General features: G+C 41.7%; 2 protein-coding genes and 1 long non-coding RNA gene across 4 annotated transcripts in view; 2 read left to right on the top strand and 1 right to left on the bottom strand.

Annotated features, from left to right (window-relative positions):
* The first annotated feature begins 7032 nt into the window (after nt 1-7032).
* Nucleotides 7033-16252, top strand: LOC142086886 (uncharacterized). 2 transcript variants are annotated; one of them, XR_012675267.1, is made up of 9 exons: nt 7033-7151; nt 10149-10267; nt 10650-10918; nt 11589-12737; nt 13636-13724; nt 13935-14116; nt 14562-14847; nt 14986-15108; nt 15196-16252. It is a non-coding gene; the product is annotated as an uncharacterized LOC142086886 (long non-coding RNA). The 2 variants fall into 2 exon arrangements; XR_012675266.1 differs by lacking the exons at nt 7033-7151; nt 10149-10267; nt 14562-14847 and having other exon boundaries at nt 10436-12188.
* Nucleotides 16253-78009: 61757 nt separating this feature from the next.
* NEO1 (neogenin 1) lies at nt 78010-231425 on the top strand. The gene is made up of 29 exons (XM_075159565.1): nt 78010-78094; nt 82458-82775; nt 104164-104439; nt 108294-108447; nt 117028-117164; nt 153437-153591; nt 154422-154542; nt 179504-179723; nt 185953-186107; nt 186647-186795; nt 187841-187979; nt 192156-192205; nt 193092-193236; nt 194623-194733; nt 198389-198583; nt 199402-199497; nt 200624-200847; nt 204689-204827; nt 207553-207660; nt 210673-210867; nt 211592-211624; nt 216260-216328; nt 217182-217329; nt 219143-219381; nt 220086-220178; nt 225874-226032; nt 227397-227651; nt 227992-228128; nt 230622-231425. The coding sequence occupies exons 1-29, from the start codon at nt 78010-78012 to the stop codon at nt 230703-230705; spliced, it is 4389 nt and encodes a 1462-aa protein (XP_075015666.1). The 3' UTR covers nt 230706-231425.
* A 17113-nt stretch (nt 231426-248538) lies between these two features.
* HCN4 (hyperpolarization activated cyclic nucleotide gated potassium channel 4) overlaps nt 248539-288358 on the bottom strand; it is a 107845-nt gene continuing 68025 nt past the window's right edge. Inside the window, exons 4-8 of the mRNA XM_075159564.1 lie at nt 285251-285469; nt 269416-269562; nt 265530-265770; nt 263416-263580; nt 248539-250109 (exon numbers count right to left, since the gene is read on the bottom strand). Of these exons, the coding sequence (XP_075015665.1) occupies nt 248539-250109; nt 263416-263580; nt 265530-265770; nt 269416-269562; nt 285251-285469 (2343 nt within the window). The remainder of the gene's footprint in view (nt 250110-263415; nt 263581-265529; nt 265771-269415; nt 269563-285250; nt 285470-288358) is intronic.

The following is a 288358-nucleotide window of genomic DNA, read 5'->3' as shown; positions in this document are numbered from 1 at the left end:
AATTCCTTTCACTGGATAGCTGCTCAAATACTTGTAATTGAATGATTGAGTGATGAATGTAGCATATTTAATTTTTCTCTGGATCTTTTCTCTGTTTTATTCTGTAGCTCTGTGAATCTCAGTCATGCTTTCACCTTTTTTTTAAGTCTACTCACTGGAGTAAGTGTTTGTCTGCTTCTGCCAAACCCCAAAAGCTACATTTCATTAAAAACCCCTGATTATTCAGGAAGGGTGAAGTTTGATCCACAAAGATAACGCTCTTTGAAGATGTCTGCTCTTTTGGTAGTGACTGATTTAAATGGGTTCCATTTTAGTATGCCTGTTATGCTGTTCTCAAGGCCACACAAAGGAGGAGGAATTGTGTGAGGCCATATAAATCAGGGTTTGTTATAGGGATGTCAAACACAACTGCACCATTGGGTGTTAATAGTGAGCAGGCAAGTAGTCAAAAGCAAGTCAGAACCAACTAACAAAAGCCACAAAGCTAATCTGTCTGGTTCTTGATGCTTCCCGAAAGTGCAGTGTCTGCATACTCATGTTCTGTTCTGGGAGAAGCTTGGGGTGTTAGACTGATCCATATCACATTTTCAAAGTGCTCCAGTAATTGGATGAATAGGTTTGGTGGAACGTCTTTGGTTCTCTATTTCTCCCGTCAGGAAAGATCTGAAAAGGAAGCTATGCGAGCACATCACTAGTCCAGGTCTCTTCCTACTGCTAACAGAAAGCTCACTCCTCTGAATTCATGCTCAGCTAAAGCAGTGGAGAGGACAGACAGGCCACTGGACACACAGTAAGGGACCTGTTGGATTAAACGTCCATTGAATAGTTCATCATTGCGTGGAGGAAGAAAACTCCCAATCTTTGTGCATGCAAATACGAGTTTCCTCCTTTTCCAGCAGCACTTTGTGGGCAGAGTGGAGGGCAGCCAAGAAAATCTAACCAGATTGAGAAATATAAAAAACGTTTTAGTGCACACTTGAAGCAAAAGCTCTCAAGCAATGTTTCCTGTATGCTCGTCCACAGAGATACTGCACGCACCAGACGCTTTCTCTAGAAATGTTCACCATTGACAGAGCTGCCACAGTGGGCCCCGTGTTGCACCTCGTAGTCAGGTTCTTGTAGGTCCTGGTGACCTCTCCTTACGTGCGGATCATTGATGAGTAGGTTCGTGTGAGTTAAATCCTGAGGCTCTGACTCCCCTGAGTTCCTGAGTGCTGGAATAAGAAGTGGTTGGGGATCTCGGTGTGCAGCCTTTGGAGAAGGTGCCAATGCATGTGCTTTCTCCCTTCCTCAGTCCCATGGTATAGGAAGCCTTAAGCACGTCAGGTTTTTGGAGGTTTCTGCTCACTCTTTCCATCACCTGCTCTGACTTTAAGACTCAAGGCTGCATAATGGACCATGAATCTGGAAGGCAGGTTTGTGGGACACAGTTTTCTCTCCCAGAATGATCGTGCAATCTCTGCAGCTTTCCAAATACCTGATAGTCCAGAAGAGAGACTGAGCTCAAACCTTCTGAAAAGTCGTGTGCTTTCTAACCAAAATGAAGCTGTTAGAGCTTTAACATGGGCCACGAGACTTCCTTTGTACAGAAGGAATTCAAGACAGTGGAAAGTTTCAGGGATTGAACGTAGCTTGTGAGCCAGGATCTTGGATGATCACGAGTCCATTGGACAGACTACACACACATGCACGCGCATGTGCCTGCAAGCACATACCGTTGTGGTTTCTGTATTAGTTTTTGTTATTTCTCAATATTCCCATTAATATTTAATGTATTTATCTTGGTTGCTGGTAATTAGAGCAGTGAAAGTGCTGACTCTGATGTCCCTCTGGGACATGACATTGGCTTGGGACAACCCAACATTTTTGTGTGGGCCTGCAAAAAATGTTCTGCCCACTACCGTCCAGCCCCCAAAACATTCCAGGCTTCTCTGATAACATCCTTAAGCACAGCACTGGTATAAAGACTTTCGTGTAGATTAATGACCTGACACTTTCAAATATTATTTATTTTCCGGGACTTCTGGGTCACTAGAAGCTATTTGAGTTCTACCTTCCTATTAAGAAGGACTTCAGCTATCTCAGTTCTATACCTACAGTGTCCCTCCGTTTCACAAATAATATTTTGGAAATAAACAAATTTGGCAAGACTAGCAAGCAGGGAGTGAGAGTCCAGACCAGGACAGACTGGCACAACGGTGGTAGCTTTTCAGAAGACAGTAAATGAAATGGGAGAGGAATAGTCCTGGCAGGGAGGGCGAGCTGGGTGAACTCCAGGAAGGGAACAACAGAGGGTGCTGCAGGTCACAGCTGAGCTGAGCTGACAGTGTGGAAAGGGTGGCACACGCTTCGGTCAAGGTGCAGGGATGCAGTCGTGATCCTCGGTGGTCGGGTTGGGTTGCGATGGTGACCGAAATGATTGTTGGGGAGTGATGGGTCAGGAAAGACTGAGGTGCAGCTGGATAGTGCCAGATACTAGCCAGCGGGGTTCATGTTTCCCTTTAAAATCAGGTCAGGCAGAGTCCTGCTTCTCATCCTAAGCGAAAGGGCTGTGTTTAGGCAGTCTCGGCTCTGAAACAGCCAGCTTGTCTGCGGGAGCTGGGAGCTGTAGGGCAGAGGAGAGGACGCAGACAGAGTCGGCGTGCGCACAGGTACCCTCCAGCTTGATGCACAAAGCTGGATTTTGCCTTTGTGAACATTTGCCAATTATAACTTATCATGTGCGTCAATAGTGCCTCTAACTTGCCTTAATACCTTTTTATGAGAATAAAATTTGTTCTTATATGGTGCTTTTCATGCTTGAGGCAGTTCAAAGCGCTTCGCTAAGCACAGTAATGAGTTAGATCTGGGGAGTGCAGTGATTGTGTAGGCAAATACAGGGACTATTATGTGCTCTGCAATAATTCACAGAGCCGCCTCTGCTAGAAACTGTTTTATTTATTGAAGGGAGGAATGTTGGCTGGATCTCATGGTTGTCCTCTGGAAGATTTTAATGATCTTTAGCTTCCAGATAGAAAGGCACCTCAGAGAAATTGGAGCCAAGAGACGTCGCTCGAGGAACAACACATGTAGCTGCGCAGCACCAAGGCAGCCGTGTCCGCTGAGATGAGCGGCCCAAGATCAGCTGCAGCCCTTGAGCCTGAGACTTACCCTTCTCAAGCATATTACATCTCTGTGAATCCTCTCAGTGCCTTCAGGCTGACTCTGTTATTTGATGTCCTCTTTTACCTTACTTTTATTTATAAAATAAAAGCTTTTTTGTGCAGGACCTTCCACCCCTAGGTCTTGAAGAGGGATTACTGAGTTTAACAGTGACACTGTGAAACACCATGGACTAAAGGGAGATTTAAGGCTAGATCCAAGCAGACGTCTGAAGTGAAATTTGCACAGAATTTAGCACTTTAGTCGAAAGTCACGATCCTGAAAAATCTGCTCTCAGCTTTCCCCGCTGCAGGAGCTGCCTGTGCACTGCAGACTCTTCATTTTCCGTGTTTAACTTCTTCCTGTGCCTTCTCAAAGGCACCTGGGGGTATGTCTTGCCAGACAGACCTTTCCTGCTGACCTGCTGGCCAGAACGTGTCTGGGATTTCTCCCTAGAATATTTGGGTCAAAATGAACTGGTCTGGTGGAGGAGGGCAGTAGCTGGTTCCGCTGGCCTGCCCATCTGTGCTGGTAGATCCGCTGTGCATGACTGCAAAACACCACGTGCAGTCCAGTCCTCAAAGTAAATTCATGTCTTTTTACCTTTTCTAGAAAAGGCCAAATGACCCCTAGTACATCGCCCTAAGTTTTGGGGGTATAGACTCAGGGTTGGGGTGCCCTTCCTGCTATTATATAAGCCTTGATGGAAAATACACATTATCCACTTCTGCTCTGCAGCGGTATTTCTCCAAAGGGAGCCAACTTTTTCCTATTGCTTTGTGATGATTCTATGATTACAGAAGCCTAATTAAGTGTTGTCTCAGCGTACACATCTTCAGAGACTCATTACTTACACACCGACCTGGGCTGTGCAGCGTGACTCTTTTGGGCTGTTTAGTGTATTCAGCTTCCTGAAGTGTTTGCCTTCACGGCAGAGGCTCTACCCTTTGGTGTCCCCTTTGCACACCACAGCAGTGGTAATTAGCAAAACAGTTAAAGAAAGAAGTTTCTTTGGCATTTGTGGTGACCCAGGAAACATCCCATGTTCAAGGACAGCCTCGAAACTCCTCCTTAAACTCCTATGAGGCCACTTACGCTGCGCCTCCTGGGAACAAAGAGAATTCGCATGACTTTTCAACATCTCCCGCCTGCCCAGTGATTTGTGTGTTAACTCTGAATAACAGTCATTACCTCTCTGGAGTTCAGGGCACCAGAGGGTTTCAAACTGCACTGCAAACAGGGCAACCCCGCTGACATGAACAGAGCTGGTCAATTTGAAGCGTAAACAGAGCCTGACTTATTATCAAATTCACTTCCTGGCAATCAAAGGAGTAAGGATAGGAAGGTGTCACTTCAGGCTCCTCTGGAATGGGACAGGGGAGAGCAAAACTACACCCAGCTAAGACTGTAAGTAAAGGCTAATACTATCTCTAACTGAAACCAGACGAAATATTCAAGTAGAGAGCCTACAAGTGCTTTTTGTATAAGCATTAATCTTTATGCCTCACTAGGGTCATAAGCACTACTGAGAATGCAAAGAGAGAACTCAGCTCAGTCAGCACTGGTCTGTAAAGATCTATGTCCAGTTTTGCACTTAATTCTGTTTATCTGGGGCTATTAATTAGCTCCTTTCAGTTTCCCTGTGAAGATCTGTGTTAGGTCTACTGAACACTCTTGCACATAAAGATCCGTCATTGATTGCTTGAGCAGCAAAATTGGGTAGACAGTTCACTACTCCAAGGTTTCTTAACTTTGCATCCTTTTCTGCTGGGGCAGGAATACTGGGGATGACTTCAATCTTATTGTCATCTGCTTGTACACATTGCTTTTCTAATTTCATGCCTACGTATGGCATTTCCATTACAAAGGAGTTTTGTTGGTTGAGCTCTGCTGGTCTGGGTCTTTCAAAAGCTGATCAGAGCTTCTGGTCATGTGCTTCTACTCTTTTCCCTCAGAACAAAACATCATCTACACAGATCCTACGCTATCAAAGCCCATGAAACAGTTCAAGAGCCAAACACAACCTAAACGGCAGCCTGAGAAAATTACGGCTCCCATAGGGGCTGTTGAATATGCACAAACGTATGGTCTGTTTTCCTAACGTGCCTGTCAGAACCCTGCTGATGCCTCCAGCAGAGAAAAATATTTGGCATAGGCAATTTCCCCCAAAACTTTACTCCTTGCAGGAAATAGAAAATGTTCTTTTCCTACTATTTATTTGTGCTTAACTGTAATCACAGAGAGTTGCATTTTTTCCCCTTTCTCTGGTGACCCATGAGTGTCCACTTGCTGTCAGTTCTGTATTTCCTCCTATCTTTCACAGCGCTATGAGCCTTTTCACCCCTTCTTCTAGTGTCTGCTACGCTCCACGTAAAAATTTGATATAGGAGATGAGCTTTAAGATGGGTGCACTCTATTCAGGTTTACTTAGCACCCTGTGCAGGCTTCCCTTTTTTTTTTTAAATCCTCATTCTCTTGTTCGGGTACCCTGCTGAAGGTGTCCTTCTAATGTGAAGAAGGCTTTTCAATACAAGTATATACGCTGCTAATTTTTCAGACCATGTCTTTTGCTGGTATTTCCCCATACATTTAACAAGGGATTCCTTTGGTCACAGAGAAGATCCCCACCGTAATTGCTGACTTAGAGCAGTGTCACTCACTGCCCAATTTCAAGAGTCTGCTTGTAGCTTTTGGGGGGGTGTTAATGAAGTTCCTAGCACTGCATAAGTTGCTGTACAACTTATAATTAATTAATATCCATTTATCTTTCAGCTGTGGTTTGCTCACCTTCTCCTGCAGTGTCACCCGCCTGCCCCGGGCCCATGAAGTACTGCAAATGGGGATTGTGTCCTCACTGAGCGCTGTGTGGGCATTCACACGTTCTTGATGTCACCACTTGAGCTACCCCGTCTTTTCCCAAAGGTGGGGACTGGTTTCTGTGGCTCGCCCCACTGTTCACTTCCATTGTGCAGGTTTTTTGCAGACTGCTCCTGAACGCTACAGATCTCTACCCTACTCCCTTCTGTTGTAGACTTTCGGATTATTGAATCTCTCTTCTCTCAGTCAGCTTTAGCATAGACATGGTGACTTCCCAGTGCTGTTTTAACAGATCGGTTCACTGACCTCAGAGCCACAGTTTGAAAGGTTGTTTCCAAGTCAGGTGCTGTGGTGCAGCAGATCCAGTACTGGACTCATTGATGCCCATGTTAATTGTGAGTAAAAAATCTGCTTTTGAGTGGTTTGTTCCAAATCCCAGTCAGGATCTGATCTCTTATCTGAGTTCAGTTAGCCTTTCAACACTGCAAATAAGCTATTCAGGTTAGAGAATCACAGAGCTTTCTGTGCTTAGTCCTTCTTTACGTACATCATATCTGCCATTTTTAGGTGAAGTGCAAGATTTCTTAGATTTGTCCCTCCTAGTATGGTAGGCATCATTCACCTGTGTCAGCTGAAAATTAGTAAAACCTTTCATGCGTCAGAACTGACTGTAGCCAGGCAGAAGACTAACTTCGTCATCTTTCTGGTTTGGAAATTGCTCACAGTGAGGTATTTGCCTCGCTCATTTGTCAGAGTTCTCACTGCTCGCTTCCTGCAGCAGGAGCCTGCGCACAGCATGTGCTTCTTCGGGAGTCTTCTGGAGGGACCATACCCCGTGGACTACTACATTTGCCAGAAATTGGATGCTTAAAAAAAAAAAAGAGAATAAGAGAATAGGAGAGTTATGTGAGGTTTTTTCTTCCTGGTGTCTTTCGCTGGTGCTTTTTTACAGCTTTCTTTTTAAGCTAAGCATAATACATGAGTTCTGCTCTTTAGTAAAAACATACATTAACAGCAATAGTGGCAGTAAACATCAAAAGCATGTCAGTAATACTGCTCCTTGTCTTCCCCTAGGCTGCCTTCTCCAAAAGTAGTACTTCCTAGAATGACCTGGCAGCCTGAGAAGTAGTGGCTCACTGCAGATACTGCGAGGACAACCCCAGAAGGACCAGATGAGTGCCACCTGATATCTGGTGAGTGGGCGAGAGGTCAGAAGGAAAAAGCTGGACTACCATTTGAGAGGATGGTTTAGACAAAGCTAACAGATTGTGAAGCAAGCATCAGCCTGAAAGAGGGTTTTAGAGGCAGATTGCAGCTATTTGGGGCTAGAAAAACATTAGATTTGTGAGAAAGCTTTTCTTCCTCTGTCAAATATATCTTATTTGTTACCTGCCTCAGAGGGCTCGCATCCGAAAAATGCCATTTCTTTTCTTCATAGAATGTAAATGTTCATTCCAGATGATATAGCCATAAACCTCAATTTCTTCTCAGCCCTCACTGTAGGCTTTTGAACATGGAATGAGAGTCTTTTTGAGAAATGAATTTCTTGTTGAATACATACACTTCTGTACTTTCAGAAATGAAGGGTACTTTTGATAGCCTTAACCTCTTTCTCTACCAGGTCCCCATTTTTAGCAATGTAAATTTGTTCCAAACATCTAAATTCTCTCCAGTTTTTGGTAGTGATCCTTTTTAGCTGAATTCCTTTGGAAATGTGAAAGCATCTTGCTTTTACGCAAATTGTCCATTGCCTGTATAGCATAAGGGTATTTTCCTCCCAGATTTCGCTGCCAGCATGTACACTGAAGGAGGATATGCCATTTCAGCCTTTGGTCCTTCTAAGAGCATCCCCCCAAAAATGTGTATTACTGGAGGGGGAAGTAGATGGAGCAACAGCCTGGGCAACATTTACAGTGTGGTGGTACCTGTTCATAGAAGGTGGATAAGCACCTTCACCTCTTTTTGGGCCAGGCTGCTCACTGGGGAGTGATGTTCAAAAAAACCGCTGATCTCTGTCGGTATGAACTAGCAACCTTCAGTTTTCTGCAGTTCCCTCTGCTCCATTTAGTATCTCTGAATGTCTTTGTGTCTCACTTGGACACAAAGTCACATTCTGACCTCTTTGAAACTCATTTCATACTTCTTAGGATCAATAAACTTCAAATGCAGTAGCAGAAATACCAAGCAGTCAATAAGTCCAGTCAAGTTATGTTAGAAGTAAAAGCGGCGTAAGGGCAACATTTTCTTAAGGAACTGCTATTCAGGCATATTTGTTGTTTCAATTAGTCTGATTTAGTGGCTCAGTCAGGGGGCTGCAGCCTGTGGCACTCAGACTGTAATTTGGTTTCTAAAGCTGCCATTCAGGTACTAAGGAAATAAAAATATGTGGTAAAACCACATCGTGACAGCAGACGTATAGATCCTGATGTGCTTTATGTGCAGCGTACCTGTCAAGAAGATACAAGGGTTCACAGCATGATCACCCGCATTTCATATCCCATCGGAGCTGCATGTTTTGCTCTCCTGGCTTTGATCACCGGCCTCCTGGGAGGAGCATGGAAAGGTGGCAGAATGGTGTTTTTTTTCCAGAACCATTGCCCTGAAGGGATGTTTAAACAAAAAAAGAAAGTAAAATTGGTGTGTGTGAAAAAGTGCCGGATTGACAGCTTTAGCGAGTAAAACACTTTACCTATTTGAAGGCTACCCACGTTTTATCTGCTAGAGCTGTCAGTGTAGTACCATTCCTCAGCACGAAATGTATTCTTTTCGTTTTAAACTGTCCTTGTGTCTCCAAATGGCTCAGTTCTGCATCTGAGAAAGATTCAGGCAGCACTAATGGGGGTAAGAAGTTGGACTGCTGAAAACTAGGAAGAAATCTTGGCATATTTGCCCTGGTTTGAGAGATGCTTAAAATTTGCAAGAGGCTAGAAAGGATTTAAAAATAAAATCTATGCAGAACGATTCAAGGCGTAGCTCTGCTTTCAAACTAGAAACTGCTGGGAGCAGAAGCTCGTTTCTCTCCTTAGCAAATCAGGGCTGTATCACTGTTGTTGCTCTCTGGAGAGAGACCTCCACGCTCTCCTCTGAGAACTACGTAACCGAGGTCTTGTTCGGACTTTCGCAGCGTGCCCCCGTGCTGCAGCATGACCCCCTGCCTTTCTTGGCAGGAGGGTGCTTTGAGAGACACCGTGATCATGGCGCACAGATCATGTGGCAGGAGGTCACTGGCAAAAGACAAGTCCTCCAGGACTACAGGCATCTTCAGTGGCAACTTATGCGCTTGGGGAGTGGAAACCGTGTCTAAAATGAGGTCTTGGATCTACTGCTTTATGGCATTGGTATCAAGATGTTTAACTTACTGGATAGAGTCAAATTAGGTCTCTGCACTTTTATGCATAGATAAATTTATGTCTAAAAGTGCATAGTAAGGTCTTCAAAGCATCTGATATATGAACCTGAAGGTCTGTTCTGAAAGGTTGAATTTTACAACTGTTTGAGCTTGTTCCTTTTTCAGATGACATAGCAAAAATGAAGAAGTCTAGTATCTCTTCCATGAAAAATCCATTATATTTAGAGGAAATTCCTTCACAGCACTTGAAAGGGTGATGAGGTTTTGAGGAGCATTCCAGTAGGAAGAAGCAGACCCAAAACTCTAACTTTAAAGGGCTGCCTGAGAAGTGTATGAACAAGATAGTTGCTCATGACAGCAAACAGGACTCCGTCCGTATCCCGACCTATTGTCTAATGTCAGTATTCTTTCCCGTTCCTGCAGATCATCCCCCCTGTCTTCACTACATCATAGTAATGATGGGTGCGACTGTTTTTGAACTGTTAAATTAGTGGTCTAAGGTAATTTTGTTCATATTTACTATTCTGTCACAAGGTTCTAAAACTTCCCTGTTCCTCCAGTTTCTGCCATTTAAAACAGGGGGATACTTAAGCCACTGTTTTCAAGCAGGGGCTCCTGGAATCATTATATATGTGTATCCAGTTTAAAACACCTAAAGTAGCAGTCTGAGATACAAGCCAGCCATGACTGCTGCCAGCAGCACGGGACGCTTATGGGAGTTGTTGACACAGCAGTCGAGTCTATCTAGTCTCAAGTTTTATGAATGAGACTTGCTCATCTAACTCCGGCTGATCCATTTGTATCTCATGCCGATACCGTGGCTTTTTCCTTCCACTTCCAGGACTGCACAAACACAGCCGATCAGCCCCCTGACCAGCGGATGGGTCCCAGAGCTGGAGAGAGACGACAGTGCTGCGCAGCCACCGGGAAGCGTGCCTGAGCCTCCCCTGTCATTTGAGTGTAGGGTGCATGGGCTGTGGGGGGGGGGGAAATGGGGAGCAACTGTCAGGTGCCAGGAAGGAGGGGAACAAAGGATTCCAGCCGTATGACCCAACACATCAGCTGTATCTATCAGGTAACCAAAAAAAAAGTGCTGTTAGTAACTTTCCACACTGGGCAGAGGTGAGGTTTAATTAGTATCTGGAAAGCGTGCGGAGATCGCCAGGAGCCATGGACTGTATATTTTCCAGGCATCCTCTGTTGCTGATCTAAGACTGTTTCTTTGATTTCCCAAGCCCAGAGGCAAATGACTGTTTCTATGTGCTAAGTATCAATTCTCTTCCTTTTGTTTTTAGCCTTTCTCCTCTCCACTTTTTTCCTCTCTCTTTTGAATTGCTCTCAGACTGCTGCAGTCTCACTTCCCCCGCCTTGGCTGGCACAGACACCAGGAGAAAATGTGATAGTGTTTACATAGCACTGAAGCACCAGGACTCGGGAGATGTGAGATGTGGAGCTGCTGCGCTACCTTTGATGACTCACACCACCTTCCGCGGTTCTGCTTTCCTTCTAACTTCCCGCCAGGCTAACCTTCTAGACTACCACCTCTCTGGGGAAGGGACTTGCTTTTATTGTGTGATCTACCGCGTCCAATACAATAGGACCCAACCTCAGGTGAGGCCTTTAGGCACTCCCATTATATGAATGAGAACAAGATTGTTGGTGTCAGTAATTAACATTCTTGTGGGATTGTTGGAAACGCTTTGGGATAAACACCACCTGGAATCCTCGTCTGGCTTATGTGGTTTTTAAGCTGCAGAGGAGGCTGATCCTGCTCACACGAGAGGGCATGGACCATCTGTCTCTTCTCCTACTGGGTGTGCAAAAGGTCTTTCAGTCCGAAGAGGAGTTACAGTACCTCAGTGAGAAGCGGGACACTGGAAAAGTGAGGGCATTGCTAGGGGGGAAGAAGAACGGAGACTCAATTTTCAGTGTGTCTCCAGTAATGATCTCACCTGAGAACAAAGACTATATGACAACCATCAAAACAGAGCAAAAAATACCAAACTACGTGTCATTGATAACATTGTGAATGCCTGTGGCACAGTGTCATCCCATGACAGGCTTCCAGAGATGAAATCTCTCTCTGGTTAAATGGATGGCAAAAATCCCATTGACTGTAATAACACCAGGCTTTCCCCTTGGGGATTACCTGGATTTCTCTCCTCCTGAATGCCCAGACAGCCACATCCCACATCATTATGCACACTCCAATAACAAATAAATTATTCTTTTCCTTTCAAGTGTGGATTGGATTCGGTAAACCCTGCATTTTGGATTCTAGGTTCCCTCTATCTACATCTGAAATCCCTGAATAAACAAACATAGGATTAGACATCAACAGCTCCCTCCGCTCAGCAACTGAAGCTGTTAAAAGCATTTCACACCAACTGCTCTGCTCGTATTTCAGACTCTTAAACACTGACTCAAGCGAAGGAGCTCCATCTTCCTCTCAAACTTCCCAGGGAACTAACCTTCGTTATTGGAAGGTCTGCCTCCATTTATGACCCTCCCTAACTCCAGTGAGGAGTTGGAATTGTGTAGCTGTTGACATCAGGAATGACATAAATATGTGCTGGGGTTAGAGGGTTTCTGGCAAATGGCCTGCTAACCTAGAATTTGCTCTGCAAAGTCAGGAGGATGACTTTTAACCTCAGAGTAGTTTGCAAAACCACATCTGTGACCAATAAATATGAAGAAAAAAAAAAAATCTAGCCCCTACTGAATGATGAAAGACAGCATACCTCGCTGGGCACTATGGCGCTGGAATCAGTATGGAGACCTATGCAGGAATAATCAGACGGGTCATCATTGCCAGAAGTCGTCTGTGGATGTAGCTGATGCCTCGTACCCAAGGGAGGCAGCACAGCAGATTAAACTGAAGGTGAGTATCTCATAGCTGTAAGTCTTAAACTTAATGAGCCAGGTCTTTGTGCTGCAGCCCCTTCTTATCCCAAAATTGCCTTAACCAGCTGCTAGAGGACGCCCGGTAATGAAAAATTCTTTGGATAACAATAAATTGGTGTAATGATTCAGTGTCACCTCACATCCTGCTAAGCAATAGAGAAATCATGATCAGAAAAATGGACACAACCAGAGTGCCACTGAACAGCCGAATCCTAATTTCATCACCCTTCTTGTGGGCAACAGATAACCCAGTGCAATTTACAGCAGCTCTGAAGCGGCTCCAAGTCTCAGCAGGAGTCAGAAAGGCTCAGTGCTAGCCTCGGGACTGAGGAGTCACAAAAGATCAGTGAAGTTGTCGTTGTTCCATAACCTTGCTTCTGCACCAAAAAACAGTTGGCTGGTTTGAAATATGAAGCACCTCAAGCAAAAGACAAAATTTTAATCACTGAAATTAAGGTCCTCCTCTGGATCCCTCTCTGGAGAACACTGTCTGTCTCCGATGATCATGCACAGACTCCCAAAGAAGGTAAATTTTTAATTTAAAACTGTACAACGTCAGGGTGAATGACAGCATTAAATCTTGGCTGTAAGGCTGAGATATCTCCAAGAGGAGAAAAACACCTTTTCCACTCAACCGTGTAGCAGTGGCTGAGGTAGATGAGGTAAATATATTGTCTCCAAGTATTAAAGGGTGAGGGAATAATTTATACACATATATTACACGTTTGCAGCCTAAAGGTGTTTTTTTTTTAATTCAAGAGTTTAAAAGTTTAGAAATGCCGACATTAAGGTGGCCTGTGCAACTGTAATTTGTCCCTTTTGTGCATTTGCATTATGATACACTATTTAATTGTAATTAGATCACATGCTGTTCTTTCGACAGGTTCTCGGCCTCACTCATTGTACAGAATAGACTGTGCTCACTAAGTAATAATTTTATTTTCTCCTCGCTGTTCACGATGTGGCCCATGCTTTATTTACTGCACACTATTCAAATACTGTTCTGAAGACAGATTTATTCATTTCCTCCTGGGCTTTTCCATGGTACTCATCACTATGGTATCCAAGTGCTTCACAAACTCCAATTCATTTTCTCAACACTGTTGCGAGAACTGGTGTTACCCTTATTTTACAGATGAGGAACTTAGACATGCAGACAGAATAGTAAAAAATATCTTTTAATTTTAGATATCCAATTAGAAATACTCAGGCCTGATTTTGTCAGAAAATATAACATGGCAAAGCATCTAATTTAGTCAAAGGTTGAATAAATTCTCATTTACTGCAGATATATCTGCAAGTGCTCTTCACTTCTGCAAAACAGACTTCAAAATGTCAAATCAGGCACCTAGGAAGTGAAGACTGCACAATTAGTGCATCACTGTGAAGTCTCTGTTTTAAGCACTGTGCTTTGCATCCCGTAGGAGTCCTGAGGCTGAAGCCCTTTCCTGGAGCAGCAGTCACCCACCGTGGCCACAGCGCCGTGCTTGCTTTCCCCACAGTTCCTAGCAAGGTACATAAAATACCTACATCTGATTTTTATAGTAAATTAAGTGGAAGGTGTTCAGGCACTTACCTTGGTTCCTTGACCTTGGCTCAGTGTCTGTCAGGCTTATCCTTTTGCACTGGCAGCCTTCATTCTGGTATTTCATAGCTTGGGAGTGTTTTACTTTGCAGCCTAACCACTGTTGTTTTAATACATGTGTATTTCTCCTCCATTTAGAGATAACCTAAAAAAACCCCAGCAATTTAATCCTGTGTTGGCCCCCCAGCTACTGGGAGAACATCAACTCTGTCCCAGCCGGAACCAGGACAACATCGATGCAGGCCATCAGCAACGTGGAGACTTATCCTATATGCGGAATGTAATGGTTTGCATGCGGTCCAGCACTCGAAGGGGACGAGGTACGTTCCTGCTGTATTTCAGATACTTGATGCCAGTAGAGACATGATGGTTTTCCAGGTGGTCTTCATTCCCGTTCCTAAATCCTCACTTTTCTGCTCTGCCTCCCTTCCTCAGTCTCTGTCATTCCCATTTCTACATCCCTGTCTCTAGTGAATTCCCTCTTCCCGTCGCCCTTGCTGCATCCCACACCCAGCCTCGGCGTCGCACGTCCTCCTCCCTCGCCCCGCTCCCGCTCTCCTGTCTGAGCCCTTTTGCCCAGCAAATTTTCCTTCAGCCCTTAGCCAGATAACGTACTGGTCTTGTACTGGTCTTGATAGCCCTTGCCCTCCGGATTGCACGTCCTTCTCCCAGCAATTTTCTCCTATTCCCAGTTTGTTTTTAAGTCTCCCAGCAGGCTGGCTTCCAGACTCTTGCTTATGAGCTTCGCTTTATCCTTCCCTCCAGACAGACCCAGTTTCCCCTTCCAACTCCCAGTTCCCTTTCACCGCCCCGGAGAACCTGTCTTTCTCCAGTCCCTTTGTTCCTGCCAGCTTACTCGTCCCAGATCCAGTTCTCGTCCCCACCGCGTGTTATTCAAGGAGCTTCCCGCTCCGCGTTTCCCGAGAGGACTGGAAGGACAGGTTCCCCGCTCGCCCTTCCTACCTTCAGACTTGGCATGGTCCAGAGCAGCCGGGAACTGGAACTGCAGGTCCAGCTCCGACTCCCACAGCCTTGGGCTGTGACGTGCTGGGTGAGCACGGAACCGCTGGGGAACCGCGCTGCAAAGCGCTGGTAAGCCCCCGCCGAGCGTAAACGGGATTTTTAGTAGGGTTTTTCATGGCGGGTTTTGAGGGAACACCTCTGACAAAGTGACCATTCTCGTTTTCAGGCTCGAAAATCCCCAACAGAAGGAACGAAAGAAGAAATGTTTATAATTTAACCTGAGGTATGAACTTAAGATGCTTAAATTTCAGCACGGTGGTTAGCCTGGCACTATTAAAAGTGACTGAAGGTAGGATTTTATGATGGGAATTACTAACCAGCTTTAATAGGAGTTATACTACCAATCCTGCCTTTTAATCAGTGCTTCCATTTTCAGTATAAATTACAGTTCGTTCCTGGTAATCCTTCTGGCATATCAGATATCAGCGTAACTCGGCAAGCGTAATATGGAGAAACCCAAAATCCTTCTGAGGAGGTAATTACTCATCATTGTGAAAATGCTCCAGGATGTTTTTAGTGGAGGACAAAACCCCTGTTTCCTGACAGAAACACCGAACAAAATTATAAAATAATGAAGCAAGTTTCACAATGAGAAAGACGTCAGACATCTGTATTAGCTGATACTTTCTAGTCACGTCAACGTTTAATTAGTCGTGCCCATCTCTGCATCCGTATGTACAGCAAAATGCACACCTCCGTTTTGGTGCACTGCAAAATGTGTCAGCGTCTGCCTCGCCGAAAAGCCTCTAAATAAACAAATCTGCAAATCCTGCTGGATCAGGGGTAATTTCACGGGAATATAGAGGTGCCTGCAAGAAGAGGGACACCCTCGACACAATGCACAGAGGTTATCAAGGTAAACTTTCCTGAAATTAGTCCTCAGTTCCTTAGCAGGAGTGTCACTACCAGCGTAAAAGCCTGTTTCTTTCTGGAACAAATTATTTTGAACTAGTTTTAAAATATTTTGCAAAACAAACACACATTTCAGGGGGATGTACCCGTGTTTCACATCTTGCAGTGCCCCAGGGGTACGGTTATCTCACAGTTACCACTTCTTGAGCCCTGGTACTACATAATTTATGTACTGAAAGAGACGATTCAATTAGTCAATAATAAAATGAGCAAGGGTAGCGTGCACATTGTAAAAATGTAATTTAGTGGGCAACAAGCTGAGATGGAAAAAATATAAGGGTACACTTCATATGATTAATGAAGGAGGAATGTATATTTATAGCTCTTATTGTGTCCTTTGTAAGGATACGGGATCCAACAGTAAGACTAAAACTGGCTGGTAACGATGCAGCATTCAAATGATTTGGATTTGACTGGCAAATGCTGTATAAAACTAATTACCCCCAGGAGGATGAAAACACATTTCATTTGCCTTTTCAAAGTATGTTTGGTCTTTTCTTCGCATTTATTTATCCTTTGGTTTGTTGAGAAACAGGCGTATTGCGAAAGCCGACATCCCAAATTGAGCAGCAGCGATCCCCCCCCAAGAAAGCAAGTTTCTGCAAGCTATTTTTACGAGACTAGCCAGAGGTTTTTCTTCTGGCAGCAGCTCCGGAGGCGGGAGGGCCGCATCGCCCGGCACACCGCGCAACGGCTCCCTGCTCCGCAGCTGCTCCTCCGGCTCCCCAAGCGCCAGGGTAACCCAGTGCCGCTTTGCAGTTTGTTTTTTTGCGCGTCTTCGCGCATGCGACACGTGCAGCTTTTGCAGCCACGCTGGGCTTCGGGTCAGAGGGGGGAAAGTAAGTTTATTTTACTGAGACAGGAACTTCACTGCTCCGCTCCCACCGCGGCCGCCGGCGACGCTGGCGGGACGAGCGAGGTGCCGGCGGGCGCTGCCGGAGCGCGGGGCCGGGCCCGTGTCCCGCGGGGCCGCGCCGCCGAGCCGCCCCCTCTCCCGCCGCGGCGCTCCCCTCAGGGCCGGGGGCGCGCGGCGCGGCCCGCCCCCCCGCTCCCGCCTCCCGCCGCCCTCCCCCTGCGGGCGGGGGCGCCGCGCAGGCTGGCGCGCAGGCGCGGTGGCGGGCGGCCGGGCGCGCGCACACCTGGCGCGGGGGTCGGCGGCGGGAGGGAGCGCGTGCGCCGCCGTCTCCCCGGCAGCGGCGGGCGGGGGGGAGGGGAGGAGCGCGCGGGCGCATGCGCGCGGGGAGGGGCGGGCCGGGGGGGGGTGTGGGTGGGGGCGGGAGGGAGCGAGGGGAGGAGCGCGCGGCGAGCGCCCCTCTGGCTCCGTGCGAGGGAGCCGCGGAGCCCGGCGCTGGGACCGGCCCGCGATGGAGTGAGCCCGGCCGCTCCCGCCCGCCCTCCTCGCTGGCCGCTCTCCGGGGCGGCTGCGCGAGCCCCGCCGCCTGGCTGAGGGCCGCCTCCTCGGGGTGCCGCAGGGGCGCAGCCCGGCGGCGGACGAGCGGGGAGCGCGCCCCGGCCGGCAGGCAGGCAGGCAGGAGGAGCCCCCCGGGGGAGGGGCTGGCGCTGGGTGCCCGGCTGCCGGGCGCGGGGAGCGGAGAGATGGCGGCGGGGAGAGCCCGGCGGCTCCTCGGCTCCCTCTGGATCGCCCTTCTCCTCGGGCAGCCGGACCCGGCCGGCGCCGCCGCTCGGAGCGGCTCCCAGAGCCTCCTCACAGGTAGGGAGCCGGGCGAGACCCTGACAGCGGCGGCGGCGGGGGCCGGCGGGCGCCGAGGGGGCGGCGGCGTCGCGGGGAAGGGGGGTGCGGCGGGCCCGGGGGTGTGAGGGAGCGGCTGAGGGGGCGCGCGGCGCGGCGGGCGCGTGGCCCCCGGGGGCCGCGGGAGCCGCCGGGGGTGGGGGGGGGGCAACGGGCGCCCTCAGCGCGGCGGTGCCGGCAGCCCGGGGCGGCCCGAGAGGGGAGAGCGGCGGCCGCTGCCCGCGGCGCGGCTCCCGGTGCCGCGGAGGTCCGCTCCGCTTGTGCGAGCGGGACGGTGTCGGCGGCGGTGCGCGCGCCAGCAGAGGCCACTGCACACCTCCGTAAGCGGGCGGTCATCCCCGCCAGCGCCTGGCGCGGGGAGGGAAACGAGAGACACCTGAATCCCCTTTCTGCAGCGTAGACGCTTCAGCGAATCACCTGTGCTTCGTGGCGTGCCCGCTGTCTGTGGGCAGGAGCACGCGTGAAATGAGTCGGGGCGCCAGCGGGCTCTGTCCGAGCCGGAAGACCCGGCGAGCGTTACTGGAACCGGTAGGGACTCCTTACCGGAGAGGAGATGACAGACAACCTGTGGAGAGAGGGGAACTTGCCTGAAAACTGTGCCGCAGTAGCCTGGAAATGAGCGATCTGGCAGCATTTCAGCCGCCGTAGTTCTCACACCTTTTACTATTGTTACCTTTAATGATCCATTATTGAATCCTGGTTCTTTATAGGCTACGAAAAACGTAATCTCATCCAGATGAAGCGTGGTGTGCGTACGAGAAGGCTTTCTAAAGAGGCCCTTGCAAAAGGCCGTTAATGCCGTAGAAGGCTCCCTAGTTTTGCCCTAGTTATCTGCTCGTTTTGAAAAATGTTGGCTTTAAAAAGTAACTTTTTTTAATTCTCCTCGTCAGCAACAAGCTAGTAGAAAGCTTGAAAAAAAATCTGGGCTTGAATGTTGAATGCTGGGATTTTTTTTAAATACTCCTCTGTAGATTGAATCCTGCTATGTTAAAAGAAAGCTCTGTGTGAGTGGAATTTGGAAGAAACTGCTGGTCAAGTGAGTGGTTTTTAGCAACTTGTAAGAGTGAGAATGGTTAAACTGGTGTTAAATGGTGTAATTGTCATGTTTCAAATCACATTTGGCAGAAACATCCATGGTAGTTCTCAGCTAAGATACTAGTGATGTAACCATGTATGCTGATTTCTGTTGACAGGGGATATATTTATTTATCCTCTTATGCAGTACAAGCTTTGCAGATTCCAGCTTTGAAGCAGATATTTTTTCTTTTTTTCTTTTGAAAAATATTATATTTGGATTCAAAAATCTACAGAGTATGTGTAATAGATAAGTTACTTTTTTGATGTGTAAAATCTTACCATGTGACGATGCTTTTTCAGTATTTACTGCTCTACTGACAGCTCACTGTAGTTACAGTCATGTTGGTTGCTCTTTGCTACTTTAAAAAAATCCTTTATGGTTTGAGGAAATAAAATTGATAGGTGAAGTTTTATCTGTTGAAGCCAAATATGTGAATTAAGTCAGCAAAGGGGGAGTGATGTGCTGAAACATGCAAAATAAAAACTTAGTTGAAACTGACTGTTTGTTGGAGTGGGAATTTAGAAGCATCATTGTGGAAATCTTGGAAGTTGTGGTGAACCCCTACTCTGTCCTCTTTCTCTTTTCTGGAAAGTGCTTTTATGCCATAGCGATGGGTACTGTCCTGTTCCATCCGTGGTAAGGACCACTAGCCCGGCTTTCCCTAACCCTGAGGGTGTTTGTAGCAGTTATTTAGAGGGAGGGAGTAGGAGAGAGAGGCTTTCTTGATTCTTTGTCTCAATGAAGATGAGATACTTCATGTATAGTGGAGGAACTTCATCTTAATTCACACTATTTCCCATCTGATTATTATTATTATTTTTTCTTAAATAGAGGGTGTTCCACGTACTTTCATATTTGGCAGGTGGGAGAGGGACATTCAAATCCCTCCTGCTTGCAGGAGAGGGAGTCAGGTACAGATGTTCCACGTCACGCATGAGAGCGGTCCCCTTTGTGTTTGAGACGCGAGGGTGATAGTGACGTCTTCTGCCCCGTGTTCTGTGTGAAGCTTGATCTCTTTAGCATGCTCGGAAGAGTCTTGTTAGGTTGGTGTAAAGGGCCGGAGAGGCAGAGGAACATCAAGTTTCTAGGTCCAGATGGAGGTTTAGCTGTGGGACTTGCAGCTCTGCTTGTCAAGACTGAAGTGCTGCTTGCTATGTCCAGAACAGTAGTTTTTAACGCGGGGGGCGGGGGGGGGGAGGAGAGGAAAAAAAAAAAAGCTGGCCTTTTGGTGTTGGTAAGATGACATAAATGAGCAAAGTTGCAGATTTGCAAGCCCATATTCTTTGTATGTAACCGTGTATGTTTGAGTGACATTTGATCCCATCTATAAATAGCTAGTCATTCCTCTCTGAAGAAGAAAAGAGTGTAGCTGAATTATTTTAGGAAAAAACTGTATAACTTCATTTATTTGTGTGTCTGTAAACAGTTAGTGTGTTTCCTAGTCTAGTTGGTTGCTTTGCAAATAGAGTAAAATGAGCTACTGATTTTGGAATTAGGACAATATTTCACATAGCTAAGGGAATAAAACCAAAAAAATCAGTAGTAAGGAACAAGCATCAAATTAAGCTAAATCCTGCCTCTTGTCACTGTTTGAAACTGACTTGAGATTAACATAAAAACTTTGATCTATACCAGATTGCATTATTAAGAATAAAATTGAAGTTTGTGTCACTTTTAATGTTTAATGAAAAGCTGTGATAACCTGTATACACCATTAAGATTGCCAATTAGATTATTCAGAAGCAGGAAATTTGTTCTGTCTCTCCCTGGTATTCTTGCAGTTCGTGGAATCAATACGTATTTTGTTGTTGAAGGGTAAACTGGCAGTTTTGGAAGTCTGCAATCAAATGCAGTTAGAAATTGGTGGGCATGAAAGCTGCACAAGACTCCCAGAACTGAACACGTCTTTTTGGCAACATGTTGATTACAGGTCATTGGTGCAGTATGTGCTGCTCTATAGGGTGCTCCTTCTAGGGTGTGAGTAGTGTATTGAAAGCTAAAGAAGATGGGAGCATAGATCATCTGCGTTCCTTAGAAACATAAGGTCGTAATTTGTTTCTGTTTTGTGTGCACTTCTTGATTATTTCTAAATATATCGCACGTTAAAAATAGAGTAGAAAATATTCAAGTCTCAGTTACATCCCAAGTCAGTTAAGCACAGGTCTCCAGTTGATATTCCTGTTTGATATAAACATGGTATGTGTCAGCCACGTGTATTCTGGGTGTTGCATATGATCTGATAGAAGCAGTTTGATTGCCTATAGCTCCTGTGATGTGCGGAGGCCAGCACCACTGCTTATACGCATGTATAAATAGGCAACAGTGAAAATGTCTGTTGATGCTGGAGCATATTTCTTGCGAGGGTGAACTATTGTTCTAATAATCTGGGAATCAAGATACCTGGGGTTGTGGTGACGCATTGTCGCCTGTCCTTGGCTATAAGTGCCTAAGTTGCGTATGGCTTTTGCAGCGTATGTTTATTTGTTTTATTAGTCATCTAAGAAAATTATTTGACTTGCTTATGAAGCTACCCTAATAAAATAACATTTCAATTTAAAAATTGTAAGATGTGTGTACACACCTATGCCTAATATTTATCACAGTGAAAAACAGTGAACAAAAATTGTAATCTTTTTTTAAAAAAAAAAAAAATCACTTGGCTTTGTTACCTCCCACTAACTCATCCGTGCAATTTAAGTAAGGAAATTACATACTGTAGATTTTTCTTTATATGAAGAAGAGTATTTGGTTATTCCTAATGATAAAATGTTGTGATTCGCAAGACATTAACCTTCAACCAAAGATTCTCAGAGAAGTCTGAAAACTATGTAGGCACCTAACGCGTGTTTGCTGCGTTGCCAAGAGGAGGAGAGTGATAAGGAGTGAGTGGAAATGGAGTGGGAGTTTAAGAAAACTACACAAAGAGCAATATGATATGTTCCTTAACCTTTACTTTCAAACTATAAAAACATTTAACTTGTGCAACTTCAGCCTGAGTTTGATGTAGGGTTTGAAAGCAAATTTTTGTACCATCACTAGTTTGGCAAGGAAATAATTTCGTGTATAAAATGTATGCCGATACGTTTGTAGCTAACTTTTCTAAACATGCAGTATTTTTATATTTGCAGGATTTTAAAAGTTTTGCTTTGCATTGCTTACGAGGAGGTATAACTGAAATTCTTGCTGATTAATGCTCGTTTCCCATAAGAAATCTGTCCTCGCGTCAAGAAGTCAGTCAGTGGAAGGGAGGCTTCACTCCACTTCTGTTTGTAGGGATTTTGGTGGCGGCTGCAGTATTAGAATTCAGCTGGCTGCAGGACCATGATTGCAGCTTCTCATGCGTTCAACTTCAATGCTAGTTACAGAATAGGTTTATTTACTTTCCTATGAATGTTAAGAACTGGGTGTTCAACCCCTGAAAAATCAAAAGTACAGCATTTGGAAATGGTAGCTGAGGCAGTGATCTGTGTTTGCTTAGCCTGTGTGCTGGGTTCTGGGTGGAGCGATACTGCCTCGGATATTCAGAGAGGTGCTGCTTCCGATTATTGGGCTGAAATAGATCTCTGCACCTTGAATAGTTAAATATAATGCTGTGAGGATATTGATCTTAAAAAAAAAAAAAAAAAAAAAAAAAAAAAAAAACCAAAAAAAACCAAAAAAAAAGGCAAAACAGCTCTTAATAGAGAAAATGTCTCAGCACTGTGGAAACAGGTCTGATTGGATGCTATTGATTTAGTTCTCCAGTTAAATTGCCAAGATGAAAGTGGTAATCCTGATTAATTCCATATAAATAGATAAGCACAATTTTTATGTGTATAGTTGCAGAGTTCTTTAGGAAAACTGAAGCCCTAGCTTTAAATGGTATTTCAGATGCTTTAATTCTAAGTGGTTTTTTTTTTTTACCATTTAGTATTCATGCTGAAGAAAATGGCTTGATTTCACAAAATAAACAGACTATCAATTCATGATAAACCCATTTTGCATCAGGTAAAATAGCTTTTTTGTTTTTTAATGAAAGCTGCCCTTATCAAAGGGAGTGAAGGGATTGGCAGTGTTCTGCTGCTGAACTTTCTTGGGAGTTTGGGTAATTCCCTGGACTATGTGACAGCCATGAGATATTTGAGTTGTGTAGAAATTGAAGAGATTTAATGTTTAATTTTAATGAAAACTATTTAATGTCCCTTTAACAATCTGATTAAGAAGTAAATTATTACGAAGGAAAAGGAGTTTATTTTTTTTACGCTGTGACTAAACAATATCACTCCACTCTGCTTCTGGATGTTTTGGAATACTTGAAAGTGATTGGATATGTCAGTAGGAAAAAAAATCACAACCAAATCGCTGAAGGTGCTCTCCAGAAGGGCTGTCCAACTTGGGAACTCACTGGCCTCCAAATACGTAAACTTACGTACTTTGTTATGGCGTTCTCTGATTCTCCTTGCCAGTCTCTGAACTTTCCTGGTTCAGCTTTGGTTTGCTATAATGAAATGACCAGGACTGAGTATGGCATTTTTAGGAAGGTAATGGTAATTTATGATGTGACCATGTTTTATACTTCGTATTCCTCTTGCATTCTAGTTTTCATAGTTATTCAGTAAGAGGTCTTCTCTGGAGTTGATAAGTTGATCTAGAAACAGTGAATTGCACATTAGAGAGATCTTTTTTTCTTCAAAATGTGGTGTTTGCATACATTAGCAGTGAATTTTCTTTGCTGTGAAGTAGTTTGTACAGCTTACTTGATACTGGTTACCATTGAAGAAATTCAGGTGCTCTGCTTATGCTGAATTTCTTCATTTGTAAATCTTAATCTATTGATCTTCTTTTTCTTAGTGCGTTGGATAGGTATTAGCTCATATGAATGACTTTAATCACTATGAGTTTTGGCGATTCAGTGATTTTGTGTCTCATCAAAACGTAGCAGCCTGATAACTTTTGGTATCCTCTGTTCATATAGTTTTGTCCAGAGGTTTTTTTTAAAGTGGAAAAACAGTTCTGTGATTAAATTGCCCACTATTTCATTCATCTGTTCAAAGAATTTGAATATACAACTCTCCTTTGTAGTTAAGTTAGGTAGGATTTTAATTAAGTTACCCATACAGGAGTGAATCTTGCTATGTTTTTTGTGAATTTTTTTTTTTTTTACTATTGTGTTAAAAACCTCAAAACTGTATACTTGCTGTTTTTTTTTTTTTCATATATCTATTACAGAAGCTAAGAAAGTGTGTTAGTTCTTGGAAGTAGCTGAGCCACTTCTTATCGGTCCATGAGATGTTTCAGCCCTTCAGATCACCTGGTGTGTTCTCGCTCTTTGATGATGGGAGAGCCGTGCTAAAGAAATCCCTTACCTGTGTTTGACTGCCACTGAAGGCCTGACTGTCTTTGCTGTCTTGTTTAGTATGATTAGTAATTCCTATGTTTTTGTACTTCTACCCCATGCTCCCTTAAAATTTCACTTCATCTCTCCCAGTTTTCTAATCGCCTATGTACTTCATATCCTTCTGGGTTTCAGTGGGGTTGTATTTCTGCTTGATCGGTATAGCTCTGTTGAACTTTGCCACCTATTTATGTTTTTTTATCTTTCGCTTTGGCTTAGAAGTATGGACAACTTCTAAGTTTTTTTTGATTCTAGCTTTCTGCCCTTACATATATCTGGGCTCTTAATATTTTACCTTTGTTTTTAGTTGATGTCTTTTTTACATGTCTTGAAGCTGCCATGTTTTGTGACACTGGGTCAAGGCATGTGTCAGTAGCCAGCACAGTTGTCTTCCATTGTTCTTATTATTATACTTTGATAAATCTATCTTGTTTGATGTGCTTTTAGCTTTTTTGACATGTGTCTAATGTTGATGTTGACCTAGAGGTGAATAATGCAGTGCTGCTAGTGTGTGTATGGTATTCTGTAGTTTGAGGTTTGTGCCAATATAGGTTTAACTGGTGTTTCTTGCCTATTAAAATATTTAAATTAGACTTCATGTCATTTGGAAGAGATGTTGTGCTGTTCTGCAGCTTCCATCTATTTAATGTTCTGCACGTAGTTTACAGGCAGGTAATAACGAGTCTTTTTCTATAAAAGTTTTGCTTTATTTAGTGTTTTCTTTACTAAGATATTTTGAGCCATGGAAAATCTTAGTTTGTCTTCACATTTATGTGAATCTATGAATACATATAATTTTTTTGTGTCTATAACATAGCACTTCCTACTACATTGTCTTGGATGTAAAAGCTGGGGCCAAAATGATTAGAGATGCATCGATTTCTCTTTTATCTTCCTTTTGGCAGAGACACCTTTGTATTACTGACATCGCTAACAGCTGCTTCTGACTTGAGCACTCTGGCAACTTCCAGCTTTTTTCAGCTCAGTTTTGAGTGTAATGATCCAGCAGCTTGCTTCCGCTTGGGCTGAGGTGGAGTCAAGTCCTTCTGTATAAACGTCATCTTTCTTGGTCGTCTTCTGTAGTTAATGAATGTGAACATCCCCTCTTAACACCGCTCTGCGCTTCATGCATTGAAACCTTGTAATGTTTAGAACTGTAGTGAGAAAGGGAGAGCCACAATAGAGGCGTTTGGATATTCTTTCTAAAAGTAGAACAGGCTGCCAAAAGCCATTTAAGTCATTAGACCTGTCATTTTTAAATCTCTTGAGTGTGTATTGAGAAGGGGAGTATCGCTTGCTCTCTAAATTTTAAGGGGTTACTGTCACATTGGTTAAAAATTGCTTGAAACCAATGGTTGTTGCGGTGTTGTACATAGCAGACAGGAAAGCTGGGTATTAATAAGAAAATGAAATATTTCCAAAAGTAATTTATAAAGCCAAATGTTTCTCTTTGAAAACAGGCAAGGAAGGAAGTATAAAAGAACTGAAAATAAAGGAAAACTGCATCCAGTTTTTTGATGTGGTAGGACACCTGAACAGTTTGTAGTATACTCCTGTGCAGTTGGAATTGGCATTTTCGGTCTTGGGCTGTCAGTGCTCACATTGCAGAAAATCCAGATATTTTGTTATCGGTTGGTGAATCTTTTATTAGAAATGTGTCTGGGCAGATATGTAACACAGCAGATATGAAGTTGTTCAAATGTTAATCCTATTTTCATGTGTTTAGTTTCAGCATTTCAAGCTGGCAGTGCCATTAAAAGGAGGACCACCTGCATACTATGCCCTTTTTGAAATTACTTAGTTATTCCTTTTTGCTTATAGAGATAATAGTAATACAAAGGTAGAAATCATTGTTATGCTGATGGACCTGCCTCTACCAACCGATGTCATGGTGCAATGCATTTTGACTTGTTTAGATGCTGATGAAGGGATAATCTCAGGGATTATATCTGAAATTACAGGAGTATATTCTTATCCATTTGCAAGGGCAAATATAAATACATTTTATGGGACCCACTGTTTTTATTAGCATTAAGAGCTGTTAGAGAGTATACTGCAAATTTTGAGTGTGACAGCCTTCCTTCGTAATTTTCCCAGGTTGCTTCCTTTTCTAGAATCTGACGTGGCTTGTCTTCTGTTTGAAGTGTAAAATAGCTTATTTATCCTAATCGTCACATGTAGTTGTTTACTTATACCTAGTTCAGGTCTTTGTCACGAATGAGTGGTTTAGAGGCCGCTTAAAGAATCACCATCAAAGGTATTAGCAGAAAGTAATTTTAATAGAGATTTATAAGGGTACAACCTAACAGAATTCGATGGCAAGGTTCACTCTATTACTTATTACACGGATGAAACATATAAAGGAAAATCATCTTAAGGGGTTATATCTTAGGGACTATATGTGTTTAGCAGCACTTAATCATCAACTAATCATTAACAAACTTTTGTAGCACTTAATGATTAACTAATTTAATATTTACGAAGTAAGTGTTAGTAGAGTCTACTATAATCATGACTTAATTACAGATTATGCTGACTATTAGTCCACACATACAGACAGACAGAAGTATGTGTATATATATACGTACAGAAGGTATACCTATTAAAAATTCCCCTTGATTTCTGTGAAGAAATATTCACGTTGAATGTCTAGGTATTCCCTCTCAATGTGCGAAGGGTTGAGCTTCGAGGAGTGAAGGGGTTCAGCCCATGCCCCGTCATTGGCGATGGTCCTCTGAGTATTGCAGACCCGAGAGGCGTCCCACTCAGAGGGAGATGCTGGGCGCAGCGCGCTGCGGTCCAGGAGAGCTCAAAGGGTCTCACTTAGGACCACCGTTTGTAGATTCGCAAGATGGTTGGCTTTAGTCATCCGGAAATTTCCATCCTGGCCACAGTCCCAAGTGGTAATTATTAAAAATTCTCAAGATTTCAGTGTTGTTCTACTTGACACCTGGGCCAGGCAGTGGGAGCACGTTCCCAGCTCAGCCATGCAGTTTCTGATACGGTCAAGGAGCGCTCAACCGCCGGACTCAGTACACCAAGGCTGAGGTTTCATGGAAATTTCTGAGATCAAGCGCCCCAGGAGAGGGGGGGAAGAAATGCACCACCACAGTCTTCAGAGCCTTAATTTTATCTCCTTAGTTGAAGTTATGGTAGTTTTGAAAAATATCTACATACTAAAGAGGTCAGAAACGGCTTAGATATCCCCAGTGATTTGGTAACCATTTCTGTGTTGTGGTTTTGTGTAGCCTTTTTGAGATGTGGATGAAAGAAAACACACTCGAACCATATCTACAGGAAATGTAGTGTCGTATTGGAACAATTGAGGTTTTTTCAGTTGTGGTATCGAATGTACATCAGTGTTCTTCACCTTTCAATTTGTTGTCTTTTAGTACAGACAAGTAGTATTCCTTATAGCTGATGTAAATATTGTAGGTCTAGTCTAAAATAAGGAGGCAGAATCTGCAAGATGACACCACAGCATGTGAATAGAGGTTTTCATATTTTAAATTTGAGGCTTTTGGAGGGGAGAGAAGTCGATTTCTGAATGTGGAAGGAGGAGAAGCCAGTCATCAAATGCATCCAAAGCAGGATCTGATATATTCTGACTTCTAGGTAGTGCTAGTTAAAGGCTTATTCTGGTTCAACTCGATTGGAATATCTTGTGCTCATGGTACAGCATTATCAGCCCAAAATCTGAAGTGTATTTTTTTAAAATAGTGTTTTCCAGTTTCTTTATTTGCTGTTGTTGCCAGCTTTTCATTTTACTGTGGAAATCAATCTAAAGGAAAAAAGACAGCATTCATGGTAGCTGAAAGTATCTGTCTACGCTAGATCTGATCTGTGTGTGTATTTTGATCTAATTTTTTTTTGTTTGTTCTCTCTGGAACTTACTCTGTAGGCACCATTGATTGTGACTCCATAGCAGAGATTGAGCCTATGCTTTAGAGTTTCATCATCTTTGCTTTCACGTTCTTCATGTGCAGGCTTTATTACTTTAGTATAACATTTTCAGGCATGTCCTTTTTAACTTTAACAAATAAGCAAGGATCTGTAAGAAATAGATTTTTGCCTTTATCTTTTATCTTGTGTGATCCTAAAGAAACTTTTTTCCTAAGTTTAGCCTATAAACAGGTCATTCCTGTTTCTCCAGAAGGCTGGGAAGGGTTATCAACTGATTGTTTCTGTTATGATTAGAGATTAATATATGGAGCTTAAATCTAGTATAGCTCCTGTAATGTGAGTAACTTTATCATTCTTAACTTGCATGCTGAAGGGCTGTTGGTTATTCTGAGTGCACGGAGTGGAGGAGAGGGTGTGATGGGGGTGATGGCGTTCATTTAGGAAAAAAAAAGGCCTTTGTCGATTCTGCCTCACAGCTACTGGTGGTATCAGGTGCTGCCTTGAATTATTACCAAATGCAAAGCTAGAGTCAGTGGTCTGTCTTGACTGCGATTCCCTTGGGATACAAAGCAGCTGGACTGAATGGGTAAACTGAACCTCAAATCACAACACATTCGGTGAACTACCTATGTTGCTAACATCTAATTTCTTGTAACTTGTGCAGTCCTGCTCTATGTCGGTTGTATTAAGAAAGGCAAGTGGATTGTGGGGTGAGTTGATGGTTTGTATCAGTAGCCGAAAGACTGAAAATTTATCTATCTTTTTTTAAAAAATGTGCAACTCTTGTCACAGAACAAAAAGGAGAAATGGTTTTATGACGTGGAAATGCACTTGAGAGGTTAAGACATTTAATTTTGTTCTGCAGTGTCAGAAAATATAGGTAGAGTTTGAGTTCAGCTAGGGAGAGAGAGGTTGATGTGTGTGTCATAATTCCTTCTTCATAGCTGTATGGTTATTGTCTGGCGCTACCGGTTACCACAAATCTTTGGAAAGCTGAGGGGTAGAGGTCATGTCACTGCTTGAAACACCTGAAAGGTAGTGGTAGAATGGGGTAATAGTCTGTTCCTTAGTGGCTAGGAAATTGTCATGGATGTTATTGCTGATTTTTTTTATAACTTTCTTATTACTGGTTTCAGAAACAGCACTTAATCTTCTTTCAGGGCTTCCAAAGGTGCTGTGTGGGTGGGGAACCTATTCTCTGCAAATAAGCAGAAATATTTCTGTTGTTAGTGCTGTGCAGTTTTTTTAATTGTGGAAGCTGTTGTAGTCTTTTAGGTAGCATTTTGGAATTCTGGTAATGAGAACACCTTTTGCTTCACCATTTGGAAAATTTCATAGAATCATAGGATAGTTTGGGTTGGAGGGGACCTTTAAAGGTCTTCTAGTCCAACCCTCCTGCCGTGGGCAGGGACATCTTCAACCAGATCAGGTTGCTCAGAGCCCCATCCAACCTAACCTGGGTTCTCTTCAGGCGGTTTTCTAAGAGACTGATAGAGGCTTTAGATGTTGACCAAACGATATCTGGGTATCACTGTAAAAGCAGTTTCCATATTTAATTCATTCTTCTACCTTTTATTATAACAACTGTTAAATTTATGCAGTCTCTTACAGCAGTTTCAATCGGAAACATCCATGCTTGTTCTGTAATTGCTTATATACTCTTCCAAGGCTGTAACGTAGCCTTCAGTGGTGTCTGTGTAGAAGTAATGTCATTTTGAGGTGCCATTTCCTAAATGTTTTTAGAATAAAAAATATAATACTTGTTTTCAAGTCTTCTGATTTGCATGTAGGGGGAAAAATTGGTTGAAGAAGGTAGCTGTAACGTACTCTGCAGGTGCATTACTGCTCACTATAGAGGGGGTGAAAAAGAAGGCATGAGCTTGAATAGACCAGTTGGGCAAAAATCAACTTTTTTTTTAAAAAAAAAAGACCTCTAAGTTTTGTAACTGTAACTGACCTGCATTTTAGTCTACCAATGAGTATATGCACGACTCAAAACGGAATTAAGATGCTGTAAATATTTGGCAGAAAATAAAGCTGTCACCAAAAAGCTTAAAAATGTAGTCTCTGAGTGTTCTTTTCCTTTTGATGCAGGAAGAGAGCCGCTGGACAACTTTGCTTTTACAAAACATTTGGCTTACCAGAAAGTGACATTTAAATTCAGTAACTTACCACAAAGGCATTACTTGTTAATTATATGTCATACACTGATGCCAGAGTTCTTGCTTTAATAAACTGTTCTGGGGAGGTGTTTGCTGTTTTTTTAGGTTAGCTGCTCCCACCTCTCCTCTTTGTGTAAACTCTGCAGTGCATTTCCTCAGCATTTGCCTCCAAAGTTACTACTATGCTGGATTTCACAACTTTTTGATAAAATTAGAAATATATTTCTCTGATAAGTGTTTAATCGCTGTGGCCTTGCCATCCCTATGTCTAACGTTTTTGTCTCTTTAAAGATGGAACTGGACCTGACTTAATTTCTCTCCTTTATATATGTTTTTGCACTTTCAAACTTCGCTTTACAGGAGAGGATCAATAAAAAATGTTTATTGTGGAAGTCTGTTTAAAACTGTTTGACATCATTCTTTTTTAGTCAAGTATAGTAAGATAAAGAAATCTGGTCATCAGAACTATCGCAGAAAATCTAAACTGCTCTGGTCAATAGGACAGTTGCTTTAAGTTTGTAAATTTTTGAGAAACTGCCCTGATAACTTGGAGATATTTTTGAGCACGGCTGTAATATCATGTAAGATCTTTCTGAAGTTGCTTCATGATTTTTGGTGTGCAAAAATAAAGATTTTTAGACTATACTTCTGGAATGTGGACATAACCTCGTTTGTGTCATCCACAAGGCTAAACTTAAATAACAATTAGGAAACTGCGTGTAAACGCGCTCCTGTTGGAGCGGGTCCAGAGGTGGCCACAAAAATGATCAGGAGGAGGGAACACCTCTGCTATGAAGAAAGGCTGAGAGAGCTGGGGTTGTTCAGCCTGGAGAAGAGAAGGCTTCGGGGAGACCTCATTGCGGCCTGTCAGTACTTAAAGGGGCTTGTAAGAAAGATGGGGACAGGCTGTTTAGCAGGGCCTGCTGCGACAGGACAAGGGGGAATGGTTTTAAACTAAAAGAGGGTAGATTTAGACTAGATAAAAGGAAGAAATTTTTTACTCTGAGGGTGGTGAAACCCTGGCACAGGTTGCCCAGAGAGGTGGTGGATGGCCCATCCCTGGGAACATTCCAGGTCAGGTTGGACAGGGCTCTGAGCAACCTCACCTGGTTGAAGATGTCCCTGCCCTCGGCAGGGGGGTTGGACTAGATGACCTTTAAAGGTCCCTTCCAACCCAAAGTATTCTGTGATTCTATAAGTCTTGTAGTTAAAATCCCGGTTAGAATTTTAATAAAAAATTCTCTGTATGAATCTGTTTGCTGATGGATTTTTCAACCCTGAAAAAATCCTATGTTTCCTTTTGCATCCTCCCACCCACAGTGTCTGTGGGGAGTTGCATGAGATGGGTAATGTACACACAAATATAGGTAAGGGAGAAACACACAAACAATGCAAGAAAAATGGTCAGAGTTGGATGCAATCTGGATGTGTAAGGGAAGCAGCGAGGTGGTGAGCTGGGCTATGAAGTGCCACAGATGCTTGTTAGGCAACAGCACTGACACACATAATGTATCAGATGATGGCAGTAAAAGAGTTTGACAGATCTTTTAGTGTCTTCCTCTTTTCTGTGCAAATCCACGTTGGAGTGGGAATGAGTAGCATGTCACGCTGAGCTTCGGATTTTATGTGGGTGAGTAATGTGTTTCTACACAAGTCCCTTACACCTTCACTGGATTTGCAAACTGAGGTAGTTATCTACATTTTTAAAAATTTAGAATTTGTGCATCTTTAATGCTAATGTAATGCATAAATGTGTACATACTTTGTAGAAGCAGGATTTCACGTGATAAAGTTACAGAAATATAATTTGTTTTCATAGGGAGATGGTTGTATTTACTTTGTGACTTGCTATAAAGCTGTGCGGCTCTGTAAGGATATTGAAGCTGCTCAGCAGAGCTAGGAGGTGAATAGGGCTCCTGAGAATTGGGGTGGGGAGGGGGAGAATACTCTACCCCCACCCCAGAACTGGAAAGGATAGCATTTACACTTTTTCTAGCTGTCAGCAATTAGCTTTTCAAGTAAACATTGAAAGGATTTTTAAATATGTGAAGAGGAGTATAATTATGAGAATTTTACTACTTTAATGTGGCCTGGAAGCCACACTGTGATTGAATAATTTTATTTAGATGTATTTACTTGGCTAAGTAGGGGAATGTAAAATCCAAACCTGAATACTGTAGTGAGGGCCTCCTTCCTCAGGACGGGTTTCTTTCAATTAGCATGGTGCTCAGAGCCTTTCTCAAGTGTTTGTCTTGTTCCTCATTGTAGAAAAGACATTTTTCCTTTCTTAATGCTTTTTTTGAACCACTTTAACCCTTGACCACTCCGGTATGAAGTTGAATAGAAGACGAATAGAGTAGCTGGCTGTGCCTGTACCAAGACTTGAAATCTTTGGATTTGGAAGAGAAGTCTTGCTTTCTAATCTTGCTTGTTCTCTTTTTTTCTAGTACATATTAGTGCAAGAGCAGAAGTCTGCCTTGCTTAATGAACACTTACAAACTTTGGCTGCATCCTGTAGGAATGTAAGGATTTTAATGATGCAGAAGTACCACAGAATTTTTAGAGGCCTTAATTTGTTTGAAGCTCAAAAAATGCCATTAATAGTTGTAATTTATAGTCATTACCAGTATTGTGAACCCCAAAAGACGTCCGTGTTCTTTGCTAGGCTTTGGATGTTAGAGAGCTAGTCTTTCTTTCCGAGGCTTGCTCTAACCCTGTTGCTGATATTTTCATTGCTTGACAGAGCAGAGGAATGTCTGAGGCCGCAGCAGGGGGCTGGAGAAAGCTGTTAGCCATCAATGGCAGCAAGAATTGAGCTGTGATTGGGGAAAGGCTGCTGCACTCCCCTGCCTTTGAAAAGAAGTGGCTCGAGCCCAGCAGATTTTCCTTCCCAGGATGAGGAGGAGTAATTTACCCACGGCGCAGCACGCTTGTCTTGTGGTGCAGGAAGAGATGAAGGCTGAATTTATGCAGCTTTATTTGCTCGAGAAATAAAATGCTTTTCTCTAGCTATGGACACTAAGGACCGGGATTACAACTAATTGCTTTATACCTGAAGTGACTCTTGCCCTGCCATGCCTCTCTGATACCAGCTTTGGCTAATAGTTGAATGAAAATTATATCAATTTTTAGTGGTGATTAAGTCTAGAAGGACTAAGAATTTAAACCATTACTTCTAACATGATGGATATCAAAGACAAAGCCTTTCACAATCTGTTGTGGCAGTTTGTCTAGGTGATTCATTGTTCTTAATTCACACTTGCACTGGAAATGTTTTCATGGTGAAGAGTTACTTTGTAGATTTATACAGAGATATAAATAAATCCTAAGTTTTACTTCTTGGCAAGAAAAATTCATATACTATGAAAACTAAGGGAATTTCAGTACCCTAAAGACGAATGCAGAAAAGCTTCTAAGAAGTAAATATGTTCAAATTATATTTCTGTCAACACAATTGATTTCGCACATGACTTAAAAAATTACTTTTTGATGTCTGAGGTTAAACAGTTAAAATATTATTCTGGAACATTACTAAATACTGGGGTATGGACAGGTTACATGGAAATGTAGCAGTGCATTCTTGATGTTGTTTATCCAAACATTAGTCAATGGCGCAGCCCTTTGATGTATCCTTTGCTTGAAAAGTGTTATGAATCTCACCGTTAGATGTTAATGATGCCAATATTAAGTCAATTCTTTCTCTGAAAACTGAGTAGCTAATCAATATACAGAATTTTTTTGTGCCAAAAATGGATTTTAACACTTCTTGTCTGTCTTTAGCTTTCCAGGATCCTCGGGACATTATTTTAACAAACAGGTAGCGAAGTGTCTTTTACATCAGTATCAGTTTTGTGGCATGGTGCGGATCTGACAAAGGAATTAAATGTATATAGTCATTGCAAGGATTTTTCATGTGGGCTAAACAATATATTAAAACAAAGAGGTTTGTGAGAAGACAACACAGCTAGCTGCCTTGTGTCTTGAAAGCTCCAAAGAAAGCACTGTAATTACGTTCACTTCACTAATTCAGAAGAATACAACCTGTGAATTTGACTTGACAGCTTCTATCAGACACAGATGTCACAAAAAAGTACTTGTTTTGGTGAATTTACTAGATTTCTAGTATCCATCCAAAAATCTCCATGGCATGAGAACTTCAGGATACATTTTTAATTTGCATCAGTCGGAGATAGAGGGTACAGTGCATACAGATTTTATGCAGCTAAATGTCGACATAAGGCATAATATTTAGCTCAAAGACCTACTTTAAAATAGTTTGAAACGTGTACTTGTCTCTTGCTGTAGAGCAGTACAGACAGCCTCACCTTGTGGGGACTTAGCAAGGAGCGAAACCCCTCATAATCTCAAAGGCAGTGCTGCAAGTGAAATAAAGGTGTAGTACTGGAAGGGCATGTGTATTAGGGCCAGGGTGCTGAAGGGTTGATGGCTCTCACTGGCCAGAGCTTAAAGAGCAGTCCAGCACAACTTAAACTGAAAATATGATCGTTGTACTGAAGCAACCGACACAGGGTAGGTAAAAAGGTGCTAATCTGACTCCTTTGTTGCATCATTTTATAAGCCTTTGTGTGCTGGTAATAGCAATTGCATTTCATTGTTTGTGCCATACTGCTTGCTTACTCTCCGAAATACAGAAGTTATTTTAGGCATTGTTGGGTTCTTTGAATTAGTGTAAAGGTGTAGTTGTCGAATGTTGTCTGCGGGTGTCTGACGCAGGTAATGGAAGCGGAAGCAGTGGCTGCTGGTGGGGGCTTCAGTACTGCTTTATTCGGGGAACTGGTCCCCGTTAATGATGAGGACCTGATGATGCAACTAAGCTGCACTTTCTGTCACACTGGCAAATCTTAATTGATTTATACCTGTATGCACTTTTTATTTAGCATTTTTTTGCTACCTTCTGTAGTATGTATGTCCTGTAGATTTTTACATATTTGGGCTGCTGTGTGAACTTAAAGGAATTCTGTAAGCGTGAAACCGCATTAGCAATTGGTTGGGCCCTGTACTCCACTGTGTGCACCCCATCGCCAGTTTCCAGTGGCACTAGGCACTTGCATGCATGCTGTTTATTTTGAAGAAAACTAGGAATTAAAATAAAATGTGTCAGTCTTTTCATAACAGTTTTCATATGGAAATAAATCTACTTGGCTTGTTACTTTGACAGGTGGATTTTATTGTAATGTGCTGTTTCACTGTTTTGTGCAGATTATACCATTCTTGTGCATATAGTCTGGTCACATAATAGTTTATTCATGACTAAAAATTATTTTGGAGAAGTGCAGAGCTACTAGCAGTTGTCACTTTCCTGAATCTTTCTGAATGGCTTGAAATCACTATGAACTCTTGAACTGTCTTCTTGTTTCTCGAATATTAACTTTATCACTTGAGAAATGAGCACAATTTGTGTGCACAGAATACACAATATTTCATCCTTTCAACCTCCAATTTTACTTTATATGGAAATCAAAATACCAAATTCCCAAACCTGAGTATTCTCACGTGACCGCAGGGTGTAAGGTGACCTCCTTGGCTCTGGTCCCAGTCCAGGAATGTATCGTTTCTTTGAGTTAGACTTTGAAACAGGTATTACTTTACAATTTAATTGGCTGCATACATCTCGAAAAGGATATAAACCAGTGGGTTTTTCCACTATGCAGAAATAAAGGCTTGTTTCATAGAAGAGAAGGCATAAACAAGCTGGTACAAGGAACCCTGTATGAACTGAGCTATACTGTATACTTCAGGGGGAAGGAAAAAAAAAAGTCAGATTTTTTTTTTGGCCTCGTAGATTTTGGCAGTGTCAAACAAAACAGTCAATGTTCTCCTAGAAAAACTAAAGAATTCTTTTATATCTTGAAAACATATTTAAAGGCCCCCCCAGTCTTTGTGCATTGCTGCAAATGTTCAGTCTTACTTTTGCTGGAGGTTCTTGCCTGGTATGGTGACTGAAGTCTTTTGCGTGTTCTGGTGACAATTTCAGATCTGGGGCAGCAACCAGTTGCTTTGAAACCAAAGGCCACTGACAATTAGCGAAAAGAAAAAAAATTCAAAATGTTTTGAGGGGTAAACCCTTTGTTTTGGAGGTTTTTTCTTTTCTCTTTTTTTAATAACTGAAAGTGATCTAATTAGCGCCTGTAGCTGGATCCAAAAGCCTTTTGCTGACCTATATTGAGACTCCTTTCATCAGCTCCTGTGGTTAAGATCTTCGTAGTAGTTATTTAGCAGTAAGGAGCCAGACATTGCAAGGAGGGTGCATAAGCCTTTTAGTTCTTTGAATCTTGTTTTGCTAGTTGTTTGTTCATTCCTCACTTCAGTATTTGTGGCTTATCTTCAATTTTAATCTTACTTTACTGTTTTCGACCTTCCTTCTTTGTAATCTGTGGCTTTTAATGCCTAAAAGGTCCTAAATATTTGATCAAAATAAGACCTAATTCCCCTTCTGAAGAGAATAAATCACTTTAAAAGTGGCAGAAAGAGAAACCATATGCTGGCAAAATGTAGTTTGAGGGGAAAGATACAGCGTGCAAGCATACACAATCAATTACAGAAACTTGGCACTGATGTTCTCTCTGCTCCCTATTTAGCCACTTTCAGGCTTATAGTGCAACTTAGGTAGTTTCCATTAATCTATTTAACGTTAAGAGCTCTGGTTGCAGCAGTTTTGCATGTGCATTCTCTTAAAATCTCATTTTCTCCCAGTCGCCTCTGTCCTGATTTCTCCAGTTTCTTGTTCAGGTGTACTTGGTGTGTTTAATTCTGTATGCCAGCTGCATCAAGACTCATTTCTTAATTTTTTTTGAGTGGAGAACAGGGATATAAGTTAGTGTCTCTCTACAATTTCATAATTGCAAGTAGGATGTAGTAATAATGTGTATCCTTCCTAATGCTGTTTTAGCAGATTCTGTGATCCACATTTACAGCAAATTGTCTTTTATGGAAAGCTGATGGTGAAACTACCATATTTGTAGTACTCAAACCTGGGACTCTAGAATAATCTTGTTACTGCTAACTAGTGAAGGTTGTTAAAGAGCTTTGAAGATGTGAAGTGCTGCAAAAGTGATAAACGGTCTTCATTCTGAGGCAGTGTTAACCAAACTGATGAACGCACAAAGGAGACGGCTGATATGGGTAACATCTGTGGCAAAATAGTTAATAGTTATTCGCTGAAATACTTCTAGTTATGTTTTTTCCTGGTGGATTTGGTTACCAATAATAAGTTGGAAAAAAATAATTAGGAATTATCACTGTTCTCCTTTTTTACACAATCTAAGATCTCATTTTCAAGCAATTCCTGACGCATTGACTCCTGTAAATTTTGTTTAATCCTATCTGAATATTTTCTGGCAAGGTGGTTAAAATATTATTTAAACACAGGGTATCACTTAAAGCGGATTTTTTTTTTTAAAAAAGCTAAATATTTAAAGTTTTGCCTACTTTAAAATTGACATTTATATTAATGCATAACTAAATATTCTGGCAGTACAAGCCTGACATTTAAAAGAGATTCATATGAGTAGGACGGGGAGGTCACTGGGTAAGCACTGAAAGTAGAGTTGAAGTGATCAGCTGGATTCTGACAGATATCAGGCTTTATACTAGTGCAAGAAATAGTCACTTCGATGAAAATTCAGTAGATACTTCGCGCAACCTTAAAATATTAATAAGGAACGGAAAAACCAGGGCAACTGTGTCTTCTGCTCCAGTCTGTAAATTAAGAAATGCGTGTGAGAAGCAGAGATCATAGGACCTTGTGATCAAAGCTGTTCAGCTCGCTAACTATAGACACTTTTGTTCAACAGATAGATCTTAAATGTGCAGAACATGGTAAACTTGTAAAGCAAGAGCATTTAGTGTCTATTGTTTAAAAAACAAAACAAAAAACCCCCAATACCCAAGCAACTTTTTCATGTGTTTACAGCATTTTCTAATTCTCTAGAAAAGCAGCTTGACACTGATATTAAGTAATTTTACATAATAAATATTTCTTTCTAATGTAGTGACATGTAAAAAGTAATACAGATGGGTTTTAAGCAGTATGATTGCCTGATGATACACATAAATTGTCTTCTCCGTCCAAAATACCTTTCTCTGTTTGGTGTCGTGATTACAGGGTATCAGCCTGAAAATTATCCAGCTGGCTTTGGGGGTGAGGGTTTATAAGAATAAAATCAGTATTCTTAGAACAGTCAGACGAGGGGATGATACAAAAAACCTCAGTTTTCTTGTTCTTCAGAGTAATAGAATTAATAGATTGTGTGTCTTCCCCCCTGCCCCCCCTTCCCCTTTGGACTGACTAAGCACTGAAAGGCTACCACCTGACAAAATCCTCACTTAAAAGTTCTGGTGACCTATTTTTTTTAGTTTCAAGTACAGCACTTCCATGGAAAATAAGGCTGATGGATTTTTAGTAAGTAATTAATATATTACACATTAAGATCAGTTGCAGGTAAAATTATATTATGTAAAAATGGAACAAAAAGGATCTGTTGCATGTGCAGACACATTGCTGTTTTGGAATGAATTATTTGTTACCTTAAAGATGGGGGGGAAAGTAGGTTTTGGAGCATGAAGCAGCATCAGGTTAAATGAATCGTGAAAGAAATCCTTTTCTTCCCCCCACAGTGTTTGTGGTGATTTACTACATGTTACTTTTCTTCTTTCAGACTTGTTCCCCAGCTCACTTTTCCATTTGTGCTCGGAGACCATACTGCTTACAGATGAATTATAAAAAGTCTGAGACATCAGGCATTACCTGATCAGTTCATTCTTATGCTCCTTCTTCATAGTGACAGGTTTGGCCAAAAGAAAAACCTATTGTTAGTGAGCCAGAAACAGGTCTGTGTCTGTGTTTTAGGAATGTGCTTTTAATATTCTTGGACAACTTAGCTCTCAACAAGAATTGTTGGTGTTGGAGCTGCAAAGACTGAATAAACTTCCTGAGAGGAAGCAATTGTAAAATATCCAGGAAGTTATTAGGAAATGCGAACTTCTGCTCCTGTCTGCTAACTATATGAAGTCTCAGACTTTTTAATAGCACCAACCTGCATGCTGTAAAGCTTGAAAAAGATGGACTTGTTCTTCAGTAATAGAAAACTTCTTTATAGACTAGATGTCAGAAATGTGACATCAAGTACAGTTAAAGCTCGCGCTTTTAAAGAGGTTCTTAAGCAACCTGAGAAAAATGGCTCATGGCAGTTCTTTGCGATGTGCAGTACTCTCCACTGCTGATAGAAGTGGATCTAATTTTCATTATTTTTCTTGTTGCTCCAATTTTAGTTTTGAATGCCAGCTTGTCAACTTCACTGTACTTCTGTCTGGGAAAAATAGGCAGGAATGGAAAAGATAGACAAGGAAAGTGTAACAAGAGAGGCAGGCCTGAAAAGGGAGGCTTAAAGGAAGATGAACTTGAATTTCTCTATGTTACTGTCTAGTTTCACAGGGGCCCCTCTGGTTTTCCTTATTTGAACTTCACCTTGTCTGAAAACAGGCTTACAGTCGGTGCTTGTATTGTGGTTTTTCTAGTAACACTTACTAGTGGCAGAGTGACATAATGTGTTTTTTGTTTGGTGGTTTGTTTTTTTTTTCTTCTTTTTCTTTCCCCACTGCCCTGGCTCTCACCTACCAGCCAGACCTGGTTAGTCTGGTGCAGGGTGGGAGTCCCTGTGCTGCTGCACTGCCATTCCTGTGTGTTTTATCCTCACTAGATTAGATTGATTTTAAAAGAAAGGAGTATCTTTTTCATGTGATTAAACACTCTTTATGTTTTTTTGAGGAGAACTGAAGTCCGTGAGAAAAAAGAAAATTTTAGATGATTAAGTGTGTTCTTTGGTTGCTATTATAGGCGTGATTTCTTTGGTTTTGTCTTATTAATGTAAATCAGAACTGTCAGCATGTAAGTACATAGTCTCAGGTGGAATAATGATTGGTTAGCTAACTGCAAGTGTTACAAAAGGATAAAATCAGTCTGTCCTCTTTCCTTATGATAATGTAGATGAAGAGTAGCTTTTTTTGTATTTGAACATGACCATTTTGAAACTTGAGCAAGTTTGAGTTCAGATTTTTCCTAAATCTGATAACATATAAAAGTATCCCTTGAATTTGAGAATGTTCTTGGAGAACTGAAAAATTTGAGAAATTTCACTAGTTTCCAGGGTGTGAAGGAAAAACAGAACAACCCGACTGGCACGTACAACTGTCTATCTCCCTCTCGCCCTGCCCCACTGTCGGCGGTGTAATGTATATTGTGTGGCAGTACTTTTACCATTCGGCACAGATGCTGTTAACGGCTTCTAATAAAAAACTCCAGCAGAAGGTTATTGAGGGAGCTGAAACATATTTTTGAAGCTGCAAAGTGACATATTTGTCATGTTAATTTTGTAGTCTGCTTCAGGGTTGTTTACGGCTGCCCATTGCTGCTGCACGGACCATGCTACTAAGAACCCAACCCAGCTGCTTCATCTTCTCTTTCCTCTCCCGAAAGCTTAGCCTGACTCGATGAGACACCAGTATACGGAAAGAGCAAAACCTGTGGTGGGCCACATGAAGCAAGAGAGACCGACTATCTTTAAATGTGGTCAGAGTTAGTTTGCGGATTCTCCTCCTAGAAGTAATTCTGTAACTACTCTTTGAGAGAGGATACTGGCGCACTCGTGCTGCCAGATCTACGTTATCCCAGAGGAATGTTGCTGTAATGGTGCCTCACAAACTGAAATTCCGTCTTTGTAGCAAGGGTTTTATCCAGTGCTTCCTTTGAAAATCAGTTCATAGACTGATGCTGGAAGCTGGCCGAGCAGGTGAAAGAAGTTGCACTCAGTTGCTGTTCCCCGTCACCTCTGCCTTGGGAGGGAGAGGACAGCTGTGTTCGGGGTTTCTTAAAGGTTTTCTTCCAGTTCAGTTGTAAATGCAGCGAGCTGTAGACTACATCTTAAACAGATATATGGGAAGGTGCTGTGGAGATGTCCTTATCTGAAGGAAAGGAAGAAGCTGTCCTAGCTAGTTACGGACTGCAGGCTTGCTGTCCAGCTCATCAGGAAATGGGGTGGCACACTTCACATCAGCACTGTATCTCCGTGTGCTGTACCCTTGCGGTCGGCGCTGCTGCTGTGCAGCTGCAGGTGTGTTTTCACAGTTTCAAAAAGTGGTATTCGGTGTTTCATTGCTTTGTTTTGTTTCTATAACATAAATCTGGGAGGAAGGAGGGAAGTAATTAATAGTTCTGCTAGCAATGTGATGAATAATTCTTTCAATATATTTGTAATTAGCATTGAAGTCCTATGCGGATTTTTTGATGGTCTAAAAAGTTTGATGCGGCCTTTTTCGTCTTGAGAGCAGTAAATCTTCCTCCTTGATGTGACTGCCTTTTTATTAATTCTGTGGGACCTCTTGGAAATCATTACCTCTGTCAAATTTGCTTAAAATTTGCAAATGTAGACTTGGGAGTCACTGCAAGTCAGGACTGTGTGTGCAAATATGCACACGTGTACAAAATTTGCCTTGTTTACTTAAAAGCAGCTGGAAATGGTGATACGAGTATGGCTGATGTTTGGACTTGCTCTTTGCATCTCTGACCTGCAGATAGTTTTCACCTCTCCGCTAAATTATAGTTTGAACATAGTTTTTTGCATTCTTTTTTAGCTTTGGCCTCTCAGTGTGTTCAGACGTTTTAGCAGCTTGTAGAATGAGTAAGCAAAACTCAATCTGTTCTTCCTCACAGTTTCATAATACCTGGCCATGCTTGCTTGAACTGAACTAATCGGGGTGTAATTAAACCGATTTACTTCTGAAGAGAACAGAAATCTAAGTAGATCATTAATGAACTCTAGAAGCTTATTTAACTTGGTTCTTTTCCTTCCTTCTGTGCATCTTCCTGTTTGAACTGGAAACTTTGCAGGACTTGCAGTAAAGTATGTTTGGACAGCACCGTATTCAGTGATATCCAAACTTTTGAGACCTTCAGATACAGTGCAATGTAAGTAGTACTTAAGCATGAATGCGCAGCGTTCATCTTGTCTCTTCCTGCCCCTCTGCGGGGTTTAGAAAGTAATTTGATAAAGGAAAAGAACTTTGAAAGCTATTTTATTCTAGAATTAATAATGTAAGAAGTGGTGCTAGAATTTGATCCAATATTTATAGATTTCTGCTGTGCAAGAGTTAGAACAGCCTCGTGAGGACAGCTTAAAATTAAGATTTTCAATAATCTCTTAAAGCTGAAAGAATTGTGGAGTCCTCAAGCAGAATTTTGAAAAGAATTCATTTAGGAAGAGTTCTGCATGTCTCCTGTACTGTCCAGTTCTGCTTCCTGTTATTGCTGGAAATGCTTTTCTTCTACTTCAGAATTTTGCTATTTATTCCTGTAATATAATCCCCAGAGAAGGTAATTGTGGTGTTACAGAACAGGTGAGACTTTTAGCTGAGAATCCTTGTATTTATCAAAACCCATCTGCCCTGTCTTTTAATCCATGTCACACGTTGATTTCTCTTGCTTAGCCTTCTCCTTGGTGGCAATTACAGGTTTTATCCAGCTGCTGTGTTAGTTTCATTGATTACAAGTGCTGGGCATTTCTGTCATATTGCTGATGTGTTGATACCACTATAGTCTAAAAGTGAGAAAGTTCTAATGTATCTTAACTGTCATTGTTTCTTGAAATATTTTTTTTTATAGGAGCTGATACGTGCTTGTTAACTGTCTTGAGGAGAACTTGTGTAGAAAGCCTGCAGATGTAATGATCAGTCTGTTTTCAGTTGAAGTATGGATTCGTCTTCGCATGGATCTGTTTTTCGGTTAAGGATTGGCTACTTTGAGAATCCTCACCCAGTACCCGAACTGGTGCTTGGGAGATAATGATGTTCTCACAATTGTAGTGTGCTAAGCATTTTCCACTCGGCTCTCTGATACACTGCAGTTTAGGGAAAGAAACTATATGTTTGCTCATAAAATTACTGTAAAGTATAGTCCACCTACATTCTGTGCAGGGCTGAAATTTCTTGTGTTAAGGAACTTAGGTCTGTGAAACCTGCTTGAAGAGGAGGAGGGGTGCTGGGGCAGAAGACAGTAGAGGGTCTGCCCTTGGGACTTCAACTCTCCTAAGCTCACCTGAGAGCCATAAGCAGGCGTGGGGACATGGGAGAGTGTTCTTGCCACGCGTGAATCCACAGTTTCCTTTGGATTCCCCAGTATCTGGGGAGTTGCCATGTGTTTGAATTGAAATGTGTTGAGCCTGGGGTTGTAGAATTCAGGCACTGATACCCGTATCTACAGATTTGGAAAAGAAAAGAAAATCCCATGTCCAGAAGAACCTGTCAGTTAGTAAGTTGAGAGAGGCTAGCTTGTGCTAGCTAAGATGATCACTCAAACACTTGAGAAATTGCTGAATCACAGCAAAGACTCCCTGGGACATACTGATCTTGATGTCAGCCACGCTTCATGAAAACACTTTGTTTCTCTTGACCCTGGCAGCGCAGACTGTTGGTCCATGCTGGTTCTGGTGTCCTTACATGACTCACATCTTGGCTGTATTACAGACACAAGATATATCGGGTACAGTAACAACAGTGCTAGCGCTAGTCAAGCTCTAAGGAAATGGGCAGTGAACTTTTTAAGGACTATTTTTGGTAATTTTTAAGTAGAGAATGCCTGAACATAAATAGACTTCCCCGTGCACTAATGAAAGGATTGGGGTTTAATTTGACTTAGCGTGTTTTCTTGTTATGCTGAATTACTTTGATGTGGCCCTTGTGGTTATGTATTGAATTTTTTTGCAGCATACTGGCTCCTCCAGCTTAAAGCCTGCATGGACCAATGTTGTAGCAGATTTTGTTGGTAAAACCTCTGTATGCGTAAGCAAATGGACAAGAAAAAAGAATTTGATTTATTAAATTGCACGTTAGTCTAGTAAATACTGGCTAAATGTAGTTTGGGGCAGGGGTAAGGCTTTTGAATGAAAAGACTTATTTTAGCCTGAAGGGAAACTTTAAATGTAGGATCTAGCTGTGTTTAAACAAAGTCTCCAATGGTATATGGGTAGGACTACCTGCTACGCACGGTTTATTATAGATTACTGCTGTGCTTAAGGTTTGCCACGCATTGAGTTCCCAACAGTGCCAGCATCGGTGATTTTTATGGGAGATTTTCCATGAGGATGAGGTAAACTTTAGTAGGTTTCCAAAATTTTTACCCAAAACAGCTTCTAATTTCTACCTGTTTCTGTATAAGAGTTTAGCCTGCTGTTTCTCTCCAAGCTTTATGCTGTTTCTCTGGAAGCCCCTCTTAATGTTTGTTGTAGTTTGTGTTTGAAAGTGTTAGGGATTCTCATTAGGACCTCATGTTTTTTTATCTCCGTGTCAGAAAGGTCCAAGAGGCTGCCTCCTCAAACAGTAGTATTTCATTGAATGTGTGTGTCGAGGGTGGCAGGGAACCCTTTCCCCTTTAAAGGTGTGTTCTGTAAAACCTCGGCAACAGCGGTAGCTTTCTCGGAGCTGTACCAAAGGCAGATGTATTCAGTTACTTTGAACTGTTTATTTACGGCATAATTCACTGACTAAAATGTCTTGAAGTGATGCAACTTTTTAAAAGGATCTGTCCTGCAATTCTCCTTGAAATGGCTTTCCTTCAGATCATATACGAATAGTACTTATTCATAAGTACTATTTTTAATCACCCTTATTTTGTATGGAAGTGTAGACAGTTGCTTGAATGAAGAACATGAATTATTTGCCTTTAACTGCCTTTAACAATTCACCTCCCTCCTTGCTCTCTGAGTTCAGTTCGCCTGAGACTAATTGAGAAGAACTGGTTCATCCTTTGTTATTGCCAGGTGCATGATGTACAAAGAGGTCCAGGCTTGCACCTTGCTCTTGCAGGTGCTGCTAAGGGGAAGAAAACCTAGCTCAGAGTGGTGAAGGAATGGATAACACACCTAGAAGGACAGCTAGAGTTAAGTAATCTGTCACTTCATAGCTTTCCGGATTATAATATAAATGTGTTTAAACTGGTATTTATTTAAATATGTGAGTTGAGTAATAAAGTTAATACTTTTGTTGCCCAACCACAAGTACCAGAACTCTATCATTACCTAAATTTGTTCCACTCTTCGCAAAAAGCCCGCCTTTGTCTAGGAAAATAAAAACAAACACTCTGAACACCTGTTTTGAAGAAGACAAAAAGGACTTTTATGTGTCACTTTGTAACGGTTGCGTGGTTCATGACTAACATGCAGCATCTCTTATATTCCTTGAAGCTGCAAGCATCTTTTCCAAAATCAATATGTGGACACTGACCAAATGCGACTGCTTGCCATAACGCAAAAATTGAGGGCTGTGTCAATTGAAGAACTTCCTGGCAAAATGAAGTGTCAGATTTGAAAATTCACAAAAAGTATGTAGACTGAGTGCTTTTCTCGAGTTTCAGGATAGAAATTTGTAGCGTTCAAATTCTACTGATAACCATTGACCTCAGAAGAAAGCAGGTCATGTCCTTCAGTAACAGTGGCCTCGTTAAGATTGCATGATGAACAAAACAGCTGAAATCCAGGATTATCTAGGAGAGGTTTTTTATTTAAGAAAAATGTTCTTACGAAGAAATTAATTTAGGCTACTACTGATTAGATTTCTGTATTTTATTTCATCTTTTGATACTTAGAATTGTTAAAACAATTTTTTTAATGATCTGCTAATTTGCAAACTGATTTTTTCACTTTCAAGCCATTTGCAGATTCAATAACTTCAGTACTTTAATTTTGCAGTTATAGCAATATAAAATTACAGAGAGAGGACAGTATGAGTATAAAAATGCTGTCTGTGGCTCGCCATGTCTCTCTCTAACGAATCACAATTCAAACTTTAATGCACGTTTTGTAATTCATAACTGTTTTAGTGGAATGGATAATCTATCTATGGAGGGTGACTGCTAAAGCTTGTATACGGAGAGTCTGTTATTGCTTCATCCGTTGTTTTTGAGGATGACGGATCACAATGCCTGAGCCGATGGAGTAGCATTGTTGCTGTCTTTGTTCATTGCTTTTTATTTGTTGCATCAGGATTCTGAAATCCCCAAGTCTTGAAAAGAATTTGCATGATAAAGATCTTGGATAAGTTTTGGAGGCCAGTTTAAAGATGATAATATTTGCTACGATTTCAATTTATTGAATTGTTACAATAAAAATATTTTATAAAGCATCCCTTTAAATGAAAGGAGGAAGAAAACCCCAGATGTTCAGAACTCTTACATTAAGGTCATAAATAATCTTGTCCTGTTTTAACAGTCTTATGTATGCGCATTCAACATGGGTAAAAAAAGCTGGTGTCATAGCAGAAGGGATTTTGGTTAATCTAACTTGTTGCTATACTTTTGCACTACAGAGCTGTATTAATTATTGACAAGACTCGCCTAATCCAAAGTCACTGCAGTCTGAGGCATTAATTTACCCCATAGCCTTCTGTGAGTAGGAAAAAAAAAACCACCCTGATTCTTTCTATACATGTTAATTGTATTTTTGAAGCCAGAAACATTGCGTGATGATGCGTTTTGTATAAAATAGATCAGGGTGGTAGGCTAAGCATATGATGAAGTGTTGTGTTCATAGCGAAGTTCAGCTACGAATGTAGATTTTCTTTTAAATGAAAACTCTCATTCTGGAAATAGTGGTAAAGCTCTGCATATAGAACTGACTTTCATAGTTTCTGATGTTTAGTTGGGCGATGAAATTTGTGTTTCTGTGGCTCTATTTGTTCATATGTTCTCAATGTCCTGCCTCTGGCAGAGAACTACTTCGTGATTACTGAAGAGCTGTCTTTCTGGCCAACACAGCCATTTTCATAAGATATGGTGAAGATTTAGGGAATCTACTGTAGCTTTGAAATTAAATTATATATTGGTTATTAGTAAATTGTTGTAGTAGCATTCGTATTTTGAGTGATTAGCAGTCAAAGTTAAGGTAGTTTGATATTTTGAGTCTTGGGTGTCCAGAGAAATGGTTAATTATGTTTTGAAAGTTGCATTGCCTTGCTTTTTTTTTCTGTTGAGCTGTGTTATGTTCCAGAATCTCAGGAGCTTTAAAACACTTAATTTGCATCGCTGAATCACTTACCCTCTCACTGACTTTCTAATTTACTTCCTCCCTCCCAACTTCTAGATTCATCGCTAATGTGACCCTTCATTTTAAATAAAAAACTTGCCACCAGCACAGGATACAAAATAAACTGGTCAGTCATTTCATATCGTTTCAGTTATCTTCATAAGAGTTGCTACAGAACTTTCACCTGTTTTTTGACTAACAGCAGGATATTTCTGTTTATCTGTGAATTTCAGAGAGTTCCCTTGTTTCATGTAAAGTATTTCTTAGCATCTAATGGACATCTGGAAAAAAGAAAGTTTTTTTTTTTTATAGAGGCTGTCATGAAAGCATACTCCATGTTCTTCATTCGAACTTTTAAAAGGATTTGGACAAATTAGGGGAAACCGATTTTTGGTCTTAGTGAATGTTCCATTATTTAAGTTCTTTGTGAAATTAGACGAGTAATGTAAAACTGGTAGGTGCCTTAGGGAAAAGAGCTGTGCGTTATTGTTTACAGATGCCTGAGTAGGTTCTTAGATCCTCAAACTCTAAGGGCAAAGAACTTGCCTGGTAGGAGGTGTGCTGCTGAGATGCTGCTGGTTGGACAGGGAATACCGAGGGGAGAAATTGGTTAGGGATGAAGATGTGATGGAATAAAAAAACATGATGATAAGTTTCTGTCAGGAAGTGTAAAGAGGAGATGAATGGATGTTGGGAACTGCTGCTGCCTCTCTTCATCATTGTGATTATGTGCTGCTCCGTAATCCTGCTGAAGAGTTGGTGATGCATTTCTTAACCATGAGCTCTTTATACTGTCTTCCTCCCTGGTTACGTTTTTCTCCCTTGTTCCATCCTGTTTCCTAGCTCTGTCCTAGCCACTTTCCTCTGGCCACGTTTCCTCCTCTTCACCCAGCACCTTTCTGGACTTCCAGACCCCAAGATGCATTCCACAGCAGCGTGTTCCACCTGTTCTCAGAAGCTCCTGAATCTGGGTTATGAGGTGTATCTTGCAGGAGCATGCTTAAGGCGGAGCTTGGAAGCCATTCAAAATGATAATGCCTTCCTGTAATACCTGTTATGCATAAAAGATCCTGTTTCTCCTTATCGATGGTTTGAAAGGTACCAGCTTTCTTGAGATAAGGTCATTGATCTCCTCTCCCAGCCCCGTGAATTTTGGCATTGTGTAACTCCTTCATGGTGAGGAACCGCCTGCGATACCTACATACCTGAAGTATCGTTCTGCAGAGGTAGTAATGTTATCCTACAGTTTCTTAGCCCATCTTTAACTTCTTGGTGTCCTGGGGGACTTCATAAATATCACTTCCTCCAGCAAAGCTGCTGACATGAAGCAAAAGCCATCAATAAATTATTCATATGCTGTTCATTTTCTATGTTTAGGAATTAATGCAGCTTCACTTAAAAATTCATTTCCATGGCTGAAGTTGAGTAAAATTGCTGCATACTAAGTTACATTTTAATTTTCGATAAATTATTTTATAGTTTAGAACCAGTGGTTTCAAAAACAAGTAAAAGTTGCATAAAAACTCCCACTGTAATGTTAAATACTGTAGGTAGGTGCTATTTAAAAGAATTAATGGTGTGTACTTCGTTAATGTAGGCTGTTTTTTAGACAGTCACTTTTATAAAGTGCAGTTTTGTACTGTTTGTAAGATATAATTTCTGATACTTTAGTACTTTTCTGAAGCAGTATCTTCAAACTAGGTAATTTTGGAGTTACAAGATGTCGGTAAAGAACAAAACAAAACCCACAAGCCGAACACCAAAACCTCTCTAAATCACCCAAGCCTGTGGTGTTGATTGCTTCTGTCACATTTATGTCATGTTATTTTTTCAAGAATGTGTTTTCTTTGTAATTTGAAGAAAGTGTGAAATTATATTCTTTCTCTCATTTTAGCAATTATCCGAGAGGCAAAGGCATATATATATAAAAATAGGTTAATACTGTAATACTGTTATTCTCCACCTTGTCTTTGTGGGGTTTTTTTGGTGGTTTTGTTTTGGTTTGGTTTTTGTTTTTTTTAAAATCTTGGACCATGCTTCTGGACTTGTTTAGGGAAATACGCACTTTTCTTTTGGTCACAGATTTAGTTCATGAAAATGTCCAACTTTATTCCACAGACTTTTTATTTCAAGCACTGAAACACAGAAGAACGTGCTGTGAAGGTAGATGGGGAATTTATATCTTTGAAAAGATAGTAAAGATGTTTAAAAGCATCCACCCTTTTGCAAGGACAGCAAATGAGGAGAAGCAGTATTAGCCTTGCTTATAGGGAAGGAATAATGAAGTGTTAGGGTTCCTGGCTAGTTACTAAATGAGCACTTTGCAACATCTCAGTCATTTCGGTATCACTTTTAGTTTTCAGTGTTACTATGACTTGTCGTTGTAGTTTGCTTTATATTATACAAAGAAAATAGCATCAATATTTAATTGCTGTGATAGTCCTAAAAGGCAGTTGCTGTGATTTGAAAGCATTTGTCCTGTTAGTTTGTCTTAAGGTTTATTGCCTTGGGCATAACATGTAATTCACTGTAGCTTTTTAAAACCTATTTCCTTAGTGATTGAGTGGCAGAAAACATGGTCAAAGTGGGTGTCAGTGTTGTGCATACACGTGTTGGGGTACCAAATAGAAAATAATCTCTTATGTAAAACTTTGCTCTATTTCTTTTACCATGCAGAATTCAGTGTAAACCAATACAAGTATTTTGAGATGGGTATATTTCGCTGCTGTAAAAATGTGGTACAGGAAAATACAGCTAAGTGTTTTCTTCTGCTGTGTTCTTGTGTAGTGAAATGTGCCAGGTTGTGGATTGGGGTAGGCAGGGGCTGTGCTGATGGTGAGGAGCTTCAGGAGGACCTCACAGCATCCAGCGAGTGAGGAAAAGGTAGCAGGTGAGTATCAGTGTAGCTTCAGCATACGTAAAGCTTTGAGGGGAGAAATAATCCAAACTGAACCTACCCGTTGCTGAGTGCTGGCAGTTACAGCTCGCGGAGTCACAGTTGATAGTTCTCTGATGTCGTTAGCTCAGTGCGCAGTGGCAGCCAAACAAGTTCTCCCATTCAGTAGGGAGAGGGTATTGGGAACATCGTTTGCTGCTATATAAAATGCTGATGGTGTGTGCAGCTCTAGTCTGTCTTCTGCATCTCAGGAAACTAGTAGTGAAGTTAGAGAAGGTTAAAACCTACGAGCATTCGGTCTGGGGCGGAGAAGGCTGAGGCTGGAGAAGAGTCTGAGGTTTGCCAACTCAGGAAGGTGGTGGCTGAGGTGAGTGCACAATACTCTTCACCAAACCCTGAAGTCACTTGGTGAAAGCAAAAAGCAATAGCTTAGTAAAAACAGATAATAGAAAGAACCACATTACACCGTGGGGATTGAACTTCCGGAACTTGCCGCTACAGGAGGCTAGAGGCAGACAGCAAATTCAGAAAGGGGTTAGGCGTGTTGATGAATGACAGGTCAATAACAGGACAGCAAAAGTCTTAAGCAGTGATTTGCCCCCTGCAATTCCTATATAATGGCTGTAGATACTGGAGAAGTATAAGGGGAATGGACTATAGAGAATGGCCAGGCTTGGGTGTTTTCACTTAAGGAAAAAAAAAAGATGCTGCTGTTGCTGGAAATTGGACTGTAGGTCTCTTGCCCGGTGTGGTATTATGTATGTTTTCTTAACCAAAGTGGAGACAACTCTAGGAAATGCACACTACCTAAACAAAAATTAAGCTTCCAGCTGATTGTCATGCATTTCTCTGCTTCCTTTTATGACACTGTATCTACACCTCTCCATTCATGGAGTTTTGTTATTTTGCAAATCCTGGAGCAGTTGTGACACACTGTGCAGATTCTCTGCTGCAAGGAATGTTTTGGTTTTTATTAGTACACTGCTGTGCTGTATCAGTTAAAAAACAGGAATGTCACTCCTTCATTTTCACGACTAGAAATGTGGACTGTTGATATGCTACCAGCTTTACAATCTCTTTACATTCAGTAGCTGTTAACCAACAATTACAGGATTCATGTATCACTGCTTCCTAAAAAAATTCAAAGTGTGTCTTTCTACAATGCAGGGTGATCTGTGATGGCAAATACATCCTAGAGAATATTCCAGGCTTGATCGGAAGAGTCTAAGTGATGGGGAGCTTTCCACACTTGTTGGTCATCCAGTCAAGTGTTTAATTACTTGTCTTAAAAACATGATGTCTCTAATTAAAGCTTGTGGACAGAAGCAACACAAGGAATTGAAATACATTCTAACGTTTTATGGCATTATTCTGTGCAAATAATGACTGCTTTTGAGTTGCCTTCTAATTTCCTCAATAAAAATTAGGTCCTATGTGGTTTTCTGGAGGGACTTTCTACATCGCTTACTTTTGTAGGTTTCTGCTTCTGTAGTCGTCTTCTCAGTTTGTAAATTTGGCCTGTGCCATAGGTGATGGATCTGAACGTAGATTGCTAATAAGTTCTTACTCATATCTATGGCAGAATTCATCGTTCATGTTGAATTTGTGCGAACTACTGACTGTAGAGGGAGTTATGGCACATGCATTTCCATTCCAGTACTGGCAGCACTGGAGTATGTGGCACTTAAAGATATGGTTTAGTGGTGGACCTGGCAGTGTTAGGTTTACGGTTGGACTCCATCTTAAACGTCTTTTCCAACCTAAATGATTCTATGATTCTACGATTGCTCAGGATTTGAGTTTTCTTGAGCATTAGCAGAATACTGCTGGTATTCTCAAAGTTAATGTTAGGGGGGAGACATGGAATGTGTTTGCCATGTTTTTCATTAAAAATTTTGAAACCTATGTTTGTCTAAATGGCAAATAAACCTTTTCTTTTGTGTCCTTCTTGAGGTGTCTAAAGTTACCGAAGTCTCTCACTGCCAAATGGATCAGAGTTAACTCCCATCTATAAGGAATGAGAAATTATTAGAAAAGCGGCAAAATGAGTAAGGTTATAAACTGAAGTTAGAGGAAACGCTGGCATCGGAATATGTGATCACCTCTCTTGCCAGCAGATTGCATATTTCCATATTTCCATAGCCATAGGCTGTCTGTAACGTTTTTCTTGGGAGAGGGGAAGGTGCGGCAGTGGTGTTGAGTGCGTGTCACAGGAGATTGACGTTGGGTAGGTCTGAAATGATGCTGTTTCATCTGAACCTTTCAGGCTTGCAGCACAGCTTAGTATATGGTGTCTTTAAAAGCATGAGATGGATTTCAAGTGATTGGTAATAACAACATGGTAGATTTGAAATGGAGCTTCTAAATCTAGACGAAGATGAAAAGAAACTTGTTTTCTGGAAGTACCTTGTGTTTATTGTGCTACATACACAAACGCTTTACAGAGTAACCGCACGGTGGGCAGTGCATTACCGCTTGTGCACACTTCAGCTGTCCGTCATCTGAAGCTCAGTGCATGCTGCTTTGCAAGGGAGAACACGTGAGTCTGAATGTCAGAATTGCCCATTGTCTAACCTCACTGAAATACCACCGCTTCAGTGTTGGTGCAGCCTCCTGCATCTCCTTTTCAGGAAAACCAAATAACATACTGTTTCGAAGTAATGTATAAGAATTGCAATTAAGGCTTGAGTCGTGTCAAATATGGTCCTGTATACACATACATCATATCTCTGCCAAAGAGCTTATGTTTAACTTTTGAAGAGTTAAATATGTGGAAAGGATAGGACATGGGAAAGGCATTGAAGTTATATTGTAGAGTTTTAGCATAGGCTAAACCCCCAAATCTTGTCCTCTTATATTTAGAAAAATGCTGATGTTTTTGTGGGATAAGTAAACATCTGGATGCTCTCTTTGCTGTTGCTGCTTTGTAGTTATTGCATTTGTTGCTTTTATTTAAATTTTCCTTGAAGACGCAAATTAAAATTAAAAATCCACACACTTTGAACCATTTCTATGCTGCGTATTGCTGTGGAGTGCTGCTCTTGAAGAGCTGGTTATTAGGCTTTTGTGAATTCTTTTCTTGCAGGAACAGAAGAATGGGAAAGTCTGAAATGTGCGAGAGAAAGTTTGAGCTGTATGCGAGTGCACTGTACTTCTAAGAAAAGAAATGGACTTGTGGGATTGGAAGTGTACCTTCAGTATATTCAATAATATATCACTTACATTCTGGTCTGGGGCAATATTCTAGTCCACGTAAAGGACAAAGCAACATACTGAAGTGGTTCAAATGATAGAAGAGGAGTTGTAACTTAAATAGAGTTTAAGTTTTGGCTTGGGGGACTCTAATGCAAGCACACTTTTGGAGGCACAGTTAGCTGAGTTTAGAGAACGGGTTTTCTCCTAGGGAAGGAAAGCTTGGCTTTGGAGACAGCTAAAAATGTGACTTCCAGCAGTGTCTTTCTAGCTGATACTGGATTAACTTTTCAACTGCAGCATTGCGAAGGTACGATATTTTGCAAAATGCTCAACCTTCAAGAATACTTATTTCCTGATTGCGGAAAATTAATGCTGTTTGTATTAGTGATCCCCATCTTTCCAGATTGCTTGCTTGTTTAAGAACACTTGCACATTTGGTTCATTTTTATTTTTGTTAGAATTGGTTAAATAATAGTTTCAACTTTTTCAGTGAATTGTTTCTTAAAGGCAAAATGGCATCCTGGGGAAACGAGCAGCTCGCAGTAGCCTTCAGTTTGCATCCAGGAGTTAAGAAATAGCTTTCCTTTGAGTGTGTTGTGGCATTGTTAATCCAGAGCTGGCAGTTTTCTGTTGTATAAAGTTAAAATCCCATTACTATTCTGTGGAGGATGGAAGTAAAGTATCCAAAACACCATTATTGAAACTCCTGCCACCAAAAGGTTACTGCTGATATCTCCTAATCTGCACATTCTTTCATTTTTTGAAATGGCACAGCTTAACCCCGGTTTGTAAAATCCTATTTAAATTATAAAAACTTTTTGAACTTATAGATATCATTATGAATGCTTGTAACTTCAAATGGAAAACACGTTTAAGCTTTATCTTTTCTTCAAGAATGTCATCTTACTGTAGTTAATAACTACTGATATTTTAATCTCAGTCTTTTTCCCAGTACCTTTTTTTTGGGGGGGGGGGGGGGGAAGCCAAACCCAATTATTTGGGATAATCTCATAATTTCTTCTGGTCTTTTTTCACCTGTTAGTGGTCTGCTGTTTTTACAGAGTGTAAAAGTACATTTGAAAAGCTAGTCGGTGCCTTTTTGGATAGTTATTGAAGTTAATAATGTATGGATTGTTGAAAGAAGAAAGTAGGCTTACTTAGTTTTAATGTGTTTGACACTTCTGCTTTCCGAGCCACCATCTCTTACCTCTCGTCTTTGATCAGAATTGAAGACAGACTAAGGCAGTTGCAATGTTCCAGCTGTTGCTTGTGCTGCATACCTTCAGATCTGGTCCATTAGATCTGTACTGTGAAATGCGAGGAAAGAGGAACAGACGAATTAACCAGATAAAGCAGGTGAAGTGGAAAAAGTAATACAAGCAAAAGTGGACATTTTAGGTTAGTAGCTGCAGGAAGGCAACCATGTCAACAATGGATACGTGTTCTGCCTCTCTTTACAGCCTCTTCTATTTCTGCTCCTACCTTGAAGAAAAAGGAGATTATTTTCCAGAATTAGGAAGGGAATTCTGATTTTTAAACAGCTTAAAGTAGTAGCCTTTTCTAACAGTAATTGGGATGCATCTCATGCGTTTGTATTGTATCTTGCTGGCCCTGGTACATGCTGAGACAAATCTCAGCCAAGAAGAATGAAGGAGAGCAAAAAATGATTTTAAAATGAAGTGGTTTTGTGGATACCTTGATTTCATGCAGCAAACTTTGCCCTTAGCGCCTTTACTATCTGAATGCATCCTCTTCATGTTGTGGACCTTATTTTGTTTGCTTTCTTGGAGGTGGAGTCCTGCTCTGTGTCAGTTTTTATACGGAGGACTGTAACTTTGTTAGAGCATGTGGTCTTGGGTTTCCTTTGACGTTTTCTAAAATTCTGAGTAAGTTGGTTTTAATTTTGACTACTGCCTGCAGGTTGAGGGAGACAGGAATTTGGTAAACTACTTAAATATTTTGTCTTGTTTTGACGCTATCATCTCTGTCTTTGTCCTCAAAGGATTACTTTTGGGAGACCTGCCTGGCAAGAGATGATGAGAGCCACTGCCTGAAGATAGTTGGGTTTTTGTTGTTGTTGTTGTCTTGAGTATTTTGGGAAGTGCATATCTGTATAACCCCCTTTCCTATATGTTTTTCAGCTTTTGAGAATCCAAAAAAAACAGTACGACAACATCAATCTGGTCAAGGCATGGTATACAGGAATTGTAGGGGGCCTTGTGTCTGTAACAGTGAGTTGATTTTTGTGAGTTTGTTTTTAAGCTCCACAGTTGGGTGGAGGGGGAGGGGGGAGAGTCAGTTATGCTAATCTTTTCTTTTCTTTTCTTTTTTTTTTTTTTTCCCTTCCCAGACGAGCTGTTGTGCAGAAATACCAGCGTTTCTCACAAAGGGCACATCCTATTGTGTTGTATTGCTGTATTGTACTTTTGGCTTGTGAAGTGGTTGAAGGAGGATAGAAGAGCTTCCTGATTATTTCAGCATCCTTGCACTGATTCTGTAAATGGCTCAAGTTTGAAAAGATTTCTTTATTTTCCATCAATCGCTAATCTCTGTAAGAGGGCAAGCTGCTACTGACTTATAGTAGTCTCTACTTAAAAATTAGCAAAAAGGAGAATAGGGGATGCAGAAGCAAGTAATGAAATAACAGTGGTGCACTTTCATAGGAACGAGATTGAACGTGAGCAGGAACTTTCCTGACAAGAATTCTGATGTACATGGAACAGTAGGAAATTTATATTTCCCTAGAAGAGATTTCCTATGATAGATTTCTTTTTTTCTTTTCGCAGCTTGCAGTTGCTAGAACTGCATTTGTCATTCACTTGAGAGGTTTGGGTCTCTTTGGGGAAAACCTTGAGTTTTTCTCCTAATGTTGCTGTGTGTTGCTTAAAATGAGGAGCATAGAAAATCTGGAGACTTGTACTTTAGTTTGGGTGTGCTCTTCTGGTCCTAATGGAGAATCTGAAACCTTGGAGGAGTTGGTTTTGTTTAGTTCAAAGGGAATTTGCTCTCTGAATGTCAAGTGATGTTTATCCTGCTTTGTGCAGGTGACAGAGATGTTGGGGATGGAGATCTATGGCACAATTGCAGGACCCCCCCCCAAAGTCCTGCCCTTCCTCTAGTAGGAAGGAGATGCTCCTCTGAGTGCCTTGTTCTGTGAATAACTGCAGGCAGCTGCAGAGTATCTGGTAATAGCGGAGTACATCAGCCTTTCACGAGGATCTTCTGCAAATCACCTGCCAGACGCAGCCACGGGGTGTAGGACTCTGGGCTGCTTCCACTTCAGTAGGAGGAGGAGACTGGTGAGTTTGATTTCCCCTAAGAGCTGCCAGGATTTCAGTAAGTGGAGTTGTGGAGAACGAAAGGGTGAAGGGATTAATTTTTCTTGCATTTCTTTGCTTTTCCTACTAAACTTCCCCCGCTCCCCCCACCTCCCCAAAGACTATTAGTGTTAATAAACCGGCACTTGCTTTTTATCCCAGTTCTGAGAATTTCAATTTCTCAGTCTCAGATTTTGCCAGAGAAACTCTTTGGCTGTATTTGGTCAGAGGATACATGTCATCATCTTCCCTGCCTACCATTATAAAATTATTAAACATTTATATTGTATAGGTGACTGGCGAAAAAGAAATCCTAGGGTTTTCTATCCTGAATAGTTATAATACTAGTACATCATACAATCATCTAAGTTTTATTGATGTAGAAACATTTTTTCTTATTCTGATAGATAGCTGCTGAAGTTTTACCTCCCTTCTCTTCCTGTGTAATTTATTGTTCATATTCACATGGAATCTTACGAACACTAAGATTCGTTTTAAAAAGATGGGTTTACTACCTATTTGTTTTCCAAGGCATTGGTTACACGCTCAGGTTGTGCTAAAACAACGTGCAATAAAACAATTCAACATGTGACTATGAACTCATTATACATCTGGTTTACATGGGTTTATTCTAAAGCTTTATGTAAGTATTTTTTTAGTACGGGCAGTTTTTATATTGATAACTGTTTCTTGAGTGTTTAAATGTAGTCATGGCATTGCAAACTGATCTGTAACTTTCTGGTGTGCTAAGCTACACATGTTTTTACCAATACCCTTCACTGCTTCCCTTGCTGACAAATTTCTTCAGAGGCAGGAAAATCTAACTGTGGTTTCAAAAGTATGTTTTTAAATAACGTGTGCATATATATGTATTAGCTTGTTCTATAGTCTTCCTGAACTAAAGCTCGGATTTTTATTTATTTCTTTTTCCAGTTGTAATGAATGAGTCACTTCTGTTTATAAGGATTTGGTTGTTTACTCTGACAAACCCTTGATAGGAGACACTCAACAAGATCTCAGTAAATCAATTTGTTCAGGATCTATAAGCATCTCATTAGCATTTCTTTGCAATGTTCATTCTAAGCTCAGCTGCAGCTGTTTAACACACTGAATCTCTCAAAGATTTCCAGGATTGTAAGCATATGTTTTGAGATTGTGCTTTAAGTGGAGGAATTTTGTGGGTTTTTTTCTTCTTTTCATTGCTGCTGTTAACAAAGATCTTTTTGAATTGAATTGCAGGCTCTGTGTCTATAATCTTTCCTGTTTTTGACTGCTGAAATCTTAGTTGGAAAAAACATTACTGCTGGAGTGGCGTTGACTGAAGAACTATTCTTCTTCCTGTCATTCTTTTTATTTCATCATTGCTGTGAGGACAGCACTCACATTTTAGCCGTAGTTTCTGAAATAATAGTTAAAAGGAATCATAACGCTTTTACCTCAACAAATCCCACACGGAGACGAGTGATGTCATTGTCTTCGGGACTTGCAGCACAACACATGCAGAATTTACATGGCGCAGGCTGCAAGTCGCATGATAATGCTTTATTTCAGATTGACTAATGTGCCTTGCAACACAAAAGGAGGCCAGGACGACCTGCAGCTCTTAATGATTGATTTTCAATACAAATCTCTTAATAGTCTATTTTAAAGAAGTGTAGCAGAAAACTAGTCGGATACCAACATTTCAAAAGGTAGCGAATGGTAAGTTATGTCTCTAAGATGGTTACAAGGGTAAGTAATTCCTGTTTTTGTTTTCATTTCACAAACTAGAGTGTAGGGAAATGAGAAAATAAAATAAATGGAAGCTTTTTCAGAGAGCGACTGGGTAATTCAAATATTACACACTGGAGCCAGAGAGTGCTTTGTACACGGCAGTTAAAAATCAGTATGCCTGTACGTGTGTTCTTTATTAAAACTTCACTGTAACTTTTGTGAATACCACTTTTTGGGAAAGTACGAGTGTGTATAAAATGGTTCTTTTTTCCACTCCTGCCGTAGCAAATGAGAATGCCTTACTGACAAGGCAGAGTTGATATTTGACACTTACCCTTAATATTTAAATTCCCCTGACTTCCTGCAATTCTTGCCGCTCTCCATGGCTCACCTTAATTGAGATAACCCGCGTTTATTTTTCTTTTGTATTCACGTGATGGAAAAATTACTGCAAGGCTCCAAGTTTGTTTCAGCTCAAGAGGGGCTTTGCGTGACCGCCTCCACGTTTACCCCTGTTTGGGGGTCTTGCCCCGCTCCATCAGCACTTCCTTCTGAGAGGGACCGCGGAGCATCCGCAGCCCGGTCATTGTGAAAGGCTCCCTGCTCAACTGGTGTAGCCATGGAAACGGCAGGATGGGATTCCCAGGGCGCCCCATCCCCCTCTCCGCCATACGGGGCTCCGGGCTTTGTGGCCAGGGGCTGGTGGCTGCTGGTGCGGGGCTGGTTGGGCGGAGGGTGTGGGACTGCTCCCGGGAAACCCGACCTTGTCGTTAGAAGGCTTCCAAGTAAAGCGATTTCTTTGACCTCTAGGTACAGGCAGAAAATGGAAAAGCAATGCTTCCTACTTGGTGAACTGTGAATAGGCTGGGTGGTGCAGCGTGCTGGAAATCTCGTGTTAAGCTTTCCGGCTTGCTTTCATATCTTGCAGCAGTTTCGCTAGAGTACTCGGAACTGAAACAAAAGAAATTCTGGGACAATAAGCTGTAGTAATTATTTAAGAAAAAGATTTAATGCCCAGCTTTGAGTAGAGCTGTTTAAAAAACTAGATTTTGTCAGTCAGCTCTAGTGTACCAACTTTTTTTGGTGAGTGTATCAGAATAGAAAGTGTCATCAGATATGTGTACCTGAGCAAAAAGGCTGTGTGCTTCTCTAGAAACAGTTTTCAAAAAATCGTTCTTTATTTTCTGCAAATAGGAATTGCATTCTTTCACCGTAATCGGTGCATGATCTGCTGAAGCCCTCTTACAAGTAGTCTGCAGTCCCACAAGCTGTTTAAATACTATTTTCTAAATTCCTTTCCTTATATGTGATGGGAAATACCATAGCTCATTCCTGCTGTTTACTGGTAGATTTCCAGTACTCGGGATGTCTTGCTAGAGTTGACCTAGCTTGATCAATAGTGCAGTGAAAAATTGGTAGTGTGTTTTCATCTTAGATCAATAATGGATCAGTGATATGGGGAGACTCAAAATACCGCCACTACAAAATACAGAAAAATCGTATTTATGGCTTTGTAACCAATTATGCTGAAAAAATGGTCTAATAAGAAACTTGTGATCTAGAAGGATAATTGCAGGATAGGATCATGAAAGCTGAGTCTTAATGTACAGTTTTGGAGTGATGAGGAAAACATTTATGACTTAGATTTTGTTAATATTCCTCCTTCTGTAGTGTGACACAAAAGAGAACACGGTTTGCAACGGTGCAAAAATCCAAGGTTGTACTTAAAAAAGATTGAACCAAGGAAATAGTGTAACTGTGAAGGCAAAGATGCAATTTGTAAGCATGTGTAGAGTTCTGGAGAGTTTTGAAGGACGAGTGTTCATTTCTTGAACTTAATGTTTAAATAAAACTTAAAAAGCATGCCATGAACCACCAGGAAGGGCCATGTTTAAGGGATCACTTGTCCATGCCCCAGAGCAGTGATCTTTCAACCAAAGCACCAGTTTAATTTTTAAAAGCCTTCACAGAACCCAGAGTGCTGCGCCCAGTCGCTCTTGTTCCACTTGCCCCAGTCCTTGCCATTTGGACCTTTGCGGCAGGCAGCCAGCAGCATCCCCCTGCCAGCCGGGAGCCTGCCCGTGTTCCTCTCTGACCTCCGGCATTGCCTGGCAGTCGTGCTCTGTTGCCTGACATTAGCTGAGGGCTTTTTCAATTCTGTATGTTAGAAAAATGAACTTTAGATCATGACTGTAAGCAGAGTTGTTTTCCAGATTTCCCTTGCAAGTAGTAGCGTACCCTCTTTGCAGCGATAAACTCCAGTGCCTCTTCTGCTTTGCTGTTTTACTCTCCTATACCAGTGGTGTTGTCTTTTGTGTGTTAAATTACCCACTTTTTTTGTAAGTCTGTTAGCTGTGAAATACTGGAAAGTAGATTTCTTCCAACAGCACACACAAATAACAGAAGGGTGACCAAATATAGCCGTGGTAGGAGGTTGGTAAGGTAAGGCTAGGGGTTTTTTGTCCTGACATTGTTATCACAAAGATGAAATGATAAGCAGGTGGCTGAAAATACAGCTTGTTTTAATTTGAATTTAATTTAAATTTAAACTTAATGAAGGCTGGTAGTACACTCTAATTGTAGCTGAAATAATTTCCTTTTTCTTTAGCCCCTTTGACTACATTGAAAAATCTTTATTTAGTAGCTCCACCTGTGTCATTCTTTCAAGGTTATGGGTAAGCTGGAAGGAGGAGCTGGTGATAAGGGGGGAATCTGGAGTGGATAAAATACAGACCCTTCTTTTTTTGTGTGTGGTTACTGAAGGTGAGGGACTGTGGCAGTTCTTAACAATCCTTGGTGAGCTGCAGCTTAACCTTGAATTGTATAGTGGGGAAAGAGCTCCCGTTTCCCATCTGATCACTTAATGAAGACTCAATTATATTTTTGGCATAGCATTTAGAGAATGATCTATGAGTTGCATACAAAATTAATGATACTTAATTTAATCGATGAGATATCACAGGCACCTTAGTCTAATAATAAGTTTTGACCATGTTAATAGTAATTTTTTTCCCTGTGAACTAAAAGCAAGTTATGCAAACTTAATGAGCTCTTCTTGTAATGTTCCCATCAGCTGGCTGTTTGGATGCAAAGTTTACATCTGACATGCTTTTGGTTTGGTGGGGTGGTTTTTAGTCACCAGCCCTTTAGGCGTTTGTTTTTGACGCAGAATGAACCGCTGCTAGAATGAACTTGTGACAGTAGTGCTTTGTACTGCAGACCTGGGAAGTGGCCCGCAGGTTTCCCAGCCATTACGCTTACTGGGAGTCCCAGTCAAGTGGTAAACCTTCAGATTAACTGGGGTTTTCTAGTTTGTTTGTGTGTTTGGTTTTATACACACTCATTTCGTGTTGAAAAAATGACTCTCATCTGTGCAAACAACACTAACTGCTCACCAAAAGATGCTGTCCTTCCAGTATCATCGTTGCCCCTTTGTTTTTGTTGTGCTTCGTGGTTGTGAGACCTTGCTTTGCCTTGCTTTTTTCACGCCCCTGTTCCAGACAGGGCGCTCATTAGGCAGTGTCCTTTTATGTTTTTTGGTCTTTTTCCATCACGTGGTCCTGCAGTGCAGCCCCAGATTTTCTGAAATCTCTAGATAATTGCAGTTCCCAGGGAGATGTCTCTGATGAAATACGTTCTGGTAAAAATAGTTCACCTAGATTACCGATTTAAAATAGTAGTCGCAGTATCCAGGATTGCCTTTTTTCTGTATATTTAAACAGTTAAACTGGTGAGATGAAGCCCAAATTCATTTCCTCAAATTGCATGGGACTGAAAATATGCAAGAAGCGATACCTTGTGTAAGAGAGGTCCTCGGCCAGCACATCACCTGCTTCACTGAGCATATTTATGAAGAGCACTCAGACCGCTTTAGCAATAAAATTAATTTAAATACTGAGGTAGATCTAATGCCATTATTGGTTAAGTCTCAAATGATCTATTGTATGCTTTATGAAAAACCAGGATTTATCTGCCCCATTGATAGTTCTTGCTTAATTTTTGCTTTAAAAATCACTAGGTACGTACAATTGTACAGCTGTGCTGATGTGTATATTTTCATATATATGAATATATAAAAATAAGTCAGTATATAACTCAGTATAAGAAGATTTTTATATGCTTGTATTTAGATATCTGTGTTGTGTGCAGATGGTAAAATGAAGGTGACCTAGCTCTGGGCGCTCAGATTAAATATTGTTGTATAATGTCTTATTTCAGAAGATTCTTGACACGCTTTAGCCTGTGGCTCGCTGAGCACTGGCCCATCTGCCCGCCCTGGTTGCGGTTCCTCCCAGCAGCTGCGTCACGCTGGGCGCTCTTGTAGGCTTTTGTTACTGGCACAAACTCTTGCGCTGAATATTTAACAGTCGCCTCATCCCCCCAACTTTTCCCTCCTCCTCAACCGAAGCGAGGAGGAAGCCTTGCATGGATTGCTGCGGCTGGATGTACTGGTCTGGGAAGGAGATACTGAGTTAGAACTGAAACTGTTAAGCGTAAAAATGTGAATAACTTGCCCTTCCCTTTTTTACTTCATGTTTACAAAGATGAAAACCTCTTTTAATACATGCAAGCTCTGTATTCTAAAACTTTGGGAGACAAAGTAATTACATTTTAAAATTGGCTGTAAGAAATCCCTGCTGCAAAGAAACCCTAATGAAATAAGGGCAAAGCATCTTACTTTACTTAATATTCTGTGATTTATAGCCCCTCTCCTGTGCAAGTAAGATAACAGTGCAGTAAGTGAAGGAGGACCTGTGTAATGCATGTTATTGGGTGATTCAAAGCCAGAAACTCTAAGATAAACAATGTTTTACAGAAACTTAACGGGTTTTTGATATATATGAAAAGATAGTGAGCATGTTAATGTTTTACAACATATTTGTATACGCAGAATGGTGCTGTTCTTAAAGTGCATCACCTCATAGATCCCTCATCTTTTGACCAGTTCCCGACTTCAGTTTCCCCACTTCCTCTTATAATCAGATCTGTAGCAGTGGATGTTTCTGTTATGGAGCTGATACAATGATTTTATATGCTCTTGATGGGACTTTTTCATGGTTAAAACGGACATGAGTGCTTGGCTCTCTTGGAAACTGTATGTCATCTCTCTTATGACTGAAAGGAGGTGGTTCAGTAGTTCTGTTTTCTGGTTGTAGTTCTTAAAACAAACAAAAACCAACCAAAAAATCTAAACCAAAAAAACCCACCACACGTTAGTAGTCAATTTTTTTCTTGGAATTTTTTGTTTAAAAAGTGTAAATTACTGTGCTGGAAAATATAGTTTCCCATTTGTGACAGTCATCATGTGCTGTAAATTGATTGAAATTTTCCCCTTAAACATAGCTTGTAAGTGTTAATGGTAGACTTACCAGGGACTGCAGTCTAATTATTTGGTTATACTGTGATTAAGGTATGTTTGAGTTAGGAAAGTTTCTCAGGAGAAGGTTGTACAGGCTATTTACATAAAACCTCAGAACGGACAGGCAAAATGAGACCAAAGGAATTTTCAGCTTTATTATAGTGTCTGACGGTGGTCAGTGGTGGATGCCTAGGCAGAGCAGGTCTGCCCTTCAGCTGAAAATGTTTGTGGTTTTATCTTAAAGGTAATGTTTTGGTGAATGGGACAAATTACGGCAGAAATTCTTAAAGAATCTGGGAAAAGCTTTGCCGTAACATCTTTTGGAACTTGTTTTATGCTGCGATGCTTGAGCTAACTTCTTTGTGTAAATTGCTTTATATTTGAATGCAGTTCTATCAACATGTATTATTTAAAATAGAAAGCTTGTTGCAGCAGGCATCGACCATGATGCAAATGTGAAGGATATGCCAAAAACCTTACCATAATGCTAGCTAGAGACCTAAAATAGAGGAGAAAACTAGGCCTGGCAGTGTATAGTAGGTTGTAGTTGAAAGGGAATGAAAAAAAGACTGCAGTTGAAGGGTGTTCCTTGCTCATGTTGGTGGTGATAATCGCTGCTGACCTTGGAGGGAGCAGTCACATCTGAGAAGTTGTAGCGCGCTGTCCTTACAGATCTGCTGCTGGCAGGCGGTGGCAGCTTGCTCTGCGCTTTGGCCGTGGTAGGTGCAGTGGAGCTGACAGGTACGCAGTCACAAACCTCCGAACCAGTTTGCACCACAGATGAACGGATCAACGTCTGCAGTTTGGAGCTTAGCTGGAGTCGAGAACTGATGTGGAGAGGTGTTCGGGGACACTGAAGGACGTTACGGTAGTTAACAGTTCTGTGTCAAAGTTCAAGTCGTCGCCGAGTCTCTTGGTCATCAGACTTGTGTTCTCTGTGCTTAGTGCCAAAACAATGCGCTTAGCATCATGGGTAGGGTAAGCAAAACCGTAATTACGATGTCAGCAAGCTCAGCAGTCAAGCGATTGTGTTCAGGTTTGGTGAGGTTGTGTTACAGCCGCATGGTTCCTCCAAGAATGTGTTGCATTTTTCAAATAGGTTTTACAAAATCCTACTTCTGGGGTGAATGGCAGGTGCGGTTGTGAGTGGTATTCTGCTGAGAGTCAGGTCTGTCCTTCCTGTGGCCAGTCTGAACACCTAGAAGGTGTGACTTTCAGAGCGTGTCGGTATGTCGTGTCTTCCTCCTCGTTTCCAAGTATGGGAACGGATCGGTCAGGCACTTTGTCGCTCGGCACTTTTGGCACTCGGTCATCCAGTTTTTCCTGCTGGATTCCTCAGAAAAGATCTATCTTAATGTTGCCATATTGTGGCTTCATGTGCTGCTTCCTGTGATTTCTGTGCTTTTAATTTGAAGATACTTAACCATAGTTCACTGTTGTGATATGTCAGAAATGAAATAATGGAGAGCCAGTTTGGGGGCGTATCCGTCGCCATGCTTTCCTGGTTTGGATACTTGTGCACTTTTTGCTTGCTTGCCTTCTATCGTTGCATGTCCTTGCAGAAGCTTAAAGCTTGGCTGGCCAGATCGCCGAGCAACCTGAGCTAACTAGGCCTGCTTGGAGCAGGTGGCTGGGCTAGATGTGCTCCAGGGGTCCCTTCCAAACTAGATTATTCTGTCGTTCTGGGACATGCAACTACTTCAGCTACGACATGTGAAAGGAAGATTAGAACTGCATCCAAATTACATTTTGTGAAGTATTATCAGCTGAAATTTTATTTCGGGCAGTAAGTTGCCAGGTAATTTGATTCTGCTGTCCAAGCAGGTTGAAGAGCTTTTTGTCATTTGAAGGTAAATGTTTCTCTTGCGAGAACACTTTTAAATTTGGCTTCCGTCTATAAATCGGAAGAAATGTGAAGTGTAAATACTGTGTCCTGTCTTTACGTAAAAGTTCTGTTCCGTAGCTCACACTGCAGCTCTCCCTAGTCAGGTAAGCTTTTGCATCTTAAAAACTGGGGAGGTAGAGCCAAAGCAGAGGCTGGTATCAGCACAGTCTGCACGGGTTTTTTGAGCCATCTGTTAGATGTCTGAAACTTGTGCGCTTGTCAGTGCTGGAAACAGGTATTGCTCTGTTTCTGTGGAGTTGTTAGTTCGTTCTGGGGTTCTGTTGCCATAATTAGTCAAATTAATATTTCATCAGGTCTGTCAATATGTTTAACAGCTTAAAAATGAAGTTGTGTGAATTGAGTGCCGTCCTCCAATGTGATAGGCAGACTTCAGATCTGGGTCCTGTTTTGGTATTATTTGAGCTGAAAAATTCTGCTTCGTATTAAGCAGAGAAAAATCTTGAACTGGAACCTTTCAAATAGCCAACCAGGTAGCTGTCAGACTATCGAATGTGGTCTGTGCGTGCTAATTCATGGTGCCAGCAAGATCAGCCGGAGCAGAGCCAGCAGGGTGACGGAAGTGAGCTTGATGCTCAGTAGGCTGCGTCCCGAATGCTGCATCCAGTTTTGGGCTCCCCAGTATGTCAATGTCAAAGACTTTATTAAACTGGAGCGAGCTTGCTTGGCCCGCCACCAGCCTGGCTGGGAGCTGAAGCATGTGCCTGAGGAGAAGTCTTTTTGGCCCGAAGAAGTCTCGGGGTGGGGGGATGGACCTCATGGCAGCCTGCCGGCACCTATAAGGAGGTTTTCAAGGAGATGGAGCCAGGCTTCTTGCAGTGGTGCGTGGCAGGAGGACAAGCGACAACCACCTAAATTGAAACCTTGGAAGTGAACAGTCTGATCCTGCCAGTAGTCTGTAGCATCTATACCGACAGATGACCTGTGCTGGCTTTTCTTTTTTTGGCCTTTTTTTTAAGTGGGCAGAATGAATATAACTAAAGGGAGACACCTCTCAGCTGAATCTAAGAAGAAGTTGTGCGCTGACCCCATCTTGTGCTCTTCAGGGAAATTATTGTTTGGGAGGTTTTACATATTTAGTGAGAGTGAGATGAGATCTTCCACAATTATGGGGAAATGAGAATAAAAGGGATATAAGCAAATTTCTTCCAGTGATGCCCTATGAATTTGCTCTTCTTAAGCATTTCTGACTAACTTAGTAATTCAGGTAATACCCATATCTATATGATAATTTAGTTAATATAGGCAATATTTGTATTTCCGTATTTCTTATGTAAGTTCTTTTTTAAACATGTTTGCTTTCCCACTTTGATGGAATAATCTGTATTATAAATGAACAGATAAATCTATTTTTTCCTTGCACATCTATATAACATTTGCAAAGCTAATACTTGCAAATATTTTTGCTAATATATTTGCAAAGCTACAGTTACGCATTTTATTCTGACAAAAACTGCGTCAATCAAAGCTACAGTGCTTTATGGAAATTTAGGAGGTTAAGTGAGTAAACAAGCTAGATGAAAGCTTTTGTTTGTCGTTAGAAAATGAAACAGGAAGCAGTTTCATTAATACGCTTTCAGAAAAGACAAGAATCTGCGTGAAGCTTTTAAAACTGGTCTTTCAGTTCATTTTACTGTACTTTCGACTGAGATCAAATGAAAGCGATGGCAGTTAGACATGCTCCATTAACGTCCCATGGTTTGTATTCTCAGTTCAAGTTAGACGTACAACTCCTCTGCTTTCCGGGAAGGTGCAGGAATGTCAGCGCTAACCCTGGTGCTTTCCTCCTCCCCTTTCCCAAGTAGAGAGGTGGAGGTAACCATATACCACCCGCTCCCCTCTTGAAAAAGGAGACATCGAAAATCGGGAGTTAAAGTGAGGCATTTGGCTGTTTTTCTTCTAGCTTTTCTTCGCTTATGAAGAGCTCACTAACAGCTTAGTAAGAATCTGTTATGGAAGAATGTCAGCTGGATAAAATAACATGACTGCAAAGTTATAATAAAGGATTAGTGCAATTAATTTTTTTTTCATAGATCTGTTTTGAATACAAATACGTTGTTAATATGTGCAGTTGCCTTCCTGAAGTATAGCTGTTTGATTTCATATATAAAAAAGTAATAAACAAAAATCCAATAATTTGCTCTACTCCGTGTATGTTCAGTGCACTTGAAATAATTAAGTTGCAGTAAATAACACTTGGGGATATTTTTTTTTTTTTATTCCAGATCATGTTTGTGCATTTCATGATAAAGGATCAGTAAGATTTGCAAATATTTCTGTCATGTTTTGGCTCGGGGTATGAAGCAAGGTTAATTTATAATAGCAGAGCTTCTGAGGTAGCTGTACTGTTCCTGGGACAGCTTGTTTAATGCATGAATGTAGTCCGGAGCCACTGGTGCAAAGCCATAACTCACGTTTGCTGTAGAACAATTTTGTCGTAGATGGATATTCCCTATTGGGAAGGGAGTGCCAGGCCAGCCAAAGCCTAACTCCAGTTTTCAAACACAATGACATTCTCTAACTGTTATTGATCTTGACGCAGCCAAATTGTATAAAAGGCGTTAAATGTTTCCAGGATCAATGTGCAGAACTCACAGTTGAGAGGATGAAGAAAAAGTTTGAAACTTGTAAAACCGGTGTATGGTTGAGATGACAGAACCAAAGAGTTTAATCCCCTGCTCAAGAGTTTGTGGGGGGGGGGCTGGGAGAAGGGAAAAAAAAAAGTACCTTGAAGGAGTTGTTAACTCAGTGAGATGTGTTTGAGTTACTGCTTAAACTGTTTTCCTGGTGGGCACTGGTCTGCGGTGTAGTTGAGTGTTGTTTCTTTGCTTATTCTTGGCCACAGTTAAAATGTTGCTCATTTGTGATTGATTATCCTCTTTTTTTAATATTTCAGCTGATCTGGATATCAGATTTTAATTTCTGCATCTGCAGGTATCTCTTCATTTTTTACCAGTTCTGGATCTGCTAAGTTTTCCTGAAATCTGGTTCAGTAACATTCTGTTTTTGTAAGCCATATTATATATTGATTTTTTTTATATAGCTGGTTCATCGATGGTACTAATAAGATGTGTTTGGTTGATGTTTTTGATGGTTTTTACAATTTTTAAATGCTTGTCTTGAAAAAATAATTGAGGCTTGAAAAATCAATTATAGAGGACAGTGGTAGGTGTACATGACCACCATAGGGGTGTGTGTGTATATATATAACTTTAATATAAGTTGTGTGTACGGATAAAGTTTTTTTTTTATATATATATATATGAGGGGTATATGTAAATACAAATTAAAAATAATTAAAAGGCATGGAGTACATGACTTAATGATTTGTCGCTTAAAATTCACCAAGGTAGTTTATGCAGACTTCTAGGTGGGTGCTACTATATTATGACTATAAACGTTCTACTTTAGAGTATCTTTGCCAAAGATCCTATCACCGGACAGAAATTCATGTTCACATGATGGTGCGGTGGTACCCCACGACCACGTACATACGCTGTAGAGTATCTGTACAAGGGGATGGTAGGGCTGTTCAATACGAATACCTGTTCTCTTGTCTTTCTGGACAGTGCTCTTACTGAGCAGTGCAGCAATATAAAAATTAAGCATGAAAAATATTGCTGCTTCTTCCCGTGTGGTCGAGACGCACTGGTTGTAATAGTAAAGCTGCCTTTTCCTCTATTTTCTTTGCCGATTGAGTGTTTTCTCTGAGCGACGTTTCGTGTGCGGCAAGCTCTTCCCACCTGCGTGATCTGCTGGTGCAGGTTGTGACCACGGGCTTCAATCTGCGAGTGGGCGCACTTGGACACGTGTGGATGTTACTGGGGTAGATACTTTTTGCCTCTTTTCTCCATTTTGTTGGAAGACAACTCGAAGAAGGAACCTTGTGATTTAAATATTTCCCAAGGGGTTGAAACCAAGCAACCTTCTAATCCTCTCTTTGTCTTGTGTAAAGTGCCTTGCTTATTCTTCTGTAGTTCAGGTAGTGTTGAGTGTGTGATTTTTCTCTCTTGCTAGAGAAATGAATTTAACTCTAATTACAGTAGCTTTTCCTCAGTGACCATCAAATGCTCTACCTCAGTTAGGCTCTTCAAACAGGAACAGTCAACCCTCAATTTAAAAATAAACAGAGGGCTGGATAGGGGAGTGAAAACATGGAGAACTTGGACTACGCAGAATCTGGTGAAGGCTTTGCGTGGTGTTCAGTTAGCGTGGACGCTCTGATGCTGTGCGGTGGTCAGCAGAGAGACTCTGTGTCAGAGGATTGTGTTTCACTGACTGGAACACAGATGGGCATCTCTTAAGGTTTTTATCTTCAGACTATACAGTTTCTAAACAAATGGGTGATGCTGCTGGTTATCTGTTATTAACTCCAGTTCCCTGATGCGTTATTTCTCTTGGTGGTGCCGTAGCTGGAATGGGCTGTGCTTTTCCGTGGCACTCGAGGGCACATGCTGCACCGCTGTCCCTTCCCATGTGACCGATTACGTGCCCGTCATCTGGCTGTATACCTTTCAGCTAAAAAGTCGCTATTTTGAACTCTATGGTTTGTCAGCTTGCTTTTACAAGAGTAGTGTTACGACTTAAATTTGTGAAGGGTCGGTTTTATCGCTACTTAATTTACCCATGTAACGAACTCTGCCGCAAATGTTGAATTTTATGGGATAGAAAAAGTGGTATAAATATGTTTTTAAAATGTGATTCATTGCAGCATGTTTATAGTAGTGTTTGTTATGTGCATCTTTTCCTTACCTTTCTACTGTTCTCATTTTTTCACCAGTATCCTGAAAGATGAATAAAATCCTCATTTATAAATTGTTAAGATTATTGTATTTTTATATATATTGTAGACCAATAGTGGGATTGGACAGTCCTTTACTAGCGTAGGAAACCAGAAGAGTGGAACGGGCTGTACAATTAGCTACGCTGAGTGTACAGAATTAACTGGTTCTTTTAATCTTTCAGCATCAGTCCCCTAAATTAGGGACCCTCAAATTGAATGCTGAAACTTGTATTCTTTTGCCCCCTCCCCTTCCCTCTTCCCTCTCAGCAGTTCAGGGGTGCCAGCAGAGGTTGCTGGTACTTTTTCTCTGAGAGCTATTGAGCTAAAGAACAAAACCCACTTCTGGCTGCGGAAGTCCCTCAGTCGCAAGTGGCAAGATGCTCAGAGGCTGAATTTGGGAAAGTTTTGCCGCATGTTTGTTCTGTTCTTAGGTGCTCCCTAGCATCTGCTGTCGACTGTGCTGTGACAAGGCACTGAGTTAAAAGGATTCTTTTTGCTCTGATCTGATGCGGCTGTTCTTGTGTTTCCAGGTCCTCTTAGATAGGCTTTGCTTGATCTAGCATTAAAGTTATTTGTTAAGAATTTTTTCCTCTTTTATGAAACACGACAGAGGTCTCTCTCTTTAGAAAGACACTGGAAATGATGTTCAGCAACTTTCAGTTTGGTTCTTGCTTGCATCTTTTTTTTTTAACGTTCAACTCTTTTTTCACTTTAAGCTTCCCATAGAAACCTGGTTTTTTCTTTTCTTCCTCGTGTATCTTCCTGTATGCTATTTTTGACCATTGCCTGTGATTGGAGCACCCCTGACTTCATAACCGCGTTCCCCCTTGCCCTTCACACTCCTCCTGCAAGCATCCTTTGTAATCTCTGTAATCACCCTGAAGCAGTGAATTGAATAGGTGGGCTGGAGGAAATCCACAGTTCGCTCACTGAAGTGCAACTCTTGTCTCACTTAAAGCACATCTTTAAATGAATTTGCTACATCGAATATGTTCTGTTGGGTGCCCCGTAACCTTGTTGGCGTCTGAGAAACAGTAATATTACTTTACCCTTCATGCAGACTTCTTGGATACCGCAGTGTGTTTACTACTTGGAAAATATTTAAGTAATTGGTTTCAGCAAATAATTCTCTTGTGATGTGTGGGGATTTTTTTCTGTATTTATATGCTAAACCATTTTTGAAGTACCTGTCTGGCAAAAAAAAAAAAAAAAGACTGAGGCAAAGAATCTGCTCCCTGATTATCTGGGCTTGCTTTGCAAACCAACAGGGAATCTCCACAGGGAGCTAAACCGCTTGTCTAGCCCTTGTGAGGGTTTGGGCAAACCGGTTACTCGAGTCTGAGCACCCGGAGCCCTGGGTGAGCGTTGGGTGGTTTGACCGAAGCCCAGACAGGGCGTAAGGAGGATAAGATGGAGGAATCTTTTGGTAGATGCTTAGCATCTTGCCTGCATTATGTGCAATATGTATTTCAAATCTTACAAATGGGTTTTCTGTTTTTAACCTTTGAAAGCCACTGTTTGTTTTTGCTGTTGCACATATCTGAAGAGATAAATTATGTGCCTAAGTGCCCAGAAGACTGGAACTCTAGGAAAGGAAATCCATTACTCCAGAAAAAATGGAAATTCCTCTTCACCTGCTATAACAAATGTAGTATTGTCAGTAGCTAACATATGGTAGCTATTTCTGTGGAAAAGTCAAAGTACTATTGTTCACGATGATGAACAGAAATAAATTTTCTTCCTTTTGTAGGTGTCTTTACAGTGCCCTCTAGTAATCTTTTGTAGAAATGCTAGATGTATCTTTTCTCAGACCAATTTGATAAAGTAATGAAAATGGTCACTGGAAGAAATTAAAAAAAAAAAAAAAAAATTGAACTCTGGTCCCCTGTAACTGATGGGCTTTCCAAAGGACGCACTGCTAATATTAAAAATAAATAAAAATTGCTTGCCATTCTTTTCTTTTTCGTACTTGATCAGGAAGAATATGAAAACTATAAGCACTCTGAAGTCAGATTACTGTAAAAGCTACCAGAGCTGACAACTGTAAATTGGGTACTCCAGTAATGGGGTTTCAACCAGGGCTGTGAAGGTACACGCAAAGAAACTAATTTTATCTTTTTGCTTGAAGAATGAGGAAGAAAATTGCAGGGGAATAAGAGCCATACAAAGCATTCAAAAATGAGCTGGAATGGACAAAAAAAAATTTCCTGGCATACTGTTAATTTAATATGAAGGGTAATCACTTGGGCTTATTTTGACAGATGAGAAAAGAGAACTTTGACATCGGATGAAGGCTTTGTTAGGGGGTAGAGTGCACATCGGTTCTCGTACTGCTTGCTACCCTGATGACAGTCATCACCCTGAAAGCACCTTAGCTCTGCTGTTAGATCATATATTGAACAACTAATCCCAAAAGATTTTGATTAAGGTAACTTCTGTGCCTGGAGTTTAAGTCAAAAAGGGTTTGCCGTATTCTCGTTTTTGCTTATTTCTGTCATTAAAAGCAATAGAAAGGGGATATCATATGCAAGAATGTTTTGACCTTTGTATCAAGTAAAACACGGTACCATTTTTAAATCCTATGCAAGCTTAAAGGGATGTGTCAGTTAGAGATGGGGCATTTGAATGAAAAATGATAGTTTTCTGAAACAAGAGAAATGGCTTTGGTGATTCCACAAAAAAAGGAAAAGGTTGATGAAATCCGTTAAGCTCTCCCTCTGAAATGGTTATGAAAAGAAAATTTGCAGTTAGCATATTCAGAGTATAGTTCCTTCATTGGCTTAACTCGAATATATGGCATTAGATGGTCTGACTTGCTTCTCCTTTGATTATAAAAGCAAAATCTCTTTGAAAGGATGTTCCTTGCAGGTGAGAGGTTTGTGGGACTCCGTTCCTAGAAGTGAGTTCTATAAAACCCAAGGGTTGTTTTTAAGCAACTTGAAAGAAATCCAAATTTTTGGTCTTAGTGGTTGTAAAGGATTCTTTTTCCTTGCACACCGGGAGGAATAAAAAGTCCAATAGAACTTGTTTTTGAAGCACAGCTGGTTGACACTTTTCTAGGTTTGAATATACGTTTAAGGCAGATCAGTAAAACCTTGTCAGAAGGTAACGGTCTAACAGCAGAAGTCCAGACCAGACGAGAGAAACATCTCCTTGGTGGGGATTTCTTTCTGGAGAAGTCGCGCAAGCGTACCACGAGAAATGGTTATAGCGAATTGTGCTTTAGGGGAAACTGCTGCGAGAGGAGTTCGTGCCATCTTTTCTACTTCAGTTTTCCAAGCTTAATGGAACTGCAGCCCCTTAGTAAAGGGGCGTAAGGATTGTGACTCGGCGTGGCAGCGCTTGTTAGCTGGCTGTTCAAGGGAGTCGTTGACACAGAACTTCTGACAATTAAAAGCAGCAACACTGTAAATAGGAAAGTTGCTTTCATGCATTCAAAATTCAGGTAAACATTTCTAACTCCCTAGCGGTGTTAGAAGGGCCATGCAACTGAACACTGGACGTAAATGCATCTCCTAAGACGTTTGGTATTTGAGATTACAATCTGTGTTTGGATTTTGCAGTTGGTCATTATCTTGTTTTCCTTCCCATTATTTAATAATATATGAGGAGATGGTATCACTTACAGAAAGAGTGGTTAGAGTAAATGCATGGATGCTTACTTTTCAGTGTTTTACTGCAGGCACACTGTACACTATTTGGATACTTTTTTCTTAATTCTATTGCTGCATACTTTTTTTTTAATGGGCGAATTTTTTTAATATGATTTCATGCTTGAGGTCTGTCAGGAGGGTCAGTTAAGATTAAGCCAACAATAATTTGTTATTAACAAGTGTTAGTAACTGGAAGTGTAGACAAAGCTGTAAAAGCATCATTGCAAAATGTAGTTTGCTTTGCTTGAAATTGTTCTTTGTTTATTGACTGTGCTGTCTGAAAGGGAAGGATACTCCTAAGTTACCAAAAGCAAAGTCTTGAAACATATATTATTTCTTTCTACGTTACAGTAATTCCTATGATAATGATGAGTATCTTGACTTTTATGTTCTTGTTAGTACATGGTGTCAAAAACCTTCTCAACTCAGTAACATTAAACCATTAGAGAATAATATGCAAAAATACTTAGCTTTTTCACAGCTTCATATTTCTAGATGGATGCTTTTTGAAAAACACGGGAGCAAAAAGGCAGAGCGGAGTTTCTTATAAATAGAAGCTGCCATCTGTGTGCTGATGGCAGCCTGCAGGTAGGCTTGTTGGTATTGATAGGTGCTCTTCGCAATGGACCATAAAGAATAAGTTTATTGAGGAGAACGATTGAGGGTACAGGTTTTCTGGTGGTATTCTAGGCTGTTAACATTGGCTCAGTGTTGTCTGCTTGGCCTGTATTGAAAGAAGGCACCTGCGCACAGGATTGACACAACTGAAGAGAAGAGAAGGACGAAAGCATCTGGCTTTATGCCGTTCTCTTTCAGGAGAGTTTGCTTGAACAAGCTGTTTTCTTCCTGTCTTTCTGCAGCACAGAATAAGCCCTTTTTAGTAAAGGGGAAAAGGGGTTCTGTATGGGTTGTTTCCCCGTATCGCAAAGAAAAGGATGTGTCTCCCTTATGGATCTCAGAACATAGCCCCTTCCCTTATAGACCAGAGCGAATCTGAGGCACCACATCATTCTTCAAACATCGTTGCTAGCCCACTATGCTTAATGATGCTGGGGCGAAGATGAGTTACTCTTTTTGATGGATATCTTTGTTATAGTGTATTAAATCATAAAAAGAGGAAATCTGCTGTGCTGAAGGAGAAAGGAATCTAGTAAGTCTGGGAAAGTCTAGATTTATACACGGCATTACTTATCTTACAATGTTACATCACTTGCTCTCCTAGGTTCTGCTGTCAGCCTACCACTGGAATTATTAAAGTACCAGCAGGATTTATATTGTACATCTGCAGTCAGGGGTAGCTCTTACACGTTCTCCTTTTTTTTCCTTGATGCTTAAGTGCAATATCATTTTTGTCTCATAATTTATGTTTTGTAGAGTCTCTGCAAAGAGAGAAATGAAATGGTGTTTAGAGAATGCAGTTTAGAGAATTTGGCCTTGGTTTTTCAGTAGGAATGAACTTGCCAACCACCATGTATATGATGGGGCTTTGGATGTGCTTTTTGAAAAAAAAAATATCGTAAAACATATTTGGTTGGCTGATGTATATTGCCATCATATGCACTTTAATTTGGTCAGGTGGTCTATATTCTGCCATAAGGGAAAAATGTAATACTAAGCATAAAACCTATCTTTGCCTAAACATTTGTTCCGCTGTGGTATATTATAATGTCTTATATAAGTATTGCTTATTGGGCAGTACAGAATGTTTCCAATGTTGTCAAGGAAATAAATATTAGCAGGTTGGTAATTTTTTTACATTTTATTTAGAGATTAACGTATGTAAGCAATTTATCCATATAGATAATGCGCTCCTTAGCAATGAATATTTTAACAAAACCACAAAACAAGTTCATTGTGAGCTCTTGCTGGCAGCTTGCAAAGAATAGTGTTTGTAACCTCTTTAATTAAAATACGTTTGGCTAATTCTTAAAGACAGCTTTTTTTGATGATCTAGGTTAGGAAAGGCATGACATACTGTTTTTAGGATTACAAGGGCCATTGGGAATGTTAATTAAATTCTGGTGAAAAGCCTTTTAAAAGTTCAATCCTGCAGCAAGAGAGCTGGATCTTTTATCATTGACTCGCACTACATAAAAAGGGGCTTTATAATAGTTCCTGCCAGTCTGATGAGGATTTTGTCAAATGCTTCTGGTTTTAAACGTCAATTTTCAAGAGTGTTATATGTGTACTTTTAAATTACTTCGGAGTCTAACTTGAAAGGACAAGTATCTCCCCCCCGCAATTGACACATCTTTCCTCAACATGTGCAAGTAAGTAATCGTTCTTCATCAAAGCCCCGCATGACTCCTTCCAGCGACTGAATCCTTGTGTGCTACTACTCTAAAGTCAGGTACTTTTGATGAAAGATCTGTTTGGTTGCCTTCACTTATCATTCTGTTTGGAAAAAATGGTTCTGAAATTATACCTGTGCTTCACATTTTCTTTCTGGATGGTTATTGCATTTGGTCCTTGTAACATGGAACGCGGTTTCCTTCCAGTCGTTATGTGAAATGTGGTATTAAAGTCCTCTGCTTTGAATGCAGTTGACAGTCGTTGTCAGGAGTACATCACTGCCAAATAGTTCTGGTGGCAGCAGTGGATTAAAGTTGAATCTACAGCACTGGTAGCAGGGCAGCCTTCTGACACGTACTGCCATGCACAGTTTGAGGTAATTTATATGTACTAAGTAGAACTGAGATCAGAGTGGTTTTGTCTTATGTTATTTTCCTGAACGCCGTAATTTCTGAAAAGCTTGTGTCAGGCAGTTGTTAAAGCACACATTTAAATGATTTAAGTTTGATATCGGAATGCTTATGTCTTTCAGAAATTAACTGAATAACGAAGGGAAGCTTCTTCCCACTTGAGCTTTGCATTTACTATTCTAGACGTTTCCTCACCTGAAGCCTTGTTAAAGATGTGCCACTGCACAAAATGTGATGCAGCTAGCAGAACGTACAAAAAGCCAAAAGAAGTCCTTGTGTAGGCATGGTAGCAGTAAAAAGAAGGCTAAAGGAAGCCTTGGATTTCTTTGTTCCACTGAGGTGTACTGCCCTTTGAAAATGCAGCATTTGGAAAGAGCGATTGAGCTCTTCTGTCTTACCTAGCTGCTTTCAGATTTCCTGTAGCTGGAGAGTGTTGTATTAAAAGTTCCTTCTTTCGAGTTTAAAAGCCTTTTCATGGTCTTTGGGGACACATGCTATAAGGAGAGGTTCAGGCAGATTCATCTTAACTTTGTGAACTCGGTGCCATATCTCAAATGTGCTTTCTCTGGCCCTTTTCCAGTGAGAGGAGTTGCGTGCTTATGGTCCTTCGTCCTGATACTGAGAGGATGGGAGATCAGCTAGGCTTAGCAAAGGGCAGGCTAAAAGTACTTCATTGTTAAATGTTTTCAAATCAGTTCTGGGTGATGAGTTTTACTTTGGCTGAAACAATTTTAGAACTGTTGGTTAATTTTGAGAATTTGAGTAGAGATGAGGTACAAGGAGGACTAGAAAAACCCGAAATATTTTAAATGGGAAGAGAGGAGGAGCTAGGGATGTATAAATGCAGTCAGCTTGGCTTTGCTTCCTGGAAAAATTGAGGGGTGAGTGAACAACCTTTTTTTTTTTCCTAACTTCTTCTGGAAGGTAATGTGGGTAGGAGGGTTACTTGATATGGAATTGTCAAGGAAATATTTTTCAGACCATTCTAATTTCCTTAGTAGTTAAAGTTTCATAGAAACAAATAACTTCCCTTATTCTTTCCTCAACCACTACCATCCCATTACACTCTTGTAAGGAAATAGGGAAATATGGTCTTAACTGACATAGGATGGCTGTGAAAAGGGGTGGGTAAGTGTTGAGAGAAGAAGTAAAGACGATGATATTGAAGGCTGCTTTGTGTGGGATTTTGCACTTGTGTATTCTGAGTAAACTTCTATTAGATGTCACAGCCTGGATGACAGAGTAAGCTAATTTGTTAAATTTTCACACGACTTAAAGCTGCAAGAGGGAGGACAAGGTTAGAGTTCAAAATTGGTAAACTTTTTTGGAAGGAGGAAGAATTTGGAGGAGCCAAGTGAAAGTTAATACAGTTAGGCAGGGGTAATCAGCTAGTCAAACATTAAATGGAAAAGAACAAGCCTCACGGCAGTTTCCGAGAAAAGGATCTAGGGATTACGGTAGTGAAGGGATTACAGATCGATGTAGTCGGTAGTGTTATGCTTCTGCGCTAAAACCTAATGCCTCTGTGTTGGGAGGGATGAAGAAGGGAGTTGTAGAGCCTTCACAACCTGTGAAATGGCACTGTACCTGCACCTGACACTGCTCTTGTCTCTGCTGGGGATCTCCATCACGTTTGGGGCACAGCACTTGGGGAAGAACGTGGGCTGGTTGGAGAGGATTCAGAGTTAATTATCAGAGCCCTACTATCTACCCTAGTACTAGGTTTTCTACCTAGTACTAAACTAGAAATGCTAAGCCTAATACTAAACTAGAAATGCTAAGCCTAAAGAAGAGGCTAGAGAAGGATTTAAGTCCTCAGATATGTAGAAGACTGTAGAGAAGGATGAATAGCCTGTTCTCCATGCCTACAGTGGCAAAAAGAAATGTGCTTAAATCATAGCAATACTGCTTGATAGTCTTAATAATAGAGAGTGTGAAGCACTGGAACTGAACGCCTATAGGAAATGCCGGGTCCCTACCACTGGTCTTCAAGAGCAGATCTGGGGAGGGGGGGTGGAAATTTCTGTTGGGAATGAGCAAGATTTAACTGTTCCTGTTTCTGAGCTTAATTATTTAAGTTTCTTGGGCCAACATTAACACAAATCAAGACACTGATGTGTACATACCTATGTATGTACCCCCCTAACCCCCCCAAGATAAGTACATGGAAGGAGGAAGGACTCCCTCCACAAAATACACCAATTCAGTCTTTAATAATGTGGTGTCATTTAACTGAATAATCAATAGGTTGATGGAATGGGAGAAATGGCTTGTTGACAGAAATTGAAGTTTATTAAGGTCTTGTATGCACAAAGCTGCCTCATGCTGAATCCAGGCTCCGAGGTATGGACTCTGCTGGCTAGCGGGGTGCAGCCCACCAGCACTTCTCCGGAGTGCCCCGACTCTACGTTGCAAAACCTTTCTGAGACTGCGGGCTAGAAAGGTCTCAATTCTAGTTTACCTTCCTTCAAGCTGGGACATAGTTATTTACCAACCCTTTTATGTTTTTTTTATCCACTGCTTTCTGTGCAGGGCTGGGGTGGTACCCCGAGTTGAAGCAGGCTGTGCTGTGTCTTCACAGGGCTCTTGGCAAGAGCTTTTTTTACGTTGCCTCTGAAACCTGGCTGAGAATCTACTTCCCATTCCTTCTGAAAGTCTCTAACCCCTTCTGTGTTGCTGTTTCCTCTTGGCATGCTCTCTCTTGACATCCTCTGCTCTATATTCTGCGATGTTATTTCTTTGGGCAGCTTGTTGCTTCCACGATAAGAACAACCTTATCCCATGGATGGATTTGATCTGCTCCAGTCTGCACCAAAGCCAGACAAGGCAAACAAGAAGCCGGCCTCCCCTTTTCACGGGTTTCCTACGTTTTATTTGAAAAGCCAGAGAAAAAGGGCAGAGAAAAACAAAAGTCAAGAGTGCTTGTATTTCTTCTGGTAGGGGTCTGGATCTATATTGGCAAAACTTACAGAAACTTGTAAATGAGGGAAAAAAGGCTGATAGCTCAGGTCGAATGCTTTCTCTTGGAAAACCCAGGGAAAATAAAGCTGAATCTTTGATTTTTAAGAAAGACCTTTCGGCTTCTGGAGCAATGGAAGAAATTATAGTGACAAACAGGTTAAAATATTTTCTGCTGCTCATGACTCTTGTTTCTTTTTTGCCATTTGGTATATTAGAGCTGAAACTCGGTACTCTGCACAAGAGAATCAAGTACACCTGCACATAGGTGTGATTATTCAAACTGAAGTAACATAAGCAGCACCTAGAAATTTTGTAATTTGTTCTGGGTTTTTTTTGTTGTGTGTGGGTTTTTTATTTTCTTTTTCTTTTTTTTTTTTTTTTTTAAATCCTCAGGAAAAACATCATCTCAAGGATTTGGATACCAACATAACAGGTCTCCAGTCTTGTCTGGGACACTTACTGTCTCTAGGGAAACTGCAGTCTTCCTATAATGTTTGTTGTTTTTTTTTTTTTCTTATTTCCTCTTTGAATTCTTGAAGGTAGAAGAATATTTGAATGATAAAACCTACAAAAGCATAATTTATCTGTTGTTTCTTTCACATCACTCCCTCTGCCTTATCTTCAAGTTTCTGTGAATTCTGAGTAGCAAAGACAATAAGCTTTGTGCAGGAAGGCTTGGAGTCCCTCTCCAGGGGGAAGCTTAAGTGTCTCTTTGGAGATGAGAGACTTTCTGTGCAATTCGGTGATAGAGGGAATCATATCAATTTGTTAATTAAGGCTATTTTAGAAGGTAAATCCGATTTAAAAAAAAATAAAACAAGCGATTGAAGAAGGTAAAATGCTTACAGGACAGACTTTCTTTACAAGTAAAGGTCTCCTTCATATTTGTACTTTTTCTAAAAACACATGCTTCATAATTATTTGGTGACTTAATGAAACAAATCAGGTTATTAAATGTGTGTTCCTCTTGAAGGTGGCCTTAACATACTTCAACATTTCATTATCGACCTGACTGTGAAAGATTAAATAGTTTTGAGATGAATATTTTTATGACCCTTTCCAAAGAGTTTAGTGTGTGCGGTAGAAGCTTCATTTTGCATTTGTGAATGCCTTTTAACCCTTTTCAAACAATGCCTTTCACAAGTGTTATGGGTCGCCTTCACATTCTTAGAAGTACGTAAAAGGAGAAACACATTCTGACCGTATCATGTATTGCTTACTGCCAGATCAAGTAAACTGATTCAAGGGTAGGTTTGCTACACCGATGCCAGATAAAAATAATGTAGTGTCTCCCTGTGCAGTACAATGGAGAACAGGTCTTTCTTCACTGCTTTATCATATTGTCTGAACATTCATCTTAAAGACTATATGTAATTGGAAGACAATGCCCACTCCCCCCAAGTTCAAGACTTTTTTTTTTTCTTCCGCTGATCAGGACTATATACAGGCTTTAAAGAGCAACTGTTTTTTCCCCATGTTTGCGCTGGAGCACATGCTAACAGATAACTTAATGACAGAAACCACTTGAACTGCTTAAAAAAAAAAGTGTTACCCATGGAAGCTCCTTTCTGGTCTCTAAACAGCCTCTGACTTCAAAAAGTTACTGTTAAAATTTTTAGACAAGAGTAGTCCGAGTCTGCCACTTTGTGCTGAGAGTACATTAGTAGACACAGTGCTTGTAAAACATGCTTTATTCATTAGGATTGTCATTTAGCTGTTGTGTCTATGGAAAACAGTTATTTTCTAGGCCTTGCAAAAAGACCTTGTAAGTTTGGCTGTGTGTTTGTTTTCAGCTGGCGTCTTTAAGTGTTTCCTTTCGCAGCTTGCTTTCTTTATATAAAGATAGGAGGAATCGTTGCAGCTCTGGCGTGAAGTGACTTGCTTCAAAAGCCCTATTGACCTTTTAGTCTCTGCACTTTTGGTTTTGGTTTGCTGGTAGACAGCTAGTAGTATTTCCATTTATATTGCCAGGATGTTTGTACACATACCCCTCTCCCAGTCCCCGAGTGGAGGAAAGGTGGAGTTTGTAAGAGTGTAGGTGGGGAGCCTTGATGTTATTTCTGAGGTTGGCTTTAAAAACAAAAGACCCTGTTTTCTCTCAACCCAACATTATGCTGATTTGGAAAACTGTTCTTCCTTGAAAGAATTTTTCTTCTTTCTGTTTTCTGTGGATGATTAAGTTAAGACAAGTCAAAGTGCTGTTGACAGACAATCTTTCTGCTTGACCAAATACACCAGAAATACAGTAATTAAAATTCACTTCTTAATGGAAAGTAGATGTTAATTATAGAAGTCTTTTGGGAATACTTAAAATGGAAAAGTAATCATGTTTATCCTGAACTAGAACAGAAGTAAAAAAATGTTTTATGGCACTTGCATGATGAGTTAAGCTCAGAATTGGCGACTCTCTTTCTCTTGAGAGCTGAATTATTCTTAATGTTTCTTAATCTTTGTTATACAAAACAAATTACCGCACTGCTGTGGTATGGCAGCCATACCACAAAAGGCCAGCAAGAGAGCCTTAAGAGTGCGTATCATTTGATATAAATGTGGTACACGCGCGCATTAGTTTGCATAAGTTTTGATGAGGCAGACTTCTGTCTGCAGTGGATTGCTCAGGACTATTAACCGCACTGATTCCCGTATGAGCAGATGAATCTGTAACAGGGATGAAAACTTCCTTGAATTTAAGCGTCCGTTGGTGAAAATAGTCAAAGCAGAAAATACTGTCATATAGACCAAGCTATTTCTAATCTGTTCAGGGAGACAATACTGCAAGTAGTGACAGCTCTTGTGCACATTACAGTATTTTGAAATGAGGATGCATTTTATGTTTAAAAAACGTAGAAGGCTAACCCAAAAATTGTGTGATGTGATTTGTGTTTTACAGGATCCCTTGTGAGAACCTTCACTCCTTTTTACTTTCTGGTGGAGCCAATGGACATTCTGTCAGTTCGCGGAGCGTCTGTTGTAATGAACTGTTCAGCTTATTGTGAAACTTCTCCAAAAATTGAATGGAAAAAAGATGGGACTTTTCTAAACTTGGTGTCAGATGACCGTCGCCAGTTGCTACCAGATGGATCTTTATTAATAAACAGTGTGGTGCATTCCAAGCATAATAAACCTGATGAAGGATACTATCAATGTGTGGCAACTGTGGAAAGCCTGGGGACCATTGTCAGCAGAACAGCCAAGCTCACCGTAGCAGGTAAGTCTCTATTTTTGTTGTTAAGTATAACTAACAGCATGATAATGTAGATGTATACTCTGCCCTTCCAAAAAGGGAAGGTGCTTTCCAAGAAAAGAAAAGATATTTTCATCACTTATCAGTGAAACTGGGTCTGTATCTCTCTTTTTACTAGCTGAAAGTTGTCATATATTCTCTTCATCTGAGCGATTTAATGTGTGGGTATTTTTTGAGGAGATGCTGAAGATCAGGAAAACTGAAATGAATGGATTAAAAAAAAAAAGAAGTCAGGTGCATGTAATCACAGTGACGATTTACCACAGCTTAGAAGGGGAAAAAAAGAGTAGGGTTCTATGTTCTTTATCTATAAACACCCTTAAAAATAAGTTTCTCTGGCTGCTTATATGTTGAGATTTATCTGCCCTCTGTGATGAAACATTTGGGAAGCTTCTAAAAGCTAATGATGTGTACAATCCCTGAAGAACTGGAAGAGTGGTGCAGAAAGGAGGAGTGCTGGGGTTTTGTATTTCTCTGTTTCTTGAGTATCAGGCGTGAACAAGGAAGCCTGAAAAGTAACAAACAACGAAAGGCTTAAAACTTCCTGACGGACATTAAGAAGCCCGAGCCCTAACCACACCTTTGGTGTTTTGAGTAACCTTTAGACGTGACTCGGTAATAGCTTTTATTTAGGGGGTAGAATGCAGTAAGTAGGTGAAGTTTGCAGACAAAAATAAAGAATATGACTGGGGGAAGTGATCTGTTTTCAGAATGTCATTTGCGTGTATCTCGGGGATCGGGAGTGTCAGACTGTGTAAGTGTGTTTTAAACCATGTAGCTGGAAGAGACATAATTACTTTGTAAGAGTGAAACTTCAAAAACCAACAAAAAAGGTAAACTGAGGCAATGTAACTAGGAAAGAAACCTATGAAGCAATTTTTCTTTTGTTTCTCTAATGATGTTTGCCAGCCTTTTTCAAACAGTTTTTTTTCTTTGCTTAATAAATGTCTCGAGGTAATGAATCCTTGCTGACTAGTGCTACAGCATCTCCCAGAGCTGCTGCTTACTGTCATTTATATTCTGATGTTGTTTCGATTAAGTTAGCTTGTAGCATTGTTGTGAAACATCAGAAATAAAAAAAAAAAATGGGGTTTTATACCTTAAAAGAGTGACTTTCAGAGTCTCTGAATAAGAAATACATTTCTAAGTTTGTTGGCAATGAGGACAATAAAATCAGTTCTCAGACACTTATCCCGGGCACTTACCATCTTCTTACATTGTGCTGTCGTGATTAATTCTGCTGCTTTCCACATGAGATCATTCAGCATCTTTATTCTGTTACCATTCTGGTCCATATGATCATTAGGGTTAATGGGGTTAAAAACGAAGATAATCCAAAATGTCTTCAAAATTTCCAGTTCAATTTTCCTGTATCAATGTAGAAGATACTATTTTAATTGCTAGTTTTTAAAACGATGGCATCTTAAAGAGCCTTTTAGTATTTAAAAAAACCCTCGCAATTCTGGTGAGGTTTTTTTTTTTTTTCAGAAAAATCTTTGCTAGAAAACTGAACAAATACAGTCTAACCCAAGCCAATACGAACGTTTACCACAGAAATAGTTGCCTGTTCGTCTCATGTTGGCCTAACAGCTGTATTAGAAGATTATTGTTCAATTCCATGCAATAAAAATTGTAATTTTTTTTGTTCAGAACTAGAGGAAATGCTCTTGACGCGTGTTCTGCATTGCCTTATGCCACCCTGTTAAGTTAGATACCTGCACAAGAGCATCCTCTGGCTGCAGTGTGCGTAAGTTGTTCTGCTGCTCCAAAAGATTTGTCAGATCCAGGTCTGTGAAAACCTATTTACTAACTCGGTTAAGTGCCCAGAGCTGTGCAAGACTACACTGAGTTTAATCTGTTAGTTGGGGAGAAGGGTAGCTTTGGTTGCTGAAGGTTTTAGAGTAAGAGATGGAATACTAAAATTCTGGTTTAACTATATTGCTTTTCTTGACCTCATTTGAATGCCTCAGTTTTATCAGTGGCTTTTAATATTTCTTCCCCCCCCCTCCCTTTTAATTGGAAGCTTTCAGGCTGCAGTAAGTGTGGGGATAGTTAGCATAGTAAGGTCTCTCCTCGGCCTCAAGATAACAGTGGGAGGCAGCTAATTCCCGTCTTAATTGAGCAGTGCTATGTTGAATTCCTATGGTGTGCGTGACTGTTGTACTGCGATGCACCTCATCTCTTTAAAGGAGAATATTATGAAGCGTAGCGTGCATGTTTTAACTGCTTCTTACTCATTAAATAACTTCATTGCCTGAAAGTGACAAATTCTGGTGAGTAATGTAGGCCCAGGGCAAAGAAATCCAGTAAAAACGTGCCGTGTTCCATCATATATATGAACGAATACAGGTTTTGAGTTTTATATCTGCGCTGTTTTCCCAACAGCTGGTAGATAATGCCGAGCAATCTACCTGTAGTGAGTCTTGCATAAAGGTCTAACAGGCTGATAAATTTTGATAAATTTCTCAAATTATTTAAAGGGCTTTTTTTATATTACAGTTTGATGGATCTAAAATCTTTGAACGTCAGAATCTGAAGCTCTTTTATTGCCATAGGATGGCAGATATTGATAACGCAAGGTGACAGAGGGGCTTAGTCAACCGTTGTATGAAAAAATCAAACCAAAACACACACTCTCAGTACCCGAGTGTGGACTGTTCAGACAGTGACTGAATGCTTTATGTTAGAGACCTGCTTTCTTGGTTTCTTGCTTCAATTTATGTTTTTGACACAGTGCTATAAACATGTCATGCCAGGGGAAAATTGATGATGGCGTGGATTGGCAAGTTTGTAGTGTGTTTGACAATGTGCTTTTAAAGAACCTTTTCCATACGTGATAATAGATGAGAAGCCTTTACTCTTCAGGTTTTTTGAGGTGTGAGAGTTAAAGTTTCTGTGGCAACTGAGACTCCTATAAAAATTGATCTTTTCCGTCTTTGATCTAGTTTCTCATGTGATTTAAAAAACAAGTCAGAAGTTATGATAAAGTATTACATTATAAAGAATACTTTAAATCAGCACGATTAGACTGTAACTTGAAATTGTAGGCTACTGCACCTTGATAGTAAGTTATTTACTGTTCTACCAGACCTCTAGTAGTAAATCTTTGCTTTTTAGCAACTGCAAACAGCAAGAAATTTGTTAGTTTCCTTTAATGATCAGTAGTTTCAGGATACATGTATCTCTCTTTCCAGTTAAGTGTGTGCTTCCATTTTGATTCCTTCTAGCAAATGAAGGTTGAGATTGTCATTGCCAGTGTTTTCTTCCTTCTTTGGTTCCTCTCGCTGTGCAAACTTAAGCACAGAGTTATTGTGCTCTAAACTGGGTTTGTGAAATAATTCATTTATTTTTAAAAGTGGTTTTGCTTGCTTTATTTGAAACCAGAATGTGACCACACAAACATCAGGGTAGTGGAGGGAGATGGTATGGTGGTCATATAGTCCGTATAATGTATAGGGTTTTGCCATTATTACGATGGATTTGAACTAGGGAAAGTCAAAGGAACTAATTTATGTAAAGCCACAACACTTTTTGATCAGTGCCTTACTACAATATGGTTTTTTAATTGGCCTTTGAAATGCAAATCTGTCTTTGATACTTAAGTGCCAGTTAGATCTTAAGAAGGGTGAAGGGTTGGAATGGCTCTTACAAAACATGGATTAAAAAAAAAGATTTAAAAAATTTTGGGGAACTGTGTCTGTAATTCATCTTGGAAAAATAAGTTTGCATGTCTTTTAGTAAAAAATATAATGATACTAGCTTAAAAATATTCCCAAGATGATCTTTTTTCCAGTCACTATTTACTACTACTTAGTTAAAGCTTTCATAAAGCTTTTATCGAGAGAACAGCTATATGAAGATCTAAAAGGTCTGAAGCGTGACAGTGGCACTGAATTTCTTCATACGGATTTATCAGTTCTGTATGTCCATTTAAAGACTGTTCACTAAATTATTTATTTTATCTCATGTCGTCTTTTTTCCCCAAGTGAGTCCATCTGTTTTTCTTCCTCTTCTTCCACTTATCTTTGCATTTGGTAATACTTGGCTTTGAGCTTTATATGTAATTTGCTTGGTTGTGATGAGGTAGCTGTATCGCTGCCTTGCTACTAGCTTTAGGTATGGCCAAGTTTCATTAATTCAAAAAGCTCTTGGTGATAACTTATGACCTTTTTTCTCCCACCTCGATTAAATAATCTCCTTATTATTATTTCTCATTTAAATATTCTTAGAAATTTTATTTTCAAACCTTCATTTTCTAATTACTTTTAGAAAAAGTACAGGCAAATCACTTCTGTTAAGAAATAGTCCTGCCATGCAGTATCAAAATCTACAAGGGTTCAATAATCAGAAGAGGCACGTTTGTATTTAGTAAAAATGTTTTGTATTTAGTAGTATTTCTTTTGGAACAATCTGAAAACATTGCAGGTGCAGCACAGTCCAGAATGAGCATTGTTTCTTCCTGAAAAGTAATTCTGAAAACTATCATGGTGCAGCTTCAAGTATTGTTTTGTGTTGAAAACACAAACACTGGAACCTTGGTGGACTTCCCGTTCTTCTCTTTGCAACTAGTGATACTTGAGTGGGTTGAGGCACATCATGTACATACTTGGAAGAAAGATTTGGAGTTCAATTCCAAGTATGCTCTAGCACTTCGTGCTCCTCAGCACGGTGTTCTCTGTAGTTCTTTGCTTTTCTGACCTGAATAAATCCTCCTCCTCCTGCTAGTTCACTCAGCTAATCGTGTAGCTCAGGCTCTACTGGACGGCTGAAGCCTCTGGCTTGGGACCCTACTGCTGTGGCGTGGCAGGGGGATTGCTGCAGTTTCATTAAAATTTGTCTTCACTGTTTTTCTTTTCAGAACTTCATTTGGAACCTTTGTAGTAATATTTTTGTCTGTGAAATGAAGTATCTGAAGGCTAAATGTCAGAAAGTGTTGACTATGCAATTACCTGGCCCTCTGTATATGACGTGCAGTACAGAGTCACTTCCATTCCTTCTGCTGACCTGTCTCCATCCACAAACAGAATCAAGCTCGGGGGCCGGGAAACGGGACAGGGTTGTGTGGTGAAAGAAATGCTCCATGATATTGCTCCCTTGGGTCTCGTACAGCTTGGAAGATATGTGACCCTTTGTCAGGGGATTGCAAAAAGTGGAGATGATTCCTTAGCGAGCAGGAGACTTGCCACCAGGGGAAAGCTGTGGACTGTCTTCTCTAACCTGCTGGGTAGCATTGCGCAGGACCTCTCAGTAATGAGAATGTCAAGCCCTCGAGTTGTGCTTGACCAATGCGATTTACTTGATATCAATACATGAGATGTAGAGAATGAGCTTCACTTGAGAAATTGTTCCAATTTTTAGCTGACTAGTTTGCCTTTTTAAGGTTCATTTGCATCTTGAATATATCTAGCTTTGGGCTTCCAAATTGATGACTAGAAGAGCTGTCTTGTAACTGCCACTGAAATTATAGGAGGCCTGGATGAGCAACTGCTGTGGTATTTCATGTAATGTGGCTTGGCGGAATTAATTGAGTTAGGAGCCAGGAGATGGTGATGTCTAATCCTGCTTCTATTGCCAGCTCATTATATGGTCTCAAGAAGATCTCCATGCTTTATCTTTTTCTCAATGGGCTAATAAAGAATTTCTCTTCAATAGATTTAGAGTATTACTTTTTATAATGTACCGGGATGCTGTAAATGATACGCTGAGAGAAGGCCATGTAGAAATAAGTTATTCGGTATCCATTACAGTTTTTGGATGATATGCAGTAGGTAAAGTTGTAGCCAAGAAATGATTATCCAGCACGTTCCCTGAGCACGGCTGGTGGGGGAGGGGAGGACCTGGACGGATGTGTTCTCGCAATTAAAGCTAGGTGTCTTCAAGGCGTGTCATCAAAGAGGTATGTCATGGTTGTGAGAGCTTAATTTCTGGTATGTTATAATATTTAGCTATTTAATATCAAAATTACTTATTTATGTATAGACAATGGTGAATAGTTAAGAATTTTGCTCAAACATTAATTTGGGTTGAAACTTTATGTTTGCTTTTTGCCATAACTACCAGGAACTGCATAAAAGTAGCCAGGTTGTGCGGTTCTAGAATCGCACATCTTTTGCAAAGATTGCCTAACTTTGAAGATTACAACTGAATGGCCTTTTTTTTCTTACTGGACTGTGTGTGTGCGCCATCCCTAAAGGGTAAGAGAGAAGCTTAGTTCAGTGGCTGAGCAGAACAAACTATGTGCATATACCAGCTCCTCGGAGATGCACTTAGCTTAGAAATAACAGCACTTTTTTTACTCGGTATTACATATTTCCTTTAAAAGTGAGGGGGAAAAAATCTTGATTCGATCTTAATGAATAAAGAACTTTCTGTACCTTGGAATTGGAAAAAACCTGAGAGCCTAAGTGCTTCAGTGGAGGGTACTTAAGAGCACTTAACCCGTAAACGTAAGTGACATGGGTGATAAATTTTCCTTGCAAAAATACATCTTCTGTGGAAAAAAATCTGCATTTTTCATAAATTGGCTTAGATCAAAATGCATTTCTTGTCAATGGCAAGTAAATGGGAAAGGTGTTTTTAACAAAACTGCAGTTTGTACAGTTTCTGTCAGCTGTTATGAAAAGCGTGAGCGTTTAGACATTTAAGACAATAAATGTTCTACCTTATATGTCATTCTAAATTCTTACAATTCACATTTGTCCAATTAAAGTAGGAAAAAAATCTGTGTGAGCCCTTGGACTGATCTATATTAGTACTTGGGCTGAAAGCAAAGGTCCAGATTCAGAACTATTATAAATATTTTCAGGGTAAGGTTGGGAAAAATGAATTCGTAGACTTTGTCATCATTTACTTTTTCTTTTTCTTGAACAGTAACTGCATAAATTTGGGAGATGGGAACCGAAGTGATTGAAGTAATTTGTGATACTGAACGCTTCACTTTCGGGTGTGCAACCTGAAAAGGTTTGCCTTTGAGAGACTGCTGGCGTACCATCGATTTCCTTTCCTTCTTTCTTTCCAACAGAACCCAAAGATGCCAAACCAAAATGATGTTGATGTTTTACTCTGATCTTGAATGACCCGTGTACCTCTTGCATGGTGTTAGAGAATTAGGGTACAATTTTTGTTCCAGAATTTGGTTGAATTTAATTCTTTTTGGGGGGTGTGGCAGGAGAGGACTTGGAATTGCCCATGGCTGAAATAATTCTTCTAAAATGAATCAGTAGAAACCTATTCAAACTAAAACTGTGTCGTTTCATAGGTGAACTGAAAGTGTTGGAGAGATCAGCAGGGTATCAATATAGTAACTTCTCTAGACTTAGGAGGGGAAGAAGTGTTGCGTTTGATCCAGGATCTGTTCCCTCGTGGGCAGCAATTGGTCTGTCTCCCTTGATTTTGTGATGTGCGTGCCAGGAATGGCTTCCTGTAATTCCCCGATGCATCAAGTCCTTGTCTATTCAGTTAATTTATCCTGCTTTTTAGAGGGCTGTGTTCTCTCCAGCAACTCATACGAAAGCAGTATACCGAGTTATGATTTAATATCAGACAGCTTCTTGCCACATCCAAAGCAGATAGCTGTACAATTTGTCTGCAGCTGAATTGATTGTTCTAATCCTGGGAGAAAACCCACAGCAGGAGAATTTTAGACCTGCTTGTTTTTAAACTCTTCATTGATATCTAATGATCAAGCTATAGCTTAGGTGAAGAGATTCTAATTTGCTGGTTGAATGATATTAAAACCACTGTTTCTATTTAAAAATGCAGGTTTACTTAAGCTTTTGTGTTTAAAGTTTATTACACCTAATCTTGAATAAAATCAAACAGCCTATTTTGACCAATACTATCCCTGTCCCTAATTGCATGGGTCAGTGAGCTAGTTAAGGCGTATTTATGCTCATTGGAGGGTAACGAATCCTCTCCTGTAGCTATAGGAGAGGGGGCACAAGTAGATCTGTAACACTTGTGCCTGGACTTTCTGCTTTAGTAACAATTTAATATTACTGTTCAGAAAAAACAAACTAGTATGTATTTTCTAGAATGGAGTTAACGTTCAGTGCAATGAGAGATCCCTTACTGAGCCCAGTCAGAAAGGGGGGGCAGGGGTGTGATTATGGATCCTTTTCTCAGATGGATGCGGGAGGAAGATCCAAACTGGTGAGACCTCGGATGTCCATTACCAGCTATCCCATTTACATGCAGTGGAAATCTCCCTTCTTGCTGCAATATCTTGTTTAAGATGGTTGTGGCAGCTAATATTCTTGATCCTTAAACATACAGCACAGAAGTGTTTAAATCCCGTGGTCATTCATTAAGTTAAGATTTTCTTAATTAGGCATTCTCTTAGGTGCAACATTCTATGTCATTATAAACCAAAAAGGTTAGGTTTTATCAGTTTACCAGTTGGCAACTTAAATTGTTAAGTCTTGTAATTAGCAAAGAAAGTATCCTTTGTGCGTTTGGTTAATGGACGAAGTTGTCTTCGTGTTAATGTACTTCAAAAAATAATATAAACTTACTGTAAAATTAAACTTACATAAAAATTAAAGCTCTCTGCAGTATACATTCAAATCCTGACCTTTGGTTTTGAAAATATGGAAGGCAATATAGTTAATCTCTAGAGAAGCATGAATTCTGTGAAAGGGAGCTTCAGTGCCAAATTTCTAAAATCACTTGGGTTTGTAGTAGACGATCTGTTGATGGGTGATTCTAGGTGGTGACACAAAAGTGGATAGGGAGAGCACATTGATGATGCATCAACACCCCTAAACAAGGAAGTTGGATGAACTTTGTTTAGATTAGCTTTCTCATTTGTTAATATTTTCACTCAAATATGTATTTTTTCCTTACTTATGTTCTGCATGTCAGCACCAGCCATCCCTTTTGTAATTTTGTTTGACAAGTTTTCGCGTAGATTGCTCACTAAATCCCAAACTGTCAGGCAAGTGATAGTTACTTACGTAGCCTGTATTTTTAACTCGCTGCATTTTCTAGTGTGGGGTTCAACAAGAGGTTTCTGCCTTAGTTAGACAGTGTAAAAGTGAAGGGTCTCCATGCTGGCATTGTTCAGATTTTTGATCAACTGAATATTGCATTTTGAAAATGATAAGAGCTTGTACTATCACACCTACCCAAATGAAAGATGACATAAAAGCAGAAAGGGTAAGAAATATCATGGCAGAAATGTGTGTATGATAAATTATTTTTTCGGAATAGAAATTCAAGAGGAAGTTTAGTGACACTGAAAAGGAAACAAAATGGAGGAAAATTATTTTTAATAAGGAAAAATTAAGTTATCAAACTTGCTATGTTTGATTTCAGTGAGGTTAGTTCTTAGTGACATTCTTAAAAGCATGGGGTATGTCTCATCATTCACATAAGTACACTAGAAATAAAAATTTAAAAATTATCAAAAAACCTTCCAACTCCTACTTATTTGCATATATAAATCCCTATTTTGGGGGGGGGGGGGAATGGGGAAATGTCTCTAGGTAATTTATAGGTTTCTGTAAAGGTGTTGCTCTTTCTTTTCTAATAGCTTCTGAAGTCGCATTCCTGGATTAGATGCACCGTCGGTCTGCTCTTTTGTGACTGTTCTTAAATTGGACACATTAAAAATAAAGCAAAGACAGGCTTCGTTATGGAGAGACCTTTAAAAAACTATCTCTGATATGATGAACTTAATTACTAGCAACTGTCCATGATTCGAGGGTCAGCAGTGTGATAATCCACACCTTAGCTGTTTTTCTCCGTGTCCCTTTGAGTGAACTACAATTTTGTCGAATAACTTACTAGTTATACTCCTTTTAGTGTTTCTCCTCCTTTCTGCCATGCATCCTTGTTGTCTCTAGACGTCATCTTTTTCAGCTAGATGTTTGTATCTATAGAAGTTCTTTCTCCTTTGTATTTATGTCTCCTGTTATGTTAGTCTTCAAGTTTCTTTGCTATTCATGGATTCTGAGTATTTCTCTGTGAAATTGTTTAGGTTATTTCCTATCTCTAAATGTCTGTTGTCAGGTACCAGCTGTCTTTGTTACTGTCTATAGAATTGCCCGCAAAAGTTTTTCTGATCTTTCCTTTCTTCCAATTTCTTGATAAATTTATCATGACAGTCCTCTCTGTGCATTAATCTCCTTTGAATAGCTTGTTCACATGAGCTTTTGTAATTGATAGCCTTGCCTGGATCTAAAATTATTTAAACTGTCAAGCTCTTTTCTTTCACCAGAATACTCGGATCTTATTCTTCATTTGCTATGGCTATTGATTTTGTTTTAGAGTAATTGTGAGCCTGTATTTTTTTTTTAGGCAATCTATTGATCAAGACCTGAGGTTTCTTAAATGATGAGGCAATCTGCATACCTTATCCTAAGGTCTTCTCTTAGAATCCCACAGTGCTTTCTTCATTGTCCTTGCTATTAGAATGACTTTCAATGTACCAAATAAATTATCCCATAGTTTGCACCCCCTCAGTTCATTTTTTTGTGGTATTAGAAATATCTACTTACCACGTTTCTCAGTGTGTTATAGATCAAATTCATTGTGGCTACTGCAGCGTTTCCTACCGCCTTGAACTGCTGCTATTGATGCGGGAGCTTTTCTGTTCTTTGGCCCTTTAATTGCAAGTCCTGTCTCTGATTTTAATGGTGCTATTATTTCCTCTACTCCATCAGCAGAATTATTCTTTTCTGTATTCCTGTGCCATTTCTTGCAGCACTTTCTGAGCCTGACCTTCTGCTGCGCCATGGACAAAACCCCCCCCACACCCCCTATTACGTTTACTGTCATTTATGGTTGTCATCAATGACCTCTGTATTTTTGAAGATCTTCCTTGAATCACCTTTCTTGTTCCCATTTCATTCCTGGAATAATTTATTGATCTCTTCTTGATATCACCTGACTAGAATTTGGATTTGTTTGTTTAGCCTTGGTCTATTCTCTAGTCTTGTTGTCCTTGTTTTTCAACGCTTTCAATACCTTATCAAAGACCAGGTCTTCATTTCTGATCTCTTTTGTTTCCTCCAAAGGGTTTCTGAGCTACATCCATCAAGGAAGGCTGGATTAACTTCTTGCTTAGCATTTCTTCCTTCTACATTATTAGTTTTTTTTTTAAGTATAGCTGAGCCTTACTATACTAGGGGGTTTTCCATAACTGCTTCACTCCTAGCTCGAGCAGCTATACATATTCAGTTATCTTCATCAGAAATTCTGCCAGAACACATTCTGCAGTTGTGGAGCAATCTTGTTAAGACTGTGAGGTTGTCCGATGTTCGTTATTGTTGGTGACCTGCTGTTAAAATATGCTTCCGTAGCTCAGAAAGGACAAATATGTTTGAGCAATCATAAATTAGTTTTCAATATGAAATTCCTCATGCTCGTAGCCTACTCTTTTTTTTTTTTCTTCCAAGTCAAAAGTACTTGATCTTCCAATTTCTTTATTCTCCCTATCTTTCATTTTGACGTTACCAGGCACCAGATGTTCATCCCTTCTCAGAGCTGATCTTACTTGTTCATAAACAAAGATGTTTGGTAGAGGAATTTTCCTCTACCTCTTCTCCTGGAGCTGCAGCTAGTCAGCCGTAAGGCTGGATCATCATTGCAGACTTGGGATGTCGCAAAGCATAGCAAGCATACACTCAGCTGTTTCAGGTTTTTTTGTTTTGTTTGGTTGGTTGGTTTTTTGTGTGGGTTTTTTTTTTTGCTAGGAACCCGTACTCCAATTGATACAATATCAGGTTGTACCTCATGTCTGCTCTTTCTTTCTTGGTCTGTTTTAGTACTTCGTTATTCCTGGGACTTCTGTCAAAAGTCGTGTTTGGCAAAGTGGCATCAAAAAGTTATTTCTAGATGTTTGACTTGTCTCTTACTCAATATTGTGCTGTCAGTCACGAGTCTAGTGGTTTCACCAGGATTATTTTATTGACTCTTGTCTCACTTCTTTTCATCAAGCTTTTGCAAGAGAAGCTCACGTGGGGTTATTGTGTCCTGGTTTGGGTGTAAGGAGTTGTTCCAGGCTAAGCAAAGTTTCTTAAGAAGTCAGGCCTCTCTATATTTTTTTTTTCTGTTGATGGACTGAGTTCAACAGGTACTCTGAGCTTTCTGTGTCCTGGTTCAAAATCAGAACTGATCCGTAATATTCTATCAGATTTGATCACATCAATTTGTGATTTTTTTTCTGACATCTACATGGCTGTGGTCTTATGCTGTTGTGTTTCAGTTTGGGCTTCCAGGATACTAGGCTTTGCAGAGTCTACCACTGGTATGTAAAGGACAACTATGTAAACACTTTTTGTTTAAAATAAATTCTGCGAGAAACTTTTTTGCCAGGTGAAACTTTAGAATATTCTGATGTGTTTTACTAGTCCAAATACCCTCTTAAATTTTCATATGTATGGCTGCTTTGTTTTGTTTTTAATTTGTGGTTCTGTGGCAAAGCTCGATCCAAGTTTGAGAGGGGATGGTGGCAACCTCAAATTTGTGTAATCTGACCCCGTGCTCCAGGGCATGATCAATTTTGCGCTAACTTTCCCTGTTAGAAGTTTGTTTTGACAGATGTAATTCTGTTCCTCTTTGCACAATATTTTGTGCAATATTTTGCTATATCTCTCCATAATTTTCTGTATAGCTTCCCCATATCGTATCATAAGATAATTGAGCTTGGAAGGGGCCTCGGGAGATCTCTTGTTCAATTGCCCATTCAAAACGGCTCTGAGGTCATACCAGGTTACTCGTGTGTGTTAATTATATGTGTTTAGGTAGATATGTCAATGTGTGCGTTACTGATGTGTACAATGACATCCTCTCCCTTTTCCTCTGTTTCTTGATTCTGATCAAAGGGTGCCATGTTAATTATGCTACCAACTCTCTGTTTAACAAAGTCAGAATTCTGTTTATGTGCTGAAATTTCTCATTCCTGTTGTGTATTCCACATACTTCTCGCTTTAATTTAGCCAACAAGGATGTTTGGTAGATTTTCCTCTCTTCACGTTATAATCCTTCTAAGAATACTCTATCTCCCCTGACTGGTTGTCTCCTGCCCAGATTTTAGGCCAGGTTGCATTCTCTCCTGCCTAATTTGTCTAAGCAAGGGGAAAAAAATTGTGATAGAGCGTGTTTTTCCTTTGTAGAAAAGACTAGAAGCATCTGGCCTTAATTTAGGTAATGCTGGACTTCTGTTCTCCATGAATGTTTTGTAATTATGAAGTCTAATCTATTCGCTAGTGAGATTCATGAAATATGTCTTATTAACAAAATTGTATTTTAAAACATGTTTCACACCTCTGCCACTCTGACAAATGATGCTGAATAATGTTCAAGGAAAGGAGAAGAAAAGGAGCTGTGATAATTTAATGAAGTGTCCACAGATGGCTGGACTTATTAATTTTTTAACAGGGTTCGGGTGAGAAGCTGATGTGCTAAGAAAATATGCAGCATCTTTAAGATCCGCTGCCTTCACTGAAGGGTAACAGATGTTGTAGCTATTTTAACAATAGGGTATCATGTTTCTGTACTCCTTTACCTGCTGGCATTGCGAAAATCTTCACACTTCCCAAGAGGCTATTTTAATAAAGTAGTAATAGAGTTGTGGATTTGTCGTAAGTTCAAATTGGATTAGGCAAACAAAAATGGGGGAAAAATTTAAGTGTCTTAAAATTGTCAGCAGTTTGTAATCATTGACAGTCTCTGTGTCTGAACAGAACAGTTTAATGCAGGAGGATTGTGAGGTGAAAGCTGTGGGGTGGCAGTGTTTGCAGATGATACTGCAGAAGTTAGTTTAGACTTGGGTAAGTTATGAGAAACTTGAGTAAGAGTAATGTTGGGCAACAGGATTTTCATAGCTGGTATACAGGAGGTAATAGGTGGGGAAAAACTGTCAGCTACTCCTGTGTTTTACATTTTCCCTACTGCAATAAAAATAATCAGGGAAAAAAACAGGGAAAACATTTGCTGAGCACATTGAGATGCTACAAAAAAGCCTGGAAACAGTTAATTGCAGAACCATGTAATATGTGTGTGTGCTTAGAGCTATTTAATGCTTACCCAAAGTATTATGTTAAATTGCAGTCTGTGGAGTAGCGATAGAGGAGACTCAGGCACATGACAAAAACGCTCGCAAAGACCTGATCTGACAGGCTTGTGACCATGGAGTAAGGGTACACAACCTGCCGAGGGCAGGGATAAAGTGAATTCCTGTGCAGCCTTCTGTTACCCTTGAGACGAGGAAGTTATTCTCTTATTTTTGTTTTGCAGTCTTGATTTGGCAAGACTGATGCCAAAAGGTTAGTAGGATTCTAAAGAGGATTACATGCATGTATGGTAATAGCATCCGTGTTAAACAAAATGAAGCATTTACAGGGACTGCTGACAATCAATATTTAGAGCAGAAAGCAAGCATTTACTCTGAAGTTAGTTAGAATATTGTTCTATGAGCAACTTATTTAGTAATTGTTGATTATGGAAGATTTTTTTCTTTCAGCCTCCTTGAAAATCATTGGCACTGACCATGCTTGCAGAGAGACTGCTCAACTGGATTAGCATCTGGCTCAGTGCAATGAATTCCTCCTCTTCTGGAAAGTACAGGAGATGAAATACTGGCTCCATTGAAGGCAGCAGGCTACAGCCAGAATTTTTACCATCTGTGTTTTCCAGGAGCATGGGAATTATTGCTCTTCTAGGCACATCTTTTGCTTTTTCAGAAATTGAGACAATGGGCCACAAATCTCAGTAATGCTTAGGCTGGGAATGCCGTCTCAATGGAACAAATTTGCATGAAGTAGATTGTTCATTCACATTCCTACCATTGCTCTGGTCTTTTGATGAGAGGAGGGGAGAGACAAAAGGGAAGGAGAAAATAGGGACAGAGTTGACTCCTCCCCACCCTGTCCTCATTTGCATTATCCTAGCAGAAAATTTGAAGTTTGTGGTACATCTAATTCCTATTGTACGCATGTGAGAATTGCACTGTTGCTTGTATGTTCTCCTACCAGTGTCTAGAGAACGTTCCAAGTGGAAAATCATCCTTCCTAAATTGAGTTTATTAACCTATGTTCCTGCTAGGTCCGTAGTATTTTCCTTCAGTGTCCTAAAATCGATACATAATGTATTTATTCTGCCATGGGATGATTAATGTGTGTACAAACATGGAAAAAATTATCTTTAATATCAGAGCCCCAAAGTATCATTTATCATTATGTTCACTTAGCAAAAAAAGGGGAAATATCTTCACTGAATGTCTTGCAACATGTGGGTGAAGAGTGGGTGCTGCTTGCTCATTAGAAACGTAACTGATTTTCATTAGATCTTCTTGCGTAGTCTTATTGATTGAAGTGATTGGGAAATACAAACCATTGAGAAAAAAGTATCAATTTTTTTTAAATTAACTTTAAAAAATAGTTCTAAATGTGTTTGTAGTTTAAATAGAAAGACTGAATCTGCTTAGGTGGTAATGCATTTGAAAACGATGTTAGAAAATTAAGGAAATGCAGGCTCACAAGTCGATCAGTTGATATTTTGAAGAGGAAAAGAGAACCTCTATAATGGAAAGACTCTGGACTAGTAGATGAAAGGGTATTTGCTAGTAGTATACTGCTGCAGGAGGTATGCCAGCACTCTGGGACCTGTTACTGTGTTTATAAACAGGTCTCAGAATTAATAGTAATTAAGGCTTGTATTTAGAGCGCCTTTTGTAATACATCATTATTGTTTTGTGGTTGTCTGTTGGCTAAAGCAAAAGGGTCCTCCTCCACAATGGAGGCTTTTAAGCAGTGCAAATTGCAAATAATCGTAGAATAAGAGAAAATTACTCTTTAGGACAAAATTATAGCCTAGGTTAAAATATACGTATCTTCAAAACACACAGAACTATGATCAAATAAAGGTTTTACTAGCATTTAAGATGACCTGGAAAATGAACTGTAATTTCATTGCTAGTGAGTAATGAAACCTTCTTAAAGCTTATTTATTCTTAATGGAGCACCTGCACACAACAGAATATACAATGCCTGTCTTGTCCAAAAAGTGAATAGTACTAGTAAGGGATTTAAAAAGCGCAGTTGAGCTTTATGTTAGAAATTGCAGGGCTTTAGTCCTCCACTAACATTCTCATTTGTGCTATAAGTTGCCGATGATTGTACAAGTGGTAGTTGCGAAGGGTAAAGAGGTTGCAGCAGCTGAGGTGAAAACAGAAGTCACAGTGCTCATCTGACAAAACGAGGAGGTCTAGGACTCCCTTCAGGCTGGTGAAAGAATTGGCTTAATATGCAGGTCTCTTAATAAAGGTTTCTAATGAATTGTGAATTCAGGGGCTAGTACATTCTTCCTGAAGAATAACTGATGTAGAATGTGTGTCCAAAAAGGCAAGGGGTGATCATAGACCAATTAGTCTGATCCCAACACTGTGCCCTTTTTAAAGGGATTTTGAAGGTGAGGGTAATTAGGACAGAGGAAAATGGAAAGAAGGCTAAACTGTAACATGACTTTTGTCCGCGATTTGCATCTGAGTTTCTTGATGAAGCAATTGATGTCTTAGAGCACTAGAGTACGATGGGCATGCTGCAACTCAGCCTTTTGATACGCTGTCCCGTTAGAAATTATTACAGGTCAAAATGATAGAAATTTAAATGAGAATATTGAGATTGATAAGAATCTGAGGTAATTATGAAAATTTAATGGATTATATTGAGAGGGAGGTTTTCAGAATGGAAAGATGCCTCAGAGACTAGAGTTTAGAAAGATCATGTTTAGCATCCTCACCTGTCATTTTGCTATAAGAACAAAGTATATACCTACAAAATTATCAAGTGTGATAAATTTGGGAGACCTTGTTACTCTTGCTGTGGCCTTGATGGTCTTATAGGAGGAATTAAATGATGCTATGGACTGAATAATGGTGAAACTTATTAGCACAGTGTGCAAAGTCATGCAGATACAGCAATATTCTTGGTATTGTACTAAGTTGGGACAGAGAGACTGGTGATTTTACGAGAAAAAAGAGGTCTAGTTGGTGGATTATAGGATTGACTGTAACCTGCCAGTGTGCAGAGAGCTAATGTGACTGTGAAATCTTTTGGGAAGATCTTTTCAATAGACACAGAGAAGCAATTTTGTTATGTTTACGTGGATGTCTGTGATCTTAAATTACAATAGGCATTTCAGTTTGTCTGTTGACTTTGTCATTCTGCCAGCGGTGCATGGTAGGAGAGTAAGAGGTATTAGATACCAGTTGAAGCAAGAGAGGTTCTGACTGGATTTAAGGGGGAAGTTCTTCACCGTGAAGACAGTCAGGTGGTAGAACAGGTTGCCCAAGAGGTGGTGCAGTCTCCGTCCATGGGGATTTTCAAGATCTGACTAAACAAATCGCTGAGTAACCTGCTCTGACCTCGTAGCTGACTCTGCTCTGTCCCTTCCTACCCCAATGATTCTGCGATTCTGAGTCTTTAAAGGTGGATAGGGTGGTTAGGGGAATGAGGAAAAGAAATGAAAGGTTGTAGCTTCATCAACTCTGCAGAAGGAAAGTTGAAAGAAGCTATGATTTTTATTCATATTAATACCTTAGAGGGAGGGAGTAATGGATAAATATCAGATGCAAAATAATACCAAAACAAGGTCAAGATCAAAGGACTAGAAGTTGGTTGTAAATACAGTGGGGGGGAAACTAGAAACTTTCTTCTCAGAGGAATGAAGTTGTGGAAGGAGCCTCCAGATAGAACTCCAAGAGGGGGGGAAGTATGTAATGGTTGGAGATGGACCTGTACAAGGTTATGGAAGGAATTACTTGACAAAACAGAGGTGAGCTGTATGTTAGAAATGTAACATGTTAGAATTCAGTCCGGCTATTCTGAAGGATTGGGAAGATCTCTAGTTTTGTACCCCCTCCCCAATTATATATGTGTTTTATGTTCAGTTTGTTTTCTCTCTATAGCATCTGAGGTTAGCCACAGCTAGAGAGCAAGTATGCTGCTGCTTCTCATTGCATTAACATTTTTGATCTATCACATGGTGGCACATGATAGCTTGTGGATTTTGGTCTTCTACATAGGTCTTATGTTTAATATAGGATGTGAAGATGGTGTTTTGTGGGTTTGCTCAAATAAATCTCCTATGTGCTTGACTTTAATTGCAGAGCACCAGAGTTGGTGCCGTTGGCCTGGTTCAGACTTATTTTTGTGTGGGAGAAATATATATATAAAAGTTCCATGAAAACTATGTATTAAAATTTGTACTTAAGTGGGTGCTAATAATGAACAATTCTACAGTTCAAGTTTTTCACTCAAGTGAGAAAAGCCTGAACATGTGACATCAGATGTTGCTTCTTGCTGCTTCTCCAAAGATTTCTAAAAAAAATTGGAGAGCAAAGATCAGACAGTTTAAAAGACAAACAAACAAAAGACCCTTGGGATTTTCCTGAAAGTAAATAGGGATTCCAGCTGGAAGTGACAGAAAGTACCATTTAACTAAAGAAATGCATGTGTTATTCTTTCTTAGGCAGGGGAATGTAGTGAATATGGACAGAGAAAACTACATGAGATGGAATTCCAGCACCAGTATATAACTGATAAGCAGCATGTGGTAATACACTTTTCTAGAAGGTTGAGGCACAAGAGGTAGATAACTCATCCCTTCCTTTTCCTCCCCTTCACATTGAAGAGCCGTGCAGTATTTTTCATCCATGGCTATTTTGTATACTTCAACATCAAGATAAAGTCCCTGGTCTGAGTGGTTGTTTATTATGTCTTTTTAAAGGAAGAAAGAATTGCAAAGCACTGAACTAGGTATTTACAAAATATATTTTAAAAATCGAGAGAAGATTGGTCATTACTGTTAAATTCTCAGTGCGTTCTTGATAGATACATGTTAAATGAGACTTGTAAAAATATTGGGTTGACCTGTTTGGAAATGAGTTGAGTATTTAAAACAATGCAAAAGAATCATCTTCACAAGAGAGAAATGAGAATTTTTCCAATTATATCAAACTTTTGAAGGAGATTCACCCTTAGGCTTGCTAGAAGAAGCAGAAAAGGTGAGAGCTGACCTAAACTGTCACAGCCTCATTCATGTATAATTGTGACTATGAGGTATTACCTGTGAAGAGGGCTTGTGTTTGTGTTTTCTGATCTGGTGCAGTAGCATTGAATTAAAGGTTACCAGAGCCTACGGCTTCCCAGCAGGCTCCATTCTCATGCTTGAATAATTGTACTAGGATGGTCTAATTTGTGCAACCCGGAGTCCCACTTTCCATCTTTGATATTGAAGACACACAGTGTATGGACTTTAAAGAAAAAAATCATAATATGCACTTGAAGCTGTGCGCTATTGAGAGGGAAAGGTAAGATGTCAAGAGTACTGACAGGCTGTTTCTACGCAATATTAGTTTTAAGTGCAAGCATAAAAAGGAATGAAAATTTTACTTTGAGACTGTTTCTGCAGCTAGCAAGCTGTGCCTTGCCTTGTGTCAGTGTTGACTGCACAACCACCTCTGTGCAAGCTGCAAAAGGGAGAGCTGATAATATAGCTAACCACCATGGAAAATGGAGAGTGAGGAGGCTTTTCTTCTTCGTATCCTGTGCTTTGTCCTCCTTCTTCCCCCATACTGTATTCTGTTGCCTTTATTGAACCATTTGCTTACACCAATAATGGTGGATGGGATATTTCTGCTGGAAGATCTGATACTTCCCTGTTATGGGAAGTTGTTGTGCAAAATACTTGTGGTTGGTTGACCTTGGCTGGCTGCTGGCTGCCCACCCAGCTGCTCTCTCACTCTGCTCCTCAACAGGACGGAGGGAGAGAAAAGAAGATGAATAAGTTTATTGGTCAAGACAGGGAGATCACTCACCACTTACTGCAATGGGCAAAACAACCTTGACTTGGGGAAAATTAATTTAATTTCTTGCCAATTAAAATAAAGTTGAGTGGCACGAAAACAAAGACAAAAACTAAAACACCTTCCCCCACCCTCTTCCCATTTCCCAGGCTCAGCTTCATGACTTCGTTCCCACTGCTTCTGCTCTCCCCAGGGCAGCACACAGAGCCGCTCTTCCTCTCCTCCTCCTGCTCTGACCTGGCTGTTGCAGGGCTGTTCCTGACACTTTCCTTGTGCAGCAGTTTCCCCGTTCTTAGGGAAGACATATCCTCCTTGGATATGCGTCACTGAGGTGCCACCAGCTGCGCTGGCTGCCTCAGCGGTGGCCTCCGTGGGGCCACTGTGGAGACGGCTGGAACCAGCCCCAACCGTGTCCAGCACGGGGAGTCCCCAGCCTCTTCTCACAGTGGCTGCTCCGGCAGCTCCCCCACTGCCAACACCGGGACACGGCCACCCAAAACAAAGGTGAAGCCATTCAGCAGACTTTGGGTATTTCTGGAGAACGTTTTTACTCCGAAGGTGACACGTTCGTTGTGCAGGGCTGCTGGGTCGGCGTGGCAGCGGCGCCTTTGTGTTACGCTGTGGAGAAACTCAGTTCTCAGCTACGCTAACATGGGAAAGATAAATATTTGCATATGAATAAATGCAATTTTTACCTTATGGTGCTACATGTAAAGGGTTTTGTAGCTGAAATCTTCAAAGGGATATCCCGTTTCCATTGAATTTCAGTGAGATTTGGTCCTTTAACAGCCTCAGGCTCCTTTTCATGGCCTAGTTAAATTACTGTGACGCTAAACCTTTACTTAGCCATGGCTGGTGACAAAGTGGTAGAAAATACTTTTCAACTTTTTGGCTTAGGTTCTTAACTGCTAAACTTCTAATTTTAAGATAAGAAAGCTTCTAAGTCGACAGGAAAAAACCCCTCATTATAAGTAGTCTTGTAGGCGGTAAATTAAGATGTCATGTAGGCTGTGAACTTGAGTGGAAGGCATACAGGAAAGCGTCACCTCTCCGTGTTCCTATCTCCTGAGTGAGTACTGGAGGGCATCTGTGTTCCACTGCCGGTGAATCAGTGGCTCTTCAGAATATGGTTCAAACTGTATTTATTCGGATGTACCAGGCAGAGACTGTCTTGGTTTTTGCCACTTCTGTGCCATATACTCCTTAAGGATAGCAGCAGCCCTGGAGAAGTGAGCAGAGGTTACCTGCGCGTCTCCTCCCATTTTTGAGGACTCAGAGACTTCTGTTTTGTTGTCGACATTTGCTTGTTTCTAAAACTACTTTTGTTTTTAAATCAGTGCTTTTATCATTGGTTTTATTTGCCCTTACACCAGCTGTGCTTAGCATTGTGCTATCAAGTTAAGATTTTGAAAGAGTTGGAGAGCAGCTTAATTCTTTTAAACTAGGTTTATGAATCTTGACTTGGACTTCAAAGCTTTGATGTCATCTTCAGAATACCTCTAATTTTTTATTTTTCTAACTTTTTGTATTTTGTATTTGCAGGCCTTCCCAGGTTCACCAGTCAGCCAGAATCATCATCTGTCTATAAAGGAAACAGTGCAATCCTTAACTGTGAAGTCAATGTTGACCTTGCGCCGTTTGTGAGGTGGGAGCAGGATCGTCAGCCAGTCTTTCTGGATGATCGTGTATTTAAATTACCAAGTGGAGCTCTAATCATTAGCAACGCTACTGATATGGATGGAGGACTCTATCGCTGCATCATTGAAAGTGGTGGGACCCCCAAATACAGTGACGAAGCAGAGCTCAAAATTCTTCCAGGTATTAATCTGTTTTTCTTTTAAAAAATTAAGAATTAAAACATTAGTCAAGCGATAGGCGAAAAAACCTAACAGGAATACTTACAAAGGGGAGCGAGAACCTGCTCTGTTGCATTTTTGTATATTTTAAGTGGAACTAAGTGTAATGTGTGTTGGGGAAGCTGGTGATTGGGTTGTTTTTTGGTTTTGTTTTCGATGTAGCCTAAAATGAGTGCAGGCACTTAAGCTGAAGGATTTTGGCCCTTGGGACGACTAACCTACATCTTGCAGTTGGGAAACAGAAAAGCAAAATCAGTTATCAGTGTCTGCGCTCTGCAGTGGTTGGAGATAGGCTGGAGACATGCACATACTTTTTGGCCATATTTAATGGTTTAGCTTTTAAGGGCTTTTTGGGAAAGACTTCTTTTAAAAAGTCACTAGTAATACACTTCCATTGTGACATCTTACAAAGAGGGAATTGACTGTTTCTTTGAGTATAAATGTTTGGGGATTTCTGAGTTTCTCAGGCTTGAATCCCATGTTTAAAATACTGTTGAAGTTTCCAAAAGAAATTGGTGCTTAGTCCCTCGCTCTTGGGATGCTTAAGCTGAGGCACTTTTAGTTGTCCCAATGTTTAGGAAGTTCTGATTCTTAAAACATTGGACCCTTTTGGGAAGTCTCCAGAACCCCAAAAGAGGGGATGACTTTTTATTTTGAAAGGTTTAGCTACGCCTATTGTGCTGAAATGTTTTGGGTTTTTTTAATAAGAACAAAAGTCCAGTCTTGATGTAAACTGTTTCTACATTTAGTGTGTTCTGTTTCTAATGACACTATTGCACAGAGCTGTGTGTCACCAGATGTTTTAACGCAAAGTTTTGAAAATTGACCAAGAATAAGATAGGAATGTGAATCGCACTTTCCCAAACTAGGGAAATACGGGCTGTGTTTTGTATGGGTTTTCTTAATTATTTCCAGAACTCCATGCTGCCTCTTCTGAATTAGTCTCCGTGTTGGAATTCTGATGCAATTTTTACTGCTTGGAGGACTGCCAGAGAGGGTTGCTGAATTTCCATCTTCGGAGGTTTTCGGGGCTAGGCTGGGCTGGGCTTGACCTGGTGTTGGCAACAGGTGGACTTGAAGCAGGTGGTTGCACTAGGCATCTGCAGAGGTCCCTTTCAATACATACTTCTGTTTCTCATGACTATGTCACTCCTCTATTTAAAATGCACTTTAAAATACCCCAATTTTACAATTGCAACCTTCCCTCTCTTAAAATTGAGGTGTTTGCTAGGCTTTGGAAATTAATCATGCTTGAAGAAAGAATTTGTTTCATTAAGCTCTTCAGACTTTCTGAAAAGAAAGGCTCATGTCGTCTTCAACTAAAGATACAGTTTTTGAAGAGCAGCACTTTTGGAAAAGGTGCATAACTTAATTATTTTAGTTTGCTTTGCCTTCATGTTTCTGTAGCCCCTCAAATGAATGCTTAAGGCTTTTCTGATTTTTGGCAATTGACAATTTCCTGATGAACTTCCATATTGTGTTGATCTTTGGAATTCTTTTGGCTCCAGATATAGTTTACTTGCTTTTGTAACGTTTTGCTGAAGGTGATTGAAGATAACTCTATTAGGGAGTACAAATAACGCTCTTTCCTTGCTTGGTCGTGAGTCTGAAAGTGTTGATAGTGAAGTTCTGTGAAATCACTCTCAGCAGGCATTTTTTTTTAAAGTGGGATTAAACTGTTGCACAGAAAGCTCTCTTAATCTTGAGTGGCCCCGTAATTGATTGTTTGGTCTGAGATGTATTTGAAAGAAGGATTTGAATTAATCTGTTCTCCATTCATTTTATTCCATTTTTAAATTGTTATCTGATGTGTGCCTGACAGCGACCCCTCTGCTTTGCTTCTGAACCTTGGAAATACACCCAACGCACTTGCATCACGCAGATTTGAATCCACGGACAGTGTTCTACTTTTTCTGATCGTGAGCTTCCTTAGAGCGTTCAGTCTGCCTTTCATCTGCCACCGAGCAAGCAGGGGGATACATTTCTGAGCTCTGCTACTTGAGAGCAGGTGCTTTCAAATATAGGAATGCAAGGGGGGAAAAAAAAAATCACTTAATTTTTGAGTCCAGCTTCCACTAACCTGAGAACTGAACTCCTTTTTGTGAGCGTGGAGCATTAATGAGTTCTGTCTCCAGTAAATCATACCGACTCTCTCCCTAGCGTAGTGATTGCTTGCTGGCAATCTGTTACGTCCATTTTTTGCAACTTGGCTTGCTCCATGTGCCGCTCCAGGTCGCCCTGACTGCATTACCCGCCTGTTCACACATGGTCTTATTTCTGGGCAAGCGGACTAGTTCCCTCTAACAGGGAAGGTAGGCAGGGCTGCCATGATGGTTTGTGTGTGCGCCTGAGACGGGTGGTGTGATCCAGGATTGCTCCAAGTTTGGCTCCCTCTGCCTGGGACAGTTCCGAAACGTGATTTCCATCGGGCCTGGTTCTCTCGAATACGCTGGCAACCTCACCATGTTACACCTTGGAGCACGTGCATGCTCTTAGCATAGTGCTGTAAACGCTCAGTTATTATTTTTGGCACTTTGAGCTGAAGAACACCAAAACCAACTTTCAGAAGCTCCTGCGAGTTATCGCATAGGTCCCAGGTGAGACGGGCCAAATACTGTGCGTGATGGGCACAGAATGGGCTTCAGTGAGCAAAAGTAGTGGAGGTACAGAATAATCTGCCCCCACTGAGGGGCCAAAAATAGCTTGTCCGATTTGGAGCTTGCTTGTCATCAAACTCGGAAGTGCCCATCTGAGTTTTAAGAATACAGCAATTAATGCAGCATAAACACTGGGGTTTTTGAGCAGTTGGCAGAAAGAGTTATGATAACTAACACAAGAGAAATGCTGTAGCTGTATGTAGGAACTCGTTTACTCTAATGATGGTGCAAGGCACATGCTGAAGTTACTGCAGGGGCAAAGGGTGCAAACTGCATCTTCTGTCCAGGTGTTACTGAGGCCCCTTGATGAATTGGTTACAGTTCTACTTAAAATTGATTTTAGAAGCTTTTTCCTAAGGTTACATTTTGAAGAGTCATGGATATTTTTAGGAAAGTAGAAAAATAGCTTTTGTTCTGAATATTTATTTGTGGTAGTTCAGTTCAGAGTAGATTGCTGGACAGCCTTTATTGGTGGGTGCGTTTTCAGTTCCCACAGTCAAAGGGGCCTTTTCCTTAGTGAGAGACTGAGTAAATAGGCACTTTGCTTGTGCTTGTTCTTAAGGGGGGGGAGAAAGAAGAAACAAACCCTCTCCAGCCTGATTCAAAGCAAAACCAAGACTAATTCAGAGGATTCACTATTTCTATAAGGATGGAAAACCATGGTGGATTTTTGGTTTAGCATAAATCTTGTGTTACTTCAGGGTGCAAATTATCTAGTTACTTTATTTTGCTTATGGTTGACTCTTTACTGCAGTAATTTCATTTTCTAGTGCATAAAAGCACTTTCTCAGTCAGGTGATTGCCCGAGGTTGGCGGGACAAAGACAAACCTACACCTTTCTTTACTAAATCTCCACTAGCTGGTGGAAATTCCAGTTTCAGGGCTGTAGCTTTTAGCTGAAATTGTTTCCCAGAGAGTTTGAGGAGTCAGGATCCCAGCAGTGGCAAATCAGTTTGCATGTCTGGAGGAAATGGCGAAGAGCTGTTCACGTGGGAGGCTGGGAGCGTCTCTTGCAGAAAACCATTTGTGTAGGCAACATGATGATTCAATCCTGTAAAGATGCAGGAAAGAAATGAGATGTTTCGTTTGTTCTTTTTAATATGATCATCTTCTGATTCTGCATCTGGTAACGACTTTGTCATTTACAAAATGCTTGCAGATCCAGAGGTGCCACAGAACTTGATGTTTGAGAGGCAGCCCTCTTCGCTTACGAAAGTTACTGGGCAAAGTGCAGTTTTTCCATGTGTTGCCGTAGGATTTCCAACTCCATATATCCGGTGGACAAGAAATGAAGAAGAGCTTATCACAGAAGGGTGAGTAATGGCTAACATATAGAACTTTATATAACGGCAGGAATCCAGCCAGAGTTACAATTGTAGATGAGAGCACAATTTGCTTTCTACTTAATTTTAAACCAGGAGAACAGAAGCTAGCTTTCAAATGCTGGAGGGCTTCTAGACTGAGTGTTATGACAAGTAACGTAGTTGATGAGACTCGTGGAACAATCTCATAGTATTTTTTTTGCAGACACCTGAAACCAAGAAATCTTATTTGAAGCAGGAAGGTTATTAAGAATACATTACTTTTAGATTGCCACTGGAAGAAAAGAAGCAATTAAGGGAATAAGGACACTGCAGAAAAGCTAAGACTACTTCATGTTGGCATATTATGTGTGTGAAGTCCTGCACTCGCATTACTGTTTCTGCTCTGAAGGTGTCCAGTATGCGTCTAAATGTTCCATAAGAATTTAAGCATAAGTGTTGAAAGCGTAATTTCATAATTTCTCATTAAAACAGAATATTAAAATGTTAGGCATGATTAAAAAAAATTGTGGGCTTTCAGGAATGCATTAAGTGAAAACTACGCTATTATACGTTGTCGTTGCTGGTGTATTCGTTCAAAATAATGTGGTAGAAAATATGTATAAAAAAGCATAACAAATCTTGTCAAGAAAAGGTATCTTTTTGTCCATCTAATAAACATACTTACTAGAACAAGGAAATTACAAACAGATACTTGAATATTCTCAATGTCCCTCAAAGTCGATGGTGAGATTAATGTGGAAACAAGTTAATCGTGAAACAACGAGGGGAAAAGTTATATGGTGGCATGGCTGATACAGAAGGAAGCTAAAGAAATATGCAAGTCTTTCTACAGTACCAACGATAGTAATATATCTCCTTTTTTTGTGTCAACTCTTAAATTAAAAAATTCAGGGGCTCATAATTTAAACTGTCTTTATCTGGAAAATGCAAGCTTCTGTGGGTAGTGACTAACAGTTCTAATACCACTGAGAAATTGTGTTGCTGTCAATCTGATGGCACATGATTTAGATTCATTTTTTGTAAATATAAGAAATCATTCACGTACGAAGGATGGTACAGACTCATTAGAATTGCACAATCAAATGGGATGAAATGTCAGAATAAATGTGCCTGGTGAGATCTTAATTTGTTTTTCTTCTATGTAAAATGATGTCATGTCATATCTTTATAAATTTTTGCTACCCCCCACCCCATACTTCTCTGGGCTATGTCACGTTCAGTGCAGAAGGAGGTTAAAGCTCGCTTACTAAAGAGCTCTCCTTTTTATTTTCTTCTCATTTTTTGATATAGAGCCCAAATTTTCAAATCCTGCTCTTAATACAGTGCTGTTAGTTCCCTTATGAACTTTTCTGTGCAGGTTGTCATGATAACTTCTGAGGGCTTCACAAATATTTTTTTCTTTTCAAAATTCAGAGTGAGAATTATTGGAGAACTGAGGCATAACATTAGTAAACGTATTTGATCTTCATATGTGCACAGTTTGAACCATGTATGACCTGATATTTCAGAATATTTAGCATTAGTTTTTAGCGTTATGTCTAGCAGACTTTTGCTGCAAGTACGGACCCCCCTGTGAACTGTGGGTCGGGTTGTCAGTCCGGGCAGTCAGAACAGCGCTGCCCCGTGCTGTCACCAGCTCTTTGCTTGAAGCCACTTGTTCTTGATCATCTTTCCATCATCATGTGGACACTGTGTGGTGAGGCAGGAGCCACAGGGCTGTCAGTTTTCCCAAACACAGTTTTACTAAACATTTCTCTATTCATTCAACAAAAGAGCTGTGCAAGCCGTGCGCGCAGCCCAAGGAAAGCTGCAGGTGCCTGTCTGTTCTTGGAATCGGCTGGTTGCCGCGTCCTCTGGGTGTGTACTTGCTGAGGAGGATAAAGTGGAAAACACAAAGAAATACTACTCTTCCATTTGAAATAAATGTTTCCTTCTGCTCAAAGAATCAAAAAGGAGTAAAAAAGGGTTTTGAACAATGAAAACTGTATTTCTTTTGACTTGCTACACAAGCAGGTACTACAGAACCTTTCTGGTCTGGCTGGAGATGGGTGAGTAAAGTTACCTTGCTTTGCTGATCAAATTGAGCTTTAAAAATTTTTTAGTTTTTATTCTTGTTACAACACTTAGCTTTTTTTTCTTACAGAGAAATGTGTGCTCTTTATAGAATTTATTTTTAAGGTAGGTAAAGGAGAAAAGTTGATTTTTTTTCTTTTTTTCCTTTTCAACTCTGTAGGAGAAAGCTTCCTTATTGTTCGTTAAAGTGATCAAACTGTGCCAAAACCCTTAAGTCTGCTACCCATGACTATGTCTTAACAGAGGAGAGATTCAAACAGCAGACAACAAAAAGTTCTTAAACTCCATTTACTTCAATAGCTGTCGTATTATTCTTTTGAATGGAGTAAGTGGAAAATCTCTAGAACTAAAAATTAAGGTGCTTTGTTGGAGTAAAGCCTGCAGTTAGACTGCTGCAAAATAGGTACCTTAGCTTGTTATGCGTGTTCTGTTAATTTAATTACAAATTAGATCACATTTAATTTGTATTAAAATCCCCTTTTGATATAAAAGTAAGACTTTTGTTATTAGCATGGCTTTACTTTATCCCAAGAAAAAACTGATCCTTTTCATCTGGACAGGTTTTAATGCACCTTCTGCCTGGGAAAAGGTCTTAAATCATGGCTTTTGTCTATACACACACACTACAGACTAATATTAACATACGTATATGTATGTATACGCACATGTATATACATCTATATTGATACATGTCTGTGTGTATGTATGGGTTAGGAAACAAAACTCGGATAGCATGGTCAGATACGTCCCTAATTTTCACCCCTTGTTAAATGGTTTAGGGGCACAACCTTACTTTTACTTTTGTCTTTTTAACTGTGGCAATTAATCTAATACAAAATTAAATACTTTTCTTTCAAGCTGTATTGCTAAGGAGAATATGTATAGGAGCCTGTATGTTTAAGGAAAATAGATTATTTTTAAGGATTGGGAGTGGTGGGTTTTTGGAATTAAATATTTGTTATAAGACCTGAAAAAAGGGAAGGTGTTAATTTCAGTGGAGTATTTGTTGAAGACTGCAATAAGATTTATGTTAATGGATAAATATGAGTAAACTTTAATGATGGCAGTCTTGGCACTTGTTCAGACAAGCAGCCTGTAATGCAGTATATTGTGAAATTAGTTTGCTGTGGAAGAATATTTTCCAAACTAATTTGAGTGAAAGAGAAGGAAGGTTTGAGTGTTGAGTGAGAAACTGGTGAAATTAATGCAATGGTAGAAGTTTCCATTGTAGTAAAACTGTTACGACTTCAAGGAATCCTTTCAGAACTAGTTAACTTAAAGATTTTTAAGAAATGTAAGTGATAGACTGCTGACTTTTTGGTTCTTCATAAAGAAGTCCATCAAAGACTCTGAATACCCAGGTTCCACCCAGGACTTGGGGAGTCGCAGTCCTGAGAAACTGAAGAGTAAGAGACTATTCAGAGGAAGGGTCTCTTAGGCTTGCACCATCCGTAAGCCCTTCCCTCGGGATTGCGGTCTGCCTTCGGTCTGCTCCTTTGAGGCCTTTCCTACTGTATTCACAATTTCAGAGATAAAAAAATCACAAAGTTGAAAATTGGACCCGATAACCTGTCACTGGGAAAAACATTTGACTTGTGACGAAAGCTTTTCATTGAATTGGCTTACTAGTCAAGCTAATGATCTTCATGATATGTAATAATTTTCTCAAAACAGCGTTGTTTGAAAAGAAAGGAAAAGGCTAAACCCAGTTCTAGGTTGAGCTTTATGGTGCCGGTGCTTGTAGCTCCAAACTAGAGCTTCAAAATATGAAGCGAGCCTCTAGGCTGGTATGAATTTGTGTGTGTATAATCTTGTGATATAGGGTATACTGCTCATAGTTCTTTAAAATTGGCACTACAGAACGCACACCCGCCCTGCCATACATGTGATTCAGTAACGTGAATATACATTCTACCTTTTCAGCTGGATTTCCTCCATAAACTCAGAATGAGTAAGGTCTCTGCCTGGAACATAGAAAATATTGAGAGAAGGTAGAAGGAAGTAGGAGAAGCCACTGAAGTATACGGCTATTTGAATAAAAAATATATCCTTTACAGAAAACTTTCTAAAGTAAAATCTGCCTTAATGTCAATATTACCTGATATAAAAGGCTATAATGGAAATGTTATATACAGGTTGAATAGGTTTTTCAGATTTTGCCAACTTTGAGCCTTTTTTTTTTTTTTAAATGCCGTGTCTGGCTAAGGTTCGTACTGCGTGAGGGTTTGTTTGTTAGCAAATGCAGGAGTAATTTTGTGCTTTTCATGATTCTGAAGTTGAAAAGTGAAGTTTTAGGTGAGGTGGCTGCCAAGATGGATTTTCAGAGCTTGAGAGACGGGCACTGAGTTTCAAATGTTTGGAAGATGTTCTTCTGCTTTGAAACCTTGCCAGTGTGTAAATCAGTGTGTGCTCAAACAGTATATATTATGGATTTGTATTTGGATGTATATATGGAAGAAAATACAAATGCACGTACTGCAAGAAATGCTTTAAAAAGCAACAGTAAACAAGACGGTTAATCTGAAAATAAATAATTTAAAGGACCCTGAACAATACCATTATATTTTAATAAGGCTATTGAAGTACAGCTAATTCTTCGGTGTTATTGGGCTGTTCAATTTAGCAGAATTTTATATGATTGAAAAATGCCTACAGAAAACTGCAACATGGTTGTATAGTTAATAATTTTCTAAAGTGAGGAGATTACAAAGCTGAGGTTGCATCTGCGGCATTAATTTTATGCTGTTGCTGTATGCATTCAAATAAAGTCTTGATTGTAAAATCACATACATATTCTTAATGCAGGGTTTTTTCTTAATACTTCACATGAATGTGTGATATTTTTAATTATTACATATTATTGTTTGCCAGGCACTCAGAGTGATTTGTATTAAGTGATTTACAGTTGCCCAACTCAGTAAAGATTAAACATAGCAGAGTAATTATGGAGATTTTTCTGGTAGTAGATTCCGCAAAATAATCTAATTTACTGTCTAATTTTATCTGCTGTACTTTACCGAGAAGACTGCAAATAGATTATAAGATGTTTTGGGAATAGTAATTTAAAAGAGGGGAAAAAAAAAAAGCCAAAACCTCAGGGTATAACTGGCTGTTTGAATTCGGTAAATTAATAAAGGCTCACTATATTTTGTGATAATGAAACATAAAAAAGTGTGTGAGTTAGGTATCCAAAGTAGCTCAAGTAATTGTATATTGTGAGTGGGTAACTGAGGGCTGTATGGAATGCATATAAAAGGCTTGAATTTGATTCTGATGTTCCCTGACATTTGATTGATCAATCTTTGTTGTTTTTAATGACACTTTAAATTATGTTAACACTTTTATATTAAGCTGATTCTTTGTCTTCAGTGTCTGAAATCTGATTGCTTCACTCTTTGGTGGAAATGCTTCATTGTTCTTACAAAATTAAGATGTTTTTACTTTATTACAAAAGCAATTTTGCTTTAAGCTCACAGTTCTTCCACAGCTAATGCATACAGAAGGAATCACCAAGGAGTCTGACAGATTAATTGTTTTATTCCATGTTTTTAACAACAGTGAACTTGTATTGGATCACGTAGTGGTAAACTCTGGACTCAACTCTAGGTTTTCTTGAGGAAAATAATCAAAGAGAATAAAAGTATGGCACACAGTTTAGGTGGCTGAAAACTATATAGCCTTGTTTCTTGATAAAAAGGAGAATTTGTGTAAATGCTGCCATGTGGCAGGTAGTTTGTGAGATCCTATATGACAAATTTTTGTTGCCTAATGTGACAAGGTCTACTAGGTTTTTTTTAGGTTTAGTAACATCTTAATTGCTGGTTAGTAAGCATCATAGTCTGCTGCCTCACCATGCACACGTTACTTCGCTTTTCCAGAGGCTGGCTATGGGAAAATGAGTATCGTAAGGCACGTGTTGCTTTTAGATAGGTAATGATGGAAGTTGGTGGATATCCAGAAAAAGGCATTATATGTCATCAAAATTACACTAACATTCTGTGTAGCCTTTTATCGTTCCTTTGCAATTTTGTTAGTCTCAGCTTCTCGCATCCCGTCAGTTCTTTCTGCACAGCCTTCTTTCCTCTTTTGTATCCTGAGTGTCACTGCTAGATGTAGCCATTTACCAGTTGGCTCCATTTCTTCCTGCTGTCATCTTAGCCTTCAGCAGATTATATGCTGCTCAGATTAATTTAATTCACCACGAATGGTAGAACAAATAGTCAAAGAAGCAATTTTACATAATAAAAGAAGATACAAAACTGCATATATGGATGTGTCAAGGTCCAGACTTGTCTTACTCATTTATTTGTCTTCAGGCGTGGTTTTAGCGCAGCCTTAACATGTCTAATATGCCATTCACAAATAAGTTTTGGTGACATTGTTTCTGTTCACTTTGACAAAGCTTTTCTGTGTTTGTGGACTGTCGATGTCCAGACGCAGACAAAGAGGTTCAAGAATCGGGAAGAGCATTGTTTTCTTAGATCTTTTTAGATGGTCTTAGAACTTTCTCAGATGGTCAGATTTGCCTTGGAGGTGGTGTAGTCCAAGACTTCCAGGTTCAGTTTCTTTGTGCTAACTTCGACAGTGTGGTTTAAATCTAATGAATTTACCTGGATAGAATACAGGTAAATAGAATACAAGAAAGTGGGAGAAGAGGGGGGAAAAAAGTGATACAGTTTTGGCAGCTCCTGTTAACATCTCCTTTGTATAGATTTTTCTTGCTCGAGATAGGAGACGGATCATCCTTCGCTATCTTTGTTTACCACTAAAGCTCCTATTTTTTTCTAGATATTAAGTTTTCATCTGATCCATGATAGGAGGCTTCTGCCTTTTTTTGGCTGCAATGCCAATAGAGTACATATCAAAATAATCCAAGATGTGTCTTCTCATCTTACTTTCTGTTCTTGAACCACTGTTAAGCGGTTCCAAAACAGAGTTTAATGACAAACTTCTTGCTGTTTTCCTCTTAGCTAGAACCTGTTTGCAGTGCTGTCCACATACTCCTGTACAATTTCTTCAGGCATTCCTCTTTTTAAAGCTCCTAATACGTTTTTTTTAAAACATACTAATATCTTCACTGGAATTCCCCACACTTCTTATAAAACAAACTTTTTGTAGTCCTCCTGTTACTAGGTCATGGAAACAGGATCCCTTTCCTTATGGTATACCTGGGTAGGACATCTCCCTGGATGCTTTTAAGACTGGTTTCTTTCACTTAATTCCAATCATGATTTTGTTTCTTCAGTTTTTAAATGTATTGAATCAGAAATTTGATCAACAATTATAATAGTATCATAAACCAATATTAATGTGGTAATTAGTTAGGTGAGTCAAAAGTCTTTGTGTCCTAAGAATTTACCTTTCCAAGCAGGTAGAAGCATTGGTTCTACTAACATAATTCTAGTAAAATTTCAAATGGAGAAAGCAAGTTGATTTTTGTAGATTGGCCACTCTAGGGAGACCAAAAAATTTAGTTGGTGCAATGCACTATTCAGTTGATATTTTGGAATAATTCCATCCATTCCTGCCCACTAAGCCATTGCTTGATAATGCCAGAAAGGAAGCCATCACGTAGACTCTTATGGTTTTTTCAGCTGCAAATAAGAGTGGTTCTGGATCAGCATCCAGTCATGATTTGTTGTCTCGGCTTGGGGTTTTTGGTAATGTAACTGGCATCTTATTGTGGACACTTGGAGTGATAAAGAATCTTGGAAAACTCTTGTACAAATTTGTGTCACATAAAGGGGAATGATGGTTGCAATGGGGGAAGAACGCTGAGGGTACTACATGTAGCATAAAATGCTACATTTAGCTACTACATTTAGCATGAAAACTGGTTTATAAGGGCTGAATTATAAATCTTCCCCCCACCCTCTACAAGTCAGAGGGAGAAAATTCTGTACAGAAACTTTGCCAACTTGTTGAATTTGTCTTTTGAAATTTTTTTGGCTGTATCTTATTCTGAAATCTTACATCTTACTGAAATGGCTATCTTTTTACAAAAATTCAATTAGTATACATAATACAATATTCGTTGCTGTTCCTTATGTTGTACAGACGTAAGTCTGGCATGTTACAGTTCACTTAACATTTCAAGAAGTAAGTCATTCCAGCTGTATCTGCAAAATGTTTTTTTTATGATGTGGTTGTGTTATTTCATTTTTCTTAAGTTTTAGTTCCTATTGTCTAAATACCTTGGATCACATTTAATTAAGAAGAACTGAAGCTGAAAGTGCAAAAAGATGAGTTACTTTTCTGGAATTGATATAGTTGAACTTAATTTTAAATGTGAAGCCAAAGTATGGAATTTGACCATCTAGTTAAAAATTCCTTTCTAACATGGCTCCTTGTAAATGGCGCCCAGGAATATAGTATGTAAACACTTCTTCAGTTTATGTAGATATTTCAGGCAGAGGACTTGCCTGTGCTTCTCTGGTAACCCTTTATTTAAGTCCGTTTGTCCATCACATCACCCGTATGTCCTGTTTTGCACAGCTATGAAAGATTTCTTCTGCTTGCGGGAGGCAGTCTGGAGATCAGTGATGTTACAGAAGAGGACGTTGGGACGTATACCTGCATAGCGGATAACGGAAATGAGACGATTGAAGCTCAAGCAGAACTTACAGTTCAAGGTAGGTCGAATATTTATTTTTCAGAGAGAACAGATCTCCAGATGACTTTTCATAAAAGTTTTATTGTGTGATCGGTTGAAGACGCGGTTGTTTTTTGTGCCCCATTTTAAAGAAACAAACAAAAACCCCAAAAGACACCCCAGCTCCCCCAATTCTGTTATAGTGTGTTATGTGTTACTCTGACTTCTTATTCAAACTGCTTATAATTTCATAAATATTCAAATGAGGAATTTGCTTATATAATACATCTTGACTATGGTTAAAAGCTGTTGTATATGCTCATACAATATTAAATGTGGTCTATGTCATACGCTTTTGTAAAGGAGGACAAAGGTTACAGTGTGGCTAATCACATTTGAAAATTGGCCTACAGTACTACTACTTAGGTATTCCTTGAAAAGGACGTATATAAAGTATTTTTCATAATCCTTAAATATACTGTTCTTTTCAAGGAGCTTGACAGAAGATAAAAGCTGAGATACTTACTTAGTAATATGCAGATTTATTTTGTGTAACTGTCTTGCTTATTCTTGAAAGCTATTTTTACTAGAAACAGCACTGAAATGTTGATAATGTTGATTTTAAAACATCTTTCTTAGTAACCTATGCAAATAAGGTAGACTTGTTAAGGAGCAGGAAAAAAGAGGTATACGTTTGGCTTCTTCACCTTTCTTACATTTCATGAGGAAATCTGTCTTTTTTTTAAATTAGTTGTATCTTAATATTGGTTTAAAATTCTTCAGCTAGAATTACTGGCATGTAAGAGTAGTTCATATATGCAGTATCCTTGTAGTAGCTTAACTGACTTGTTTTACAATGGATTGTGGTACTAGAAAGTTTGTCTTAAAAGTATGTCTGAAGGGATAAATTTAATCACTGAACAACCATTAAGGAAGGCTTATCTATAGATGAAACCTTTATGACAAAAAAAGTATTGTTTTACATTGTGGGATAACTATTTTCATACCATGAAATGTTATGTAAAGGCATGTTAGCAGAATTCTTACTTCTCTATCAACACAATGTATGAAAATTTTATAAATTTCAGTACTCAAGGTATATATTCTTAAGGTGATACATTTTACATGTCTTACTGAAACTTCAGAAATACGGCTGTGTTTCTGGTATAGAAGAGCTGGAGAAGGTGCGTTGCAGGGAAAAAGTATATAAAGAATGGACAAGTTTTCAAATAAAGTTGACCGTTGAGCTGCTCAGTATTGGACAGCTGAAGTCTTTCTCTTTAGGAGAGCGGAGTATGAAAGAAGGTTTATATTGGCATCCACAGCACTTCTGCATTATGTCACAGCTATATTTAACCATGTCTGTGTAAAACTGAACATTAACAAGGTGCAGAATTTGTTTCCGAACACATCAGGGGGAATATTCTCCTGAGAGCGCATTGTCAGTGCTCGCTTTGCACTGTTACTTGCTACCTGTAACTTAAGCTTCACCTTGCATTTTATTCCCCACTGGTCTTGGGACCAGCTTTCCGAGCATGTCTTTGGCCTTTGGTAGGTTACTGGTACAGAAGCATTTTGTAAAGTTCTTGAAAAGTTGGGGAAGAATATCTGAAAAATGCATTCTCTGTGAGGCCTATTCAAAAGCAATATAGCTCTACTTTGACTCGAAGCTTTTTGAAAGCCAACAAATTCTGGTCATGCAGAAAAAAACCCCACTTTTTTCTTACTTTGTTTCTTGGGCCAAAAGAATAAAGATAGGTGCTCTGTCTTTTTAAACACTTCCATGCTTGATGCTTCATAGCACTTTATGATAGTTTTATGCAACTCACTGTGTGCTGTGTTTCATGCAGTTCCAACCTATATATTTTATAGAATTGGCTTGAGGCTTTGAGTTTTATGGGCAGTGGCACAAATTAATAATATTAACGATATGATGCAATGAAGCTAAGAAAGTCATAGATAAGACTGAGATTATAGCCTTAATGTAGGATATACAGCCAGGTCACTTGGGGGATGAAAGTGACCTTGAGATCACTCTTTGCTCCTTATCTAAACTAATGTAAGTGATTTCTTTATTTGGTTGTAAAGATGTAGAATATGTTCTGCCAGTTCTCTTGTGCTGAATTTTTCTTATATGCCTGGTGCAAAAAAAAAAGATTTCTTTTAATGCTTGAGTATTAAAATAGATTATACAGAATGCATTTTGGAAAGTTGCATTTCTGATTTTACTACTTAGTTCAATCTTAATTATACTTTCCTTTGAGAGGTCAGTGTAGAGAGTAATTGTATTTCTGCATTACTATAATTTGGTGAAGGGTTGAATAGTTTGAAAATGATCGCTGTATCATTTTCTTCGAGACTAGAAAAATTGTCATCTCTTCCCACCTAACAACTGCATGATTTTGCTTAATTTAAGCTTCTTCTGTCATTCTTAGAAATTAGTCTGGCACAAATTCATACAAGAAATCCATTTTTGGGGTATTTAATTCCCTTGTCTCATCTATTTTTGTGCATCTCTCTCTTGAAGCACCTGGGGTTTTTTGTTTGGAGATTTCAATAGCATACCAGAGGTGGTACTAAGGCAGTCAATCTTTTTTTCTTTCTAGTAACATTTCATGATGGCAATTCAGTAAGACATTTGTAAATCTCTGCTTAAGTGTGGGTAAGATGGCATTATTTGACAGTGTTAGGACAGTTAAAGTGAAGTGGCATTCTGTTGATGCCTCTTAGCTGAGATTTCCCTGCAGTGCAAGGTACGGATTGACTGAAATTTGCAGGAAGTTAGAACCAACCCGCTTTATCCAGTTGTAAGCTTAAATTGTGCACAGAATAAAAAGAATGCTCATTAAATGTAACTTTGCTCCAAGACCATGCTCCAGACCATTCTTTAACGAGGATATAAAAACCTGGAAGCTCACATGCTTTCTCTTTGACGTGGCACCAGCGGCAGCAAGCTGCCGTGCATCCGCTGCGTTGGACCGATTACCTGAATACCCAATCTTCCATGGCAGCGAGGATGAAATTGCTGACCTTCATCATTAAAGGGTAGGGTACCGTGGAGTGTCTCACGCTGAGGTGTGGGCTGTACTCGGCTGGCAAGGAGTAGGTGCATTTTGCTGAGATGCTTGTGTATTTGCACAAGGTAAATGGGAGATAAGTGAAGATGGCTTATTTCCAACTGCATACTCCAACAGCCTTGGGAGTTCATATTTTTTGTTAAATTTGGCACCATTTTGAATTCAGATAAATGTTACCTTAAACTAATGGAGTTTACTCAGATCCTATTGGTGACACTTAAAGATATCATCTGTTTCAGATACCTGGAGGTAGTCTGTTGAACAGGCTACCCTGTGTCATTTTTAAAAAAAATAAGGAAGTTAGAGAACTGTCTGTTGCCCTAATGTTTGGTTTGAAAAAATAATTTGATTTAGTTTCCCTGCATCGCAGAAAGACTGAATCTGGAAAAATGGCTTTAGCTAGAAAGGAGTACTCAACGAAAAAGGTATTTAAGGGTCCAGAAGTATATTCCACAAATTTGTTTCTTCCATCTCCTTATCTACAACATGTGTCTGGGAGCTGGAGTTACGAGATTTTAATTTTATTCAGAGGATGATGGAAAATTAATGGGATATTTTAGTGAAGGCTGTTCTAAGAATATGCAAAAGGTATGCAGTACAGGTCCTAAGAATACAGGAAAAAGTAGTATTTCACTACTAGTGAAAGTAAATAGTGGTATTGAAAGTGTTTTTAGCTGAGAAATCATTTAAATTTTAGGTGGGTTTGGAGAGAAGAAAGAGTGTGTTTTTTATGTAGCCTTCATTTTTGTGGAGGACAAAAGAAAGAATCATAAATGAATACCTGTTTTCATCATGAGTAACATTCCTTGTACCTTTATCTGTGAAACATCTTTGAATTTCAGCCCTTGGTTAAACCTGGTTATTCTTTGGTGTGGTACGAAGGGATCTTTTGAGAAACGCACAGGGAATTCAAAATACTAAAAATCTAAAGTACGTTTTGGAAGACGATGGCTTTCAGTGTAGCTTCTATCAACCTCCTGGGATTAATTCTGTTTGCTGCTGAGTGACCCAGCTGTTCCTGCCCTCCTCTTAGCGTGGCTGTGCCCACTGGAAAGGTTGGCACTGGCTCCACTTCTCCCCACAGCCCCTCTGTCATCTATTTGCTCAGCTGCTTTTTGTGAGCTCTAAGGCACTTAACTTAAAACGGACTTTTTTTTAGGCTGATTGAAGCTATCTTACATCATTTTGACTGAAATGGGTTAGGGAGCAACTGCCTGAACAGCTCAGCGATGGATCTGTTGGAAGCACGATTTTCAGGCCTTTTCCTTGAAAAGGGGCAGGTGCACGTTGCCACAAAGTGAGGAGACACCTTGAAGCAAACTCACAAGACTGCTCTGCATCAGAGAGTTACAGAAAATAAAAGTTTTTAGCTATGTGTGTGCAAGTTGGAGACTTCATGGACCCATGTGTCACACACCGTATTTTTGACTTGCCCATTTGAGAAGTGGTTTGAATATAGAAGAGAACATGAAATGCCCTGGAGGAAGATCTGCGGCTGAGATGGTCTCAGCCCCTAAAGCTCAACATTTCTGAATCCCATCCACATTTGAGATAGTCATTAGAGACAAATATCAAACGGATAAAATGTGTGTACAGCTTCGTACTGTACTCACTTTCCCTTGAGTTAATCTTGGATGTCATCACGGTCTCGGGCCAAGCACCTTCAAAGTACCTTTGCCAGGGTAGGTTACTTCCCATGAAGGGAGGCAATAATTTGGTGTCTGAAAATCTTTGGTACAAAGTAAATTTCTATGAGCTGTGTTGACAGTGTTCCTTCCCCTTGCTGTCAGCAGGAGGGACGGTGCTGGGTACCAGATTTATTTACAATACATGTAATGAATTGAGAGCGCTGGAAAAATTTGTTTTGCGCTCACCAGCAATGAAAGGATCTGTAGTATTTCCGTTAGATAAGAGTGGAAAGTGATGAAAGAAAAGCTGGGGAAACAAGTAGTAAATGTATTTAAAATGTAGTCAGCTGGCTTCTGTTCAGGCTAAAACCTGCAGCCTGGAAGAGCCATAGTGGCAGTTAAGTACTGAGGAGGTTATAAGTTCATTCTTCATCTGGGAAATATTTCAAATTTATTACTGGTCCCAGCACCCCTGGGATTTCTGCAAATACTGTGACGCGAGTTAGATCACTGCGTGAGCTTCCTGTCGCCTGTCTTGGTGCTTATGTTATAGATAATGAGTTTAGAGGGAGTTTTCTCTTTCGGTTGAAATATTTACTGCAGTTAATACTGAACCAGAAAATAATAAACAAAAAAAATTTCCATTTTCATTTTCCTTGTAAAATTGATATGGCAGGTCTGAAGTCTTTAAAATAAATTAATCCCTACATTTGTGTGAGAAGAGTCAGAATTGCTCTTTTTTTTGTTGTTGTCTATGTTACTACCTTTCAGTGTTTTTTGAAATTGCAGAAAGTGTTGGCTCTTGAGTCATCTAGGGCAGCATTCAGTGTCTGATAGCATATATTAAATACTACGCATTAGATGCCTTGCTGTGTTAATGTACTAAAATTAAAAATAAAATTAAAGGAAAGGTTTATTTTGGGTATCTGTAGTGATAAATTAGAGGTTGCACATGGCAGTTGGCTGATCACTACCTCATTTGTGCTGCCAGAGCAAATTGTATGGAAAAAACAAAGGCAGAAGAAGTGTTTTGATAGAATTATCGATTTTGTGCTTTGAAAGCAAATGCTGGAAATATTTTCAGTATGGCTGAAAAGCCTTATGTTGATGGAAAATCCTTATTCTAGCAAAAAATACATATATTGCAATGTTGGTCCTGCAGTGTAAAAAAATTTTTTTGTGCTTTCTGTGCAAGGGCTGGGTAGTAATTTGGATAATAGAAGAAAGCTAGATGAAGTCTATGTTTTGTCTAGCCGATAGGTTTTAAATTAATAGTCAGTGACACAAATCATATTTGAAAAGATGACGTTACTATGAGACAGCAGAACCGTACTTGGTTGGGGGTCTAGACTATACCAGCTGAAACACTCCTCTGTCAGTGTAGCATACCTAATGCATTGTCACGTCCAAAACCATCTGAGGTGGTGAAATTTAGGGTCTCTAACACTTGGAACAAGGTTTGGCGCACCCAAAAGAGGAAAGAAACTTAGCTTTCACAAATCTGTGAAAGTGTGCTTAGGTCAGAGTTTCTGAGAAGCGATCTGTAACCTTCGTTCTGCTTTGCTTTTCTTTTAGCCGTTCTATTTGCTGTTGGTGTAATGGGTGTTTCTAGTACAGAAAATACTTCGGTTATTGATGGCGGGTAATTATTTTAAGTTTTTCATAGAATCATAGAATAGTTTGGGTTGGAAGGGACCTTTAAAGGTCATCTAGTCCAACCCCCCTGCAATGAGCAGGGATATCTTAGAATAGAATAAAATAGATTGAGGTGGAAGGAACCTTTAAAGGTCATCTAGTCCAACGCCCCTGCCGAGGGCAGGGACATCTTCAACCAGATCAGGTTGCTCAGAGCCCCGTCCAACCTGACCTTGGATGTTCCAGGGATGGGCCATCCACCATCTCTCTGGGCAACCTGTGCCAGGGTTTCACCACCCTCAGAGTAAAAAATTTCTTCCTTCTATCTAGTCTAAAACTACCCTCTTTTAGTTCAAAACCATTCCCCCTTGTCCTGTCGCAGCAGGCCCTGCTAAACAGTCTGTCCCCATCTTTCTTATAAGCCCCCTTTAAGTATTGACAGGCCGCGATAAGGTCTCCCCGAAGCCTTCTCTTCTCCAGGCTGAACAATCCCAGCTCTCTCAGCCTTTCCTCACAGGAGAGCTAACAGCTCCCTGATCATTTTCGTGGCCTCCTCTGGACCCGCTCCAACAGGTCCATGTCTGTCCTGTGCTGAGGACCCCCGAGCTGGACGCAGCACTGCAGGGGGGGTCTCAGCAGAGCAGAGCAGAGGGGCAGAATCCCCTCCCTCGCCCTGCTGGCCACGCTGCTGGTGATGCAGCCCAGGGTACGGTTGGCCTTTGGGCTGCGAGCGCACATTGCCGGCTCATGTCCAGCTTTTCCTCCACCAGTACCCCAAGTCCTTCTCGGCAGGGTTGCTCTCCATCCCCCAGCCTGTCTTGATACCGGGGCTTGCCCCGACCCAGGTGCAGGACCTTGCACTTGGCCTTGTTGAACCTCATGAGGCTCACATGGGCCCACTTCTTCAGCTTGTCCAGGTCCCTCTGGATGGCGTCCCCTCCCTCAGGTGTGTCGGCCGCACCACTCAGCTTGGCATCATCTGCAAACTTGCTGAGGGTGCACTCGATCCCACTGTCTATGTCATTGATGAAGATATTAAACAGTACTGGTCTCAATATGGACCCCTGCGGGACACCACTCGTCACCGATCTCCATCTGGACATTGAGCCGTTGACCGCTGCCCTCTGGATGTGACCATCCAACCAATTCGTCACCCACCAGACAGTCTACCCATCAAATCCATACCTCTCCAGTTTAGAGAGAAGGATCTTGTGGGGGACCGTGTCAAAGGCCTTACAGAGGTCCAGACAGACGACATCTGTAGCCCTTCCCATGTCCACTGATGTAGTCACTCCATCAGAGAAGGCCCCTACGTTGGTCAGGCAGGACTTGCCCTTGGTGAAGCCGTGCTGGCTGTCTCGAATCACCTCCTTGTCCTCCCTGTGCCTTAGCATAGCTCCCAGGAGGATCTGCTCCATGCTCTTCCCAGGCACAGAGGTGAGACTGACTGGCCTGTAGTTCCCTGGGTCTTCCTTTTTTCCCTTTTTAAAAATGGGGGTTATGTTTCCCCTTTTCCAGTCACTGGGAACTTCACTGGACTGCCAGAACTTCTCAAATATGATGGATAATGGCTTAGCAACTTCATCCGCCAGTTCCGTCAGGACCCATGGATGGACCTCATCTGGTCCCATGGACTTGTGCACCTTCAGGTTCCTTAGACGGTCTCGAACCTGATCTTCTCCTACAGTGGGTGGCTCTTCATTCTCCCAGTCCCTGCCTTTGCCTTCTGCGGCTTGGGCGGTGAGGCTCGAGCACTTGCTGGTGAAAACCGAGGCAAAAAAAGTCATTGAGTACCTCAGCCTTCCCCATATCCCGGGTAACCAGGTGTCCCATTTCGTTCTGGAGGGGACCCACATTTTCCCTAGTCTTCCTTTTATCACCAGCGTACCTGTAGGAGCTTTTCTTGTTGCCCTTGACGTCCCTGGCCAGATTGAATTCTTTCAGGGCTTTAGCTTTCTGACCTGATCCCTGGCTGCTCGGACAATTTCTCTGTATTCTCCCAGGATAGCTGTCCTTGCTTCCACCCTCTGTAGGCTTCCTTTTTGTGTTTGAAAATCTTGGCTTAAAAACTAGGTGTGGTTATGCTCCTATTAATACATGAATTTTTTTGTATTTTTATTTATGGGTTTAATTACTGTTGTTTATACTTGGGAACAATATAGTCTAAAGCTATTGACAAGGCTTTAAAAATAATTTGAAAAATGGCTCCCCGTTCTACTATTATTGAGAAACAGGACTTTGGTCAAAGAGCTTCCCTCCCATCATTAAAATGAAGTGAAAATGTACCAGGAAGTGTGACTTAAGTCAAAATGTGTGGCTCTTTCCCTGTAGCTTTATTTTAAACATCTCAAAAAATCTCTAAACTTCGTGCATGAGAAACAGGCTGACTCCTCTGTTGTGCCGTTACAACCTCTATCAGTCACAGTCGCCTCATTTCCTACGGAGGTTGCAAAGAGGGAGCATTCAATCCTGTCCGTTTAGTTTCCTCGTCTTGCACAAAGAGCCGTTTTATTCAGTCTTATTTATTAACCAGCCTGAGTTAAACTTGTTAAGACTTTCTTTCAAATCAAAACAAAACAGCTGTAGAAGGAAGAGCCATAACGTAAAGAATCTTAGACTTGTCTTCCAAAAGTACATCTGACCAGATCTTCATCTGTGGCGGATGCTTTGATAAGAGAGAATGCTGTCCTCCTCGGGAAACTGTAGATGTTTGAAAAGCACATTAAATCCTGTAGCAACAGAATAGTATGTCTGGGTGACTCTTACTTTTGCATTAAGCTTTCATTATTATTGGAAACAATTCTAGGGAAGAAATTTGAACCGACACTGAAAATTGCTAAAACCTTTCTCATACCTTCTAGATTATCTTTATTGATTTCTGTTCCTAATTAAGCTCAGTGCTGTATCTTGATAATGGGCTGCACTTCAATTATAGATTCAGAAGATACCGCACTAAACCTGATGCTGTTAAAGGCTCGTACTTGGGGCAAAGTTTTCTGGTTATCTCGGGACTCTGGGGGAAGATGTTAGTAGTGAAAATAATACATCAGCTTTGTACACGTTATTTCTTTCCCTTGAAACTGTAATGTGACTTTCATTAATGATCTTTGTTCCGTAGAAACATGGTAAGTCAGAGGAGTCAGGTGCGGGGAGGCTGTATAAGCTGAACTCACTGTAATTTTGGTTAGTACCATTGCACTTCACAGTATTATCTGGAAAAGCTTTCTAATCGTCCGTGCTGCTGCTCTTAAGTATAGTTTAATGTTTATGGAGTTGTATAGTTTACTTGTGAATTCAACTAAATATGAATATAGATACTTTTTGAGTAATTTTTGCCTCTGTCACATTCGTGTTCAAGGGTAATGTTACTAGTGAAAAAGTTACAAACAAACATTCAGAAACAGACATGGAATGGGGGGAAGGAGATTGTAGCGCTATTTTAAGACTATGTCACTTGCTCAGGCTTTACCTGGAGACCAAAAATGCCCATCTATGTGAGATGCATAATTTTTAATATTAAATGTAAACTTCCACAGAAATAAATTCTTTGCATCATGCAAAACATCACACTTTTGTTGTGTTCAGAGATACTGTGATCTGATTTCTGTGACCCACTACTATTATGCAGGACTTGGGCTCAGCAGAACCTCTGATTGCCTCTGTTTGTAGCTGTTCATTTTCTAAATCTTGCTCTGTAGTTGGTGAACAGTTGTACAGTTTTTTGGTATGTCTTGGTGTTTTTCTAAGACCAGGAAGAACATTTGTCCAGTTCTTGCTGTATTTCAGAAGCATAGGACAATAAAGCTTTTTGAGGAGAGCTTGCTGCGATTTTTAATAGGGGCACAACATTTTGTTTCTTTAATCGTATTTCCAAAAATGATGAATGAGCTTTGCTAAAATTTTGAAGGAGGATTCCCTTGTAGCAGTGCAAAATGTTTAAAATTTGGTGGTGGTGTTACAGAACAAGGAAAACTGAATGTTGTAGCAAGAAGCATTGGGCAGCCTTCACAAGCAAGGACCTCTGCCCTGCTGCTTCCTCTTGTTTTTCAGTGTTCAGAGGGGGCAAACACTGCATGAAACTTAGGGCTGGGGTGGTTTTCTGACCTTACCTGGGGTCGGGGTTGAGCAGAGAGAGCTGCTGTCAGTGCCTTGTGCTGTGCATGCGAGCAGAGTCCAACTCCTGTGGTCAGGGCAAGTACAGGATGGTTATTGGAACCTGATAGTGAAGAGAAGGGTTAGGTGTGTGCCTTGTAGAGGTGCCTCCCTCCTGGTATGAACCATCCACAGGTCAATGAGGTGGTGTGGAGGCTTCACAGACTAGGCACTCGTGACAATAACAGAGGTGTTGTGGTTTAAACTGTGCTGCAGAGGCAGGAGCGTGGTGTGTTCAACTATCAGAGCATGATACCCACCCAGCGACAGACCAGGATAAGGAACTGGAAATGGGTGAAGCTTCTGGCACAGGATGTGAAAGGCTACGTTTGTCAACCTGAAATCAGTCCCACTCTTTGATCCTGCCGTGACTGGGAATGTCATGCCCCTGCTGCATCCAGAAACGTCAGCTCGCGGCACGTGCTATTCCCAGCAGTGGTGACTTCCCGCTAACGGCAGGGGTTTGGACACAGTCCTGGGGACAAGCTCTCTGGAGCAACCCAGCAGTGGTCACAGTGCAGTGCAGGAGGAGCCATAGTGGTCTGTAGATAATAATAGTGCTGCAAGGTAGGCTTTTTCTCTTAAGAGAGTATCGTTTCTGAGTACCTGACAACCATTAATCATGAGGTTGTTCTGCATGAAACATCTGTTAATTCACTAGACAATTCAATTATATTTGGAAAAATTTTCTTTGTGTTACATGGGTGTTGCATAGTTTTCAAACAGATTTTTGTGGCACCGAAAAAATTGCAAAACAGCCTAAAATAGTTAAGTGTTAATGGGGACAAGGATTAGATCCTTTTGGCTAAGTGCCCGTAACTGAATTGCATGGGGTAATGCATGGGAGGTAATGCCTTCAGAACTGCACATGCAAGGAGGATGAGGTTCACTTTGAATTTAAAAACAGCTTTGTGATTTATTTTTATAGATAGATAGATAGATAAAATACCATTAAGAAAGACAAAACCAAATTATCAGTAACCCATACAATTCACACAAATGGTTTTCCTTGTAAATGTTCTTGAGTAATCCTTGGGGATAATGAAAATGTTACTAAATTAAGCAGCAGTGTCTTCGGTATGTACAATGTAGAAACTGATATTGAACTAAGGGAATTGTAAAAGCTGGTTTCTCTTTCGGCTAGAATTTCTAATAAATTAAGATCATATTAATGGGGGTTTGAACCAGCTGCTGCTTTATGGAAAGGAATACTTTCTCTCACAAAATGACTTTTAAAAAAATAAGCTAAGGTTGCTATTAATACCTTTGGCCTAGACAATCAGTTACAGAAAGTGCACGTTTTTGCCTAAGCTTCATATTTGATATATTTGTCTAAAAATGTACTTTTTAGTTTGGAGCAGGATTTACCAGACATGGGATTTACTACCTTGGTTCTGAAGTCAGTTATGTGATGATGAAGTACGTAACACTGCAAATTAGAGATGCACGCTGCAGCACTGGGCAGTCAGCCGTGCCTTAGTCAGTCTTCCTCTCCTTTTCCCGGGTTTTCATTCATTGTGCTGCTTCCTTGCACTAAAATGCCCGTCTGAAATAATACTGCTGAGATGACTTTAATTTTGGGAAGACGTGCAGTAAGCCTGCCATCTCTATTTTCTGTACCTAGTTCCAGCTTGTTTCTGGATGATGTGTTTTCCTTTAGATTGTTCGGAACAAAAAGCTCTAATTCCGTGAATTCTGTCATATCATTTATGTCATGTGTGAATGTTCATGGTACGCTGTATAAAGTATGCCATTAGGTTCCTTGTGAGTTAGGCAGGAGGAATAATTAATACTGGGTGGAAAGTTCATCCTCTGCACAACTGACCTGATGATACAAGTGGCGCGTGTTTTTCATACGGTGATGTAGGAAAGGTAAACCAGTCGGGTAGCCCAACTGGTTCATTGTTCCAAGTGCTCCTGAATACTTGTTAAGGATTGAAGGGTATAGTAGATATAATCATGAACTAGAGACAGAGTGTAGTTTTTTATTATTCGTTTCATTCCCTATCAAAAAGAGATGACAGAATTAAAAAAAAAATTATTTCAAAAAATAAAAGCTGAAAGATTCAGTAGTAATTTTTAAGTTGCATATGCCAAAGACTTCCAAGGAATTTGAATGTGTGAACTAAGCAGCTCATTAAAATGCCTTCTTCCTCTAAGTGAGAACTCTTTTTATAGAAATAGTGCCCTAAATGGCAAGTATTTTTCTCTGTATATCTGGGTCATCCTTCCATGTTTAATTGGTTGAATCAAGCTTTAAGTCTGATTCTTGGATTTATGGGTTTTAAGGTTTTTTCCATTTCAGCAGAGACTTTTGCATTGTTTTTGCACCACCAAATTTCGTGATGAAATCTGAGGGTGATGTTAAAATGGAAATGCTGAAGAACACCGTGCATTACTTAAATAAGTCTCTAGAGAGAGACCATACCTTAAAGAATGCATACGCTTTCTTTCAAGTTAAGTTTTTATGATAGTTAAGCTGACTCTCCAGATAATTTATTTCTCCAATGGGAGCTAGATTATTGCAGTTACTAGATGTCTCTTTATAAAGACTGTAGTCCTTGGCAGGGAAGTTTATCCCAAAGTTACAAAGATGAAACAATTGAGTAATTTGTTGTAGGGAGGCGGGCTGTTATCTGTGGTGACTTATTCCCTACACAGTCTTGCAGTTAATTACTTTCTCTTCATGATGAGGATAATTTAAAAGAAAAACACCATGGAGTTTGATTCCTCGAGTAAACACAGTTTCTTTAGTTACGGTGTCAATTTAACTTAAACATACTGTTTGTAGTAGATGTGAAGACCTTTGAGGCAAGGGCGATCTACATAATAAAGCTGTTACATGCTCTTCAGTGACACTTCTGAGGTTCTCCCTTCAGAAGGGTGCTGGAAGGAGGCCTGTAACACAACACTGCGAACAGCATCCCGAATACTAGAGAGAAGGAAACCGGGCCCAGAGCAGGCTTAGCTAATGGTTAGTAAATGGCAGAAGGATATTTTTATATTGAGTATTTTTCTAAACAGCCCTGATTTCTGGCAGCTCTGCTGGTCTTGCTTATTTTCAAGTGCTGACTCAAAGTTTTCTTCTATGGTCTTTCTTTTTTGCATTCTTAGGGGGTTAGGTATAGTCTCAGTATAGTGGTAAACAGAGCGTTTTACAAGCGAGGACATAAATTGCTATACTGTATGGTAATAGAGCACCAGTGTGCTCTAAAAAGTGGCTCTAGAAGTGGCATTCCACGGGTTATGTGCCTCTGACTCGCATCAGATGGTGTTTCAGTAAAGTTTTTGTTCTGTAAGTACAACTTAAGTACAAGGGTTTTTCTGTGTTCATCATAAGTTACAATTCTTGAAAGGTCCCATATAAATCTACAGGATTGCTACTGTAACCTTACCGTCGATGGTAAGTTAATACACAGAACGTAAGCTTACTAAAGAGTTCTTTTTATTATAGAATAAATGTATTGCCTGCAATGGTGGTAGGCATGTAAGTTGCCAAATCTTCCCCAAAAGTGCTTTTTATCAGTTAAGACCTGGATCTGTAAACACAAGGAGCAGTTCACTTAAGTAGGACGATGTATCTTTTGCATAGGCGTGTTGCAGAGTGGAATTGTACTGGGAGGAGATACAAAAATTTTAGCAGCCTTCGAAAATAATCGCACTTCATGCTCTATAACTCATCAAGCTCAATAGTATTTTGAAGCTCCAATTTCAAATTGATTTTCTGTGTTTATTCTAATGGAATATCTTTTACGAAATGGATGATGCACTTCATGTTTGCAAGTCTGTGTACTGTCTTGAGAAGCTGAAGGCAGGTTTTACACGTAGAGATGAAGCAAAGAGGCTAGAATTGCAATTTAAAATATGTCAGTCTTCTGTAATGAAATTCTCCTTTCAGATGAGTTTAGCGGCTTCTGAGAGTTGAGTCAATGCTGTTAAGCATACATTTTAGTAAATTCAAATGTTTTACTATAAGCTATGTGTGGCGCTTTGGGGAAAATTTTAAAAATACAGTTTTGCCATTCCTATCCCCTTTGGGCAAATAATTTTTCTTCAGCTTTTCCAGGACATATATAATTAATAACTTTGTTTACTGACAGTGTCAACGATAACATAGCTCTGATTTATAGCATCTATCTTTTGCCTGTTTGCTTCTTCTCTAGTACATCATGAAATGCCGCATGGACGGAGTAAACCGTATCTTGGGAAGCTGGTTCTAGTGAGAAGATGATAGAAAAATAGAATGCATGAGCACTATCCTGATACATTCTCTTTGATGCAGAAGAAACATAAGGCCCAAATCATTGTGCTTTAAATAATTATATGAAACTTTGTTTTGGACAGCTATCCAAGAAAATTTGCATGGAGAGGGAAGGGAAAACAGCCACTGGAGGCTCTGTGGGGACGAAAAAGGAGGTTTTGTTATGTGAGATCAGGCTTCTGAGGTTTCATGAGCTGTAGTGTCTCTATCCTTGGCATTGACTGTGGATTTCCTTCCAGTCATATACTTAATCTGAACGTGGCATGGTTATTGCCCTACTAATTTGCTTAAATTATCATTAGTGTGATTAACCATTATAGGAGTGATTTTCAGAGTTGCTAATCTCCCTGCTACTTCTTTTGATTGTAACTGGAATAGTATAGACATCAACTCGGAGGATTACAAGCAAGAGAACTGAGGATTGAAACAATTAACCTATTAATTTACGTAAAATTTACCTGGTTTGTAAGCAAGTGCAATAGAATACAAGGAATAAAGCTTTTATGAAGCCTCCTAAGTGGTTTCCTGTATTACTGTTAGTAAAGCTCTGCATCATCATATTAATCATACGGTAACATTAAATCAGTAGTTTGAGTAGTTGGGCAAAATATTGTGACTTCAAATCTTAAGCCGGTTCTCTTGCAAAATTTAAACTTGGTTTCTTTAGTTTCACATTGGACTATAATTGTTGATCATTGTTTTCTAAGTAAAAGAGAAATGTCTTTGAAGTGCAGAAAAATATTACATATGAAGGGGAATAGTTTGAATTTTTTTGTTTGCCTAGAATAGCTCAGATATGTAAAACTCTATTTGAAAGAGCACTCTTCCCTTTCTGTTAAAATAGTGATCCATTATTGTACCACCTTACAAAAAACATTAAATGTTATAAGATATTGTTTAGAATTATATGCTAGCTTTTTTCTAGGGAGGTTCTAGTGCTTTATTTATGTTAAAGTGGTTACTATTTAATTTACTGAGTTGAAATGTGAGTAACTGGGACTCTTACATCATCTCTTCCTGATCTATTAACAGTACTAGTTGGTATCAGTATTGTGTGAATGCTCCACAGTCTACTATTTCTGTTTGCCAGGAAGAATTATTTTCTAAAATATTGACAATTTACAAAATTTCTTTGATTCATTTGAGATATACTCCTTATCCGTAATACCTGCCTTGGTTTATCTACCTAAAGGAACCCAAAACTTACTGGATTTTATTTAAGAAAAAAGAACTTGATTGAGATACGTGCTTTCCTGAATTCCAGTTGCTTCCTGTGAACTACTATAACTGAAAAGCAGTGACTCTTGCACTGGGTCGTGTTTCAAGATAAGCAAACTGTAAAGGCAAGAGAGTCTGGCAGATTTGTAACTGTGCTTTGAAATCATGCTGGTTTTCTGCTTTACTTTCGTGGGTTGGTTTTTTTTCCCCCCCTTAGACTGTAGAAATGGAGCCAGGGACTTAGGTTTAAACTTAAACAAAAATAACTAACAGGCTTAGTAGAAGACTTCATGCAAGTCGTGGCCACCTCTCAGCTAGCCCCGGCCAGAGGAGGAGAGCACTGTAAGACGCAGCAAGATTTCCCTATATTCACTTAAGCTGCCAATTTGAGACTGGTTCTTGCGGTCTGATGGGAAACACATCCCCAAATTCCAACTTGGAGGTAATTCTAGAAAGCCGAAAGATTAATTAGAAGATGTGCTTTTGTGCAACTGATCATACAGTTTACAAAGATTACCTTAAGTTTATTTTGTATCTTCATGTATTTAAGTTGTTGTAGGATCCAATTTTTAAAGTTTTTTTTTAAAAGGGAAATCAGAACATAGTATTTTGGTATAGCACAGTGTTGTAGTGGCGTGATGTTTCTGTTCAGGCACAGAGAAGTTGAAGGATATTCCAAATCCATCCTGCCTCTAACTCAACTCATATTCAAGTTTGTAAGACTTCAGATCTTTCAGCACAGTGAAATGTTTTTTAAGGTTTGCCATACTGGCTCAAATATAATGCAGAGTGTCCAAGATGCGAAAGGGTGTATTCCCTTTTGTCACAGACTGTGCTTTAGGAGCGCGTTTACTGTAACGCCACTTGAAGAGCCCTCCTAGTGCACTCCCTTGATAAAAATCCTGCTGATGAAGGCACCTGTAGTCTTTACCTTACCGTTACTGATGACACTTCCATCAGTAGTGTATATATGTGTTAAACCTGCTGTTGCAAGACGTGGCCAGTACCAGGTCTGCTGCCTGACTTGTCCTGTTTGCTTCGATGAAGAGCAGTGTGGCTGATGCGGGACCAGGGAAGGGGAAAGTCGGTGGTGGAGCAACCCAGGGGGGACAGGTCACGGGGCTCTGGAGGCTGAACAAGCGTCTGCGGTCAGGGCCGGAGGATGGCTGTGCATTTAAAGTCCTCTTATTTTAATGGTAACGCCGTGAAAACAAAGGTGTGTGACAGCTTAGTTTTATTATGTGCGTATTTTTGTGAGCAAAGTGAACACAGCAATACAACGGTAGCTGCGCTAGACCAAGCGAAAGGCTCACGTGTTCGGTATCTTGTTCCTAACAGTGTCCAAAAGCAGATGGTGGAGAGAATTTAAGTAAAGGGCAAGAATATTTGTTGCTTCCCTTGAGTAATGTCTCGTTCTCCAGCCATTTGCAGATTGGGGATTTTCTGAGCTACGTGTAGTTTGTACATTATTTAGCAATCCTTCTTTTCTTTTCTATTAATCCATCTCCTGCTCCTGTCCCCCCTCCCCTCCATGTAAACATGCTGTTTGCAGCATCCCATGACACTGAGAGGAACAGCCCCTGCTTTTTGTTTGTTTTGAACCGATCTCTGTTAACTTTATTTGATTTTTCTTTTCTTTTCCTAGCTTGCATGGGAAAAGGCTGAAACAATCTGTCCTTCTTCCCCCACTATACCAGACATCATTTTATAGGCCTTTATTGTATCCTTTTCAGTTGTTTCTTTTCAGACTGCAGACTCTTAGCTTGTTTGCTTGTTCCTTATATGGAAGCTATTATTGAAGTGGATTGTAATTAAGGTTATTTTGGGGATTTGTAAATTAGAAGGGACTTTGATGTGAAGATAGGCCTGCATTCATTGATCTGGAAATGAAAGCGATTGAATAACTCTTAATTGATGTATAAAGCAAGCCTATAGAATTAGTGTTGTTACAAGCCAAAAAAATGGAAAAGCATAAACTCTCCTTTTTTTTTTTTTGACTTGATCAGAAAAAAAGTCTTTTTCCTGGTGGGCGATTACTGTAGGGATATGCCTGGTTCCTGCAGTAGCGTGCTGTTGGAAGTTCACATTGCTTTGGTGAGGATGAGAGGGGCTTAGTGGAGCAGAGGATCCAATCAATTGTTTTTACTGTTTGCAGACCTAGTTTGTTTTTTTTCCCCAAGTGATCTGAGGCAATCTGTATTCAGTGAACAAACGGTTTAATATTTGAAATTATCTTAAAATCTGTGCCCTTTTTGGCCTTTGCCAGCTTCTCAGTCTCCAGCACACAAATGCATTGCTCCATTGTGAAGGCTACACAGGCAAATATTAAAAAATAAGAAATTTCAAGGCTAGCTGTTTTTAATTTGTCACCTCCTCCTTCCCGCTTGTTATGGGATGAAGGAATGAAAATCTTACAACACGTGTTCTCCTGCTGTTTCTCCACAGGATCTTGCTGCCTTGTGCAGTGCGCAAACTTCATAGTACTACTTTATTGAGAAAATATTCAATATTTGATTTTTTTTTTCTTATTCAGGGGATAGTACCATGATTTATTTATGATGCTCAGCTTAAATCCATATTTATTTCTGTTTTGGTATTCAGCACCATGGAATCTGAATCATTCATAAACACTAATGAATGTATTTTTGCACTCTGCTGAAATGAAGTGGTATTGAATCCATTTTAAAAATTGACTGAGACACAAAAAAATTAAGATGAAATGTATCCAGCTGTTTTAGTGCCCAGTGTGAGACACTTAAACATTGATTTTTCAGAGTATGCATCTCTTAATATGTCCCTTTAGAGCTCTGATTGCCGGTATGCACTGGAGAAGGCTGGGCGGCTCTGCTGCTCTGTCCGGCCACTGACCCAGATCACAAGGCTGATGGGTTGCAGTCACCTGTCAAAAACTGGATTTGCTTTTTAAACATCCACCCCAATCCCACCGGTGAGGCAGAGGCAGGGAAGGCATCTGATTTTCTCGGGCCCCGTTAGATACAGGACCGTTCATTCCCTTTTCGTGGTGTCTTCGCCAGCCTCGGCTCAGCTCCGGCAGTGAAGCAGTTGGAGTCAGAAGCTTTCACAGTGACCTCTGCCACCCTTCTTCTGCGTGCCCAACTACAGGGGGGCTCTTTGCTGGGCTGGGGGGCAGATGGAAGTGGGAGGTTTATGTCCGTTTGCTGAGGATACGGGAGGGGGAGGCTGGCCTTCCTGGGCACCTCCAGCCTCTAACGGGGGCAACGCTTGCAGAATTTCTTCCAGTGTTGTCCTCTTCTTTCTCCGATGTCCCAGCCTGTCCTGACCTTTCTTGTATGCCACATTCATCAGTGTCTTTTTCTACTGTACTTATTCTCTCTCGTGTCCTACTGAATCCTACTCTTCAGGTTTCGGGTCCCTTCAGATGCCTACTTTTTGCTCAGTTGATCCCTATTACTCTGCCTCTTCAGTCAGCTCATGCCTTTTTACCCTTTTTCCTTCGCCACCTCTTTCCTTTTTTCTGTCTCCATTAGTCCCTCTACCTTCTTGAGGTCTTTTACGAATCGTAGCGCTATCAGCGCTCCCATCGCTCTCACCGACTTTGTCCAGCCGCGCCGTTTCTCTTTCTGTGCTGTCTCCCTCCGTGTGTATCTGTGCCTGAATTTATCCCACTTGTCCCAGCTTTCTCACGCCATCCTGCTGTTCTCCAGTCCCTCTCCTTTCTCCAGCCATCTCCCTTCTCTTGTGCATATTAGACAAAATGAAACATTTAAAAATAAAGTCCAATTTTTCCTTCACTGGTCAAAAAGATGTGAACAATTGTAAACTTATGATTTGAGCTTTTGAAAAATGCAATTCAAGGAAGAGAATACCTGTGGAAGATTCGCCATATTCCCATTTTGGGAAGTTATAAACGTGTTTTTACCAAGGCACTCGGGTGTCATTCACTGCAGATGGAGGCCTCAGCTTTACCTGTAACAATAATTCAGAAAATAACCAAACCTTTGTTTTACAGTCTGGAAAGGCTCATCCTTAGCCGTCATAACCATTTACTGGCTTTATGGTAGCACTGCAGTGTTTACAAATGCATTAAGCGTGGTAATCATCTTTAAAAAGTCTTTATACAATAATAAATGCGTAATGATAACGTGATAATGCATTTTATTGAGGACTAAAACTTTTTGGTGGAAGTGTTTGAACTTGTAAATCATGACACGTGCCTGCTGTGCTGGCAATTGCTTTAAACATACCTTTCAGGAAAAAAATCTCCATGTCCAGAATAAATATCTGTAAATGTCAGAAGTAACGCTTTTTATTTTCCACAGCGATTGAAGCAGTGCTGCACATCCTTTCTTTAAATAGTCTCAGTATAGATGGAGGATCTGTGTTAGTGGTTTTATTTTAGACAGTGGTGTTTTAGAAGGGGCAGGGGGGGTCTAAACAGAATCGTCTTCCCAAGCTTCTCCTGCAGCTTCTTATGAGAGGTGGTGTGATAGTCACTGAAGTTGAGGGTTTCAGCTGGGAGTAGCTTTGCACTGAAAATTGGAAACAAGGGCCTAAAGGCTACAGGCCTCCGTCTTGCGGAGGGCTCTCTCTGCTGCCTCTTCGCCGTGTGTTCTTTGTGTAGAAAATTAGGGCTCTGGAATTCAATAAAATTTTCATTGCCTTTGGCGCTGCTGTAAGAAGTTTAAATTTTGATGAGCATTCTTGTTATTCAGATGTTTCCATGGTACTTGGAGTAGATTTAGGGTCAAACAGGCTTGATTTCTCCTAGAAGGACTGGGGAAGGAGGGCTTAGTAAAACATAGAAACGGTGAACGTAACATTTTTACATTACTGATGCTTAGATAAAGGTTTTTACTTATAAAAAGGCTTGTTTTGAGTAATAATCATTAACACCCACTGATAAGCATTGTGAGTGAGCTCTGTTTTAATTTTTTATGATTGATAAGCTTTTACATCTGAACTGGTTATCTCAGTTTAATATAGAAATCTATTTTCTTATGTTTGTCATGAGTTCTTCCTTAATTGCAAAGTTCACCCTGATAACAGCATGTTAATCCCAAACTGTGCATTCACAAGTTTTCACAGAGGGGTGTCTGTACACAAAGGGTGGGCTCAGTCTTAACAAAAAGGAAATAAATCTTTGGTATTTCAAATTAAAAAAGGTCATAGAAGGGGGTTTTACTGCAAGCACTGGTGGGGAGATGACAAGTGCAGAAGATATTGAGGCAAAAGCTCCATATCCTCACATAAAAGGAAGCAGAAATTAGCAAAGCTGAAATAGGAAGAAGGAAGAAAAAAAATACGTAACTCGTTGGTGTTGGACTGAAACAGGTGCACAAAATTGGAAACAAGTTTTGTGTTGGAAGAAGGAGCACCAAACAGTGTCACTGCTAAGATGGATTTATTAAGCAGACCAAGCGAGGGATAAGCTGTGTCAGGGAGAGCTACGTGCTGACACCCAGTGACACAGCAACGGGGACCTGCCACAGCTCCCGCTCCCGTGAGCCTGGGGACGCAACATGCCCCTCGGCGGCCTCCCTGCCGAGCCCTCGGGCAGTAGCTCAGTTGCAAAGCCTAACGGCTCCACCTTGGCATGAGCTATGTGGAGCTGGATGTCTGCCTGAGGGTCTTTCTCACCAGGTGCTGTCCATCCCATCAGCCCCTGATGGTATCACAGTACACCTTTCCTGCAGTCTCCAGTGAAGTTCTCCTGTCCGTTGTTGATCTGTGGCCTGCACCAAGGCTCACTGCACTCGGTTCTTGTTTGCCTTGTCCTCCTGGCTGTGGTTCATCACACTCAGCCTCTCCGCTTCACTCACCTCTTATCTGGATGAAGCTGTGGTAGTCCTGTGTCATTTCACATGTTGGTCTTGCTGACAGCTGGCAAGTAGAGGTTTTGTACGCACACACAATTATTCATTCACTTACATTGTACATCATTAGTCTACAAATAGTTTAAGCTTTCATGTGTGCATTCACCTATTGTGTGCAAAACAGTTACAACTTAGGCTAGTATAGAATCATTAAGGATGGAAAAGACCTCTAAGATCATCGAGTCCAACCGTCAACCCTACACCATGTCCCTAAGGGCCTCATCTACACGTCTTTTAAATACTTCCAGGGATGGGGACTCCACCACTTCCCTGGGCAGCCTGTTCCAAGGCCTGACCACTCTTCCAGTAAAGAAATTTCTCCTAATGTCCAATCTAAACCTCCCTTGGCGCATCTTGAGGCCATTTCCTCTTGTCCTATCACTTGTTACTTGGGAGAAGAGACCAACACCCACCTCGCTACAACCTCCTTCCAGGTAGTTGTAGAGCGCGATGAGGTCTCCCCTCAGCCTCCTCTTCTCCAGGCTAAACAACCCCAGTTCCCTCAGCCGCTCCCCATCAGACTTGTGCTCCAGGCCCTTCACCAGCTTCGTTGCCCTTCTCAAACAAGCACTCTCATAGAACAAGCACTTACTTGCTAGTGTGTCCTCATACTCTTATGAAAGCAGCTTTTCATGGATCCTTGTACAAAGTTCAGTGTTTCATCCCTGCAGAGACTAGCTGGGGACCTTCTGGTGCATGTTCTCCCCTAGCTCAAACTGTGTGGCTTATTGCCATGTTGCACCCCTTGATCCATTATGGATGCTGTGGATCAGAGTGCAGTGGCTGTACAGCACACGCCTTATGTCCGTCATCCCAAGACACGTTGGAAATAAAACTGTGGGAGGGCTGTGCTGTTACCACAGCTGCTCTTGCATCTCTGTTGGGCTCTCGTTGCGGTTCACCACTGGACCAGTCCTTCAAGGCACAGGGCAGTTTGCAGAGTATGGCAATATAGGCAAAACCAGATACAAATTGCAATCAGTAACAAATCCCAGGCTTTGACCATTGCCAAAAGTGTCACCCCAAGGGACAGCCAGTGTGTGTGAGGGTTGTTTTATCACCACAGGCTTGCCAATTGCAGAGACAGCCAAGTTGATTTTTTCAGAGAAATTTACAGAATACAGAAAATTCTGTAAAACAACAAAAAAAGCATCTACCACTATTTATCCTTTTGAGTAATATTTTCAGGGATTGCATTTAATTTTCTACCATATTCATCTGCACCGCCTCGCAAACACGATGCCAGGCTCTGTAGTATGCCCACATACTGCTGCTTTGCCCTCCTAAAGGAAGCCTTTGCCAGCCGCATTGCGATCCCAGTTGCATTGCTCCCAGTTTTTGTGTGCACATGGACCCGCCCCAGTGTCGGTGTGTGCTGTGTGACCAGCGATCACCTCCCCGGGCCCCGACTGAGCATGGCAGTGAGGTGGGACGAGGCTCCTTGAGGGTGGCTTCTTTCTGTATGGAAAACAGCATTTTCTGTTGCTGTTGTGACACCGTGCAGCACACTTAAATTCTTCCACATAGGCTGTCCCAAAAGCGATCGGTACACAGTCCTCTGAGGCTTGCCTGTGTTCTTCACCAGTTTGCATCATGGAGGGCGACGGGGAACTAACAGCAGACAATGTGACACTGATAAGCTCAGCTCATTAAGCAGACCACGTGAGTGATAGGCCATGTTGGGGAAGCATTTGCATGTCTTATCAACTGAGACATACCCCAAATACCAGTCTAGTGCGTCGGTACGGTTGAGCCTGGGAAGGCGTTATGTAGGAGCAGGGTGCCCACGGAGGAGCCGTTATGTGTTGGAGCTGAGCTGCTGCTGGAGAACCCAATACAGACTGGTCAGGGGGAGAGCTGGGTTTCCCCTGAGCTCTACTGCGCCCACTCACCAGGGCGGTGTTTGGGTGGGTTGAGGTTGGTGATGTGCACGTGCGTGAGCGTAGCAGTTTCCCAGCCACAGCCTCTCTCTTGCCTGGTCTGCTTAGTAAGTCGGGCGTAGCAGCATCGTGTTGCTGGGGGCTCATTCCTCCCCCCATGACCTGCTCAACTTCTGTCCAAATGCCAGAAGTTCACACAGGTAAGAGGAGGTGTAATGCCTTGTTTTCCTGAAGGTGGTGATGCAGTGCGTATGTTTGAAATTTTTAACGCAGAATCTCTTTAAATTGAGATTCTAGACTTAAATTTGAAAGCCACAGTATTAGAGCTGAACAACTGATTGCCTCTCCAGGGTGGTGACATTGATCATCACCAGCAGCATTTAGTCTTGTAGAAGTGGGATCTACATAATGTCAAGGAAGGTTACTAAAAACAAAATGAAAAGGCACAGCCAAAAAGGTTAAATAGTTGGCAAGTGGCGTGGCGTTTGTTTAAGGAACTGTGTGAGGCTCACAGCGGGTGCCTATCACCTGTCAAAAGTTATATTGGAAAGACAAAAAAACCCACCCCCAAAACCCCACCAGAAATCTCCTAAGAGCAAGGTAAAGAAAATTCTTTTTCTCATGTTTATGTGCAAGTAAAATAATACAAAGCTTTTAATCGTTTGCTAATAACATTAAAATCTTCTAATAGTTTTTTCCCCAAGCTGTCAGACAGGAAGCCTGCCAGAGAAAGCTTAGGGTCAACAGATGATTGAACATAAAGAGAAAGGGGTGAGAACATGGCCTGAAGCAAAAAAGTGAATTCTTGATATCCATGTTTTCTGCAAAATTGGAAGCTTTTTTTTTTATTATATTTTTTTTTTTTTAGAATAGAGGGAGCTTGGGGGGGTGGGCTACCTGAAATTGTAGAGCTAGTAAAACGTATTTCAGAACAAATCCATAAAGTGAACAGTAAGAAATCATCAGGACCAGATGGTATTCACTCAAAATTTCTCATCAAGTTTAAGTGTGAAAACCTGAGTTACCAAGTGTGCTGTGTAACCTATCACTTAAATTGGCTAATCAGACTAAAAAAAAAGAAAAAAATCGGAGTAAAGATACTTGGTCAATGTGACATGAGGTTTTTTAAGTCTTTTGGGGGAAATCTGGGAAACTGTGGATGAGTTAATCTGATGTCTGGACCAGTTAAATTGACAAAAATTTCCATAAAATATGGTGTTGTTAGACACACGGGCAATAGCGTATATTGGATCTATTTGTGTATATTTTGTGGGGAAAGAGCCACATCTTACTATTGAGAACCTTTTGAAGGATTTACTGAGATGTTGGGGGGCTCTTCCATTTCCAGAGCACTTCTAACAGTCTGTCTCACTAAGAGTCTCAAACGAAGGTGCTCTGGAGTCTGGGGGAAGGACCTCGTGTAGACAAAAGAGAATAAATAAATTGTTTTAGAGAGTGGAACTAAGGAATTTCATCAATGCTGAATTGGCACTGTTCAGCATGCTTGTAAGCTGTCTGGAAAAGGGGATTGTAAGGTGACAAACTTTGTTGTTGCTTCCGAGTTGATTGGGGTTGTGAGAATGAATGCTGAGGAGCTGCAGAAACACCTTGTTGTGTAAGAAACAATTAAGCAATGAAATGGCAGGTGAAGTTCAATGTAAAGTGGTATGTACAGTTAAACATAGTTCTATAAATTTATGTAGCTGTGATCTCTGAACTGCTGGGTTTTGCACGGGCATAAAATATTGAAGTTGTAATATGTAGGTCTTTGGAAAATGCAAAAACCAAATTAAATGTTAGGAATTGTTAGGAAAGGAATATGCATCTAAACAGAAAAATCATTGTGGTACTGTCTAAATCTGTGATGGTCCTGTATGTCGAATGCTGTGAGCAGTTCTTGTTTCCTCCCCTCTTAAATGTAGCAAAGCTCTTAAATGTAGTAAAGCCAAAGAAGGGGTAGAATGTAACAAGGGTGATCAAGTCACGTGGAATGTCGAAAATTGTTCTTTTCTGTAAAATCATTAGTGCCATGGGGAAAGCAAATAGGAAATGAATGCTTGTTTCTCTTCGGTTGCAAGAACCAAGAGACATCACATGGTTGATTGACTCAAAGATATGCAAAAAATGATCAATTTTCTTAGGGAGCATCACGTGGAACTTACTGCTGTGAGCATTAGGGCTGCTGAAGGCTTACCTGGATCCAGAAAGCAGTGAGAAGAGTTTTTAAAAGCAAAATCTAACCAGGACTAGTAAACACAAAGCTATCTCCTCTTTCTCAGGAAGTTCCTCGTCCAGGGATTGCTCGACGCTGGGAGAATATAAGGAGATGTATTGCTTTTATGCTTTTCTTTTCTTATTTTCTTTCCTCGATACTTGCAATTGGCTGCTGTGTGGCACTGTGCAACCTTCACTGTGTTTCTAACGTTCCTGCCTATCTCCTGCTGATAAGCAACCTTTGCTCGCCAGTTGTCAGGGTACGGCTGCTGCGGACGCAGTGCAAAGCAGACGCTACCTCTTCAGCAGATGCTGGTTGGGTAAGGTAGTTTCTCTAAACACTTCTCACTATTGCTGAACAGATAGGCTAACGATAATGGGCATTTTTTACACTTACCTTTGTACAGATAAGATTAAAGGAAGTGCGGATGATGTTGCCATCTTGACACAGGTTTAATGCCAGCATGCGATTAGTGTGCTGAATTGGGCTGCAACTGCTAAGGCACCTCACGAGTGAAAAACATAAAGAAAAATACTGCTAGTATATAGGATGCTCAGAGAACTTGCTGTATGTTTCTGCACCTGGAAAACTTCCCAGACAATTCCATTTGTGGGTATGCGTACATGATCTCTAATTGCCTGTAGTCCAAATCCATGTGCCAAGGTAACAGCTCACGGCTTTTAAATGAGAGTTTTTGCTGAATATGTGGAGTCCTGCATACTTAGAAGTTCATAATGGTTGCTTTAAAAGACAGTTTTTTGATTTTACTAAAGCTCGTGCTGAAAAGAAGAACCCATTTTCATACCAGAGTAGAAGAGTGAGCACCTAATTGTTTAGAGTATTATCTTTTTTAGAACAGAGCAAGAATCTAGATGTTACTGTTGTGTAGGAGTTCTTCCTGTGCAAGAATGTGAGACTATAAAGGAGATTTTTCTTTCGATTGCCATGAGTATTTATGTATTAAGCTCTCTTACCTATTTGAGGTGTCCGACTGCTTAATCTTGCCTTTGCTCAAATAATTGAATCCAGGACTTCCATTTTTCTTTTGGAGCCAATTTTCTGAGTCATTGATCATTTTCAGTGCTTTCTTGTAAATCAGAGTTCACGTTTTCCTTGAAATGTGGTGCTCAAATAACACGGTCAGCCGAGGCATTAGTGCGCGTTGGATGGAAGAGGAGTCTCAGGAGCTGCTGCTTATACCTCCTTGTATGATCGCCTTTTGTCATACCGGTATGATATTGGGAGTCACGTTTAGTTCATGGTCGTGTTTGTGATCTCTGATAAAGTCTTTTTTTCTCAGACCTTTTTCTGCAAAGTTTATTGCTATCACTTCCTATTCATAAATGTACAGTTAATTATTTCTCCCTGGAAAAGAAATGCACATTTATTGAATTATATCCTGACATTTTTCTAGCTTTCTATTTGATCAATATAATTTTACTTTATTATTGTTCAGTACTGTTCATCCTTATCTGGTTTCTTGGTAGTTGTAGTATCATTGAATGCTGGTGGTTGGGTTTGGTTTTTTTGTTTGGTTGGTTTTTTTAGTTTCTGCTTCTGAAATGTTTATTTAGGGGCCGACCTCTGAAGAATAGTTCACACTTCAGCAATTTGTGAATTAAAGATTTTCACTGTAAATGTAAAATATTTGTGTTCAAGGCAATTTGGTCATGCCCTGCCCTTGTCCCTTCACTGAAATCATGCCTGCATGTAGCAGATGCTTCAGTGTTTGTGGAGGAAGCTGTAAAGCACCAGAGAGTCCACATGAGCAAAAACGTAGAAGAACATTGAATGCTCCTTTGTGCCTTTTTAGCTGATGAGCAGAGTCTACCAGAGATCTTATTAAAAGAACATAAAAGTAGTCCCTCTTTCTTTGCTTCACCTGGTAAGAAAGCGGGGAAGAATTCATACTGGTCAGGATGCCACAGACAGAGAACCATTGATCTATAGGTATGTTAGCTTTAATTTTCTAAAACATAAAAAAACATCAATTGTTTACTTGTTAAAAACAGACACATCTCAGACTCCTCTGCAGTTTCTGTTCATAAACTGGAACTTTGGTTTTTGCACAGTAAAAAATGCTGTGCATGTACCAGTTTACATTTTTATAACTTTTTTGTGTCTTTGTACAGTGATTTCTTTTTTTTTTTTTTAATATTAATTTGACAGTTTTCTATTTTGTGGATATTTCTCTAAAAAGATTCCTTTTTGTCAGCTATTGTTTGCTATGCAGATTTTCTAGCTGCATATTAAGTGTGTTTTAAGGACATGACAGCCGTGCTCAGAGGTTGGGAAGACTTTTGACTTTCCTTCGACATAATTTTGTTTTTTAAATCTTCTATTTTTTTCTTTTTTTCAGAGTACTTATCCATATATCTTTGTCATTTTTAAGAAAGAACATTATAATTCCCCATTTCTCTTTTAAGTGTAATTTCCTTTTTTTTTTTTTTTTAGGATACACCTGAAGAAAATCAGCTAATTTGTACAACTATAATATAGAATTAAAAGATAATAAAAACTTCCACTGCCAAACGTGAATCTATTTTTTTTCCCTGTGTTTTGGTGGGGATGTCATGCTATTTTGGAACAGAATCAAGATTTTGGAAAAACATGTATTTAGAAGACCAACGGTCTTGCTAACCAGTTTGTAATTACACTTCGGTACCATGAAACAGAAAACATTTTTGTAGACTTAGGTGAATATAAGACATAACTGAGACGTTTGCAATTTGCTCTCTCTTTAGTCATTTAATGTTATAATTTATCCTGAATTTGTTTAATTTCATTGTTTGCGTTGTGATACATAAACACTTTGCGTTTGTTTTTGACATGGTGGGCCTGCGCTGTGGGGTGCTCCCAAGCACTACGATAACGCACATAATTTAGACCATTTTCATCAGTCTGCCCTATGTGGCGTGCCAGCTGGCTGGCAGAAATCAGTTGGTTTCAGCTGACCGACCGAGGAGATCGCTCTCAGGGTAAATCAGATGCACTCTGCATGCAATGCAGCCTTCTCTGGGGTTAGCACCGAAAAGGACGCTTATCCCAGGCAATGAAACGGTGTCCCGTGGCCTCATTTGGAGGTGGAACTGTCCACTAAAACACCCTCCCGTTTGGCAAATTTACAAAAAAAGTTCAAAGATTTTGAAATCCTGTCAAACCTCTTATTAAAATGGAAAGGTTTGTCACTTGACAGGTAGGTTTGGAGATGTCTTACGTGTTGCAGTGACACCACTGGATATGTTAGTACTGGTTCGAGGTGTGATTGAATGGATTAACAGGGTGATCATCGCGTTGTAGAGCTATATCCTTTTTGGAAACAAACTTGCACTTGTTGAAATTAAGTTTAACTTTATAAGGATTCTGATACGGTTTGTAACATACCCTAATGGGATATCTTGTTCTCCCTGGAGAAGATAAAGTTCCTCAGGGCTTACCATTTTAGGCTGATATGAAACAATCTTTATAATAAAATGCCCAGTTGAAATACTATAATGTAGGTAATATAGGTAATATCAGGTAATCCTGATTGTTAACTGCAATACAAGATTGGGGTTCTACTGGTGTAGTTATAGAATGGAAGCCATTTGGCCATGAGTGCTTAAGCTGTGATTGATCAGAGACACATTATGAAAAATTACCCAGTCTGCTTAGTTTTTATACCTGCTGTTTGGAGTATGCGAGAACTTCTGGATTTAGAAATTGCTTTTGTATTTGAATGGTAAGCATTGATTGACAGAGATATATCTGTCATGGACAAAAGTACAGAAGGAAGAGGATAAAGAGATGTTGACAAGAACTATGATTTAGTTGTGCGACTTTGGAAAACACACTCCCAATTTTGGGGGATTGAGGGCATTTGTAGGTGGCTGAGGAAGCAGAAATGACGACTTCAGTCTTGACCTTGACAATTTCTATTTGTAAATTCAGTTGTTGCAATTCAGTCCTTTGGCTGCCTTAGGCTGTTGGAGAAGTTACTATGCTGCGTCAGTGTGCAAAGGGAACAGTCCTATAGTGGGGTTAACACATATTCTTTGTTCATGCTATAGCAAACAGCAGGTGGCAGAACATATGCATCATACTTAATCAGGAAATTTAATCCTGGTATGAGTTGTCTTGTCAGTTTGTGATACTGCGATGCTGAGCGAGATCTTGGGTTTTGCTTCAAGTTGCTCGTTGCTAAGACATCAGTCACAGGTGGAAGAAGTTCTCCTGACTTAGAGATGGTGCTTTTCACCACTCCACACTTACCAGAGACCTGTTTAGACTAGTCAGAAGCTCCTTTGGTACTAATGAGTTTTAACTTGTAGTTAGGGAGGACCACGAAGTGGGTGTTGCACCTGTGCTGTGAGCCAGCATGTTATACATACAGCATGCTTATATAGTTACATAGCTCTTGAGGGACTTAGAGTTAACAGCAGAGTCATGTCTGCAGGAGGCTGGTGAATTGATGGGAGCAAGGAGAGTGATTCATCTGCACAGAACGAGGAAGATGATAGAGGACCTGGGGAAACAGCAAAATGCTGTGATAGAGATGGTATCTACCTTTTACAGTTGATCATGTGTATGTTGTCTTTGTCTGATGCTATGTTTGGACCAACGGCATGTTTATTATAAAGAGAGAGTAAGTCTTTTCAAAGTGTGGTTTGCAATCTGTGTTTCTGTTGCGTCAAAATGAGACTATTCTTATGCGCTTCATGTACGACAGACAGTGTTTTAAATATATTAGGAAGTGAGATAATGGCACAGCTGCCTTTGAGGAGTACTAGACATACAATGCTTAGTTTATTTTTGGATACTTTTTAAAAAAAATATTTTAGACTTTTATATTTTTTTCTCACTATGGTGATATAAATGGCCTGCCTGCCTGAGATCCCTTCTCTCTCTCTGCAAGGTTTTCTTTGTTGCTCAAGTCGTGATTATCAGGAATCACTGCTTTGCCACCATTAGGCTTTTCTTCCTCCTTCTGGGGAGCAGCGTGGAGGGGATTTGACTTTTGGGAAAGGTTAACATGCATAAAAATGAGATCTTATCTAGAATAGCAGCATTTTGATTTGGTTATTGTAGGAGGAGGTTCATTGTGCTTGTAACTAAGAAAGTTGAAAGTTCCGATTAGTTAATTGCGCAGACCTTGAATTTTTCCTTTTCCAGTGTAGTTACAGCTCAGCTTGATGTTTCAGGTTTGAAATGGGATTGCGAAACCAGAAACCTTTGTTCTTATGTCAGTGATGTAAGACTGAAAGGAAAGCTATTCAAGAGATGGAGAGGAGGACTGAATGTAATTAATTTCCCTCTCATTTGAAGCAGTACAGATGGCTGAATTGAAAATAGATTCTTTTGACTATGCCCCTGAAGGCCACAAAATTTCTGCCTTAATGAGAGAGAACAGGCAAGAGCTACTGACCACTGAAAAAACATTTGAAGAAAACAGTCGTTCTGTAAAGTTGAGAATAAATGATGCTGCTGTAATATTCTCTGCATAGTTATTCAAAAGTTTCTAATCCTTGAACATTTAAAAAACAATGCACAGACAACGTGGATCCTAAGCCAACGTTTTAATTTGTGAATTCGCTGTGTTGGGTCATGCACAAGGATGAATCGGATAGGGTTTGTCCTGGGTGGCAGTGTGTCGCCTTTCGCCGGTCTTACCCCTGAAGAGATGGAGGAGCAGAGGGTTGGGCAATTTGTTTCCATTTCCTCCTGATCACCTGTATTTGTGGAATGGGATCCACGCCCAGCATCCATTCCCGTTTCCGCTTCAACTTGGTGCAATTCCTTTTGCATAAGTCTAGTTCCTCAGCTCTTCCCATCATTCTGTAGCTGTTGGCTTAAAAAAGCCTATTATTTTTTGAATATTTCACCTTTACTGGGATTTAGCTTAAAGTTTGAATCAGCTGGTGATGTAGATTGTTTTTTTTTTTTTCTTTTTTTGATCACGGTTGTGATCAAAATATTTTGTCTTTTAAATCTACAAAAGGGTGGAAGATACTCTTGGATTGGGACTCTCTGAGGGTACTACAGTGCATGTGAAATTCTGTGCAAGCATCTTGCAATTTAAATAGTTGCTATTTCCATGCTAACATTAAGAGGGATAGAAGAGTGGGCTGAGCTGCCAAGTCTTCTTTGAAGTTTAATTGTCCGTTTGGTAACGGAGCACATAATCTTCCATTACAAATCTTATTTTATATGGTAATTAGCTCATTTGCTCTCTGGTTATCAATTTAACTTCTCTACCACAAACATCTGTACTTATGTTGTGTTAATCTGTGTGAATGCTAAACATTGACAAAGTCAAACTATAAAAGTGTATTTTAAAAACATTTTTTAATTCATTAATTGGAAAGTAAATGATAATAAAGTGAGTACTTCTCATGTTATTATCCCTTTGTAAGCAGTTTGGCATTTGCTCCATAAGCCAGAAAAGCAAAGTCATTTTGAAAAAATAATGTGTTTCAAATTCCTAATCTCCTAAATCAAAAATATTTGAGAGCAGGTAATAGGATATCTAGTTCAACTTCCATTTTTGTGGCAAAAAGATATTTATCATAATTGATGCCTGCTTATGGATGATGCCCCAAGTTAAAGCCATATCAGTTGCTAAAGATATTTGAGTACTTTCCAAATGTCTTCATTACAAGTTAAACATTAGTGGAGAAAACAGAAATAATCCCAGAACTTTACTTTGCACTAATTTTATTTCAGATGTGATGGTCTGACCATCAGTTCCCCTACGGTGCTCCTCCCTCCTCCTCACCCTCCACTCCTCTCTCAGCCTTTCAGATTAGCGATGGCCATTCCCACACCACTACTGTTCCTTCTTCTGTGGTTCTGTTTTTGGTTTGCTTTTAAAAAGCTACCCGTTTTCTGCGAAGCATCATGGAAGCGTCTTACCCAGTAGGTGGATGTTGAGGGAAGTCTGAACTGCTGGCGGCATACTCAAAGAGGAAAATACGCGGAATGCTGCTGGAGACGTCTGTCCCCAAGACTTTGTGATAGGATCCTCCCGTCACACAGTGCTGGGCAGGCAGCCTGCGTGCGCTGAGGAGTAGGGGCTTGCCCGTTCTGATGCTTCTCTTACTGAGGGGAGGTCTGATGTGTCTCCTCTGAGATGTTTATGCTCATCATTTCCGAAATAAAAGGGTGTCTAAATATGCTTTTGAAAGAGAGAACCATTAAACACACAGAAGTAAATGGAAAACTGGATAAAAATGTGGTTTCATTAAAGGTGAATTGTATCATAGTACTTCTTTTGATAAAGAAACTAACTTTGGCAAAGACGGTCTTGAACCCAGAGCAGCTATTTTTGTGTTGAGCCACTAGTGATTTTATTGAAATTCTCTTATATCTCCCTCTTCTCATCCTTGAGTTTCCCAGTGTAGCTACTCATACAGCCATTTGCATGTATTCTGAGGTCATCAGATTAGGTTTTTTACACAAGTTTTGTGCTTTTGACAGTGAATGTTATTGGCTTGTGCTTATTAGGATTCCTGTAATAAGTTTAATATATGGCTAAGGAATTAAATCTTAGCCTGAAATGAGTGTTATGAAAATAGGATCATTGTACGTTCATGGAAAAACTAACTTTTCATGTTTCCAGTTTTTATGTCCCCTTTTTCCAACTATGTAAGCACTTCAAGAATCGATGTGTGTGTGTCTGTATATATATGGAGAAAGAGATCGCAAGGAAATGAGAACATAAACTATTGATCAAACAGACTGGAACAAAATTACTCATTAGTTAAAAATGGCTAACGATGAGAGAGCAATGATCTATCACAGGCTGACATCAGTATGATGCATCTAGGAAAGGGCAAATACAGGAGTAGAATGAATTGGGCCAGATATTTGCTGTAGTGATAACACTGTATTTATGCCATTTTTCAGGTGACTGGTGAGACACGTCTGAAATTGCATGCAAATAATTGAAACTCTACAGGCTGCAAAGATTAATTCAAACTAGAACAAATAAGAGAGGGTCTGCGAGGAGGGTGTGGGTGACTTGTCACACCAGAACGAAGCAGACGTGACTTGTTGAGGCTGCCAAAATAAAGGGATATGGGAAGGGAGTGGAGAAAAAGTGCAGCTCCCAATAAATAAAAATGCCAAGGATAAATGCCAGGGAGGAATAAACATTTAAAATAAAAGGCACTGTTTTCATAAAGAATAAGTAATTGCAATTTGGCCACCAATAAATCAGAAGACAGTTTTCAAATGTCAGAGTTATATAGGGTTATAACAGCCATCTGATACAGATAGTAGGTACAAAAATATGCTGTGTTTATGCATAAGAAAGAGCCAGTATGCTCTATGAATAGCTAAATCATTTTAAGGTGGAGTTTATGGCATTTTTGGTAAATTTATGGAAATGGATGTCTGAAGTCATAGGCAACTGGACTCGGCCCTATCCAGGTTTTTGCTCCTATGTGAGAGATTTCAAGCAGCGAACCTATATCTACATCTTTATGTAGTTTCTGGTATAGGTTTACATGCTTATCTGACAGTTAAGCCATCCTCTTACTCTATAAATAAGTATTTCCTTATGTTAATGTTATTTAATTTATAATCCAAAACTTGAAGGTTTTTTGGAGAGCTGCTTGTCTCCAGCTATCAGTTTTTAAATATATTAAAACCACCTATAAACCTTTACAATCATTTCATAGGAAGAAGTAAAACATGATTTAGTATTCCTTATTCCCTAGCATAAAATAAATCCCATTGATAGGTGAAGCGTGTATAGTGTTTGCCTAAACTCTGCAGCCCTTCCATATTGACTTTCTTTGATAAATATTAAAGGGCAAAAGGCCGCTTTTGACTTTCCTGGAACTTGAACAATCAGACCTGCCAGCATAAGTAAGCAAATTGGCCTTATGTCAGCGAGTGTAGTAAAAACAAATAAATACGTGAATGTTCTTCATAATAGATTATATTCAAGTTGTATCTGCCTGCAAACAGCTCTTCTACCTCCCGCTAAGCTAAAGAAGCTGAGACTCCTCGTAGGCAACTGGATGCTTCTTGGTGGCACATTCGTTCACGGAAGATTTTTAACATGTCTGCGCGCTGGGCACTTTGGGACTTGTATTACCAAAAAGTTCTGTATCTCTGAGTTTTTATGGATTTTAAATGTCTTTAATTTAATTAATCTTACTCTGAATACATAAGGACATTTAAAAAGGCAGCCAAGACCCAAGATAACGACTTCGGTATATGTCTTAAATGAAGAACCTTTCTATTTTATTGTGTTATGAAATACATGCATATCTGTAAAACATTATCAATATGATGCAAAGGTATGTGTGTAGTCCTGTACAAGTCCTAGTGTTTCTTGGGCTTACACAAACCAGAGAAGAAAATCTTTGGATAAATGCAGCACCGTCTATTTGATAAGCTGAGTTTCTTCACAGAAACACAAGGCAATGGTACCCCAGGAACGTTTCATCTTTGTGTCTGTTCATTTTTAAAAGTATTTTTTAATATAATTTTAACTTTTGGTTACCTACTGACTTAAGTATTGAGTACAAAGAAATCCCTGAAAAATCTCTGGTGTATCAACTGAAGGATTTTATCTGAATAAATAAATTGTTGCTGATCGTGATATACCCCTACGTAACGTAGCCTGGCTGCACTGCCACTGCACTGTGTTTTACGGAGCTCCAGCTGGCCTCACCGTGCGTCGAAGTGTAGATTACTGAAAAAGTTGTAGACAACCGTTTTCATCATGGCCTGACTTTTTTATTTCAAATCTAACTTACGATCTTTCCATTTTGCAAATTAATAAACTTCGCTGCAGGAGGGGGTGAAGGCTTTTGTGTAACTTTATTGTCTTGCTGGGAGCTTATCCCACAAAGATTCTTTATTTGTGAAAGGAGCATAAAACTGTTGCACGATTAAGCACTAAATTATTTGCTCAGATGAACTCTGAGTTGGTGAAGAAAGAGTGTGAATGGTGTCTGAAACCCACTGCCTGCTGTGGTCTGTTTAGCGTGCAGCAACGTGCCTACAGCAGATAAGGGAGTGCAGCGTGTTCTTCAACCACAGAAATATTTTTTTCCAAATGGCATCTCTGTCTTTTGCTTTTAAAATACTTCTTAACTTTACACTTTATACATCTTGGCTCAATTTCTTCTTTCATGTATTCTCAAGAGGTCATTTCAAATTAAAATGGCTGGCTGTTTAACGGGCCCAAATGTAATTTTGAAATAACCAGAGCTTGTATCAGATTCTGTCAAACCCTGATCTGAAAATTTCTACCAACTTTGCTACTGTTTGTGCCGGAGTCCCTGAAGCCATCTTTTTACGTGTTGAGTCTTACTGTATGTTAGAGGGGGAGCACAACTGATGTGTTTTTGTGGATGCTAACACCATCTTTTGTCTTTCTTCCATTTTATTTGAAGTTCCTCCTGAATTTCTGAAGCGGCCTGCAAATATTTATGCTCATGAATCTATGGACATTGTGTTTGAGTGTGAGGTGACTGGAAAACCTACTCCAACTGTGAAATGGGTCAAGAATGGAGACATGGTGATCCCAAGTGACTATTTCAAAATCGTTGTAAGTATATTGTCCGTTTTGCAGATTTTTAAGCTGTTGACCTGTCTATTAGTTCTCTAACACACACGCATGAAAGCTCGGTTTCTTTATAGGACAGCTTCCTATTTTTGCACTGTTGATGTTTGGGGCCTGAAAGAGAAATGGCTTCTTGAAACCTTTAATGCTCTGTAATTGAATCATTTTGCTGAAAGGCTAAGGTGTGTGGCTTATATTGTATGAGTTGATTTCTTTATAGCTTAGATTTTCCATGAGAGACAGACGCACGCACAGTGACAAAACGCACCTTCTTGGTTGAACCTGTTGAAGTGCAAGCTTGCTGTGAACACCGACTGCGTTTTCTGCAGTCGTCTGTGATCGATGAAAATCACAATTTCAAACAGGACTTCCAATGTAAATATAACTGAGTTGTGGATCGTGAGTTTTGGCACACCGGTACTTCTAGAGGGAAATTTTAGATGTAGTGAAAGTCATTGTTGAGAACTTAATGGTTGTATAATTGGGTGTACCTGAGGTTGTAGGATTGTAACAGTGAGCTATGCAGTTATATTCAGTGCTTAAAATATAATAAAAATGGCTGTGGAAGTGTTATGACTTACCAGTGATGCCTGATGCTAGAAAATGATAGCCATTAGTAAGAGCTTCTGCTGCTTTTTGATACTGCATAATTTGAGGATTCAGTGCAAGAGATGAAATCAGACGGGAACTCAAAATACACTTCTCCATGTTACTGTTCAGAAGTTTCTCCTGTCGTAGTAATGTGCCATAACAACAACATTGTTTTTGCAATTGCAACCCATTTTTAAGTGTTGTGATTTTCCTTTACTCCTCAGAAAGAACATAATCTGCAAGTTTTGGGTCTGGTGAAATCAGATGAAGGATTCTATCAGTGCATTGCAGAAAACGATGTTGGAAATGCACAGGCTGGAGCCCAGCTGATAATACTTGACCTTGGTAAGATAAACCATGACAATACAGTGCCAAAGATGGGGAGGAACAATTTCAAGGGACCATTTCCAGATGAGGTGTTATATCTATAACTCAGCTGGAGTAGGATGTTTTTTTAAAATCATATGAGTGGTTCAGTGTCGTCTTCTGTACCCTTAAAGTTACTTAGGAAAAATGAAGGAGTTCTATAGGATTCACTTTGTATTTTGGAAAATATGTGGAAAATATTTAGTGCAATAATAAACCGTAGCCAGAAATCTGAAATATTGTTGCATGCTGAGATTTTAAAAAAATAACAGGATAGCCGAAATAAAAACGATTGCTGAAATTACAAAAGTGAAAAATAAGCAATTGTGGAGCACACCCAAAATGAAGTATTTTACACCAAAGTCATTCCAGTGTCAGAAGCTTTTTTTCTGCTGTTAGTTTAAAAAGTAGTAAGCTTTGTCATTTCTGCAAACTGCAACTGCAAAATTTTTTTTGAGTTACAGCTGCAGTTCAAGATAAGTATTTGTTATTGTGCTCCAGTCAGTGGAATTACTAACAATGCTCACCTTCTTGCAATGTCCTGCATTGCATATTTGGGATGTTAAAAGAGAATAATTGCTGTTACGATTAAAGAACTGTCAGAAAGTTTTTTTCTTCCAGAAAAAAAGGTAGTACAAATATAATTGCTAAGGCATCAGCTTGTTTTGCTCTTTCAGGTCACACAGTTCTTAAAAATAATGTCTAAGAGCACAAGGAAGAAAACCAATAGTAAGGGGGATGAGGGGAGAGACAGGTCAGAAAAGAAAATACTAATTCTCTACTTTTTGGGGCTTTTGTGTTGCCTGTCTTTTTGGGGTGTTGTTTCAAAATTATAATTTCTTTTTTATTTGGATGGAAAGGATTTAGGAGAAACAGTCTTATGTATGGTCAGAAGCATGATGTAACTTCACACTTACAATTTTAACAGATGTGAATCTGCTAGACCTAGTTTTGGCGTTCAACGTACAGAGAGTAAACTGTTATGAGAGTGCCATAAAGAGAGATTTTCCATTTCTTTTCTGATTGTTTTGTAGAGTAGTTGTGCACTTATAACTTCTTCTGAATTCTCGTTTGGACATGGGTATGTTTCATTGCTGGCTGAAGAGATGCGTGTACTTTCCACAATTATTTGGGGAATGAAAGGTGCCCTCTACTGGATTCAGTAGCTTTCCTGCTGTAGAGCCGTGGGATTTCAACCTCCGAGTTGTGTTAGGCATCTGGATCCAGCAATGGCCTACTGTCATTGGGTTGCCAGAAAAATTATTAAAAGTAATTTTATTTCTGCTATATGCATGAATCACCTGAGTGGTTTCCAAATCTTTCAAGCGGAAGCATTATTCCATATTTTCCACGTTTGAAAAATACTGAATAATTAATGTACTTGGGTTTTGAAGCCCTGCCCAAGTTTTTACTTTCACCCGGTTCCCAGTAGTGGTTTATAAATTACTATTACTGTTATTATTTTAGTTCCTGTGGTCTCACTCTTCTTCCTTTCTCTCCCCTGTTGTTTGCCCGGTGGTTTCTCCTTCCTGTTCTACTCTGGCAACCTGTCCTGTTTTACTAAAGGACTTTGCCTTATAATGCTGTCCTTTTTCTTTTGCATGCTGCCAAAGGATTGTGGATGCGGTGTTGGTGGAGTCTCGTTTCGGGTGTAAAGATACACCCCCGAAGTCGTGTCGTTCTGTTACATGGCCTGCAGTGTTTTTAACAGTGCACTCCCTGTGTAACACTGATGCATTTTAGTTGTTGTTTTCCAACAGTAGAGATAACCCCATGGTGCATCACTGAAAGTGTGTTTTATTTTTTGTGGTTGTTGAGTAGTGGCATAACAAGTAGTGCAACTAGGAATGAAGGCGCTGTGTCTTAGTTGTGGTAAATGAAAACTGGTATAATATACACAGCCGAAGAAAATACAGGTATCTGATCTCTTATTTTAATACCTTATCACAATATATGAACGGCAAAGAAGGAAACAATATTCAGGGAAAAAGGGTGAAGGTATCATATATAGTAGTTCTTTCATGACAGATATCGATATATGAAAATTAAAAACACTAATTTGAGCAAAAACTATTCTGAACACTTTGGTCATTAATACAGAACGCGCTTTTTTTTTCAATTCATACCTGATGATGAGAAAATACCCACTTTGCCAATTTGAAAACTAATTTCAGTGAAAAAATGTTCATTAAGTGTTCAGAGTTCTTCATCCCAGTTAGCAGTATGTCCCTTCCCTTGCTGTTCTCTGTTTTCTCCTTCCTTAATGGAATTGGCAAACATCTGGCTATTTACAAACTATTTCCAGTTACCCCTTTTGCTTATCCTATCGAACTGATCTTTAATAAATTAAATTTATACTAGAAAGAAGGTGTTCCTCAGAGAGGCCGCATGCATTCTTTATGGGCCAGTGTTGAAGAAATGGACCAAGACTATTGTGTGGGCACTCTGGATGGAGTGCAGCGTTGGCTGTGGGCTAACTGACAGTGAGGAAGGGGGTGGTTGGCTGCCGTCAGAGATGAGCTTGAGGAGTTGGAAAGGGCAGAGCTACTCAGACTTTGAGGGAGATATGCTGAGAAAGATTAAATAGAAATAAACCAATAAAACCGTTTGCACTTTACGTATTAGATCAGAACTTAGTTGTCTCTTCTGTACGTTAACTTGTTTCAATCTAAACCTTCCTATAGAAATTTTCCAACGTGTTGGTTTTTGCTGCCTAGAACAATACTGTTTCATCCATAGCTTTATTGAGGTGTACTGTCAGGGGTTTTGAGTGGTCTGAAAGTAAAATACCCCATCTGTATTTTCTTCAGTCTTAGATGGTAGCATAATTTTCAAATACAATAGGTATAAAGTACATAATGTGATTATCTGCTACAACAAAAGGTTTTCTGTATTTGGACATAGGTTTCTGACTTCTGGTAGCAGTATTTTGGTGATTCACCTTGTCTTCTGCACAGTGACAGTTTTGGTGCGTGAATGTACGTGAGTGTATGTTGTGCATGGCCGCACAGACCAGTCTATACGCAGACTCTCACCTGCTAGAATCAGCTTAATATAGTTGTTGATCAGACATAAGTTTCTTTTGGGTTGGTCTTTTTTTTATTTGGGGTGAATTCTGAAAAGCTTGCAGTATATATGGAAGTTATTTGTGGAAAATATTAAAACAAAGAATTGACTGGCTAAAAAAGTTAGGGTAGTTTGAAGGCTTATTGGAGTGCCTGTTTTGTTTTCAAATTCTGTAATTCTCTGTTGATAAATTTAGAAAAGACGACTGTACCTGGAAATGGATTGGTTGTACAGAGTCCACAACTTCTGCCTTTTCTGGCATGTATAAAAGAATTGTGGCATTGAGAGAAGACATTGAGAAGGTTAAAACAGGGAGGAGAGAGAGTGGGATTCAGGTAAATGGTCTGAGTTCAATACTCTTCTCCTACCAATACCCCCTGTACTTAACTTCAGGTGTAGAATTCTGCAAGAGAGTTGAAAAGCATCGCGTCTGCTTTCAAAATACTTTGAGATTTGAAATTGTGTCCCTATTTCTCCGATAATGCCCTTCCCCTGGGGGCTAAGTACCTTTGGGAATTTCACTGGAGTTGCGGCCCTGCTGCCTGCTCTGCCTTTTAGGGAGAATTTAAGAACTACCAAGGAAAGAGAAGTACCTCGATTACCACATTCCTCTGCACTTGCCCTCTGCCAGCGTTTGGCGGGGTCTTGATGCTCCTCTCTTTGCCTTATTGATTAGAAGATAGGTGGTCTTTTCTTGTATCCTGGAAATGCCACCACGGAGGACTCGTGCATATCCCAGTGAGAAGGAGGAACCTTAGTCCTGCCTTGGGAATGACTTTCTCAGCAACCTCAAAATCTCTCCCCCCTCCTTTTTAACTTACCGTTAGACCCTGATGGGTCAGCCTCTGACCATCTCAGTGACGGATCAGACGTACTAGTATGCTCAATTATAACAATGCTGTTTCTCGTCACCGTTTTACAGCATTGTTTTGTGTGGTCTGTGAAAACCTCGGTAATGGATACATTTGGGTTTTCTTCGTGGAGGTTAAATGCTAGTGACAAGACTGAAAAATTCTGCCAGGACCTGTAACCTGGCCTTTTCCAGCGTATCTGGCATTGCTCGGGATTGCCATTTGGGAACTGAAAAAAGAACAGGTGGTAATAAGTAAAAGGAGGTGCCTTTGGGGGAGGGAGGCAGATGGTTCCCTGTCACCCCTCTGTGATAAGCGCTTGACAAGTACTCAGGCACCAAAAAAAAGGAGTGATTCTTGAATGCTGTATAAAGAAAAATCATAGACTGTAAACAAATATGCCACGTTATTTAGAGAACAATTTCAAAACATTATTTGAGATGCACTGTATCACCTTCAAAATTCCCAAGTAAGTGTAGTATACTGCGCGATTGTTGTACTTCTATACCGCAGAAGTTAGCGTGTGCCATTCTGGGCCGTATTTGTGAGTTTATAGGAGTTAAATTTCTTTAAACTTAAATTTTTCACGAAAAGTAGTTTATATCCAAGCAAGGATATTCTGCATGTGAATTAATACTACCAGCATGGGAAACAAGGAGGAGGAATTGGAAGTCTGCACATAGCTGCAGAGCTGGGAGGCCTTTGGGATTGCAGAGGCGTCTTCGGATAGCTGCAGGGGACGGGTACAGGCTCTTTCGGAAGGACGGGGTGAGGAGGCCAGGAAGAGGGTCATCTTGTATGCAGAGGTCTGACTCGAAAGCGTGTAGCTTTGCCTTGGAGGGGGTGATGAGCCAGCTGAGAGCTTATGCATAAGGATCAGAGGATGGAAGGACAACATTGTCATGTGTGTCTGCTGGAGATCAGTTAATCAAGGGGAAGAAGTAGATGAAGCCTTCTTTACACAACTGAAGGTTGCAGGCCCTGGTATTTATGTGGGTTTTTTAACTATCTGGTGTGTGCTGGGATGGCAGCTTGATGGTGTGGCAGGTAACACAGGGGGTTTCTGGAGTAGGGTGAAGAGGTTTTCTTGACACAGGTTATCCGTGTTTGACTGGATGACTGGTGGAGGTGGTGTTGGACCTGCTATTCAGGAAGAAAAAAGAACTGGTCAGAGATATAAAGGTCATAGCAGCTTTGGCAGCAGCTATCATGAGATGCTTTAATTCAGGCTTCTAAGAGAACTGATCAAAGCAAATAGCAAAATTACAGCCTTGGACTTTGAGATAGGAGATTTTGACTTGTTCGGGGATCTTTTTGGCAGGTTCTCCTGGGAGATTGTGTTGATGGGCAAGAGGTGAACCATTTGATCTTGAAGGACAGTCTTCTCAAAGCACAAGAATGGTCTATTCCAAAGTGCAGGAATTTGAGTGTGCGTGGCCAGGAGACCAGTAGGGATAAAGAAGGAGCTCCTGACTGAGCTCAAATACAAGAAGAAAGTACATAGAAGTTGGAAGCAAAGGCAGAAAAGTGATGGATGATGGATATTGCCTGGATGTGCAGGGATAGAACTAGGAAAGACAAAGCTCATCTGGAGCTAGAACCATTTCAGGGAAGGTTATGGAGCAAATCCGCCTGGAAGCCATGTCTGGGTACATAAAGGACATGGTGGTGATGACTGGGAAAATCCAGCGTGGATTTACCACGGAAAAATTGTGCCCAACTATCCCAGAAGCCTTCTAAGGTTAAATGGTTGGCCCTGTGGTCGAGAGGAGAGGGGCGTGTATCATTTACTTTGCCTTTAGCAAGACCTTTGATACGATCTCCAGTTGTATCCCTGCAGCTGAACTGGGGAAATACTAGACGGGTGGGTGGTGGGGCGTGTGGAGAGCTGACTGGCCCAGCAGGCTCCCAAGCGTGAATGGGGTGGAGACTCACCGGCAATCCAGGTAACGAGTGGTATTACCCAGGGCTTGATTCTGGGACAGAGAGGCTTTCATATCTTCATCAGTGACCTGGATGATGGGACAGAGATGATCTGTAGCAGGTTTGCAGGTTATACAAGATTGGGAGGAGTAGTACATACACTGGCAGAGAGAGGGACCTGCCGGGCTGGAGAAGTGGGCTGGTGGGAACATCAGAGAATCCACACTGCCAAATGTGGAGTCCTGCATCGGAGCCAGAGTCACTCCATGCAGTGGCAGAGGCTGGCCACCAACTAAGCAAGCAGCTTTGCAGAAAGGGACTTGGTAAGTTAGGCAGGAGGTGAAGGGATGGGATTGTTTCCCCCTATTTGGCACTGGTGAGACCACATTAGGACAGTTCTAAGCTTCCCAACACAAGAAAGGCGTGGGCACAGTGGAGCCCCAGTGGAGACCTGCCAAGATAATTAGGGAGCTGGAGCATGTGATGTGCTGAGATGTGCTGTGAGTCTGAGAGGAGGAGTTTGATTATTCCTGAGGAATGGAAGCCTATCAACATCTTACCGCTCAACCAGCTGATGGAGGGCATAGAGCAGATAGAGTAACAAGAAAAGACTGCAAAAAGGGAATTTCCGATCAGATAAGAGAGAACAGTTTCACAGTGAGGGTAGTTGCAGTCAGAACAGGTTGCCCAGGGAGGTTGTGAAATCTTTCTTCTTGGAGATATTCAAGACACACCTAGACAAGGCCTCGAGCAATCTGGTCAAAGGTGGCTCTGCTCGACCGAGGGGTGCATAGATGAACTCCTTGAGATCCCTCCTAACTAGTGGTATTCTATGATTCGGGAAAACTGTCGGTCTGAGAGGTGTGAATGGACCCTGTTTATCTCTTTGTATATAGTCTTAATGTAATAGTCAAATTATGATGATTTTGTGGTACATATTTCCCTGCTGATCTCCTTATGAGAAACATAAATGTCTGGTGTTGGTGGCACAGTTTGACATTACAAACCAAATTTGATTAAAGTGTAACACCACTTCAGTTGCGCTGTATGATATTAATTCCTCCACTGAATTGCCTTACGTGAATCCTAATTCTGAGAGACTTTTAAAGACATCATTTATTGACCTAAATTTGTGCTCTCTTTGTGTAATTGAATTCTGTCCAGGACCATTGCTGCATTAATAATTTCATTTTATGTTGATACTTCTCTGCCAGAGTTTGGCCATGAGCTGTCTCAGGTCTCATGAGGTGGACAGGACCCCGGGTAGGGTAGGGTGGGGTGGGGGGGCTTCCCTGACCCACAGCAGAGTGGAGAATGTAAGAAGTCTGGTCAAAGTATTCTGGAGTCAGCACATTTCAGCTAAGATTGTGCCGAAAATCTGGCATTTCTATACCCCAAGGGATACTCGATTGTTTGAGGTTACTTGAGGCTGACACGGACTTGGAGATTTCAGTGGATCAGATTCCACTCTTGGAAGCTATTTCAGCTCCCCTAGACTGATGCCAATCAAAAAATTTCCAGCTATAATTGGATTTCCAACTTCTTGTTAGTCAAACCTTGGACCCTTTTTGCTTAACTTGTAGAGTCTCGAACCTTGGCTTTTTTCAGGCTGTTCCTCCACTTTGACAACATGCTTTGAAATTCTAAATGTGCCCTTTGGTGGGCTTGCAGCCCTCCTGACTTTGCATTCTTTTACACCTTACAAGCATTTTCTCTGCTCCATCATCTGGGTTTTTAAAAAAATACATTGAATCATACGGAACTCAGCATCCCCTCCTGTACACCCAGTTCAATATCACCTTTCCTTCTGCCACCGAAGCACTGAGAACCGTTGTGCGTCTGATTTTCCAGCAAGTTATGAATCCACTTTTGTAGTAGCCTCATCTGGAACATATTTGCTTGCTTTTGAAAATTTCATGCGAGGCAATGTCAAAAGCCTCATTTAAATCAAGTTATATGAAATACTCTGTGTTTTCCATATCTGTAAGTTCCATTATTCTGTTGTAGGAGGCAAATAATAATTTCTTTTTGACAAATTTTGGCTTCTGCTGAAAGAAATCCAAAAGTTGGCACTAACAGGTTTGTGCTCTGATTTGAAAAACGCGGTTGCACTTTGGGGTATTTTCCATACGTAAAAATTTACATAAATTTAACTTCTACCCTTGTCTGGTTCAAGCCCAGAGGCAGACAACTCGCATTGTTATTTCAGGACCTATTTTGGATGATTTCACAGATATAAAATATAATTTCTCAGGCTCTCTCACATCTTATAGAGGTAATTTTTTAGAGTATTTTATATGCAGTCACATACTGTGAATCAAGAACGGGTAGTGTTGTTGTCAAGGTAATACAGTAAATATTTTCTCAGTCCACGGAATTCTATGGAGTTCTTGGAGACTATAGAAGTACTTGAAAAATATGCAGGGTATTGTGGGTGAAATGTCAGAGCAAGATGAAAAAAAGTCCGTTGAATAAAAGAGAAGGACTCCGTTGGGTATTCTTCCTGAAGACTGTTCTATTTCTTCACTCAGACAGAAATGTCTTCATGTTCTTTCTGTCTCGTACAGTTTTACGTGCTTTAGTGCAAGGAAAATCGGAAGAGGTCCCTGTGGTTTACGTGAGTGACTTCCCGAAGGCTTAGTGTCCACCAGAGAAGAAATGATTTGTAGATTGAAACTGAATAGTAAGGCTGGAAGGCCTTGCAGCCAAGAATTCAAATTTTCTGTAAAGAGGAAAAAGTACTTGAAAGGAATGGATGGTGGAGCTCGGGGGAGCAGGAAGTAGCAATGAACCTGGCCGCAGGTCAGCGCCAAGGGCCCCCAGCTGCGCCAGGATCGAAAACCTGGTGAGGTCTGGGAGATCCCATCTGGTCTCCTATGGGGAGAAGATCCAAAAGTAGGAGGATGGAAAATCCACTAGGATGAGTATCTTTAGAGTCAAGACTAGCAGGAGAATTTCCTCTCCCCTCGAGAAATCTCCCCACGTTTGTCTGTCATAGATCAACATGTACCCATGTGGGTTTTTTTACTCAGCAGACTTAAGGCTTTTTTTAATGTAAGCAACCAGTTGCCATATTAAAACATGATATTCGTACAGTTTTTATCACAGTTTATGTCAAAAATTGTCTCTCAAATTTAGACAATAATACAGAAGGTTATGGGAGTGTGGTATTTGAGCCAAATATCTTCTATATGATATATGCCATTTAAAATAGTTTGACTATTCGTGGCAGTTACTGTGTTACAAAATCCAAGTCATTTCTTCATTCACCACTGCACATGCACATAAGCTCTCTGCTCTTCTGCACACACATATTCACGTGTATAAAAAGATTTGCATGCACAAATACTCATCTTTTTAAATAAAAGAGTTCTAGCATGCGGTAGATGCTACAATTCTGTGAAAAACTCTAAAAGCAATGAATGTAACAAATTCGACCTCAATACTGATGGCATAATGAAGTTTTTAAAAAATAATGGCAGTGGTTGTGTTACAAGTAGGGGAAAGGTTTTCCAAACTTGCTGCCTCAATCGCTATCTTATAATATCGAAATGGCTTCATATGAATGATAGATGAACAGCTTGTAAGTCTCATTTGAAAGTTGTGTTTTAGGAACATAAACAGCATCTGAAATCGCAAACTGACTTTAAACAGTGTTTTGTAAAACCAAAGCCAAACTCTATTTTGTTACTGGTTGTGTACACCTCATTGCTAATTTTCTGTAAACAGAACAGTATGTTCTCCTCTTTAATGCTGAAAGACTCTTTTCATTTTAATTTTGATTTTAATTTACAGTACTTAGCTAGTCTTCCTCAGTGAAAGTCGGCATTTGTGTTTCTCATGGCTGCATGTATGTTCAAAATTGCCAGAAAGCTGTTTTAATTCAGTTAGTTTCATTTCTTCGCTCAATTCCTGTTTAAGAAATGGCCTTTATTTATTCTCTCTTTATGGCCCTGCTTATATATAGTCTTATTGAGAAGTCCAACTGATTAAACTAAACTACACTAGGTCACAAACTTCTTGAATTTTAACTTCATGAAATTGGGACCTAAACAGCTCTCATATTCTGCCTTCAATAGACTATTCATGTTTAAAGTTGGCATGCATTTAAATAAATTGCTCTAATTTAGATTAAATTAGTAATAGATTAATGTTTGCCAGTGTGCGGTGAATTGCAGGAAGGCATAACAAAATTGATAGGATGCTTTGATTGCGCTTATTAGTTTTCATTTCTTGTTTTATGACTGTATTTACAGTTGACTTGGCAAAGAAATCTGAAACCTTGTGAAGGTATTCGTATCAGACTGTGTGCACCAGGGAATTCAGGTCTGCTCAGCACAAATGTGGGTCACGGCGATGGCTACTTACGCAGTTTTACTTTGAAACACTTGGGCTGTGTCACCTGTTTAATTTTGGTTTTCATGAGTGAAGTGAGTGGTTAAAAGGTACTTGCGTTTAAAGATTTTAAATAATTAAAGAAATTGTATGTCATATTGTAAAGAAGAATAATATGTAAGGAATGTTAGGTGGAGGCAGAGAAAAAACCTGTAGGACCAAAAAGCTTTGATGTATTTTGAGATACGTTCAGCACATATTAATACATGTTTTCTATCCTCCATCTGTATTCATTCTGTATTTATTGTACCACAGCAAAAGTGGAATGAACTAGGATGCGTCTACATGGAACGACAGGCTCAAAGGCTTTGAGTCCCTGTTTTATATCATCTCTTCTGGGTTATCCTGAATTCCCAACAGAGTTTCTCGGTCCAATAAAAGTCTCTTTGCCTCCAGAAAGGCTAATAAAATCAAATATGTTTACCATAGTATCACTTACCAAATCCGCCAATCTAATTTTCCATTTATCCTCTTATATTTTATATAATTGTTGTTTCTGTCAGCTTGGCTACTACCTTACGAGATAATACATTGTCAGCAATGGTTGTTACAGGAACCAAAGCTGTGCCGCTCTGAAATGGTATTAAGCAAATGCGAGTGTATTCACTGCGGCCGGCCGCAGTGGTGGAGTGATGGTTGATTGTTCCTCTGCCTATATATGACTTCTGCTGCCTATATATGACTTCTGGTTATAGGTGAAAATAAAAATAATCAGGGTGAAGAACATCAACTGTAGGTATAGGATGCACTCATTGTATCACGATGGGGGTTTGGTTTTAGTGGGTTTTGGTTTTTTCTTGTTTAGATGAGGAGTATAATGGCAGGATTAGCTTTAGCTTGATATCTATCCTGACTACCGACGGCATTTCCTCTGCCTTTATTATTCATAAGCAGGGTTGTGAAGATTGACAGAAGTAACCTTAATTTGTAATTGATCCTAGCCTCATGTTGTAAAGGAAAATATCAGATTTTGTCAGTCTCGCACCAGAGGGGGGAACAAACGTGTGGATATGGTCTTAATTGGTTGCTTATATTTCAAAGTTGCTAAATTATACAGTAATATCAGAGACAGCTGAATGCCATTTGGAGGAAAAGGAAAAAGGATTGGTTTACAGTTTGGTTGCACATGTAATAGGATTTGTACAGTTGAATATCTGAATCTGGGAGAAGAGACTCTTACTTCTGATGTCACGGATTTTTCCGGCAGTCTTGACAAGATAACCTGAATAGGCTTATGGGTTTTATACCATAAGGAAATCAAATAAATCTAACACTAATTCTTAATGATGTGCGCTCAAATTTGCCTAATTTCAGTATTGAAACTAACTGCAAATTGTCACTGTTCTGCATGAGAAATATCCTGGTGTGGTATTTTTTTGGGTTTTCTGATTGTTTCCCCTCTCTATTGCCTCTCTCCCGTCCAAAAAAAAAGGAAGCCAAAGTCTTTAAAAGACGAATGGATTCTGTATGGTTTTCCTGTTGACACAGCATTACTGAAGGCTAAAGGAAAATAAGGAGAACGAGGAAGGTCGTCCCTGGGTCTGCTTTTCTGAGTCCAAGCCACAGAGCTGATAGGGGTCTGGGCCCCGGCAATGGAGATGCCTCCTTGGGGCTAGAGTCAGCGTCCTCGCTAATGCTTTTCCTCAGCACCATTTTACATATAACTGCTTTTTAATCTCGTTGGTTGGGAGTTTTTAACAGTGGTCAATGACCAGAGTAATCCACATTTAAAATGTTGCATCTGTTGCTGTAGACTTCGCTCATGTACGTTTGAGGAATAACCTCACGTTCCTCTGTGCTGTGATGTGCGTACCAAATTCCCAGGCCTCTGTGCTAGAGAAAGAAGTTATGTTTTAAAAATGCTGATGGAGGTTATTATTTTTGTTAGAATTAGAAATATGAAGAAGCAAAAGAACATTACCCGACTCCTTAAAAATAGAAAGTAAAAAATCTTAGTTGAGAGTTCATAAGATTGGCTTGTGTGTCCTTTATGTGAATTCCCAACCATCCTGACACCTCATCTAGTTTCTGTAGAAACAGTGGGTCTGTGAGTGGTAAGCGAGCAGCAGATCCATATGGTCTTACCAGAGAAATGCAGTGGAAATGAACATAACCCCCCGTAGCACATCAGTAGCATTGCTGTATACGTGGCTGGAGCCTAAAAGAGGAGAAGGACCTAAAGGAGGAGAGGTGGGGTTTGCTTGGTATCTTCTCTCCCTTCAAAAAAAAAAAGTAGTTTGTATCAACCTAAATGACGGAAAAATAGAGCGCACTAGATATGTATAAGAAACAAGTAGTTAAATAAGTCGATGTTTGGTAAAGAGATTAGCAGAAATGAGTAACATTTTGGCATACAGACAGCTCGTTCAGTCTCATCTGTTGCAACTTCAGCTTGCCGGAGTTGTTTAAAGTGTCAACAGATCTCAAACTGAGGACAAGCATCTTTCACTTCCAAGTTATTTCTTGGAGAAAACCCTGTAGGCTAACATGCGGATAAATCCTGTGTCTGCTGTGGCCACCTCTGGGCTGGCGCACATCAGCTGCAGATACCCTAAGGAGGAGATGGGCATTTTGTCCAGAGGAAACTTTGAGGAGCATTACGGTCATTTAAATAAAACGCTTCAGTTGAAAATCAAGGGTTATCAAAGTTATCTACAAGAAGGAGCGTTGGACAGGAGCAGGAATTGCACCTTGTGGATTAGCAACCGCGCTCGAGGATGGGGTTATTTATTTCAGTTCAGGCTGTTACTGAGAAAAGAGAGAAAAGGAGCAATTTCCCTGTGGTGTTTCTTTGAAAATACATCCTTAAGTAGTCAAGTAGTGTGGTTTGATCATGGTACCGGTGTATTGGTACTGCTCTGCCCTCAAAGCAGTGGTTTAGTCCTAAACCTGGCTGGTTGAAATGGTTATTTTTAGTTATTTGTAGTGTTTACAGAATTGACAGCATCTGTGGCCCTGTAACCTTGGGTGTGCAAACAGTGAGTGAAAACTGAAGCACACTGCAAAAAACACGAAAGGTGAGATGGAGATGAAGGCGTGGGGAAGCGATTTGCTCAAAGTGATAAAATGAGTTATTGGCAGAGTCCCAGTGAAACTTTAGACTGCGGGAGCAATCTTGCCTAACTCTTCAAATATGCAAATGGCTGCTGTAAAAACAAACACTTTCAAAAATACACGGTATTTTTATTAGTAACTATTCCATAAAGAGCTTTGCTCAAATGTAGCACATTTGCTTTTGAAATAAAACTATTGCTTTCCTGTTATTATTAAAGTCAAATTACAACATACTGTTGCAGGCTCTATTGTTCTTGAGAGATTTTTATTCTGCATAAGGGTTCAATTTATGAATATTTACGTTAAGAGGATAACCTGTACAGAGTTCTTTTGGGGCATTTACATGTGTTCAGGGTTTTTGACTCTCTTTTCTCAAGGAGTGGTTATTAAAAAAAAAAAATTAAATCTTTGAAAAAAAAGAAATATTTACTACTGAATTTTAAGATCGTTCTGTCCATCATTTTGCAATATGTACTTATGGTTTGAATTTCTTTCCAATAACAAAATCTGTCTAAAAGTAGTTAGTTTTAAACTCCTCATGGACAGGTAGAGATATGTTTGGCTTTTTTCCTTCTTCATTATAATGTGAGTCTCATGATCAAAATGCATGCAGGGCTTTTTTTCTTTACATCCTCCCCTGAAACACTGGTATCTGATCTAAACTGTGGGGTTCCTGCTTAGGTCTGTAGGAGAGGCTGCCTTCCTCTGCGGGCTCACCTCTGCGTGTAATGCGTCAATAAGGTCTGTCACGCCTTTTTAATGGTTGTTTTATGAGACAGGAAAAAACCAAATTGTTTCCTCTACACCAAAGCATTTCATCGTGAAATGAAAATGGGAGGAGTGTTCTTTATCAGAATGGATTTTATTACTTCCTTTAAAAAACAGGCTCATGGTCAGAACGTGTTTATCAGTGTATTTATATAGTCACAATTTATTCAGTGCCCATCAGTGTCCATTTTACATTAGAATATAGAACCAGGTGAATGCTTTAAAATCATAATCAGTGGGTATTATTTAGGAATTTGCTTGTTATGTATTTTTGGTGAGCTTTTTGCAAGTAGTATGCATTGAGTGAAGAGTAAATAACAGTTCTCATTCCCAGTGGTTATGTAAATTAATCTAAGGCAATTTAAAAAAAAAAAAAAAAAGCATTTTGCCTGCCTGCTTTAGGCCAAAAAAAAAAGAGAAATACATAAGCAAGCATCTCCATTTCATTTTATGAAGAAAATGAGGGTTGCTTCTGTTTGAGGGAGGGTCTGTTCCTCAGGATGGGGGATTGCATTTGGTTTTTTAAGTCTGCTGGAGTCAAAGTTGATTCAGAGAGCTGTGTCGGGTTCTTGTTCTCAATCCTCTTCCTTCTTTGAGATGATCTAGGGAAATGCTTCTGTGACAAAGTAGTTAGTTGATTCAGGATGATAAACCAGCAAAAAGTCTTATAGTACTGAAAAGAAGAGGATACTTATGTCCAGGTTTAACTCCTTGAAATGGCTTCCCCATTTCAAGGTTCAGATGAATGCCCACCTCCCAAGGTAGCAGTGGCAGATGCTCCGGTGGCAGTGGGTGCTCCTCCTAGCCTGGCTGGGTCCTCCGACTGCACCAACGGTGGTTGATGTTGTCTGTGTCCCCTTGGGCAGCTCACTTAAACTCTTCTTTGTTTCAGGCAACAGTTTCACGTGCAGCTGAGACCATCTAATGGCTCTTCACATCCCAGAGGGAAAGTCTCTAGTTCTGCCACCTCCTTTGAACGGTTTCTGGTGTCTCTCATACCCTTTCAATGCTTTCAGCTCTCTTGTAGCCTGCGCGGAAAGTTGTACGCTCTTTTTTCTGGACTAACGAAGCAAATTGGCTTTGGGGTCTAGGCCATAAAGCCAATATAGGGGCTTTATGTATATGTGTAAGTACAGCCAGTTCTACAACATGAGAGGGGAATCTCTCCCATTCAGCAGACATAAAGTCCCCGACGACGTCACCTTGTTTTCCCATCAGTCATTCATTGTGTGTTGTAGTCAAAAGTAGTTAAAATACTACAGAAGTTGAAAGCATTGGCTTTAGTAAGACCAGTACATAAGTGCATAGAAAAAATGCCCAGGGTTGAAAATTGCTGGCAACTTGGAGGTTTCTTTGGCCAGGTAGAGTGGTGAAACAAAGACACACTAAGATTCTGTTGCCATGCGAACATGTCGTTTAAAAAAAAAAGTCACTGGAAAAACACCATTATCAAAGATTCTACTATTTTTCTGTCCGTTTTGGTACCAAATGTCTTTTATATACCATGGTAAGCATTACTAATAGAATTTCAGTTAATCACAGCAAGTAATGTGTAAACCACTGCAATATAAACCATAAAAGCTCTGTATGTTTTCATTTCTGAGCCCGTTGTCCCTGATCTGTAATACACCACTGTGGCACAGTCGTGCAGGCGCGAGGCAGCCTTTGTGGGGTCAGCTCCTCCGCAGATGTGCTTTGCATTTCTGAACGGCTCCTGCAATTTTAATTTTAGAAGTAATTTCAAGGGTAGTAGGCTTTATGTCCAGCTGGCCGCAATTGTGCTTTCTTATAGGTGTTGGTCTGAATGTTCTCATGTGTTTTCTTTTCCTGACAGATTTCCTTATATAGCAAAATCACACACAAAGTTCTGCAGTTTAAATTATCTCATGAAGCGCAGTTTTGTATACAACTATCGATATAATTTTGAATTTTCTCGGAAATACTAAATTTTGTTGTCTTTTTACGGTCACGTCAAGCAGACATAGATCTGTGTCTTACACCAGGTAAACGGAGGTGCTGGTGGCTGTCGTTACGAAATCCAGGAGATTCAGGAAATGTACGTTCATTATATACAGCAGAAATCAGTTTAATACACTCTTCTTTCCATGTCTGTTTATTCACTTTTTCAGTTTTGCATGAAAGCACCTCTTAGTAGAAGAATAGGAGTCTGATAGATTTCTTTTAATTAGTTTTTCCAAGGGAAGAAGGTAATTCAGTTATTATAACTGATCCATTGAGACAAAGTACCAACTTCAGCGTTGTGGCCATTTGTCCTATAAGACCTATTAGGGCCAGTTAACGTGGTTTTTTTTGATTACAGCATCATGCAGCGAACTACTAGGACTAACAACATGATGTACCGTCTGTCATAAATTTATGAATTAAGCATTTGAAGAAGGATGACAATTTGATACGAGTAAAAACACGGGGGAAAAATAGGAGAGAAAGCAAAATTTTAAAGGATAGTTGTATAGCATGGACTTACTCATTTTATGATTTCATACTTATTACACTCTAACCAGTTACTGCTGTATTTTTTTAATGCAATGAGGGAAAGCGTACAAAAGAAAATCGATGTTTTTTGACTATGACTCTTTGAAGTATCACAGCTCCTTAATCCTGATCAAAGTTGAATCCTTCTGTTCTGAAGCAGGAGGAATTATATCATATACTGAAGCTCAAATTTAGGAAAACAGTGCATTAGGTAAAAGTAAGAAAAATGTTTGAAAGTCTGGATTACCTTTCTGGAATCAATTAAATAGCAATTTATATGAAAAATACTATTTATCGAGTCAACAGTTTTATCCAAATACCCCAAGACAAAATTAAACATATTAGTACCTCTGAGGTATTTTTTTCTTATGGTCTACAGTTAAAATATTAAAGGTGTTTAGAGATCTGAATGTCCTAGGTCATGTTTTTTCCAACAGGTTTTTTGGCAAAATAGTAATTTGCTATTTTTAGTTGTAGTAGGTCTCTGTTGCTGAAATCAAAGATTTATTTACATTTAAAAGCTATAAACTGCACTCTGAAGTCCTTATAAAGAGGACTTTCTTTTTTTCTGCAGTAGTATATGTTAACCGCTCTCTGATGCCCCAGATTCCTCAGTTGTCCCCATAACTGATTCCCGTAGGCCAGGTCTGTCTTGTTCTCCACTTGCTGCATTATCTGTGTCCTCTGAGGGTGCATCCACATGAAAGTTTTCATCTCCGTCAGGGGGGCACTCATGAATTTTCCACCCATGCCTGCTCCTCACACGTTGAATTGCATCTCAGAATAGTCTTGGATCTTGAGGTCTTTGGAATGAAACCGAATGGAAGATGGACTCCAGCCGCTGTCGGGTGTTCAGGGTAAGAGCTAGTCCAAAGTGAAACCTATAGAGTCCATACGGTGTCGGTGCTGGGCTCTCGGAAGCAGCTGGTTCACCCTCCAGTGCCTCTCCTGCTGCCTTCCGATGTAGACATAGCCTCAACCACGGTTCAGAAATCCCTCACACTCTCATTTGACAGGCACTGTAACTGTGACTTTGTGAGCAGTTAAATATGGCCAAGAATAGTCTAAATATGGCCACTAACTAGTTCTGAAAGTGTTTATGCATCTTAATTTCATACATTTCAATACTACCTTCTATAGGTAGGTTGTAGCAGTGGCATTCTCGTTACACATACGAGGTAGCCAAGGGAATTGGACTCGTCCCAGGTCGTTCAGATAACAGCGGCAGAGCTGAAGCAGATAACATTCCTATTCCACCTTTCCTTTGTGTAGTATATCCGATGGTATAATTGGAATGTTATTGCCCAAAGCAGGCGGAAGCCGTGAATATGCCAGTAATGTGCCACAGGAGGAAAAAAGGAGGAAAAAGGAAATCTAAACCGGAGGGGCTGGACAACATGGAAAATATTTCTAGTAATTAGCTAACAAGTAGAGCATTTCAATTACTAGTTTTCAGGTGTGGCATGTTTGACAGAGTTGTTTTTAAAAGATCACATCAGCATTCTGAAATGATGATGATAGAATAGCATCACAGACAGACGTTCAGATTGTTTGTTATCTCGCCGCAGCGAGTCACGCTGGTAGCAGCGGGGGGCATTCTTCCTACATGATTAAAAGCTGGGTACCATGTTAGTGTATCAAACCGATCGGCACCCGACGCCTTTGCCTCTTAGACTTTACCAGCCTAATGTTGGTAAAATTAAAACGTTGTCCTTTTGCCAGTGAAGGATTCAAGTAATAGAAGTCACTGATGGTTATTCGTTTGTTGGGTATTTGTGCACTCTGCAAAACGTTTTGATAAAATAGTTGCAATAGGTGATGTCTGCTCAGAAGAAACGCTTGGAAAGAGCAGCTTGACAGAAGGGACCTGAGAAACTAGCAACCCAGACGCGTGTCCCCGTGTCTTTGTTCTGCACAGCAAAGCGAGCTGGGAACCCTACGGTTTGCAAAGCACAGCTCTGGAGCGAGAGAGAGAAGGAATCTTCTCTTCCACAGGATCAATGGGATTTGTGCTAGGGTGGCCTTAGCTGGAAGTCTCGGTATTGCACCTGGGCAGCACAAATGCACAATGCTACATGTTGGGATCCCGTATGAAGTATATGTACTGTGGGTAAAAATCATTTCTAGTGGAAAGTTAAGAAGATCCCAGTGGATTGCTGGAGACCTGCAATGAGTGGGTTTCAGTAGTTGAACGTCACCTGTATCTGCTCTGTAGTTTAGCCGTCGTTCTGTTGCCCAGGTTACCACGTAAGCATTAGAAAAATTACTGTGTGATGCAGGAAAAGGACTGCTTGAAATATTTTGCTTTGTTTTTAACTTATTTTCATTAGCTTTTAACTTCGTTAGATGCAGACAGATAAATCAAGTGACTTTCCTTGTTTATTGATCCAGAATTGAAATTGTATTGCGACGGTTTTAATGTATCCTCTTAGCAACCTTATTTAACCTCAGTCTCCCCCTCTGTTCAGGAGGGAGCCGCTGTTTCAGGAGACATTCGTTTTATGTCAGCTGTTCTGCTGAAGGATTTCTTTCAAATGCTATTCAGGACAACGTGCTATATCTCGACTCTACAGCCTTTGTGTGATGCCAGATTGAGCAAGGACTTTTTCTTGGTCCCTTAGAAAAACACAAGCTCCAAAAAACTGATATATCAGCAGTGGTTGAAAAGATAAATCTGTTGTATATATGTCTGGCATGCAACAACTTCATTTGTTTTCCATGTTTTTAGCATGTCACTTGCTGAATATGCATATTTTAGATATCTTTTTTTAGATGAGGTTAATGTGAAACTGTGTAGGAATAGGCCTGCAAGGAATATTCCAGAGTATAGTTACTTTTTAAAACGTATGTTAGGAAGAAGAGACTTGTTTTGCATGTTACTTGTTACACCATGCTTAAAAGCTTGAAGTAATAAAGCTGCTCCCTTATTGGCATTAAAACTAATTTTAGTGTAATTACTCATTAACACAGCTCTGCACTGCTGAGCATTCTGCTCACACGGCTGTGTGCAGTTCGGTTTGTAATGGCACTCAAGGCATTTTGAGGAAAAATGAGGAAAAAAGGAAGGGAAATAACCTACTCTTCTAAAGACGTTCCACAGCTATCAACAGTACCAAATTGCTACCAAGCTGGTATTTAATTGCAGCTTTCAGTGGGTGATTTTTCTTGCCCATTCATTGCTTACCTTACTTGTACGATTTACAAGTCCTTTGTGCTTTTATTTGGTTCACAGTTTATTTTTCAGACGCCACTAGTTTTTTGTTGTGTTTGACCGATCTACCTATAACGCTGTCAGAAGGAATATTTCTGGTTTTGAGTCTCGTGCAAGGATTAAACTGGGTTTCTGTTAATCTGGGAAATCTTGGCAGCTCTCCCAGAGTCTTCCTCTTGATGCCTGCAGGTTCTTCAAGCCCTGTGTGCAGATCACTTAAGTAAAAGATGGATCTTTTTCATTATATAGGAAGACAAATATATCAGTATGTGGGATGTGTTTTAGATTAAGCAGATTAATTTTAAAAATTTATCAGGGGAATATTTTTCCTTAGAGAAAGTTCAGCATTTTTTTTCAATTTACTTATTTAAAAAATATTTGTATTACATTTTAACTAAATAGAATGATTTTTAAAGATAGGCAAGATGCAGGTTTTGCGTCAAGAGCATGTAACTTGAAGCAGATCACCTGGGTATATTACCAAGACACATAAGAGAAACCAAAGTATTAATGTAAGGTGATAGAAGATACGTGGTTTCATTTTGAGTTCTAAAAAGACAGCTGCTGTACTGGAGAATGACAGTCTGTACTGTTCTTTGGAGTTTTGTTCTTTGTAAGTCCATACAGTAGAAATTAATCTTTTAGTTTTCCTAGAGTTAAAATGAACAACTGAAATGGTGGTTATAGGAATTTGTGTATTGAAGTAGCAACTGCCTGTTGTGCTGGTTGTGGAATGTCTTAACTTTCTTTTTAAAAAATGGAGGCGCTGCACATGTTAAGTAGTTTAAATAAACGCGTGAAGCAATCAGTCAAAGAGTTCACCAGAATGGTTCAGAAGATGCTACTTCAGAAGGCATTTGGCTGATGCCACTGTAAAACTCAAGTTTATTTTTATAACAGCTTCCCTACAGATTATTCCTCGAACTGTTTCATGGTTTTAAATAATATTATTAATGTAATTAGCTAATAGAAGGGTAGGAAATTAAAGCTCTCTGCAGGGGGAAGATACTCAATTGAAGTGTAAAGTGAAATTTGAAATGAGAGTCAATCAAGCAGGCACTCTGGGAAAGGTGCTGAAAACTACGGGCACCAAGGAGGTTTTTGCAGAGTTCTGAACTTTGTTCCTCAGGGGCAACGTGACGTGGAAGGAGTAAAGATAGGCGCAGAGACTAAGTCTCCAGTCCTTGGAGCTGCTAACATGGGCTCAAATTTAAACGTGGGAGAAGCCTGGCTGATGTGACCGGGACCATAAATGTGGCACTGAATTGGCACTCTGATGGTCATTTGGGAGCAGAGAGATGGTAGTTGGGAAGATCCCCTGACCCTGATGCAGGGTTCCGCATGTGTCAGTGTTGAACTCTGAGGTTCCCACCAGCCCACGTTTCCAGTCCGTCGGGTCTCTCTCTGCCAGTGTATCTTCTGCTCCTCCCAGTCTGGTGTAACTTGCAAACCTGCTTCAGATGATCTCTGTCCCATCATCCAGGTCACTGATGAAGATATGAAAGCCTCTCTGTCCCAGAATCAAGCCCTGGGTAATACCACTATTTCTGCATCAGAAAATGTGGCCAGCAGGAGCGGGGAGGTGATCGTGCCCCTGTACTCGGCACTGGTGAGGCCGCACCTCGAATCCTGTGTTCAGTTTTGGGCCCCTCACTACAAGAAGGACATGGAGGGGCTGGAACGTGTCCAGAGGAGGGCAACGAAGCTGGTGAAGGGCCTGGAGCACAAGTCTGATGGGGAGCGGCTGAGGGAACTGGGGGTGTTTAGCCTGGAGAAGAGGAGGCTGAGGGGAGACCTCATCGCGCTCTACAACTACCTGGAAGGAGGTTGTAGCGAGGTGGTGTTGGTCTCTTCTCCCAAGTACCAAGTGATAGGACGAGAGGGAATGGCCTCAAGTTGCGCCAAGGGAGGTTTAGATTGGACATTAGGAGAAATTTCTTTACTGGAAGAGTGGTCAGGCCTTGGAACAGGCTGCCCAGGGAAGTGGTGGAGTCCCCATCCCTGGAGGTATTTAAAAGACGTGTAGATGAGGCGCTTGGGGACGTGGTGTAGTGGGCATGGTGGTGTTGGGTTGACGGTTGGACTCAATGATCTTAGAGGTCTTTTCCAACCTTAATGATTCTATGATTCTATGATTCACTCATTACCCGAGCTGCCAGTGAGTCTTCACCCCATTCACCACGATGCTGGGAGCCTGCGGGGCCAGTCAGCTCTCCGCACGCCCCACCACCCACCCGTCCAGTCCAGATCTGGCCTTCAATTCCACCTCTGCATGCCCGGGTGGGGTTTCGGTATTTCGTTTGGTTAGCCATTTTGGTCTCTGGTTTTGCTTCCTTTACACTTTCTGTGCTTAAGCTGGGCCAGGAGTTCCCTGTTCAGCCAAGCTGCCTTCTTGCCGTGCCCGTTTGTTTTTTAGCATGTAGGAAAATAGATTGTTCTGGGGTTGTGAGCGGTTTGTCCCCGAATATCAGTGAGCTGTCCTGATCTCAATTGCCTGGAAGGGCAGCCGTCCATGGGATTGCACGTGTCCTGTGACCACGCTCAAGTGTCTTCTCCTGTAGTTCACAGTCGTGATTATGCCAAACGCCTTCCTCGGTTTCCTCAGGATCTGAAATCCTACCATCTGAGGGTCATTTCAGCTAAGGCTGCCATTGACTATCAAATCTCTGAACAAATTTTCCTTATTTACGAATAGCAAATGTAGGAGAGCATCTCTCCTGCTGGGGCATCCAGCACTGGTGTCAACAAGTTGTCCACAACACGCTTCGCTGTTCACTGCTTTGAGCAATGGTGATGTAGGTTGGAGTAAGGTTGTAGCGGTAACTGTAGGTGCTGATAACTGCAGCTAGAACCTTTTCTGCCCCGAGATGCTGCCGTTGCTCCTTGGTATATTGTAGTGTACCGTCGAACAAGGGCTGAAGCTGTGTAATGAAATACCCTGCGCTGAGTAGTCTGCAATAACAAGGTTATCCCTGGGGCACAGGCGCCCCGTCTGAGTCCAGAAGAGGAGCTAAAACGTGGTGCATTTCTGTAAGAAACCTGATTATGGGAACATAACAACAGTTTAGATTTTGCAATGAATGTGAAATTAATGGTGTAGTCTATTGATCGGGAGGGGGGTGCTGGAGAATACTTAATTGTGATCTGTGGCTATTGCAGTGTGGAAAAGATAATTAAGAAGATATTCTTGAGTACTTGCCTTTCCGTGATCTGTATTTTCAATGCCAAAATATCTATGTTCCTGGCCCTGGGAGTCTTGCAGAGTCCTGTAAAGATACAGGTATTGAAGTAAAAAGTCTTGATTCTAGTATCAAAGGAAGAAGAAACCTGTGATGGAAACATAATTAAATTGGTGATTGTGTTTACACCAGTACGTGTTGGGGGAGTGAAACCTTCTGAGGATGGGCACTGAGAGAGGAGATGAAACATGAATGGGAGCTTCAGGAAGGGTGGAAGGTGCAATGGGGCGGTAGCAGACACACCGGCACGCGGGAGGGGAGGGAGGGCATTGCCAGTGTCCCCGTGGAGCTGGGCTCATTTGTGGTGGTCGCTGGTCCCAAGAAATACACCCTTGTCTTTGTGGACAGTAGTATTTCGTATGAGACAGTGAAGTGTTTCATAGTTCTGCTCAGATAGTTTTATTACATTGTGCAAGTCTGATAAAAGCGAACGGTTTGTTCTTCCAGCGTTGTCAGTAGTTGCCTGGGAAATAGAAATGGAAAAATGAGAGTTCTGCCAGTTCAAGACCTACGAGTGAGAGGATGCTTTGGTTGACAAGGTTTTTTAGAATTTGAAATCAGGTTGTTGTTGATGATAGACTTCCGAATGCAGCTGAGACATTGTCCGTGTGTCTGCCTGAAGGTTTGGTTGTTCAGATAACGTTTTCTGGTTTAGTCAGGGGTTTTGTGTGCAGTTTTCTTTTTGTCTGTTGAGACACAAGTCCACGTATTCTGATAGCACGTCAGGTGGAGATGCTGGAGCTCTCAACAAAAGCTGACTAGTCCTGAACTCTTTCTGGGGAAAATCTGAGCCATTTCAGTTAGTTTCCTGTTAATAAGTGAATAAAGGTATTTGGCCGCATAGATTCCCGTGTGGAAAATGTCATCGGGTGGCTTAAGCTTGACAAATAGTTAAGTATCCAGAAAAATTCAGGGTATCCTGAGCTTTAGGTTTTTGTTACTAATTGTGCTTCCTGTAATACTCTGTGGTAATTGGGGTCCAGCTGCTCAGAATATTACTGTTAGATTTACTGGCTGGATTGCTTTAATAGGATTTGCAGAACAGCTATTTGTACGTTACAGCTTGTGCTGTTAACTTGCCAATGTTTTAATGCAATAATCCTGGAGATTTATCCTAGCTTTAAAGTAGTAATGCAGGAAGACATACATGACTTACCACAAAAAGTTTGTTAAGTCTTCGTATAATATGAAGCAAGAGTTTTTATGCTTGTTAGTATCTTTGTAGAATGATGCGATATATGTTATGAGAGGGCGGAAAAGCACTGATGGAAAGAAAACAGTGATCTTAGTGAAAGTTAGGAAGAAGTCTCTATTTCCGCTGCCATACCAGGTTTGTCACCACATCTTAGCGCTGGCAGCTCAGAACGCAGTCACCGTGTGAACTGACTTCAGTCTTTAATTGCACAACCTGGATGAGTTTGCACTTCTTAAATGAACTTTGTATATTCTGTCTGTCGTTTTTTTATGATTGAGAACAGTATAAATGAACTCTGCATGTTAATGAAATAAAGTAGAAGATTGGGACTGGATGTATTTTTTAATAAATAATACAAGTCGGGTTTTTTTATTGGTAAATGTTTGGTATTACATCTGGTTTACAAAGAAATGAAAGTATTGTTTGCCGCTGGTATGTCCTCTTACGAGGTCATATTTTATCCTCGGTTTTCACCCTTCCCTTTCCCTTGCCACTTCCATTACAGTGGAGATTTGGTCTGCTTGCTCGACAGTGACGTGTCCTTTAATATTTCCCATTAGTTTCCAGTAGTTACCTTTGCCTGCATGTCAGCCTTCAGTTTAATGGCCTTTTTTGTGTGTGTTCATTATCTTTTGTTTCCCATCGTGGTTTTGTTTATTTCTTTTGTGTTTTTTTTTCCTGTTTTCTTTTTTTAAACCGTGGTGATGTTTGCCCTTCATATTCCCCAATGTTTGCACATGACAAGATGTTGCCATCCCAACATTACCTCCCACTTCACTGACCAGTGCCACTAATGACCATCTAGCACCCGCTGCAACAGGACCATTGCCTTCAGCCCCGCGGGACGTCGTGGCCACCCTCGTCTCCACTCGCTTCATCAGACTGACGTGGAGGACGCCTGTATCGGACCCTCAAGGAGACAACCTCACCTATTCAATCTTCTACACCAAGGAAGGTATAAACAGGTAAAGATCTTGACCTGTAAAATGGGTTGTGCTCTTTCATGACTCTTCTTCATGCTAGCTTCGCTTAGAAGCACTTTAAACCTTAAGTCTTTAAATGCTCAGAGTCTTACAGGCTGCAGAGTCTGAGGCGGTGCGTTCCCTTCCCTCCTGCACCCTGATGAGAGGATTTATTTACTTCATTGCTGCATATACGTGCTCTTATGGGCAATGCTTGTGCCTATTTTTGACTGACTGCAAACAGTTGCTACCTGTTTTTAGCAGACTGCTTCGAAACGAAGAGCAAGCATAGACTGCAACACTTCTTCAGGAGCACTGACACTGCTATAAGTGCCATCCACCACGGGCACAGAAACATCCTCCAGATAATCCATGTGCTGTTGAGAGTGAGCAGTCATTTCAGGCTTTAAAACCTGTAAATGTAGTCTGATTCTAGAGAGAACTGTGTGGTAGGTGTTGGTTAAATGTTGATCCTCTCCTAGTAATCCCTGTAAATAGAAATTTAAGGAACATGAAGCATTCATGAGTTTTTGACCTATTATCCTAGTGGTTTACTTCCGTCTACCCCTTCTTCTTCCTGACGGGATCTACTGCTCAGAATTACAGTTTCAAATTGTTGTGAAAAGTTTGAAGAAATTGGAGCTAACAATCATTTTGAGCAATGCTTAATTAATTGCAAATTAGCTGGATTATCAGATCTATTACTCAAGAGAAAGTGATCTGTCTACTTACTGACTAGAGCGTGAGACTCAAAGTTAAGAAAGTCATTTGAAGAGAATATAAAACACACCACTACTTACGGTGAATTGCCACTCTTTCTTCGTTCTGTGGATAGACATCTCGTCCAGGCTCATTACGATTAATTGAGGCAATTACTAAAATTTTCTTTGCCTCCCAAATGTTGTTTTCTACTACTTCCTTACTTTGGTAATATTCATTCTTATTGGAGATATTTTAAGTGAGACAAGAAAAAAGGTGGGATCTTGCCAGCCATTCTTGCTTCTTGCCTCTCCTCCTTCACGTTTCTGGTTGTAACTGCTGGGTTTTTAGGAAGTAATTTGCTGAAGATGGCTTCATGCCTCTCCCTGTACTGCTTTTGAGTAAAAAAAAAATGCATCCCCTTCCACTACAAACAATACTACAGAAATCTAGAAAATATTCCTCTTGGGCCAAAAGCATGTACAGAACAAAGGGAAACAGGCATCTCATAATTTGTGGTGAATAAATCAGGAAATTACAGGACAATCTGCAGAAACCCCTGTTTCCAGTTCTCGCGGAGCCAACCCTGCGGGCTTGGGTTAATGTAGTCCCCGGAAAGTTTACACAGCAGAGTACTTAAGCTGGTGCTTATTTGTAAGCAGGTGGTTTCATTGACTTCAATAAGATCTTTGTTTGCTCAAGTACCCTTCTGGATCAGGGTTCAAAGTAGGCTCTAAAAGCCTTTTATTAGCACATATTCACTATTTTCTCAACCTCACCACTCCTTTTCGGTTTTGAAGTTTTTTTTGTTATGCCTCATAAAGACACTTGGTATCACACATTTCACAGATTGGTATGAAAATACTGTGAAATCTTGCCATTGAACCTGGGTTTAGAGAATGAGAACAATAAAATTTAAAAAAAAAAAAAAAAAAAAAAGAAAGGAAAAAGTTCTGTTTACCATTCTGATGTTACGTGGTACTTTTTGACCAATTGGTTGGGCCTTGTGGAAACGTTCGTGGGTGGTTGAATAAAAAAATAGATGAGCGTGTCACACACAACTAAGCAGTCAGAAATCAGGACATTTTGAAGTCAGGGTTGGATGTGCAACCCTCCTTTCTTTCTCAGCGTTATAAAACACTGTTTAAATGATCACTTAGTAGTCCTTGAATTATACATGATCATGTATCTTTGCTGTGGTTTTAAGTGCATATATACCATCTCATCATACTATTACATTTTTGCCTACATGTACCATTTTCATTGCATGCATTACTGGATCCTTTTAGTAACCTAAGCGTTGTCTCTTCCTCGCTTGTATTTGAGCAGTGATCAAACTACGTATTTGATTTATTTACCTTTTAAATCGGGCTTGTGAAAAATGAAAAAAGAAAACCAACCATATAACATGGAGTGGCTTAGTTAGATATTCTGACATCTCTAAACCATCTTTAAAGGGCTGTAGAGAGTCGTCTTCATATTGTGAACTGTAGGACGACTTAAATCTCTCTGCAGTATACAAAGTGTGCAGGTCCTGAGGGACCTGTTGGAGCGGGTCCAGAGGAGGGACAAGAAAATGATCAGGAGGAGGGAACAGCTCTGCTGTGAGGACAGGCTGAGAGAGCTGGGGTTGTTCAGCCTGGAGAAGAGAAGGCTTCGGGGAGACCTCATTGCAGCCTGTCAGTACTTAAAGGGGCTTGTAAGAAAGATGGGGACAGGCTGTTTAGCAGGGCCTGCTGCGACAGGACAAGGGGGAATGGTTTTGAACTAAAAGAGGGCAGATTCAGACTAGATGTAAGGAAGAAATTTTTTACACTGAGGGTGGTGAAACCCTGGCACAGGTTGCCCAGAGAGGTGGTGGATGGCCCATCCCTGGAACATCCAAGGTCAGGTTGGACGGGGCTCTGAGCAACCTGATCTGGTTGAAGATGTCCCTGCCCTCGGCAGGGGCGTTGGACTAGATGACCTTTAAAGGTCCGTTCCAGCCCAAACTAATCTATGATTCTATATATTTCACCCTTTAAACTCAGCGTCTGCTTGCAGAAAAACGTTGATCCCGAAGTTGAACATTACAGAAGACTTGTAAGCAGCAGAAAACAAGGAATTGAAGCAGAAATGCAAATGCTGCCTAAGTTGTGGTGGTTGCTTTTATCACTTCTGAAATGATTAAAGCTGGTTCTGATAGTACGTAGTGTCTGCTGAGGAGGAGTGACTGAGAACGAAGATCGGTAGGACTTGGAGGTTACTTTTTAACAGAGAAATGGAAACGGTCCATGGAAGGGGAGCGTTTCAAAGCATGGAAATCAGCCGCGAAGGCGGCTTGTTTCTGCTTGTTTCCCTGGCTACAGAACGTCCCCAGCTGGTGGCATGTCTTCACATTGCCTTGATGATGTCAAAGAGCGGCTTTTATTGAGGCAGTTACGTACGAATGAAGTGGGTGTCTCGTGGCTTTAGTGTCGCACCTCTAAACAACTGGCGTAATCTGGTCAGATAGAAATGACTGTCTTCCTTACAGATTGTGTAGTTACGCGGTTATTTCGGCCTTGTCTTAGGAATTCCAAATTGAAGACAGTTCCCCTGGGAAGGGTGTGAAAATCCACGTGTGATGGGGGGGCAAAGGGGGGTTTAATTCTGTGAAACTGTAGACAAGCACTCAGGCAGAACTCCTCCAGACTTTCAAGATTTGGACGAAAATAAAAGGAATAGCTAGCGCGTTGCTGGTACACGACGGTAAATCACACGTGTGAGGTATTCAAATAATATTAAACCCACGGTTCAACGTAGTGTGCCTCAAACACAGAAAAAGGGGTTTAATTGTGTGCAATCACACTGTCAGAACGTCTCTCGGGGCTCGCTGCCAGGCTCTACAGCTGACACGGCTGGCACAGACGATACTCACTTTTTAATAATTCCCTGAAGGTTGTTTTTTGTTGTAAGCGTAACTTCAAACTTCACATTTCCTGATTAAAAGTTGTTTCTGGTTTTGAACTGTAGGCTTTTTCCCTTAGGTACTTGATAGCTATTTTAAACCTTAACTCTAGTTTACAAAGCTCTTTAATTGGGGATTAAACTGGAATGAGTTAGAATAGTCATAATGTTCTGTAGGGTAATATAGTTATTCATATAGACCATCTGTTTTGTTACCTATTATGCCTACCTAAACACATCAGAGCTCGTAAAAAGTGCTCAAGGCTCCCTAAGAAAGGGCATAAATGAGAGATTCATGTAGCACTTAATTAGATTAATCTCAACATATTTTTAACATACTGTTGTGAGGGAGGGCACAGTTCCTAGTTATTACTGAAAATTGCAATACTTAGATGTGTCTTTATTTTTTGATAAATGTTTTCTTTCCATTAAAATAATTTGATTTTTTTGTAATTTTAAATAATAACCTTGGATTGCTGATTTTTTTTTTCCCCTAGATAAAATCAGTGCGTGCATTTACACTTGAGGCAGAAAATGCAATATATTTTGCATGTCAATGGGAGGCGGATGTTATTCCACAGCTGTGAATCAGTTGGCACTTACTCCAGGTTTTCAAATACCATCATTGTATCTCAGACACGTCTTAAAGGAAACTATCCATTTGAGAATGCGTTTTCCGCCAAACATTTTGCACTAGCTCTAACTGGAAAAGTTAGTGAGGGAAAATATTTCCCTGTCCCCCCAGTTTCATTCAGTGGTGGGTATGATATTTCTTTAGGGTGTGTCTCGCTTCTCTATCAGCTTCTTTCTTGCAAAAAATACTTTATAAACATTAGAAGAAGAAAAATCTTTTGGAAACATTTTTAATTCAAATATGCTATAATGATGCTGCGCATTTAATGATAGAAATTAAAAAAACCCACTGAAATAAATTAAGCTGCTTATGCAATGCCATTTTAGCTCAACTTTCATGAAGCAGAATATTCTAGAAAATGTGTTTAAATAGATCTTTAGTTACAATAAGGGTATTGTTTCCCTCTGTATAGATACAGCGTAATAGTGCAGAAATCAACAGGGATTTCAGAATGTTTTCAACCAAGTTATGCTAAATCAACTGTACCAGTTGATTTTAAAAGAAATAAATTAAAAATGGGGATTTTGGCATCATCTTTCCGTAATATAAACTAAAGCATAATGGCTGGAAGGTAGGAAGGGGGAGACACTGGAATAATTTTGCCTAGCTTTCTGCATTAAAAATGATTTAATAGCAGCTATTCATCGGGATGAGAATCGTCTGCCATCTACTGTAGAGCTAAACAAAGTCTAGCAGACAAAAGGGAAAGAATTGTATTCGAAGCAGGCACATTTTCCCTTTATTTTCTCAGTGGGGAAGTTGTTGATTTCTTCTTTTGTAATACTGCTTTTATTTGTGTTTATAGGAAGTAGGTAGCTTCTTTTCACGGGGGGTCAGTGTGTAGATGTTACCCACACGTAGCTCTGTGGACGTTCCGTTGACAACAGCAATGTGTTGGAAATAAAGGCTGCACTTAGTTGATGATTGATCTTTTAATCTTCCCCTCAATCCTGAGCTCGATACGAACCGATGGAGTTTCCTGACCGTGCTCCGGCGGGGGGGCAGCAGCAGGTCCCCCCGTGACCGGGGGGTGCGATGGAGGTTCGCCAAACGCAGGGCAGCCATCCTTCCAGTTGCCCCAGTACACAGGGTGCGTTCTCCCAGATGGATTACGGCTTTCGGCTTGCAAAATGTCGGCCTTTTTGCTGAGCCTGACATAAATGCTCGTTCCCACACCGCGCGCTCTTTCTTTGGGCTCTGTCAGACAAACGGGGGCCGGTAGCCCGGAGCTGCCTCCTCGGTTGCCGGAGGTGAGCTCCGGGAAGCCCCTCTCGCGTGCCCGATTGCCGGCGCACGACACGAGCGCAAACCGCTGCTGCAGGATGGTTTCTGCTCGCGCGGCAGACCGCACGGGAGCACGGAGACGCGGGCGGACGCTGCCTTTCGTTGGCTCCAGTGCTTGCGGATCGCATAAGTGCCCCGGCTGTCTGCCTGGGCGTGCGCGAGTCAGAGCCCCTGGATGTTTTTAAAAAATCTAAATATTAGGGAGGACCTAAGTAAAGTTTGGAGGGAGAAGAATACGTTAAGACAGCTTCTTTGAAAAACACACAAAAAGCAGCCCCACAATATTAACAAAAATGCCTTAAATCTCGCCAGACTCTGTGTATGCTGCTTAAAGATTTTTTTTTCTGGCTTCAGAATAGTAGGATAAACTGTTATCGCATGCTGTTATGAGAGTAACAATGAAACTACTTAGAATTTTGTGATGTCGAGTATAATTTATTCTTTTACTTCAGTGCATTTTTTTTTTCCAAAGAGAAGTTACAAATTTAGAAGCTGCTTGTCTCCAGCAATTTTGGCATATTATTGGTTTATTATGTAGGCAGCGCAGTATAAATAACCACATCATTAACACATTAGATATATTCCAACAGGATACATCTTAGTAGCAACTATTCCTTTATTTACCCCTCAAAAACCCTCTTACTAATCAATGATTGTTTCTGTGCCCACACCGTTTGTTTCCTAAAGGGAACGCGTTGAAAATACGAGTCGTCCTGGAGAGACACAAGTGACGATCCAAAACCTGATGCCAGAAACAGTTTATGTCTTTCGAGTTGTGGCTCAGAACAAGCATGGCCCCGGAGAGAGCTCGGTGCCGCTGAAGGTGGCAACTCAGCCTGAGGGTAAGCTGTAAATATTCCGAGTCCTCTTGAATTTGGGATCAGTTTTTTTTTCTTTTCCCCATTCATGACTTTTCCCAGAACAAGCTGATACTGTTGGAAGTTGCGCTTGCAGCCCATAGTTTCAAAATGATTTTCCAAGTTACCATGTCGGTATGCTTATATGATTTATTCTCACCCTTAGGAAGAATTGATACGACATTCCTTGTTAAATTCTCTAAAGTTTCTGTTGTAAAAGAAATACTTCTAAATTGTCATTAACTGGAAGAGGGGGAAAAAGCAAACTAAGAAAATGCCAAGTGTGTGATTTGTTAGGATCATTCAAGGCAAAAGGAATCTGACCCAGGGAGCAGGATCTCCTTCAGAAATGTGATCCCACCTTTACACCCCGCAATGAATCCATGTGAAATGCTGAAATGTGAAAAAATACCCATCTTTTAACTGGCGTCGATTAATAGTGAAGTTTACGCTAAAATAATTAGCTACCGAAAATGTTAATGGTTAGGCTTGGTGACTAGCGGAGTTTCATGCTTACATTGCAGTTCAGCTTCCTGGTCCAGCACCCAATATCCGAGCGTACGCCAGTTCACCCACCTCCGTCACTGTCACCTGGGAAACGCCGTTGTCTGGCAATGGAGAAATCCAGAACTACAAGCTCTATTACATGGAGAAGGGACAGGACACTGAACAGGTACAGAGCCTGGCTCTTCCTGCGTGATATACAGGGCCATTGGCAGCCTTTTTTCTTTTATTATGTTTTTATCTTAAATTTCTAGAAATACCTTGTGAAGTGTTCATTTTTCTGATAGACTGAATCCTTTAGCCTAAAATACAGAAATACTTAAAATTAAAAATCCAGCATGAAGTGTATGTGTCTCGGAATTAAAGCAATGTTTTACGTGATGGCTTATTTAGGTATTCATCAGCATCGAGAAGCATTTGGGCATGTCCATCATATCACAAGAGGAAAACTCAAATAATAGCTGTATCATCATTTAACAGTTCTGGTTCGGGTAGTGTAAAGGATGCTTGCGTAGTTTTTATAGGTTGGCTGGTTTTATTTTAGTAAAGTAGGCTGATTACTGATTTTAGCATCATCCTTAATCTGAACTGTTCTTGCTTCTTGAGTTCTTTGATCCAGTGATTGATATTTTGATAGCGATGAGTGTCTAATTGATTAAATTTTCTTATGATTCTGCTGGAAGAATCCAGTATGTTCTGTGCAAGTATAGGCTGCCCCTGAGAATAGTCACAACTTGGGGAGGATTAATCCCAGTCATTTAATTTCCCATCCGATTGCATTCGAATATGACTCCAGCTTTAAAAAAAGCTAAGGGAAGAATATTTTTATTAGCATTTACAATAATTTTTGACAGAAGTTTTTAAATAGGAATGTTGTATTCCTCAGATAAAATTACCTTTTCTACTTCTGCATCCCACTAGTCAAAATATAGTAATAATTTTTACTAGTAGGCAAGTTTGTCGGATCCCTTTTAATTTACAGAACAGTGTCCATGTTGTGATTTATATCAGATAGGTAGAATTTTCTCTTGCAAGCTCACTGTTAGCATCTTTACAGGTCCTGGCTGTATATAAACTGCGGGTTTGATCTCTAGGTGCTAGAAAGGTGTCATTCCTGCTTTTGACTTCATTACTGTACTGAAAGTATAAGACGTTTTTAATAGTCGCAGGCCTGATTCTGACCTTGACTTGTATGTATGTTTGTTTATGAACAGGATGTTGATGTAGGAGGACTCTCCTACACCATTAACGGATTAAAGAAATACACAGAGTATAGTTTCCGAGTGGTAGCTTACAATAAACACGGTCCTGGAGTCTCGACCCAAGACGTTGTTGTACGAACACTGTCAGATGGTAAGCTGCTTTATTCCTTTTTTTTTTTTTTTTCCTTCAGGAATTATGTGGTAATTTCCTTTAAGTGAATTTTTAATCAGAAGGACTTTGGGGTTTTTTGTTCATTGTTGCCCTATTTTATTAATAATGTAGTTGTTGTGTATGGTCATGCGTGCTGAAAGTCCCCCCAGAGGCTTTCCGAATTAGGTGAAGGAAAATTACTATACCTGATTGCGATTACAGAACAACGGTGTCCTTCATTTCAACATCAGTAGATTATTTCATGGGTTATTGAGTCTACAAAGTATTAAGAGTGGACAGAAACACAATTATATTGAAGGCAACAACTCCAAATTATTTTTTAGCTTCTATAATATTTTCACATATGAGCAGACTTTTGCTTTTGGAGTGTTTTTATTTTAATTGTGGTCATACGAGAAAATGTTGCATGTCTTTCTCTGGACTCCAGCACAGATACTATTAAATCAGTTGCATATAATAATGAAAGCAGGAAGTGGTAACAGTATTTTCTATAAGGCAAATAAAGAGGTAATGTGAGCAAATATAGATATATGAACAATTGTAGAATGATCAGAGTTATTGTTAACTTTTATTTGTTATAGAGGAGTTTGTTTATATATAAGAACAGTCAGACCAAAAGTGAGCCTAGCCTGGAATCCTCTCTCCGGGAGTGACCAAAAGAATAGATGAGCAGTGAGGAGTATTGTCCCAAATTCTCTCTGTCCAAAAGTTTGTTTCTCTGGGACATCTTGACTCTGCAGTGGTTTCTGTGTATTTACTAATTCAGTTTCTCTTCCATGAAACCCTGTCAGCATCCTCTTTAACCCATGTCAGCTTTTATCATCCACAATATCAAGTGGACAAAGATTCTACAAATAAATTTTCTATGAAAAATCACCCCGTGTTGTCTGTTTTGAACCTGCTGTGTGTTAGCATCATTTGTTGCCTGTAGCTGTACTGCCTGAAAGAGTGAATAATGGGTGTCCACCAGCCCTCTCCGTCTCACTCATTTTGTAGACCTTTGCTGTATTCTCCCTCATTCATCTCTTTTCCAGATTCAAAAGTCACAGAAATGGTTTGCCATTTCTTTTGTGGAAGCTGTTTCAACCTTCAGTACCCTTTTCTGAACTTTTTTCTAGGTTTCTTTTCTCCTACGTGCTTTTAAGAGTGGAGGTAGAGGTGACCAAAATTGTATCAAAGATGCAAGTGTGTAATTACTGGCATTTGACTGACGTTTTTGGCTCATTCTGAGCACTGAGGTGACATTTTTGGGGTAGACTCATCTTGGTGGAATTGTCTGCTTAGAGCCATCATTTTGCATATAGAGGCAGGATTATTTTTCCCATGTGTTTAACTTTATCTGCCATGAATTTCATCTGTCACTTTAACATCCAGGCAGAAAATGTCCTGAGGTCTTTCTGCAGTTCTTTACCATCAGATCTGGTCTGTACTAACATTTGTCACCTCGCTGCTCACCCCCCTTTCATCACTTACGAATGTGTTGAGCAACAGGGGTCTCGGCACATACCATGGTGGAGCTCCACAGGTCATCTCCCACCACGGTGGAGCTCCACAGGTCATCTCCCACCATGTACGTTCCTACCTTCTTTTTCCTTTCTTTTAACCAGTTGTTTACTCAGGCAAGGGCTTCCCCTCATGGCTTTGTTTCTTAAGAGCTCTCCAGCAGGTTTGCAACGCAGGATTTCCCTTTAAAAAGTGAAAAATACATATTATTCCTCCATGGATCTCGGAATTTCATGCCGTATTATAGCTTCAGTTTATTTGCCTAATACAGATTTCTGACTTACTACTTGACGTTTCCAGTAGTTTCTCAGACAGAACTCCTTTTAAATACTGGCGTCAAATTTCCCATCTCCCAGTGGCGAGGTAACTTGTGAGAGGTTACGGCCCTGCTATGAGTCAGGCAACCGTTTTGTTCCCAAGTGCCTTGAGAAATCCTGGGTGAATAGCATCTCACCCTGGCAACACGCTGCTGTTCTTTACGCCTGACTCTTCCGAAATCCCTGACACTGACGTTTCAGTTGGAGAGATCCTGCGAGTCTCTTGTACAGGGTGTCATGGACACCTCTCCTCTCCCTTCCACTCAGTACAAAAGCAAGGAGGTCAGTTGTGCGGCCTTATCTCTTTCTGTCATACCCTGACCATCTGCTAACTCTACAATTTCTCTAAAGGGCTTCCAGCTCCTTACTTGTTTGAAGAAGAATTTATTATTAGTTGTAATATCATTTTCAAGTTTTCCTGAAGTTCTTTCTGGCCCAACTTTTATGTTTTGACATTTAACCTATTGAAATTTATTTTCTGCAGCTTTCTGAAGGATGTCGTCTTGCTTCTTAGAATCTTATAACCCTGCTGCTTAACCGTGCTGTTCTCCCGTTCAATCTCTCAAATCTTCCCAGATGAAAGATGCACGTATTCTTCTTGTGTTTTCTTGTTGTGGTGTCTGTGAGCAATCTCCATGTTTCCTGCAGGGATTTCATTCTAAGCTTCCTTTAGCTTCCATTTCACAAGCTTCCACATTTTTCGGTAGGTCTTTGCTCCTAATCTGAGTATGTTACGGTGGTTTGTTGCAGGATAGCTCTTCAGGTATTACGATTTGAACCAAGGTTTACGTGCTGCTTATAAGGACTGCTTCTCTTCTCATGGTCTTCCTGATCTATAGGAATCAATCATGTATCACAACTAGAAATGTAATCTCTGCATCACACCCTGGCAGAGGGTGTTTCCCCTGCCAGCTTGTCCTTGAGCCCCTCATTAGCGTTAGCGTGAACCGTTCCCATAACCTCCTGCCTGGATGGTTCCTGTACAACGTACCCAACCAGGCTACGCCTTCCCTATCGAAGCGTGGAGCATCACCCCGGAGGAAGTCCATTTTATTTGTTGGCCTGGTTAAGTTCTTAATCTGATCTGAGTCTAAGCTTACTTTGACGTCAAACAAACTGCACATGGGGAGGTACGTGTATATGAATATATTTACATGCATGTATCCTTTCCTGTGTCCTACTGATTGTCTTTCTCTCGCCAAGTTTGCAATATATGCATTAATTATTAATCGCTCCTTGTGAAACCCATGACTTATTTTTAGGTTGTTCTGAAAGTAGGCACCAACTGCGCAGAACAAACAAACAGCAAAGAAAAAAGCTTAGCTTTATTTCATTTCCTCCTCTTAACCTGTGTTCTGGCTTTTTGAAGGACATAGCACTTAATCCCTAGGTCTGGTGATTTCAGACTCAGTTCAGTTGGCAAGAGAGAAGGAAAAACAAATCCTCATTGTCTCCATCTCTCTTGTGAGAGAGTGGGAGAGGGGTATTTATTTAAGCACACCCCAGTGTACCTTTCACTTATTGCAGGGCTACTTTCACTTTATGCACTCAGGAGTGTTTTCTTAGGTATCGTTGTGGCCGGCGTGAGTTATTTGGAAAACACATTATTCAGGCCAGCAGAATCTTTAGCTCTGTTGTGCTACTTCCCTGTCCTTGTGCTTTGCTGGAGCCTCACCTTCCTGCCAGGGAACCCTTATCTGTGCCCTTGAGATAACGTTTGTGAGTCTGAAGTGCTGCGACAAGGATTTCCTTGGTCTCGGGTTCTCTCCTGCATTGCCTTTTTGTCTAATGGACTTTCGTTGTCGTGACCAGCAAGTTGCTACAGCTCGTAAAGAACGAACAAAGAACGGAGGTTTAAAAGCAGAAAGTATTTGCGATGCACTTCACCTCTTCAGTGACACAGGGACGTGCTGACTCTGGGGTTTTCCTGTTACAGAAAATCATGATAACAAAAACCATGGCTAGAATTTTAAATGTGGATTCCCAGAATCCAGCATGTAAATTAAGGATTTGATTTTGAAAAGTACTGAATGTGATCTCTTTTCTTAGAGTTTATGAGAAGTACCGTTAAATATAGACATTTTTTATTTAGATACCTGTGGTAAGTAAAGGCCTCAATAAAAAGTGAGTTCATTCTTTGTGTTGAAAATACATAAACCTCCTAAGCTAGTCACTGTATTCGTAAAGTACCTCTGGTAGAAATTTGTAGTTACTTTATTTAGTGTCTCTAACCAGAATAGTTTGTACTTTCATAATGAATGACAGCAGAGAGTAGTTGTGTATGGAAATACAGTATACGGAAATTTTGGAGTTGTAATTCCTTTAATGTTTCCAGTCCCCAGTGCCCCACCGCAGAATCTAACGCTGGAGGTACGGAATTCCAAGGTAAGATGTGGAGAATTCCCTGTTGGTAGTGGGTAAACAAAAGGTTGGTGGGTCTTAGATCAACCAAAACTTAGAGCTGCCTTGGGTTTCTTTTCTACCATGCCGCTGTTCGGCTGTTTGTGTACGAGTTGCCCAACAGGAGAATATCTGAACGTGGGGCCTGAAGCATTAGAAGCTCCAATCCAATCGGGGATTGTACGTAGCGGAACGCAATAAAGACAGTGGCAACGTACCAAAGCATGGAGGCTAATTAAGAAAGAGGTTTGATTAGGCACAGAAGCCTGAAGCACCAGAGCTTGAATGTGTTGATTAACTATTGTTTACAGTGTGTGTGCGTACACATGCACGTTTATATGTCCTGAGCACTTTAAAAGAGAAAATTATATACTTAGTCATTATGACTTTAGTGTTTATGATTGGAGATGTTTTTAAAAGCCTTTCCTAAACTCTTTTCCAAATACCTTTTTCTACTGCCTGTAGGATTAAAAATAAATAACTTTCTGCACATAAACTACAGTTCAGATAACTTGTACCCTTTAGACAAAATACCAGTTCTGAAAGGTAGATCCTCAAGTAAACCGAATCTTAAGATAAGCCGAAGAAAATGAAAGGGAAACCCAAGGGGCCATTTGTGAAATTGGAATCAGAAGCTGTAATAGGATTGAAGCGCTTTGAGGTGCACTTCTATAGGCACATGTATGACCTGGGCTGCTGCTGAATCATAGGTTTTTTACTTCTTACAGATACCTGTGTTTTACTATATGCAAATGCAGTATTTTCTGTATGCGTGTTTTTTATCTTGCGTTTCATTAAGTATTAGCACTAGAGTAGTTTCTCTGGCTGCGTGGGCGACGATGACTTTGTAATGACCTTCTACCTTCCACAGAGCATCATGCTACACTGGCAGCCTCCTCCTGCGGGGACGCACAGTGGACAAATCACTGGCTACAAAATTCGCTACCGTAAAGTGTCCCGCAAGAGCGATGTGACAGAGAGCATTGGTGGGACCCAGCTTTTTCAGCTAATTGAAGGTGAGCTATTATTTGCAAGCATTTGTTATCAGAAGGGGTTTTTCAGGTGCTTTTAGTGGGCTGAGGCTCAGAGACATGTTTATGTAGGGTTCTTGCCTTGGAAGAAAAAATGAAAACACTTAAAACGAGTGTTTGTAGGTTATGAGGTAGCGTGGGCTGGCTAGTAGTCACCGAAGTCTAGTGACCTGTTTTCTAGCCCTAATTTTGCCATTGATTTGCGGAGTGGACTGGACGAGTCCCTTTAAAACCTTTATAAGAGGCAGAGGGGTTGCATGGAGAAGATGGTCCTGAGCTCATGGTGTCTGCCCGAATGCCAGAAATAAACGTACGGAGGAGGGTGCCAAAGAAACGCAGTCTGGCTGGGTGTTCGGCAGACTCACCTGTTTGCAGGTGGATGTAAGGGACGTGTGCTCTGTCTCGCAACGCTCGCCAACAAGCCCAGCTCAGAGTCCTATGAACTGCTTACCTCGGGCATCTCTGCAAATCATCCCGCCTGGTTTCACTGACAGCAACCTTCTCCTTCTTTCTGGCATGAATGTAACATATCCTCTCTTTATTTTGTATGCTTAAAAAATCCAGTCTAGTACATTACTTAGTGTAAGTTATATATTGTTACCAGAACTAGAATTTTGTTTAGCAGAAGTAAACAGTACATGAGAACAGGAGCAAGACTACATTTTGTTCATTTTTTAGTCTCTGTAAACGAACAGTTGGTCAAAAGAGAAGAAATTGTGCCTCTCTAGAAAATGAATATGCACTTTTTAACAAGATGTTTTGATTTGTTCTCAGAAACTCCAGCTGTGACGCAGGAAGTTTCAGTTTTCTCACAGAGTAGGAGTTGATATGTGCCTGTAACTGGAGTATGTTTTTGCCAGCAACAAAGCCTGTTTAAGAAGTTCCATATATCAAATTTTGAGTGCGTTTTCATACTGCTTTGATTGTTGATTATACACTCTTATATACAGTAAACAAACTGTTTGCACAGTTTGGTCACTTGCTGTCTATAGCCTACACCTAGGTTTAGTTATGGATGTGGGTGGTTCTGTACTTAAAACTAATTAATAGCCAGAAATTAAAGCTGGCTGCAGAGAGTACCTCACAGACTCTTCCAGTAGCCCACAGGGACAGTCTGCAGAGGGTCACAGCCCTGGGTGTCTCCGATCACAGTTTAGCTGTTACACCCTAATTGGTGTCAGCTTCCTTACCGGAGCTGCGCCGTGGGTTGTGCTGTTTCCATCCCTGACCTCATGCTACGCTCAGGTGGCCGTGCTGGGGTGAAAGGCTTTTTACTGTCAGGTTGTACCTGTATTTTAATTAGGAGGTGTGATTCCTGTGCTCACAGCTGGAATTCCTGTGTTGGTATCTTGGATACTCCTTGTCTCTTAGGTCTTGAACGAGGTACAGAATACAGCTTCCGAGTGGCTGCCTTGACTGTTAATGGTACCGGACCGGCTACCGACTGGATATCAGCAGAAACGTTTGAGAGTGATCTAGATGGTAAGATCATGAGTGTGAACATATTTGTGACATCAGAAACATTAGAACTTGTGGACAGGGCACAGTAAAATTTGATTGCCTTTTTTAAAGGCGAACCTGATTTTGTTCAGTTGTTTTTACTGTATTCTAATTATACGATGTGCTTTTTTTATGGTTAAGTGAAATTAATTTCTGTTTTAACACAAAATTCTTGCCAAGTCAATTAAATGGCTTGAAATTAAATGCTGCTTCTACACTTTCTAGTACTGTATGTTTGCACTATGTTTTTTCTGCTAAGAAATAACCCAATTATGAATTACAATGTCAGTGTTTCAATATTTAAATAATAAGATTTATATAGTAATAATAATGGCTCGATTTTTATATTGTAATAAAATTCATCTTGTTAATTATGCAGGGGTTTACATGCTATGAAAGAGGTAGGAGGACTGTTTTCCATGAGGGAAGTAAAATAGTGATTGTGTATTTTATGTAGCACCTAAGTTACGCTACCGAAACCATCGAAGTGTACCTCAAAGCGTTCAGAGTGGTGACTGGGTATTCGGAGGTGCCGCGCGCTGATCGATGTAGTCCCGTTGGCTGCCGTTTGCAGTATTGGCGCCTGCACTGTGGTTGCAGACGGGAGTTGTAAACTTTGTGGAATGTGAGAGAGATGCCACAGTAGGAAAGAACCAGTGAAAAACATTGCTGTCACCCGTAGACCTTTGGAATCTCACCGCTATGTTTCATTGGTACCACGCTCTCTTAAAACACTTCTGAATTTTTTGTCTTTGCTTAGACTCTTTTTCTAAGGAGAACGTTTGACCCCCAGTAACTGTTATTTTGCTGCTTTAGAAGAAAAGGGAGATTGATTGTGCTTTCAGTACTGATAGACTAGTATAGGCCATATCTTCCATCAGAAATGAAGTCTTCCACCAAAGCCATATATTCATGATGTGTAGTATACAGAACCATGATAACATCTTGTTTTTCCAGTGTAGAGTTTAACAATAAAAGTAGGAAATGTTGTGTAAAAAAATTTTGAACTTTGATAGTTGGTCCAGATGTTTGGTGTTTATTGCACTAGAATAATTTGCAAGTGGGAACCTGATTCTTGCAGAATTCAAATAGGCAAATTTGTGAGCATCTCCCAGAATCTGACTAAAAGCAATTGAAATTGAGGAAGAGAAGTGCTATTTTTGGAAGCATGGCTGGGGCAGATCTCTTTGGAACTGCCTACATGGAGCTGGAGATCCTGGGTAGTCTGTTCCCGTTTCAGAAGAGCACTTCTTTAGGGCTGTTGCACACAAGTTACCTTACGCTTTTTGCAGGCCAGCTTCCCTCTTGGCTTTGTTAGAAGTAGCTGGAGGGTCGTTCTAGCTTAATGCCGCAGTATCCAGTAATGTCTTTCACATCTGTGTGGCTTGAGATTCAGTTATACTGGCAGCTGGAAGACAGAATAATAAAAGAGCTTCAATATTTGCTCTGCACTGTTGGAAGATTGCTTCAGCAGTCAGCTGATTAGAGCCCTTGAGAGCCCACGCTTCAACCTTTGTGTTATGCAGAGGTGATGCTCTACTTAATACTTGTCCTCCTATTTCTTACTCCGTTGCTTAATCAAGAGCAACGCAAGAAACAATGTTAACAGTAGAGTTCAGTTTTGTAGTTATTTAAAATTTACTTTTTAGAGTTGAGATTGCTTGGATCTGTGTGTCTGTCTTCCTCTAACGGGATACGACACAACCTTGCAGCTTTGAGAAACCACTAGTTCCCCAGACCGAAGTAGAGCTCTGTAAGTGGGCAGCACTTACAGCAGGTAACGAAAATGTACTCTGCTTTTGGATTAGAGTTAACAATACTTTGCCAGAGGATAGCATCAGGATTAAATTTAGATAGGGCAGAAGGAGGGAGAAGAAAAGAACTTTTTGATTCTGTGTTGATTTTGTCATTTTAATTTTTTTCAAATTGGAATGTTGCAGTCCTTGCAGGACATCTATCTTTCTTTATGCATATTCTTTACAATGAATAAAGTAATAAAAAGTCGCAGTTAAGACAATGTAGCATGGTATTCATATCATTCTGTACACATGTATGAGATATTTGTGTATGTGCATACTGGAAAGAAGATGTCTCTCTCTTGCTTTTCTTTCTTTAGTAAGCTCATGTGGGTAATTTTAATACTATGCAAATGTATTTACAGTTAATCTTTAATTTCCCAGGTTCAATAGATATGTAAGGCATAACTCCTTTTTATTCCATGGCTGCTTTTTGAATTTAAATAGAAAATAATTCACTTTATAGTGTCATCAATGTGAATGGGAGCCAGACTGTTACAATTTAGTGTTAGCAGGGCTGTGTAATTTTGCAGTCGGTGCAAGTCCCACCAGGACTGCATGTGCAAGAGGTGTTAAACAGTTGTACAGAGTTTATCCCCAATGCACTAACTTCTGTGCAGTTAAAAATGTCATCTCTTATATTGCAATTCTGTAGCTTTTCTGTATTTAATAGTGGTGGACTTTAATTGATCAGCTGTGTCAGCTGGAGACCATGAACTCCCTGGGCTAGCAGGCCAATGGCATATTATGATCCAAATAATCCTGTTGTGTGCTTTATTAAATGTTTTTAGATAAATGCAGCATGTTTCATTAAAATGAAATCCCTGCAGGAAGCGGAACTCTCTGAACGGATTTTATTTTAGAGTGGAGAACTCAGCTTACAATAGTAAGCACAGAATTATTTATAATCTGACAACATACGGCAGGCTCCAGTGACCTGACAAAAGTACTTATTTAATTTTTGAGAAGTTAAAACAAAGGTATGGACGTTAGTATGTATAGTTGTGCTTTTAGATTGCTTTTAAGTTGTAATCAACATTGGGGAAAAATCCTTTTAGTAAAAATATTAGGAGATTACAGTGACGTGTTGTGGAAGTCCTTCTGTTATTAAGGATCCACATTCCATCTCTCTGTTGGGTTGTGACTAGGTTTGTGTTGCCTGTTGGGGGTAGATTCAAGCATCTGTTACGGACTCTGAGTATTTTTTGATCTTGTGGTGTGGTTGTGTAGTTTTTGCAGATATTTCGTGAATTTTGTTAAAGAGACTTAAACAGCAACAAGTGTAGGACAAATCACAAGAAACCTTTGCAGCACATGCAATATCCAGTTTACTCACAATTCTTAGAGCTTTGGAATATTCTGTTTAATCCTACAGTGAGCTCAGGAACCTTTCTTTCATCATCATTGTGTTTTCAATATAATGACTTTAATGCCCACAGGTAAGTAATATGGTGGAACTAAAAGTAGATTGCTTTGTGGAGGGGGAGGACATGATAAATTTAGTGCAGATTTTGAAAAATTACAAATTGGAAAGAACATGCACAAACATCAAAATAGTCTGCCTTGAAGCAGATCTGATACTTTTCTTCAGTACGACTGTCCACTCCTTTAAAAAGAGGATCTATTAAAATATATTAGTGTACAAAACGATGTTAATTTTCTTCTGCTTAGAGGAGTTCCTTGCTCTCTCTTGTACAATAAAGCTCTCTCCTTTGAAGCGTACTCATTTCAATACAGACGCCGAGTAGAAGTGCTACATTGGACCTTGCTAGCTCATAGCTCTTCATGTAATTACCTTTATTTAAGAGAAGTCCTTTAAATCCGTTGTTTTTCTTTAACAGAAACTCGTGTTCCTGAAGTTCCAAGTTCCTTACACGTCCGTCCGCTTGTCACCAGTATCGTGGTAAGCTGGACCCCACCTGAAAACCAGAACATCGTGGTGAGAGGCTACGCTATAGGGTACGGCATCGGCAGTCCTCACGCGCAGACCATCAAGGTGGACTATAAGCAGAGATACTACACCATTGAAAACTTAGGTAGGGAAAGTGAATTAACACCAGTGCCCAAGTTTTACCTCTCATTTATGTTGCTGTTTTCTAATTATTGTGTTATAAATAAATAAGACTACAAGCGTGTTTGTAAGAGGATCTTTTTCCTTATTCAGATATTATATGGGATGCCAAACTGTTGATAAATTTCAAATAAACTCAATTTTCTGCTGATAGAGAAAGAGGCAGAGGAATAAAAAAACCCCCAAGCCCAGAATCCTAAATTCACCGAGTTTGAAGCATAGTGCATTTTGATTTGATGCTTTCCCTTCAACGGTTATTACAAAAACTTTCAGGCCGAGCAGCCTTCCCGTATTCTCCTTCTGGAGCTGCGGAACAGATGGCTTCAGGCAAAAAAGAAACTAAAATGTCACCAAAATACAGTGGCATCTACTTTAAAAGAAAAATATAGAATTGTTCCTCCACAGAACTCTCTGTGGTAGGTAAGATATCCTGAAAGCAAAATAAATATCTGTATTGCGAACTACTGGGAAATTCCATAAAATTGGAGTTTTGGATAGTATTGTAGTAGGGGAACTTAAAGTGTTCATTTTAAAATGTTTTTCCTCACTACTATTTTGACTGTACTTAAGGTAGATATGCTGTGACTAGAGACTTCTGCTGTATGAGAACTATTGAACGCTAAAAGAAGGTCTGTATGGAGGCTTTCTTAATTCAAATTTAGTCTAGTTCTTTCATGTATTTCTGTTAAAAAATAAAATACTGAACAAAGAGAAGACGGAGAAGCAGAAAATAGGATTCACTAACAGTTTGCACTAAAAATATACTTAATTTTTTCCCTTTAGACCCAAGCTCCCACTATGTCATAACTCTGAAAGCGTTTAACAACGTTGGTGAAGGAATCCCTCTCTACGAGAGCGCGGTGACCCGGCCGCACTCAGGTAAAGGCCAGGGGCTGCTTTTAAGTTCTGCACAGCTGAAAGTTGTTAACACGCCCCTGCAGCTGAAAATGAGATGATGTGTGATGCAGGAGTGTTGTTTTCCAGTGTCAAGTACCCTCCATTTCTTTAACTGATTGGCCTTACTGTTTCAGTGATTGCCTCGCATGTTTCATCCGTTTAATAAACCACCTAAAATTGGTTTCATTTTTAAATTGCAAACTTAACCTTTCAACTGCTTTTAGATGTTCTTATTCAAAAAGTTACCGTTATGTTAGCACAAATTGTGTGGGTGCAGTTCTAAAGGCATTGCCCTTATTTTGTTTTTTTATGGACAAGTATAGCTTTTTTTGGTCTTTTACACTGAGATTTTTAATACGATGCCTGCATTTTCTTTGTCTAAGCCTCAGTCTGCAGTCGTTTACACTAACCAAGTTCTTGGCATATTTTTTTTCATCTTGTAATACATTAATACAAGATTTTAAGCAGAGAAATTTGCAAGTGAGCTATTACTATGCTGTGCTCCCTACTAGACTGTTGACTTAGTTATTTTGTGTCGATGTTAATTCTTCTGTTTGTTTTAGTCTTCTGAAGAGCAGGAATTCTTACAGATTTTATAGAGGACATGGGAATTGCAGTTTCTTCAGTTATTGCAAATTTGTATGATACTTGGAACTTGACTGCCATTAACATTCTTTAAAAGATGATGGGAGTTCCCTGTAATTTTTATGAAGTGGCATCTACCCATCTAGAAGTCCAGCTCTTTTTCCTCCTCATTGTTTTCTGGAAGAGGAATCAGTGGACGTTGAGGCAAATAAAATTAAAATTCCTGTATTTTGGGGTTCTTAGGCCATGGTTGAATGCACTGAGCACTAATACAATTAGGTATATGTATGAGCATATATATTTTGTCTTACTGTCTTAAGAAGGGAACACGATGCAAGAGTAATTTTATTAGCCAGTCTTATGTCACCTATTAACTCTGGCTTTTCTCTCTTTTTCTCCATTTCTCACCTTTCATTTCATTGTACTACCCTGCATTTCCCCTTTTTTGTTTTTGTTTACATTAAAATGCCACCTTCTCCCTTTTTAATTATAATACACTACTTTTTACCCATCAATTCCCTAGACACTTCCGAAGTTGATTTGTTTGTTATTAATGCTCCATACACTCCAGTGCCAGATCCGTCTCCCATGATGCCACCGGTGGGAGTTCAGGCTTCCATTCTGAGTCACGACACCATTCGGATCACTTGGGCAGACAACTCTCTGCCGAAGAACCAGAAGATCACAGATGCTCGCTACTACACAGTGCGCTGGAAAACCAATATTCCTGCCAATACGAAGTACAAGGTATTGGAGTTCCAACAACGCTAACGCAGCTGCATTATTTCAGTGAGGAGAGGTTTCATGTTCAAGTCAGGGTTAAGTGAAAGCGGAGAGTGAAGACAAGCGCTTGGAAAACAGTGTAGGCGTGTGCCCAGTTTTATTTGAGATGCCCAGACTGAGTTCACATCAGTGCTGCTCAGTTAAATCATCGCTTCAAAGGTGCCTCTAGATGTAGTGGAAGAAGTTGGTTTTGTGTCTCGCGCGCGTATGTGTGAAAGAGATGGAGGCGTTGTGTGTGAGTGAGTGGAGGAGCTGGCGCAGGGGAGGAAGGCAGATGCTTCCAGAGTGGGACCACGGACACGGTGACAATTTTATCCTTTCTTCTTCACCCTAACACAATCGCTCTGTATGACAGATGTGGGCTTACCTTTAGAGGAGCCAATAATGCATTAATAAGGTGGGTGTTACTAATGGCTTCCCTCCAGTTACAGAAGAATCTGAATTTGTGGGGCAAGTCATGCAGGGAAGATATTTACCCTGACGGTTTTAAGTTTCCTTTTACAGCCTGTTCTGTTCGTACGAAGTTGATAGTGAGCCTTTCCTTTGGGAACTGAATGGGTGCAAAATATATAACAATAACTTAATGATATCCCTGTCTTCCTTGATTTTCCTCTACTGTTTGATTTGGAGACTAGATTTGGGGTTTTGTTTATTGGTTTGGGTTTTTGTATTGGTTGGTTGGATATTTTTTTAATTTTCAGAGTTATCTGAAGGCCTCCAAAATGCTGACTGCAAATTTCACATTTGAAATGAGACTCAAAGGAAATGGTTGTTAAAATATCCGGCTAGTGGAGCTCCCTTTACGCTCCTACAGAGCAATCTTGTTACAAACCAGATTTTTTTTTTTTATTGAAATGAAAAGATGTATGTATATGTGTTCTTCCTCTAAAGGCAGGCTATTTATGAACCCACATTCCTGAGGCATGTGCAGAGGATGTCTTGGGAGTGATTTATATAATGCTGCAGTTTCATTAGTTAAATGCTTAAAAAAACCCACCCTCAGTGGTAAATGAAATACTCCCACCGTTCTCGGTGCTGGTGGCCAGTGGTCAAGAAGTTTTATTGCGGACCAAAAATAATATGTAATGATGGAGTATAGTTGAAAATTACTCATTGTGAAAAGCATTTGCCTGAAAGGACATAAGTTTGAGAACATGTGCTCGAATAATTTTTAACCCATATGTTTGGAGACCTCAATCCTGCTTTTCTTTCTTTGTTTCAATCATGAATTCTGTACTACTCTGTTGGACAATAACAATTGCTAATTTTAAGAAAGGCAAAACCCCTTTTCAGCGGTGCTCTGCAATAAGCTGCTGCATTTCAGTCAGGTCTTTGGTAACTTTATTACGTATGAGTTAGTATATTGTTTGTCACAGCCATCGCTAGCAGCTTTGTTATTTACTGCATGTTTTGAGGCTGTTTGCCCAGTTGCATCGGAGCTTCTCCGTTACGCAGCCTTGCACACAGAAATCTTATCTTTGTGTCAGTTCTCTAGTATCCAAAGCTACATCTGTTCAAACCAGTGTTGTTTCATCCATCCCTCTTGTCAGAAAATTGGATGTCGATATAGTTCATTCATATTTTCTACATTTGCTCCCCCCTTCTATGCTGGCATTCACAAACTATTATTCAAGAAGAGGCTGCATGCTTGAAATACAAGTTAAGAGGTTCCACCTTAAGGAGCCTTATTTTCTTAAATTTGTATAGGAGTTGTGTCAATCTAGAGCATATGAACACAGGAACAGATGTGATACAGTTCCTGAAGCTAAAATACTCCACTGTGCTTTGAACCGTGTAGTTTCACTAATGTGGATCAGAGAGCGTTTTTCAAAGGATCTTTGTTGGTGGAGCAGAGTTGTCCTACTCGCAGGCTACCTGTGATTTATCAGGGTGCTCTCAAGCATAAGCTAAAATATTAAATCTTAACTTAGATCTTTTAGGACTGTATAAAAAGAAAATAAATTTTACAGTGTGATATTTATGAAGTTTATTTCTAGTAGGTGAGCAGGGTTTAGTACCATGGGATATGTTGTGATCTTAAAAACAGTAAGTGGTGTTAAAAAATGAAGAAAGCAGAGAAGTCTAACGCAGTTTAGCATTTCACGTGTCATTTACATTCAATGTGATGTGCAGTGAAACTAAAAGATAACACGTTTCAAAGCCATAGTTGAAAAATACAACTTTAACCTGTAAAAAGGACTCCAGCTGCCACATACGACTGTAGCTATGAGCAAAAAAGTACAATAAACAGCGTTAGGACTTTCCACAGGTATTCTGGAGAGGAAGAAATGGTGTGCTTTCAGGGGGTAAGTCAGCTCGTAATGCAAGATGCTAGGAAAAGATTTATCCTTTGGATATTACATTACATAGTTGTCATTACATAGTTGTCCAGGCCAAAGGTCTTTGCAGCTTCTACTGAAGCATCAGCTACTTCCGAACGTCCCTGAGCCGCGCTGCAAAGAGCCGGGAGACAATGTCGCTTGGCGCTTTGAGAGCTGATGAAGAGCTCTTCTGAACGCAGGGCTTCACGCTCGTGCTAGGGAGGCTGTGCTCAATCAAGCTTTGTCACTGAACTCATCTAAGAACTGTCCTGCCCGGCGCTTCAATATTTGAACCATTCAGCCACAATCACGTTTACCTTGAAACTACACTGAGTTTTGTATCAAGTAAAGGTTTAAAGGTAATGGAGCGCTTGATTTTAATTAGGTTTATGATGTCTTTATTCTTTGTCCAGCTCTGTGATGTCTAACTGGCAAAATGCATGTCTGTGCACAAGCAAAATACTTTGTACAAATCTAAGTATCGCTTGGCTTCAGTTTTCTGAACTTTCCCCTGGTGTAACAAAAAGGCTGTCATTGATATTTGAGAAATAGTTTCTTTCCAGAATTTGGACCATATTATTCATAGAGTCTTCAAGGAACGTAGATGGCCTTTTCCTTGAAAAAAAAAATTAGCTGAAAACAGATGTTTTCTGAACGCAATAGTTATTAATACAGTTGTTGTTTCAGTATTTGACAGGGCCATACAACTAACTCTATAATTCTGTGTTCAGATCGCTGTAGGTTAAGGTAAGGAATATACATATATGTAGATTTTTTTTTTTTTCCCATAGGCCTCAAGTACTTTGTGTTTATGTTCAAGTCATGTATAAAAAATATCAGCTATTTTAACCTAAAGGTCAAAAATTCTATCTAAATGGCTGAGTTGCAAATTACACTATAAACCATGTGTAGTTTCAGTGTGTGATCCTAGATAACCGTTTTTTCTGAAAAATATCTACATATTAATAAAGCTTCATTGTCTTCAAGTCTCTCAGCACCTGTACTTTCAGTTGATATTTCTTAAAGTATGTTAAAAGTTCACTGAAAATTCTAACGGGAATTTGGAAGGCAGATACAGATCTCAAGAAGGACTGTTATTGTTAGCTGTGCTTCGTTGTTTTCCCTAGCCAGATCAGTTAATGAAATGCTGTAAATTAAACCCCCCAAGTAGACAGTGATTTAGCCTGCTGCATAGCAAGTGTGCCCTGGACCTTGTATTGCTTTTTATTTTTTTTAATTTATAATTGACTGCTATTAAACGCTCTTGCTGATTGCAGAAAGAATTTCTAGTTTAGGATAAAACAACTGCACATTAATATTTGATTAATGAATTTGCATGACAGAGCAAAAACGTTACAGAATTAATGACTGTGGTTATGAAAATGTAGCGATGTTTTAAACACTTACCTGAGACAAGGGTTTTTGAGAGCTGATGATTGATGGTTTTCAGTTCAGAAGTTACTGACACTTTGTTTTTCTTTCAGACTGCAAATGCGACCACTTTGAGCTATTTAGTGACCGGGTTAAAACCAAATACCTTGTATGAATTCTCTGTGATGGTGACTAAAGGTCGAAGATCAAGTACTTGGAGTATGACAGCACATGGAACAACTTTTGAATTAGGTACTCCTTCGTGTCTTTCTGGAAGGGCCGACATTCCTGACGAGATGAATAAAGTCGAGTCTACCAGAATTCTGGAAGAGGGAAAGCATGTATTTAAAATCATTATGCTGATGAATACGTGCTGGGGGCTTCTTTTCTTTATAGTTTATTCAGAAATTCTGATTAAAAAACAACAACACACTTCAAAATTCAAAGGGATGATTGCATGCAAAAGAATTTACATCAAATTACAGAGAAGTAATGAATAATGTACCACAGTTCACAGACAGGGGAGAATAAAGAAGCGTACGCTTGAAACATCTCAGAAGTAGCATGTTAATAGCAAATACAAAGAAAATACTTTAGCAAATAATAATTAAAATTTGCTGTAATTATGATGATAATTACTGCAGAGTGAGGAAGTGCATGAGGCAAATGAAATTTAAAAAAAAAAAAAAAGCAAACAAAACCCCCACAAACAAACAACAACAACAATAGAAATTGAGCCATCCAAATCAGTCCTAAATTCTTGTTCTTCAGCAGGAATTGCCATTGCGGTTCTCAGGGCTGTCGAAATGACGCACTCTCAAAGTACAGAACAGAAAAGGGTTTGTAGCTGCCAGGAGGAACTTGGACCTACTGAGGAACTGCGAGGTCCAGGACCTGTCCCTCATTAGCTCTTTTTATCTTGCAGTGTTAAATGATCTTTGTGCAATTAAATTTACTGCTTATTATGCTTAGGTTTCTGTCTATTTGAACTGTAAGGACAAAAGAGAGCCTATCCAAATTACCTGGTAGTTCTCACGCTAAATTAAAATACAGCAAAAAAGTGAAGCAGGCAAAGAATTGGTGAGATCATCCCAATATTCTAAAACAAAGAAGAAAAAGGAAGAAAACCAAGATAAAGTCAGAAAGCTCCTAACTTACTCTGAAGTCCCATAAATCCTTCGTGAGCTTCAGTTGCTTTAGTTTTTGGTGGGAATCCCCTGATGCCAGCTGCCCTTCTGACTGCACAGGTCTGGACTGAGGCTCCTTTCCCTTCCGATTACTATGCCCATCCCATGTTAAAACACTTTGGTGTTTTTGCTGACACACACAATTCTCATCCATAACTCTACACTAAGAGCAGGGACTATGAAAGTTGCACAAAAAAAGTTCTTAAAAGAGAATTTGAAACTCAAAAAAGTACAGGAGCGAGGGAAGTCTCGTTTCTTTTCATTTAAATAGAAAGTAAATTTCTAGTCGGGGTTGTTGTAAAGAATATTTGCAAATATGACCTAAAAGCTTGGGAACTAAGAAGCAAAAGAAAAAAACAAAAAAAGGCTAAATACATTTTCTCATAAGAGATCCTGTGTTTGATACTACTCGCCAAATTCCTCAGTGTGTGACTCACTATTTTTGAATACTCACGAGTAGCAGGACTTGCTCCTCAGCGAATGCTGAAGAAAAATATGGGATACTGGGTTCAGTGTTGGTCTGTGCATTAGTAATCTCTTGAGGGCTAGTCCTGATTTTTTTTTTCTCTGAAGCTTACTGTAGGGCCTCGAATCGTGCTTTACGTCTGACCATTCTGTCGAGCATGTTTTTAAGTATTCAGGATAATAGTTACAGTAACTTCGGAGCTTTTGCTCTCCCTGGTTTCCAACTACTATTCTGCACAGGGATAATAGGTAGCCGTCTCAGAGGATGGACAGATTAATTTCTAACAGGTAATATACATAAAGCTCTTTAAATGCAGAAAGCACCGTATAAGCACTAAATGTTACTATTATAGTATTAAATATCCAAGGCGGATTTACTTTGCTAAAAGTTACCTAGTTAGAAGTCTCATGTTTTTCATAACGTGGCATTGCAAACTGTGGCTGGTTAATGCACCTTTGGAGACCTTGGCTCTGTGCATTTGAAAGCCATTAATCTAAGCCCCAGCTGGATATTTTAGTTCACAGCGAGAAAGGTCTCAGATTTCAGTCTTTGCTGGAGCAACTTGTGCCATTTCCTGAACTTTAGGCAGGAGGAGGCTGATGGGAGAAGGAAGTGCGCTCTCCTCCTTTCTTTCTCTCAGTCTTGCTCTCTGGCAATCCAAGGAAAAAGGTTGGACAATTGCGTTCAGCAAATATTTCTGGATTTCAAATGCTTCTGTAGTGCAGATTTCCTTCCAAATTACAAATAATTCTTCAATAAAGTTAAATCAGCAATTATGGATTATGATTCTAAATTTCTGGTGGACTTACTTTGCTGATTCAGATTTAAGTGGCAAATTGGCATTACTAGGTCTTGGTCCCACCATAAACCTGAAAATATGGAGATCCTTCATATGCTTGTGCATATAAAATGTTTATTTCACGAGTTCACATACTTTTTATGATGACCGAAGAAATCCAGATTAGAAGTCGTTGACCCCAACTGTTAGACTTGTACAAAGATGCCATGTTTTTGAAGACACATGGACTCATTCAGTCATGAATCACAGCATCTGTTGACAGAAATGCTTTAGAAACAGGTAACTCCTTATGGAAAGGAGATGCTGCACGCCAGATGGCATTTGCCAGTTGAATGGAGTAAATCAGTAGGACCACTACACTAGATGGTAGATTTATTTGAAAATGGAACATTCAGAGTTTTTATTATTGTACGTGCCTTTTTCAGTAGTAAAACAAATAAAAAGCGAAGGTGCTGAGGTTACTTGTTTGTATCCCGTGAAACTGGGCAACCTGTTTCTGATAGTTTGGTTTTCGTTTGTTTGCAGCTCCTGCTTCTCCTCCAAAAGACGTGACTGTGGTGAGCAAAGAGGGAAAACCTCGGACAATAATTGTTAACTGGCAGCCTCCATCCGAAGCCAACGGCAAAATTACAGGTGCAGTTTGCATGAGCAATAAAGGCAGATATAAGATGCCTGGTTAACAGCAGAATACAATCTGCATAACTATGTGAACATGTGCCGTATTTCATTTAGCCTAGAGCTAGCCAAGAGGTCTTTATCTTCTTTGTCAATCTTCTTAGTAGCTCAGTTTAATTATTTACTTTTGTACCTAGTAAAAATATATTAAGATATAAACTAACTGCAGTGTGAAATTGGAGTCTAACCAGAAATATAATTGAAAGTTTAAATATCTCAATAACCTTTGCCTTCATCAGCTTGTGCTATTCTAATAGCATGCCTCCAGAAATAGATACATAATGCTTCTGGCCCATCAGTATTTTATTTAGCAGACTCCATCCCAGTGCTCTTTGTCACCTTTGTGTCATTTTTGTGGCACAGAACAGACTTAAAGTCAGTTGTTTAGTCCCCTGACATAATCATTAGGAGTAAACTGTTATTTGCCTTTGTAACTGCATCACTTTCACGTAGGATAAATCATTTTACAGAAAACAGTAATTACTGTTTCCTTTCTGTAATTTCTGTTTGGATTCACATTTCTAAAGGCTTTTTGATATCATTCACTTCAATTTTCCTTTTTTGCCCCAGGCTTTAAGCCTAAAGCAGATCTTGTTGTCATATAGTTTGCAGTGTATGATTTTGCTGCCGTTCTCAGAACTAACTTCGGTGCACGGTCAAGCCTTTGAAACCTGCCACCACCTGGCATCTGATCAGGCAGTACTGTAGCCCAGGTTCTAGACAACAGACTAGAACTGAGTAGATCCCTCTGAAAAGGCAGAATACTGGAGACTCTCAACCTCTAGTAATTACAATAAACTTTTAAGTAAGCTGTAAGAAAGACCCCTAAAAGGCATGCAGCACAAAGGCTGCAGGTGGGACGATGTGGCTCTAACAGGCACGCTGTCTTTCTGGTGTCAGCGCTAAAAAAATAGGGCCAGAGGGGTTGTGCTCTTCTTATCCTCGGGTGCCAAGCGTGTCTCACAAGTGGAGCTGTAAGGATGCACTCTAACAGACGGCAGCTTCCTCTGCACCAGAATGCCTGTCTGAGCCATTTGTATGTCTCTGCATGCATATAGCTGTTTATATATTGTGTATATATATTTTTATATTGGCTATAAAGCCAATTCTGCGTTATTTTATTATCAACAAGATGTTTCCTCTATATGAGAAAGAAGGTTTGACTGGAGAAACAAAAGCCTTTATCTTAACTGCAGGTTAAAGGACTTGGTTGCAGTCAGTTGCAGCGGGGTCATTCAGACAGATGTGAAATGTAAGGCACAAATATCCCCAGGTTATATACGCTCTTAAAAAGATAAGCTTATCATCTTACATCAAGTGCATACATGAGAAAGGAAAGACAATGTACAAAGAGATCAGCATTTACTTGCACAATGTGATTAGCAAAATTATCATACACATTCAATTCAAAACCTTACATTTATTCATATGTGTTGAATGAAAACATATGGTGTTTATTACTTTTTGCATAAGCAGCAGTTAACATCTGAAAAATAAAATAAAATAAATGGTTCCGTGGTACGTCTGAGTCCACCAGACATCAGGTTCATTTGCCAGAGGAGCGAGGCAGGAGCGTGCAGGGACGCGTGGGCTGAGTGCCCTCTGTTGGGGAGAGCCACCGCCAGCGGGAGAAGCACCTTATTACTCCAGTAATTACTCATTAACTGTCGTGGTTTAACCCTAGCCAGCAAAACCAGGACATTAACTCAGCTCCGTTCATTCTGTGCATTAGGTAATGCCATAAAAACTAAGTGATGATGTAATTCCGTGCACTGGATAGCATGTCTGTGGAGTACTTGTCTTTTCAGCTCTAATCTCCTTCTGGTGTGCATAGGATGGATGTGAAATACTGAACTGTGCTAGTCTGGATTCCAGGTGCTTGTGCATCGTTATAGTTGCTGACTAATTAGTACAGTCATACGTTAACTCAGTAGTCATGTGCCACTATACTATATATAGTGCTTTCAGCTGTCGCTACATAGATATGTATGTTGTCCCTTCTTAGACGAGTTACAGATATGTTGCTTTGTGACCTGTACAAGTAGCAAATTATTAAATCTACTCCCCAGTAATTAACTATGCCACCAAGGGAAGAAACTGAGCATGCCAGACCTACCACTGGCGTTTCAAGCGTCACCCTCCGTGCCATACTGGTCACTGTGAATTATGTGCGTTTGGGGTATCAGCAGTATTTTCAATTGCTTTAAAGAAGTGGAGCTCACTCTGGAGAACGTCTGCCCTTCCTTACTGTAACCCCCAGGCTGGTGGTCTGCGGGACAAGGGAAGCAGCCATTTGTGCATGAAGAGCTGATGACCCGGCTCTATATTGGTGCAAGTATTTATTTTATGCTGGGGCTCTGTGTTTCTTATATTAAAAAGTTATAAAGCTTTTACTTTGTATTGCTTTTTAATTGCAGTATATTTTAATTACACAACATAAACTCTTCCCATACCTTTTCTTCTGTGACATGCAAGGTAGCTTCAGTTCTCTTTAGATTATTGCCATCTTTGTTAATAAACTGAAAAATAATAAAATAATTATAAATTACTGAACACATGTTCTTTAGCTGTGCATGAGAATGTTTTGTTGTTTTAACGTTCTATAAATATTAATAATTAATAATAACAGCTTTGTGTTATTTTACATTATTTGGTCTATGAACAGGTAAAGAGATGGAAATGAGGAATATCTCCATATTCAATGAACAGTGGTCAAAAATGATTTTGATATTTTAAATGGCTTTTTTTCCTCTTAACATATACTTTTGAAAGTTTAAAATTTAAGATGGGAAGGCTGTCTAATATTTGAATGCATTCTTAAGTCTTTGAAAAAGTAAGAATACACTTTCAGAAAACCCATAATCATTTAGCTCTGCGATATCATTAGAAGTCAATAGAACATTTTCTGCGAGATCTTAGACTGTCCTGTTCTTGTATGTATGAAGTTCTTTTGCTTTTTCCTTCGAATAGGATACATCATTTACTACAGTACGGATGTGAATGCTGAAATACATGATTGGGTTATTGAACCCGTTGTGGGAAACAGACTGACCCACCAGATACAAGAACTGACCCTTGATACGCCGTATTATTTCAAAATTCAGGCCCGCAACTCGAAGGGCATGGGGCCCATGTCTGAGGCGGTTCAGTTCAGGACCCCAAAAGGTAAACTGTCACGTATATCTGAATATCTTCCTCCTCGTTTTCTGAATGCAGCCTCTCTAAGGATAAGATACCAGTAGCATGAACTTCACATTTAAACTGGAAAAGACAGGAAGACAATGGAGTTTGACTAGAACGGAGTTTTCTATTGGGTTGCTCTTGCATGTAGTTAATATTAATACATATGCAAATGTAGCTCAGCTGTTTGATTAATTGTGTTGTTTCAGAATTACTGGTGGGCACTTAGGTCATCTAGTTATTAATGCTGAGGGTCCATGTCCTAAATGCGCTTTTCAGAAAACCAGGTTTTAGTTGCTTTAAGATTCGAGGTCTTGTGTGTCACGTCTGCTCGTGATGAAGTGGTGTAAAGCAGCAGGCTCTGGAGTCGGCAGCCAGCGGCACAGCTGCTCGCCAGTGACTGGGATGATACAACGGGAACTGGTGTGACACAACAGGCTCTTAAATCAGCAACTGCTTGGTGATGGGTAACTGGTGAAATACTACGAATTCATGTAGCTTGGGAAAAAAGTACTCTAAGGAGAGGTGAAAAATAGAAAGTTATGAATAGATTTTTTAGCAGTACTTTTTCCATATGAGTATTGGTGGTTAGAGGTGAGAGCTCTAGCTAGTCTGCTTATGCTATGTGAAACTTTAAATTCTGTCTCTCGCTCCTTCAAGCCTTGTGATCTTTCTCTTGTTTTTTCCTTCCCTGTGCTTGTCCCACTAGCTGAATCCTCAGATAAAATGCCTAATGATCAAGGTAAATGAATAGCCATGCTTTCTCTTTTATTCCATCCTTTGCACATTTTGTTTTTCCTGTCCATGTGCTGTTGCATTTCCTAAATGAAACAAGTATCTGCTGCTCTAACTGTAAATGAGCGAGTTCCTGTTGTGCTTTTAATAGTGGAAGAACTGGAAGTCCTATTTGTGGTTTGGGTGTTAGGAATATAAAGTGATCTCTGTAGTCAGATGTCACATGAAGGGACAAGCGGCTTGTGCCGGAGCTGAATCGTTCTGTCAAAATGCATTTGGATGAAGCGATGCTCCAGCCAGCCTCCGACCACTGGTGCGAGATCTCAGTACACAGAGGTGGAAGATCAGTAATCTAATTAGCACAAGTGCTGTTTTGTGAGCTCTACATCTATGATTATTTTCATAATAGAGGAAAGTACGTCTGCTCTAGAAAGCTTTTTTGCAAGAGAGATTCTGCTTGTCAGCTCATTTAGACTCCAGACTCGCCTGAAGCGCACAGCGTTAGCTACTAAAAGCCTTAAGGTTTTAAAATGCTGGCTTGAAAAATGGGAGCTTTGAGTTGACTACATTGAATTATAAGGTGAATGTCCCAGGGCTGTTTTTGCTTTCTTCCAAATAACCTACAAGCCCAATAAAAAGGGGAAGAATTAGTCTAAAGGGATGAGTTTAAAAGGACATTGGCAAGCAGCTTAGACATACAATTAAATAGATCCTAAAGGGGTTGAGAATGAGCTTTTTTTTGACTTGCTTTACAACTTGTTACTTAGAAGTAATTTATTAAATATGCTTTTACCCTCTGTGTACCAAATAATGCTGATACCAAACAGTTATGGAGTAAATTCATATCCAGACTTGTGTAACAGAGATGCTAGCTGAGATTCAGGCTTGTCTGTGGGGAAGCAGATGCTCTCCGTGTCATCATTAGTGCTCAATTGCAAGTGGAAGGGAATAGGGGAAGATTAAAAGGTTTTATGTAAAAGTTGCTGTTTTCTGGCGTGTACTATTCTAACCTCATTTCAGCAGATAACTAAATCTTCTCATCCGTCATTATCATCCTAAAGTAACATATTCTTCTAGTAACAATTTGATTAATTTTTATCAAATTACATAATTTATAAATCATAGAACCCTACATAAAAGCCAAGAGAATTTTGTTTCAGAATTTCTATAAGAACACTCGGAGATTATAAATCATGGCAGTAGGTTAAATGTAGAAAAGGAGAAGACGAGCTGAAGAGCAGCAAAGCCTGCTCTGTGACAGTCTCACTGAACTGCAGAGTTGTGTCTTTCAGGAGATAGCAGGCAAGTTATTCGAGACTGGGAAGGAACAAAAACTACAATGGGATTGACTCTGGCCTTAGTGGTTCTGTCTTTTTTTCTCTCTCCCCTACTTGAATGTTTTTCTTCTGTATTAAGCACACTATATTGTTCTTCCACACCATATTGTTCTTCCACAGCATATTGTTCTGTAGCACAGAGCTTGTATTAGAAGTTATTGCCCTTGCTGTCAGGCTTCAAGGAGTTGCACTGGCAACCAAAGCAAAGGTTAAGGTATCTAATCCTAGTAAAACTATCCTAAAGTAACACAAAAATTAAAATACGTTTTCTGGCTGCAGATACCTAATGGGTAACATGGAGATTCTCAAGCTAAAAAAAAAGAAAACCGGTTTCAAGAAAATATTATCTTAAACTGTTCCTTAATATGGAAAGAAATGGAAAACCTCAACAACAAACTCTGTAAGATCCTGGCAAAAAGGCAGGTGCCCGTACAGAAGATGCAGCACGTGGATATGCTGGTCCAGAGCCTATCGTGTAGAAGCAAGGCTTATGCTCCCTGTTGCGGGGGTGACTAGCTGCTTCCGAGGGGCGACGAGTTCCAGTCCTTACGCCCGCATAAACTGCAGAGAAGAGTCAGGTCACCCTTCAGGTTGCACTGCATAAGAGATGAGGTCCCCAGAACTTAAAGGCTAAACTGTTGGTCCTGGTTTCAGGAATTAGATGCTGAGAAGCGTCTTGCTTAGGTACCTAAATTTCATCGTATTTTGAAAACTGGACTTTGTATCTTGTAGTTACCTTTGCATTTTTGGAAAGGTGCAGGCGCTGACACCACGCAGTCGGTGCCAGTATCAGGCGTCCCTGAGCTGCCACGCTCTACGAGGATCGTGCGCAGGTGGTTATTCCCAAGGGCGTCTACACCCTTTGGAAATACGACTGCTTGCCAGAATACTGCTCTCTCCGTATCGCTGCCTTCCAACGTTTTTATCATCTAAATATGATTTATATACTCTGTCGCATACGTATGGGGGGCTATAGAAGATCTGCAGTTGGCTGTGTGGGTATATACATTGTTCAGGGAGTGCAGAGCCCGTGATAAGCCGCACCGACTCAGTGTGTTACACCCACGTGTACCACACGATCCCTCTTGGTCTGTGCAGGTGACTTTGTATATCTTATTATCTACTCCATTATTTTATGTCATCTGTTAACTTCAGTAGCAGTTATTCTAATTTTCTTTCACGGTGTTATTAAGGATATTGAATTACACTTGGCCAAGCACAGGTCTTTGCAAACTCATTAGAAATATCCCTCATGAATAATGATTCTGCAATTATAATTCTTACTCTTATCAGTTAATTAGTTGTTAATCTTGTTAATATGTGCCACATTGCTTTTTTTATTATGCTGTTTTTAACAAAGTGTTGTACTCAGTAAAATGTTTTATGGAAGTCTAAATATAGTATGTCTGCATAGTTACTGTTACCAACCAAATTTATAGTCTGACATTTAGTTTGTTTGAAAATACCTGTTTTCAATAAAACAGAAAGAAGGGCATAAAGTGTGCCAGCATCTTCTATCTGTCACGTTTTCCATGATCTTGCATATGTTAAGGCTCTGCTGCACTAAAAATGCATAGGGTGTCTATTTGTCCTTTTAAAATACCATCAGTTATTTTTATCCCCCCCTTCTCCCGCAGCTTCTCTGGTGCTCCAACATATCTTCAGCGCCAGGTTCAGTGACTCAGAGAATTCATCTAGGGTTTTTTTCACGTCTTTTCGGTGCAAATTATCTGGTCATACAGATGCAAATATATTAAATACAAGCTGTTTAAAATTCTGTTAAATTATTTCATTGCTGCTGCAAAATTATTATTCCAGTACTTCAAGAAGAGAACACGTTTTGACTGAATGCAGTGTCCTCTCTAGACTGGCAGGTGCAATATGTCTTTTCCATCACAGATTTGTCCTGCGATACGTCTTTCCCATTATTTTAGACTACATCTAACTCCTTACTGTGTACACATAACATTCCTTCTTCTTACCCTTCTCGGGGCTGAATCAGTATTCTTGCTGGTACCTTTTGCTGGTTTTACCAATTGTCTTTATCTCACAGTGACTAATTTACAGGCTTTGACTTTACGTTCACAATTTCCATTTCTACACGTCCTTTAACATTCAGCACTTCTTGATTAGAGTGGATTTTTAACTGAGAAAATCCTTCTCCTGATTGTGAAACTGCCGAATTTGCAGACTTTTGGGTTTTTGTGGTTTTGTGCATCACAGTGTAAAAATGTGCAAAGTATTATGGATTCCTATAACAAGAGGAATGTTGTTCTTTGTATCTTGCTGTATGTTTCCCCCACTACCGTATTTTTATCATTCATGGTAATTTAGCATTAGTGCATTTTAATGAAAACACAGAAGTGAAAGAACCAGGGTTGTGTATACCTTTATCTGCGGGAAGCATTCTGCTAACTCAGGAGAGGTCCTAACGTTAGAGGTGAACTCGTGACTTCATGCGTCTGGCTGTGCAGCAAGTGATCTAAATTAGACCTGAGTTAAGCAAGGGGAAGTACTCGTTAGAGTGAGAAGAGGACAGCGTTTCAGTTGGTAGGTCAGCTCTTGCATTTAGCGCCTAGGAGCCCACTAGCAGTAGCTAAGGTTCAGGAGGGGCTATGTAATTTGCCTCGGTTTGTATTAATTGAGGTACAGCTGTGTTTACTTCCATCGTCAGCCTATAAACATAAAGCTGTGAAACTAATTAATTTGTTTTCCCAGGTTTCACAAAAACATTTTTCTGATGCTTCATTGTCACTTGTGGCGAAGGTGAAACCAAACAGAAAAGAATGGGGAGAAGTTGAAAGCAAGTTTGATGGATCGGCAGGGACTTAATATTACGTTTACTGTGCTTTTGATCTCCCACTTATTGCCAGTCTTCCACACTTACTGTAATTAGGTATTAGGAAAAGAAACCTGTATAATTACTGTTTCAAGATGATTAACTGTCTGTACAAGTGTGGCAAAGCCATTTGCCTCAATATATACCTGTGTATTACTGCAAATCATTTTTATTATATTTTTAAAAATGAATACTAGTTGAGGCTCCTAAGCTTACTTAGGAAAATAGTAATGCAGGAAACTAATTATTAAATAGCTCTTTTGAAGAAGTGGTTCTCTTCTTGGAGAAACACAGTTGCTGTTCAAAGCCAAATCCTGTTGTAGGGGAGAGAAAAGGAGGGAAAAAAAATGCTGACAGTGGTTCAGAGAAGTTCTGAAAGAGCTGCCTTAGAAATGCTAAAGTGTGTGTTTACGTGTGTGTGTGTGTGTATATGTATATAAAATTACCACATATATGACCTTTTCAGCTTCAGGATCTGCAGGGAAAGGAAGCCGCCCAGTGGACATAGGACCAGATTACAAACCACCACTTGGTGGTAAGTGTTGTTACAAAGCTTTTCAGTTTAAATGCAGTGTCTTTCGCTGTTTCACCGCGGGATGCTATATCCGACTGAAAATACTGATTACATCTGTTCCAGTAACTTTCTCTCTTTACGATGATAGTTTTTCCCACTCAAGAAATCGTATCACGCTTCTGTCCGTGATACAACATTTGCTGTATCACGCAAGTGTTCTTGCCCACTGTGTGGGGTATAGGGAAAAAATATCATCGCATGCATTTACATTTCAGTCTTGATAAGTGGATCTTGTTCCCAGTTTAGTTTTAAATGGCTGCTATAGTGCACAAGTGTAAAATTAATTCAGTAAGAACATATTAGGAAGGAAAAAAATAACTCCTTCTCCTTATTAGCACTGTGCATTGCGGAAGGCTTGCCCTAAGGTAACACTCATCAGTGTTACAAAAGGTGTTTCTTTCAGAGGAGAGTGACCGCTGTAGAATACTGATACCATTCACGTGGTTAGTGGGTCCAAGGGGATGCCTGTGGTGCTGTAGTTTTAGCAAGGTCCCAGGTTAACTCTCCTTAGACTCTAAACCATTGAATTTTTTAATGATAACTATTTGAGTAGGGTGAAGGTAAATTTTTATAGACTGTTAGTTGGAAATGGATCTATAACGCATCTTACAGATTTAACAATTGTACAGAAACACAATTGGCAAATGACAAAAAAATAAGCAAGCTCTTCACTTGAAATCCTAGCAGACAAACCGTCTTTCTCATTCTGCTGATCTGTATGATTCTAGGAGTCTTTGATGGGCACGGCTTGCTTTTGATAGGGATTTTTTCTGTGTAATAAATAACCCCTTTCTCCCATCTCAAACTCTTACAGGCAGTAACAGTCCCCATGGAAGTCCTACTTCTCCCTTGGACAGCAACATGCTCCTTGTAATCATAGTATCTGTTGGAGTGATCACCATTGTGATAGTGGTGATAGTTGCTGTCTTCTGCACTCGTCGTACAACTTCTCACCAAAAAAAGTAAGACGTCCGGGTGGCACTTTGCCCTGTCCTACCTTTTGCACTTAATTCTATCATTTAATCTTTTCTTTATGATGCTTTAGAGTTTATTACTTTTAAGTCTTGCGGGCTGTAGAAATTCTGTTCTGATAACAGATCAGTAATGCAGTTTAAATTCTTGTGTTCAGAAGATAACATGCATCAATACAGCCGTGTTACCGTGTGTGATGATGACAATGTTCTGTTTTTCCTAACCAGTGTTTCAGAGTTTACAAACCATCAGGAGTTTACAGGCAAACTGGGGCAATGCTTTCATGTATACCTGCACTTGCCCCTCTCCGAGGAGAAATTATTGTTTAAAATATTGTTTCCAAACTCAAGCCAATACATCTGTTTAGAGCTGTGAGAGCTCAACAGCTCAGGCAGATTCTCACTTCTGTCTTAGCATGTACTTCACCGTGTGGAGTAGGTTGACAAGCTGTGCATGATAATGTCCAATTTTTAGATAGATTACTGGAGTGGAATCTGAATCTGGTGCAGGACTCCTTAGAAAAGTGCTCCAAAATCCAAAATATAGGTGTGTATCTGAATTCTGCCCTCATTTGGAGCCTCTGACTACAGCAGCGATGCTTCCATTTATAGGCTCCTGAAGGTTGTTTCTGCACGTGCATTGAAAGAACTGAACAGAGCTGAAAGGTTTTTTTTAAGTTTGAAAAGACTCTGTTATGCAAAACAGAGTTTTAAGAAAGTGATTAAAAGCCAGGCTTAGAAGACAATCTCCACTTGCTTTGCTGATGCTGAACCATCCTGCAAAAATGCAAGTTCTTCAGGAGAGGAGAGCAAGGATACATGAGTGATGGTCCAGCAACTGGGGGATGTGCTTGGGAGAGGGCAAAATTCATGGGCCTGTGCCCAAGAGACGTATTTTATTTTCAAAGAGCAGAAATAACCCTGTGAAATCTTGCCTTTGTTTTCCCAGTTTCTAAATGCCACCTCTTACATGCAGCAACCCACAACCAGTGAATAACCTTCTGATCTGTTTTACTCGTTCAGCTACAGTGCTCGAAGCAGGGTGCCGGCAGCACGTCTGGCTGCGTAACACCTACATGAGAGGCTCCGTTCATTGATATTTGCAAAATTTTATTTAGTCATATCTTAGCCATTTCTAGCAAGTGTGCTACCCAGAAGACGGACACCTTCCTCCATCATTGCCAGGGTCCAAAGTGAGGAGTGTGTGTGTGGAGGGCAGTGCTGGAACTCTACATTTTACTTTTCCAAAATTCCGTCATGTCAAATGTCTGCCTCACAGTCAGTTTGCTGCTGCTGCTACTCAACAGCGATGAAAAAGCACGTTAGTTGGGTGTGTCTAACCTGAGCAGTGGTAAAATGAACATTCTTGTCATTGGTCTTTAGAGTTAACCATCTATTGTGATAATTGGCTATTTGCACACTCCTTCCACAGCTGTTGTTTGAGGTTGGTTGTAAGCCCTGGAGTACGGGCACAGCATGACGTACATACACTTCATGTTTAGAATATTCTCTTAATAACCATAAGTACTGGAAACTTAATTTTTGTTAACGAAAGCTTAGACTGTAGAGCACAGTTCTGCAGCATGTGGTAGCATTTGAGACAGATTTCATGGCATCAGAGTTGCAGAATATGCTTTGAGATGTCAGATGTGCTTATATGTAAAATTCAAAGCTTCCTGCCCTGTGGGTAGCTTTTGCTCGGCTGGACACAAGATCTGAAGGAAATCTCAGTGGAAATTTGCCTTTTTCAACAAGCGAAAGGAAGCCTACATCTAAGAACATTTCATTTGTTTTCCTTCCCAAGGAAACGAGCTGCCTGCAAATCAGTGAATGGGTCCCATAAGTACAAAGGAAACTCCAAAGATGTCAAGCCTCCTGATCTCTGGATCCATCATGAAAGACTGGAGCTAAAACCCATTGATAAATCTCCAGATCCCAATCCAATCATGACAGATACCCCAATCCCTCGCAACTCCCAAGACATCACCCCAGTTGATAATTCCATGGACAGCAATATCCATCAAAGGCGGAATTCCTACAGAGGTGAGCTATCAAGGAGTACTTTGACCGTGATGTTTAAAATTAAATACGTTTTACTGTATCTGATGAAATCACTTTATTGACATATTATACAATTACCCTTAGGTTTTTTTGTTCTTATTTTCCACGTAGTGAATTGGGTTTGTGCCTATTTATAAAACACTCTGAAAAGGATGGATCCCATGTTTTAGTGAGAAAATTGAGTGCCCAAGAGTTAAATGATGAATTTCCCTTGGTAAATACTGATGGGTAATCAGAAGATCATCTAACAAGTGTTTCATATTAAACTGCTGAGAGACGTGTGTGACATTTTTTCAGCGGTCAAACACACAATCAGGTTTTGGAGCTTTATTGCTCAACTCTTGAGGTATGGGTGAGTTTTCACTCAGTGAGTGGTTAACTTGTTAATCCAGCATGTCTTACCCATACGTGTGACTTCTTACTGCCGCTCACTGCCCAGAGCTGCACTGCCAGAGGTTTCTGTTTGCATTATGGCCTGGAGAGCTTCTCCAATAATCTTTGCCCTAACTGTCCTCTTTTCCACCTTCTAGCGAGAGATGAAAGAGCTGTTTTTATCAATTATGAGTCACAGAACTGCTTACAAACAGGACAGCCCAGAAATAGGGAGAGGAGGATTGAAATCATCTGGTACGGTATCACAGAAGTCTTGCTGCAATGGTAAATAACCTTCAGTTGTTTTCCTTCAGGGCATGAGTCAGAGGATAGCATGTCCACGCTGGCAGGAAGAAGGGGGATGAGGCCCAAGATGATGATGCCTTTTGATTCTCAGCCACCTCAGCGTAAGTCAACAGCCCACCTACCAGCTGGCTTGAAATTGGGAGCACCCAAACAAGCCATGTTGGTACTGTATGCACAGGCACACACACTCAGACACTGCCTTCCTACTCACTTCTCCTAAGTAATTCCGTCGTATCTGCAGTGGAAACAGTTCAAAGAAGGCATCCCGAATCCCTTATCCTGAAGGCAGAGTTAGATCAAGTTAAAAGGAAAAACTGAATAGCTGTATTTGAGCGAGCAGGAGGCATGCTGCAAAAGTGGGGAAGTTAGGAATGTGTCCAACAGTCTGTCTGTCCCAGTCTCCAGCAGTGGCAACTGCAGGTGCTTTTTACGGAGAGCCTTTGAGCCTGGCTGCTTTTTATAGTCCATTCCCTTTGTACTCTGCCAGGATCCAGCTGTAGGTAGGAATTGTAGAGAGTCGGTAAATCTGTGTCAGGTTCTTCTCCACTGTTAGTTTTCTCCTCCCCAGAGCAAACGGTCATAGCCTTGTTAGCCTCCCCTTATGAGGCAGCTACTCCATCCCCTTTACCACTTTAGCTGCCATTCTCAAAACCTTTTTTAACTTTACCACGTGCTTCTTGAGATGCCGAGAGGCCAGAGCTGCGCACAGTACCACCAAGGTCTTACAGAGCAGGAAACGGTGTCCTCTGCCTTGTTCTCAACACCTTCCTTGCTGAATGAGGTACTACATTCTCTTGGCTTTCTTGGCTGCCATCGCATATTGAGCTAATGGTATCAGAGATCTGTCAACCATAGCTCCAAAAACTCTTTGCTGAGTTGTAACTGCCAGCTCCGAGTGCAGCATCATATAAGTCCTGTTTGGATTATTTTTCCCTCAATCTGTTACTACTTTAACAGCTTATTTAGCTATGCTAAAGTTTACCTGCCATCTTTTTGCCTGCTCGCTCAGTCTTGTGAGGTCCTTCTGGAGTTCCTTGCCATCAAAATAGCATTTGACTGCCCCAAAGATCTTAATATAATTTCCAAACTTGAAGATTTCTCTGATTGCTTCCATGTCGGGGTCACTGAGAAAGATAACTGATTAAAACCAGTCGCAGCACTGATACCTGGGGAATCTCCTGCTGACTCTCCTCTGTCTGGAAAATTGATGATCATCCCTTCCTTTTGCTTCCTATCTGTAACTAGCTTTCAGTCCATAAAAGAGCTTTCCCTCCAACAGCAACTTAATATTTTAACTTTGGAGTGGAGTCAGAGCCTTTTTGAAAATGTAGCTGTATTACATTCACTGGTTCCCTTTATTTTCATATTTACTGGCACTGTCTTGAAACTCTGAGGTTAGTGATGCAGGATTTACTTTTACAGGAGTCATGCTTGTTCTTTTCTAAATTACCATGTTTACCCTTATCTGCAGTGATCTTATTCTTACACATTCTACATAACTGCTGTCCCCACTGCATGGACAGCTATTGGTGAAGCAGGTCTCGACCAGCTGTAGTTTACAGTCCACCCTCAAATGGCAAACCCAAATCAGTATGGATTTATGCTAAAATGCGGTAGTGGCTCAGGAGCAGCTTCCAAAACAACTCAGCTGCTCATCCAGTAGGAGAGGATTAGAGAGCTGGGGCAATAGATCACCACACGTGATGCACCCCTCAGACTATGCTACTGAGTGAGAAAGAGCCTCAGCATCTTACATGATCCGTGCAGGACATCCCCACTAGTCCCCTAATTTACTGAGCAGAAGAAATGGCTCTGAAGGAGTAACACTGCTCGTCTTTTGGAAAGGATACCAAAAGCCTGCAATACGTACAGTAGCTTTGCTCCACAATGTGTCTATTATACTAATTTATTAGAACGTGGATAGACCACTGATAGAGGCTGAGGTTTTGTGAGTCTGGCAGAGCAGACTCTTAAATGAGGAGGATGTCTGGTTTGTTATTTCTTGTCTGTGTATCTCCCTATCAGTTAATGATCCTTTGAGCAAAAGTGCTGAATTGAAATTTTCTTGAGGCAGTAGGAATATATTTTAATTATTATTATGAAATATTTTAAGAATTAATATATCTAGTTTTCAGTTGATGACTCTGAGATGGAAAGGGACTTGGCTAAGCCTCTGAACAACTAGACTAAAACCCTGACTTGAGAACACAAGTAAAAAGTACAAAAGTTAGCCTGCAGTGATGGAACCGTGAGGCAAAATTACATAGTGCTTGTCTGGCCTGAGCTTTGGACTTCCCTGAGCACTATGTCCATGTTCAACCCTGTGGCCAGGTAATTGCTACCACAAGCTCGTGTGTTTTATGGAATGATTTCAGGCCAGTCCATTACGTTTCAACTTTCTAACTTTTTGCTTTATCTACCTGAATTACTTCAGGTAATTGGTGCTTGGTTTTCTTGGCCTCTGCATGCTTTTTCAAGTGTTCTGATGGCCTGATTAGCTCAGTTTGTGAATTTTTGACTGTTTCCTTGTTTTACAACCTTTTTACAAGAGTAGTATCTTGTTTTCTTGGTTTTAAAATAAATAGTCTGATGGTCCTTGTTTTCTCCCAGTTTTACACCTATGAGGGAGGAGTGGACGATACAGTTTTACACTAATCATCTTTACTCCAATTAGTTTCTTAAAAATTTTGTCTGCTGTCAAATATGGGTGCCTGACAAGGCACATTGCAGCTATTGGATTCTGATGGTTTCCTATCCCACACCAGCTGCTGGAACATAATTCAGACTTGTGTGACCCCCTAACAAATTCAGACTGCAGTAAGACTTCCCTTGCGCACTTCTGAGTGTTTTTTCTCTAAACGGGTGCAGCATTGGATACAAACAGCATAAGATAAACTCATACAGGAGCCAGTGCTGAAGTGTGCCGAGCGCTCCACAGAAGCAGCGTAGCACCCCTCAGACTATGTTACTGAGTGAGAAAGATCCTCAGCCACTTACATGACCAGTCCCACATCGGCTGAAAAGATGTACAGTTGACACAATGATACGGTGGGTGGTGGTACACGTTGGGGCGGTAGTGTATTGCAGTTCTGCTTTTTGATGGTATTAAGCTGATGTGATGATGCTGGCAGGTGTAGTTGTGGATATGATTTTCCCTTGCAGCACTAAACCCAGCTGTGACATGCCTTTTTGATACCAGTCCTGCTGTGTTCGCTTGAAAAGCATATCTGTTTCCCCCCTCTTTATTAAATATTGCCTTGTCCAGAAAGAACAAAACAGACACAGCTGGCTCGGTGTGACAGGTTAGCATGATGCACTAAGAGGCAGGAAGGATAGGTAAGGTCTTCTGGTGCCTTAGGGCTTGAGAATATTTTTGAGACTTTGTTTGACTTTTTATCCCATTTGCAAAAGCTCTGAGGGCTTCCAGCTGTAGGTTTTTATTGTATAGTAAGTGGAAACATTAATGTAATGTCTTTAGACACCTTTTTGCAGAAGCTACACAGAAAACTGACACTGGTGCATGAGGCCCTTTCTCAGCAAGCGACGCAGAAGGCAGGACCGTTTAGTGTGTTCAAGTCTGTGCCTGCAGATACCTTCCTATTGCGGTTTTTTCCCCCCACTGTAGCATTCAAATCTAGTTACTTACCTTTTAAATACTACATTATCCTAATTTAGTCTGTTCAATTTTAGTATAATTTACAGTAATGCAACAGGAATGGTGTATGCCTAGTTAGTTCCTTCTTTGACAACTGGAAAACCAAGATTCTGGAAGGATGTTAGGAAGCAAAGAGCTATTTCTTTCTTAACACACCACATTTCTCTTTATCCAGTTCTTCATCTGAATTTTTCTCTTCCTTGAAATTAAACAGTGCATCGTGGTCTTCATTAAGAACTGGTGGTACTGATTTTGGACTTGTAAAGCTATACATGATTTAGGTCTGATAACCCAGCAAACTATTAGCAAAACCCAGCAGTTTAAGCTGGAGGACTCGGTGGCAGGGTAAACTTTCTGGGGATGTGTCTTTTCACCGCATCAGGTTTTCCCCACTTGCTCACCATATTCTGCTTTGGATAGTGTTTCAGAGCTACTATTTTGTGTTCTTCTCCCCATCTCCAAGCTTTTAGGAAATGTCTTGAAAGGTGTAGTATATGTGCATGACTTTTTTATCGTGGTTGCAAAAACATACAGGCAGCCTTTTGTAGTAACATGCATTGTATTTGATAGTGATTGAAATGCTTGCTGAAACACAGGTGTAGACTAGTGGTTTCTACAAATAGAAGTAATTAAAATATTTATGCCTGTAAAATTTTATGCCTTAAAATCTTTATGCTTTTATGCCTTAAAATCTCCTACCTTGCTGACACGTAAGAGAACTCCTGGTGTCTCTGACTGTTCCCTCTGCCCAGATTCTGATCGCCAGGCTTTCATGGGTTATTCCTGCATTTGCCAGTCCCTGGCAAGACAAAGTGGTATTTTAATCTTGCTTGAAGCTCTTAGTGAGAATATCTGACTTTTCACATCCCCTTGACAGCTATCTCACAGGACTTAAATCTAGAACCTACTGATTACTCAGTATTGGAGTTTAGTTACTCTTCATTTACAGGAGGTTGATAATGACATTAGCTTTCTGTTGGCGTAACTCAATGGGAGAGAGAAATTGCTTATTACCAATAGCTGAAAATCTCCAAGTATATTGCCTCCACTGATCAAGTCACATATCGCGTCCTGCTGACAGGCTGTTTTCCAGGAAACGAGGAAGTCAGAGGGTTCAGATTTGTTTAGTCAGTCTTCGAGTTCAAGCCACATGCATCAATGCAAGAAGTCTTAACTGAACTCACCACCGTAATGATGGATCTCTGCACCATGTCATTCCTAGAAAGTAACTTTCAAAGGCAGCACATCTGGAGAATTTCCAGAAAAGGTTCAAAAGAAAATAACGAACCACAACTTTTTTTTTTCTTTATGGTGCTAGTGGTAGCATTTCCCTCCTGTTTTCTGTGTTGAGACTCTTTCTTTTGGATGATTTTAAGCAATTCAGTATTTTAGTCTGTCGTAAGAACTAAATTCTGCACATGCTTTTCCTCCCAGCTGGGGAGTAGTGAGAGTTTGCTTTGCTGTTAGCACAAAAGGGTGAGGGCAAAGGATGATTTACATTAAGGATAAAATTCACGTCTCTCAAACAGGAAAAAGAAAATGGCAAGATAAAAAAAAGAGGGGAAAAAAGAAAAAGAGGCTTTTGGTTTGAGTGTATTGGAGCAGAGCTTTGCTAAGTCTGCACAGAGGGAATGAATAGAGCCTTTGGTGGCTTGTCCTACTTTGTCTTACATTATTTAATTAACCAAAGATACCACATTTGGTTACAATGTTAAGAAATCCAATGACAGCCAGAAATTATTTTGGAATTTGAGCTCATCTGTCTCCTGTATTGGGTCTGACATTTAGAGCACAGCGTGAAATACATGGAAGTTCTAAAGGGAGCTGAGCTTCATTTTTCTCAAGCGTACCAAAAACGCTTGAAAGATACAGCCAAGAGAGATGCACTTTCTGCACAGGAAAATGAAGAGCTCTGCCTCTTCTGGGGGTTTTGTCTCTTGGCACGGAGGGAGTTAAAGTGCTGGAGCAGAGTTGGAAAATTGGTATTGAAACATGTCACCTTGGTGTCATTGTAAATCTGCTGGGCGATCGGCTCCCCCGTTCAGTGGCTCTGTGGGAGAAGGGAGGGGTATGGTGCATTTCAGTACATGTGCACGCTTGTCTGTATGTTAAGCATTTTTCTGTCTTGTATTCATTCACAGCTGTGATTAGTGCTCATCCCATCCATTCACTCGATAACCCTCACCATCATTTCCACTCCGGCAGCCTCGCTTCTCCAACTCGCAGCTATCTCCATCACCAGGTCAACCCGTGGCCGATTGGCACATCCATGTCCCATTCAGACAGGGCCAATTCCACAGGTGAGATATAAACGATCAGGTAGATTTTGCTTGTAACGGAACAATGAGTGAAACTTGAAGCTTAATTTGGTCGGTCTCCATTGTGGTGTTCCATGAGAGGCAGAGTGATGGGCTTATGTACAGACAAAATCCTTGATAGGTTGAGTTTTCTATAAACAGTTTCTTGTGTAGATCAGATATTGATCCTTGAGATATGCGATGATGTCCTTGGAAAAGGAGGCTTAATGTTTTACATACAGCTTCTAATAGGAAGATTCCATATTCTAAAGCTTTCAGCCCCGGAGTCTGAAACATCAGATTAAATCTCATTTGAGCTACTTAATATGGTAACTTTTTTCCTAATTAGTTGTGTTTAAAACCGAGAGAGGACAAAAGTCCAGACTTTGCTACTGGGAGCTGAAATTAGTTAATCTTCCTGAAGCACTCTTCTCCTGAAGAGAAAATTGAGGTGATTTCTGTGCAGCATTTTCAGGCTTGATGCACAATCATTTGCAATGGTTTTTGTAATGTCTCCAGTGCTCTAAAAAATTCTGAAGCAACAGTATTGCTAAATTGCATGTAGGTAACATCTTGAGATGAAGTGAATTCTGAGCCTCTCTAGTTTAAGGTCTACATTTTAATTAAGGTGCCACAGCCAACAGCGCTGTCTCCTGTTTCCTTATGAAAGCAATTCATGAGGCTGCAAATACACAGGCAGACGATATGTTAGAGGCAGGGGTTTCCCTTGTTCTGTTTATACTGCTGAAGTGACACCTCTCACAATCCAGATCTTTTCCTGCATGTGGTCCGAGTAGGACCACGATGCCCTAAATTCAAGATACCAGCTCATTGTTCTCTTAGATCAGGGTGGAGCCTGCTGCAGACAGACAAATGAAGCCTGTGATTTCATTTTAGCTTTCAGCAAGTAAAGGGATTTCAAGTCTATCTCAGAAAAAAAATTTGGCTCTTCTGTATGCACTACAGTGATACATGCTTAATGCGTACCTATTTAAGAATGCCAGTACTGTGAAATACTCACAGGTAAAATGAGAATGAAGATGTGTGTTCCGTGCTGTTTGTCTGAGGTCTTATTACATGTAGCTGTTTCAGTGCAAAACTGTTGATTTGTTATTATGCCTGTGGAATCATTTAGTTCTCAAGCTTATTTTGTTACTAGACAGCCGTTGCCGTTCACCTTAAAACAGGACGGTTACACAGAATTGGTGGTGTTTGCTACGCAGATAGTTAATCTGTGAATTCACTTCTTAGCTTATAACAGCGATCCTGGAAAAGGTGCTTGCAAACACTGCTGTTTTGTTTCCATCTGACCACAAAGAACATTTCTGTTAAAGAAAATAAACCACTTTTTTTTTTGCCTGTTGTAGAATCTGTTCGAAACACACCTAGCACGGACACCATGCCGGCTTCCTCATCTCAGACGTGTGCAGACCACCAGGATCCTGAAAGCACCACAGGGTCTTACCTGGCTAACGCACAAGAAGAGGATTCGGCTCAGAACCTCCCTACGGCACATGTCCGTCCTTCCCACCCGCTGAAGAGTTTTGCGGTGCCAGCAGTTCCACCAGCTGGTTCCACGTATGACCCTGCATTGCCAAGCACACCGTTACTGACTCAGCAAGGTGAGCGGGGGAAAACTGGCAAGGCACGCTTGCCAAAAAGAGAAAAAGGAGATTTTAAGAAGAAAATGAGAACCTCCTTAAGGGGCTGGGGGGTAGAGTTGGGCATCAAAGCAAATATATCAGAGGCTGGAGTGAATTTTGTTGGCATAATTTTCAAGGTCCTTTTCTTTTATGTACATAGATAAACTAGACAAAAATTCGAATTCAGCACTCCATTTGAATTTGAAGTGTTCGTTTTCCTCTAACAGAATCCTTTTTATTCTCCTACTTCCAAGAGCTTTCTGAATAGGCAAAAGAACTAATTACCTGAGGCATAACTATGTAACAAATTTATTTTAAGCTCCTAACCATCCAGTTCACTCGGTGAAGACTGCATCAATTGGGACTCTAGGAAGAACTCGACCTCCTATGCCAGTGGTAGTTCCCAGTGCCCCTGATGTGCAGGAGACCACCAGGATGCTTGAGGACTCGGAAAGCGTAGGTACTCTTACACTGCCAGTGGCTTTCTTTGGCAGTGCTTATCGAACTGTGGTGAATCTCTCTTTATATGGTGCTTGTAAACTTTGGAAATGTCTGCACCGAGACTTTCAAAGGCAGAGGATAATGAGGCTTCTGACTTCCACCAAGTGCCATTGCCTGATAACACATATAAAAAAATCTGGTGCAAATACCTTCTGCACAAGGCAGTAAATTCAGAGAGTAAGTGCTCAAATTGCAAGTACTAGTAGTGCTTTCTGAATCTGCAAATTACTTAAGAGCATACCTTCATTCCTAGGTACACAACACCAGATGCAGTGCTTCCATCTATTCCAGTCCACAAGGCCCACTCAGTCAAAAACTGAAAAACCTTCGGCAACATTTTGACTGAACTGAGGTTATTAGCTGAACGTAAAGTAATGTCCTCTGAGATTTCCTTTCTTGACTCACGCTCAATGCTTCTGGTGTCTGCTAGCCTATCACAGCGACAAGGAGAGGAGAGGAAGGACAGACACCATCTGTAGCACTGGTCTTTTCATGCCTTACAGTACGTAGCGCCTAATGGAGCTCTGGTTTATGACTTGGGCTTCTATATGCGGGCTTCGTACTGGAGCTGTAGAAGTGCCCTGCACATGTTTTTTGCCTGCTTCTCTTGATGTAAAGAGCATCTTTGTTCACAGAGCTGAACGCCTCCAACAGTGCCATTTGCTCTTCTGTGCAGCCTAAGACGTTGTGTTCATGCTTGCTTTGAGATGTCATTTATTTCTGTCTGTTTTGCAAGCGTACTGTGCCTGGATCCTATTAGTGTCATGCAGCTGCAGCTTCCTGTGCTGCTGCAGAGCATCCAAAGTGTCGTCACAGATGGAAAATTTAGCATTAATGCCAAAATGTTTAAAGCCATCATCCCAAGTATGGTTTTAGGTACTCATAGGAAAGGGCTCTCACTTTCTGGGAAAAGTGCAACTGTTGGGCTTCTTTGGAAATAGCTTTTAAGAAGTGAGCATGTTTTGGGTGTCAGGCACTGGAAGAGCTGTTTTCCTGTCAAATTGCAAGCCAAGAAGTTATTCTATTAGCTATTGTATTACTGCTACAGAAATGCTTATTTTGAAATATTTTTTCTTTTTTTTCTTGTTTCCTTATTGTCCTTTCCTTTTGTCACATTGTTTTTGTCACCCTCTTGATTTTATTTCTGTATGTGCTAGTCTAGAAACTGTATGAATGCTTGATTTGGTGCACTTTTGCCCTTCTGTCTAGTTGTCACTCCTACTTTATTCTTTTTTTTGGTTGGTACCAAAAATACATTCAGTTTATTCAGCAACAAATTTGTAATATTTAAATATAGCCATTAATAAATTTCTTCATTAATAAATTAGTACAATATAAAGTCACCACAGCACACTAAATACTAGTTAAAGTATGAGTTTTAAAAATCAGGATTAGATAGCGATTTGAATTGATTCTGCTTTTTTTATGGGAGCCTGTAGGGATGAGTCTGAGTATTTGCAGCTCACTGCTACTTATTGTCAATAGTCGGCAGATAACGTGTTAGACACAGCACAGGGACGACTTTTCTGGTACAATCCAGATTGCTTGGTAAACTGGGATGTGCCTGCTGCATTCATTTCTATTTAAATGAAAGAAAATGTTTGTATCCAGAAGCAAAGGAAGTGAGAGCACAGTCAGGGTTGAGGGCTTCCCTCTGGGAAGGACTCCAGCAATCAGCTGAGCGGTAGCTTTAATATTAGACTCTAGCCAGAAGGTCTAATAATGGACCTTAAATATATAGAGCAGAAACTATCACGCAGGAGTTCTGTTGCTTCTGACTTGGCATTAGCGGAGCTGGGATCGGAATACCACGTGCAGCCTGGCTCACCTTCTGTGGAAACGGTGTGGAGAGAGTGAAGAGGGTTTGGAGAAATGCTCCAGGAACATAAGGGGTTGAAAACTACACAGTACTGGGAAAGACTTGCTCGGCTTAGAAAAGGTATTGAGATGAACTAGTTCATGGTATCTAGCTGCATACGTGAACAGTTATCATAATTCTGTTACCAATGCAATAGAGATGAAGCTCGACAATTGAGGCTAAAAATGGAGTATGATTTTTAGCAAGCGTAATGATTCTCAAAACAGTTTTATTGAACCGATTCCTTCAACCTTTTTTTCCAATTAAGCTGGGGAGATTTTTCTAAAATACCTACTTTGGTTCAAAGCAAGCTGTTATCTTGAAGCTGGAATGGATACAAGGAAAACAGATAAGATGATCAGAGTCTTAAAAATCAGTGAAACTATGAATCACTATTGCAAAAAGATCTGCACTTAAAATAGAGAGTTGTGTCAAGTTATTAATTCCTGTAACTGTTGATAAATCTGCTTCTTCATGTGTCAGGGTCACAATCTACACCAGAATCACTGACTATTTCTTCTTATTTCTTATTCTGTCCCTCTTTAAACAAAGCAAGTCACCTTGTCAGTAACTTTTTACATCTCCCATAGAATTATGAACCGGATGAGCTGACCAAAGAGATGGCCCACCTGGAAGGACTTATGAAGGACCTTAATGCCATCACTACAGCATGACCACCTTCACCAAGACATGACTCCAAACAGTTTCACAAGTCTTGGGACTCAGCCTTGGAACACAAGGAATTGTACAGAGGGGAAAAAGGAAAAAAAAAAAAAAAAAAAAGAGAAAAAACAGAAAGAGGGACGGCACATGAGAGCATACACAGAAAGCAAACGAACCAACCAGTGCATTTGTGCTACAGCTGGTCAAAAAGAGGTGACCTTTCTTGTCATCGTCCTGCAATGAAGTCATTGCCAAGCTGAATTCCATTTACCTGCTGAGACCATGCAGGATGGGACGCATCAGGCTGAAATCTAGCATCCAGACAAAAGGAAAAAAGTGGACTTCACGTTTTTTTTTTCTGGTCAGGTTTTGTCTCGGTGGTGTGATTGCCCTGCCTTTTCAGTGTTGGACATTCGCATTTATGTACAATTTTATTTGTGTTTTTATTTTATCTTTTTTTATAAAAAGGAAAAAATATTGTAATCAAAAAAAAAAAGAAGAAGGAGAAACTGTTGTTTTCCACAGCCTAGACTGACGTTTGACTGCTTGTTCTATTGTGTATGAAAATTCATTGCCAGCGTGGGTTGTTCTGTTTTGTTTTTTATTCTGCGTATAATTACGTCCCCTTCTGGCAGTTAATCCATGGCCTTTTGGGATGCTGCACTGCTATTTGTAAGCTTTTTTTATTATTTTTATATTATAATTATTAAAAGCCTGACTTTCTCCTCTCATCACTGTGAGATTACCAGTCTGTTTGAATTGAAATGTAATTTGAAAGGCTTGTTTGTCGCTTTTTGTGCAGTTTCAATATTTTGAGTGGGGAAAAGTAGATGGGGAAGGGGAGGGGATCCAGTGGGAGGCTTCATTATTGTTGTTTTCCTGTCTTTCTACATTGACTCAAAAGACTGAAGAAAACGAAAGCATCTTCTGTAACGTCCTTCCTTGTAACTTCGGCATACTGTGTCTCTGGTTACTGAATTGCGGTGAGAGTCTCATTTTGAAACATTAAAAAAAAAAATTCCTCCTGTAAAGTAGGGTTCCTTACGTTTAGATGACACTACAGCTTATTTTGGCAACAGTGCTCTGTTTTGTTGTTGTTAGCTTAAAGATCACATCATGAAACTTTAAAGTGCAGATTGAGCGCTCATTCAGCACGGAGAACTTAGCCCCGGCAGCAGTGCGCAGTGCACGACGCTTCTCTGCTGGCAGTGCTTAGGTTTGAGCTACCTGGACCTCCCAGAAGCAGAGAACTGGGGACCTCTCCTCATCAGCAACATACCTATCATACTTTTGAGAACACCACACGTCCACAGGATCCTTCAGCAGCAAGTCCAACCCCAGTGCAATTTCTCTATCCCAGGCCATTTAAACAAGAATCCTTCCCGTAAGGATTCTTCAGAGACATAAGCAAGGCAAAAATGTATTTTTTTACACTTTTGAAACCATTTGAAAAGAAAAACAGTATTAGCGACTCAGGTGCTGTTCACGTATCTGTCTAGAAAGGAAGGAAAGTTAAAAGGGAACTCCTATACGAGGGGAAGGAGAAGGTTTTTTGTTTTCTCCTTGTATGATTGCCTGGCTCTGCCATACTCTGTGAGGAGGAATGGCATAAAAGGAGGGACTGTATTTTAGTAAAAAGAAAAAAACCAATACCCAGCTGCCTAACGAACTCATGTGCAATTTCACTTTTAAGACGAAAGGAAACTCAAAACTTACTGATGATTCAGATGGAGAATCTGTTCCTCCTGAGCGATCAGATTTGTGATCTCGGAAGCTCAGCGATAGCGATGGAGGACGCGCAGGTAACAGGCACTGCTGTAGTCCACAGTGCCTGCTCGATGGCTGCACCTGTTGGAACATTAACAGGAAATAATCTGCTTGAATTTAAATTTAAAAAACCCAAGAACTTCGCTTCGTTTATTTTCTTTTATCCATTTGACTAAAGCTAAAGCTCTGGGCCCATTTTCATAGTCCTGTCACTAAGAGAAGGGAGAGCCAATGAATCATCCTGGAGAGCAGCGGGGGTTTGGGTTACAGTTTTACTTACTTTCTTTTCCTGGACTCTTTTGTGTTGTCATTTCTAGGACATTTGCTGGGTTTATTTATTATTTGGGGGGGCGAGGGGGGAATAAAATGAATTGGAGCACCGTGGGCCACCTGGATAATTGATGTTTGGACTTTTAATCAATACAATTCAGGGCAGAATAAGCTACAGAATATGTATTTAAATAATAAAATACGCACCCTGTCCTGAAAGGAGAGGGGTGCATGTTTTCCTTTGCCTATTTTTTACCTATACCCAAAGAAATATCATCGTACGTACACAGTATTCTTAGCTGGTGGGTCTTTGTGAATATTACTTATGTATAACACCATGAATATTAATATTGTCATTGAATTTGGGGAGGGGGAATATTTTTAATGATAAAACAACTGTTCAAAGTTGGTTTTTTAAGGTTAAACTAAAAAAAAAAAACATTTATTCAATTCAGTGTACAATCTGTATTGCACTTTTTCACATTTTAATGCTACGTTTTCTTACATATCCTGTGATTTTAAATTTGGAACATTGTGTATCCTTGTAGTGTCATAGTCAAGCTGTTAAGTGACAGCTTCCCTCAGAGACATTTGGGGAAAAACCAAACCTGTATATTGTTTTATGATTCTCATGTAGAATAATTTTGAGGACTGCTGTAGACGTCTACCTTTCTGTACAATTTTTTTGCTTTTCTGTAGTATTTGCTGTATACTCTATGGCTTTTTTTAATAACTTCATGTTTATTATTTTGTATTGGACATCCAATACACTTTTTTTAATCCAATCAAATTCTGGTCTGCTTGGAGAGTTTGTTCTCTTTTTAATTATTCCTATACCTTTTTTTTTCCTTAGCCAGTATGGTGACCAGGTTTGGAATTTTACTCGCACATTTTTTGTTGTGGTTTGGTAGGTTGTGTCCTCCAGGGAAAGAAGAAGAACTGTTATTCCCCCCCCGTCTTTGTGCAGATACTGAACATGTAGTGTCTGGCTACCTCCCTTCCATTTCAAAGCTCCATAGCGAAAGTATCACCTTCTAACAAGCGAGGATCAGAAGGAAGGGTTTCAAATCAGTGAAAGTACATTTAATAGCCTTAGTAAACCAGTAAATCACAGAAAAATACTGTAATTCTTTGAATATAGCACTTTGTGTCTATAGCTTTTACAGTGCAGTAATTGATAACTTTATAGTTACCCTCATGCTAACTCCAGCCTCTTTCTTTCAATACTGGAGACTCACGCTGATCGTCAGCCTCTTCTCTGCAAGCCAGCCACTTTCCCCAGTTCCTTGTGTCCCATGTCCTTGGGAGCATTAGGCCATTCCTTATCCTGACCTCTGCGAACAGGAACACAAGGACTGCATTGTTTTGCACCCCCTGCTCCCCCCCCCCCCCCATTTTGCTAGTCAGATCCTTCTGTTCACTCATTAAAGTGTGTGACCACACTGAGGTCTTAGGTGGGAACTGGACCCGAAAGTTCTCCTGAAGGGATGCCACGACCCTGCAGCTACTCAGGGACTTCTCAGCCATGCTAGATTTGGTGGGGGGTGTGCATGTGTATGTGTACAGAAAAGGAGAAATGGGGAAGAAAAGCATTAATCATTAAGCTGGGAGTGTCACAAGGCACATCTGAGATGCCGACAGGCAGAGGGGATACAGCAAAAAAACCCCTGCCCTCGACTTACTAACCTCTAGCTTTAAAAGCAAAAGGCTATTTCTTGCTAGGTTAGCCGGTGCAGATAGTTTGCTGCGCTATTTGCTTTGCAGATGAAGCCAGATGGAAAGGTGAGAGTTGTAAGATAAACAGTGTTTACCAAGTGGCCCATTTTAAGAGAGGTCGAAGTAACACGGGGGACTTGCGCTGCCGGGCCGTGCAGGCCGGGGACACTAGAGGGCAGCCATGACTTGCTGGTGAACAAAGCTGCAACGCAAACCCGCAGCCTACACCATTTCTGCATCCACCTGGAGGAGAATGCATTGTCTCTCTTCAGCCTAGGTTAAGGAGACTAGCATTAGTGATGCTTTCTCGTTAGCAGCAGTTCAGTAAAGAACTCAAGCGGCAAACTATAGTTTTCTCATGCCTAGCTGTGGCTTTCCTTGGGAGCACTTCGGCTTCCAACACAGAAGCAAGGGGTTGCCTCAAACACCTTTGATAAATCGGTGCAACACTTTCAGGCTTTTTCCCATTAAGAACAGCCGCCTGTCTTAAGACGAATTGAGACTGGATTTAAACTAACTCACAGCAAGTCACTGCTCATCTCAAATAAAAGCATTCCTGTAGGGGCTCGACATGATTTAACTAAACTGCCTTTGCCAAAAATGTTAAACCATTACAACTTTTCTGTGGGGCCAGGTCTCCCTAACGCAGCAGAGGCTTCAGCCAGGTTACGTCTCCCCTTACTACACGGGGGTGTGAGCACATGCAGCCTGTGTGACTCTTAACAGCCAAATGTTGAGCCGCAGTGTGACTCTCTGGCCCCTTCCATAAGCAGACACAGCAAAATTCCTGCCTCTAAAAAAGCTGGCCAGCTCTCCAGTGTGATGGACACCCTGGAAGTCAAGGGGACAATCATCCTAGCAAGCAAACGTGCAGGGCTGACAGGGGCAGAGGCAGCAGACAGGACCAGCGGGTTTGGAAAAGGAAAGCCAACCCTTGGCAGGCACAATGTGTAAAAGCAGCAACGAGAACACGAGCGTAAGAGCGAAAGGGTGGCAAACACCCACAGATCCAGGCCGTACACCTGCCTTTTGAGAAGGCAGGAAAAGCCTGAATGTGATAGCGTGCCAGGGAAACAAATTAAAATCCAATGAGAGGGAGCAAAAAAGGATTCAGCCTACTCTGAGTGCTGCTGGGCTACCTTGCTGTGGGGGAAAGTGTTCGCCACCAGCTGAGAGAGGCTCTCTGATCAGGACTCACATGCACAGGGGCCTGACTCATTTCCCCTCCACAGGCAGGGCTGGTAGCAGCTGCACTAGGACAGCAACCTATTCCCTGTCCTTTAGTAAATGAGAATCAACCCAGTTACTTCCCAGTTTCAGCTTCTGTTTCCCCACCTTCTTCCAGCACACACTGCCTTTCCTTCAGACCTTCCTCTCTGTGGGGACAATGGCCAAGACAGCTGGCTCCCACAGGGCTGCGATTTAGAGCAAATGCTCATTTTCCTTGGTAATTTCTTAGGAGGAAATTCTCTGTTGCCCAGCCCGGCTGTCTCGGGACATCCCACCCTCAGTCAGCCGCCAAGTGGCCACTGGCTAGGGATGCTGCAGGGTGCTCTGCCCACAAGGGTTGGCCTTGGTGGCAGTTTAACCACAGCCCTTTTGTTCGACACACAAATGCACCAGTAACACCACTGCCAGCCTTGGAAACATAATGTAGCACTGCTCTAGCATCTGCAAACCCTCACCACCTGAACCAGACACAGGACAGCCCTGGTTACAATATCCTGCAGCAAGCCCACCACTGCAAAGTCCGGGAGAATTAAATGAGACATGCTAGAGATGTAGCATTAAAATCATCACACATTAACTTAATCCAAATCAGTAGTACTCACCCTTAGCGCACTCCAGGCAAGGGAAGAGCACTCACTGGACTGCTGCAGGCTCCTCTACCTGGAGGTTTTGCTGTGTCCCTTTTTCCCTTCTTTCATTTTAGGCTGGCTGTCAGTGCCTCCACCTCCTATAATTTCATCATTCTGTAAAGAGGGGGTGAGGTCTTCTGTCCTGGGCTGCAAACCTGAGGGGAAAAGAAAGAGCAACCCCGTTTGCAATCTCAGTCACTGTCCTTGGCTGGCAGGGCCACTGCAGGCAGAGCTGGGACATTCAGATATGTGTGTTGGAAAGCGCTGACCCGACCTCAGGCCCCACCTTAAGACCCTTTCACTGAGCTGCCGGAGCTCAGTCTCCCAAGGGCACTGCTAAAGCAGACACCCGGGTCCCATCCTGCAGCAGGGCAGGGGGACCAGGGTGGGCGCATCCAGCTTTGAGGCCGCAGCACCATGCGGGGGGGTTGCAGGATACAGAGGTTTGTCCCTGGGCTCAGTAGAGCCCGGCTGTGATCAGACACACACTCTGTGCCCTGGCCAGGGAGAGCCCAGGGAGGGGTTTCCCCAGGGGAATGGGGAAACTGGGGATGGCTGCGTGCCTGACAGCCCCATCCCGCCCAGCGTCCTCCCTGATCCTAGCATCCCTGCATGCGAGGAAAACACCAGACCCCATTTCTCCTCCGTGGGCACTGTCACCATGGTGACAGCATCCACTTAATCTAGCCAAGCTCCGTGCTGATGATGGCGAGGCCAGGGCGGCTTCCCTCCCACACAGGGGTTTCCTCGCAGCTGCTGTGCTGTTTTATGAGGCACAGCCCCGGTCCCGCACTGCTCCTATCGATCTCCTCACTGTCTGCGGTGAGGATTTGGAGCCTCGTGACAAAAAAACCCTGTCACTGGAGAAGGACACTGAGGTATTGGCAGTGAGCAGCTGCCAGGGAAACCTTCCCCAGGGGCTCTACATCACTCCCCGGTGCCAACCGTAACCCCTCTGCCAGCACCCCTCAACCTCGAGGGCTGTCCCTGTGTTATCCTGTGTGGGGTGTCACTGCTGTGCCCCAGGAGGAGCCACCTCCACAACGCTCTGGGCCCAGGGAGCAGGATCCCTCCAGCAGCTGAACTATCTTGCCCTCCCCAGCCTGGACCCTCTCCCTTTCATCTCCCTCTGCCTGACTGCTCTTGCTCCTCTGGAGCAAACCACAGGTTACGGTATTTCTCCAACCTCTTCTGAAGAGGCGTGTAGCCCTCACAACATCCGCACGCCCCAGAGACCAGGCTAGAGGCACAGCTGCACGAGGAGGTACTTCGCAGGGGCTCCCCTGGCTGCGTTTCCTCCCTGACCCCTACAGCATTTGCTGTGCTCCCCCGCCCAGCTCTGGGCGCCAGCACAGATAACCAGGGTGGCTCTTCCCAGCCCAACCTGCCGGGGCTCCCCAAGCATTTAATACCTGGCCTGCAGCATTTCACCTAGTCCCTAGTGCTGCCTTTTCAGTGAGCTCCAGCAGCCAAATGCTGTGATGGGCTCAGTAACGCACCGGGTTACTGAGGCGAGGCCACCTCAGCCCCATGTGGGATTGCTATCAGTGGTTGGAAAGGGGGAAGACATGGTGCTGCTGGAGTGGGGCTGGGTGTGCAGGGCAGGTAGCGAAGCCAAAAGGTCAAGGCACCCCCAGACACGGGGCCGGGGGGGAACTGCTGCCCAGTCCTAGCCCCAAACCTGTTAGAGCTGCAGGGACCCAAGGAACAGGGCATACAGCCCAATTACCAACCCACTGCAGCACATGGCACCTTCCAGACCCTTTCACTCCAACCGTACCCCCAGGGCCACCTCTAAGTGGAGGGCAGCCATGGCTGGGAGGACAGAGCCCCCAGTGCGGACTGGGAGCAGGGCTGAGCTGAGCCAGGGCTCAGCTTTCCCCCACAGTTGCTCCCAACATCCAGGAATTAGGAGGGCCACTAGCACCTCCAAAAGATGGGCTTTCAGATGGGAAGCCACCCCAAAATCCCCACCACCCCTCTTACCTAGCCAGACCTGGAGAAGCCTGCTGCTTGCGGAGAGGAGCCAAGGGCTGCAAGGAGCTGGGCTGGAGCCTGCCCCTGTGCCTCACCCTCCCCCAGGGGTTTCCCATCTCCGTCTCCAGGGTGAGGGCCCCTTCCCAGCTGCAGAGCATTAGCCTGAGTGCCCAACCCAAGGCTGCTCATGGCTGTGGGCTGGTTCTGGCCACCTGGCTGGGCTTTGTTTTGCAGGCCAGCCTGGCTCGTTTGCAGGCAGGCCTGGAAATGGGGGGCTGGGCAGCAGTGGAGTTTTAATGGGACAAGGGCTGGAGTGGGGACAGCCCTTTCCAGCCAGGTTGCTTTAGGCACTGTGTGAGACATGCTAGAAGCCATTGAGGTCTAGTGAAACCCGGCAAGCAAATAACAGCATCACGACAAACTAGAGATGGATGCTGAGTCCCCAGTGCTTGTGACTCATGGGCTCTCAGAGGGTATTCCTGAGTCCCCAAGGCTGATGACTGCCTGTTTTCACACTACTTAAACCAAATTCATACTACTAGAACCAAACCCTATGATTTTGGAGACCATTTTGCTGGAGGTAGGGAGGGAAAAAATGTGTGTGTTGCATCCACGGACAAGTGCCTCCAGGTCTCCCTGTTCATCTCTGGGGAATCTGCAGCTCCTATTAGGTACCATGGCTGCATGGTGTAACACTCAAGCCTTCACGGTAGAGCTGATTAAAAGCTACATGCTAAGCATCTTTCTAGAGCTAAGTATGTATACCCTCAGTTGCCACAGCCTTTCCAGGAGCACAAAGCTTACAGTGACATGAAATACCAAGTTGTCCTCCACTAAATCTTTGCCACAAGCTGTAAGCAGCAAGAGGAGCCTGAGGTACCAGGGAAAAGGTTAATAATCCATTAGGGACACTGTTCCTGACTGGCAGTGCAGCCATGAGCTACAGATGTGGTTCAGGCCAGCAATGTCCTTCCCCCAACCTGGTGCCCGCTCCCTCCCCACTGGCCAAGGGTCCTGCATTCCTGGCAATAGATTCAGGCTGCTCCTGCGGAGGGAAGCAGAAACGCTTACAAAGGAGCAGCACTGAAGCCCTGTCCTCCATCTTTCCTCTCCGGCTAAGAGCAAGAAGTCACTCCCAAGTCTGCTAGGCCCTCCTGACTCTGGTGGGTTTGCTCCAGCAGTGCCAGGACGTGCCGTACATGCCCCATGCTGGGTGGTAGGGGTGAGCTCCCTTCTGCCAGGTGGCTGTTACCAGAATGGTGAGGCAGCTGGGCCAACTGGAGCATCAGCAATAGCAAAGAGCAGCTCCCATCTCCAGCTCCCCTGCTCTCTGGCGAGCCACCCCAGGGGCTGTGCTGGCCCACACAGGGCGGCAGAGCAGCATGTCAGCACGGAGCCTCAGCAGAGAGGAGCTGACAGTGATGGGCATGCACAAGGCCGGAGCTGACAGCATCCTTTGGCCGCAGCAGGAGGCCAGTGCAGGTGGACGGGGCGCCTGAGAGCCAGCACCACGTCTGGGAAGGGCAGCCGGTCATGGCCTCCCATAAGCCACCCCCGCCGGCCCTGCACGCTGTCTCACGACAGAGCTGGAGGGGGAGAGCACGCGTGCTCCTCCAGAGAGGCTGCTGTGAGCCGCGTGTGGGCGAGCCCCAGCCATCCCCGTGACAGCTGAAGAAAGCGGGGCATAAAAAATAAAATAAAAGGGAAGAGGGGAAAAATGACCCTGAAGAGCCGTCTAATTTGCAGCACAGTCAGGGAGAGCAGCTTCCCAGAGAGGGGAAGGCGTTTAGACATGTGGCACTGTCTAAGATGTGTTAACACCTTCCTGCCTAGCACTGCAGGACAGCTTCAGGCAGCTCCCGTTCCCTTCCTGGCGGGCAGGGCAGGACACACACAGTGTGGCTGTCTTGGTGGGGGGATTTCTGGAGGAGGTGGCCGGCCCCGCACACAGGGCAGGAGAGCTGGGTCCTGCAGTGCCCATGCCAACAAGTGGTCACTCAGTGGAAGTCCTACAAAGGGCCTGGCATTTGCTGGGCTGAAGCTCCCTTTTTAACCTATGAAGCTGTAGTTTCTCCTCTGTTAAAACAAAAGAGCATCTACCTCTTCCGAGAGACTTCAGTCAATGTCCTTTCTAATCAGGTGCCGGCTAAAAGGTGGATTTGAGCAGAACAGTCAGTCACTGCTGGTGATTAGGGTCAGCTGGTAGCTGGAGGCTGAAAGGCAGCTGGTTTGCAATGGCTTCTTCAAAGAAAATCAATCTACTTCCCTGCAACTGTAAGTGGCAGAATCAAGTTAGGATTTTCTTCCCTTAATTTCCCAATAGTAGATGGGACTATATTCAGCTCCATTAAAATCAGAGCCTAAAGTCAAAGTGGGGCTTAGGCACAGGCTCAGTGTGCTGGAGTTAGTGAGACAAAATGTCTGAGGCCTCTGCAAACAACTTAAGTGGCAAAACCAATATGCATATACTCATGTCTGAAAATTCACCCCCTTTTTACCAACAGGGAGAAAGCAGGCAATGAGGGGATTTGTTTGAAGACAGTTTGCCAATCCAGACAGCAGTCCCTTGGGATTGCTGGGAGCAGAGACAGGCAGGGACAGGGACAGTGCCTGGTAGGGACAGGGCTGGGGACATTGGAAAGGCCCCAGCACTGCGCTGGCTCTGATCAAGCACAGCCCTGGGCAGGCCAGACCCTCAGCTCCCCCACAGCTTCACTGAGGTGCTGCTAATGGTGGTCACGGAGGGTGGCACTGATAGCAGGCAGCTCACGTCATACAGGGTCATCGTGCACGTCCAGTGAGGCCTCCAGCCCAAGTGTTCAACAGGGAAAACACTTGGGACCTCAGACTTCAGCACTGATGGTCTGTGTTGAAAAAAGGCAGTGCTCAGTTGTGACTTGGGGACAGCACCTTGGTGTGTCCCAGCTTCTCCACTTTGTTCCCTCCTGCCAGAAAAGCAGTGTTCAGCTAAGCCTATGCCTCCACAAGGAGGGGAGGAGGAAGGTAGTATTGCTCACAACGTGCCTAAATGGCTTGACTTAATTTCTGCAGATTTCTGAGTGTAGGCTTAGAAACCAAACTGACTGCCTGTCACACCCCGGCTGAGGAACTGCATGCACACACAAAACCTGGCATCACAAACCGAGCATTTCCCTGTGTGAGGAAAGGGAGAAATGTGATGAAGAAACTGCACAGCTGTTGAAAAGCAGCTGCAAAACCACCTCCGACTCCTAAGACCAAACCCAAACTGCATCTTTCCCTGCCCTGATTCTCTTCCCATTGAGCCCAGCTTTAGTTCAGCAGTGGGAAAGGGCCACCCACATCCCTACTCACTGCCCTTGTCTATGGGAAGCAGAAACTCCTGGTCAACCTTTCAGTCCAAGCACAATCTCCAGCACCTCACTGCCAGGGCTGTCGAGAAGCCAACCCCGGTTCCCCTCCCTTCCCTCCCCAGGGTCCAGTTCCCCCAGCTACATTACTTTGTTCCCACCCTGGTGCCTTCCCTGTATTCCTGTTCTGTACCCCTGTCCCAGCGAGGTACATGGCCTGCTGGCAGAGATGGGCTCGGCTGGAAAGATTTCTGTCTACCCCATCACCTGAGGATACAAACATATTGTCTGTGCCCTCATCTTCCTCCCCCGCACCATGTCTCCAATCCCACAGGGAGGTCACTGGAGGCCCCTTCAGTCACTCATTTCTGCAAGCGTTTGCTTTTTTGCGGGGTAGATGCAGACCCAAGGGGCCATGTGGTCATGTTCTCTGCAGCGATGTGTGATGTGATGGGCAGTCTGGCCTGAGGTGGCTGCAGAGCAACTCACGTGGGCGACCGGCTCCAGCTCTGGCAACAGGATAGCTGCAAGGGATTGGAAAAGTCCTCTGCTGTCCTACAGGGGTGTACGCAGTGAGATGTCGCCTCTTTGCCTGGCCACTGTTTCCTCCTGTTTCTGCCTGAAGGTGGAGGAGCAGTGGCTGACCTTGCACAGGCAGTGCCAGGCCTTGAGCTACTCTCTGATTTGCCTTTTACATGGTGTGGTTTGCACACAAACAGGAGCATTGCCTTGTGCACATCCTCCCTTCCACATCTCAAGGTGATCCTCTTCCACAAAATAACAGGGACGCAGAGTCTGGCTCATGTGGTTTGCAGCTCATGTCCCATTGCCACATCATCCCTTGGGCTGGCAGCTGCAAGCTTGACCGCTCAGGCTAAGTGGAGTGAATGAGCGAAAGCTGTCATCACTGTCTGGTTTTCTTTATTTTAAATAAAATATACATCATGATGTATTCATTTCTTTAAAGTGGTAGTTCCTAACTTACTAGGGTCTCCGCTAGCAAGGAGGAGAAAGGTGCAAAACCTTTTTCCTTCTGGGCATTCACTGGAGTATCTTGTAGGGTACCTGTTGCCTCCTCTGAGCTCACCAGTCCTGTGCCCAGTGCTACGAGATCCCTGAATTTGCAGAGGAGATAAAAAAAGGACTCAGCCAGGACATGCACAACCCTATCCCCAGTGCCAGGCTTCCTGGAGATACATCAGAGATGTTGCAGGGTCTCTCTTACAGTGGTTGTGACTGGAGGACAAGGCTGAGTGAAGAGGTTTGCTGAGGGTCCTGCCAGGCTGGTGTCATACAGTGCTCCACCATTTTGTGCTCAATGAACCTCATCACCTTGCTGGTCCAAACAGCTCAGTGAGTTTGCAAAGAGGAAGCAAAACCTCATTTCCAAGAGCTGAGCCTTAGCCTGCTTCTCACCGCAGATCTGGCTTCACTTTCCTTCCTGTCTAAGGCTGGCTGCTGCAGGGGATCAGTCAATCCCAGAGCCTGCAGGAAAGCATTACCAGGAATAGGTCTGTTCTGTTGTCTCCAACACCCCAAAATCTCTCACAGGGCCCAAGAGGTATGCGATGGGGAGTCCCTGCCTCCCATAACCACAGACTCTTTGTTCCTCTCTAGGAGGGAGGGTGAGTGGGGTGGGCAGCCAGTCCGGGACAGTTTCCCAAGACAAGGCTAAAATTCCCATGAACAGCCCTGGCCAAACTGCGACTGGGGAAAGGGAGAAATCACAAGAGCTGGTGATCCTGCCCTTTTCCCACTCTGAGCCCCCACACCAGCAGGCTGGGTCTTCACAAGGCACTGCAGGGGAGGTAGTAGTGATCAGGAGGTGGAGAAACCACTCTGTTGATAGGGTGACTTGGCTCTGGTATCTGAACAGTTTGTTCCCGAAAGCCGGTGTGCAAGTATCATGAAATCCCAGTGCGGTCTTAACTCCTTTCAATAAGATAAGGAGGCATCAACACATATGCTAAACCAGTCAAGCCCTTCCAAACGTGCTTTTCTACAACTGATGGGACTTCTTCTGGCTTCTCCGGAGAGTGGAGCCAGGGCTTTCCTTTGGTCAGGGAAAAGCTGTCTGTGCCATCCTGATCCACAATGGCCTAGAGCAGAGATGTAGTGTGTTGAAATGCTCCGGGTGAGGTAAAGATCAGACTCCATTAGCTAAGCCGTGTCTCCTCTGGTATCATGCTTGTCATGAGGGCCTCACAGTTATGTGTTACTGTGATCTGCTCTGCCCTCAGGAGGGGCACGAGATCGTCCTGATGTAGTCCTGCCCATCCTTCTGCAACTGGTGGCAGGGGGGCTGTGTCTTGCATCCCTGCTAGATGTTGGTGGAGAATAAAAGGCAGCTTTCACAGGGAAGTTTAAGACCTCAGTTGGATTTTAAGACCAAAATTTGGATTTTGTTCTATTCCAGCATGAAAACCTTTAAAGTTTACAAATCTTCTGTGAAACATAAATTTAAAAGAAAATTTTGATTGGACAGGCCTGATTCACAATCCCAGTTTTCTCTGTAGTAGTAATGGCATGCAAAATAAAAAAACCTGGCACATTCATTCATTTTGAAAGGGAAAACAAACATTTTACTGCTTGGATGTCCCTCACTGAAACTCCAGGACAACTGACCCACCAGGGCAACTGACCCACCAGGGCAGAGCCATCTGGTTTCAAGGGAATGGCATTTTCTGACTAAAATGTTTGGTTTACTCTTCCCTCACCAGTTCTGCTCATTTATATCCAGACAAGGTCAGAGATTGATGGAGGGAGACCGACAGGATCTCCCATTTTCCTGTACCATCAAAAGCAGGACGGAAGAGAACGGGAGTGTCCTGCTTGGACTGAGCCTGTGCTGTGTCAGTGGGAGTGTGTGTGCGTCCGTGCATCCTTCTCTGCAAAATACTGATTTCATTCATGGCCTTGGGTTCTTTTTTTTCTTTTTTGCCATCTCTGGCACTGGGAGCCGTGGTAAGGAAGGTCCTGGACCTTGTTCTCATCTCAGCAGGAAAGACACACTGTTGACATGTTAGCAAATTCAAAAGTCTTTCAGAGGCTGGGCACATGTCAGAGGGCTAAATGCAACCATAGGATGAAAAGGTACGAAGAAAATGAGATTTCAGAGAAGGAAAAATGAACGTGAGACTATCAGCAAGGCAGAGTGAGGCACTGCACGGAGGTGAGAGGTGAGGCTCTCGATATCAGTTGGTTGGAGGAGAGGGAGCAGGGAGGATGGTGCCTAGCCAGATCTCGCTGCCACGGGCTGTAGGACACACTCCAGCAGCTGGGCTGCTTTGCCCTACGTTTTCTTGGCTACGAGGCCATACAGCTCCCGTGTGAGCTACTGACCCAAATCATCAATTTTGTGCATACTTCCTAGAGTGGGTTTGGACAAAGACTCAAAGAGGGCATCGCAGGAGTGAGATGAAATCTAGGAGTTGAGGCTAGTTTTACCTTCCTAAAATACATCAGGTCCTGACCTTGGCATCATCATCCAGCTTAGTCTGAGACCTAGAAACAGGTACTTCCTTTCTCCCATTTTTTGTCCGCTTTCTGTGATAGTCCCTATTCCAAGTTGCTAAGGTCTGTATCCTGTGGTAGGGCTCCTTAGGCTCTTCTCCGAGGATCACAAAGTCAGCCAGAGTTTCCGTATCTGCCATTAATGTGAAGGATTTTCATACACGCATTTGCAAAACAACTACTAGATTTCTCCTTTGTACTGTTAAAATTCAAGTGTAGGCAAAAGTTTTAAACTTTTACTATCAATGGCTTAATACACACTTCCTACAAGAACGTGTGAGGTGGAGATGTGGCAGCCGGTAAACACACTACTAAAGCTCTAAAGACATCAGGGAATTGCAGACAGGAAGTGAGACAAAACCCTGCATCTTCCCTGTTCAACAGGAAAGAGAGGACTGAAATGCCATCCATGTTTTTTGTCTTCTTTAAACCTCATCTCATGTTGCCTGAAGTTCAACACTCAAAGCAGAGAGCAAGTCAGAGGGATGGGTTTTTCACGTTTTTATTTACTAAGGTTTTTATTGTGTGTTTTATATTGCAAACCCCACCCCTAGAACTCTTCCCTCCCTTCCCCCCAAAATAAAACAAAAAATAACAATAATAATTAATATAGTTCCACCTACTGAGACAAGCCTAGTGTTGACTGGGGTCCAGTCAGAAGAACTCAATATTGGCTACTGCACTGCTAAGAACTGGAAAATCAAACAATATCCCCGTGAAAAACAAAGCAAAGGTACCCAACCGAAGAAGGATGTTCACCAGACTGGTGGATGGAACGCACGTCTATCAGAGACAGCCCTCAGGGTGTTTCTGTGCACCTCCATTTGTCTGAGTGTCCACAGGGGTTGTTGAGATTCAAGTACCAATGCAGCAGTCACAGGACAGTCATCCATGAAGGCTTGGCATTGCTGGGCTGAAGACCTTTCCCACCTGCTTATATTAGATACCCCAGACCCAAACAGCTTAGCTCTCAACCTCTTGAGATGCTCATTCTAGGGGCCCTCTAGCATACGGGCAAAAAGGTTGCTAAAAGAAATATAAAACTTAAAAGGATATTGTGAGTCTTCCTTCCAGGAACTGCCTCATACCTTTGAAAATATGAGAGGGTCTGCGAGTCTGCTTCAATCCGTCAACTGATTCTGTTTCAAGATGAACCTGTACATATTTGGAAAAGCAGGATCTATGTATTATAATTACCACCTGCCAATCAGTTCTACAGGAGGGTCAAAATTGACATGTATTTTAAAAGTAGGATATATATATATAAATATATGTGTGTGTGTGCGTGCGCTTACACATGTGCATAAATAGACTACATATGTGTATAACTGTATACTATATATATAAAAGCATGTGTGTATATATAGATACATATATAAAATCTATACACACACACACTCACACACACATGCACCCCTCCCACCACACACACTCACACATATATAGTTGTATGTAGCTAGTAGAAAAAACATTTCTAGAGTTCCCCTGACCCTTTAAGGAAGACCAAAGCTGATTACATCTGAATTCTGAGCCACCAAAGCACGTTGAAGCAGGAGTGCCCAGGAATGCTTGCAGCAACATTCAAGATACAGGCACATGTCAAGAGTTTTGCAAACAATTCAGTATAAAAAACAACTGTCAGCCAGTGTTTTGGGAGAGAGTTCAGGGTGGGAGGAGGCAAGAGAGGGAGTTATATGGGCCTGTATTGTTACTGTGATAATAGTAAGTTTTTTGGCACTGCTGCATGAAGTCCTGCTTTCCCTCAAGGGCTGAAAGGACCCCATGATAGCTGGAAACAGAGGGAGGCTGGACATGTGTTTCTAACACGTGTTAGAAAAATTGAGCACCTGACTTTTTACAGTGAGGTGGCTGGAGACACCTCTTGGCCTAAGGAAAAAAAAAAAAGAGAAAGAAAGGATCAAAGTAAAAGAAAAGGAGACATTTGCTCTAGAGGTAAAGGCTATAGCTTCTCAGTGCTGTGTGCACCCAATGGCCCCTTACTGTCTTCATCCCACTTTGACTGCCTTATATCAGGGGAGCCCAAAAAATCCAGCTCAAGGTGCCTGCCAGGCCCCAGATGTGTCCAGTGATGCTGCAACTGCAGGGCGAGACCAAAGCCAATCAGGTGCAGGCTGTTATTGCTGGTGAAATCAAGCAAACGATTTCAATTCCCCCATTAGAGGAGAAGCATGGACCATGGCTGGCCAATTTCTGGTCTAATCTGGTTTAATGGTATAAACATAGTTGCAAATCTGGAGGATTCTTGGCTGGGCACCAGTATTACCCTGGGTGCCTCAAAGCTCAAACTCCCCTGGGCTAAGGAGGAAGAGGGCTGGGTGACTGCACTCCACTTTCCAACCTTATTCTACCCAGTTCTCTTCAAAGCAGTCGGCCCATGGACACTGAGACATTAAAATGAGAGAGGGAAGGTTAAAGTGCTGCCTCCTTCTTCATCCCTCCCCTTGCTTTGCACGCCCTAACCTGGAAGGTAGCACGCACGCTTTCCAAACCACGGAGAGGTTGAAGCTTGGGCTCTTCTGCTGGCTGAGGTCAGCAGCCTGGCGTGCTGGCAGAGAGACGGGACTTCTCCCACAACCCACAACCACACCGCCTACAAAAATACAGAGGGGATATTCACTGCCCTCCCTGTGACTTACAAGGGATTATTTCTTGTTCCCACTAGAGGATCAGTGGAATAAGAAAGAGCCAAGCATCTGAAGGCAGGCCCGGCCATCTCCTGGTCACCTTCATCTTCTTCAGATGGAGTCCAAACAAAAACTCATCCCTTCTGAAATCCGTAGAGGGGACTGCCTCTATGAAACTCACCCCTCTGCAACCTGCTGATCAGAGGAGAAAACCTGGGAGGAAGTGAAACTTTCTGATGCGCACAGTGAGCCATCCAAGTCCCCCCATAACTAGGTGCTGCGGGCCAGGTTCACAGCTGGTGCAAAGCAATGCGAAGCTGAGGCCAACCAAAGCTGTTCCAAAAACACCAGCTACAGGCCTGACCTGATGTTCCCTTCTATGGCCCATGTCAACCTCGGATCTTTGTCTCAACAGGAAAACCTTTTTTGGTGGCTTCTATGGCTGATCATTCATATGTTCCAGCTCAGGCACATGCCTTGTCTGTGCGTTACCTCGTTGGATTAAATTTCTCATATCCTTTTGTTCCATGTATTAAAATATTCTATAAAATCAAGTGACCAAAAATCTATAGCTCTAAGAATACCTGGTTATCTTCTTTTTTTGTTGTTTTTTTGTGTTTTTTGTTTGTTTCTAATCACAGTTAAACCTAAACAAAAGAAATGGAGAAAAAAGGGGGGAGGGGAGGAAGAAAAGGAAAAAATGATTCATGAAAGTCTAGTCAGGAACTGAACTGCACGGCTGACATAACCAGCTCTCAGAAGGAGTCCTCACAAATTGGAGGGCAGTTTGGATCTGACAGGTTCCAGATCCCCTGTGAGCACTATGGAATCTTTCCGCCCACCAGCAGTCAGAGAAGCGGCGCCTGCAGCGCTGGCCCCAAACACCAGCGGATGTGGTAAAGAACCTGAGGACATCTGACGTGGTAAAGTCACACGCCCAGGAACTGAGCTACAAGGCTTCCCAAGAAGTCCAGTCCCTCCACCAGGAAAAGGAGAGAAGCTGGAAACAGATTCTCTAGAGGAATGAGGAGAACTTTGGCTCAGTGTCTGAGCCAGCTCTTGGGGCAAAGATGGCTGGGAAGCAGAAATCAACTTGATGTCCTGGCTCAGACGTCCCGGTGGCACAGGCGGGGTGCTCTTGGACTGCAGGATCTGTGGAGGTGGGCTGGCGGTCTGAGGCAGGAGCAGAGATCCGTGAGAGCCTGAGGCCCCAGAAGGGCCACACTGAAAAGTTCTTGTTGCCACTGGGCTCTGACTAGGAGGACTAAGGCCAGAAGGGGTATAACAGGGAGAGGCGACACCAGACTGTTGTAGTGGAGACATGGAGGCAAAAGGTGGCCGTTCTTGGTGGAGCTGGGCTATCGTTCCAGTTAAAGATCCTAATGCACTTGGATGTGTTTGGCACAGGCCTGAGGACGGCCCGCCAGAGGCCTGTGCCAGCTGGCTTAGGCTGGAGGATGGAGAGTTGGAAGAAGGAGGGGGTTGGAAGTGATTCATTCCCCCCAGAGTCCCACTGCCTGAGAGCTGCTGTAACTGTCCCCCCTGCAGTGGTCTTGTGGTGGGCTGGAACTGGTTGAGAAGGCTGGGGGGTGAGTTTGATGAGAGCTGGGTGAGTGATGTTGATGGGGAGCTAGTTGTGGCTTGCTGGAAGTGCCCAAATCCACTGCTGGAAAGGGCCGGCTGCTGCTGCTGTTGCTGCTGCTGCATGGGCTGAGCTGTACCTAAGGGTGATCCAGAAGGTGCGTGTTGGAACTGGCTCAGTCCCACTGAAGATGCGCCGCTCAAACCCGGCTGGCATGAGCCACCTGGAGGGGATCCCACCTGGAACTGGCCTAAGCCGGCGGCAGCCGAGAATCCTGCAAGCTGCTGGATGTGGAAGGAAGAGGACGAAGGGGTTTCTGCTCCTGGTGTATGCAGCTGGGATGGAGTACTGGAGGGAGAGCCAACAGCAGAAGGCCCAGCCGACGGGATTAGAGACTGAAGCCTTTTCAGCTGTCTTGGAGTCTGGTTGGATTGCTGTCCCAAGGAACCCAAGACAGACACCGGAGGACGGAAGATGGCTGTCGGGAGGCGTGGGTGGTGGGTGAGAGCTATAGCAACAGAAGTGGTGGCTGCTGCAGCTTGCAGGGGTGCCTGGATCAGTGGAGTCCAGATGACAGGGGTGGGTGTCGATGCGGCAGCGGCAGCAGCAGCGGCGGCAGCCTGGACATTGTGAGCACAGTGTGCCATCTCTCTGTCGTGCTGCACAATCTGCTGGATGATCTCATTCTCTTGGTAGTTGAAAACGCCTGAATTGAGGTCATGCTGGACTTTATGCAGCAGAATGGAATTTTTCTTGCCTGTAGAGAAAGTGAAGAGAGAAAGAGTCATTCTGATATGTCAAAGCATGGGAGGCTTCCTCAAAGCTTCCTGCCAGACTTTCCTCGAATTGTTGCCAGTCTCCCCTCCAGTGTCATTATGGGATCTGTGTACCGTCTCTGTGCTCCAGCAACAAGATGACAAACATCACATCTTCTGCTTTTGTGGTATGATAACAAACCTCAAGATCCCATAAAAATGTGCCTGACAGGGCGCATATTTTTAGTTAGACAGTAAAGCCACTTTGACAAGTGGAATCTGGAAGATTCCCATTTTGCACCTCATAATCTGAACTTCCGTTAGAAAAAGAGAATAAATCCGAAGGCTGTAATTTTTTTGTGTTTGCAAAGGACAACCTCAGAAATATAAGTCCAGTGAAGTCTCCTGAGTCTTCAGCTACATCTTTTCCTCATCCGTCTCATGCAACTTGTTCCCTCTGGAGTCAAATATGTGGTTTTAGTTGAAAGGAAATTTCTCTATGAATAAGGGACAGAAGGACTTTACGTGGTGGAAAAGCTCAGCTGGCCCAAGAAAGAGACTTCAGACACACTGCAGCTACCATCTTATTTGGCCGTGCCCTTCTAGCCCCAACTTTAAAGAAACTGCAGGCTAGCAGACGTCATGTTCCAGCTGGACTTCCTAGCCTGCAGTAAAATATTAGCTCAGCATTTTGCCTTTTCAATGGGCTGGAAAATGTGGCATAATGAGTTTGTTTGGCCTGAGAGTGCACGTGGCACTGAAGGGATGCACTCTCCTGGATTGAAGGACAGAACCATTCAACGCAGGGGGATGAGATGCTGCCAGTGATGCCCCTTCACCACAGCACAAACGCTTCTCAAAGGAGAGGACTTCTGACGTGGACAGGCACTCTGCATAACGGCTTTCATATCTCTGTTCTCAGAACTGCGTGCAAATCGGTAACTGTGCCAGCATTGATTTATAAGGAGCTGGTATATGCTGATTTGAATTCTTTTCTTACAAAATTAGTGTGGATTAGATCCCTGTTTAGCCTTTTCAAGGGTCCTCTATCCTGACAACATATGCCAGTTTGAATTGATGACAGCAACTGCCTATGGGCTTCCTTTTCATTTTTGTTTACTGAAGCTGTTTGGATTTGAAGAGTTCAGCCCAGGAAGTTCTCTGTGTGTGTGTCTGTGTGCATGCACGTGCATACCTGGCCCCCTGGTTGCGTGTCTGTACACAGCTCATTTTTTAGCTGAAGTTCAGAGGGTGAGTGTAGAAGGGTCACCTCTAGATGAGGCACCAGCCAGTTCGGATCAGATCAAAAGCTGTATTAAACCTCCTCCTGAACCAAATGCATCCTCAGGCCCCGCACCCATTAGCAAACCTCTGCGCTGATTCAAATGGCATTTCTGCTGGTTCCTGTCTGATCACTTCTAGTTCCTGTACAGGACCAGGGCAAACAGACAGCATCTTGCCAATTGCTGCGGATTTACAGAGCATCAGATAGTGGCAGGTATGGAATGGAGGCCTGGATGTGGAAGGGCCTCTTTTTCTGTATTTTAACCCCCAAATGATGTCATGCTTTAAGAATTAAAGGCTGGCAGCACAGCTCATGTCAATTAAGTTTCCTGCAAACAAGGGCTTGTCCATTAAACTTGTCTCCACACTTTCATGAAATCACAACTTTCAAGATAAGTCAACCATTGATATTATCGACTAAGACCACAATATGATATTTAATTTGTCCCATACAGCATTCTAGTTTAAGCTGGTCAGCTGATAGTTTCCAAGAAGGAATGGTTAAGAGTGGACTGCCATGTTGAGTAGTAGTTCCCAGTGAGGTTCCAGAGGAATTTCCTTTCAATCTTATGACAGCCAGATCTCAGATCTTTGTGTACAGATGTGAGTACATCCCTGTGCATAGATGACATCCAGATTGTTGGGTTTTTTTACTATATGGTGTATCTTTTATATCTGTAACAGATAAAAGAGTCAGAGTTTAAGGACGTGCCTCTTACTCTGGCCAAATGTAAAATCAAACCTCTGGCAGCAAAGAACTTGAATGACACTTTGAAGAGGGTAGCTGGTATCCTGCTGTCCTAAAAAGTAACTCTGAAATGGTAGAGCCTTGAATATAACTAGCTGAGTTCCAGATCTACCACCAGAAAAAGGTGAAACAATTGTTGCACAAATAAGAAGGAAATTACAAAGTATAAGAGAGATACTAGTCACTAACACATAAAATGCTAGGAAGGCATACAGGATGTTGTTTTAGTTCTAGTGCCTAGCTGGAAAACATGAAAAGGTACAGAAAATATCCACAAGAATCAGGTTTGAAAAACATCAGTGAATAAGTACAATGTATTCAGCTTCTCTCAGAGAAGAGGTGACTTAATACTGATTTATAGGGAACTTCACAGATGGAGGAAGCTGCTAAGAACTTCAGTTCCAGAAGGACCCACGAGATACTGTAATCTTAGACAAGCCCAGAACAAAAAGAAGGAGCAATCTAACTGTAATCATAGTTAAGCACTGGAAGAACATATTAAGGGTTTTTCTTTCACTGTACTTTTTAAAATCAAGCATTTGTCTCTTTATAAAGGATGAGGTGTAGCTCTAGCAACTGAGTGCTATGCAATAGTGCTGTGCAATTGTTCAGAGTGGGTAAAGCTTGCAATCTACAGTGGGCTGAACTGCACCATAAAACCAAACCACTAAAATACTGACGGAGTTTTGATCCTGGATCCGCGACTGGTGCATTTGGATCGTGTCTTTTGTGGGTAGTGCTATGGGATGCTTAATGCTTTTGTGTTTTACTACTGCTAATCACTCCCTCCAAAAAAAACAGTAAGGCATACGGACTGGCCTTTCTTTTCTCACCTTGGAGAAAAACACCAGCCCTAGAAGGACACAGTTCTGAAGGTAAACAGTGTTCTGAGCTGCCAATGTCATGACAGGGGCTGGAGAGCTTGTCTGCACTGGAAGTGCATGTGTAGGATACGTATATAATGTTGCTTTCATTGTATGCCTGACTGGAATAGACAGCACCGGACATCCCCCGAGCAGACAGATCCTGGTTCCACCTGCCGTTCATGTACCCAGGCACACCAGAGGGAGCACGAATGTCACCTTTAAACTTAAGAGCATTTCTGCAGTGAACATACAGTGAAAGGGAGTGCATGGCGCAGAGGGTCACGCTGCACACACACACAGAGTAATTTCCACGTGGTATCTACTAGAATTACATACATGTTCACAAGCAAATTAGATCACGAAGAGCTGCTTAAACAGAAACAGAAATACTAACAGCTCCAAGTCTGGAGAGAAGGAACAACCTATCTAAATAAAATTGACAGGTAAGAGAGAATCTGGCCAGCACATTTGAGTTAAAGAGGGATTCAGACTGCAGGTTTGTAATCATTCTCTTTCTGAGTTGAAGGTACAAATCCCAGCATGGGGAATCTGTAGCTATCTCACACAATTGCAAGGTCAGGATGTGGATGGGAGACAGCATGCTGAGTTCAAAGCAGACAGGCAAAAAAGCTGCCTTACCACATTTGCTTTCTTGATAACAGACTGTAGCAAAACCGGGCTGAGGAGGAATGGCTAGGGGTAGAAGAAGGAGAAACAGCAGATGTTGCTAGTGCAGCTTTCCGAAAAGCTCAATACCAGCAACTGCTCTGTGTTTCCATCATTACACCTCATCTCACTCTTTTAATTCCATGTCACCTGTCTTTTGCTTCTGATTTGCTTGTCTGTGCTTGAATAACCTGCAATTTCCAATGCTGCCCTCAATTCAAATGAGAACCCATAGCAATGTTAATCAGAGCTGCACGGATGAATTGAGGGGACCGATATTTTCATAACCGGAACTCTTGACAACAGAAAGAGCTGAACAGCAGACTCTGGTTTCCTTGGCAGAGCACTAAATAGAGAATATGCTAACATTTTCCAAACATGCATACTATTTACTGGAAATGGTTTGATCAAGGCTCCTTAAATTTGTGTCAAATTGATAAAATAATTCCTGGAAGAATTATTTTTGTTAGTTTTTAAAATAGAACATTTCGGTTTTCCTTTGAAATTACATTACACTTTACTGTTTTCCTGAGCCCAGCTTGAATCTATTAACTGTTTCATTAGATAAAATTTTCCTTTTCTGTTTTGCCAAGAAAGGCTCAAATTTCTGCTCTAGACCATTTAAAAAAATCACTGAAAACATTCGTTCAGTTATTTAAGGGGGGAAGAATTTTTCAAAATAATTTTTCAGAATTGTAATTGGTTAGCAAACTGAAAAATTAATTGGTTCCACCATTCTAATTAATTGCATCATTTACATGATGTTTCCACACACTAATATAAGTCTTATTAGTTGCTTCTGGAGAAAATCCTCCTTCCAACCAGCACCAGATGAGAACAGGCACACAGCAGAGTCCTGGTGGGACAAAGACATTTTCCTGGCAGGTCTGACTAAGGTCCTGCATGAAACATAAGCCAACAGTGGAACGAGGCAGTAGGAGCAAGTTTGCTTGGGCTGGTGGTTCTGAGATTATTTCTCCTCCTCATTTTATTTATGAAATTGCTTCAGTTTCAAATTAATTTTTCCTGCTCTGGATTTATTGTCAGCACCTGCCTCAAAAGGAGAGCAGAAAAGACAGCAATCAGAGGACTGAAAGGCTGATTAGTTTGGCTCTGTGTAACCCTAATTGAAATGATGTTCTGCAGCTCACAGCTACACTCAGTGAACCGCAATAGAGTCCTGTGCTCTTGCTAAGCCAGTGAAAAGCTTCATTAGGAGAAAGGAAAAGGGACTCCTGTTTCCCCTTCAATCTAATCACGGAAGCACGGAGGCTGTATGTTACAGAGCTTCTCCTTCTATATTGTTTATCCCACATAAATTAAAGTGCTGAGCAGAGTCTAAGGTACTAAGATAAACAATCCACCCAAGCATTTCTCCTAAACCCAAAAGCACTATACAAATTCACTGAGATGCCATGGAGCTGGCATAGGAGCCATCTGCAACCACCTCATGCACCAACTCCCCACCCTCGCTTACTCTGAGGTAGCTCAAGGCCCCTTAGCTTTCTACAGACGAGAGAGAAGCTGCCTTGGGTTTCTGCAGGGCAAATGGTGTGTGACAACCTGATGAAGGGAGGACTGGGTGGCTCCCAAGCAGCCACTTGGGCTGGATGTGCTCCTGAACAGGACTGAGGGACAGTTCAAGTAATGGAGCTACAGGAGCACAGTCAGCTGAAGGACTTAAGACTAAAAGGTCTCCATGGCACAACTGACTTTCTTGTTCTCTTTGTATAGCTCCTAACAGAATATGTTTTTTTCCCATAGTCAGACAAAAATAAATATCATCAGTGGAGTGCTCTGGGTTCTAAAAACTCCCTGTTTTCCTCACTGCAACAACAAGCTAAATTCAGGGAAAAAAAGGAAGATATTTAGAGCCTAGAAGACGTTCATAGCAAAGCTAATGGTGCTTTCAAGTGGAGTGGGGTATGTAAAATTATGGAAACTAAGCAAATAGATGTTGCTCCCTTCATAAAGAATTGCAAAGTGAGATTTTCCTCAACTGTAGATAGCACACAAAAGAACAGGGAGAAAGGCTCATGTGATTTCATAAAAGGAGCCAGCACTCAATAATAATTCTTCTATCAAGTAATCAAAATTAGCCTTCTGTTGTTAAAATTCTGCACATACACAGGGGAAATTAGCTGTGACTTTCTTTTCATTTCTCTTTTCAGTTCTGTCTAAGCCCACTGGCTGCAGTTTAAGAATTCAGGTCACTAAATTGCTTTCTGAATTTGCATGTATTTGAAATAATCTCACTTTATTAGGCTGGCTTATGCCCTGGCCTGCTGTCAAAGTGGCTGCCCCCTGCCACATGGTTACTTCTTTCAGGTCTTCGCTTATTATTCATACGACTGGGTACTAAACACCCTGCTTGGATCACTGGTTGCAGCAAAGGGCTCACAAGCACATTGCAGCTTTGAAGGTGGTCTTTGCCCTCCCTTGCCTATGGGTTACTTCTGTCCTGAGCTGGACTCTTGTGGTAATTCAGCTTGCTGCCATCATGCCCAGAGGGGCAATACAGCAACTGGCAAGTGCAGGCAAAGAAGCCCTGGACATACCGAAAAACTGGCAGTTTGCCACAGCTGATTCTATGCCCCGGGGGAACTCTGCAATAGGACTACATTGGTTGGAAGGTCTCGCTGCACCAGCTCTTGCCACTGTCTTATAGTCCGTGTATACAGGGAAATGAGCTGGAACAGAGATTCAAAATAATTCTTAACTCCCAGTATATGTGCTCTTTCCCTGTTCAAGCCTGACTTTCTCTCAAATGTATGTTAACCCACACTGAACTGCATTAACTGTCATGTAAATGTTTCCGCTCCGAATTGAACTAGTTCTTGGAAGCAAAGCAAAGCCAGCTGGATCAACTCTAAGAGCATCCACAGAGGAGTTCAGTGCACTTAACAAATCTGCTCTAGAAACTAATTCAGATTAACTTTCCTGGGAGCCTGGCTGTGTAAATACATTACAAACGGGATGTGCAGTTCTCGATGAACTGCTCTGCAGCAGTTGCCGTATGTGTGCTCTTATGCCATGACACATACAAGCCAGCACCCACCCGCATGCTGCAGTTTCATTTCTCTCTTGCTAAAGCTGTATCCTTTGACCTCTGGTGGCACACTACCTGAAGTACAATAGTATCTCCTTCTCCCCTGCTCTGTCCTCTGCAAACCTATGTGGAGTTACACCTGTACACAGGGGGTTTATTGCAGGAAAGCCAAATACCGTATTGAAAGGGAAATGAATTTTATCAGTAGAGCCTATTGTACTGGGGAGGTTAGCTGAATCTGTTTTCTTATTACCACTTAACAAACAATAATGAGTTCAAAAATTTTAAATGGACAATTCCCTATCTTTCCAAGTGGAGGTCTTCCCTCCCTGTACATCTCAGGCCAACCACTGATTACTTCTCCTCTACCATAAACTGAATAGATGTCTTCCAAAATACGTGGCATCTCTTTTAACAGACAGAACACAGTCTTTAACTGGGACAAACTGCTGTAGGTCAAATGATACACAGTGAATAATGTTATCTGATGAATCTCATGACAGTTAAACAAAACTTAAAATAAATGAAGCTCTTCTCTCCCAGTCTTCACAGTTATGCCCATCATACAGAGCTTTGCAGAAAAAAAAATTGAATATATAGAGCTATCTAGAGCAAACTGTTTGTGAATATCCATGAACGTGTGTAAGAACTGTGTAATTCTGGAGTGCCTGTGACGCCCTGTGCTGCCTGAAGCATGGTGTCCTGGCTGTTACTTACTGCTGGAGACTGAAGCCAAAGAGCTGCCTTCTCCTCAAGTGGCGGAAGTGCTTGTGTCTGGAGCCAAAGCTCAATTCTTAGTGCCCTACTGGAGCTGACAGCTGTGACAGGGACAGATTCTGGAAGACTCTGGACATTCTGGCACTGTTTTTCTGTCAGTTGTGTGCTTTGCAGTGTAGCCTGGTTGCAGATAGCTACTGGACTGCCTTCTAGGCAGGGAAAGTCACCTGAGTCTAGAGGCGTGGTTGGTAGGCAGGTCCTACTTCATGTATTTAAAAAGGGGGTTGAAAATTATTTTAAAAGGTGTTGGAATGGTACAATGTTATCTGAACAGATGTTTTATTTTTATGCAGATAGCAAAGAGCTGTGGACATGACTCTCTAAATATAAAAGGAATCTGGTAACTTGGGGGACCCATGGAGATGGGGGACCCATGCAGATGGGGCACAAATATATTGTACCTCCTACAACTCCCCCAACTCTCTTGCTTCTGCTTAATGTCTCCCAGCTAGCCAGCTACCCGTTTGTAGTACTAGTGACTCCTGCCTAGAATACCAAACTTCCCAGAGAACTTGAACCCTGCAAGGTAGACATGGCTTGGAATAAACTGATGTGACCAAGGTCACTTACAAAGTCAAAGACAGGTCTCCTGAGATATCATCACCACCCCTCGCACTGTCCCTTCTATTGGGGTGTCTTAGGCTTTATTTTCCTTCCAGAGTTGCATGAGAAATGGCAGTTCATATTCAGGTGAACAGGGTTGCCAGTTCACCCTAATTAAGCTGAAGTCATTTGTACCCACTCATGACTGGTGAGTTGCTGATATCTTTCCTTAGGCTAACCAGAAAATACTCTGCGTCTGGGCCTTCACTTCCAGATAAAAAAAACTTCAGATATTTAATTCCTACTTAAGACCAAGCTCCTATCCTGCATGTCTGTGCTAGATGATAGCATTTCTAAGGTGTGATTCACCTAAGCCATTTTAGATAGCCACCTGAGGATAAGACAAATCACACTCTAAATGCCTTTTTCTCTCTGCTGACTATGAAAGTCAGATTCAGATCTCCACATTGTAGTGTTGGAAATCACGAGAGAGGATTTCAAGTCAGAGGAATACACACAGTGGTATTTGAACTTTGATTCATCATAAACAGTTATGTTTGTAGGTTATTCAGGTGATCAGAGAGGACACAACACAGGAGAACCTGTGCTATCTCTTGTCAGCCACTGATACTCTCACCTGCTCAGTACTTGGATAGTAAGATCCCACCTCCTTAAAGGGCTGGGTAGTGTTCAATGTGATTTTGAAATAAAGCTTTATCCCAAAGCACACACACACTAGCATCATATGCCTGGGCCACAGGAACTTCTATCTTTACATCACCTGTGCCTGTAGCAGCAGCCTCAAATAAGAAGCATCTCTCTCTCTAGTTATGACCAAATCTGCTTCATCTCCTCACATGTGCAGCTCTTTGGGGGTTACTCGCCTGCGTACTGTAAACAAATTTGGGACTACAATGTGGATACAGTGTAAAATTTATGCTGAGTACATATTGTTTTATTTTTACACATTTCAGTCCATTTCAGATATTCATACGATCTCCATTTCAGTTATTCATATGATCTTGCACGGCCCCTGCCACAAGGGAATAGGCAGCTAAGAAGCATTCAGAGACCGAGCTCCACCTTTTTTAGTATTATTTTCCCCGTAGAAGAGATGAGGAATTGAGGCACAGAGCAAAGGCATGACAAGGACAAACAGGGAATCTGTGGCAGAGCTTGGCACAGATCCCAGATCTTCTCATTCACAGTTCACCTAGCCTAACACGGGCCAGCCCTTCCTCTGAGGCCGCAGATCCCAGAGTATTAGTCATGACCTAGACAAGCGGGGTTGCAAACCCAACAGGATTTCAATTGCAGAAGCGTGATCATGAGCTGACAAATAGGGTGCCCAGTCAAAAAGTTTGGGAACAGCTATTTTTGTGGTTTGTTTATATGACAAAGCTTTTAAAACTTCTACCAATATAATATCTTGAACAGACACTCTTGTACCGCAATAATATTATATAATTATATTCAGAGACTCGTATTGTGTTGTCTTAGCTTTTCCTTGGTTTTTTAGCATCTGCAATGCCTGGAGGAAGTGCAAGACATTTTTAATCCTGGGTTAACTGGGATCCTTGTAACAAAACATATGCAACTGGCATTCAAAATGTACGCATTTCAAACTACGTGGCGAGAAATTCCTCATGAAAATGAAAAAATAACTTCCTCTGGCTTTAAGTATGCCTTCAGCTCTCACCAATGACCTTGATACGGATGATAAGCAACCTTATGACAGACATCTATGGTATTTATCACAACACAATGAACAATGGAAAATAATTGCCCCCCAATATTTTGTGAACGCATCAGTGAATTTTGATTCGACAATATTTATGACCTGTATTGTATTTACTTTCAATGAACATTTGACCAGTTGTGTTTTACAAGTGCAAATACTTGTGAAAATCTAATTTTAAGCTTCAATGGTCACTGAAAGCCAGTTTTAAAGCCATTCAGGAACAGAATGATGCAACTTATGTAACTAACTGACACATCACAAACTGGGATGATTCACAAATGCTTGTCAGACAAAGAATTACTCACTAGAGAAATTAACAAATCATTTCAACACATAAATACTACAAAGAACAAGAAAAAGGGAAGATTTAATCAGTGATAAAATGATCATTAATCAGTGATCAGCCTAATTTCCTTGAGTCTCAATCTTCAGGCCCTGAGCCTGTGGAGAGTTATGCGTGTGATATTTTGCAAGTTGAGGAGTTCTTTAGAAACTGAAGTTATTCAGAGAGCAGAGTTAAGCAGGGACACAAATCTTTGTAGAATCCCAGCCTTAGTCAGTTCACGGAAACTAATCCTTTCCAGTCTTTAAAGAGCTCTGCAAGTGCAAAACACCTGGGAAACTTCTTTCCCAGCGATGCGTGGCACAGGCAGGATGCCAATATCAATTCCCATTAACAACAGAGGTTAGGAGGACACATCAACATGCTCTTTGCCGAGTGATCAATGTAGCTGACAGCTCTCTGGGGAGCTGTGCCCTTCATGCTGCTGCACTGCCCATCTACCAGCAGGAAGCGATGGGGGCACACAGATCAGGGTACATCTGCCCCTCTCCTTCCCCTCTGCCTAGCCACAGGCTTTCAAACTGCATTTGCTCTGCAAAGTGAATGCCTCATCACACCTCCAGCCAACCAGTACTGCTCCTGTTGCTTCAAGGGATGAGGTCTTATGTTCTCATCCTGTCTCCCTGCTACCTAGATAAGCTTAGACCATGCTTTCCAAATCCTCCATATAGCAGGTAATCCAGTAAACATCTCTCCAGTCACTGTGACTGGATGGACTGAGATTTTTCTCCCTGCTCTCTTGATTCCTCACTGCACAGGGGGAATACTGGATGCATCTTATCCTGGTACCAGAATAGTGATAGAGCCCTCTGAATCATTTTGTGTACTCAGTGAGGCATGGGCTTCTCAAGGACATGTTGTCATCTGGGTAGAAGGCTGCTAGTGAATGCACCGCTGACTTGGAAAGAGGCTCCCATTTGCTTCCATCTTGTGTACAGATCCTGAGCTGGACGTAACAGGAACCAAAAATATGGTCCTGCTTCTGTTCATACCTGGCTTTTATGAACTGCTCTTCCTTAACTTCAGTCCTCTAGAATAATCCCTCTACTTTCAGAGAGAGTCTCAGCAGAATGCAGTAATTTTGACTTCCCTAAAAAGTCACATGCTGTTACACAGCTACTGCGCTGCTCTTTCTGGATGGTGCATGTTTCAGGGGAAGGTGAAGAAATGCCTTACTTACAAAGACGGGGATTTCCACGGGATCTGCCAATTTCAGTAGGGTGCGCATAAGTCCCTTAGGCTCTTTTGGGAAATTCCAGCCAAAGAGTGTTGGGCACAACAGGGTTGGAAAGTGCTATGAAGATGCTATTTTGCAATAGTAGACGATGTAAAGTTGAGAGAACAGGCAGCTCTCAAGTCTGATTGCCAGGGAAACAGGGGTAGCACTAGGATTTTCCATGTATGACTCTGCAGGTCTCTGCATTTATATGGGACTGATACTGTCTCGGGTCAGTGGAATGGCAAAAGGAGGGCAGGACAATGCCAGAGCTCTGCACCAAAGGGCCTGTTATTCCAGTTGCTCCGTGTCACCTTCTGACCTTACGGTGACATTTTGCAGCTGCGTGTGGAAGGGAATTTCTCCTAGAGGAAGAAGTGTGTGAGGTTCTTTATGCTGGTTCAGAATTTTCCACAAATTTTAGTTACGTGTGCAGTGGCACACAGAGCAAAAGACAAGGCGCACAGAACGCCCTGCCCACCTGTATTCACAGTCACAGAGAGTATCAGGCTAGGAAGCTGAGCAGCACTGACCATCTAAAGCCAAAGAATTTGAGACAATGTCAAGCTGGCCCATCCCTGGTTGTGCCATTACATTTTCTTAGCAGTTTGTTCAGTCTAATTTAAATAACCCAAGTGATGGGACTATTGCCACTAACACTAGGGCCTCATTAGCACGGGCTTTGCCAAACTCTACATATTTAGCTCATAACCTTTCCCTCAGGGGTCGCACTTTCTGATTTGCAGCAAGTAATGAGATGCACAGAATACAATGTTCCTGGCATGAAAAGCCCCAGAGGCACTGCACCCCTTGCTGGGATGCCAGCTTATTCCCTACCACCCTCACCCCATTATCCTCCTCACCTTCGCGTTGTATTCAGACCTGCACTGACCTTTATGATTCTGAAAAGCAATGAAAATTCATGCAGTTTTAAGAGATGTATAATAAGAAGCTAAAGAAGTTAGGCTTGGACTCTGAAATGCTCAGTCCTCAGCTCTGCAAAGACTTCTTGCATGACCTTGCGTAAGTCACTTAATCTCTAATGCGTTAAATGTCTCTGGCTGTGACCAAGAAACGTTATCCTGGTCTTCTCTAGTTAGACAAGGATGTTTGCAGCACAGGTTATGTCTCCCACAGGACAGGAGAGCATCCTGGGATGGGTCACTACGAGCTATAGCAATTCAATAATACTCTTTGGTTAATCGTGTTTAATTTGGGCTGTGGGAGATTAGGTTTTTATCAATTGTTCCCTGTCTTTGTTCAATCAGGTGCCTATTTCTACTGAATATATTTATAGTTGGACTCTAATGGACAGCTGAGCAGGTGCTTTGTGGTTGTGTTTTGCTGATGGCTTTGCACAAGAGTCTCTTTAGGATCAGAAAGCACCCAAAGCTTTCCCTCCCGTACAGCACTTCCTGCTTCTCCAGTTGCTTGTCAACTATGACCAGAAAAAAACCTGTCCCAAAAAGAAGCATGGTCTGCATTATGGTCTGCATTTCGTTATGCATTGATATACCAGAGAAGAATATTCTTCCTCATCAACATTGTCTTAAAAAAAAATTAATACCAATAACCCATGCAGTCATACCCTAGCCAGCAACCCTGCAAAACCAGGTCACACTCTAACAAACACTCATGTCCCCATGCTGAGAGATGATTTTTGCCACAGAACATTTTGCTGAAATACTGGAGTTTGCTTGCAGGACTTCGGGCTCACAGCCTGGTCTGTTTTCTCTCGAACCTGGGAGGCTGTGGGTATTTACACATTCTGAGCTAAAATTCAAAATCTAGTAAATTCACCAGCATGGCCCTGATGGCCTCAGACTGCAGATCTTAGTTCTTCAAGAAGAACTCTTGGAAAGGGAAACAAATGGAAGCAGGAGCTGGCAGAAACGTGTATGTGTGTGAGCGAGAGAAGGATGTGGATTTAACTGATTGTGAATGGGGCTCATTGTAGATGAGCTGAAGTCAGGCTGGAAAGACAGGCTGGGATGTCCTTCAGTTCCAGCAAAGGAACTAAGGACCAAGCCAGGGCAGCAGGTACTGGGAAGAAGACCCTCACACCTTCTACTTACCAATTCTGTCCAGCCTGTCAAGAGCCACAGTTTCAAAAGCTCGCCGCATCATGGGATACTCTTCCAGCACCTCGTTGAAGTTGTCCACGGAGAGGGAGTAGAGCCGGCAGTAGGTATCAGCTCGCACACTGGCTGTGCGGCGGCCACGGGTCAGCAGGCAAATTTCTGGAATAAAAGACCCAGCCTGAGAACATGGGGATAGACACCACCACCCCTGCGATACGAGACCTGACACTGCTGCTCATGGACAGTCCTGCCTGCCACCCAGTCTCCTCGCTAGCTGGACTCTACCTGCACTCCCACTGAAAACATGAACAGTGGTAATATTCTGCATATGCAGTAACATTTAAAAATGCCAGAGGGCTCAGTTGTGGCAGCTGCTACACACAATTGCACCTCAGGATTCTGCTGATCTAATTAGCCAGTCAAGTTTTGTTATGGTGGATTATCAAAGATATCGTTTGTGCATTCAGAGTGAAGAAGCTGTCTTTCTCCAGCTCCTCATGGGCACTGGGAGCAGAAGGTCAAGCTGTGCTCTCACTGAAGCTAATTCTCTCCCTAGATTTGTACTAAAGGCTTTGTGCTGACCTGGGGCCTTGATGCCTGGTAGTAATTTTGATCCTCACGTCTGGAACATTTGTCTTTTCAAAGTTTTCAAAATTTTTTGTAGATGTGCCACAAACTTACAGATTGTCAGGGAAAGCCAAAGTAGTGGCACCTACTAACTCTTGGTGTATTTACACTGCAGTCAGCTACTCTAGGAGGATGCTCAGCTGGTTACAGAACAGAAAGCCCTTGACTCTACCATAAATGCCTGACTTGGGCATAGACCTCCTTGAACACTCAGTGGAGAGCTCCCGAGTCCTGCTTTTCCACTGATTACACACAGAGTATGGGTAGCTAAGAGAAGCACTTAAAGACAGATGGTGTGTCCTAAAGACTGACAGCACTCTTCTCTCTGCTGTATGTTGGGTGTCATTCCACCAGCACCACTCTCAGGATTCATTCTGGGTCTACCCCAAAGCACTGGTATAGCAGCACTACAAGGTTATAAGTGCGTTATGAGGCTGCTTTCCTAAGGAAATGATGCTTATGAGACCGTGCCAGCTTTGAATGTGTGTGAGGAGTTGTGTGTATGGTATCTAAAACACATTGAATGTCATGGGCAATTTTAATCAAATCTGTCAGAGTCAGGGTATCCTGGCTCCAACGCCATAACTCCAAATCCCAGCAAACTGTCCCAACTTGCTAGGGACGTGCAAAATCCTTGTACTCCAGGTAGGTGCAGACAGGTTGTTTCATAGGAACTAAGAGTCTAAAGAGTGTAGGAAATGCATGATAGGGATTTTTTAATAGAGAAAAGGCCTCATAGAAGGGAAGGAAAGGCAGGTTTCATTTTGCCCCCTCTCAGTAGGCCATTAATTGTGGTGCATTCAGTGCTTGTACTGAAACATGCATCTACCAGAGAACTGTCTGTCTTGGGCTGTCAGTGAGGTCTCTACGGGGCTCTGATAGGAGGGGTGTCTCTGTGTTACTTGTAAGAGCAATATCCTAAATCTTCTCTTAGACTCTTTTCTGATCTCATGCTAGTTTCACTGTTTCAGAGCTCTGCTGCTGATACATTACGCCTGCCTGCTGACCTTCACGACGTTTTGCTGAGCCACAGGCTGGGGAGATGATGGACTATGTTTTTTCCTCTGTGTTTACACACATGTCTATACATGACAGATGCCAGACAGTAGGACTAGGCAACACTATAAATGTGCTTGGAGAATTGAGAATGCTCCATTTTTTTCCTTTAGGTTCTCACCTTCACAGATCCGTCATTTTGCTTGGGGCAAAAAGAAATGAACCTACAAAAACTAAGCTTCCCTTCTCCGTTTTGTTATTATTTATTATCTAGACTCCTGCAATGCCCATGAGTCCCAGTCAGCTCCCATTGCACAATTTACTACATGGGAAGCTGCAAGACAGGTGAGATAACAGAGACAGAGGGTGGAGGAGTAGGTGCCTTGGGTATTAGTTCCACATGCTGCCATCCCTGTGTGTCCAGGACTTACCTCGTCCTGGACGCAGCGGGTATCGCTATGTAAGGGTGACTCACTAACACGCACCTCCAAAGTAGGAGCCATCTGCCAGCTTGGTCTCCTTGTTGCCTTTGGTGAGGACGCTCACCACCCCATGCTGGATGAAGTACATCTTCTTGCCAATGGTGCCCTCCCGGATGATGTAATCCCCTGGCTGAAACACCTCGAACCGCAACTTGGTCAACATGGATGTCACAAAGTTGGGATCTGCGTTGGCAAAGAGGGGCATGGAGGCAACCAGCTTCCGGCAGTTGAAGTTTATGATTTCCTGACCATGATGTGATGCAAAAGAGAGAAAGAGAGAGAAAGAGAAAGAGGGAGGGGGGAGAAAAGATGGGACAGGGAGCAGAAAAGACACACACATATATTTAGTCAACATCTAATAACCTATGAAGATCCCCCACTTGACCTGTACATTAGAAAGTGGAAAAAAAAACCTGCTGTTCCCTTAGTCTGGCTCCCCCAGTGCAGGCTGGAATGGGGTCTGGATGCTCAGAGCATGGAGCAGCGCGAGCTGAAGCTGATAGCTTGACACCACGCTTCACTGCTTTCATTCACATGCTTTCTCTTTGAGCAGGGATGATGCCCCCCAACCTCCCAATACACACAATATACCTCTTTCTGCAGGGAAGTTTGGACTGTGAGAGAGGTGCATAGCACGGATGAAATGCTGTATGAAGAAGCCCAGGGCTCCTCTCTGGGAAAACGTTATAACTCACCCTGGCAGCCCTACGTTCTTTGTTGCCCTTCCTTGTCAATGAGATATTAAACAGCACAAATGTGCCAAGGCGCTCAGAGAATTATCCTGGGCAGCTGGGGACAGTGTCAAGAGAGGGGAGGGAGAGGTGCCCACCAGTCACTGAGGCATGGGCTGGATCATCAACCTCAGATGAAGAAAACCCAATTCAGCTGTTCAGCTGTCATACAGCGGACAGGGACTGTGCCTCCTCCTGTGGCTTGCTGTCACTCGGAGAGTATGACAGCACTTTCCACTGCACAGGAGCTGCTCTGTGCCATCTCAGCTCAGACTCAGAAAGCAGCAGAAAGTGATATTGAGTAAATCACCTCAGCACAACGCTCCCCAGCCAAGCAGGGAAGGAGGATCCGGATGACTGGAGCAGGTAGAAAGAATGCTGGGGAAGCATCTGTCTCCTCCTCACTAGGGTTCTTTTCAGGGTTGCCCTTTTAAACTTTGGCAGAACTAGTTTTAATATATGGCTGGTAGATCAGGGCTGGAAGACATGGCTGAATATATGGCTGGAAGACAGGGACAACGAGCAGGATAAACCCCCCATAATCCAAGAGGAAGAAGTTAATGACCTGCTACGCCACCTGGACGCTCACAAGTCTATGGGGCCAGATGGGATCCACCCGAGGGTACTGAGGGAGCTGGCGGAGGAGCTTGCCGAGCCGCTCTCCATCATTTACCAGCAGTCCTGGTTAACTGGGGAAGTCCCGGACGACTAGAGGCTTGCCAATGTGACGCCCATGTATAAGAAGGGCCGGAAGGAGGATCCGGGGAACTACAGGCCTGTCAGCCTGACCTCGGTGCCGGGGAAGATCATGGAGCGGTTGGTTTTGAGGGTGCTCACGAGCCATGTCCGGGACAACCAGGGGATCAGGCCCAGCCAGCACGGGTTCATGGAAGGCAGGTCCTGCTTGACCAACCTGATCTCCTTCTATGACCAGGTGACCCGCTTAGTGGATGAGGGAAAGGCTGTGGATGTGGTCTACTTGGACTTCAGTAAAGCCTTTGACACTGTCTCCCACAGCATTCTCCTAGAGAAGCTGGCGGCTCACGGCCTAGACAGGTGCACTCTTCGCTGGGTAAAAAACTGGCTGGACGGCCGAGCCCAGAGAGTTGTGGTGAACGGAGTTAAATCCAGTTGGCGGCCGGTCACGAGCGGTGTTCCCCAGGGCTCAGTACTGGGGCCGGTCCTGTTCAATATCTTTATCACCGATCTGGACGAGGGGATCGAGTGCTCCCTCAGTAAGTTTGCAGACGACACCAAGTTGGGCGGGAGTGTTGGTCTGCTGGAGGGTGGGAAGGCTCTGCAGAGGGACCTGGACAGGCTGGATCAATGGGCCGAGGCCAATGTATGAGGTTCAACGAGGCCAAGTGCCGGGTCCTGCACTTCGGCCACAACAACCCCAGGCAACTCTACAGGCTTGGGGAAGAGGGGCTGGAAAGCTGCCCAGAGGAAAAGGACCTGGGGGTGCTGATTGACAACGGGCTGAACATGAGCTGGCAGTGTGCTCAGGTGGCCAAGAAGGCCAACGGCATCCTGGCCTGTATTAGGAATAGTGTGGCCAGCAGGAGCAGGGAGGTGATCGTGCCCCTGTACTGGGCACTGGTGAGATCGCACCTCGAATACTGTGTTCAGTTTTGGGCCCCTCATGACAAGAAGGACATGGAGGTGCTGGAGCGTGTCCAGAGGAGGGCAACGAAGCTGGTGAAGGGCCTGGAGCACAAGTCTGATGGGGAGCGGCTGAGGGAACTGGGGTTGTTCAGCCTGGAGAAGAGGAGGCTGAGGGGAGACCGCATTGCGCTCTACAACTACCTGAAAGGAGTTGGGTGGGTGGGTGTTGGTCTCTTCTGCCAAGTAACTAGTGATAGGACAAGAGGAAATGGCCTCAAGTTGCACCAAGGGAGGTTTAGATTGGACATTAGGAGAAATTTCTTTACTGAAAGAGTGGTCAGGCCTTGGAACAGGCTGCCCAGGGAAGTGGTGGAGTCACCATCCCTGGAAGTATTTAAAAGACGTGTAGATGAGGCCCTTAGGGACATGGTTTAGTGGACATGGTGTGTTGGGTTGACGGTTGGACACGATGATCTTAGAGGTCTTTTCCAACCTGTATGATTCTATGATTCTATGATACTCAGCTCTTCTATCTCCTATGGAGGTACAAGACTGGGGGGAAAGATAGGAGGGAAGACTGCTTCTGGTGCTTGTGGGTAACATATTAGAGGCATATACTGGGGAGAACCTGCATTGCTAGGCTTCAGCTAGGGGAGGGGGTTTTCTGTAGAGACTCCTTTCAGGTGTGGGCCCTGCTAGGAGGCTCCTCCTTTCCTTTGACTCAATATGCTGGTACAGCTGACGGATGGGGCACAGATGAGGCATAGAGGTAGAGGTAGAGGAACTGCATAGAGGTTTCTATAAATACACGAGATACAGCTTAATATTAGGGAGCACGAGGTGGGAGCTTACTGAGATGCCGTACCAGGCAGTGGTGCATGTGAGGGGAGGGAAGGGGTTTTGCAGAAGTGTGAGGTAACAGCAAGGCACTTTCCAGAGTGCTCTCCTGCAGGGGTTCTTTGGGAATGGGGAGGACATTGTGAGACATTGCCATGGCCTCAGAAGGTGCCAAGATGTACCTATTCACATGATGAGTGGGTGGCAGGGCCTGAATATTGCAGCCCCCATTGCCTTTATGTCAGACATCACTTGTGCTGCAGCAATTAACAGACTCAGGCAGGAGTCCTAATGGGTTTCTCTCTCCACAGCAGTGACTTCTGCCGTGACCAAGGCAAGGGAATACCAGACATACACCAATGGCTAGGACAGTCACCCCCTCTGAACGAAACTGTCTCCGACAGAGATGTGGCCAAGCTGTGGACCATGTTCTCCTTGGCCTTGCTCTCCCAGAAAGTTAGGCACAACACAGGAACAGGTACAGCCCCAAGCAAAATGGTGCCTTTATGGCTCAGATATGTAGATGTACTGTCTCTGCTGGGCATGACATTAAAGCACACACAGAACCAGTGCTAACGGGAAAGCTGTCCTCTCACCACTCCCATCAACTGATAGAGTCCTCCACAAAGCACTGGGACAGGAGACTGCACACCGGGAACTCCACAGCCGCCAAAAATGACAGGAACATGCGTGCCCATTTGCCGCCCCCTCCTTACCTCTCGGAGGGGCTCACTCAGCTCTCCCAGGATGCTCTCCTCATCAAACATCTTCCCCTGGTAGCGGTGCTCGTAATAATCATGGATGCGCTGCCGCATGTCTGCAGGGAGCTTGTGGAAGGACATATACTGCTCCACTTGTTTGTACTGTGCAGGGGAGAGAGGAAGAGAAGGAGTTAACAGGACATGCAACAAATGGTGCCCACTCATGGACAAGCACATGCTAGACCGTACCCATACCTGCTTCCTTCATGCCAAGCCAGGCCCAGGCAGATAAATCTGGTGCAGAAGAGAGCAACTGTCTGAACACACGGGGAGTTTGCAGATACCGTTGTTATATTCCCCAAATGGCTGCCCCATGTTTTAACCTTTAAACTGATCCTCAGCCAGTTACACTGTAGAGACAACTCCTCATTCCCTGGGTGCTGAGCAGCCCATGTGCCTGTTCTCCCCTACACACAGAGCAAAAGCTGGGAGCAGAGACGAGTAGGAAGTGTTCAGCTGGGAATCTCCTCTCAGAAAATAATGCTGAGCGAAGACTGTCCAAACCCTGGGCAGAATGAGAGCAAGAAGTACAATGTTCCCTCAACAGAAGGTTTCTCCGTGGCACACAGCAGAATGGCGGCCAGGGTGTATGACCTGGCAGCTCGGCTCTAGACCAGTAAGTGATGTGCAGCACCTCGAGGCCTCAGCCAAGCACAGAAACCCACTGTACCAGGGGCTGTACAAAACAGCAGAACACAGTCCTGCCTTGGATGTTCACAAATGGAAGGACACACAGAGACAGAAATCTGACAGTTATTCGGTTGAAGTTGCAATACCTGTGGCCTGCTTTTCCTCTCCTCTATGTTCTCGTCTGCCCAGCTATGATGGCACCTTTGCTTTCCCACCTAGGGCTGCACAGGTCCAGATTTTCTTCTTTTGCTGAGTCCCTATTGCCCCATGTACTCACACTATCTAACCTGTCTGTGTTTTTACTTAATGATTTGCATTTCCATCATGTCATTTAGAGGGGAATACAAGGGCACACTGACTGATGCCAGAGCGGTATTTGGGGATGAATGGTGCTTTCTATGAGTAAATGACACTTCCTCAAGGGCACAGGACTGTAAGTGGGTCCACTTGCATTGAAGGTGCTGCAGAGACAAGGTGTGTGCCTTGCAGTGGTCATGCTTCCACCCACTGGTACGCAGTAGAGAATACGATCCTGAGCGTGTACCATACTAAATAATGCTGACAAAAGGACTATGCTCCCCCTTTGCCATCCCTCTTTCCCCTCTTCTCCCTGATAAATCTGCATCTGAATGTCCCTTTACTGCAACTTGTGCTGAAGTGCCTAATTACCAAACTTCTGCTCATTACAGATCTCCCCTGCACACACTTTGCTCTCAGTACAGTCTGTGCTGGCACTGCCTTGCATGCTAACAACTTGATCTGCACCAGAGAGGAGAACGAATACTCTAAGAAGCCAAAGTGGCAGAGGGGACGCTCGGGGTTTCCTGGCATTTCCAGAGCATTTTGTCTGTAGCTAGCAGCAGAGGAGCTGGCTGTAAATATTCATGATCACTACAGCATCATCAAAGTCAAGCGAGTCACCACCTCCCCACAGGGAGCCAGGCAGAGAATTGGCAATGAACGCTGCACTTTATTATTTGGATTGCTGAAGTTCTGTAGAGACTGGCAGGGCGCTGTGTCAGGCAGCGCTATGCTGGGTGCTGCAGCTCGTGAATGAGGAAGATAAAGGGAGCAGAAACCAACATCTCACATGTCGACAACTCACTGGTCTGAGCCCACTGAGGATTTTGCAGGTTATGCTCTTAAATGCAGAAAGTTTAAGGGCTTGGCTCAGATGACTAAACATAGATGTCTACTACCACTGGAGATGCACTGCAGCATTTGAGACATCCATGGGACCTGGCAAATCGGACATAGGACATGCAGGACACTCATTATGGAAGCTAGCTTTTGCTGACTCAGGTTTATTAAATTTATCCTAAATCCACAAACAGTTCTGCTTGTTTTAATGCTGTATTTTTGTTGAATAAATTATTTGCCAAAAATATCACCTTATACTCTCAGTTTTAGCCCAATGTCTTGAATTGGAACATTGACCAGTGTCACAAGATGCCTCTCATCACCGGCTGCCAGCCACCTGCCTGCTACCCCTCTTCTCTCCACTATAAGCACTTGCGATCAATCTTCAACTGACCTTTGCTTCTTGGGAAAAATACCCCCAGCTTCTCAGATTCACAAGCACAGGTTGGATGGGGTGACTCAGACTCTTTGCTTATTCACTGCTGTACATGGATTTATTGCTTTGTAACAAAGAGCAATAAATTACTGCTCTGCAGAGTCCCTAGGGCTTGTCAGATTCTCCTGCAATCACTGTCCCCAGATAAGGCTCAGAGTAAAAACAGGACAAATTTACTTCACCAGAAAAAAAGGCTCTGCTTCCGATTACAAATTAAAAACATGGTTATAAAAGAAAATTGTAAAATAAGAAACCGTAATTCTCTGCCATAGTTAACAAGAAGTACACACCTTGACTCTCTTGTCTTTACTAGTGCTACCTCCTCTCACCCATGCCAGCTGGAGAGTTTTGTGGGCTCTTAACTCTTCCTTGCGCAGAGATGGAGTCTTCAGAGGTGCTCAGAAATGAAAGCATCAGCCCCTTCTCTCTACGTTTGATAAATTGAAGATTCATGTGGGGTTCTTTCCCTGGAGCTGCTCAGCTAGGCTGAAGGCCACCAGTCTTGCAGTGTCAAGCATCAATAGCAACTAGCCAAAAAGCACTAAAAAACTCATGAGAGAGGGCTTTTCAAAGTGTAGTGGGATGTACATGTCTCTTCTCAGCTCTAAGCTCTAAACAAGATCACTCCTGAGGTCACCAGCAACACTCAGTGATGGGACAAAGCAAAGGGGTAAGGGTAATCGTGTGGTGAACATCAACAGCAGAATGCAAGGTGTAAGACTTTGCCTGATAACCCTGAATTTACAGGTCTTCCTTTTTTAACTGTGGCCCTGATACCGTGCAGATCTGGCACTCTCTAAAGCCACTTCATGCCCCCTTGAGTTGGCACCCCTTTGAGTGCCTTTCAGACATGGCCAGGACTGACCTGACAGCCCCCTGTTGTCTCCTTTCTCCCTTGTACTTGTCTGTTCGCTCTTCCTACTTGTCTTCATGTCCTCAGTCTGACCTCTGCTCAGAGGAACGCGTAGAGATTAGTGGCCTCTCTGAGTTCAACTAAAAAGACTCACTTAGGAATTATTTAAATCTCTCTGAAGACAATCGAGTCCATTTAAATCCTAACTCATTTTCTTAAGTCTGTTTTTCCTCAAATAAGCCCTTGAAAGAGGTATTAATATATCAAAAGGGAACCATTTAGCTCAGTATTTTTCCTTCTATAACTGGCCGCTTTCCCTAGTTGTCTCACCGCTCCCCTCCCCTTCTACCAAAGCTCAGATCATTCACAGTCCAAAGGGAACTAAATATTTTTAACTCCTTCCATGCCCTCAATCTCTATCATGAATCCTCCTCTCTCTGGCAGTAATAAATCACTGGCTGAAAAGGCTGGACTATTTCCTTGCCCTACTTCTGAATATAAAAAAAATCCTACATCTGAGAAGAGCTGCTCCCATCCCAGTTCTGGCACTGACACCTCTTTGAGTCCTCATTTGGTCCACACACATCACTCTCCAGAGCTTCAGAGAAACGTTGATTTCCATTTTTGCATCTCGGTTAAGTCAAACACACTTACACACTTTCACAGTATGCCTGCTGACATGGGCATGCACGCATAACCTACTGTAATGAAGGCACTTGGGATGCTTGCCTTCCTCTACCCAAAGGTAAATGCGCATTTGCTGCACAGAGCTGTACTGGTTGCATCCTTCCAGAAATAGGCTGAAATCACTGTGGGACAGAGTTTAATCTCCAGTCTCCACAACTGGACTCCATAGAAGTCAACAGAGATGCATTTGTGTAAGAAAAACGAGAATCATGCAAAGTAATGCATTTTCAATTAAGTGAAAAATTATGACGCTCTGACAGCATTTCGAATGCTGGCAGTATATATCTGTGAGACTGGATTCAGATACACGCAAGCAGCCATGATGTACAATGTTGTGGCTCTCTCAAGTGGATTAGTGCTTCATAGGGGTAAAGATCAAGTCATGAGATTCACCAGATGGAGTGTCTTGATGGGACACAGTTGCATCTTTGTTTTATTTTCTCTGACCTACGAGAAGGAGTAAAACAGTGCAGCTCCCCAGCATTTAGTAATCATCAAACCCAAATAAATGCTGAGTTCCATTTTTTTTGTCTTTTAAGCCATTCATATTCCCATCCTCAGGACTTGTTCTATGACCAGATATACATCTTACTCAACATGATCAAGACACACATTCTCATGGAGTCAAATGACTCCAGGAGTAGTGGCTTAAGGGAAGCAAAGTGAACTTTTGTAACACAATTAAAATCATGCCGACACTGCTGGTGAGATCTTTGTTGGTTTCCCTTTGCAGAGCTCCATGCTTGATCATATTTAGCATTGGTCCTAGCTTATAGAATTTTGCTCTTTTCTCTTCCTGAAATTTTGCTGAGAACTGTAACTGGTGCAGGCTATCACAGTTTATCCTGAGTCTGCCAGCACTTACGAACACAGTTGGCTCTACATACATACTCATGCTCATGAGCACTGTCCTGCTGTTTCCAACAAGAATATAGACACTCATAAAATTATATGTGCACAGAGCTGTCTTCTCCATAGCAATAGCAAAGCGATTGAGAGGAGCTGTATTCAGGCATAGGCTGTCCTTTCCATATCCTCCATCCCCCAGGCAGCAAGAGGATGGGCTTACAGATGAGGCTGAAGCAGGAGCTGGATTCCTTCACAGAGGGAACCAAAGGAAACTCTAAGTGAACTAGTAAGTGGAAAGACAGCTGGGGTGCCTGCATGAGAGGAGTGGTGGTGGGGGAGGATCAGAGTGTGGTACAGGCAAATTGTAGCAGGTTGTATAGGAACCGGTGGTTATTTCAATACCAATTCAACCAGAACAACTCAGACCACATCTAGCACAGCACCAAACATTGTCAGTGCTACTTTTGCGTTCTGACTAATGAGCTAAATTTAAACCCATATCCATCTACTCTTCAGCTTTGGAAGCTATTTGATAGCTACCTCCATTCTGCAAAAAGCTTTACGTAATGTCCTGGTTCTGAGTTCTTCCAAAGACTGGGTTAATTTTTGTACCACGGCACTAGCTCAATTTGCTACAGGAAGATGACTTTTAAGTGTTGCGTGTTACATGCTGAAAAACATGGAACACTTTTACCCTTACTGCAGTGATACCTTCAGAAAATATCTTATCTAGAAGCAGGCTCTTTATCTCTTGCGGTGTTACAAAGACCACAGACACTAGCAAAAAATTCTTGGAGCTTTTTTCCCACTTTCTATACAACATTCATTACATTGAAGCTGGCTGTAATAATCAGTTGCCGTAGCTGCCTCCCCTTGCTGTTAATCAGTACCTATTCAGGCAAGGATTATGCTTCAGACAATCCCATTTCTGGGCTTAGAGATGTGAACAGTCTGAGTAGGGTCAATTATGAGCCTGATGAAGCAGTTGTTTACTTCCTCCCATCGGCTGCATTGCTGCAGTGGCCACAGCGCAAGCCAGGGAACCCCACCACGGGGGATGGTGCCGTGAGCACATAGCGCTGAGTTTGCACTCTCACACCCAGAGGACACGGCCTGGCTTTGCTGCAAGCAATGGAAACGTCTGCTGGTTTCAGGGGTCCTAGGAGAGCAGATCAAAGAACTTTGGGACAAATCTCTTTGCATTACATGTTTGTCCGCTCTTACAGGTGCTCAGCCTTAAGGTCTAATCCTGTGCATTGCGGGAAGGTGGTGCAATGATGAATGCATTATGTACAAACCTGTACATCATGGCTACAGAAACAGTTTGTTTTCCATGACTAGCTCCAGCCTGGGAAAGGCACCTGAAGAGAATGCTTTGCTGGGTTTGAGAGGTCACATCCTAGCATAAGTCAGTAGTTCAGCACAGGGAACTTTTGGACCTGGTCAATGAATCTTTTATTATTCATTAAGCATGGTGAAACTCGTATCACAGGATATTTTGGAGATGTCAGGTCGTGTCACTGGATCCACATATCTGGAGTGTGATGGGGAAAAAGAGATCAACATTACTTTCATCAGAAGAGCAGAACGAGAGAGATGAGGTAAAATCTGCCACCAGACGAAGGCCAGAGATGGGAAAAAGGGAACAGTGAGTCTGTGCAACTTGAAATCAGTATTGCTGGGAGCAGCCTTTTGCCAGGAGAGACAGCTCAGCAGGGAGGCTTAGCGCTTGGCACGATGATGTATTTATTTATTTATTTACAGTTCAAGTGCCAAAATGAATTTCAAAACTGATAATGAAGTTTGAAATCCCACACTGGGATACAAAGAACTGCTGAGGCAAGAGCACTTTCCTTTCCATGACAACACATGCAGTGCTCGTGCGTGCACAAACATACTGCTCAGACCAGGCTGTCATTGACATTGCTCAAAGAACAGAACTATTTGTCTGGCTTCCACTCTCAGAAATAAGATGTCAAAATCATAGCTATAATCACAGTATCTCTGATACAGCAAACCAAGACGAATCCCTAACGTAAACCTGCTGACAGAAGGCAATCTACATGGCAGCTTCATTTCTCCTTCTGTAAAGATGTGCTACAAAGACACTGCAACGTCGCTGACCGCTTCCTTCCCTTGTTCGTGTGAGCGCGGAGAGGGTACTGCATGTACCCCTGCACTTCATCGCAGTCATACGCTCCATATAGGCATTGTCACCCGTAAGATGGACACACTCACACACCTGGGCACTGAACTGTCTGCTTTAAGTGCTGACTGATCAACACCGCATAGATATCTAGAAGACATGTTTTACAGCTTCAAAATGGGGCTTCTCTTAGTAATACACGGGTAAACAGTTTCAAGGAATAGTAAGTTCACCAACGAAATATTCTTCTGCAAGAATAAAAACTACTCGATCCAAGTTTAGTTAAGGCCATAAAGGGAAGGCAATTTGCACTGCAAGATGTTTTTAAAAGAAACCATTAGGTTTTCATTCAGAAAACATTTCCATTTCACAACCAGTCCAGGATTCTTTCATTAAAAGGATTAAATAACTTTAAAACAATTGACACAAATTTCTGATTTTTTGGTTGAGCTGAACTAAACAAATCATTATTTATACCACTCCATTACCTATTTCTTGCAAACATTCTTCTAAAATTGAGATGGATGTGCCATCTGTAAAAGGACAGCTGCCTTGCAGCGCTGGATGTACAATCCTGAGCCAGCCATTCTCACCAAATCTTGACTGCTCACTGTCTGAAAGCAGTTAGGGACTTTGAATCACAGAGTCAAAGAATGATGTAAGTTGGAAGGAACCTCTGGGGGTCACCTGGTCCAAATCCCCACTCAAAGGAGGGCCAGCTTACATCAGGTTGCAATTTTCTGGTAGCCTCCTTGGACTTACTATCACGTGTGGGTGGGCACGCAGAGAAGGTGGGGATGGGGGACCCTTTGCTATCCCAGCCATTCTTTAACATGTCGGGGGGAAGTTGGACCTCTCCTGTTAACTTGAGCTGCATCTAACCTTGCTCCTTTCACTTCCTAACTCCGGACTGCAAACCAGCCAGAAAACCCAGTCCTGAGACAGAAAAAACACCAAGCCCAGTACATATCAGAAGCCCTTGCATCTAGATACAATCAATAAAGCACATCATTTATAAGCCTTGTTATCAATCCCAAATGCTTTGATTGACAGTAACATGGGACATAATAGTTCTCAGGCCATCTCTTAACAAACTGAGGTAATACACAACTAGTGCAGCCATAACAGGATAAAGCAAGGCTTTCCAAACTTTTTCCAATTATGAAATTTGATTAAATTTTGCATTTGATTAAATTTTCCAGACACCTTTAATTTCTGCAGTTCTGCACACCCCCTACCCTCTCCTTCACACACATTACCAGAAGAGTAAGAGAGCTTTGTAGCTTTCCTGACATCCAGAACTGAGATGTTAGCTCAGGAGGAGACTTCTACATAACCCCTTTGGACTCTAAGAATCTGGGAATGCCACCTGAGAACGTACAGACATTGATGACCAATAATCTTGTGAATGGCACTTCAAATCCTGTCCAGAGTGGTAATGAACAAGAAATCTCCCATCTGACACCTTTGTGGCAGAGTAGGTGTTGGAATAATGGCAGTCTTTGCCCAACTCCATGCTAACAGATCAGCTGACACTAGTTATGTTAATGCATCTGTGCTGTGTCATCCCCAAGGTAGCACTGGCTAAGCCACAAGAATTAACTATAGCTTTGGTACAGTGCTGCGCTTGGCTTAATTAGCTGTGCTTAAAGGAGGGGTGGAGGGGGGCTAATCAGCAAGGGCATGTTGCCAGACTAATGTGATTATACTGTATCCACGACCCCAGCTAGGATCTCTGCACCGAATTCCCTGCACATGTTCATTTGGAGGCAGTTCAGAACACTGAACTGCATAGTAAACCAGCCTAAAAACACAGGACTAGCCATGAAGGGTCAGGCTGAGGGCTCCTCTCACCTGGTGGTGTTTCTCTGACAGTTTCAGGTGCTTTGAGAAAGAGGAGAAAGAATAAAAGAGGCACACAGCAATCCAGCTCCCTGGCCATACCCTCCCAGCTTTTCTGACAAAAGCAGACTAGGGATACCCACTGCCAGGGGTTGTATCTGCATCTTAGCATTCAATAACACTTGAAAGATTTTCCTTATGTGAATTTGGCTAAATATTCTGAGGCTAATCAAACTTTGGGCCTCCACAGCACACTGTAGCAGTGAGTTCCACAGATTAATTACACACCATTAAAAAAAAAAATCACTCCTTAAATCTGTTACCTAATAAGACTCTATACTGCTGGTTTCCAAGAAAGCGCAAGGACTGAGTAAGCCCAGAAGACAGATTCTCAGCTCTTAATGTAGTAGGCAGGCACAATGGTAGTGTCTCACTTCCCCTCTAATGAATATTGGTCTAACATCTGCTTTGTCTCCAACAGAGATGGCACATTCCAGTTCATAGAATCATAGAATCATAGAATCATTAAGGTTGGAAAAGACCTCTAAGATCATCGAGTCCAACCACCAACCCAACACCACCATGCCCACTAAACCATGTCCCTAAGGGCCTCATCTACACGTCTTTTAAATACTTCCAGGGATGGTGACTCCACCACTTCCCTGGGCAGCCTGTTCCAAGGCCTGACCACTCTTTCAGTAAACAAATTTCTCCTAATGTCCAATCTAAACCTCCCTTGGTGCAACTTGAGGCCATTTCCTCTCGTCCTATCGCTTGTTACTTGGCAGAAGAGACCAACACCCACCTCGCTACAACCTCCTTTCAGGTAGTTGTAGAGCGCGATGAGGTCTTCCCTCAGCCTCCTCTTCTCCAGGCTAAACAACCCCAGTTCCCTCAGCCGCTCATCATCATTGTGCTCCAGGCCCTTCACCAGCTTCGTTGCCCTCCTCTGGACACGCTCCAGCACCTCCATGTCCTTCCTGTAGTGAGGGGCCCAGAACTGAACACAGGATTCGAGGTGCGGTCTCACCAGTGCCCAGTACAGGGGCACGATCACCTCCCTAGTCCTGCTGGCCACACTATTTCTGATACAGGCCAGGATGCCGTTGGCCTTCTTGGCCACCTGGGCACACTGCCGGCTCATGTTCAGCCGGCTGTCAACCAGCACCCCCAGGTCCTTTTCCTCTGGGCAGCTTTCCAGCCCCTCTTCCCCAAGCCTGTAGAGTTGCCTGGGGTTGTTGTGGCCGAAGTGCAGGACCCGGCACTTGGCCTCGTTGAACCTCATACAGTTGGCCTTGGCCCATCCATCCAGTTGTTACGCTTCAGCCTTTAGAAGCTTATTTTCCCCAATAACTCTTTGTTGAATTCAGGCTGATGACAGAAGGGCTGAACTGTTGATAGTTGGACAGTAAAATGCTTTTTTACTTGGATAGCCAGACCATAGGATAAAACTGTGGCAAGAAGGACTGTGCTGATGGTTGAGCAGGGCTGTTTCAGGAGCTGAGAGGTGATGTCATTAGTGCTTCTATAGGATTCATAAAGTGATTCTCTCTTTAGTGTTACCTGCTTGCCCCCTTGCAACTGTACTGCAGCAGATGCTTCTTCAGAATGATGATAAGTGAATATGCAAGTATTTACCCAGTTTCAATATATATTTTAAGAACGAGAGGCATTGTATAGTTCAGGGTTCATTGGATAGTTCAGATAGTGATGGTTCAGGAGGGAGGAGGAGCAGGGAGACTGTGGAGAGCAGAGAGCTTGAGGGAATGCCAGTGTAGCAGACAGATCTTGAGAGATGAGGCTCTGGAAAGAGAGATTACGGCTTTGCTGGGCTCTGCAACGCTGACAGCAGCAATTCCTACCTCTCATCAGTCATTCTTCTGTATGTACCTGAGAAGATAACACGGGAGAGCCGAGCCTCTCTGCACGATGCCCATCACTGTTTGCATCCTGCTGGGATGGGAGAGTGAAGCCCAGAGTCTCTCTCTGCTTTGTTCCAAGGAGCATGGCTGCAGTAAGCAGCATAATCACCGCTCCCACAAGCCTCAAGGTTACAGTCTGCTGCGGAGGATGAGAGTGTGTGTGTGTGTGTGTGTGGTGACTTGACATAAATATTAATCCAGCTGAGCTTTAGGATTAGAGAAAGAAATTAATAGGGGAACCAGCAAAAAGCATGACAATAACTTGCATATCAATCTAGGTTATTCATCTCCTGGGCAGGAAACACTCTTCCTCTCTTGTGAGCCACAGTTACTGCAGGTTGTGGGGTAATTTTGCAGTCAATGATGAACTTACATGTTAAGGCTTGAGCTGATCCACGAGTAGCTGAAAAGGGCCTTGCGCCTCTGCTCTTGCTTATGGACCTCCTCCACCAGCACCCTGCACCAGCTCTGGCACTCACTGGACTCTACAGTAAGCTAATTCAACCCACTAATCTGGCAGAAAACTAACCTGGAAGAAAGACATCAGCTCATTAAAGGTCTGAGAAGTATGAAAGGTGGTGCACAAGACTGAAACGGTGCAGTTGAGAAAAGTGGCAGAGAGCACTGGGTGAGAACGGGTATGTGAGGCTTCCCCTCTTTGATCAAAGCTGTCAGATCGATTATGTAATTGCACAACATGACTTTGGGAAATTTTTCTATCAGAATCCTTCAGGATGAACTGGTAGTAATATTCTCTCACATGTAGGAAATAGACACCAATCTTGGGTGCAAAGATATTTTGGAGTTAGACACCAGACTGAGGTTAAGAGATAAGAGTCAGCTCCTGATCCTGCCACTGACTCTCTCTGTGACCATGGGCATAACACACTCTGCATTGCAAGATGGGACAGACTGGTCCCTTCTAACTTTGCCTCTGGGACTGGAAATAAAACAGTCACTTCAGAGTGCCAGATCTAAAGAGCTATTCTCATTCAGAGCTTTTTAAGGGAGGCACAGAGCCAGACTTACATGATGTCCGTGCCACTTCCAGTGCCTGAGCTGGTGTGAGTGCTCTGTGCCACATGAGACTCTCCACTTGCACTCAGAAATCTCAGCACTACACTGCCTTAGAGGGTGCAACTTCCCTCTCCAAATTCTCCATGCTTCCTACTACCCCATCGATCCTATACAGCTTCCCTGCCTTGCAGAAACCAGCATAGCATGAAGTCAGATGTTACAGGAGGAGATTTAGACAGGACAGGGATTGAACGTCCAAATGTTCAGTGAATCCAACCCAGAGTGAGACAGGCCTGCTACTGAAGCCAACAGACAGCACATCTTGGCTTTTATTCCTCTTCTCAAAAGCCCTATTTGTACAAGGGAAGAACAAGTTGGTTTGGCAGAGATCTAGACAATCTGAAACTTCACCACAAACTCAGTCCCGAACCTTGTCCTTAAGGTTACACAAAGCAAAGCCTGTCAGTACAGTTATTAGCTATAACCTTCTGTCCTGGTACTTTGTTATTTCTGCTATTCGTCTCCCTCCCCACCGTCTCCCCTTTCTTTGGCTACTCCCAGAACAGCTGCTAAAGTCTCTGTAGCCTGAGCCTCTGCTGAGGTGAGAAGCAGAGCCCTGTTTGAAGCCCCAAGGTGTACTCAGCAGAGTCTCTGAGCTGTCTGCTTCTACCAATTGACCTCCAAACTTGTTGAGATTCTTTGCTTATAATATGCTTCAACAGACCCATTGTCCCATGAGGACTGAACTAAATTGAGTTGCAGGGCTGCAAATCACGAAGCAGCCTCATTTTAATCATAGCTATTCAAGTGCTAAGGAATGCAGAAAGTAAATACATATTTGTTTTTAAGCCATCATTTGTCCCATTTGCAAGAGGAAAATGAACGTACTCAATCCCTGAGGCTTTAATCCTAGGAGAATATCTTGGAAAATGAACCTGCTATAACCACTACACATGAAACACACCCTTTGTTAAATCCTCTACCCACTGCTTTTGTCACAGTTTTTCTCCTGCATCTATTAACCCTCTCATTCACATCTCCACATTCTAACAAGGCTTTAACATTTCACACTTCTGCAACCCCCGCCGCAATCCCTGCTGGCTTACTGGTGACTGATTTCCCTGAGCACTGATTGGAATCCAACTTCCAGGGTCAAGTTCTGCCCTTGTCTTCAGACCTGGTTTGAGAAAAAAATCGTAGTGCCCAGTCCTGCAGGTGTAAACTTGGCTGTGGCTAGGCTGACCAGGTGGTTGGATTTGCAAATCAGTCCTTGACTTCTATGCTACTTCAAACACATTTGAATAAATACTCTGCATACACAGATTTGATCAGCTTGCATTCCTAGTGCTGCAGCATCCTTCTCTTTGGCATGCCTTACTCTCAATTAGAATTAGTCGATTCTGTAACACAGTGGTAAAATTCTATACAGAGCCCAGTGCTCTAGTTGCATCCCAGTCCTCCACACTTCTTCTCCTGGGCTTTTTCCCTCTTTTAGCTCTAGCTGTGGTTTGAGATCTTCCCTATCCTCAGTGCATGATTCAGCTTCTGGTCTTCTTTCCTTTCACTCTCTGCCCTATTCTCTTTCTGTGGCCCAGCATTGTAATCCCAGTGTCTCAAACCTGTTAGAAGGCCATCTAACAAATCCTTTCTCCCACCTCCTCCCGGAATTTAAAATTCACGTAGCCTGTGCATGCTAGCCATAGTTTACCCACTTGAATAACAGCTACCCTTTCACCTTATCTAACTGCACCTGGCAGGGTCAGAATATGGCTAGCAACTAATTCTTCCTCTTCTTAATCTTCAGATCAAATATATCTGTAAGACCCTGACCATAACATCTCCTTGCCTATGGCATCCTCGGCCCTACTAATTGAGGGCAGTTGCTTTTGTTGATGCCTGAAAGTAACCTACTGTCTTGGCAGTGAAGTCCCTTCCTCACCTCTGGGCCAGCCAGCCCTTGCTCTTAGGTGTAGAGAGTCACTCTTCAATTAGCTCTCCTGTTTTGGGGAGGTGCAGGCCTACTGGTTCAACCAGAAGTTGAAGGCAGAAGTTTTGCCTGTCTATGTCCTAGAGGTAAAAGTATCATTGCACCAGCAGCCCCTTTGCTTCAGATAACAAAATGTCATTGTACAGATAGCAATACAGTGAAGGCATGGAAAGAGGGAACGAATTGATGCAGTTCCATGAGTTACCCCTCATCAGCTGAATCACGGTGACTGACCCTGTTTACCCCTTACCATCTTACAAATTGACAGCATCGCCTTAAAGCCACCGCCACCAGTTACTGCCGCTGCAGTGGTAACCTGATCAGCTGTGACATTTCTGTTTGTGCCCTACATTATGCAATTCAACAACTGTGCAATTAATTCAATAGCTACCTGGAGAACCTGTTCAGTGCTCCTGAGCTTTGATCTGTGCTTTGGGGTTTGTTACGTAGTTTCACTCATGAGCACTGAGGTGAATAATCTGGATACTTTCAAAGAAAGTACTTCCTAAACAAAAGCTGCACATTCTGGAACATTCACTTACGATTAGAAACAGGATCTCGGAAAGGAAAAAGTGCCTTACAGTTTTAGATACCAGTGACATCGATAATGTTGATCTAAAAAGACAGTCACAGACAACAAGAATCACCCACTTGCCCTACTATTATTCATCTGATATTGCATCTATCTCCTCCTGAGGGTCTGTTTGAGTGAACGGATGGGTATGAATTCATAGAATCATAGAATCATTAAGGTTGGAAAAGACCTCTAAGATCATCGTGTCCAACCGTCAACCCAACACACCATGTCCACTAAACCATGTCCCTAAGGGCCTCATCTACACATCTTTTAAATGCCTCCAGGGATGGTGACTCTGCCACTTCCCTGGGCAGCCTGTTCCAAGGCCTGACCACTCTTTCAGTAAACAAATTTCTCCTAATGTCCAATCTAAACCTCCCTTGGCGCAACTTGAGGCCATTTCCTCTTGCCCTATCGCTTGTTACTTGGGAGAAGAGACCAACACCCACCTCGCTACAACCTCCTTTCAGAGCGCGATGAGGTCTCCCCTCAGCCTCCTCTTCTCCAGGCTAAACAACCCTAGTTCCCTCAGCCGCTCCCCATCAGAATTGTGCTCCAGGCCCTTCACCAGCTTCGTTGCCCTCCTCTGGACATGCTCCAGCCCCTCAATGTCCTTCTTGTAGTGAGGGGCCCAGAACTGAACACAGGATTCGAGGTGCGGCCTCACCAGTGCCCAGTACAGGGGCACGATCACCTCCCTGCTCCTGCTGGCCACACTATTTCTGATACAGGCCAGGATGCCGTTGGCCTTCTTGGCCACCTGGGCACACTGCCGGCTCATGTTCAGCCGGCTGTCAATCAGCACCCCCAGATCCTTTTCCTCTGGGCAGCTTTCCAGCCACTCTTCCCCAAGCCTGTAGCGTTGCCTGGGGTTGTTGTGGCCGAAGTGCAGGACCCGGCACTTGGCCTCGTTGAACCTCATACAGTTGGCCTCAGCCCATCGATCCAGCCTGTCCAGGTCCCTCTGCAGAGCCTTCCTACCCTCCAGCAGATCAACACTCCCGCCCAACTTGGTGTCGTCTGCAAACTTACTGAAGGAGCACTCGATCCCCTCGTCCAGATCGTTGATAAAGATATTGAACAGGACCGGCCCCAGTACTGAGCCCTGGGGAACACCGCTCGTGACCGGCCGCCAACTGGATTTAACTCCGTTGACCACAAGTCTCTGGGCTCGGCCGTCCAGCCAGTTTTTTACCCAGCGAAGAGTGCACCTGTCTAGGCCGTGAGCCGCCAGCTTCTCTAGGAGAATGCTGTGGGAGACAGTGTCAAAGGCTTTACTGAAGTCCACGTAGACCACATCCACAGCCTTTCCCTCATCCACCAGGCAGGTCACCTGGTCATAGAAGGAGATCAGGTTGGTCAAGCAGGACCTGCCTTCCATGAACCCGTGCTGGCTGGGTCTGATCCCCTGGTTGTCCTGGACATGGCTCGTGAGCACCCTCAAAACCAACCGCTCCATGATCTTCCCCGGCACCGAGGTCAGGCTGACCGGTCTGTAGTTCCCCGGATCCTCCCTCCGGCCCTTCTTATACATGGGCGTCACATTGGCGAGCCTAATTACCAATATTATTACCAATAAACTGCCGTGGTGACAAAGACACCACACCTTTGGCTCTCACACGGGCCACTGACAGCCCTGGCTTCCTCCAGTCAGTGCGTAAACCACCCCTGGGTCACATAAGGGTTGCAAAGCCCAGTCCTTACCTTCTCCTGGTACTGACGCCGTGAGGAGTCCAGGGACTGGATTAGGGCTGTGGCATGGCCGATGAACATGGCATAGCAGGTGGCACCGACAATCATGCTCAGCATAGTGAGCCACACATCTGACATGCCAACGGGCGCCTGCTGCCCATACCCAATGCAGAGCATGTGACTCATTGCCTTGAACAGCGCATAGGAATACTGCTTCCCCCAGGAGTCATTCTAAAGAGACAGATAGACAGACAAAGCTTTAGCAGTGGGACAAGACATTCTCTGAAATGAACACATTTCAGAAAGGGATACCTAACGTTAGACCCAAAAGTCCATGTTTAAAGCACCTCTATACGTTAAACAAGCAATTTAATTCTTTGATGGGTTGGAAGTGCTGGGCACACCTGATTTAAAAAAAGAAGCCCAAATTTAGTCATCTGACATTAACTGACTTTAGCCAGGTTTTTTACAGATTCCGTGTACTCTTTCCAGCAAAACTTTCCAGAAAGGAAGCCAGACAGTCTGACACACTGGTAACCTGAGGTAAACTGAGATGATGCATTGGGATATTTTCAAAATGACCCACGTGTGGGAGAAGGAACTGAAGCAAATGATTACTCCGCTGGGAAATGGACTTTAACAGAGAACTGGTAAAAGACAGCCTGAGCAAGGTTGCCAGCAGCAGGATGTTAGAGTGGGGAAAATCACTCCCCAGCAATTTAGGAAATGGTCAGGATCTCTGGTCATTACCTGAAGAGTTGGGAAGGGCAGAAAATTAAGATGATAATGTCCAGACAGCAAGTTCTTCTCAGTGTAAAACAGGGCTTTTTTCAGGGAGCTGAGAAAACTACAAATGGTCTCATTTGAGAGATGCAATAAACCACCGTAAGAAGCCAGCTGAAGTCAACGGCTTTTTTCAGACACCCTGTGCTCTCTCACCGCAACTAACACAAGATGCACCTCAGCAATTACATCATGGGATAGGGAGAAAAAACAGCATAAGTTTCATGATTATTCTGATTAGCCTGAGTTCGTGGAAGAACTCAAGGTACATTTACTATCCTGTGGGTATTATATGCTAGCAAGTCCTTGCCACAAAACCTTGTAAAGTAAATGCACTGTCATCACACACTGCTATTACAAGGTATGTGAAAAAATACCTCTGCTACAGTGACATTCATCTCAGCACATAATCTGTACATTCATCAGTCTTCTTTCTGTTCCTAGGAAGGTGTTAACATTATGGATACAGTTTTGCAGATACATATACCATGGCAACTTGGAAGGTCATTGTACAGAAGGCCTGGTTTGTGGCTTGTCAAATAGACAAGCAATACTTTTGTGAACTCCATACAGAGAGACGCAGCAGCCTCAGCACCAATGACCAGTAATGCTGGGAGCTCTGGAGTTTACTGGACACCTCCTTGGAGGGATCTAATCACAATCAGGTGGATGGCTGATGACCTCTCTGCAAACAACTCTCTCAGTGTCACTAATGTTGATGGAAATTTTTCAGTAAGCTTACAAGTAGCAAACAGAAGCAACGCATACTGTTGCTGTTTGTGAGCTGTGGCAAAGAGCTGGAACCTCTGGAGAGCTTTAATGCTTGGTTAGGAGATAAGCACATGGACAAAGACAGGGGATAGTGTTACCCTGGCCATATTCAGTTAAATTATGCAAGACAGGCCTGATTCATGCTGCAACAAGAAGGGCAAAGCAACAGAAGTGACAGCAAAGCGGACACAGAAGAAGCAGCACATTCACAGCCCCAGAAGAGACTGCTCCCTGCTGGCGCCAGCCTGTCTGGGCTCACCTCCCTAACAAAGAAGGAACCTGTTCACCTCCTGCACTGGAAAAAACTGCCCTTGAGTCAACAGAGAGAGAGAAGAGACAATGTGGCCATTGGTGTTTCTATTCCTGGATATCCAGTTGGCTCACCAGTGTCTCAGGAGTCGCAGCCCAAAGGGGAGCCAGATACAGATGAAGGCAAAGAGCATTTGCACTCTGCTGCCTATACAGGGCAGCAGGAAGGATCCAACCATGGGGGCTGCCTGAGGTGTAAGCACCAAAGGAGGGAATCTGCTTGCTCCTTTGCCTCACCCATGTCTATGCTGTGGATCCTAGAGTCCTGGCCAAAGAAGTGCGGGAGGTCCATTTTTCCACCACCCAGGTTTTGTGTCATTTTGCAGACCCACTTCTGATCTGTGAAGGCATCAAGCATCTCACACATCTTACACAGGCATCCCTGCACCTTCGCTGTTAACATTTCCAGGAGCCACAGTCCCTTTCCCTCAGCCCTGTAGTACTAGCAGTCATAAAGCCGTGGCCCCTGCACTTACAGAACGGCAAATGCTCTAAACTCTACGGCTTTAGCCCACCTATTGTCCATGCTTCAGCAGGGAAGTTGTCATCCTGAGACAACAGCCAGGAGCAGTCACACTTGACCAACCTTTGCTTAAAATGCTGCATCACCTGTAAAGGTAGGCAGCACATTCACAGCTTTACTGGGGCAGAGGCAGTAGTGCAGGTGTCCTGTCCCACCGCTTCCTTGTTAAATGAATTCCTTTCCCATGCAGGCATTTTTCACTGGACATTGCAGAAATGCTGCTGCCTTCTGAGTTCGGTGTGGCAGTAGTTTAACAGGGCAGCACATCTCCACAACAGAATTGAGAGCAGGGAGAAAAGAAATGCTGAGCTGAAATTCCAAAGGGAATTTGGGGAGACAGAATAAGAATAGCTGAGCTGGAATTTGATATATCAGGAAACTGGCTGCCAGGGTCTTTAATGGCCACGAATGATCAGAGCCTAAGAGGAACATCTGGGTATCAGGCAGGTTCAAGTTTTAAAAGCCATTCTTCCAGCAACTTGCTGCTCAGGAGTGCTGTTTACGAGGAAGCTTGCCAGTGTTTTGTAGGAATTAGTAATCCAAAACGACAACATCCAACATCACCGAGCCCCCGTAGCCTGCAGAAACACTTCTGGCTCCCTGGGAACTCTACACTTACAAGTCACAACCCCAATTCCCATCAGCAGCATGGCTCCCTGTGAGGACAGCCTGCTTCGTGCCAGACTGAGGAGATCACTGAGTAATGACAGACTGAGGGGCAAGAGCTGGAGGAA

The sequence above is a fragment of the Calonectris borealis genome, chromosome 11, assembly GCF_964195595.1.
Source record: "Calonectris borealis chromosome 11, bCalBor7.hap1.2, whole genome shotgun sequence".
Taxonomy (NCBI): Eukaryota; Metazoa; Chordata; class Aves; order Procellariiformes; family Procellariidae; genus Calonectris; species Calonectris borealis.
This window is presented reverse-complemented; position numbering and strand designations above follow the sequence as displayed.

What these genes read in the sequence shown, in the direction of transcription:
- NEO1 (XM_075159565.1), top strand. Translation starts at nt 78,010, where the DNA reads ATGGAAAAGAACAAGCCTCACGGCAGTTTCCGAGAAAAGGATCTAGGG. An exon ending in CTACACCATTGAAAACTTAG is followed by an intron (nt 198,584 to 199,401) that starts GTAGGGAAAGTG and finishes TTTTCCCTTTAG; the next exon opens with ACCCAAGCTCCCACTATGTC. An exon ending in TGGAACAACTTTTGAATTAG is followed by an intron (nt 204,828 to 207,552) that starts GTACTCCTTCGT and finishes GTTTGTTTGCAG; the next exon opens with CTCCTGCTTCTCCTCCAAAA.